At 31.9% G+C, this 288358-nt stretch overlaps 14 protein-coding genes and 4 long non-coding RNA genes across 27 annotated transcripts; 7 read left to right on the top strand and 11 right to left on the bottom strand.

The window, feature by feature from the left end:
- Nucleotides 1-34249: 34249 nt before the first annotated feature.
- On the top strand, nucleotides 34250-37926 carry LOC105340050 (uncharacterized abhydrolase domain-containing protein DDB_G0269086). The gene is made up of 2 exons (XM_020072113.3): nucleotides 34250-34382; nucleotides 34793-37926. The coding sequence occupies exon 2, from the start codon at nucleotides 34900-34902 to the stop codon at nucleotides 35845-35847; it is 948 nt and encodes a 315-aa protein (XP_019927672.3). The 5' UTR covers nucleotides 34250-34382; nucleotides 34793-34899; the 3' UTR covers nucleotides 35848-37926.
- A 28996-nt stretch (nucleotides 37927-66922) lies between these two features.
- LOC136270036 (uncharacterized) lies at nucleotides 66923-70158 on the top strand. The gene is made up of 3 exons (XR_010707668.1): nucleotides 66923-67065; nucleotides 69018-69098; nucleotides 69982-70158. It is a non-coding gene; the product is annotated as an uncharacterized lncRNA (long non-coding RNA).
- Nucleotides 70159-71952: 1794 nt separating this feature from the next.
- LOC136270026 (uncharacterized) lies at nucleotides 71953-81210 on the top strand. Of its 6 annotated transcripts, XR_010707660.1 has the most exons (6): nucleotides 71953-72090; nucleotides 76844-77050; nucleotides 77450-77713; nucleotides 78538-79337; nucleotides 80779-80859; nucleotides 81051-81210. XR_010707660.1 is itself a non-coding variant. In XM_066066234.1 (5 exons), coding segments are annotated over exons 1-5 (627 nt in total). In that variant the 5' UTR covers nucleotides 71953-72017; the 3' UTR covers nucleotides 81053-81210. The 6 variants fall into 6 exon arrangements, 3 of the variants coding, with proteins under 3 accessions (XP_065922306.1, XP_065922302.1, XP_065922298.1); XR_010707661.1 differs by lacking the exon at nucleotides 80779-80859; XR_010707659.1 differs by having other exon boundaries at nucleotides 80779-81210.
- Nucleotides 81211-87579: 6369 nt separating this feature from the next.
- Nucleotides 87580-102702, top strand: LOC136275841 (uncharacterized). The gene is made up of 6 exons (XM_066085906.1): nucleotides 87580-87692; nucleotides 90785-90883; nucleotides 92438-92539; nucleotides 93002-93080; nucleotides 97690-97804; nucleotides 102578-102702. The coding sequence occupies exons 2-6, from the start codon at nucleotides 90804-90806 to the stop codon at nucleotides 102700-102702; spliced, it is 501 nt and encodes a 166-aa protein (XP_065941978.1). The 5' UTR covers nucleotides 87580-87692; nucleotides 90785-90803.
- Nucleotides 102703-104573: 1871 nt separating this feature from the next.
- On the top strand, nucleotides 104574-108516 carry LOC136270038 (uncharacterized). The gene is made up of 3 exons (XR_010707670.1): nucleotides 104574-105701; nucleotides 106086-106185; nucleotides 106572-108516. It is a non-coding gene; the product is annotated as an uncharacterized lncRNA (long non-coding RNA).
- Nucleotides 108517-115343: 6827 nt separating this feature from the next.
- LOC109620951 (uncharacterized) lies at nucleotides 115344-122926 on the top strand. Its single transcript, XM_066085897.1, has 6 exons — nucleotides 115344-115383; nucleotides 118498-118704; nucleotides 119103-119366; nucleotides 120253-120339; nucleotides 120656-121057; nucleotides 122491-122926. Exons 1-5 carry the CDS (start codon nucleotides 115344-115346, stop codon nucleotides 120682-120684), a joined length of 627 nt encoding a protein of 208 aa, XP_065941969.1. The 3' UTR covers nucleotides 120685-121057; nucleotides 122491-122926.
- An 8337-nt stretch (nucleotides 122927-131263) lies between these two features.
- Nucleotides 131264-174661, bottom strand: LOC109618661 (receptor-type tyrosine-protein phosphatase kappa). Its single transcript, XM_066066191.1, has 31 exons — nucleotides 174525-174661; nucleotides 174216-174356; nucleotides 173852-173995; nucleotides 173517-173657; nucleotides 172301-172441; nucleotides 171757-171897; nucleotides 171288-171428; nucleotides 147501-147641; nucleotides 146735-146875; nucleotides 146213-146353; nucleotides 145447-145587; nucleotides 144888-145028; nucleotides 144628-144734; nucleotides 141712-141818; nucleotides 141454-141500; nucleotides 141013-141323; nucleotides 139823-139910; nucleotides 139338-139402; nucleotides 139217-139253; nucleotides 138993-139090; nucleotides 138768-138896; nucleotides 138330-138481; nucleotides 137926-138061; nucleotides 136597-136743; nucleotides 136245-136332; nucleotides 135735-135808; nucleotides 135491-135625; nucleotides 135244-135363; nucleotides 134994-135139; nucleotides 132172-132307; nucleotides 131264-131899 (listed from the first exon to the last, which is right to left on the bottom strand). Exons 2-31 carry the CDS (start codon nucleotides 174235-174237, stop codon nucleotides 131819-131821), a joined length of 3639 nt encoding a protein of 1212 aa, XP_065922263.1. The 5' UTR covers nucleotides 174238-174356; nucleotides 174525-174661; the 3' UTR covers nucleotides 131264-131818.
- Nucleotides 148301-155318, bottom strand: LOC136273499 (angiopoietin-1 receptor-like). The gene is made up of 7 exons (XM_066077993.1): nucleotides 155222-155318; nucleotides 153014-153084; nucleotides 152366-152593; nucleotides 150454-150705; nucleotides 150169-150306; nucleotides 149793-149911; nucleotides 148301-148312 (listed from the first exon to the last, which is right to left on the bottom strand). Exons 1-7 carry the CDS (start codon nucleotides 155236-155238, stop codon nucleotides 148301-148303), a joined length of 837 nt encoding a protein of 278 aa, XP_065934065.1. The 5' UTR covers nucleotides 155239-155318.
- LOC136270034 (uncharacterized) lies at nucleotides 161902-169808 on the bottom strand. Its single transcript, XR_010707666.1, has 4 exons — nucleotides 167586-169808; nucleotides 167270-167410; nucleotides 166623-166766; nucleotides 161902-165761 (listed from the first exon to the last, which is right to left on the bottom strand). It is a non-coding gene; the product is annotated as an uncharacterized lncRNA (long non-coding RNA).
- A 21345-nt stretch (nucleotides 174662-196006) lies between the features above and the next one.
- On the bottom strand, nucleotides 196007-198206 carry LOC136270033 (uncharacterized). The gene is made up of 4 exons (XR_010707665.1): nucleotides 198056-198206; nucleotides 197740-197880; nucleotides 197087-197230; nucleotides 196007-196133 (listed from the first exon to the last, which is right to left on the bottom strand). It is a non-coding gene; the product is annotated as an uncharacterized lncRNA (long non-coding RNA).
- Nucleotides 198207-199392: 1186 nt separating this feature from the next.
- LOC136270014 (protein draper-like) lies at nucleotides 199393-205167 on the bottom strand. The gene is made up of 7 exons (XM_066066202.1): nucleotides 205033-205167; nucleotides 204270-204410; nucleotides 203748-203888; nucleotides 202985-203125; nucleotides 202463-202603; nucleotides 201701-201841; nucleotides 199393-201319 (listed from the first exon to the last, which is right to left on the bottom strand). The coding sequence occupies exons 1-7, from the start codon at nucleotides 205139-205141 to the stop codon at nucleotides 201150-201152; spliced, it is 984 nt and encodes a 327-aa protein (XP_065922274.1). The 5' UTR covers nucleotides 205142-205167; the 3' UTR covers nucleotides 199393-201149.
- Nucleotides 205168-205380: 213 nt separating this feature from the next.
- On the bottom strand, nucleotides 205381-208932 carry LOC136275837 (protein draper-like). The gene is made up of 6 exons (XM_066085895.1): nucleotides 208409-208932; nucleotides 208087-208227; nucleotides 206838-206978; nucleotides 206322-206462; nucleotides 205555-205695; nucleotides 205381-205400 (listed from the first exon to the last, which is right to left on the bottom strand). The coding sequence occupies exons 1-6, from the start codon at nucleotides 208638-208640 to the stop codon at nucleotides 205381-205383; spliced, it is 816 nt and encodes a 271-aa protein (XP_065941967.1). The 5' UTR covers nucleotides 208641-208932.
- A 12144-nt stretch (nucleotides 208933-221076) lies between these two features.
- On the top strand, nucleotides 221077-228376 carry LOC105325660 (uncharacterized). Of its 2 annotated transcripts, XR_010707645.1 has the most exons (3): nucleotides 221077-221227; nucleotides 221666-227864; nucleotides 228302-228376. XR_010707645.1 is itself a non-coding variant. In XM_066066185.1 (2 exons), the coding sequence occupies exon 2, from the start codon at nucleotides 221755-221757 to the stop codon at nucleotides 227521-227523; it is 5769 nt and encodes a 1922-aa protein (XP_065922257.1). In that variant the 5' UTR covers nucleotides 221077-221227; nucleotides 221666-221754; the 3' UTR covers nucleotides 227524-227992. The 2 variants fall into 2 exon arrangements, 1 of the variants encoding a protein (XP_065922257.1); XM_066066185.1 differs by lacking the exon at nucleotides 228302-228376 and having other exon boundaries at nucleotides 221666-227992.
- Nucleotides 228377-252201: 23825 nt separating this feature from the next.
- Nucleotides 252202-254472, bottom strand: LOC136270031 (receptor-type tyrosine-protein phosphatase C-like). The gene is made up of 6 exons (XM_066066245.1): nucleotides 254405-254472; nucleotides 254175-254309; nucleotides 253947-254066; nucleotides 253708-253853; nucleotides 252645-252780; nucleotides 252202-252409 (listed from the first exon to the last, which is right to left on the bottom strand). Exons 2-6 carry the CDS (start codon nucleotides 254199-254201, stop codon nucleotides 252335-252337), a joined length of 504 nt encoding a protein of 167 aa, XP_065922317.1. The 5' UTR covers nucleotides 254202-254309; nucleotides 254405-254472; the 3' UTR covers nucleotides 252202-252334.
- Nucleotides 254473-255968: 1496 nt separating this feature from the next.
- On the bottom strand, nucleotides 255969-258288 carry LOC136270030 (receptor-type tyrosine-protein phosphatase epsilon-like). Its single transcript, XM_066066244.1, has 6 exons — nucleotides 258221-258288; nucleotides 257991-258125; nucleotides 257762-257881; nucleotides 257523-257668; nucleotides 256459-256594; nucleotides 255969-256219 (listed from the first exon to the last, which is right to left on the bottom strand). The coding sequence occupies exons 2-6, from the start codon at nucleotides 258015-258017 to the stop codon at nucleotides 256145-256147; spliced, it is 504 nt and encodes a 167-aa protein (XP_065922316.1). The 5' UTR covers nucleotides 258018-258125; nucleotides 258221-258288; the 3' UTR covers nucleotides 255969-256144.
- A 667-nt stretch (nucleotides 258289-258955) lies between these two features.
- On the bottom strand, nucleotides 258956-262105 carry LOC136270029 (receptor-type tyrosine-protein phosphatase epsilon-like). The gene is made up of 6 exons (XM_066066238.1): nucleotides 262038-262105; nucleotides 261808-261942; nucleotides 261579-261698; nucleotides 261340-261485; nucleotides 260275-260410; nucleotides 258956-260035 (listed from the first exon to the last, which is right to left on the bottom strand). The coding sequence occupies exons 2-6, from the start codon at nucleotides 261832-261834 to the stop codon at nucleotides 259961-259963; spliced, it is 504 nt and encodes a 167-aa protein (XP_065922310.1). The 5' UTR covers nucleotides 261835-261942; nucleotides 262038-262105; the 3' UTR covers nucleotides 258956-259960.
- A 1409-nt stretch (nucleotides 262106-263514) lies between these two features.
- On the bottom strand, nucleotides 263515-268409 carry LOC136270015 (receptor-type tyrosine-protein phosphatase T-like). Its single transcript, XM_066066206.1, has 11 exons — nucleotides 268256-268409; nucleotides 267589-267740; nucleotides 267232-267367; nucleotides 266672-266818; nucleotides 266241-266328; nucleotides 265853-265926; nucleotides 265623-265757; nucleotides 265394-265513; nucleotides 265155-265300; nucleotides 264092-264227; nucleotides 263515-263852 (listed from the first exon to the last, which is right to left on the bottom strand). Exons 3-11 carry the CDS (start codon nucleotides 267265-267267, stop codon nucleotides 263778-263780), a joined length of 957 nt encoding a protein of 318 aa, XP_065922278.1. The 5' UTR covers nucleotides 267268-267367; nucleotides 267589-267740; nucleotides 268256-268409; the 3' UTR covers nucleotides 263515-263777.
- Nucleotides 268410-269452: 1043 nt separating this feature from the next.
- Nucleotides 269453-275691, bottom strand: LOC136270021 (receptor-type tyrosine-protein phosphatase kappa-like). 4 transcript variants are annotated; one of them, XM_066066212.1, is made up of 9 exons: nucleotides 275337-275691; nucleotides 275037-275177; nucleotides 274197-274303; nucleotides 273772-273884; nucleotides 272453-272499; nucleotides 271415-271728; nucleotides 271192-271279; nucleotides 269932-269996; nucleotides 269453-269835 (listed from the first exon to the last, which is right to left on the bottom strand). In XM_066066212.1, the coding sequence occupies exons 1-9, from the start codon at nucleotides 275356-275358 to the stop codon at nucleotides 269791-269793; spliced, it is 942 nt and encodes a 313-aa protein (XP_065922284.1). In that variant the 5' UTR covers nucleotides 275359-275691; the 3' UTR covers nucleotides 269453-269790. The 4 variants fall into 4 exon arrangements, 3 of the variants coding, with proteins under 3 accessions (XP_065922284.1, XP_065922287.1, XP_065922290.1); XM_066066215.1 differs by having other exon boundaries at nucleotides 271415-271725; XM_066066218.1 differs by lacking the exon at nucleotides 269932-269996 and having other exon boundaries at nucleotides 269798-269835.
- Nucleotides 275692-288358: the final 12667 nt, after the last annotated feature.

Here is a 288358-nt window from a genome sequence, read left to right as displayed (position 1 = left end):
GTTCATATGAAGTGCATAATGTCTGCATCTTTTTGAAAATCCGAGCGGCACTACATCCAACACAATAGATAAATGATAGTAAATCCAAAAAATTGCAACGTAACATCGGATCCAAAATTCATGCGGTCATTGACATTGCTCGATCTGCCACAGTATTTGATTTGCGCATGTGCGATGTTATGACAACAGAGGAAAACGTTCTACAATTATTGAGGATTTCTGAAATACATGTGCGTAGATTAAATTTTGTCTTGTTTCGTCGTTTATTATATACTCCTTACCAGTGCAGTGGTTGCCATATTATTTTTCTTCAAAACGCTTTTTTATGCGTCTTTTCGTCCAAGTTAACTTGTTCGGGTGTATGACATTCTTGAATGCGATGAAGCATTAAAAGTACTTTCGGCCTTATATAGGGGGTGTGTAGCGATGAGCAGAACAATAGAAATCGGCAATCAATATGGCGGTAGTCGGAGATAAAAAGAAAATAATACGTATTTATGTCAGCTTCAAATAATATATTGGTCATATTTCAGTTAAATGAATGGCATGATTTTATCTTCTGGAAGTCCAAAAATAAATGTTAGTTTTCTTCCGAACTTAATTTTTTTCTAAAAATGTTTTAGCTAATCCTTTGTTTAAGCATTGTATCGGGCGTAAACAAACGATGTATATGCTATCTATATAGGTTAAGATTTTTGTTATAAAGGGAATCAAGAATTATAACTGTTGTATTTATTTAAAAATAATAAATGGATGTGATATATTTGCAGATTTACATAAATACGCCATGCTTCATTGACTTCAACATGAATCAAAAAACCACAGGACGAATAGAAAGGGCGCCACTGTATGCATTTTCCCTTTTCTTTAGCATTGTGTGCATTATAGGAAATACAATTGTGCTTCACATTTTCCGCACCAAATACAAGAAATCAAACTACCGCTTCTTTGTGTTACTTTTGTCTTCATTGGACATGGGGTTTGCAATTTGTTTTGTGATGAAAGAGCAACTCCGTATACAAAATGTGTACAATGGCGGGACGCCAGTCGCTTGTCCAATTTTACGCTACTTCGGAAGTTCTGTCGGAATGGGAACGGTATTAATGGTACTATTTATAGCTGTTGAACGTTACAAGAAAATATGCACCCCATTTCAAACTCAGTTCACCATTGCACAGTGTGGCAAATTCTGCACTATAGCAATGATTGTAAGTGCAATCGTGAACGTACCAGCAATTTTCATTTTCGGAAAAAGAGATTTCATTATAGAGGGTATAAACGCAACCAGATGTGATGTGTTAAAGAAGTTCGATGAAACCGAATTCTCGATTCTGTATTTTGGATCCTTGAACACAGTGACTCTTGTTGTTGTCTTCTGCATTACAGTCATACAGTTGAAAATCAGAGCAGTTATCTATCGCCAATCTCAACTAAAAAGAGAATGAATTTGCCGGCATCCGGTAAAAACCAGCTTAAAATCAGAGAAACCTCACGTTCGGGCGAGGTTTGTGCTACCACCATTGAAAACGAAGAAAAATTATCAGCAATCAAAATAGCTGTTGTATCAAAAGAAATGACACCGATGGCTAAACCGAATCTCTCGAAGACAAAAAAGACTAACGATGAATTAAAGGCCATTAAAATAGCTGTGGCTTTCTGCATCATTACAGCATTGCTAGTAATAAGCGTCCAAGCCATGTTAATAAACGTCATCATATCAGCAATATCAAGGTATTTGCGTCCTGAAAACGAAATTTCAAAGGATCAAGATATCTTCAATAACTATTTTCTTGATATTGCCTCCTTAAATGGAATGTTTAATCCGTTCGTTTATTACTTCTTTGATAACAAATTCAGACAAGAAGTCAGAAAGTTATGTCGGCGATAATATTTGTGTACGAGTATTTAAATCTGCCTTGTGAATAAAATGAAACTCGTTGGTCGACATTTGGCTGCATAAATCAATTGCAGATCATAAATCATAAATCAAATAATACGCCAGCAGTGATCCCTTGTTTTATGATGCATGTATTAGCTTACTTACATATTTTTTTGTTTTATAAATCTCATGGAACAATTTGATAGTCTTTTAACGTGTTGTCTGAAAAAAAAAAGAATTAAAAAAAATCATTTTGCAAATGGTACTTTAACACTAGTTCAATTTTTCAATCTTCCTTATCTTACACTTTGTGTTTTGCAATCCCCTTATGTTTAAGTGTGTGTTTAAGATTTCAAATTTAGCGTAGACATCGTTGATATTGTAACCATCTTTTAGGACCAATATTTTTAAAATAAATATAAGCATTGTCACAATCACCGTGTCGCAATCACCGTACTGAACCCCAGTGTTTTGATAAACTTTTTTTTTATCCCGTATATAGCCTCATGTTTTTCAGTTTGGCAATGGTCAGCATAACAGACTCAACCTGGGTCATTCTACCCGCATTGTTAGGGCTTTATAAGGTTTGAATTCTGCAGCTCTGGACAGAGCGCACGATTTCCACACACGGATCTGACCACGTGTATTTAGTTGTGTAATTGCCTGGTAACTAAATCTCCAGGAGGGGTCCCGGGGTTAGTCACATTCTGTGCATGGACGAGACTCTGTGTATTGGCCTGAGAGGTGATGGTGACTGACGGCCTATGGTGGACGACCGAAAGTTGATTACCTGGAGCAGGTGAAGTGCTGAACTGGTGGACACGGTGGACACAATGGACGATGATTCAGGGTAGCATGGTGATGGGCTGAGACAGGGGGATTAAAGCCTAAGGACCGTCTCGCCTCGTGTATTGCCGATACCTTTTTGTTTATTTGTAATTTGTGTATATAAATATTGTATTGCATATAGTATTGTTGTTGTTACTGGACAGAGGCTCGGTCATGGTGACAAGCTTGAACAACCATGCAAAATGAATTTCTATTTCGTACAAATATATAACACTATATAAATGATGCCTGTCTGGGGGATTCGCGTCGGCAGCCAATAGTTTTTCTCCCGTTGTCAATGTCAACTGTTACATGTACCTTCCCAAATAGTCACGATTTATTTTATTATACCGAATGTCTTCATTTTAGAGAAAGGTTTACTGCTTTTATATACAAATAACGTGAACTTTACAGCGAACCGTTCGCACATAATTCACAATTCGTTTTGTTACCCGTTGCCAAGTGTGTTGTTAACGCTGAAGGAAAAAGAACGGATTATCGACTGTGTCATAACCAATGAGATACATTGTATCAGTATTAAACATGAAAGTATGATAAAAGATTCTAAATGTATGAAGTACACTTTTATGACAAGTGTATTACATGTAACATGCATATCCATTCGATTGCACGGATTCTGGACATTAAGATAAATTTGGCATTTATTTTTACGCAAATTAATAAACGAGGGGAAGGAAATTTTCATTAATATTTTATATGCTATTCTGCTAAACTTCGATTTCAATAATAATTTCTCCTTTGACCATTACTATCGCATCCAATTTTCCTTCACGAATCAATACAAAAGAAAACAAAACATTTTGCTCTTTTAAAATCATTCACATCAAAATGTTTTAATCATTCATTTGATAATCAATAGTCAGTTGATCAGAAGCTACACAGCAAATTTCAAGCAATTTTCCACATTTTAAAACAGTAGGGGAAACAAAGGTGTCTTTAAAAGACCACAGCTTATAACTGGCCCCAAATACACTATAAAAACTCGTGGTTTCCAAAATTATGTTTGGACTACGAAGTTTTTATTGACCAAAATCTACAATTATATTTATTACCGTTTATACCATACAATATATAATCCACCAAAAGGGTGTAATTATATGATGCTGCTGCCGAATCTCTATTTGATCTATGTTTAAATATATTTTTGCATATACCTCTTTTTATTTACAGTGTTCAAAATAAATAACATCAATCAACCAGACGTCATATTGAAATGATAGGATCCGATACCCTGAACTGCACCTTATGTTGTTGCATCATAATCATATTGAAGAGATACATGTAGTTGTAATGGTAGTTGTAGAGTGTTTCGGCGGTAAAGTATGCCCTATCAGGCTAAACATACATTCATGATGGCGGACATTATACCAAAATTGATAACGTGGGCATAAAACGATTTTTCCCCTCAATATTTAAAGGCAGCAAACAGAATGTTACGAATTTAAAACAAAAATGGAGCATTTTTTTAATGGCGGACATAATGTGGCGACACATTTCCTGTTTGCAGACATGATGCCATAATTTTTTCCACAGATTTTAGTGTGGACATGATAGGTTTTCTCCAAAAGTTAAGGCGGCGGGTATAATGTAACATTTAGAAAATAGGAGAACACTTTATAATGTCGGACATAAGATTACGACTAACGATGTAAACATGCATTCCTGTTTGCGGCGAAACTTTAAAAATAGGATAACACTCTTTAATGTCGGACATAACGACTTACGATTTAAACATACATTCATGATGGCGGACATTATACCACAATTTATAACGTGGACATAAAACAATTTTTTTCAAAATTTAAAGGCGGCAAACAAAATGTTAAGACCTTAACAAAAAATGAGGCAACGTTTTTTTAATGGCGGACATAATGTTGCGAAACATTTCCTGTTTGCAGACATTATGCCATAATTGGTAGTTGATTTTATCAACTCTCCTATACAGTTACTCAGACAAACCGTAAGTGAAAGATTGTTTGGACCTCAGCAAAAATCATCGCTGCTGACAAGACTTAGTTCTTAAAAAAATTGATAAATTCGATGTAATGTATGCTAAAGCATTGTTTTTCAAGGAAAGTTATTTATAAATACCTTCAAAATAGTCAGTTTTCAAATGGTACGAACAATTTAGATATTGTTTGTAGTCGTGTGTATTCCAACGCCAGAGTTCAATATAGTCTCGTTCAACTCGACGCTCGGCTGTCTCCGTAAATCTCCGACAAACAGAGAGTATCTTTTGCTTGTCGGACATTTACGGTGTCAGCCGAGCGTTAGGTTGAACGAGACTAGAGTTTAATATTGCTTGGATCCATACAATTTTTGAGAAATATTTGTTCTAATGATACATCGATTGAATTAATTTTATCTTTATATATTATTTAACATGATTCATATGGGGGTATATCAACATTCTTGTCCAAAAAGTATAAATTCATATTATAAAAATGTGCGTAATTCAAATACAAATTAGAAACTACATGTACTTGTCATGCAAAATAGCATATTATTGAATTTAAAATGAATAAAAATCAACAAAATCAACTTAAAAATGTGAATGATAGCAGAAACAATTGGTAACAAAATTCTAGGTGATATATTTTTCATTCACCATTACATTAAAATTAAGATGCCCTTGCTTATAAAATTATTACAACCTTTATGACAATGATATCATTAATGTGTAACGTCTTTTCTTTATGTTCATGATCAGCATGATCTTTATTTAATCGATAAATTTGAGTCAAATTGTATTCCTTTAAAAAATTTAAGATCTAAACAGCAAAAAGAGCAGGGAAAACTAAAAGGACAAACAGGTAATCAATTTGTATGTACATAAATGCCCATTTCAGTTGATTTTTTTGGTTATTTTTATTTAAAAAGTAGGATATTTGTATAATCATTTATTTTATATCACAGATGCAACATATAAGAGTGAAAAATCATTCCCGTCAGTTTTTGGATACGACAATTTTCTTGACAGTTTCATGGCTGCAGGTAATGTTTTATTTTCCAAATGGTAAAATTATCTTAAAAGACGTTTTATAACACAACTAATATGATTATCATTTATGATTTTGCTTTCTAATGTAGGTTAGGTGAAGAAAATGTCCAGCAATTTCTAGATGACATCTGTTAGAAACAGCCTTTCCCAAGAACGTGCTCTTCTGCAGACTATCCTTCCAGAATCGGATACACCAAACCCGTCACCTGTTGCCACTAGTACCAGCAGCTCCTGACATGTTCAGAGAGTACAGACAGATCGTGCTGCAAATACCAACTATGGACGAAATATGCTGTTGAAACATGTTAAAAAGATTCATACATGTATCGGTATTACTATTACACTCCTTATGATCGTTCAAACTGATGTAACGTAATGTAGCCTGAGTCGGTAGAAATAACTTAGACAACTTGATTTGGTCAAAGGTTCACTTCATTCAGTAGAATTATACGTTATATAAAAAAAAACCCTGTAATAATCCATTCTTAAATTTAAGGTATTCGATGTATAATGAAGGGGTATTGACCAATTTTGAATCATTTTAAACTAGTTAAAAATGTATTGCTGGATAACAATGAAGGTAAAATGAACCAAATTCACATGACTAAAAACATATAAGAAGCCGCCTTAAATTCATAAGGACATTATATCCCCTTGATTAAAAATAAGGTAAAATTTTGAATTCGTCAATATATCTGCGGTGAATGTTTTATTTTATTTCATATTTTAAAAAAAGAGAAAGTTTAATTAAGTTACTTTTTACAGTATCTTAATAAAACATACTTTTTTTCATAGATTTCAATGCAAAATTCAATGTGTAATTAGTTGGACCATAATCAAAATATTGAAAACTCCTTTGGTGGAGTATGTATACATAATAACGCCTTCAAAATGATATCATGTTTAAGAATATCGGACCTTTCATTTAATAGGTACAAAATGTGGTCGTTTCACATCGAATATCTTCAATACATAATCATTTAACATAAAGCACTTACACAATTATATTTATTAAAATTCCTTACCGGGACAGCTTCCCCAAGACAGACAATCTATATTTCATCATGATTTTAACTGATCTGTCTGTCTGGACATTGAAGTGAAAAGTGTCAAGGTATTTAGCATATAACATTTAGTGCAACACATGGGCGTGGAACAGGTGGAACTGGTTTTAGATATCATGTCGGTCGTCATGAGGCATTTATTTATAGATAAAGTCGGTCGTCGCTGGGCTGAAAATAAACACTCACACGCACACTCTCAAAACAAATGCTAAAGCGCAAATACATATTTATTTTTTAACCCTGGTTACATACTTCCCCTTTTGGCTGAACTGGCTCTTGACATATCCAGAAGAGTATGCTATTATAAATATACATCCAAAATAAACAAAACAAACTTCAAATAAAATCAAAACATATTACCAAAAACTCATATAACCGTACCACACAATGAAATCAACTTTGAAGAAAAAAACAACCACTTCATCTTCCACCATTATCAGAATGTAGGACCAACACATCCACCAATGATACGCATGTAAACAATTATACATTATACAACTTGACATGTCATTGGTCAGCTCAATACAAAGTACTATTTTTGCAACAGACAACGTGAACTGAAATTCCAACTGATAAAAACTATTGGACTAAACAATGCAGTAATAAGATATGCTCATCCAAATGACTAAATCACTAAAAGGCGTAACATACGACGAAACTTAAGTTAAGCCTCAGGGCGTACGCCAACATTTAGTCTGGCGTAAACTGCGTTTCACTAAGAGGCGTATGCCTGGCCGTGAACACTAGTATCGGACTAAGTTAGGGCAAGACTTACGTCCTTGATAACGAGCTTATGCACATGCGCAGACAAATGATAAACAGAAGAAGGAAAGATAAAAAGATAGATATAGATAGATATTCTTTAGATTGATAAAATGATTGAAACTTGTCAATTGTAAGTTAAGTGACAAAACCACACAGCAAAACTTGCTAAAATATTTTTTTAAAGATATATTTGATGAAGCATATAGGATATGTTCATTCAAAATTATTAACTCAAACCGAAGAGGCTCGGATAAATATATCAATCACTTTCATATTAAGATTTGTGTAAAAGGTGGAGAAAAATGACCTAGGGAATACTTGATGAATTCCAAGTCTTATTTTATTTTTACACAATTTGTCTCTGAAGTTAGTTTTTTGTTCGAATTATTTAAGTGAAAAGGTACATACAAACCATAAGTGCATGGTCGTTTATTTGTAAATGTTTCACCAAAGTTATCAGATCCAAGATACAGATGTATGTGTCAGACGTATGGTGGACTCAACATAAACTACCCACGTACACTTATATGTGTATTTAGTATATTGAACGAGGCTTCATATAAATTTGAATTTAATAACGAGTAGGTGTATGTAGCCTACGAAATAAGATCTTATTTAATCTGGAGGCAGTGTTTTGCATCGGTTGTATGATAAATACATTATCTAATATTTAAAAAAAAATAGGGGATTTTGACCACTCTAAAACATAGTTGGAGCTTTCGTCATATTTTGGTATTTACATTTTAACAATACTGAAACTACTTTTGTGATTAACCTTCGTTTAACTACCTAAGCTTACATCTTTTACTCACCAAAAAAGAAATAAAAAAAGGAAAATTTAAAATTCAAAAATTCATGTAGTGAGTTTTAAATTTCAATATATCCCGCTAACACATATTTTGCGTGGAAATTTTGGGGGGCAGGGGGGGGGGTGAAATGCTAGACATTTCTTATACAAATATACCTTTGAACTACATGGGCATCATGTATCTATATTTTCTGCATTATTCATTGTCCAATTTACTAAAATATATGAAACGTAAATCAAATTATTGGATAAAAATAAGCAAAGAAAACAATATGTATTGATTGTTTAAATATGTCATTTTAACATTTAAACAGCAAGTGTAAATATAAAAAGAATGTGCATAAATCATGGTAAGAAAGTTTCTATTTGAGAATTGGTACCACCTATCAAAAACTCTCTATTTTCTTAATTTCATATTAAAAATTAATAAAATTTACATGACAAATTGTACAATTTAACATTAAGGTCAGCACCGATATTCTCAGCAACAGAATTAGCAGTTAATTCCTATTTACGCCATAAGTTACGTTTACCCTTGGCTAGGCGTATATTTTTGTCTTAACTTAAGGCGGGTGCAAAGTTACGCCTTTTAGTGAAACGGACCTTAGTCCAAATATATGACTTAAGTCTGGACTTACGACTGGCGTAAAGTTACGCCGGGCGTACGCCTTTTAGTGAAACGGACCCCAGTATTATTAAAAAAAAAACATGTCCTGGCCATGTTTTAAGAAAACACCTATAAAACGAAATAGTTTCAAACTTGATATCAAATGCACAGCAAGTATATATCGAATTTCCTCTAATGGATGCAAAGTATGATTCATATATAATTATAAGAAACCAAAAAATATTAACAATAATAAACAAATATAATGATACTATTAAAGCATTTTTCATGTTCTCATCTATTTGTTTATCAACTTTTATTGCCCCCCCCCCCCTACCAACCTCCACAAAAAAGAACCGGACCCCCCCCCCCCCCCAACCAACCAAAAAAAAGAAGAACAAAAACCCCCATCTTTCCCCGAAAAAAACCCAATCAAACAATAAAAAAACTATAATACTAGTTATTTGACATCAACACTTACTACATAGTGCATAACGTGTTTATTTTTAATATTTACGTCCGTCAAAACACTTTCATATTCAATAAAAAAAGTTATTTTCTATTTCTGTTTTACTTTTTTTTTTTTTTTTTTTTTGAAAGGGGGGGGGGGTAACATGTGTTACTTTAACGAAGTTAATTTTCAGCTCTTGCTATTTCAAATGTTTCCTTATGTCACGATTATTTGCTTTGTTAAAGTTATTTTAAGGTAAAACGTGCCAACTCGGAAGTATGCACGGATGCAAATAATATATAAGTTGCTATGTTTGCATCAACTGTAAACTATTGAATACACACCTTTGGCAGGTAAGTTTGTCTACAAGAAATTATAAAGAAACTTAATTTAACATTTTTAAAGATAGATAAAGCGTAAACCTTATTCATTCATTTATATTCAGTGAAAGGCTTCTTCGGTCATCCAACATGTATTGGACTTCGATTCTAATGGTCTGCCTTATTTCCAATGCTTTTCTGGCAAGCGGTGCCTCGAGAGGTCCCCTGTGGTATAACAATGTCGTGAGATCTTTTAATTTGGACAAAAGAGGTAAGAAACTCGCATGTTTATTGTAGATAAATTATAAAGATAGATGGATGAGATCAATAAGAGGCTTGTCCTACTCCAATAAGACAAAGAAGAAAATATGAAAAAAATTAAAACAGTTTCAATTTTAAACTAATTTTTTTTGGAATGTTTGCCTTGTTGACCAGCCAGGTTTACGAACTGTTAAACAAAGCGATAGAAATTCATCGATGAATGTATTTTATTAAACAAATGCAAAACTAAATGAAGATAGATTAAAAGAAAACTTCATTTTCTGTGTTGATTGCTTTTTCGTGCATTTTTTAAATATACTAGCGGAAAAAAGAAACTGTATTTTTAATATACGAAAAAACATTTAAACAATACAATGAACAATTTTTTTTTTGTAATACTGTTAACACATGTATTCGTAACAACATCTCATAACACATTAATGTCAACCTCGAAAAACATCATTTTCAGCACACTCGAAAGTCACTGTTATTTGAAATTCAATTAACCAAATTAATAACGCGTGTGACCACCTTTGCCCTCACGCATGCTTGACAGCGACGCCTTATTGATGCCACTAAAGTGTTCAGAAATGCTTGAGAAATGTTGTTCCAGATGTTGATTAAAGCCTGGCCTAAATCAGCCAATGTCACTGGCTGATTTGGTAAACGGCGAAAACCTCTTTCCATTTCATCCCAGACCTTCTCGATCGGTGACAAATCGGGGGAAACAGCTGGCCAAGGAAAGACATCAACTTTCTGTTGAACAAGCAAGTCCCTGACTACACGTGCAACGTGTGGCCTTTCGTTGTCTTGCTGCAGAGTGGTGTGATTTTGATGTGTCTGTATGAAGGGTCTCACATGACGCTGGATAATTTCATCTCGATAGCGTACACCCGTGAAAATTCCATTGACAATTTGTAGAGGGGTCCTTCCACGTGCTGATGTCTCACCTCACACCTTAACGCTACATCCACCAAATTGTCGACGTTGCACAAGACAAGCGACCTGGTAACGCTCCCCAAAGCGACGATACACCCTTCAACGGCCGTCACTGCTATCAAAATGAAATCTGGATTCATCAGTGAACAAAATATTGGCCCAGTCCTGTATTCTGAATCGCAGATGTCGTGTGCACCACGCTAGTCTGGCGACACAATGACGTTAAAGCAGTACTGGGCGCACCGCTGGACGTCTTGGTCTGATGTTTTGCTCGCGCAGACGATTACGCACAGTTCTTGGACTAATTGGTCGAAGCCCTGGAATGCTACGGGTAGTCAAACTTGCTGTCTAGAAACGATTTCTCAGATGCACAAGTCTAATGTGGTTGTCCTACTGACATGACGTAGCACGAGGTCGCCCAGAGCGCGGTCGATCCTGAGTTGCCAGATTGTTGAAAACGTCTCCATAATGACTGGATGGTGTTCCGATGAACTCCAAACTGTCTTGTTACTGTATTGTGTGCCATTACAGCTTGCAGCAGCCCAACAGCACGATTACGTTGGTTTTCGTTGAGTCGTTCAATGACATAGGGGTAAATTTTGTTGAAACTAAAGTGATGTCCTTAACAAAAAAAGCTAATACAAATCATTTACAGTTCTTATTCCAAACAGTATTGGCCCGCAAAACTCGTGCGTACAAATTCTTCACTAAACAACAGGTGCTCACTAACCATGAAAAAGGTCCGTGCACCCGGACGGTAACCATCCGATATTGTCAAAAACATTACCATTATCGATTGTTTAAATTTTATAAATACAAACAATAGATATAGAAAAATTACACTAAATTTTATAATGCACAGTTTCTTTTTTTCGCTGGTATAGCTTTCTTATTTTTCGTCTTGCATGCAACTGTTCATATACAAAGATTTACAGAGATATCAAATTTTATACAAATACTAAACTTATAACTAATATCTGATTTCTATGTCTTCCCTTTCAAAGGGGAGACATGTTGTTTTTGTCGACTTTCTTATTATTATTAGGGTCTTCCGTTGAAAACCTTATTGGAAATTTGTTTAATGGTGACGTCACTTCCGGTTTTGAGATATTAACAATTCAACGATTTTTATAGGGTCCGCTTGTCATGTAGAACAAAAAAGATTTATGTTAAAAAGATATTGCATTTGACATCAAGAACAAGAGGCCAAGGGGCCACATCGCTCACCTGAGCAACAATTGCCTTAATTCTGATCAGTTAAGCATTACAGTATCAAAATATCTTGACAACTGAGTACAGTAGATCTTGCTAAAAAAATGAAAATCTGCCAATTTTTATCCAACTCTTATTTTTTGGTAAATACCAAGCCCCTTTTTTGTTGTACCTGTAAGAAGACTTTTCTCTATTCCTATACCCCCCTCCCCATTTCGTGGCCCCACTATTCTCTAGGGGATCATGGTTTCATCAAACTTAAATCTACCTTTAATCTCATAACCTGTGCTTTCACACTAAGTACTGAGTTTTGGACCGAAAACTTTCCCAGAATATTTTTAAGGATTGTAAAACTTGATCCCCCAATTGTGGCCTCACCCTACCCCCGGGGACCATGATTTGAACAAACTTGTATCTACACAACATGAGGATGCTTCCACGCAAAGTTGAGCTTTTCTGGCCAAATAGTTTTTGAGAAGAAAATTTTTAAAGATTTTCTCTATATATTACTATGTAAAACTTGATCCCCCAATTGTGGCCCCACCCTACCCCCGGGGACCATGATTTGAACAAACTTGAATCTACACAACATGAAGATGCTTCCACTCAACTGTAAAACTTGATCCCCCAATTGTGGCTCCACCCTACCCCCGGGGACCATGATTTGAACAAACTTGAATCAACATTTCCTGAGGATGCTTCTATTTTATTTTGAGATTTTCTGGCTTAATAGTTTTTAAAAGAAATTTTTAAAAAGATTTTCTCACTATATTCCTATGTAAAACTTGATCCCCCAATTGTGGCTCCACCCTACCCCCGGGGACCATGATTTGAACAAACTTGAATCAACATTTCCTGAGGATGCTTCCATTTTAATTTGAGTTTTTCTGGCCAAATAGTTTTTGAGAAGAAAATTTCTAAAGATTTTCTCTATATATTCCAACGTTAAACTTGATCCCCCAATTGTGGCCCATACCTTACCCCCGGGGACCATTTTTTGAACAAACTTGAATCTACACTACATGAGGATGCTCCCATTTTAATTTGAATCTTTCTGGCCTAATAGTTTTTGAGAAGAAGATTTTTAAAGATTTTCTCTATATATTCCTATGTAAAACTTGATCCCCCAATTGTGGCCCCACCCTACCCCCGGGGACCATGATTTGAACAAACTGGAATCTACACTACCTGATGATGCCTCCACACAAGTTTAAGCTTTACCGGCCTAATAGTTTTTGAGAAGAAGATTTTTGAAAAATACCAACAAATTTTCAATAATTCTCAATTATCTCCCCTTTAAAAAGGGCGTAGCCCTTCATTTGAACAAACTTGAATCCCCGTCACCTTTGTGCCAAATTTGGTTGAAATCTGCCCAGTGGTTCTTGAGAAGAAGATGAAAATGTGAAATGTTTACGACAACGACGACAGACAACGGACAAATTGTGATCAGAAAAGCTCACTTAAGCCTTTGGCTCAGGTGAGCTAAAAAGGGGCTGGCCTCTCAAATTTGGGACCTAGAGTTCTTGAAAGTATTAGCTCTATAACTCAAAAGCGGTTAAGATTTCAATATGGCTGTCGCTGCAAAATATGTTCATTATGATCCTATTAATGTCGTAACAATAAAATTTTGTTCGTGTATTGCGTAATGTGAGTGCAAAAAGCTAGACTTGTTTCCGTGTATTTGTGTTTTATTTGGCAAATAAACGGGGTATTTGTGCGTATAACTGACATTAAGGATACCAGTTTACATACGGAAAGTGTATAAACATTTTAGTTATTTTCTAGTGAAACACATTATGGATAAATGAACTGCTTCTATGTAATGCATTTGAGTCACATTTAAATTCTAGCTGAATTCCGAGCTGTGTATGTGAACAGCTACGTATCCGATCCCTTGCCCGCGGCCCAGGAAATAGGTCGCGGCTGGACTAGCGAGCGGTCTGCTGTTATCTAATACACAAGATTTGCGCCTTTCTGTAATGCACACATGGGTTTTATTTATGTAGCTGCAAACTCACAAATTCTGATTTTAATGATTTTAATAGTAAATAAAAGAGATTATACCTTTACCTACTACCATAGACAAGTGTACTAGCTTGCGTTTGGAAAGTGTTTAAACAGTTTAATTCTTTTCTAGGGAAACATATTATGGGTAAAAGAATTGCTTCTATGCAATGTATTTGAGTCGCATTTAAAATCTAGCTAGCTGTATTCCGAGCTTCATGTATGTAAACAATTATACGTATCCGATCCTTGCCAGCGGCCGAGGAAATGGGTCGCGGCTGGACTAGCGGGTTAGATTTACTTAAAAAGTTATTTGTACCCAATGCTGTCAATCAATGGAATTCACTAAATATAGAAGCCAGAACAGCCACCTGAATCAATTTGTTTTGCAAACATATGCCTTAAGTTACGAAACCCCCTATTTATTTTTCTTTTGGTAAACGCTGTACCAACATTAATCATACAAAGCTGAGACATACTGTAAAACGAGAAACTTGGCGCATACGTATTTCAGCGCAAACGCAAGTGCAAGTACATTAGCGCAATTATGATTTAGCGCATGCATCTTTTCTTTAAAAAAGAATTACAAAATTAGTTCTGTGTTCACTCAAGCACGTGACCACAATGACTTTGATTTCTATCTCGCATGCACGGTAAACTGTCGTTGAGAACAATGCACTTACTTTTGTGTAAATCGTCTGTAGATAGATATGGAAAGTTAGCGATGATGTGTAATTTTTGTTGGTAAACAAATTTGAGTTATCGGACTTTGAATTTAACGTGTCAACTTGGATAACACTAGAAGAGTCCCGAAACTAAAAGTGAAATCAAATGCTACATTTACCATGAGTTTCGATCACCATGAGAAAATCTTTTTCACAGTAATTTTACATTGAAAAAACACAGAAATAGGTATCATCTTGTTATCTTTATATCCACTAATCAGAGATCAAAGAAATTATAATCAATCATGTATTGTCAGCGCTAACGATCGCCACGCTTAATCACATTTTCCTCGAGGCGCTAAATGGAAGTGGCATGGGGAGAAGCTCAATTTTCAAGGTTAAAATGAGAGATATTAAAAAGCAATTAAAACTGATTTAAGTAATCCATGTTTCGGCACTTATACCCGGTAACCCATACCGTTTACCTGTGTAATTGTTTAAAGAAACAGAACCGAGAGCATCTGATATTTAAATGAACACTTCTATATAGCCTTAAAAATGGACTGACGTTATTGTTTTGCAACTTGAAGAAATTTAATACATATGGAAAATTGTTGGCGCACTATTAATTTTAGCGCTCAAAGGCAGTTGCGCCAAAGGCACTAAAATTTGTAGTGCGTCATTTTTTTTCGTTTTACAGTAACAGTGTATTAAACTATGATCTTTTTAAACGTTATATTTTAAATAATCCGATGTGTTTATGTGGTCAAACAGAAGATGTTTATCATTTTTTTCCTTGTAAAAAATATATTCTAGAGCGAGAAACAACATGTTTGATCAATTGTTTATGTTTTATTTAGTCAATATTGATACTAATTTACTTTTATTTGGCAACAACAACCTACCTTTACATATGAACAAAATTATTTTTTTTTCTGTACAAAAGTTTATAGACGAATCCTTGAGATTTAGATAATATTTCTTTGTGTTTATCAATATTATATTTTCTTTTGTTACATATTCATATGCATGACAACTATTGTTATATTTAAGGAGAGGAATTTGTAAGTTATTATAACTTGTTTCTGATCCTTTTGTTTAGTGAATAAAATAAGTTCAAAACAAACAAATAAATCAAGAATGAGATAAAATGTAAATTATGAGATTTATGGATCACCCTCTACATTTCGCAAAACAGTCTTACATTGTAGTGAAGTGCGTGTATGTAAGTGGTAATTAAGTTTGCCGTTACTCGTTAAGAAGTACCTTATTTACGATGCTTTTGTGAATCGGTGTCCAAAAACCACATATATATTGTCAATCAGAAACGCAAGCATCCTTGTTATATCATGTTCATAGAATTTGTGTACCAAATGAAAATAGTTTTGTTATTGACCTATGTCAATATACGAAAATTTGCGAAATGTATCTTCAAATAAAGTCAAAAGGCATGGGCTTTAATTTATCATTTGGAAAGGATGCATCAAATGAAAAAAAAAAATTCGTAAGTTTTTGCGAAGTTTTGTAATTACATTTTTTTTAAATTTTATTGGAAATTTTAAGTATTCACATTTGATTAACACTAATTCTTGAATGTTCTGTTGCACTGTACTCTTTAAGTCTCTCCTTTACTGTTGTTAATATTTTAGTTAAAAGTAATGAGAGAGGCTTGGTAATACTCGAACCCGCTATGTACCTTTGTTTATAAGAAAGGACCATATATGGTATTTGGCTAAAATAACCCCCTAAAATGATTATCATCATTTTCCTGTAATTCTTTGCACAGTTATATATCTGATGTTTTTCATTATGTTCATTTTGATTCAAGTGCCAACAATTTAGAAATGTGATATAAAGACAACCTTTTCCCGCCATTTTTAGCATAAAACAGCTTGTTTTCAAGCATTTTTTCTTTCAAAAAACATAGAACGCATGCTTGAAAAAACAAACTATTTTAAGCAGATCTGTAACTAGCCAAGACTAATAAATGACAAAAAATTTTCCTTGTTCAAGTATGCGCTCTATTTTTCCCAATCGTTCAAAGATAAGAAAAATGTCATATACTGCGAGTGAGTGCAAATACATAATCATAGTACTGAAGTTCTGTCGGGAGTTGATTTTATTGATTATTATCAATTTTAAAATTAATGATATGCTGCAAGTAGTTTCTAATCTGTATTTGAATTTCGCACATTTTTATAATATGAATTCTCGAACTTTTCCGACAAGAATTTCGAAAAAAACCCGTATGAATCATGTTGTGTAATATTTAAAAATAGAATAAATTCCATCAAACTGTTTATCAGTAATCGAAATGTTTCTAAAAATTGTACACGTCTGGATCCAAGTAATATTGAACTATGGTCTCGTTCAACCTGACGCTCGGTTGTCTCCGTTAATATTTGACAACCAAGAGAGACTCTCTGCTTGTCGGAGATTTACGGAAACAGCCGATCGTCTGGTTGAACGGGACTATATTTAACTCTGGCCTAGGAATACATGCAACTACAAAACACAATTAAATTGTTCGCACTATATAAAATCTGACTATTTTCAAGGTATTTATAAATACGTTTCTTTTGAAAAACAATGGTACAGCATACAGTACACTGAATTTATCTATCATTTTCAAGATCTACGTCTTGTCAGCGGTTATGATTTGTGCTTAGGTCCAAACAGTGTTTCACTTTCGATTTGCCAGAGTAACTGCATAGGAGAGTTGATTAAAATCAACTCCCCAAAAAAGATGAAAAATATATTTTTATCTACTCTTCTAAAAAATAACATTTTATTGTTACCGAAACGCTTTAAAAAATGGCAAATTAGGGGGCCAAATTCAACTCATATTATATATAGTTTTTTGATGAGGTTTTTGTTTTTGTTTTTTGTTTCTGTTTTTTGTTTTTGTCAGCTTCGACAAGAACAAACTGATCAAGTCCTTTTCTTCATTTCTAAATTATTAGATAAAAAAAAGATATTTATTTTTCATAATGCGCTTCAATCGCTTAATGCGAAATATTAACAGGCGTCAAACACGTTAAATCCATTCTTACAACGTGTCAAATTCACCTTTGTAATGTTCGGCATTTCGTTTGGTGTATTCTTCTAAAGAATTCATAATGTGTATTGAATTGTACTGCTAGTTAAAAGGTCGGGGTTCCTTTAATTGTGGACCTTTAAGAATAAGTCATTCAAGGTCAATTTTTAAGCTTAGGTTTCCAAACGCCATAATACATAAAGCTATTGTTTAATTCAATTGAAAGTCTTTAAACTATACTTAACATTTGTCTTTTAAATCACATATACTGGTAATAAGACCACAACATCTGACAGATTAAGTAGCGTTTTGTTCAAAACATCAAATAATAAACAGTTATCTAAAAATAAAACTATAACAATATCAAACATTAATCTCCTTTAATGGTTATACATGTACATAAACACGTTTTGAAATAAACACGAATTCATTACATAAGAAAACAAATACATTAATTAAGAAAACCCTTTTTGTTTTCATAATTATATTAAACAAAATTTAAGAAGAAAATGATAACACTGAAATTAGTGGTAACAAAATAAAAAAACATATTCGACCTATTACTTAGTAAATCTAAGAGAAACATCGAAAACAAATCAACAATTCTTTTAAGTAAAAATGCCAAAATTCCATACGTTGTATCATCAAATGTTATATTGAGTTATTGGCCTTTTTTCCCTTTTGTCTGTTCCTATGTGCACAACGTTTGAATATTATTTCAAATTATTCATCTTCGACACACATTTCGGTGAAGCAAATCATGTTTTAGAAACGAAATATCAATTATGATTTTTTTTCACGTTTGTTTAGAGATGTTGATAAATTGAATACCTTAACGCTTTCTTTAGGGAAGAATTTTTGATGCTATTACACCTACTGCCACCTTAAGAGCGAATTTCCCTATATTCTTTAATATGTTCCATAATTTTTTAAAGAAGCAATCGCCTGCCTCCACTTCTTCTCTAGCTACATCGCGGGATGGCTTGCGGTTACTGTAATCATTGTTCAAACGATCGATTCGTTTTTGTCTCTCCTTTCCTTCATATTGGCGTATAATTTCCTTTTCTTCTCTTTCACGTTGTCGTTTACGTTCATTGTCGATCTCTTCAGCTCTCTTTTTCAGAATTTTTTCTGCCTCTAAATACATTTCGTCAGTGTAATACTTTTCATCATTTTCCGAAATATTGTCATCGATCATCTTGAGAAGTGATTTTGTTTGTTGTTTTCGATCGGAACCTTTCGCCCAATTGTTAAAGGCAATGCATCTTTTGCCACACTTTCTAATTATGGTTTTAAGCTCTTCTGGTACTGTCTCTAAGTATTGTTCTAGTGTTATTCTTTCGTGATCCAACTTATCTTTTCCAGTAAATACAATGATGAAGTAACGATATACATCATTTCCAAAACAGTCAACAAATTTTTCGATGGTTTGTCTTTCTTCGTTTGTAAATCGCGAGAGGCCCACTACAAGTAGGAAGCAATGCGGTCCTGGCGATGTTATTCCTATGCATTTACCAATTTCTTCCAGTGTCTTATCATTATCGGAGTCTGTGTCAAACAAACCTGGCGTATCAACCACGAGAATATCTCGCCCAAAAAATGCTTGCCTTTTTGCTGGTGCATTTGGACGTTACAGAGGCTCCGTAAGGTGCTGATACGAAAGCATCTTTATTAAGTATTGTATTACCGGTAGAACTTTTTCCACTCCCAGTTTTTCCAAGAAGGACAACCCTCACTTCATTTTTTAGGTGGCTTGACTCTATAGTAAAAAGATAAAATGTTAGAAATAAAGAAGTCATTTTTTTTTTTAATTTGTTAATTTTTTTCAGTTAAAATGAGTTTATTCTATTTTCAAAGGTTACAGAAATTTTATTTTTATTGTTTGCATACTAACAGGAAATATTATTTATGCTTTGATAAAAACAAATAGTACATTTCTAGTGAGCTGAAAGATCAAGTAAACTTGTGAGATCGAAGGCATCATGTGGGTGGAGTACCGGTATGAGCCTGATTGGAGAGAAGATGTGCTTTTTTATATAATTCTGCTATGACCTTCACAGTTTACCTTGAAAATAGGTTCAAAGTCACTACACACCCTTTACTCAAAAGCTCTGCTTATGTGAAATCTGAGCCAAATAGGGGTTAGTAAAAAGTATATACATGTATGCTCTGAAGAAAGGATTTTGTCATGATCCGATTTGATCTTCACCCTTTACCTAGAAATTTCATGCAAGGTCACTTCACATCGTTTAACCATAGAGACAGTTTGTGAGTATTAGCCAGATTGGACCAAAAGGAGAGAATATATGCCCAGACAAGGAATATATATATTTAATTCTACAATGACCTTAACCTTATACCGAAAACATGGTTCAAGGTCACTGCACATCCTTTACCCAAAGGAACCCTGTGGATGAGGTTAGCTGCAATAATGTAGCCCTCTCCCGATTTTTTTTTTGGGGGGGGGGAGAGAGAGAGAGGGCTACAGCTCCATAGGATCTCCGTAATGGTGCAAGTATGGGAATGATTCACTCCCGCAACGATTTCGTCTCAAAACGTATGTAAATGACAATAACATTTGCATTTCTTACCTGAACTCAAACGTTGTAGATGTGTATGGCATAAATTAATCCTAAAATATCAAGTATAGTCCATATACATGTAACAGTTATTTTTCGTCTGTCAACATCGCAAGTTAAATTTGTCCGCCATGTTTACCGACCTTGACTGGTTTTATTTTGGGACAGCCAATGAGAATTCAGGAGCGGATCTTGATCTGGATATAGGAATTCCCCCTTTTGAAACATAATTAATGCGGTAAATATGAATTTTTCATTATATACCATTCCCTTAAATGATGTTTTAGTGATAGACCGAGGTAAGATCGATTATTTAAACTGACAGTCACGTTATCAAGCCCATCAAAACTCCAAGCGTAAATCCCATAAAATCACGTGAGAACTGTCATGGCTGCTGAAAAAGACCACTGATAAACATGCTGATGTGTTTTATCTGGTTTTAATTTATATACAGTTAGTTTATTCAACCTGAATCAAAATCGTTTTATCTTAAGGAAGTGAAATATAAAATTAATCTTTTCATACTTAAATCAGGCGCATTAAAAAATAAATTTGCACCATTACGGAGATCCTGTGGAATTGTAGCCCTCTCCAGCAAACATCAGAAAAAAAAATTAAAGAGGGCTACATTATTGCAGCTAGGATGAGGTATGAGCCAGATTGGGCCAAGGGGAGAGAAGCTATGCTCTGGTCAAGCGATCTCGGATGGACAGACGGACAAACTGATCACTAGAAGGCGCCCGCACAAACATGCTTTTCTATCTAATTTGAAAAAGTATCCATGCTATCTGCCCATGGTGAATAGTCATCAAAACCATTCATCAGCAGAATTTGATTTCCCTCCTTTTTAAACTCGGAACACCTCTGACCTAATCAGATCGCTGCATTAAATACAAAGATTAATAACTCTAATTTGTTTATCATCAAGAAATTCTGAATCGCTGACAAATAAAGTTTTCTTCGGTATAATACAATACCACTTAACTGACTATTCGGACAATAGCACGTTTATTGTCCCACTCAATAGCAACTATTTCTCTTGGCTTTGCCTCATTAAATATTTGCTGTCTTGGGGGACAATAAACTTGCTATTGTCCTCATACCCAGTAGATACTAAATAGGCATATAATATCCCATCCACCTCCATTTGGTGTTATATAACCTCTCGTTTGTAACCATCAATTTCACCGTGTAAAGTCAACACAACAGTCGTAGCCACAAGTTTCACATTTTATTACTGCTTCTCATGTACTTAAAATTAGGGGCTTTAATATATTGCTTACCAATTCCAACAAAAGACATCCCTCTAACTATTGATAATCATTAAAATTAATTTCATGAATCTACGCAACACTGATAAACCTTCTCAACTTGTTGATAAATATTGAAGACAGCTATTTAGATTTAATAACTGTAGAGATATTATAAAAAAAAAATAGGCACATTGCTAACCTTGGCAACATAAGCTAAAATAAACGAGCTTGAAGACGCCACCAAAATTTGTTGAACAATGCACTGAAGTAGATTTTGAATTAAAAGGATTTATGAAATATTTTCCTGATATTCTCATTTTCAAAAATAAGACCTCCTTTTGTAATGATTTCAAAGTTATATCACATATCAAGTAAAACAGTTCTCAAAATGTTCTTAAACAACGGTTCATATAATGATTTATTATACTTTCATGTTAAATACTGAAATCTGATTGGTTAAGACGCAGTTGATTATTCGTTCTATTACCCTCAGCGTTAGCAACACACTTGGCAACGGATAACACAACGAGGATTGTTACATGCGCGTAAATTATGCACGTACGGTTCGCCATAGAATTCACGTCATTCCAATATAAAAGCAGTAAAGTTTTCTTTGAAATTAAGACATGTTGACAATGGTTTTCTCGGGGTGTCAACTTCAACTCTTACCCTCCGAAACAAGCACTATTTATAAAATGGCAACATAAGCTAAATAAACGAGCTTTATGACACCGACCAAATTATTTGAACAATTTATAGAAGTAGATTCTGAATACAAAAATTTATGAAATATTTTTCTGATATTCTTATTTAAAAAATTAGGACCCTTTGTAATGATTTCAAAGTTATATCACATATTAAGTAAAACAGTTCTCAAGATGTTCTTAAACAACGGTTCATATAATGGTAAAATCCTACATCAAACTCTTTGTGTGGCACAACAATCGTTCAGTGTTTAAACAATTATAAGACAAGGAATGCTATCAGTTTCTTTCTCCCTTCTCTTCTCTCTCTTTCTCTCTCTCTCTATATATATATATTTATATAATCCAAAATGAGTAAATTTAATCCACACAAGTAATAAATAATAAAAAATAACAGAGAGCCAATTCAAAACTCTACCGGTTTCATTATAATCTTCAGGAGTTTTGAACAATCACCATAGATACATAAGATACATACATTTCAAATGATCATTGTGACGTCATATAACATCAAGTATATGTTGCGCTTTTCAGAGTTCATTATGACGTCATAATATAAGTGTTTTGTAATAGTACGGGAAATACATATAATATATTCAAATATTGTATAATTGTACAATAAAAACATAAAATATATTCAACTATTCATAATTATAATGCACTCAGTTTTGGTTTATATAATGAAATGAAATGTTTTTCTTGTTTCACGCTCTTTTTCGGTTGTTGTTTTATAAAATGTATAGAAAGGACACACTGTTAAGTTCGGAAAAATGTTCTTGGCTCAGTTTCTGAGATGTCCGCTAACAGCCGTGCACTGGTATTTTGTTTCACGAATTTGTTGTCGGTGGACGGTCATTCGATGTCTGAGGGTATCTCCGGTTTGACCAATATAGTTTTCTCCACATCCTGCACATGTTATAATGTAGATTAGATTGGAACTTTCACATGTAATAGAGGAATGTATATTAACATATCTGCCGTTTTTGAACTTGAATTGGTGTCCTTCTTGTAGGTAAGGGCAGGTTGCACATCTTGGCTTCTGGCATTTACGGACATCTGGTGTTTCTTCGATATTTTCAAATTTGGCACGGGTTAAAATCTTTTTCAGAGACGGACTTCATTCATTTTTTTATCACGTTCTTGAGAGAATAATAAAATTATGGAACGATGACTGTTTCAAAGAGGAAACAAACTCAATCGAAAGATGGACAAAATCGGAAAAATGGCTATTAGCATTTCAAAGAAAATTTAAAGAAGAATTCAGCGTTAAAAATCCTTTCTTCAAAAAAACCACGGATGACTTCCCCAGAAAAAAAACATTGGAACGATCAAAGAGCAACCACGTCTTCGAGAAACAGCTCTGAAAATTACCCCAATAGAATCAACTTTAATGACGGTCAAAATCGCAATTCAAAAGATCAAAACAGACCTACAATCAACACATTCAAGGGATTTGGTAATTCCTACAGCAGAAGATCAAGAATTCCATTTCATGAAAGGCCTCATCGGTATGTAAGTCATCAAAGCAAATTTCCTATTGCTAAGAGTTCTTTTTTAGAGTTCGGCCCAAGGCAACACCAAATTACGTAGCGAAAAAAAGTTCAACTACTGCTAATCAAGGAGACGTTGAAGTTATAAACTTGTCTGAGGACAAACTCTGCTAATCTTTATCTTCTACAAAATGCTTCAATTTTAATTTCAGATCATTAAAAGTAAACGACAAAGTCCGTCTCTGAAAAAGATTTTAACCCGTGCCAAATTTGAAAATATCGAAGAAACACCAGATGTCCGTAAATGCCTATAAGCCAAGATGTGCAACCTGCCCTTACCTACAAGAAGGCCACCAATTCAAGTTCAAAAACGGCAGATATGTTAATATACATTCCTCTATTACATGTGAAAGTTCCAATCTAATCTACGTTATAACATGTGCAGGATGTGGAGAAAACTATATTGGTCAAACCGGGGATACCTTCAGATATCGAATGTCCGTCCATCGACAACTAATTCGTGAAACAAAATACCAGTGCACGGCTGTTAGCGGACATCTCAGAAACTGTGCCAAGAACATTTTTCCGAACTTTACAGTGTGTCCTTTCTATAAATTTTATAAAACAACAACCGAAAAAGAGCGTGAAACAAAAGAAAAACATTTCATTTCATTATATAAACCAAAACTGAGTGCATTATAATTATGATATTTGAATATATTTTATGTTTTTCTTGTACAATTATATAATATTTGAATATATTATATGTATTTCCCGTACTATTACAAAACGCTATTACTATGACGTCATAATATACTCTGAAAAGCGCAACATATACTTGATGTTATATGACGTCACAATGATCATTTGAAATGTATGTATCTTATGTATCTATGGTGATTGTTCAAAACTCCTGAAGATTATAATGAAACCGGTAGAGTTTTGAATCGGCTTTCTGTTATATATATATATATATATATATATATATATATATATATATATATATATATATATATATATATATATATATATATATATATATATATATATATATATATATTGTTTATGACATGCTTGGTCTTAACACTTCATATGATTTTGATAAATAACAAAATAACTTTTCAACTCGTACCTCTACGTCCCCATTCTCCATTTCCATGATTTACCGAATTACTGGTGCTCAACGAACAACCTAGAAAAAAAGTTAGTCTCTTAATGTACTTTTGATAATAATGAAATTTATATGCTAATGTAAGGTAAGTTTATATTGAGATGTAATATTTGCTTTAAACAATATATGCAAGTACACCTAAAGTTTACACCTTTATTTAACCATTTCTGTGCCACAGGGCCTATTTGGGCCTATTTGAATATCTACGTTAAGTGCCATAGGGCCTATTTAGGCCTATGGCAATTTGAAAAAGTATACATTAAAATAAAAAATAAAAATTAAATATAATCAGGTTCTGTTTTTCAATTATTGATTTTTTAAATTTGTATCAATATACATTGTATGATCTATGTATCTAGTGAAATACTGCGGATCGTTACAACGTAAAAATGACATCATAATAATAACGTCACTACGTCACACAGCGCCAACTCGTTGTCAGCGTTTTACCATGGCTGGCGTGTGGTTTTGTGAATAGATCCCCAGGATTTTTCAATCAGAACCGGAAAATAATATCTGTCCTAATGCACAACGTGGACCAAAGGAAATGCCCCCTTCCCCACAAGAGCAAGACCAATCTTACTTTTTTCTTCTCTGTCACATAAACCTGGGGCGCGTTTAACATACATGTAACTGACTTTTGACTAAAATCTATCTTAAGACCAAAATTTGTCATAAGATCTCACCATAACTCACAAAATTGTCATATCTTTGGATAATCTTAAAAACTGTCAAAATACAGGTCTTAGTCCAACTTTAACATGACGAGATCTAATTCTTTGGTCCACCACCGAAGGCCGAGTATAATTCGAGTGCGCGCGACTTTTTATTTTCATGCTGCCGTTAGTGCTGATTAAAAAGAATTAAATAAAACACATCGGTAATATCCATGCAGGTTTTTTTTTAATTTAAAACATAAATCGGGTAAATAGCTACTACATACATCATCGTTCTCTGGTATTGTATAATATGCAAGAAATCGAGAGAATATTAATCGCTTGAAGGAGACTGTGTGTCTTTTTTTACTTAGAATTGAAATATTGACAGAGCACCAAAAGAGGCATGTACTTTACATATATTTTTTTTTTCATTCATAGTTAATTAATGAACGACAATATAAACTGCGATATGCCAAATAAGGAGGAATGGGGGAATGGGGCACTGAAAATATTACTTTGATATGATCCCAGAACAAAAATTTAGCCAGATGATCAACATTTAAAAAAATTCCATCTGGCGACATTTTACGGTAGTTTTCATGCATGTGAAAGAACAAAACTGAATCTTTGGACAGAAAAAAACAAGAACTGCATGTAATAACTTATTTGGAGATAATGGTGATGCTTCTGACCGTGTTCGAGATCAAGACTTCAGTGCAGATTTTTCGTATCTTTGTGTCTCCTTCTTCAGAGCATTTCCAACATAGACATTTTTTCTTGAAACTAAATTTTAACCGTGTCTCTAAAATTGGACACCTCACATCGTAGACATTTTCACATGGATGGTTCTGTCCGCACGGACTTTCAAGTCATTACCTGTTTTATGGTCAAAAAGAGCATCTACTGTGTGTACAGGCGCAAATATAGCGGTAAACGAAGGAAAGATTTCTAGAAATGTAATATACTTTAAGAAAATAGTTTTTATTCTTTCAGTTTATGTATCATGTTAGTATATAAAATATATCAATGTTTTAATGACAAAATTTTATCATTATTATATTTAAGACAACTCAGTTGGTCAAGCGGATTTAATCACTAAAAAAACTGGAAGACCACAAGTTGGTAAAAAAAAAACTCCATAGCTCGAATCGAGATATAGAATCGTAAATGTTTTGCATTTCATAACTTATATTTCATCGCATGAAGATGAACTATGTATAATCGTTAATTTTCTTAGGTCCATGTTGTTTTTAATTCTTTGAATATTAGAACAATAATATAAATCGCACTCGTAGTTGTATCGATAAATAAGATAAGATATTAGAGAACATTAAGAACAAAACTATACATCTTTTCCGAGAGTTCAAACGTTTACAACTGACGATCGTGATTGTAAATATTACACGTATGGTATGGTAAAAGTTTTTACTTTGTATGGAATAAAATGTAAAAATTAAGATAGTGTTCACCTATCTGAGAAGAGGAAGATTTTAAAACATACACATAATTTAAAGCTACATAGTCCGATTTTTTGGCTCTGAGAGTATCAAATATTTTTCCATACAGACCAAATATATTAGAAAGTTGCCTATTTACACAAGCGAAATCCATCTCCTTTCAAAGTTTGAAATATTCAATTTAGTGAAAGTACATAAAAATTTCTGTATGGGAACACAAAAAACAAAACAAACAAACAAACCAACTCCATCTTGCAATGGGAATGTTTAGAAACGGGAACCGTTTGGTTTCGTTCCCGAATGATTGGGTTTATTCAACCCGCATGTGATGTATCGATTGTTTACAAAACACTTTTCCAAAATGTACCGACGTTTATTTTTTATTTGAATATTTTTCGAAGTCGTAATACAATAATACCCGCCTTGACCTCAGCAGAGAATTTTTATATGAGACGAAAGAAATCAATACAATTTATGTCGTTTGTTTGTGAATAATTGTGTACATCACTTTGTCATTGGCTTAACTGACCTGGAAAACTACTGCAATGTCTATTATAATACACATACTTAGCATAACCATCGTATAAAAGCGAACACAACGCGATAAGCCTATATATTATTCTATTTACAAAATCATTAATACAGTCATTTGGGGTATTTTGAATTACACTTTTTGCTCAACTTGCACTATTGTAAAATATGTGTAAAAACGCATGTTTAATACAGTTCGTTGTTTTGGTCCAACAGAAAGATCATACTCGTTCATGTGCGGACCTAGAAGGGGGTGCCTGGACACCTCCTTCCACCTCTTGGAAAATTCAAATTAATAAGATTACATAGCAAAATTCCCGAAATAGGCCTCAAACCCCTCTCCAACCTTGGAAAACAAAATTATCCCTCGGACACTCCCTGGAAATGTTTTCCGGATCCGCGCATGCGGTTACAAACATACACTGTATCAATTTTCTCGCTTAATAAAGCAATAGCATACCATGTAATGAGAAATGAATATTGAACAGCTTTTTCATCACACAAATTCCCTTTACTGAGATTATCGAGAATATTTTATCACAAAATAATTTATTTATGTATGCCATTTCTTCTTAAAACTCTCTATATATAAATAACTTCACAGGTGGTGACTGTTGGAGAGTTTCATTTGACATTTCAGTGCGATACATCAAACTTTCTAAAACATGGAACGCGGGGTGATTCGAAATACCCTCAAATGACTGTACAAACATAAACTTGGATGGGCGATTATGCTTGCACGATTTCATAGAAATGATTATTAAAACTAACAAAGAATTGCTTATCAATCTAGCACAGTCATTCTTTGTCTGTCTGTCTGCCTATCTAACACACATTAAAAATCAATTCCTTTTTTGTGAATTTCTTAAACTGCATCATGATAAACCTTTACAGCTGCAGCCAACAATACCCAACTCTTGACCACTAACATATTTGCGTTTTACTAATTAGTTAGTTTTTGAAAATTATCCGCTATTAATGACAATGATTGTTACAAAAATGTCGTATAACTGATGCATAAAGGCTCTTAAACAATGTAAGTTGGTTATATACATTTGGTGTTGTGCTTAATTACACATATAGTTTACTGTTGATCTAAATGGTATGTACATGGTCAGTAAATTCCAAACGGTGCGAGAGCGAATGAAGATGTTTTTAAAAATAAATGTCCACATTATTTGGGGGAAAAACTTAGTACTGCTATTTAGACAGTATACTTTCGTGATAACTATTTGATAATCCCGCCCCATCAACTGAAGATTTTTGGTTCCATTTTTCACAATTTGAGGGAAACTCTGGTGTGACAAACATGATGAAGTTTGCATTGCATGTCATAAGGTTAGCAAAAAAAAACCCGATAATTTATTTATTTTTTTAAATCAACCTACTTAACACACACACACACTCTCTCTCTCTCTCTCTCTCTCTCTCTCTCTCTCTCTCTCTCTCTCTCTCTCTCTCTCTCTGGACTAAGATATATTTTTTATCGTGAACTTTATATATGCAAACAAAGTTATAAGAGATATACGCGTTATACCTTATAGACTAGTTACAATTTCAATGATAGAAAATCACATGTATGCGTGGATTTTAATAAAGGATTGACAGGATAGGAAAGTGATTATTTTAAAAAATGTACGTATTTGTTAAAGCTTGGGAACATGCATCATTAATGAAGTAATTCATGTTTTTGAAAGACGTGGTTTTCTTTTTGCGACGCTAAAAAAGGAAGAAAAAAATAATGGCGTAACGTCTTATTTGAAATGACAGAGATAAGGATAAAAAGCCATTGTTTTCGATAATAACATTAGAAATTATCAACTAACACAAAACTGCATCCCGCAATGCTAAAAAGATGTTACGGTGCGTTGTGTCAGATTGTTACGTCATAACATGAATTTGATAACGTCGTGCTTGGCACTGAAGCGTAATAACGTCTTTTTTGACGTGTCAGCGAAAGGGCTAAGAACAAACGCACATACACAAAACTATATATATATATATATATATATATATATATATATATATATATATATATATATATATATATATATATATAATTTAAAAATAATAAATATCCAGAATAAAATCACAAATTGATCCTATTAACCGCAAACGTTTTCGCCATTCCTGGCTCTTCAGGCAGTTATGTACAAATGACTAATATGTTACGTAGTAACGTCAATTAGCAAAAGTTCACTGTGACGTCATAAAAACGTTAAAGTAGCGGAAAGTTAGAGTCACAGAGCAAAAAGGTGCTAAAAAAATAATAATCGATGATTCAATTATATCACATGCATTTAATAATTTATTATATGCATGTGATATATTTGAATCATTTGTAATATTTGCGATTATTATTTTTTTAGCGCCTTTTTTAATAGTTTTGAATATTATTTGCATATTGATTTTGTAAAAATTGAAATTAAAACTAAAGTTGTACTGATTGTTGCATTGATTTTAGTTCGTTTATATTTAATATACAGAACAGTTGGCTAATACAGAACGGTGTGTTGGCTAATACAGCACGGTTTATCAGCTAATACAGTACAGCAAATAGATCCGCCCCAAGTAGACTTGTAATGTGTTGCTAATACAAAATGGTAATCTTCAAACAAAAACACCGCCATCGTGTCACAATATATGTTGTGAAAGTTTTTTCTTCTTAAGATAAATAAGATATACTCTTACCCATTTTAAATCTGTGTTCACTGGTTGAAGGCGAACGTCTTCCCTCTTGTATATGTGTATCTTTGTTTAACCCTGGTCGATAATGCAAAACGATGTTTGCAATTATAAAAGGTTACTGGAATTGAAATAAACAATTACAATTAAAGCCAGCAGAAACAACAATCAGAAATATCTCCTTTTCTGTCTTACATGTAATTACCATTTTCTATGTTCACAAGATATATATTCCAATCAGTCGTTTACGAAGAAAACAATATGATAAAAAAAGGAAATTGGTTGTATGCAGGCGTAATGAACAATTATGAGATATAAACCCTATTTTTTCTTAAATAACATAATGATTAAAATAAAAAGTTTGGAACTATTGTCGGTTTTCAATGTACTCTTTGACATCTCATACTTAATAAATTATTAACATGGACTACATACAGATAGTGTCGATTTTTATTTATCCTCATTAACCACACAAAGTTTGCATGAATTGACCACACATGAACATATAGAATTACACAAAATGTACTTCCTTTTCGGTTTTTTTTTTAATAAATAAGTTTATGAGCATCAACAACTCGAGTCATCTAAGAAAACATGCCTCAAACAGAAGGAACATCAAAACAAAAATAAACTAAATGCCATTTAAAATTACTGTATAATATTTACTATTAAGGTATACTAGTCACTACATATAATTGCATTTCTGAGGTGTATATGATTAATGAACAAGGTACCCATTTTCGTAGGTGGATAAGAAAATCCCATACAGGCGTATAGTTTGTCAAAAATGCTGCAAAATCTGGCAAAATGTGACTAACAGGGAAACAAATGCCTCAAAAGTTTAGAAAATATTTGATAAAAATGTAATTCGAGATATTACCAAAGGTGTTGTTACATCGCTTTTGCGGATGCATTTTATTTTGGAAGCGTATTTTGAAAGAATTAATTATTTTTGTCAAATGAATATCGCATATACAGTCATTTCATGTATATCTTTTACACTTTAATGACATGATATGCGATTTTCATGATACGCTATGAGATTTCAATGCGATGCTATGAGATTTGTCTGCTATGCTATGAGAAATTGAAATGAAAGGCCAAATGATAAGAAATGCTATGAAATTTGAACAAAAACGCCTCCATACACAGAAGAGTTTCAAATATTTCGAAGCAAAATGATATTAAGGCAAAGTTTAAAACTAATCTGCAATGTAAACATTTATTCTCTCAAATAAAAACATGTAAAACCGAGTTAAAATCATGTTGTATGCTATGATGTGGTATGCCATTACGAATGAGATTTTATGATATGGTATGGGATTCAGTTGCTATGGTATGAGATTCCAATGATATGCTATGAGATTTCAATGATATGCTATGAGATTTCAATGCTATGCTATGCTATGATGTATGTTGTGAAAGATATGCTTGAACTGACTGTACTCAAAGATGACCAAGTCGGAACATCCTACGAGTACAAACCGCTAGGCAAATGCTAAAACTGTTCACCACATTCAATCAAACACACTTTGAAAATATTGTTACTGGTGACGAAACATTTTGTTGAACAAACACGATAAAATGGAAACAAAATATGGCTCACTGAACGTCTAAAAGTCTCTGGTCAACAAAGTATCATAAGCTCAAAGAAGGTTCGTTATTACAAATCTCGGTGTCGAAGAACGTATATGTTACTTTTCGGAATTAACGTTACCTATTATCAAATATCCTCAAGAAGTTTTATTCATAAACGATGCTATGTGTCCAGATTTAGGCATATTCGACTACTTTATCATATACATCGGGCTTGTGAGGCATTGTTTTGAATTCGAAAAAGCTTACTATTTTGAAACACCTACCGTACTCTCCAGATCTCGTACAATGCGAACTTTTCTTTTTCTAAAACGTAAGTTTTTATCTGGTTTTCGTTTCTATAGATGTATAACACATTTCCATCATTTGTGCTGTGAGAATGTAAACAATCTTATTTAAAAGCTAGGAGTTTAGATATTAAGTTCACCTTAGTCAAATACAGAAGTGTGTTATCTGATATACTTTTGTGGTCTAAAACGTAAGTTTTCATCTGGTTTTCGTTTCTATAGATGTATAACACATTTCAATCATTTGTGCTGTGAGAATGTAAACAATCTTATTTAAAAGCTAGGAGTTTAGATATTAAGTTCACCTTAGTCAAATACAAAAGTGTGTTATCTGATATACTTTTGTGAGGTTTTTTTCCGTCCGTTTCTCTGTAATGCTTTTCCTGATTTTTTTTTCCTTTTAACAACTAATGGGGTGAAATACACTACACTTGATACAAGGACTCCTTAAAGTGACATGGTCTCGATTTTGGTCAAATTCGATTTTTCTATTTTTATTATTATGCAGCCTTCGATGTAGGGAGGGCATATTGCTGTGCTGTTGTCGGTCGGTCAGTCCACCAACAGTTTCCGTTTATTTTCTTCGCAGAGGATGAACAAATTGAAACGAAATTTGGTATACAGGTTTATCATAGTAATATCTTGGTCAAGTTCGATTTTACAGTAGAATCATCAGATTTCGTGGTGGCTTAATTTTCGTGGAATTCGTGGGTACCTCTCATTAATATCCTCCACGAATATATAAATTAGGTTTGAAAAGTCCTATCAACCTTTGTAAGTGTAATAGATTACACGAAATTAGACCCCATTGAACCTGTAAAATTTAAAAAATCCATAGTATGTACGATCGAATAATTTTTGACAGAGTTATGCCCTGATAAAATAAAATATGGTATACAGGTTTATCATGGAAATATCTAAGTGAAGTTAGATATTGGGTAGGATCGAGCAATTTTTGACAGTGTTATGACCTTTGGACCTAGAAAATTCTTTTTTGCATTTTCGTTAATTATTTTTCACAGAGGATGAACATATTAAAATGAAATTTGGTATACAGGTTTATCAAGATAATATCTAGGACAAGTTCTATATTAAGTACGATTGTTTACAATGTTTAAGGAATGCATTTCTACATATTGTTATTATAAAATAAAATTTGAGAGTCAATCGAATCGACTTTATAGCAATACACCGGGCTCACGATCTTTGTCCTAAACAAAGCTCGTGCCCTTTTGTTGGTTTACATAGGTTCATTCAGTAAAACAATTGTTTCAATCTGAATTGTTTATCTTTTGATTCATTTTAAGCATAAATAAACAGTTACTAACTTTTGACACTTAGGTCAAAAACTGAAATTTTCACTTCAACATTTTAATGTAAATAAAAGCTTTGTTTACATAGCAAAAATATGTAAGCTTATAACTTAAAGAATGTTTAAGCATTGCAAACACTCAAAACGGAGACAAAAAAATTTGGAAAAAATCGGGACCATGCCCCTATAAAAAAAGGTTCTAAACATTTTTAAATAAATAATAAATCTGCTTCAACGGGTAAATAATCAGGAAATAATGAAAAAGGTTGAGTGAATTTAAAAGTGTAAAAGACCGCTATACATATACTAGAAATGCTTATATTAAGATAGCTCACTACTCAGACGTGTCATCAATTAAGCGGATATAATAAGCTTTAAAATCGAAAACGATATTCGGATTTAACTTTTTTTGTTCCAAATTTTTAATGTTTAATTTATAATTTTGAATCTGATAGAAGCAGTCAAGTCTTAATAATATCTACCAGTATATAAAAAAGGTTTGAAATCGTGAATTTTTGTATTACGATTTTAGTACCGTTGTGTGTATATATGCAGAGGAAAGGTACTGTTTATCCAAAAAATTAATTTGTACTCAATACATGTAGTTCTGAAAGAAGACTTTAAGTGTTTATAAAAGAAGTAAACGTGCTTTGTTTATGTTCTGGTACACTTTTGTTAGAAATGTGTCTCCATACTTTTTGTGAGTTACTCCCCTTAGTTTGATTTTGCTGCGCACGTGACGCGCTAGGTTCTCGTCGATCTGTCGATTATGTTGTGATTTTGCGTCCACCACACTGTAAGTTTGTTATAAATATTGTCTCATTTGTATTTTTATGATTGTCTAATACATACTGTCAGTTTCTTTACGTATTTGAACTAGTCTGAATTGTTTACATGAAAAACCTATCGGTATCACGTGTTTTCAGTCATCATATATTTTCATGATTTGTGTTCACGCTATTAGTCAAACATGATTTCCTACAGTTTGAACCTTCTTTACATATATCACTGTTATGCTTTAAACGTTTAATTATGTTGTATCAATGTTTAACTATTTAAGCCCCATTTTCAAACAATTTTTCTATGGAACGCAGTTCGTGTCACAATGTCGGTTCACGTTTTATTGATAATGTGTTAGAATTGTCTTATGTACCATTTATTCGTTTGTACCTGTACTTAATTTGTTTATATTTGTTTCCATTGTAGTTTTTACCTTGACATCCAATAAAACCTATGTGTTTGCAATACGTGGTTTTGATTGGACATGGTTGAAGCTATCTGAATGACAGAATAGTAAAAAAGTGTGACGACCGATGTTCATGATGTCAGATGCTGATAAAGAAAAACGTCTCCGGACTCATACAGAAAAGGGAGCAGAAATGTACGAGGTGATGAGAGATAAATACTTAACCACTCTAGATGAACTATGGAAGCGTGTGGACAATGGCATTAAGACTGCCTTAAATATAAAAGAACAGCGTGATATTCCAAACATAAGAAATGAAATTTCAAGGCACTTCGATGGATTTTGCACAGTCATTGAAGAAATCAAAGATTTCTACATAAGAATGAACACTGAAAAAACCAAGAAAGACTTGGATGAACTGGAAGCAACTCTCCCGGAATATTACAAAGCAGTGAAGGACGCCTACATACAGATCGAGTCCGTTGAACAGAAACTTGCAGCATCCACATCCCATGAGGTGAAGCAAAGAGTTAAGTTGGAAACATTATCTGCCAAAAAATCTCATGCTGGTTTCAGTTCAGTGATCTCAATATCCTCCGAGATTTTGAAATTAAAGGCAAAAGCAGCAGCAGCGAGAGTGAACATAGAGTTCGCTGAAAAAGAAGCAGCTTTACGAAAACAGAATGCCCTTTTAGAGGAGCAACAAAAACAAACAACAGCTTCACTGGAGAGAAAACGGGTGGAAATGGAAGAAGAGGTGAAGCTGCTTTCCCTGCGAAAGACTGTGGCAGCGACAGAAGCTGAGTATCAAGTCTTGGAGAGCGAAGCAGATGCTGAATTCATTCATTCTACAGAAAGACTGAGACTTGATGGAGCTATGGATCCTGTCAGGGACACAGCAAGATTTGTCAGTCAACAACCAGAGGTCATAACAAGTACTCAGTTACCGCAGCACAGTGTTAGGCCTCAAGCCGAAGCTAATTTTCCAGTGACCGATCCACCACCCATAACATTTCCTAGTAGTCATCCACCTAGACACAAACCTGAACCACCACAGACCACTGGTTCAGACTGAACTCGTTTTTTGTTAAAGAAAGACTTGCTCCTTTCTAGACTCACTTCATTTAATGATAAAGCAGAGTGATTTCGTAGTTGGAAAGCCAGTTTTAGGAGTGTCATGTCAGAACTGGAAGTCAGCCCATCAGAGGAACTCGACCTCTTAGTGAAATTCCTAGGTCCGGAATCATCATGCTATGCCTACAGCATCAGATCCACAATTACTCATGATCCTGCGAAGGGACTCTCCAGACTTTGGGAAAGACTTTTGAGAGATTTGGCTGCCCAGAAATGATAGACGCAGCTCTCCGTCAGAAGATAGAGAATTTCCCCAAATTAAGTGCCAAAGACAATACAAAACTTTATGAGTTGTGTGACATTCTTTGTGAGATTGAGGCAGCAAAAGAAGATGAACAATTCAAACAAATGTTATCATTCTATGATTCATCTGCTGGGATCCTACCCATTGTGAGGAAATTACCTTATGGAATACAAGAAAAATGGACAACTCTTGCTGTCAAGTACAAGAAACAACATGAGGTTGCATTTCCTCCATTCAAATGTTTCGTAGAATTTATCCGTGAAACCAGTCGTGTCAAGAACGACCCAAGTTTCTCATATGACACCTCATGTAACACATCATCGAGGACAGTGTCAAAAAACTTTGTCAAAGGTCACGAAAATTGGATTCGACCTGGGATCGCTACAAAGAAAACGCTTTTCAAACCTAAGGAGGATTGCAAGGCCTCAAAACAAAACATTTGTCCTCTCCACAAGACATTTCACAGTTTAAACGAATGCAGAGCCTTTAGAGTGAAACCAATGGATGAACGCAAAAAATTCATCAGAGACAATGCCCTATGTTTTCGCTGTTGTGTTTCAACTGAACACAAGATGAGAGATTGTAAAGAGGAAGTAGTGTGTGGAGAGTGTGGAGGTAATTCTCATCCAACTGCCTTACATCTCACAAAACAAATATAGTTGCCTTACATCTCACAAAACAAATAAAGTCCTCAAATTACGGTGAGGAGACCCCTGAAGTGTGGAACAAATGTACGAAAGTATGTGGAGGTAACTTCAGTGGAAAATCCTGTTCGAAAACAGTCCTCGCGAGAGTGTACAAACAAGAGCGCCCTGATAAGGCAATTAAAGCGTATGTCATTCTAGATGACCAGAGCAATAGGTCATTGGCTGGATCAGAACTATACTCATTACTACACTTGAATGGAAGTCCTTTGGAATACCATCTTACATCCTGCGCAGGAACAGTAAACACATATGGTAGACGGGCTAGTGGTGTAGTTGTGGAATAATTGGATGGTAGTACAATTCTTCAACTGCGAACTTTGATTGAATGTGACTTACCGAATATCAGGGAAGAGATCCCATCCCCGGCCGCTGCACGCCATCACCCGCACCTTCGGAAAATTGCGGATTACCTACCTGAAATTGATGACTCTGCTCCAATTGTACTCTTGATTGGTCGTGACTTACCCGAAGCGCACCATGTTCTCGAACAACTCACAGGTCCTCGTCACTCTCCGTATGCCCAGAGATTGCGCTTAGGTTGGGTGGTTGTAGGCGAAAAATGTCTCAGCCAGTTTCATCGACCAGATACAGTCACTGTAAATAAGACCTACCTCTTACGTAATGGCAGATCATCAATATGCAAGCCATGTCCTAACAACTTTGAGATTAAGGAAGAGTTCACAACAGACTCATTTGACACAGATTCTAATACACCCAAGTGTGATTCAGACATTTTTGCTAGAAGAAATGATGATGACACTGTCGGACTGTCCGTCGAAGATGAAGAGTTTCTTTGTATTATGGATCAGACGGTTTCTAAAAATGCTGAAGGGTTTTGGGAAGCCCCTCTACCTTTCCGTTCTCCAAGGAGAAGACTCCCGGATAATCGAACCCAAGCTCTTCAGAGAGCTAAATCCCTCGATTTCTCCCTTCGAAAAGATGATGCGAAGAAAAATCATTTCCTGGAGTTCATGCGAAAAATCTTTGAGAACAACCATGCTGAGATTGCCCCTCCTTTGACAGATGGTGAGGAGGCCTGGTACTTACCCATTTTTGGGGTATACCACCCAAAGAAAAGATCAAGACAAAGAAATTAGACCACAGGTGCAATTTCTCAAAACAGAACTTCATGAGAACACATTTGCTCTCACCCATCGCATTGAAAGGTTTTCTGTGTGGAGAAATCTAGTCAACACATTCAAACGCTTGAAAATTTTTGCAAGAACTTTACACAAAGATGACACTAAAGATGAACTTAGTGACATATCTTACAGCGCAATTGTGAACTTTATCATTAGACAGATACAGAGTGAAGTTTTTTCAACGGAAATCAGCTGCATAAAGCACAGATCATCATTACCAAAAACAAGTCGAATTCGAAACCTGAATACATTCCTTGATGATGATGATGGACTGCTGCGCGTTGGCGGTAGAATCCATAGGGCAAGTATTGAGTACAAAGAGAAACATCATATCATCATTCCAGGAAACAACCACATTGCAGTTCTGTTGATCCGCCATTATCACTGTGAAGTAAAGCACCAAGGCCGCCACTTTACAGCAGGGGCATTAAGAGATGCTGGTTTCTGGATAGTTGGCGAAAGGAGATTGATCTCGTCATTGCTATACAAGTGCGTCATCTGTCGTAAGTTAAGAGGAAAACAAGAACAACAACTTATGTCAGACTTACCTGAGGATAGAGTATCCCCCAACCCTCCTTTCTCATCAATGGGAATAAACACATTCGGGCCATGGTCAGTCGTGACACGCAAGACGAGAGGCGGCCAAGCCAACAGCAAACGTTGGGCTCTGTTATTCACATGTCTTTCTACAAGGGCCATACACATTGAAGTTATAGAGGAACTCAGTTCATCATCATTCATTAATGCCCTTCGTAGATTCATTGCTTTAAGAGGCAGTGTGAAAGAAATTCGTTCAGACCGAGGAACAAATTTCGTGGGTTCTGTAGATCATCTAGACATGAACTCCATTAATGTAGAAGAGGGGCCAGTCCATAACTTCTTAGAAGAGAAACAGACTGTGTGGATTTTTAATCCCCATGGGCGGTGTATGGGAAAGGATGATCGGTATAACAAGAAGAATCCTCAACTCTATGATCCTGGAGGTTCAATCGAAAGACCTTACTCATGAAGTGCTAACCACGTTTTTAGCAGAGGTTTGTGCCATAGTCAGTGGTAGACCTATCGTTCCGGTGTCGTCGGACCCAGAATCTCCCTTGATATTAAGTCCTGCGATGATACTTACCCAGAAATCTGGTTGTTATCCTGCACCCATTGGAACGTTCGATATGGAACCATAGTGAATCCCTTGCCAAGTCAGGATGGACGAGTCAGGAAGGCGGAGGTTCGTGTCGCCAAAAACGGTTCCACTTCTACCTACACCAGACCAATCTCAGAAATGGTGCTGCTACTTAGTGTGTAAACTTTGATGTGATTGTGACTCAGTTTGCAAGATATGCTTAAGGTTTTCTTCGGTTATCGTGTATTATGTTATAGTGACATTTTCTTTAATGTCAGGTGAGGAGTGTTCTGGTACACTTTTGTTAGAAATGTGTCTCCATACTTTTTGTGAGTTACTCCCCTTAGTTTGATTTTGCTGCGCACGTGACGCGCTAGGTTCTCGATCTGTCGATTATGTTGTGATTTTGCGTCCACCACACTGTAAGTTTGTTATAAATATTGTCTCATTTGTATTTTTATGATTGTCTAATACATACTGTCAGTTTCTTTACGTATTTGAACTAGTCTGAATTGTTTACATGAAAAACCTATCGGTATCACGTGTTTTCAGTCATCATATATTTTCATGATTTGTGTTCACGCTATTAGTCAAACATGATTTCCTACAGTTTGAACCTTCTTTACATATATCACTGTTATGCTTTAAACGTTTAATTATGTTGTATCAATGTTTAACTATCTAAGCCCCATTTTCAAACAATTTTTCTATGGAACGCAGTTCGTGTCACAATGTCGGTTAACGTTTTATTGATAATGTGTTAGAATTGTCTTATGTACCATTTATTCGTTTGTACCTGTACTTAATTTGTTTATATTTGTTTCCATTGTAGTTTTTACCTTGACATCCAATAAAATCTATGTGTTTGCAATACGTGGTTTTGATTGGACATGGTTGAAGCTATCTGAATGACAGAATAGTTTATGATATATTGTTAAACTGTGTTTGTGACACTTTTTAGCTGCATTTGATAAGGGGATATATTTGGTCTTAAGGTCGTAGAAAAAAAGCATGATTGTAGTTTGCTGTAACAAGTATTTAAAAGTTATTGGCTATGGGTAAGGTAGCACATACCCACGGAAAGTTCTTTAGGAAAATCCAGGTCGTTGATACAAGTCCAGATCAGGTCAAATAAAAAATAAGGCCGTTGGTTTACATGAGACGTGCCCAATACATCCCATGTCCGGTAAACCGGAGATGTCCTAATTCGCCTTAGTCAGTAATAGATGTCGGAGCTGACCCAATTAAAGATGAGGCCCGGCTTGTAATCAGTTCAAATCTTGGTAGGTTTGGATAGATAGGCCCGTGTTCAGCAGTCATCGTGAGCGTCTCTGGAGATTGTTGAGGTAGCAAGGTCGCAGTAGGTTCAGTCTCTGCAGGCGGTGCAGTGGATAGTGTAGGAATGTCACCACCTTGGGTCTTGACCGCTGCATACGTCGGCAGTACAGACATCTTATATTCCCCACTATCCTCCTTTGCATTCCAGAGCCCAATTATTCTACTCTTGATTCGTTTACGACATTTAATACCAATTAAACATACGTAAATGAGTAAGATACCCAGAATCCCTATGAAAGGAAAAGACCAATGGGGTAAGTAAAACTTTTCTTCAGGTGGAAAATACATGTACTTTAGCTCATTTTGCAAATCATCCATTTCAATGTGTTTAATTTTGTTTAATTTAAAAGGATAAGTAGAATAGGTAAAGTTTGGTAAGGTTCGGTGAAATTTCTCCCAAATATTTTTGGTGTTGAGGGTGTGTACAATTGTAATATTAAGGTGGTTTTCAGGGAATTTGACAGTCGTTTCTCGGCGAAAATATGGGGATAAGGTTATTTGACCGTGTACAGCTCGACATGACATCGGTAAACGCAGCACGCCAACCGGAGGCTTAACAGAACGAATCGTGGTCTCTGTACCGCATTCACTTGTCGGGCAGACTTGAGAAAATTTCAACTCTTGGACTGTCGACACAGCCCACTGACCATCGCTAATATACTGCGCCAGCGGCAAATTACTCACATGAACTACTTTTTCACAAAACGTTTTTATTGCATTCGCCTTTTCCATAAAGAGGACCACTAAGCAGGTTTTACTCAAATGCACGGGATAAAGGGGACTCTTAATAGTACAAAAATCTTTAACAACATTGGTACACTTATCCAATTCGTGTGAAGTTAATAGGACATACTGGGTTCGGTCTGAATTGATTGCTAGCATTTCATTTTCAAGCGCGTATCTTGCAACAAAATTCTTATCATTGGAGTTAAGAGAGAGAGAGCGGTTGTTCCGCAGCGGGAACGGAAGAAGTGGTAACTATTGGAACAGGTAAATTGTCAACTTGGTATACTTCAAACGTAGAATATGTGTCTAAAAGAGGGATGTGAACAATAAGAAATAACTGCTGGGCTTAAACGTCCCATGGCCAACATATTTAATTTATAAAAAAAAAAAGAAAAGAAAGAAAACAAATATACTTTACTAACAATGCTTTAATCATGTAACTAGCTATTCCCACGCTTTAGTCAGTCATTATGACCTAAAGACGTAAATATCGTCCGGATTTTAAAATCCACGTGGAGAGGGCATATACGAGTTTACAAAAATTGATACAGTGCTTTCAAGAGACCCTTAGCCTTTATGCTCCTTGATTTGGGTCTCTTGACCTTGACCTCCCCAATTGACATGTCGTCGTCCGAATTTGACCTTATGCCATCCCTCCTGAGTTGCTCGTCTGTCAGTGGTTTAATGTCATTATTCATAGTCTCATCGGTCTCAATGTCGTCGGGGTCGAGTATCAACTGATCACTAAGTTCGTTTGGCCTATCAGCTAAACGTTCTTCCCTATGTCTTATTCGTCTCTGTAGTTCGGCAAGTGGTATGTCATCCTCATCAGAGGAGTCCGTCTTTTCGTCTCGAAATTTGTCATTGAGAGCTTCTGGCCCTTCGTCTTCGATTGTGGAGTCCATATGATCCTTAGGACGAAAATAAGGACGAAAATTAGAAGAATCAAGGACTCCGATCTCGTACGTCTTGTCGCTTACACACGGTCCCGTCTCTGTGCAAATATCAGAGTTATCAGTCAGTAGTGAGTGATCTATCCGAGAGAGGAGGTCAGCACAAGAGTTTTCTGTACCCGCAATATATTTTACGGTACAGTGATACCCAGCCATACACATTGCCAACAGCTGGATTTTCTTGTTCTGCATGGGGGATTCCAAGACATACTTCAGTGGTTTTATTTTAACTTTACCCGTGGTTCGTAGCAAGGAAGATATGCACAAATCATCATCCAATGGTACGAAAGTATCATTAATTTTCAGTGAGGCCAGTCTGCAATTCGTACCTTTTTCTACAGAGAAGATGTGCACATCCTCCTCCAGGGGTACATACGCATTCTTAATTCTTAAAGATTTTAGGTCAAAATACAACCTAACACCATTACTAAGCAACCAATCACGCCCAAGGATAACATTTCTGGACATCGAGCGCGTTACATAAAAATCTTGTACAACACTATTTCCGCCAATAATAAAAGAAATTCCAGCCACTCCATCTATGTTTAGTGGGGAACCATCCACACCCATTAAATTTAACCTTTTTCTTTGTAGTTCCGGTTTGTATTTTAGTGAATTGTAAATTTTCCGTTTGATAAGACTCACCTCTGCTCCAGTATCCACCAGAGCCCTAAGTTTCTGGTTCTGAACTTTAATTAAACAAGAATTTGGACTAACAGCAAAAAATGAAAGCTGATTTTAACTTCTTGGCGGGTGATTGATTACTTAGTTCTCCTACTCTTACCTTTCCTCCTCCGCCGCCGGCCTCATTGCGACTGAGGGTTTCTAGTTTAAACGGTTTTTCGGGGTGGGACCTTTTCGAGCTTGGGGCTGTCCTGGTCTTTTGGGGCAATTTCGAGCTATGTGACCTTCTCTTTTACAATCAAAGCATGCATTCTCAAATTGTTCAGTTCTGGGCCTTCTTCTATACCGCATGTGACCTATTTCCATGGGCACAATAGTGCGAGGGGCAGGGAGGGGGTTTTGAGGAATTAAAGTTGGGGTAGGGTTAGGCGGATCAGGCGCGACAGGTCTGAGCCTGGGAAATACCACCTCTTCCGGATCTCGCGTCGGGACAAACTCTTTCCCTAACCGCATTTTAACCTCGGTATGAAAGTTCTGTATTGAAAGCGCGCTATCCGCGGCAGCCGTCAGCGTAGTCGGCTTTTGATGCATGATTTTGATTTTCATGTGATCATTGGACATACCGTCAATGAATAATTGTACCAACTGGCGCTGTACCTCAGGAGGGTCAGGGCTGTCAAATGCGTCGAGGGCCAGTCGAGAGAGTCGAGTGCTGTACACTTGGACATTTTCGTCAGGTTTTTGTTAAATTTTTAACAGGGATGCATATGCGTGATGTTTGTCATTACATTCCCCAAATCTTAAAATTAATTGGTTTTTCAGGTGCCCCCCTCCCCTTTCTACAGTTTGGTCATGAACGCGCTGTTCAATGTACAGGCCGATATAGTCACTTACATCCCCCCTACTATGTCTTAGAGCAAGACGGACTTTTTCATCATCTGTCAAATGGGGATTTAAGACCAAAGCTTTGTTTATTGCATTTATCCAAGCCCGGAATTCCGACGGCTTCCCCGAAAAAGGAGGTGTATCAATTATGATTTCTTGCTTTTTAATGGCAATTTTAATTTGTTTGAGTTTCTCATTCACTGTCGTACTAAGTTCAGTAAACACTTGCTGTATCGTACCAGCAACAATATTTGTGGCTAATTCTAAACCTTCAGTCATGTTTACAAGACAATAAATACCCAGAAGAATACTAGAATAAAAAAGAACAAATCAAGAGTAGATGAGACTCGGACTCACAAAACAGGACAGTAAAGAATAATAAAATTGTGTTACCGTGACTGGCTATCCAAAGTCTTTTAAAGAAGGTACGAGTCCTGGTCACTGGCGCCAATCAGCCCGTATAACACTACCACGCGTATCTTACGTAAGTAGTGTACACGTTAAGTAAAAGTCTTATATGATCGTATAGTGGTTTTATTCGGCAAAAAGCAAACTAAATACACAGTCCCAATTCGGGGAAGTCAGAGAGAGATGTTGAGAGTTCGAGAGAGCGTCGGAATTAACCTAACTTGCGAGAAGTTAGTAGTTTTATACTATTTGGGGAAAACAACTACCAAAGTAATACAAGTGTTCATTGGGTGTTGAAAAGCCCCTTAAGAGGGCGCCACCACCTTGTTACTATGATGCTCCAAGATGGCGTCAAGCTGATCAGTCAAGAACCCGCCCTTAATCAGTGTACTTAGGGTCAATCAAGGTTACGACAGATATTTACTAGTGGGAGGGTCACTGTATCGTGACCAATTACTGTCATCTACCTGAGCCGATCAAAGGGCTAATTGACTTCGATTAGCCGAATGATGTATGTAATTATTTAGTTTATATCAAACTTTACCCCCCTCAGGATATTTGTGTACAAATCGGGAACATAATGTCCAAATTGGAGACATACTGACCAGCAAGGATTCAATTACGGTCATTAAAGGATCATCACCTCAAAACAATACACCCCATAAATATGTAACATTGGTAGCTATTGGCTCTCTCTCTGACCTTCCTTTAAAGCAATAAAGTCTTTGATGGACACAGAATTATCGTGATTCAATTTACATGGAATATACATTAAATAAAGGTATTTACTTTACGAAAGCATTCTATACTGATTCTGAAATAAAATGATAAGTCAATTCACAATAGTTCAAAGAATAATATGTAACGTCCAATCAGTAAAGTCGAAGTTATAGGATACGTAAAATATAAAGTCCAATCACCAGTGTTCGATTATATAATTACATGTAACAAGGGCTATTTTGTTACACATGTCTTATAATAACATTTTAAAGGAATTGCTGAGATAACATATGACTGCTGTCATGAGAAAAGGGCCCTTATCTTTTGACGTCACAATGCTCAGAAAACGACGTCAAAGTTGCGGCATTGTAAACGCAAGGTGTTTTTTTTAATTTTCTGATGCTATATTTTTTTTTTTGCGTCTGTGTTGTATTTTCTGAATAACTAGAGTCTGGCCATGTTTTAATACCGCGATTAATATTTTTTCAGTCAAATATTACATGTTGATTTAAAAAATAAACATTTGACGGATGAAATATACACATGTAACGTCCATATCTACACATTCCGAACGCGTAATATTGCATACAAGTTGATGCTGAGACGTCACAAAATTGCTGCTTTTGCATCTACTATGAAACTTAAACACCACATTTTACATTCTAGTGTGTGATGAAAATATTCTCTAATTGGTAATCATTTTTTAATAAATCATTGTTAGAAACTAAACGCGTATTATTGAATGCGAGACTGGTCGGGGATTTCCGATGATGATTTATAAAGTAATCTGAGTAAAATTATACCACATAAGTTTGCATGAGCAATACATGTCTGATTTAATAAAGTAAAAAAGTCTACGCTGCACACTCGTTGTTGATAAGCGGCGTTGAAGGCTGAGATGCGCCGAATCGATGCAGAGCAGTATTGTTCAAATATTACTGTTATCTGTGCAGTAATTACTGTGAAACAATACAAGTCAAATATTTCAAATCATGTTTGGAAGTTCACCTCACGGGATACGATTCCACTCTTTTAAATTAGTCGGAAGCAACATGGAGAAGCGGCTATGTCTCAATTATTGTGCTACTGCCAACATACAAAATAAATTCTCGCATATTCTATTACAATTTAAGAATTTGCAATCAAATTTTGACATTATTTAACGAATTAAAAAGCTTTAACTAACGGATTAGAAGAGTTTGAGAAATATTTTTTATAGCGTAAAAATCTACTCTGATATATCGCATTTGATTTCATGGAAAAATCTGATTCTTAGTGCCATGTTCATGTAAAGTGCCTTTAATGAAACAACATAAAAGTATTTATACCTGTACGACTGAAAAGTTTGTTTATTATTTGAGCACAACATAAAATTATTTTGTTTTCTTTTGCAATTTAACAACCCAAATCCAAATGCTGTGTGTACTTTTTGAGCTAACTTATTAAAAAAATCAGTCATAACATGCCTGACATTTATAGCATATTATATGACTATATTCATCTCAAATCAGTTACTTACATGAAATTAAACAGGTTTGTAAACGCAATCGTTATACTACTATACGTTTGCTATCAAGTTTTATAAATCAATTCATTATTATCGGTAATTATAAACACTGTGCCGGATAATTATGCCGGTGCCAAGGTGGCATTTTTGCACCCGCTTAAGATGCAGTTTAGGAAAAATCCATGTATACCAAATGATAGACCATTGTCTAGAGAGTAAATTGTGGTTAGTGTGTTTTAACTGACATGTGAGATATATATACCTTTAAAAATTAATATCCCATCGGAGAATTTATTCTCCTACACGAAATATTGACAATTCTATAGGATTTTTAAAAACACCTATACGAATTATATTTCCTATAGGAGAATGGTATTTCCTGTAGGAATTTGATTCAGACGTGTAGTTTTCCTATAGGATATAAAGTTTTCCAATCGGATTTTATCAAATCCTATCGGAATTGAAATTCCTATAGAAATACCGGTGAAAACCGGTAGGGGACTAATGACTAAATTATTAGTTGGTGTTCACGGTTAACTTCAAGTTCCCTTTATTATAGCCCCCCCCCCCCCCCCCATCACTTAAAACTTAATAAAACGATTAAAACTCGAGAGCATAAAGGTACATTTTTTCCCCTCCCCTACTCACTATACTTTGTCCCAATGTTTTGCTTCCACCACTTTTCGCTTGATATTTCGATAATGATAAATACCTTGGTGCTCAAACTATGGTCATCCACTGATATGAAAAATGTTCAGATTATCTGTTTTGAAACGCCCCTCTACCGCTTTAGGTTTCAATACACATCCCAAAATAAAAAGTCTACGGGGATTTTGCATTGCATTAGCCATTCATTAGCCTGGACGATAACGTTGAAAAATTGTGCAAGGTATCACGAGTACTTCCGAATGGAGAAAAGATGTAAACATTCCCCATTATAAATTTCTGTATGAAATTTGCTTTCGTCCCTGTAAATGATATGAGAGAAAAGGGATAATTTGTCAAAAAAGATATCTTCGATATTTTCCATTTCATCAATACAACTGCACTTCTTTCACATGTATGTGCATTTTTATTAAAAATCATCAACAAGAGATGGAAGCAATAACTTGGGACAGACTATAGTTATAATTCAAATTTATGTATTGGCAGGCATGGCGCTCTATTGTACCAAGGCCCACCCATTATTCTTATTTTATTGCTGAAAAAACAACAAATGTTTACAAACAAAGATGATTTTCCGTTGCAATAATTGTTTAAGAACACCGATAATGCTTTTAATCTCATAATAATTAAGTGTCAGGACTATGGAAACTGTTTAAAAGACGTCTTTTTTATTTACTTCTGTTCGAAAAACTATCAAAAATTTGTGTAGATTTTATGCAATTCATCGTTGAAGAAGGGGCACCAGAAAGTAGCTACCGCTTATCATCCTTTTAACAAGACATTCCTATTGATCAACCAAAATTTCAGCGGCAATTGTAGAATTATAAGAAAAATACATAGCTTGGTTCGAGTCATGTTTTTGTTAACATGAGTCTATTACTTTCAACTTTAAAATTTTTAAACTTGGTATTTCCTATTCAGCATACCAGTAGCTGCATTTAAAATATAAACGAACTAAAGCATGACCTCAGCTTTGTGTACAAACATACAATAGCATTGTGCGCAAACCTCTTTACATGTATCTTGCTTATAACTCGAAGCTAGTAAATAGAAATTTGTAAACAATTAAAACAAGAGAAAAATGTACTAAAAGAAAGAAAAAAAAACAATTTATTTTTCATCATATATATACTTATATATTTCTAGCAGCGAGAATAATCTCCGTTTCGATTGAAATTGCTGAGCATCTTAATAAAACATGGTGCATAAATCAACCATTACGTAGAGATCGTACCGAATTACATGTGCCAACATAATAAATATTATTCTAAATAATATGTTGTTAGTGCATCAGATTTTGTGCAGGTACATGTAAACAATCAGCTGACTGATTAACCGGTCTACACGTAAACATTTTAAAGTCGAAAATAAAGACGACGGTTCCTCTCAAGTTAAACTAAACATGCTACACGAAAATCAAAGCAAGTTAAAACTACCGTCACAAAAGAAAATGTCAACGCATTGAAATATTTCACCTCAATTTACTTCACATAAACGGCACAAATATATTTTGGATGTCTCAAATATTCCTTTTGCACGTAAACTGTTGCACAACAATCAAATTCATCTCCGTTCAACTTCAAGGCGGCTGCTTCTAACATAGACTTGTTTTCGATATATGAAATATCGAGCCCGAAGTTAAACTGATTGAGCCCCATACTCTCGGTCTTATTATTATTTTCTTATTACTCAAATTTGAAACAGAATTAGCTCTTAATTTTTGCAATTTATATATTCCTTCCCATAAGGATAATTTATTCTAAACTATGTTGAATTTGACTCAGTAGTTCTTAAGGAGAAGATTTTTAAAAATGCACCCCCCCCCCTTTTTTTTCTACAGTTTCTTCGCTTTGAACAAAGATCTGTCTTTCATTTCTGCAATTTACATTCGCCTTCCAATAAGGATGCTTTGTGCCAAATTTGGCTGAAATTGGCCAAGCTGTTTTAAAGAAGAAGTTCAAAATGTAAAAAGTTTACAGACGGACGACGGACAAAATGTGATCAGAATAACTTACTTGAGCTTTCAGCTCAGGTGAGCTAAAAACATGAACTGATTGCCGATCTAGTTATTAAGGGCCGCCAAAGGCGGTCCTTAATTTGATAAACATTTAGATATTGTGACTGCGTTTCTGTGGGATAGTTTTTTTTATATATAGAATGAATATTATGCTTATTTTTATGAATTAAAAGTAAATTTGCATGTATAAAAATGTTTTATGCCTTTAAAGAATATTACATTTTTTTTTGTTTTACTTATTAATGTAAAGACGGTCATACACTATCGTGTTAGGTCCGATTTTACCAAGAATGTTATTTTTTCGGAAAATTTCATTGTATCGGGATCGGTAAATGAGACATTCTAAAGACCTGAAATACTAAAGACCTGAATGACATGAAATTTTATAAATTGGGTATCATAGTCTCTTATATGGTAAAATTCTAACATTAATAGTTTTCATTAACTTACAGATAGAGTGCAGGCTCAATGCATTTAGTCATCCAGTTATTTTTCTTTTTGGAATTAATTTTTAAAACAATTAGCAAAGCATCGTACATGTAACAACCGAAACATTTTGATGGACATTCCTTTTCTAGAGCTCATATATGTGGGTATCAGCAATAAAGATATTTGGAAATGCTTTGCAACACAAAGAGGTTCCGTTCCATGTAGACAAAATTTTACTGACTGGTGCCAATAATACCAAATCTTCTAAATCCAAACGAATGATGGAGTTTGTAAGAATGTTTGTGTATAGGCTCGATATCAAAAATGTTTCATCAACAACAAATCACACAAATCATTATCAAATTAGCTTTGATAATAAAATAGCAGATTTAATTTTACCGTTTCAAAAAGTAGGGACCAGGCAAACTCCATTATAATTAGTCAACATTTTTACAGATTTCAATGAATTAATTATTAGATGCTTCGATTAGATCGCCATTAACATAAAGCCATATGACGTAACCTGACATTAACCAGTTGTGGTAAAGATTATAGATGCAAAATCAATGGTTTCAGCCATTCATCGATGTCGTTTAAACTGACATGTGATATTGATAAAATTATTTTTAAAAATATGTTCCAATGTTTTCAGACAATCGCGCATGCAATGTATCGCTAGTAAATGTACATCTATCTCAAACTGTAAACTCTGCATACAATCAGTTGTCACACACGTTTAGAAATTGGAAATGCATTTGTACAGACACATACTTGTACATTCACGGCTTTTTAAAAGAAAACCTTGTAATGACTTTAACCTAAAGTTAATAAATTGACTGATCATTAAACATCCATTGATCAACAAAACACTTAGAGGTTAAAAAAAGGAGAAATGTCGAATATGGTATTTATCAATGATTATGTAAAAAAAAATCTAGTCAATTATAAAAGTATGTTAATGTAAAAAAAAGTGTTTTCGTATTTGTGTTATTATTACTTTTTTCTACAAAAATACACACATATGATACATGTTTATGTTAAAATTAACAAGTTGATTGAAACACATTAAAGAGAACTGACATATTTTGATTTTATATATTCACTCGGGGCTGAGTTGAGCTAACTTGTAACAATGCACATTCACTCTACACCATGTACTACATACATACATCACAGGGACCAATTATATTTTCTCCCACTTTTCATTGAAGCGTTCAGGATTCGCTTATATAAAATATGAATCTAGCTGTCTGTTGAAGAAGAAAATAACAAAAAGAGAATTAGAAATACATTTACCTTTTGACCATTTACGTCCAACGCAAAACTGCTGCAATAGATCCAAAAACGGGGAACAGTACCTAAGTAACGTATTTACTTTTCTGCTATCTGTTATATTGAACAAAAAATCGAGAAACGAAGTGCGTAGTTTCTGGCTTGTATTTCAGAATTGCAAAATCACAAAATATGTTAATTGATTTGGTAACTTTAAACCCGAAATCATTTGAACATTCTGTAACGGATCAAATTACATGCATAATGCCAACAAAATAGAGCATTACACCGTGATTTACTTAAGTAATTAACCATTAGCAACGGAGTTGTAAATATATCCAGGCAGAGGGAACTAAGAGCATCTCTTTTAATTCATTCAAATTTGAACTTTTTCCTTTTTCAGTCGCGTAACAAATACTTTTTTATATATATTCACATCCACCAGGTATGATTCCCTCCAGCTGTTATGGAACAATTGTAATTGTAAAAAAAATTTTGTTTATTTATACAATGTATATACTAGTACTATATGTCCGAAATGTTTCTTAACTGCTTTCTTAGCCTCTTCTAAAACTAAATATTAAAAGATCAACTGCATTGCTGGATATTTATAGAAGCAGACAAAGATGAAATATATAAACTGAAATTAAGTATGAATGTACGTGGCAATAATTCTTTGTATTGCAGCTGACTGCAAAAAAAAAAAATACTCAATCTGAGTTCCTGAGCACCCCGGTCTGGAAAGTTCTTTCCATAAAAGCTAAAATCGCAATTAACTCTATAAATGTATTTTTGGATAATTTGCTCTGTATAGGGGTAATTCCGAGATTGCAATCATTTTTAACTGACAGGTGAAAGAACATGATTGAGTATGGTCATGTATAATTACTCAGTTATTATTCCCTGCAGAGATCTTTTAAAGAGACAGACAAAAGACTTGAAATTACTGACGCACAAAACTCGCTTATGTATGGATTGTTTATTGATTCTGTTTGAACACACAAACCAAATGACAGATACCAAATTAAATTTCAACGCTGAGAATTGCAAAACATCAATTTATGTGACTTTGAAATTCCTTAAATAAACAAACTCTCATTATTAATAATTGTACAGGTTTTTCTTACATTGTAACATTACGACTTTGAATTAGCACATAAATAAAGGTGGCTTAAAGGATATACTATCTTTAAGCCACTTTTAAGTCACCTTTTAGCTGAGCTTTTAGGTTCTTAATGTCCAAAACTTCTTTACGTCACCTTTAAGCCACATTGAACCATCTTTAAGTGGCATTTACGCTTCCTTTAAATTGTCTTTAAACCATCTTTAAATTCCCTTTATATCAAGTTTGATCAAGCTGAACAATAAAAACATATATTAAATGCAAAAGCTCTTTTATAGGGATGGGAGGGGTGATCCGAGTGGTAATATAATTTCCAAGGAACGGGGGGGGGGGGGGGGACTGGTGTTCCAGGCGGTTTTAATTGTCGCTCCATTAAACAAAGATCGCTATCATCAACACCGCTCCGATGGACACAGATTCATAGAGTTGGTAGGGGGTGATCCGAGTGATGATATCATTCAAGGAGAGGGGGGGGGGGTTCCAGGCGCTTTTTATTGTCAACACACGATGCAGAAACAAGTATCTACACACTTGCTCAATTGAACACAGGTCGCTACATGTATTATCAACAGCGCTCCAATAGACACATATTGTCGCTATAAAATTCTCTATTATTATGTTGGTTTTAAAATTATTGTATTGGCGACTGCAGTCTCTGAAACTATATTAAAGTATGTTTGTTTCCTATTATGAATAAATCGGTGAAAGCTCTATCTCTCTCTCTGTCTCTCCGTTCATCCGGTTATTAAAAAAAATGAACCAATAATACATGATTTATTTTAATAATCGGTTGAAGATATGTATTTTTTTTCAATTTTAATTATTTCTAGGTCTAATTTGAGATCTTCTAGATACGTGTTAAAGATGAAAAGACTCTCAACTGCCTTTGTTTTATCGGGCGGGATATTACTTCTTTCTGTTTACCTAGTTTTGTTCGTTTGTGTATATCTAATTAAAGTCAAATGCTTGCCCAACGTAGGAAAACCCCTGGAGCCACTAACACAGAATATACAAGATAAACACAACAGGTGTGTCGTGTGCCCAGGTGCACGTAAGTGTTTCTAAAGGCGTTGAAATCTAAGTATGTACGTGTATACGATAGGTCCAGTGTATGAAACTTCATTCACATTAGTAATTCATTCTTAAAGTATTATTTCCTAACTCTGGGTTTAAAAAATGTTACGTCTACAAATAAAATATACATGTATGTAAGAGTAAAATCTAGAAGCTAATTATATACTCTACCAGTGATCATAAATGAGGGTTAGTTATTAAGATATTTTTATAAGGGTAAATATGTCAAATATCCTGTTAATATTTCTATTATTTATTTGATCTCATGCGGACTAGATGATTTTGTTTATATAACTTTATTACTTCTGCGACGTTCATCTTAATCATTAGACAGCAAATGGGGTGAAGTTGAGGTAGTAGAAGTGCTATTACATGTACTGTTTCTCCCAAATTTTTTTTGGTTTGTTATAGAATAGGAAGTCACAAAAACGATACAAATATTTAAGATGAACCTCTTATAATTAGTGAACTAATATCTAACTGGAAGCCTTAAGGATATCGAAACCCAACTTTAAGCCGACATGAATTCATAAAAGCACTTGGTCGTCATATAAGTTTCGATCGCTCGTCTGCTGCCACTGGGGTATATATACCAATTGAGAAAGTTACGGTCGGTTGCTTTCCGATCGAGGCATTCAGAATGCACGGACTTCAAAATGCATGAACTACACATTGTAGTAAAATGTTCGTAATAAAGAATAAAGGAAATAACAACCAATAAAATACAAAATATAGTCATTCTTATACACGTGTATCGTTCATATGGAGTGCATAACGTCTGCATCATTTTGAAAATCCGAGCGGCACTACATCCAACACAATAGATAAATGATAGTAAATCCAAAAAATAACAGCGTAACATCGGATCCAAAATTCATGCGGTCATTGACATTGCTCGATCTGCCACAGTATTTGATTTGCGCATTTGCGATGTTATGACAACAGAGGAAAACGTTCTACAATTATTGAGGATTTCTGAAATACGTGTGCGTGGATTTAATTCTGTCTTGTTTCGTCGTTTATTAGATACTTCTTACCAGCCATATTATTTTTCTTCAAAAGGCTTTTCTATGCGTCTTTTCGTCCAAGTTCAGGCACGTAGCATCAGGGGGGGCCAGGGGGGGCCTGGCCCCCCCACTTTTTCTCGCAGCAACAAATTTTTTAAAATTTACATATAAAAAATGGAATTATCATTGAGTTGGCCCCCCCACTTTTTTGGGAGTATGTAAAAAATTGATATGAAAATAAGGAAATGAGTAGTGAAATTGAAGTTACATAGTAAGCCAGCCCCCCCCCCCCCCCCCCCCCCCCCCCACGGATTAGGATTTTGAAGATTTTGGGAAACATAATATTTTCCTTTTTTTTTTTTTTTTTTTTTGCTTGTCAAGATTTTTTGGATGAGTCTGGCCCCCCCACTTTCAAAAACGATGCTACGTGCCTGAAGTTAACGTGTTCGGGTGTATGACATTCTTAAATGCGATGAAGCATTAATAGTACTTTCGGCCTTATATAGGGGGTGTGTAGCGATGAGCAGAACAATAGAAATCGGCAATCAATATGGCGGTAGTCGGAGATAAAAAAGAAAATAATGCGTATTTATGTCAGCTTCAAATAATATATTGGTCATATTTCAGTTAAATGAATGGCATGATTTTATCTTCTGGAAGTCCAAAAATAAATGTTAGTTTTCTTCCGAACTTAATTTTTTTTCTAAAAATGTCTTAGCTAATCCTTTGTTTAAGCATTGTATCGGGCGTAAACAAACGATGTATATGCTATCTATATAGATTAAGATTTTTGTTATAAAGGGAATCAAAAATTATAATTATTGTATTTATTTAAAAATAATAAATGGATGTGATATATTTGCAGATTTTACATAAATACGCCATGCTTCATTGACTTCAACATGAATCAAAAAACCACAGGACGAATAGCAAGGGCGCCACTGTATGCATTTTCCTTTTTGTTTAGCATTGTGTGCATTATAGGAAATACAATTGTGCTTCACATTTTCCGCACCAAATACAAGAAATCAAACTACCGCTTCTTTGTGTTACTTTTGTCCTCATTGGACATGGGGTTTGCAATTTGTTTTGTGATGAAAGAGCAACTCCGTATACAAAATGTGTACAATGGCGGGACGCCAGTCGCTTGTCCAATTTTACGCTACTTCGGAAGTTCTGTCGGCATGGGAACGGTATTAATGGTACTATTTATAGCTGTTGAACGTTACAAGAAAATATGCACTCCATTTAAAACTCAGTTCACCATTGCAGAATGTGGCAGATTCTGCACTATAGCAATGATTGTGAGTGCAATCGTGAACGTACCAGCAATTTTCATTTTCGGAAAAAGAGATTTCATTATAGAGGGTATAAACGCAACCAGATGTGATGTGTTAAAGAAGTTCGATAACACCGAATTCCCGATTCTGTATTTTGGATCCTTGAACACAGTGTCCCTTGTTGTTGTCTTCTGCATTACAGTCATACAGTTGAAAATCAGAGCAGTTATCTATCGCCAATCTCAACTAAAAAAGAGAATGATTTTGCCGGCATCCAGTAAAAACCAGCTTAAGATCAGAGAAACCTCAATTTCGGGCGAGGTTTGTGCTTCCACAATTGAATACGAAGAAAAATTATCAGCAATCAAAATAGCTGTTGTATCAAAAGAAATGACACCGATGGCTAAACCGAATCTCTCGAAGACGAAAAAGACGAACGATGAATTAAAGGCCATTAAAATAGCCGTGGCTTTCTGCATCATAACAGCATTGTTAGTAATAAGCACCCAAGCCATGTTAATAAAGGTCATCATATCAGCAATATCAAGGTATTTGCGTCCTGAAAACAAAATCTCAAATGATCAATATATCTTCAATATTTATTTTCCTGATATTGCCGCGTTAAATGGAATGTTTAATCCGTTCGTTTATTACTTCTTTGATAACAAATTCAAACAAGAAGTCAGAAAGTTATGTCGGCGATAATATTTGTGTACGAGTATTTAAATCTGCCTTGTGAATAAAATGGAACTCGTTGGTCGACATTTGGCTGCATAAATCAATTGCAGATCATAAATCATAAATCAAATAATACGCCAGCAGTGATCCCTTGTTTTATGATGCATGTATTAGCCTACTTACATATTTTTTTTTTATAAATCTCATGGAACAATTTGATAGTCTTTTAACGTGTTGTCTGAAAAAAAAAAGAATTAAAAAAAATCATTTTGCAAATGGTACTTTAACACTAGTTCAATTTTTCAATCTTCCTTATCTTACACTTTGTGTTTTGCAATCCCCTTATGTTTAAGTGTGTGTTTAAGATTTCAAATTGAGCCTAGACATCGTTGATATTGTAACCATCTTTTAGGACCAATATTTTTAAAATAAATATAAGCATTGTCACAATCACCGTGTCACAATCACCGTACTGAACCCCAGTGTTTTGATAAACTTTTTTTTATCCCGTATATACCCTCATGTTTTTCAGTTTGGCAATGGTCAGCATAACAGACTCAACCTGGGTCATTCTACCCGCATTGTTAGGGCTTTATAAGGTTTGAATTCTGCAGCTCTGGACAGAGCGCACGATTTCCACACACGGATCTGACCACGTGTATTTAGTTGTGTAATTGCCTGGTAACTAAATCTCCAGGAGGGGTCCCGGGGTTAGTCACATTCTGTGCATGGACGAGACTCTGTGTATTGGCCTGAGAGGTGATGGTGACTGACGGCCTATGGTGGACGACCGAAAGTTGATTACCTGGAGCAGGTGAAGTGCTGAACTGATGGACACGGTGGACACAATGGACGATGATTCAGGGTAGCATGGTGATGGGCTGAAACAGGTGGATTAGAGCCTAAGGACCGTCTCGCCCCGTGTATTGCCGATACTTTTTTGTTTATTTGTCATTTGTGTATATAGATATTTTATTGCATATAGTATTGTTGTTGTTACTGGACAGAGGCTCGGTCATGGTGACAAGCATGAACAACCATGCAAAATGAATTTCTATTTCGTACAAATATATAACACTATATAAATGATTCGCGTCGGCAGCCAATAGTTTTTCTCCGGTTGTCAATGTCAACTGTTACATGTACCTTCCCAAATAGGCACGATTTATTTTATTATACCGAATGTCTTCATTTTAGAGAAAGGTTTACTGCTTTTATATACAAATAACGTGAACTTTACAGCGAACCGTTGGCACATAATTCATTATTCGTTTTGTTATACTTTCATGTTAAATACTAAAATCTGATTGGTTAAGACGCAGTTCATAATCCGTTCTATTACCCTCAGCGTTAGCAACGCACTTAGCAACGGGTAACATTACAAATGGTTACATGCGCGGAAATTATGCGCGTACGGATCGCTGTAGAATTAGCGTTATTCCTATATGGACGCTTCGCGTCGGTTAACAATGGTTTTCTCGGGGTGTCAATTTCAACTTTTACCCTCCCAAACAGGCACTATTTATATATTGTTACCCGTTGCCGAGTGTGTTGTTAACGCTGAAGAAAAAAGAACGGATTATCGACTGTGTCTTAACCAATGAGATACAATGTATCAGTATTTAACATGAAAGTATGATAAAACAAAATTGGTGCAGAAATTATTTTAAAGATCAGAGATTGCCACAAAAATCATCAAAGAATTAGCCCTTAAGCTTTTAAATGTAAGAACTACATATTTATGACACATTTATTACATGTAACATGTATATCCATTCGATTGCACGGATTCTGGACAATTAGATAAATTTGCCATTTATTTTTACGATATTGTTTTATATTTCAAAAATACTCAAATTAATAAACGAGGGGAAGGAAATTTTCATTAATATTTTTTATGCTATTCTGCTAAACATCGATTTCAATAATAATTTCTCCTTTGACCATTACTATCGCATCCAATTTTCCTTCACGAATCAATACAAAAGAAAACAAAACATTTTGCTCTTTTAAAATCATTCACATCAAAATGTTTTAATCATTAATTTTATACTCAATAGTCAGTTGATCAGAAGCTACACGGCAAATTTCAAGCAATTTTCCACATTTTTAAAACAGTAGGGGAAACAAAGGTGTCTTTAAAAGACCACAGCTTATAACTGGCCCCAAAGACAGTCCAAAAACTCGTGGTTTCTAAAATTATGTTTGGACTACGAAGTTTTCTCTTAATATAATATTGAGCAAAATCTACAATTATATTTATAACCGTTTATACCATACAATACATACCATTCTAAGATAAAATATGATCCACCAAAAGGGTGTAATTATAATGCTGCTGCCGAATCTCTATCTGATCTATGTTTAAATATATTTTTGCATATACCTCTTTTTATTTACAGTGTTCAAAATAAATAACATCAATCAACCAGACGTCATATTGAAATGATAGGATCCGATTCCCTGAACTGCACCTTATGTTGTTGCATCATAATCATATTGAAAAGATACATGTAGTTATAATGGTAGTTGTAGAGTGTTTCGGCGGTAACGTATGCCTTATCAGGCTAAACATACATTCATGATGGCGGACATTATGCCATAATTTATAACGTGGGCATCAAACGATTTTTTTTTCTCAAAATTTAAAGGCAGCAACCAAAATGTTACGACTTTAAAACAAAAAGGGAGCATTTTTTTAATGACGGACATAATGGTGCGACACATTTCCTGTTCGCAGACATTATGCCATAATTGTTTCACAGATTTTAGCGTGGACATGATAGGTTTTCTCCAAAAGTTAAGTCAGCGGACATAATGTAACAACATTTATAAAATAGGTGAACACTTTATAATGTCGGACATAAGGTTACGACTAACAATTTAAACATGCATTTGCCGTGTAACTTTAAACATATGATTACACATTTTAATGTCGGACATAACGACTTACGATTTAAACATACATTTATGATGGCGGACATTATACCACAATTTATAACGTGGGCAAAAAATCCCCCGATTTTTTTCAAAATTTAAAGGCGGCAAACAAAATGTTAAGACTTTAAAAAAAATAAGGCAAAATTTTTTTTATGGCATAGTGTTGCGAAACATTTCCTGTTTGCATACATTATGCCATAATTGGTAGTTGATTTTAATCAACTCTCCTATGTAGTTACTCAGACAAAGTGGAAGGGAAACTGTTTGGACCTCAGCAAAAATCATCGCTGCTGAAAAGACTAAGGTCTTGAAAATAATTGAAAAATTCGATGTAATGTATGCTGAAGCATCGTTTTAAAGGAAACTTATTTATGAATACCTTGCGAATAATCAGATTTTAAATGGTACAAACAATTTAGATATTTTTTGTAGTCGTATGTATTCCTACGCCAGAGTTCAATATAGTCTCGACGATTGGCTGTCTCCGTAAATCTCCGACAAGCAGAAAGTTGCTCTTGCTTGTCGGAGATTTACGGTGTCAGCCGAGCGTTTGGTTGAACAAGACTTTTGTTCAATATTGCTTGGATCCATACAATTTTCGAGAAATATTGCTATTACTGATACATAGTTTGATTGAATTAATTATATCTCTATATATTATTTAACATGATTCATATGTGGGTATCTCGACATTCCTGTCGAAAAAGTCCAAAAAATAATATTTTAAAAATGTGCGTTATTCAAATACAAATGAGAAACTACATGAATTTGTCATGCACAATAACATATAATTGATTTTAAAATAATTAAACATCGACAAAGTCAACTGAAAAATGTGAATGATAGCAGAAACAATTAGTAACAAAATTCTAGGTAATATATTTTTCATTCACCATTACTTTCAGATTGAGATGTCCTTGCTTATAGATTTATTTCAACCTTTATGACAATGATATCATTAATGTGTAACGTCTTTTCCTTATGTTCATGATCAGTATGATTTTTATTTGATCAATAAACTTGGGTCAAATTGTATTCCTTTATAAATTTAAAGACACAAACAGCAAAAAGAGCAGGGAGAACCAAAAGGACAAACAGGTAATCAATTTATATGTACATAAGTGCCCATTTTAGTTGATTTTTTGGTTATTTTTATTTGAAAATGTAGGATATTTATTTATTTTATATCACAGATGCAACATATAAGAGTGAACAATCTTTCCCATCAGTTTATGGATGCGACAATTTTCATGACAGTTTTATGGCTGCAGGTATTGTTTTATTTTCCAAATGGTAAAATAATCTTAAAAGACGTTTTATAACAGAGCTAATATGATTAGCATTTATGATTTTGCTTTCCAATGTAGGTTAGGTGAAGAACATGTCCAGCAATTTCCAAATGACATATGTTAGAAATCAGCCTTTCCCAAGAACGTGCTCTTCTGCAGACTATCCTTCCAGAATCGGATACACCAAACCCGTCACCTGTTGCCACTAGTACCAGCAGCTCCTCATATGTTCAGAGAGTACAGACAGATCGTGCTGCAAATACCAATTATGGAAGGAATATGCTGTTGAAACATGTTAAAGATTCATACATGTACTATTACACTCCTGATGATTGTTCAAACTGATGTAACGTAATGTAGCCGGTGTCGGTAGAAATAACACGGACAACTTGATCTGGTTAAAGGTTCACTTCATTCAGTAGAATTATACGTTATATAAAACAAAAAACCTGTAATAATCCATTCTTAAATTTAAGGTATTCAATGTATAATGAAGGGATATTGACCAATTTTAATTTTTTTTAAACTAGTTAAAAATGTATTGCTTGATAACAATGAAGGTAAAATGAACCAAATTCACATGACTGAAAACATATAAGAAGCCGCCTTAAATTCTTAAAGACATTATATCCCCATGATGAAAAAAAAAGAGAACATTTTTTTATTTCGTCAAAATATCTGCGGTGAATGGTTCATTTTATGTCATATTGAAAAAAAAAGAGAAAGTTTAATTAAATTACTTTTTAAATTATCTTAATAAAACGTTTTCCATAGATTTCAATGCAAAATTCAAGGTGTAATTAGTCGGACCATAATCAAAATTTTGAAAACTCCTTTGGCGGAGTATTTTTTTATGATAACACCTTCTAATTGATATCATGTTTAAGAATATCAGACCTTTCATTTAATAGGTACAAAATGTGTCGTTTCACATCGGATATCTTCAATACATAATCATTTTACATAAAGCACTTACACAATTACATTTATTAAAATTCCTTACCGGGACAGCTTCCCCCAAGACAGACAATCTATATTTCATCATGATTATAACCGATCTGTCTGTCTGGACACTGAAGTGAAAAGTGTCCAGGTATTTAACATATAACATTTAGTGCAACATATGGGCAGAAACAGCTGGAACTGGTTTTAGATATCATGTCGGTCGTCATGACGCATTTATTTATAGATAAAGTCGGTCGTCGCTGGGCTAAAAAAAAACACTCACACGCACACTCTCAAAACAAATGCTAGAGCGCAAATACATATTTATTTCTATAACCTTGGTTACATACTCCCCCTTTTGGCTGAACTGGCTCTTGACATTTCCAGAAGAGTATGCTGTTATAAATGAACATCAAAATTAAACAAAACAAAATTCAAATAAAATCAAAACATATTACCCAAAACTCATATAACCGTACCACACAATGAAATCAACTTTGAAAAAAAAAAAACCACTTTATCTTCCACCATTATCAGAATGTAGGACCAATACATCCGCCAATGATACGCATGTAAACAATACATTATACAACTTGACATGCCATTGGTCAGCTAAATACAAAGTACTATTTTTGCAACAGACAACGTGAAATGAAATTCCAATTGATAAAAACTATTGGACTAAACAATGCAGTAATAAGATATGCTCATCCAAATGACTAAATCACTAAAAGGCGTAACATACGACGAAACTTAAGTTAAGCCTCAGGGCGTACGCCAACATTTAGTCTGGCGTAAACTGCGTTTCACTAAGAGGCGTATGCCTGGCCGTGAACACTAGTATCGGACTAAGTTAGGGCAAGACTTACGTCCTTGATAACGAGCTTATGCACATGCGCAGACAAATGATAAACAGTAGAAAGAAAGATAAAAAGATAGATATAGATAGATATTCTTTAGATTGATAAAACGATTGAAACTTGTCAATTGTAAGTTAAGTGACAAAACCACACAGCAAAACTTGCTAAAATATTTTTTTTAAGATATATTTGATGAAGCATATAGGATATGTTCATTCAAAATTATTAACTCAAACCGAAGAGGCTCGGATAAATATGTCAATCACTTTCATATTAAGATTTAAGTTAAAGTAAAAGGTGGAGTAAAAATGACCTAGGGAATACTTGATGAATTACAAGTCTTATTTAATTTTTACACAATTTGTCTCCGAAGTTAGTTTTTTGTTCGAATTATTTAAGTGAAAAGGTACATACAAACCATGAGTGCATGGTCGTTTATTTGTAAATGTTTCACCAAAGTTATCAGATCCAAGATACAGATGTATGTGTCAGACGTATGGTGGACTCAACATAAACTACCTAAGTACACTTATATGTGTATTTAGTATATTGAACGAGGCTTCATATAAATTTGAATTTAATAACGAGAAGGTGTATGTAGCCTACGAAATAACACTACTGGCTCTAAAAAGTACTGAAAGTGCCATTTTTTACTGATAATTTCTGATAGTTACTGATATTGTACTGTTAGTGCTGAGAATTGCTGATATTTACTGATAATTTTACTGCTGTTACTGATAATTGCTGTTGGTTCTGATATTTACTGATATTTACTGATGCTTTTGCTGTGAGCTCTGATAATTACTGATATTTACTGAGAGTTACTGTTGGTACTGAGAATTGCTAATAATTACTGAGAATATTTTAAGGCCTAAAACATTGTCTTTTAATCATTAAATAACACATATTTCAGATTTAACACAATTTATTAAAATATATATTCTTAAGTTTTATTTATTTGATATTTAGCTTCTTTTGAACTTCGGAAACTCACAGATCACATTTTAGACAATATTAGAAAGCCGGTCAAAAATTGGTACTTAAACTTAAGGCAGACTCCACAAAAATTTTAATTTCCAAACGCGGTGGACATTTTTTTTTCAACAATGAAAAACCCCATAATTCTTAACATGATTATTTTTCTTTTCAAAATAGAGAGATACCCGGTCAGGACTTTATAATGTCTTTGATGTTTTACTTCACAGAAAGATTAGCGAGGCAGTATCTGTGTATAGTATACATACTTTCAGCAGATCAAGAGGTTTGAATGTCGCAATTCAACCTTGTAAATTGTCAGTCTGGCACCTTGTGTATGACATTACGTAATATCCGTATACAGGAATCCATGATCTTGAGAATATTTATTCAAAGAGAAAAGTATTATTTTTATTGACAACAATATAAATAACGTATTAGAATGATTTTCATATTCATCATCTTATTTGTTCCGCATTCAATTGATTAAAAAAAGTTGGATAAATAATCTCTCTCTCTCTCTCTCTCTCTCTCTCTCTCCTACCATTTGCTGAAATCAAAATAGGTAACAATCGGCGAAGAACAATTTTTATTGTCTGACCTTTCACTCTTTCTCTTTTAATACATATATCTTCTGTTGCACGGCTAAGTAATGTTGTCATGATCTAGTTCTATTATTGTAAATCTGCCCACCCTGGCTCTCTCTCTCTCTCTCTCTCTCTTGCTCGCATATATTATCTAGTCCTAAAATTTGAGTTTCCGAGTCAAAATGGCATAACGGCATTAGCACGATAAAGTTCTATTTCAGCATCACAACCGCCATTTCAAACACAGATTTCGAGTGTAAACTTTTCTAAGACTACAAAGAACACCAGCTTAATATAGTGAAAAAGTGTTACGGCTCATCATGCTTTAATTTTCTCTCTCTCTCCTCCCCCCCTCTCTCTCTCTCTCTCTTTCTCTCTCTCTCAGATAATCTATTATAACGTATTTTGAGGCGTCAATGCAGAAAGGCATAAGCATGAGTATGTCCCATTACAGTATCATAACCACCGATTGCAACAGCAATTTGATTGAAAAACTCTCTCTCTCTCTCTCTCTCTCTCTCTCTCTCTCTCTCTCTCTCTCATTAATACTTTATTCATGCACTTGTATGCGGTTATATGACCAGCGGCTATATAATTTTGAAAATAAGACACACAATTTAACTGATTTTCCGTAATCTATGAACGCTTAGATATTTAATCTCCACGCCTAAAAGCAAGCAGAAAAAAATATTTTGTATGTCTGGGATTAAGAAAAACCTCAGAACTAACAGAGAGCACTCAGACTATACACACGACAGGGTGACCACGACAAGGTGTGAAAATTGACCACCTGTGTATATGTCTGGCAGTCGCTGAAAAGATTCTTTGGTATGTCTGGGATCAAGAAAACCCTCAGAACTAACAGACAGCGCTCAGAATATATACACGACAGAGTGACTGTGGCAAGGTGTGACAATTGACCACCTGTGTATATGTCTTGCAGCCTCAGAATAAACAAATATAAATGGCCGGGAAATACAATGTGAAACAAAAGTGTTTGATTTTATTTTGAAAACAAAATTAGTGATTATGGCCGGGATAAAAACATCTTAAGTTTATAATTATAAATATTTAACACGGTTCAATTAAAGAGTTGATCGCTCAAAATTTAGAATCATTAAATAGATGTTTATCAATTACATAAAGTGGTTAAAATCTTTATATTTTTTTTGTTACTATGGATTGTTCTATATAAACAATGTAACACTGTAGTATCGAGTGGATTGGCGCACGGGGATGGGATATATAGCAATTCTGCAATTTCTACATTCATTTATTTATGTGCTGAATTGTGTTAATCAGCTGAAATAAAACTTAGAACAAGAACAAACAGAAAAAATATGCATTGAAATAAATAAGCAGATTATAAGAAGAATAATCAAATCTAATTTTTGTGGTTTTAAAAAAGAAGTTACTGTTGATAAAACTTTAGTTAGATCTTACATATTTCTTTTTAAAAAATGTCCGGTATTTGTTTACCGATAATTTTAAATAAATATAATTTGCATGTTACAGTAATTAAAATTAATCTCTTAAAAATCCCCTGCCTGTAATTCTCAGTAATTATCAGCAATTCTCAGTACCAACAGTAAATCTCAGTAAATATCAGTAATTATCAGAGCTCACAGCAAAAGCATCAGTAAATATCAGTAAATATCAGAACCAACAGCAATTATCAGTAACAGCAGTAAAATTATCAGTAAATATCAGCAATTCTCAGCACTAACAGTACAATATCAGTAAATATCAGAAGCTATCAGTAAAAAATGGCACTTTCAGTACTTTTTAGAGCCAGTAGTGTAAGATCTTATTCAATCTGGAGGCAGTGTTTTGCATCGGTTGTATGATAAATACATTATCTAATATTTAAAAAAAAATAGGGGATTTTGACCACTCTAAAACATAGTTGAAACTTTCGTCATATTTTGGTATTTACATTTTAACAATACTGAAACTACTTTTATGATTAACCTTCGTTTAACTACCTAAGCTAACATCTTTTACTCACCAAAAAAGAAATAAAAAAAAGGAAAATTTAAAATTCAAAAATTCACTTAGTGAGTTTTGAATTTCAATATATCCCGCTAACACATATTTTGCGTGGAAATTTTGGGGGGCAGGGGGGTGAAATGCTTGAAATGCTAGACATTTCTTATACATATATACCTTTGTACTACATGGGCATTATGTATCTATATTTTCTGCATTATTCATTGTCCAATTTACTAAAATATATGAAACGTAAATCAAATTATTGAATAAAAATAAGCAAAAGAAAACAATATGTATTGATTGTTTAAATATGTCATTTTAACATGTAAACGGCAAGTGCAAATATAAAAAGAATGTGCATAAATCATGGTAAGAAAGTTTCTATTTGAGAATTGGTACCACCTATCAAAAACTCTCTATTTTCTTAATTTCATATGAAATTAATAAAATTTGCATGACAAATTGTACAATTTAACATTAAGGTCAGCACCGATATTCTCGGCAACAGAATTAGCAGTTAATTCCTGTTTACGCCATAAGTTACGTTTACCCTTGGCTAGGCGTATATTTTTGTCTTAACTTAAGGCGGGTGCAAAGTTACGCCTTTTAGTGAAACGGACCTTAGTCCAAATATATGACTTAAGTCTGGACTTACGACTGGCGTAAAGTTACGCCGGGCGTACGCCTTTTAGTGAAACGGACCCCAGTATTATTAAAAAAATAACATGTCCTGGCCATGATTTTAAGAAAACACCTATAAAACGAAATAGTTTCAAACTTGATATCAAATGCACAGCAAGTATATATCGAATTTCCTCTAATGGATGCAAAGTATGATTCATATATAATTATAAGAAACCAACAAATATTAACAATAATAAACAAATATAATGATACTATTAAAGCATTTTTCATGTTCTCATTTATTTGTTTATCAACTTTTTTTGCCCACCCCCCTACCAACCTCCACAAAAAAGAACCAGACCCCCCCCCCCCCCAGCCAAAAAAGAAGAAGAACAACCCCCCCCTCCTTTCCCCGAAAAAAAAAACAATCAAACAATAAAAAAACTATAATACTAGTTATTTGACATCAAAACTTACTACATAGTGCATAACGTGTTTATTTTTAATATTTACGTCCGTCAAAACACTTTCGTATTCAATAAAAAAAGTTATTTTCTATTTCTGTTTTACTTTTTTTTTTTTTGAAAAGGGGGGGGGGTAACATGTGTTACTTTAACGAAGTTAATTTTCAGCTCTTGCTATTTCAAATGTTTCCTTATGTCACGATTATTTGCTTTGTTAAAGTTATTTTAAGGTAAAACGTGCCAACTCAGAACTATGCACGGATGCAAATAATATATAAGTTGCTATGTTTGCATCAATTGTAAACTATAGAATACACACCTTTGGCAGGTAAGTTTGTCTACAAGAAATTATAAAGAAACTTAATTTAACATTTTTAAAGATAGATAAAGCGTAAACCTTATTCATTCATTTATATTCAGTGAAAGGCTTCTTCGGTCATCCAACATGTATTGGACTTCGATTCTAATGGTCTGCCTTATTTCCAATGCTTTTCTGGCAAGCGGTGCCTCGAGAGGTCCCCTGTGGTATAACAAAGTCGTGAGATCTTTTAATTTGGACAAAAGAGGTAAGAAACTCGCATGTTTATTGTAGATAAATTATAAAGATAGATGGATGAGATCAATAAGAGGCTTGTCCTACTCTAATAAGACAAAGAAAAAAAAAATAAAACAGTTTAAATTTTAAAGTAATTTTTTTTTTTGCTATATTTGTTTTGTTGACCAGCCAGGTTTACGAACTGTTAAACAAAGTAATCGAAATCCATCGATGAATGTATTTTATTAAACAAATGCAAAACTAAATGAAGATAAATTAAAAGAAAACTTCATTTTCTGTGTTGTTTGCTTTTTCGGGCATTTTTCAAATATACATGTACTAGCGGAAAAAAGAAACTGTATTTTTTAATATACGAAAAAACATTTAAACATTACAATGAACATTTTTTTTTTTTGTAATACTGTTAACACATGTATTCGTAACAACATCTCATAACACATTAATGTCAACCTCGAATAACATCAATTTCAGCACACTCGAAAGTCACTGTTATTTGAAATTTAATTAACAAAATTAATAACGCGTGTGACCACCTTTGCGCTCACGCATGCTTGACAGCGACGCCTCATTGATGCCACTAAAGTGTTCAGAAATGCTTGAGAAATGTTGTTCCAGATGTTGATGAAAGCCTGGCCTAAATCAGCCAATGTCACTGGCTGATTTGGTAAACGGCGAAAACCTCTTTCCATTTCATCCCAGACCTTCTCGATCGGTGACAAATCGGGGGAAACAGCTGGCCAAGGAAAGACATCAACTTTCTGTTGAACAAGCAAGTCCCTGACTACACGTGCAACGTGTGGCCTGGCGTTGTCTTGCTGCAGAGTGATGTGATTTTGATGTCTCTGTATGAAGGGTCTCACATGACGCTGGATAATTTCATCTCGATAGCATTCACCGGTGAAAATTCCATTGACAATTTGTAGAGGGGTCCTTCCACGTGCTGATGTCTCATCCCACACCTTAACGCTACCTCCACCAAATTGTGGACGTTGCACAAGACAAGCGACCTTGTAACGCTCCCCAACGCGACGATACACCCTTCAACGGCCATCACTGCTATCAAAATGAAATCTGGATTCATCAGTGAACAGAATATTGGCCCAGTCCTGCATTCTGAATCGCAGATGTCGTGTGCACCACGCTAGTCTGGCGACACGATGACGTTGAAGCAGTACTGGGCGCACCGCTGGACGTCTTGGTCTGAGGTTTTGCTCGCGCAGACAATTACGCACAGTTCTTGGAATAATTGGTCGAAGCCCTGGAATGCTACGGGTAGTCAAACTTGCTGTCTAGGAACGATTTCTCAGATGCACAAGTCTAATGTGGTTGTCCTACTGACATGACGTAGCACGAGGTCGCCCAGAGCGCGGTCGATCCTGAGTGTTTCCAGATTGTTGAAAACGTCTCCATAATGACTGGATGGTGTTCTGATGAACTCCGAAGTGTCTTGTTACTGTATTGTGTGCCATTACAGCTTGCAGCAGCCCAACAGCGCGATTTCGTTGGTTTTCGTTGAGTCGTGGCATGACAAAGGGGTAAATGTTGTTGAAACTAAAGTGATTTCCTTATCAAAAAAAGTTTAAACAAATCCTTTACAGTTCTTTTTCCAAACAGTGTTGGCTTGTAAAACTCGTGCGTACAAATTCTTCAATAAACAACGTGTGCTAATTAACCATGGAAAAGTCCGTGCACCCGGACGGTTACCATCCGATATTGTCAAAAACATTACCATTATCGATTGTTTAAATTTTGTAAATACAAACAATAGATATGGAAAAATTATACTAAATTTTATAATGCACAGTTTCTTTTTTTTCGCTAGTATAGCTTTCTTATTTTTTGTCATGCATGCAACTGTTCATATACAACAATTTACATAGATATCAAATTCTATACAAATTATAAACCTATAACTAATACCTGATTATTATTTTTTTTTTTTTGGAAATTCTTGACAAAAAGAATATGGGGCACCAAAGAGTGCAACAATCAGTTACCGGGGAAATAAACAGGCCGTGTATACTTTAAATTCTAAAAGAAGAGGTAAGTGCACGTGTTTTTTATTTCTATTGTGTAGGTGAAGTGTAAAATTATATATGCTTCATTATCATATACTTTTAGTCAGTAATATTAATGCCTTACATGTAAAAGTTTTGTGCGCAGTTGGTTAACGCGTTTATATGTTATAACTTTTTTATGAGTTCGAAACCAAATTGGTATTTTACCTTTATTAGTCCCCAACCGGTTTTTACCGGAGGGGTTTGTTTTAAATGCATCATCTTTCAATTTTAATTTTTAGTGTATCATACTATCTTACGGGTTTTTAAAAGATAACCTTATAAAAACGATACAGTATCATTGAAAAGTATCATTGATAAACATCAAACCCAAAATCATCTTTACTAAGTGTGGGTTGTATCATTTGTTTGCTATTTCAAATACCATTTAATCAAAAACAACTTCATTTAATTGTTTTTATGTTCTTCTACTTTAACGTAACATAGTGCCAATATTTTTTAACAGTTCACTTTTGTTTAATTATTTCATATTAAATTTCAACTCGCCCAGGCGCTTGTACTTAATAAAATATTTGCAACGTTGATTTGACGAACAAAATATAGCTGTAGACGTTGTGTGGTTTATTTTTCAGATTATTTTAGCGTTTTATTTAAAAGTCTCTATTTTTGTTGGAATGTAGCTACATGCTACCTCATTTCCCTATCTCATTTTGCTGTCAAAATTAAAATTGACCTTTTTTTTCATATTTCTCCCTATAGCTACCACAACACCCAAAAAATACAAATCTTTAACACATCGCTTTGCATGAAGAAAGGTAATAAAACCATTTGTAAAATAATGAGGAATGCAAAACAAATAAAAATGATAGATCTGTTGTTAAATAATGATTAACTACATTTTTAATCAGCTTTTCTCCGATATAATGGTTTGAGGAGAAACCGCGATGCAACGATGGGAGGAAACACCATACAACCAACTAACATGCTTGGTGAGCATGGTCAGTAAAACAGACTGTCTTTGTTGTGAATGGTGGACTGCCTTCAAAGAAAGCATCTCAGCAGTATTTTCTGCTCTTAATTTGATTTTCCAGGCAAATGTTAAAGTATAATAATAAAAGAGAAAAAATCGTACATTTTCTGAATAAATAATTTTATTTATTTATTTTTATTTGTGTTGGTTTAATCATTAAGTATACAAACATCATATCATAGTTTGTTCCGTACCGCATTTTAGCATAATCCATTCATTTATCAAGGTGAAACATCTGTTTTTCTTATTTTGTCAAAGAACACAAATCATTCAAAGTTATACATACAGAGAAACTGCATCGCCTGCGTTTGTGCAACCTTTTTTTCATTCTTAAGAAAAACGTAGAGCATCCCAGATAATAATATTAATCAAGTAATTTTCTGCTGATCTTAGAAACTCTTTAATGTGGGTTGAGCCACCTCAAATACTTTATTGCTTCCCTTCAAAGAAGTAAAGGCATACTGCCTTCCTGATGTCCGTCAGTCTTTCTGTTGGTCCACCAACAGTTTCCGTTTATTTTCTTCGCGGACATATTAATTCTAAAATTAGCATACAAATTTATCATAACAATATCTAGGTAAAGGTCGATTTCTGGTACGATCGAGCAATTTTCGGCAGAATTACGTCCCTTGAATTTTTAAAACTTCAAACAGCAACGGATGACCCTTTCTAAACTCACTCTCTCTCTTACTGTCTTGTACATTAACGATTGTGTTTGATACGAATGACACGTTGAGTTATATACAAATTGACAATTTGAGATGATCTGTAAATTAAGAAATTCATTTTATAGATCGGTCGTTTTCATATAGTAAAGATAGCTCAGGCTCTGGTCTGTGATATTTTCATCATTGACATCATTGACATCATTGACATATGGAATTTTATCTCAACATGCGGGTTAATTCAATATTTAAAAACCGTTATTAAAATCCATTCATGATTTTTTCCCCCATTGAAATAACTTACATCTACAATGATATTTATCTGTTTATTATATCTAATCACTGATGTTGCACAGATGTATGAAAATAAGCTAAAATATACAGTAAAACCTAACTGTACCTTAGCCCTTTCAAGGAAGGTCCTGAAAATCGTCTAAGTAAAATGTTCATTGAATTAAAACAAAATTTACATTACAAGGATCAGTGCTGTTAAATCTAACAATCGCTGCATTTCCTGTCAGAATGTCCTCGCGTACAATTACCTGGTGAACTAGGGCACAACACTTGTAACCGTCTTGCCAATATTCGTGTCGGAGAGGAAAGTCTTCTGCATTGGCTTTATGAAGTTGTTGACCACAACATACATGTAGTGTGTCTTTGGAAAAATTAGAATGGTCTCATAAAATAAGACATTTTTTTTTTCGGAGACAGACACTGACCATAGTAATATCGATATGGGTATTATTAACTTTGAATACCGACTCCAAATCAGTATCTAAAGTAAAAAGAACATAAACTGTAGACAATCCATATCATGCATGATATCTACGTGTTTTTTCTAAATTTTATTTAAGTTAATCGAAAAGAATCATGTATTCAATGTGGTGTACAAAATGTATGACACTTTTCCTCAAAGTTTAAAGAGTATATATGCACATTAAGTGTTCGATGTTTTATACCTTATCAGATTATATTCTGATGATTCATTTTGAATATTTGAATGATTTCTATCGTAAATTGACAATACATAACTGACGTGTTCACTACAGGTGGGATTTAAATTGATATTCTAAAGGATATTTTTAAAATATTATGACACTTTTTGATCAGAATATTAATGGGTTAAATATCCATCGATCATATTAAAGTTTGAAAGACCCAATTTAATTTTGCAATAGACATTTGGGTTCTACCTGTGTAATAACACCTGCATGTCGATACACTTCTGTATGTATGAGTACTTCAAACCATGCCCGTCACAAAGATGCAGCTTGTCTTGTTCATTGCATACTTTATAGGAATATTCAGTGTTGATGCATTTGGTACGTGTTCTCTATTTAAATTGTATTTAACAACGTGGCTTTTCCACTAGACAGTTATGATTTTCTTTAGTTACTTCCTTCATACTTGAAAAAAGTTACTAGCTCGAGCACCTGGCTCCGATTCATAAAATAAAACCTTAAGTTTAATGTGAAATCCTGAGAATTTACTCAGCTAAGATTTTTCTCATTTTGCATTTCTCAAATCAAACTTAGTCAATTTTTAGCTGAGCTGAATTTTTACTTAGCTGAGTAAAACATTTCCATTGTCACAGGTTGCCCTTTATAACTTCTCTTGTTTGTTTTAAATTTATCCTAAAAAAAACAGCAATACTCCGAAGGAGAGGGGGTATACTGTTTTACCCTTGTGTCTGTCTGTCTGTCTGTCTGTTTGTCTGTCTGTCTGTCTGTCTGTCCGTCCGTCCGTAACAAAAATTCTGTCGCATTTATCTCCGCAACTGTTTATCGCAGATGCTTAAAAATTTTACACAGTGTTTGTGAAGGCATGCCATATGGTGGGATATATTTTTGTATCAATCGGACGTCAACTTCCTGCAAAATGACGACGTTGCTTAATTTTTAACCAAAATTTTCAAACAAATTTCCGTCAAAGATTTCTCAGCAACTATTTATCGCAGATGCTTGAAATTTATACACAGTATTTGTATAGGCATGCCATATCGTGGGATATATTTTTGTACCAGTCGAACGTCAACTTCCTGTTAAATGACGACTTTGTTTATTTTTAGCCAATTTTTTAAAACAAATTTCCGTCAAAGATTTCTCAGCAACTATTTATCACAGATGCTTAAAATTTTTACACAGTGTTTGTGAAGGCATGCCATATTGTAGGATACATTTTTGTATCAATCAGACGTCAACTTCCTGTTTAATAATGACTTTGTTTATTTTAAGCCAAAATTTTCAAACAAATTTTCGTCAAAGATTTCCCAGCAGCGATTTATCGCAAATGCTTGAAATTTTTATACAGTGTTTGTTAAGGCATGCCATATGTGGGATATATTTTTGTACCAGTCGGACGTCAACTTCCTGTTAAATGAGTACTTTGTTTATTTTACTAGCCAAAATTTTCAAACACATTTTCCTCAACGATTTCTCAGCAGCTATTTATCGCAGATACTTGAAATTTTTACACACTATTTGTTTAGGCATGTCATATGGTGGGATATATTTCTGTACCAATCGGATGCCAGCTTCCTTTAAATGTCGACTTTGCTTATTTTGCATATTCACATCAGAGCGGGGGTATCACTAGTGAGCATTGGCTCACAGATATCTTGTTTGTGAAATTGGAGCCTGGTACAGTCAGTTCAAGCATATATATTACAATATATAACATAGCATAGCTTAGCATTGAAGTCTCATAGCATAACATTGGAATCTGATATCAAAGCATATAAACTCATAGAATCTCATTCGTCATATCATACCATAGCATAACATACAAGATGATTTTAACTCGGTTTTAAATGTTTTTACTTGGAAGAATAAATGTTCACATTGCAGATTAGTTATTAATTTGGCTTTTTATCCTGATTTTACTTCAAAATGTGTGGAACTCTTTTGTGTATTAAGCCTTTCATTTTAATTTACAATAGCATAGCATACATATATCATAACATTGCATTGAAATCTCATAGCATATCAATAAAATCGCATACCATAGCATAGCATTAATTTGTTAAAGACATGCATGAAATTACATTACTGTACTGGTACATCATGCACAGTTCATTTCCTGTTTAGTTAATTCTTCCTAAAAATGGTACATGCAATTTAGTTTACTGATTTGAATAAAAAAGTATTACAATCAAAACAAAAACCTTATGCATAATACGGTTTGGTTAGTACATTTTATCAATACAACATGTTCTTACACGTATGTATAGATTGTCCTCCATGCCTCTTTATTTTTTTACAGTTTAATGCCTGCAGCAATTTTAAATTTGGAATATTCAGAACCTTTTGCCTTCTTAACCTAACCTTTTTTTATTGACACATATAATGTTCAGAATATCTAATTAAAACAGGTGCCATAGCATTACATAATCTCGAAACTTTAAGATAAAGGTAATATTTTTACCTGTGCAGCGATACTTTTAAATTGTGAGCGGAATTTATACAAAAAGGTGAACAAGGAAGCTATTAAATTTGATTTATTGGACGTCTTTTTTTCCAAATTTGAATGCTACTTATCTCTAGCAAAATCAGAACTATCATCTTTTATTGATTTGAACAAAGAGACACTGAAAAAAGCGTGTCCGTTTTGCTCCGACAGCATTTTTAATGACTAACAAGAAATTACAGAATATAACTAACTCTTTTAGATATCTTAAAGACATTCGTTATGAAAGTTGCGTTAAACGATGATTTAAAAAAAAATGTTTAAATTGAAGGTAACGAAATTAAAGGCTTAGATTTATACGAATGAGAATTGTTGGTATATATCAGAACTATAATTCATTTTTGGTTGGATATCATCCCTAATCAATTTAAAATAATGTTCATTATTTTCATTTTTTTTTCAAAATAATTAAAATATTGATTTCTTTAAAAAAGAATTCCATAAATATCAATAAAATCAATGTGAAATGGAAATATATATATATATATATATATATATATATATATATATATATATATATATATATATATATATATATATATATAATTTTTTTTTTTTTAAATAAAGATGTAAAGAGTATTCTGTTGTGCTTGAATCTGTCTATTACGATAAAAATAAATTCAAATTGCGTTGCTTCATACTATTGAAACAAGATTTTGCTGAGCATCTGTTCACCCAGTACCAGCAAATATAAGAATACAAGGCCAAGTATAATGTAATGTTATGTAATGTCATGTCTTTATAATGATAATTAACGATTCGCCTTTGGGCAACCCTTAAAGACATAATGCTTAATGGAGGTCTTATATTTAAATTAGTCCTCATGAAAAATTTAATGTAATGGAATGGACAATTGATGTCATGTAATGTTATATAATGATAATGAAAGTTGCATGATTTACATTTATTCAACTATATTGATAAAATATAATGTAATGTAATTTATAACTATAATGTAATGGGGCCATCCTTCTGTGTAAGGTGGTCCAAATTTAGGCGTGGCCTCTCTCGCCAACAATAAACTAATATATAACTTTATTTACTTTCGTTGTCTTTGATAAGAATCTATAAAAAATGTTATAGGAACCAGGAACTGTTACAGTGCCCCAAAATGATAAATTTGTTATGAAATATCTGAGGGATATATTTTTTTTAAATCTGATATCAGTATAATTCATCTTTTTGTGCGCCATAAATTTTTGTCTCTAATAGTTAAACAGGATGTCATATCGTCCTTAAATGCTAAACATACGAATTTAACAAAATTTGGTGCATCCATAAATAACACGCTCGTCATTGAAGCCTTTTTGTAAAACCGAAAACAGCGTCAAATAAAAAACAGGGGCAATATTCCAACATGATTGTTAAAGAGTGGTATAGAATCATCTCTCTTAGAATACTTCACATGAATAACATACACTATAACTTTTTATCTTTCTCAAAAAAACAATGTTTAATATAAAACTACTTCAAACAAATAACTAATTAGTCTAAGAACACATATAAGTCATGCTACAATTTTGGAATAAATGTATATGAACAAATCAATTGATGAAGGCAATAAAGAAGTAGAGTGAATAATTGATGGCTACTATAATTACATTTACCGACGCAAGAATGTCAGTTATCAGTTATTTTCAAACGTATTACTTATACATATAAAATCCCATAAACAATGATGGTAGTTTCTTATTTCTTAATGTTCCGCTTTAAATACCAGCATTTGTTTTTCATGTATCATAATTAATATTGATTGCCTCAAAACGACACTCAATTTGTGAGTTACAACTTATATTTTGATTTGCATCGCAAATTTAATCGACAATCTCATTATCTTTTATCATTTTTTTTATTCATTTGAGAAATACGATCTCATTGAAATTCTTTAAATGTGTAGCATTTATCTTGTATTGTGCACCTGATTCAACTAATGCACAAGAGCCATTCCTCTAAACAACTTAAAACTGTAATGCATTTAATGGTGTGGATAGTTTGTATTTGCAATCTTGTCTCACTGTCGGACTCAACCGCTGTACGACTTCCTCGGAATATTCTTTGCCTGTTTTCTGTTCTCCATCGCCATTGCGTTCTACGATGTTTTTAATCAAAATCAATTTATCCTAGCTCCATCACTCATGAATTTGAAACGGTTTTCTTATGAAACCTTTATATTTCATCTACTTTCCTGCACATACACAATTTTTTACTATTTATATTTGTAATTTATCCATTGCATGTTGATAATTAGATTCTTGAATTATATTACTGAGGTTAAAAGAAAGGCTCGTTTTTTTTTCAAATGGTAAATACGTATTTACAATATGCAATGTTTCAATGCAAATTCTAACAAATTAAAAAAAAATGATGAGTGTATCCTTGTAAATTGGATTGCAAATTGAATTGAAAATTTTAGATGCTTTAAATTGTAACAATTATATAATTACTATTGAAATAATTCTATAACGACGATATGATTAAATTTTGGATCAATGGTCTATTGAAACAAATTGTAAAATTCAATTAAAACATACATAAACATATTGTTTTATATGACTTATAGTCTACATGATATTTTATGACTTATAGTCTACATGATATTTTTTTAACAAGAAAATCTAAGTAGAAGACCCACAACAGTACTCACCCAAAGTTCGACCTACCGCTTCAACATAGCATCAATTGCTAATGATGGCGATGTTCAGACTACCGAACCCAAGTGTGCCATCACTGTGCTAAATCCTCCAAAGGCATGGCTACAGGTCGACTTCGGACAACCCTACAGAATAAACAATGTCAAAATATATCCCAGGAGAGAAGGTATGCATTGCATCACTCCCCTTTGGTTGTTTATTTTATATATATTTGGTCATTGTATAAGTAAGTAAAATTCACTTATTTTTTATTAATGTACATCAGTATGTTACCTAAAGACACAGCCAAATCGTCTTCAATGGGAATTTGAGTCTGGCATTCATTTTTTTTATAGATGAAGGTTAATCATATTTTATGTAATTGTTCATTTGCACATTGCTTCACTAATTTAGGTAATAAATATACCATGTAAACCCACGAGTAAATACGTCATTATGGGGACTACGTATGACACTCATGATGACAATTTAACTACAGGGGCTATTCTTGAAATATATGAAATAGGTTTCTTCGGTAATCGAATTATTAATCACAGTTAAGCCAACATTCATAATATTTTTTTAGGGGATGGACCTTCAGCATGGAAGCAATATCGATTCAGACAGTTCTACTTAGATGCCTCAAACTCATCAGCAACACAGACGACAACGTCACAGAGAACCCGTTGTTACACCGATAACACGACTGCCCCAGACTTACCACCAAACATAACAGACATACCTTGTAAACAGACAGCTAGATACGTCATTGTGGAAACCACGTATGACGCACCTGAAGATGAAATTACTGGTGGAGCGATCCTAGAAATCTGTGAAATAGAAGTTTATGGTAATCAAATAAAAAATTAGTACTAAGGTATCGGTATCTTCTTCATGCGATATCAATTGATATCTCCACATGAGCACGTAAACGCAGATTTAGATACGTCATTATAGAGATCACTTTGCATCTAAAAATGGTCTTCCTGAAGGATCAATCATTGAAATCTGTGAAGTGGAAGGTTTTTCTTTTTGGTATGAATATATCATACAAAAGACATAACAAAATGCTACCTCTCAGAAGAGTATATTTGAATTTTATTGATGCTTTTGAGTGTAAAAATGTGGAAAAGTCAAATCCAGTTGACATAAATGCTACTTAAAAAGCTGACAGCTGACATATTAATAATGTTTCATCATGTAAATGAATGTACTTTACCTTTTAATGGCGCAAAACAAAAGATGCTGTGTCATATTCTTAATAATTGTGTTTGGTATTAGAACATGGCTTAGTTTGTCGGCTAAACAAAAACAAAGGCATTTGGTTGAATGTATAAAATTTACAATACATCTTACAAATTTTCAATAGAAAACAAGCATGCGTGTGTAATTCTTTTCTGCATTCTCGCAAAATATATATACGTGCGTTTACAGATACAAAAAAATAGATGATGTCCTATATGATGTTTCTTCCAAAAAAATAAGCATTTGTAAATAAAATAATTCATTATTCAGATTATCATCTTTAGAATGTTTAAGTTAAAATGCTATTATGCACCGAGATATAAAAAATGGCTTTTATATATAGAAATTTAAAAACAAAATGAAATTGTTTGTATTATTAGTATAAAAGTTAGTTAGCTTATTTATTGAATTAACATTTAACATTTTTAGGATGCGAAGTTGATACATATGGGGTCGACTGCATGCCATGCATTGGGTGTAAATATTGTGATATATCCAGCGGTGTGTGTGATGCATGTAAGTCATTGAATCAAAAGGGTAAATAATTATTAAAAAGGCATCAATTTATTTTACATTTTAAAAAATGAATTTTTGGAAATCTGCAAAAGCTATATTTACAGACATCAATGAATTGGTCATTCGAACATCTGATTCTTTAGCATTTACATGAGGAAAATATGTTTTGTATGGATGTGTACGAATGTAGACGCTTTATGTGTATATATTAAAATGTATATGTCTTTCTGTTTATCAATTTAACTTTTGTGGAGTTTTGCTAAATGAGTTTGATATAGGAACAAATATGTTAACTCTCTTTTCTTTTTTTTTCAGGTGAAGAAATGCTAATGCTTTCACGTTAGAATATAAATCGAAACGTTTTCGTTTAGCAATGACTTTTAGTTTCACAAAAATGATTTTAAAAAACTTGTTGTAGTTGAGTGTTAATCAAACAGTTTTTTCGTTGTTTTTGGGTTAGAGAAAAAAATGCATTCTGATAAAAATAAAAATAAATCAGGAATTGTATAAACGCCTCTTGTATTATCATTGTAAGTGCTCTAACACTGTATTGTATTTTTTTTAGGGTTTAGGATGTAAAACTCCGAAACGGTCGAAAAACATCCAAATGATCAGGAATGCGGACGCATTGTTGCTCTTGAAAATGATGATGTTTAAAAGAAAACTAGCAAAACATATCAAGAATCAATAGATATATTTTTAAACAACGACCGGTAAGCTTTTACATGTACAAATGTATTAATTGATTTTTTTTTGTATGACGCTTCATTGACTAAATTGTTTCAAGATATTTCTAAACAAAAAAAAATATAGGTCGATAATTTGTATTTTTTTAAAATTAAAGTATAATTACCTCTTTTTTTAAATAAATAGATTTGCCGTGTCATGATTATATTTTCTTAACTGTTACCTGACATATTCTGGAGAAAAAAATTATCATAGGTAAAATCCAGAATTTCAATCATCTAACCTACAAACGTATCACAAAAGGATAAAGGATGCCTTTTACGCGCATATATCGATGTGACCCATTGATGTATCGAAGCTTATCTTTATAAGGGATTGTGTTATACGTATTTCTATGTTTAAGTTGTAGCCCGGCCCGCCTGGGGCCCTAGTTATGGTCCGGGGTCACGATTTTTACAATTTAGAATCTTCACTATATATACAAGCTTTTGTGTAAATGTTAGCATTTCTGGTGCAGTGGTTTTTGAGAAGAAGATTTTTAAACATTTATCCCATGGATTTCTATGTTAAACTTTGAACCCCGCTTCGGGCCCCAGTTTTGGTCCGGGGGTCACAATTTTTATAATTTAGAATCTTCACAATATATACAAGCTTTTGTGTGAATGTTGGCATTTCTGGTGCAGTGGTTCTTGAGATGATGATTTTTTAACATTTTTCCAATGTATTTCAATGTTTAACTTTGAACCCCGCTTGGGGCCCCAGTTTTAGTCCGGGGGTCACGATTTTTACAATTTAGAATCTTCACTATATATACAAGCTTTTGTGTAAATGTTGGCATTTCTGGTGCAGTGGTTCCTGAGAAGAAGATTTTGAAACATTTTTCCAATGTATTTCAATGTTTTACTTTGAACCCCGCCTGGGGCCCCAGTTTTGGTCCGGGGGTCACGGTTTTTACAATTTAGAATTTTCACTATATATACAAGTTTTTTGTGTAAATATTGGCATTTCTGATCCAGTTGGTCTTGAGAAGAAGATTTTTAAAGACATGTACCCTATTTTCACTGTTTCGTAATTATCTCCCTTTTTCATAAGGATGCTTAGTACCACGTTTGGTCAAATTTGGTCCAGAGGTTTTTGAGAAGAAGTCAAAAATGTGAAAAGTTTACAGACGGACGGACAGATAGACCGACGGACAACGGGAGATCAGAAAAGCTCACTTGAACCTTCGGTTCAGGTGAGCTTAAAAGCTTCCGAGGGGCACAAATTCCAAGATCTTGCACAAACGGACTAGGTCTAAATGTAACAAAGTCACCTTATCTACACTGATAACTTTCACGTGCATAGAGAGTCAGCTTTTATTTCTGATTAACGTTAGCTAACCTTTTTGATGACTTTCTGATTTAATGATTGCAACTGGAAATATATTAAACCGAATGATGTGTTTTTTTTTCATACTGGCGATGAAAGCAAAAATAACTGCAGGGACAACATACCGTGATTTTACTATGCAAGATACTTTGATACCAGCAAGATACATCGAAGACAACTGTATGTTTTGGAAAGATTTGATCGAAAAACTGAAATACAAATAAGTGTTTGGCCACCCATACACCATCCACCAAATAAATTTTATGTTTCATAAATTGTTTTATTTAGAAACTTTCTTCGTTGTATTAGATATTTAAATTTTTATATCGTTTGAGTTCTGATTTATAGTTCCTTCCTAATTATATTTTCAGAAGCTATAACCCTTGCCGATCTTACTAGATTTTACCAGGAGATGCAAACCGACCTTATCCCAGTTATAACATTAGCTAATAAGACAATTGTCATTCTATATTAAATCTGTTTTAGATATAATTTTGTCATATATCTGGTCAATAAATTATACAAACACTCTTTGGGTCATCAATGTTTTTTTGTTTTTTTTTCTGGAATTCATGCAACAAGAACAAGCTGCAAAAAAGGCATTAACACATTCGAAAAAGCCATAAGGCATTGTACTGTTTTAGAATTCCCAGTATGAAAACGTGAAAATAACAATATGTGTTGAAATATGTACATACACATCTTAGCACTATTACTTTCGTAAAGAATATCCAGTAAATAATAAAGGAATAAGACACATGAAATATTGAAAAAAAACGACTCCAGTGCAATATTGTTACCTTCATATTATATAAGAATATACATTACAACATACATGTATCGGCAGCCGTAGTTGTTTAAGTTAAAAAACGATGATAAAATCAATACATGCAATTCATTGTCCTATTCGGACAAACACAAATAAGAGTTCGTGAAATGATGGTATTGTTTTTATTTTAGAACAAATATAAATTCAATATGTATCAACAGTGTATTAGTTGCTTACAAATAACGATATCCGGGTTTTTTTTTAATAATCAATCAAATATGGAATTTTTTTTACTTTAAAAAAAATCTGTTTCACGTCGTTTTGTTTGACAGCAAACCAGTTTTTAAATTCAAAATATGTTTCATGTACCTGTGTATAATATACGACAAACTAGCAATCATCGACTAATGTTTCCAGTAGTGTCTCCAGTTTTCCTCCCTCTTTTCCTAACCAACATCCTATCATTAAAAACAAGACGTTTGATATCTGATCGATGAATTCCCTTAAAAATAGAATTTAAAAAATATGCGTATTGTGCAATATTATTGAAGAAATATAACACCTTTTATTTTAAAGATAAACTCCAAACTGTACTTTTTTTCTTGTATACACATAAATCATGTAGTACAACCATTGTTACACGTCATAATTGTGGATAATTTGTTTCACCAAATCGCATTAAGATTTGGAAATGGTGGATAAACTATTTGATGAAACATGTTTGCTAGTGGATACCCAGAAAGTGGATAACTGTTCATACAGTTCATCATAATGTTCAATTCCGATATGTGCAACTGGGAGGAAACCACTTTTAGAAAAACCTAACTATAGTCATTTAATCTTTAAAAAAACCCTCAAATAAACCAGCAGCTAATTCTACAGATACTACCAATAGTCAAAGTTTGACAACCAGCAAAATGTCAAAACATTACAAACTCTTTTTGAATGTCACTTCAGTAACCTTCTAAGTTTCTAGGTTGAGGATACCCTCATACATGTATGGCAAAATAAACTGGTCTAAACAAAGGAAAACAATACTCAATTCATTTAGCATTTTGTTGTTTTCCGACCTCTCAATGCTTATCCAAATTCCAATGACGCCAGAGTAAATTGCATAGAGAAATTCTGCATGTCTCTTGATAACTTCATTCATTTTTTACGAGTTTCTCTTTCAATTTCTGAGGAACTTTGTTCAAGTTCTTCTAAATGTTCCATATTTTCAAAATTTTCTTGTATTCTGTGTCATCATCAAGAAACTCAAAAGAAGCTGCTGGATAATGTTTACGTAAAAAAAAAATCATTATCGTTTTTGTCATTGCCTGTTAAACGGACTTAAACAACATGGACGTATTTTCTTGTATCATCGAGATACGGCAGTAAAGACGGATACTTTTGAAATTTATTGTTGAATACTTCTCTCTGTTGCTATCCATGATCTACTATTAAAAAAAGATTACTATTTAGTATACTTTTGAAATTAAATATTACTTAATTATATCATTAATATTATTTATCTGTTTCAATTCTTTATTTTTCTTTGTATTTGTTTTATATGATTTGTAATTAAACAATACATCTAATCAATATATCGTTAAACAGTTGTACTTACATGGTTTTTGGCCAGTCTGTCCTAAACGACTCTTGAAATCAGTAACTGTATTTGATACTTCTTTTAACTCCTGCAGGGCTGGCCAACACATATTTTTAACTTGACCTTCAATGTTGCTTAAAATATTGGTTTTGTTTTTTACTATAGTTTCATAAATTCCATCAATCTGTAGAGTTGACATTAATGGACCTTATAAAAGTACCAACTAAGGTAGTAAGGGCGACAATTATGCCAAGAAGTGGATTATTAAAACCAACAACAACAATAAATAGAACAACAGAAATTATTTTTTTTCAAATAGTTCATCAGACATTTTAAACTTTAAATCCGAAAAATTTTGCTCTAAATTTGTTGGAAAACTGCATTCAAAATGTTTCAAACTTCCCCTACAAATCTCTGATCTTAAAGTTGCGGCAATATCATGTAATGTTCGCTCCTCTAAATGTTTCTTTAGTCGTCTCACGGTAAATATTGAGCGACAACTGTAGCTGGCATCTTCAGTTGTTCCTATTGCGATATGTTTATCCCATAGAAAAATATCACAGCACATATGTCTTATTGATTCCCTTGATAGAATTTTGTCGGTGGCATCTTGTATAATCGTTTCAATACTTATGATCGAAACTTTTTCTGGGATTGACTCGATAGCTCCACCTAACGAATTGACTTGCCGATATTCCGAAACGTTTATAACATATTTAGCATTTTTGAGTGCAGGATGTATATAACTTGTTTGTTCTTTTAAGTAACATTCATAATTCATGAAAACGGACAATTTTGTGTCAACTACATAAACTGATTTGCTGCAAATACATATGACTCTAACCAAGTTTCCAGAAGTTGAATGAAAGAATGACTCCTTGTTTGCAGCATCCTATAACAAAATTAAAGTCGTAATTTGTGCAAATTTTACATGTAAAGTAAAATGTGTATTATTGCCCTCTTTGTTCTACATACCTTTCCATTTACCTTGAGCGTGCCTTGTCTACAAATTACTTGTACATGAATTGGTTCAGACTTTCTCTGACCTCCTTGACTGGATAAATTGGTAGGTAAAACAACTTCACACTTTGCAAGTATATTTATTTTATATACGATTGCACTGCATTGTATAACAGTAAGCAGACATTTAGCGAATGAGGGTTGTCTCTTGTCCTCGGGAACAATTATTCCTAATGACTCCAACAACCTTTTGAAGTCTGCTGATGTGGCATGCAATGACCATTCCTCACCAGTTTCCATATATCTAAAACTCATTACATGTTTGAACACTGGGAGAAAATAGATTTAAACAAAAGTTATTGATTATGTACGCTATAAATGCAAAGCAGTTGCCATGAAACCAGTACGTATAATTCATTAATGACATTGCATTATTTTACGGAAAGATGCATTTCATTTTTATGTCCATTTTCCTAATTCTATTGTTTTCTGTTAAAGTCTGTTGTTGTTAACATTTGAACATTTTCCTTGAATAATACTAAAACAAATAGCTTAATCAAATCTGAAGTGTAACAACATTTATTAGATAAAGGCGTACTATGTTTATGAAATTCGCCCACTCACAAAAAACGATGTAGTTTATTAGGTAGTAAAGATACTATGAAAATGATCTCGGGTTTTATCCATTGGTAGGTAAAGGTACAATGAAACAAGGTGTTCCTGTTACTTTGAATATGACCTGAACATTAAATGTATAAATTACTTACTTTAACTCTTCAGTTTGTAGGCTACGTGTAATTCTATGCATTACGCTAGCTCTCCTGCAATATTTAAATCCCTACTCCTTTTGCCGAACTCGGAAGTTTATCACCGAACCTATTCAAAAGCTAAAATTAGAACAGGAATTTGCTTAGCATAGCAGCTTTATTTGAGTGCTGTATTATACTATCGAAATGTATTTTCTTTACATACTGAATGCTGAATAGAAAATTCCAGGTAAAAAGAGATGAAATGTGGCAAACTTCAGGTACTGTTTATATTTATTCATTTAGATTATACCTGCTAGATAAAAATCATTATCTAGATAATTTAACAAAATTAAATGTAGACGAAAAATATGACACAGGTATTGTTTCCATGAAAAGAACTCATAAATCTGTGTTTCGTTTATATTTATGACAAATGGCATTCATAATCCTGTTCAATATTTGTCATACCTTACTGGATTGATGTAAATAATGAAAATTGAACGAAAAAATAGTTTCAAATTTATAGCAAAATGGTGACTCTACATGTACTTTGAAAAAATTCTTAGTGCTTTAGATTTGAGGCTTCCCCAACCCCAACTCTGTCACCAGAAATTTATGTATTTGGCAAATTAAACACTCGATTTGTGAATCAGAAATCAATCACCCGCTAGACAAAACAGACGCATGTGATCTTGGTTTAACTATAGGTAAGTTCGACACATCTAAACATATCAAGATAAAATAATGTATTTGATACAGTCATTACATAAACTGTTTTTAAGAGTGGTTTTAAATCAGTCGATGGTCATTAACAGCAAAAAATAATTATCAGGGTGCATCAAAGGCAGATAACAAAACAATGTTAAATCAATGAAAAGGACGCCATATCCTAGACAAGACCTGAATTTGTAGGGATTATGTTTTAATAACATTTACATAAATTAATAATAAAGAGTGCCTAGTATATTTTGAAGTATTTTTTATTGACGAAGAAGTATGCAAGCATTTACAATGAATGTTTGTTTTGTTTTCTTTTTATTAAGAAAACTGATTGCTATTAATAGCTATTTAAAGACTGGGAAGACTGAAATCAATACGATACAAACACACAGTCAAGGTAAAAAAAAATGCATGACCAAAACCTTTAACTTTTATTTTATATATGAAATTTAAAAAAAATGATCCCGCCAGTACAAAAATATAAATAGCATCTTTTGTCTTACGAAAAGAAATAATAAAAAAAATCGATTGCAGCAATTACATGACGCTGACACTTACATTTTGTATTCCAATGTCCCATTAGACTGGGCAGAATAATGCTGAATATGAGCGGAAAGAGCAAGACGACAAACATTTATTTATTTTGAACAGGAATCCACTTTCAGTAAATTAAACATGCATAACTCCAGAAAAAAAAAACACATTAATTCTTGCGTGTTCAAATACCTAGATATTACCTATGACAAAACGATGAAAATCAAATAGATTAACTATCACAATCATTGCTAAAACAGTTTCTGTTGTAATATTTAAATGTTTAAAATTGACGAAGAAACTGGTAATTGGTTTTCATTAAAAAATGTATGTAATCTTATATTTTTGTTTTTATACGTTTGAAAAACCCAAGCAGGGTGGGTCAGACACCCTGTACAATATTCAATCCGTAGAAATTGTAGGTTGACTTTGTACCGGCATGTGTGGTTTTACTTCCTGATTGGTGTAAGTCGTAGTCTAAAAAATATCATACTCTGAAGAATGAAATAATTACATTCACAAACATATTTTCCCCATCAAGTAGAAAATGTAAAGGTACCAAATCTGAATGGAAAAAATCTGATTTAATATTTTTAAAAGTTCCTAAAAATCTTATTTCGTAATTTTTTTCACTACATTGTTAAAGTTGCGGAAAACTAGTTTGGATACAAATGGAAGTACAGAAATAATGTCAGTGAAGATAATAATGATTTACTATTTTAAAAGTTAAATTTTGTTAAAGTGAATTTATGTCTACATTTTAATAAAATATTGTCCCATTTGGGCCATGCATGACATTTCGGTACCGATTTTTTTTTTTTTTTTCCGGACTGAAAGTAATAACTCAATTCAGAACACAGAACAACAGAAAAGTATGTGTTACTTGTACGCATCAACATAATGGCATTCACTGAGAATAATTGAGTAACTTTGAGTTCCTCTTCATGATTAATTAAATGACTATTAAATGATTGCAGCGCATTTTTTTTCTAAAACCGTTATTTAGCTATAAAAATATGTTTATAGTCACATTTAATGCTCATTAAATATTCAAAAGTAAAGTCCCCTGACTTTCACTTTTGAATTTCCTGTAAAATGAAAATGCTTTTTTGCATTAGCACCCACTTATTCTTCACTGTAAACAAATTAGGGATATACAGGTACATCTCAGGTAAAAAGCAGACTTAAATTGTTATCAAAATACAGTTTACACATATCGTTCTGTACCTACAGTTTGTTGTTCTGTACCAAACTTAATTTGGATCATAAACTGTTGCCGAAATAATCGCATACGAAAAAGTATTCATACGATGTTCGCACTATCTAAAGCGACAGTAGCGCGATGAATGTGCATTAAATAGTTTGATATATCATGCGAATATATGCGACTGTTGTATAATGAATGCGAGTGTATGAAGATCATTCGATGGGGTCACACGAGTAATCAAATGATTGGACGAATGAACGTGCGTTGTACGATTGGACGTGCAGTGCTCTTGCGATCACATGTTCCACGATACAAATGCGACTGCGAGTCCGGGCACATATATACCGCCTTTTTGCGAAGCTCTTCAGTAGACATATTTGAATGCAAGAGAGTACGAAACGGGTCTCCGTATTATTAACAACCCGGAAAATCAGATGCAGAACCGAAAGTATTATTTCATGGAGTGTTTTAGGAGAGCCAGAGGTAAATTTAAAACGAAGCACATTACAAAATATTATTCGATGCAAAGTACATAGCAATTTCTACAACTATTTTTCATGATAATAGATATTGTGCAATATTTTTGATATTTCAATGTATCGTCAAGAATTGAATACCATTTAATTATATGTGATTGATTTATAAATGCGTTGAAGAATAGAAGATATTCTTCCAAAGAGAAAAAAAATCATAAATATACATCTAAATATAGCTATATACATGTGAACCCTTATTTTTCTAATGTTTTCTTCCTTCCAAAATGCTGATTCAACAGATAGAGAATTACAGACCAGGCTTTTTACTCAAGCGTACAGACTGCATAGTTTTTATTAATAGGGTTGAATTATACAATGGGGCTTGAAATACCTATGACGATAAAAGAAAACAATGGCAGACGACTAGTGCTATTTACGAATTGTTCTCAGCTTCTTTATTGACAAAAGTCAATGAAGTCTCTCAACGTTGTGCAATTAAATTGTACGGAGGCTTCTACGAGAAATTGTTCACAGATCTGAAAATTGGAATTATACGCGCAGCCATTTAGTTTGGGGATAGGAAATGGCATAAACGTATCTTTAACAATATTGAAAAAAACAATTCCAATTATCTTTTTTTATTTATTATATTTATTTCCATTCAATATTAGTATGCTCCTAAACCTTTTTTTTGTGTTTAGGTGGATACCTTTTAGAAACAACTTATATAAAAATCTGTATTTGTCATAACGCCACAAATGCTCCGCAGGTGGCCAACATTTCAAATGCCAAATTAAGACTTAGTTTTGTTACTGTTTGGGAGAAATAATTTCTCAACATCGAATTACAGTGTGGGTATTACGTTTCTTTGATTGCAGAATAAGTTATAAATTCCTGAGAGAATTGCTTATTTTCTTTAAAGTTCAAAAAGAATAACTCTCAAAAATCATTTGATGGAGTCCAAGTTCAAACTTGATCTTAATAAAATAACCTTATATGAAATATCAATTCTATATATATGAGGCACAACTATATTTATATTTATTATCGGACCAAAACCTAATTTCAAATTAACCTGTACATTTCTATGACAAATTCGTAAATTAAATTTGAGTTAAATGTGTGCAACGGTTTTTGAGATAATGATGGGAAAGTGAATTTGTTTGGGAGAAATAATTTCTCAACATCGAATTACAGTGTGGGTATTACGTTTCTTTGATTGCAGAATAAGTTATAAATTCCTGAGAGAATTGCTTATTTTCTTTAAAGTTCAAAAAGAATAACTCTCAAAAATCATTTGATGGAGTCCAAGTTCAAACTTGATCTTAATAAAATAACCTTATATGAAATATCAATTCTATATATATGAGGCACAACTATATTTATATTTATTATCGGACCAAAACCTAATTTCAAATTAACCTGTACATTTCTATGACAAATTCGTAAATTAAATTTGAGTTAAATGTGTGCAACGGTTTTTGAGATAATGATGGGAAAGTGAATTTCCAATTGTTTTTTTTCTTAATTAAAGAGCCATACATAGTGACTCTGTCAAGAATGATTGGACTGGGAAAAAATTTAAAATCAACCTGTATATTTTAAAGATACATGCATATATCAGCATGCTCAATTCATTGAAAGTGGATTCCGCTCCAAAACATCTCGTATGTTTGTATTCTTGCACTTTCCAATCAAATTCTGCATTATTTTCATGGGCTAGGGTATACAAAATGTAAGCGTCGCCGTCACGTAAATGCTACAATCCATTTGTTTATTATTTCTTTTCGAAAGGTAAAAAATACCATTGATATTTCTGTAGAATTTATATCAAAATGTACTGGCGGGATCGTTCTTTCCATCTCACATATTAAAAAAAAAAAGCAAAATTGTTTTCATGTCTTTTATTTGTATCTTGCATTTTAGGACTGTGTGTGTTTGTGTGGGTGTGTGTTGGAGAGCGAATTTGAGCCGTTCCATGTTTTCAATCACTGCTGTTGACTTGTTATTTTATAAATTATTTAAGCCTTTTTAGATACATGTAGTACACATAATTGAAAAAATAGAAAAAGTCTTAGAATTAAATTTTCTAAAATTTTAAAACATGTAATATTTAAGACATGAAAACAAATCTGAATTCGCTATGTCAAGAAGTAACTGTTTAAGATGTTACAAATGTCAGCGCAGATATTTATACACGATACGACACATTTTGTAAGACGCTGGAATATATATTTTACCTAGTAATCTAAAGCTACTTGTTCAAAACTTATATTACATTTTATGAACTATTGAAAGCGATGGTTTTGTTAAGTATGTGTATAAAAAGAGACAGTAAATTAGTTTTACCGATCAATAGTTTGTGCATTTGATTGGTATTTCAAATGATGAAATGGTCTTTCTACCACCAGAGACGAAATTTTCAAAGCATATAGCATTTTCAGCACACAGCACAGAAATGATTCTTAAAAAAATGTACCTTTAAATAGGAGGTTCTTAAAAAATAATAGATTGATATTTCAAGTAATCGACAGCATCTTGTAGATTTAGAATTACGGTTTTACATTTATGACTATGAATATCTGTAGAATCATCAAATAAAAAACAAGGTATATAACATGTGTAGCAATATGAAAATTATTAAATTGTTCTTTTAGCAAAATGTACAGGCATATGCATTGAAATTGTACACATATTAAGAGTATGCAATGCTAAGGTATGACACATTTAACCTAAAAAAATTATTGTGTTTTTAATGAGAATATTTTTTATATAAGAAATCAATGATAAAAATTACTGTGCCTATACGTATCGGTAAATTGCAAAATTTCCGTAGAAAATTTATCATTTATGGATGTAATGGATTAAAATCCCAGAGTTTATGTATATAGATGTATCACTTAGTTTAAAAGGTGTTACATTTTTAAAAACAAACATATACTTTTGCTTTTTCGCTAATAGCTTGTTAAGAGTGTACGTCTCTTTTTGTATAAGAAAACAATCAGTGATGCAAATATTGTGTTCGAAATGGAATTAAGATAGAAGACCTATTTAATGTTTATCATAGTTTTACTATTGAACTTTCTACTCATATTTCAGAACAGAGAACGTTGATTCAATGACAACACCGAAGAAAGGTCATCAGCTTCTGCTGATCGATCCTAGTCTGGATGATAGCAGTAGCGATAGCGAAGTCTTGTAAGATAATTTATCTCTACAACATTCATTTGATGAGAAATCGTATTTTTGCTTGGAATTCTTGTTGAAACGTTTCGGGCAGATTTCGTCACTGAAACGCAATGTTTCTGAATAGCTTGTTAGTATTGAATTGATTGAAGCATACATTTTTTTCACATTGGGTTTCTGCGCCAGTCATTCATAATGGCCCTTTTTGCATTCTTGAACCGTTTGTATTCATATTGTCACGTGCTCCTGAATACTCTTAAAGTTTAAAGCATATCTATTTTTTTTATATCTCGGAATATAAAAAGATACATGGACATCTACCATTTCGTTGGAGTTAAAGCAGTTTCAATTTAATAGCACAAGCTTCTTAAGAATTTGTGAAACAGGAATTTGAGACTTATAGCAATAGAACTTACTTGATAACCCATTTGTACGAAAAGTTCCGCTGTGTGTTGTGCTATAAAGTTATTGTAAGTCATTAGAATTTCATTAAATAGCCGTATTGATAAAAAAAAACACACAAATGTGAAGCAACCTTACTGCACTATTCAAGTTTCAAACTTTTCAAAGGATCACTCTCTATAAGATCCTTTTGCTGTTTACAATAAATAATAAGATATAAACATTTATTGCAACTTTATTTAATTATAATAGATGAAGCTCTTTGCTGGGATTTCGTAGTTTTCTGTCAGATTCAATTCATAAAAAAAACACGCTGTAAGAGAGTTAAGAACATTGGTACTTTCAACCGTTTACATTTTTTACAATATAAACTGTGGTATTGTAAGATGTAGTTTTATTTTCTATCCTCTAAATCATCCATAATTCAACGTTAATTGATATTGCAAGTTTGTGCTAAAGTTTGTATTACGGCTATTCTCATTAAATACAAGTTTATTGCCATTTTTTTGTCTTAACCACCAAGTATGTTACTTTGATGATGAGTAAAACTTTTTCTGCGGTATTAAAGATTGTCAATACATATATTTGGTTGCAGCACAAGCTTCAATAAATCTCTGAGTTTAAGATATACCCTATATTTTCGGGTAATATCCATACCAAGTGACGTAGGAAATCGTTGTTTTTTTTTTTTTTTTAAAAAGACCTCTATCGTGTAATATACTTAGCAACATAAAATCATATTTGAATTGATTTCATCTTGGGCAACAAAACGACCTTTGAGAATAAACTTTATGGTTTCTTTTTTTTAATGAATTTTAAAATCAGAACATAGGTTAACAAAAAATAGGTTATATAATGTGTTTAAATATGAATATCTTTATCGATATTGTGGTTAAAAAAAAGGAATATGCAGTTTTTTAATGCATATCTTTACAATCTATGCAATGCTATAACATGATATTTTAAAATGATTGTCTTTGATATCTAATATGAGATATGATAGCTCAGTAGAAAAATGTCCGAGTTTCATATCGGAAAAATTAGTGAAGTAAATATTGTCTACCTCACAAAAATACGGTTTTAAAGTAGGCAGAACTATTTGATTTTATACAACAATTTTAGTCAAAGTTTTATCAATGGGCCTAATCTCTATTTTTTTTCCAGAATAACGGAGAACGCTGACGCATTGACGTCAACGAACTCGAATCATCAGATTCTGCTGATTGATCCTAGTTTGGATGATAGCAGTATCGATAGCGATGACTTGTAAGATAATTTATCTAAAAATTATTATTAAAAAAACATTTAGAGGTTATGCCTCTGATTTGAGCAACAGATAATATTTTAAAAATAAACAAGGCAAACTTTCCAAAAGAGTATCAAGTTTAGATGAAGCAAGGAAAAAAAATAGATAGGGAACAAGACAATTTTTTAATGTACATTCTAAACATGTACGTTTTCAGTGAAGATAACATTGAAACAGAAATAATTAATTCCTTTATTTAGATTCAACTATGTAATGTACAAATATTCTCATTACACAAAAATAAATGTGTAAATGTACTTAATATATAATTTACTAAAGCTTAATAAATATCAAGCTACATTTTGCGTAGTCCCTATATAGGAGTTAGACTTAAAATATAGAGAGTAATGTAATTATGTTTATGAGTTTTTAAAAAATATATATCAATTAAATCAATGCACTTCATCAATTTTTTTTTTCAGTGAAGATGCCAAAGCTGACTACCAGTCTCGACAAAAGGATGACCCTGCGGATGATTTGCAAAGCAGTGACAATTTTATAGTAATTATTTACTCTACAATTCAATTATATTCTATCAGTGCATACAAGGTTTTACTTTCTCTTTCTTGCCAAAGATATTTTTAAATGTTCACCTTAACTCGGATATTCAAATCCAGAAAGCGCTCGTGATAAAGAAAAGAACTGAGCGGTTTTTTTGTATTAGCTCACCGAGCTGAAAGCCATTCTGATTACATTTTGTCTGTCGTACGTCTGTCCGTCCGTCTGTCTGTCCGTCTCTCCGTCTGTCTGTAAACTTTTAACATTTTCAACATCTTCTCAAGAACCACTGGGCCAATTTCAACCAAACTGGGCACAACGCATCCTTAGCCTAAGGGAATTCAAAATTGTGAAAATTAAGGGCCACGCCTTTTTGCAAAGGGAGATAATTAGAAATTTATGAACATTTTCGAGAAATTTCAAAAATCTTCTTCTAATGAACCATAAGACCAGGGAAGCTGAAACTTGCTTGAAAGCATTCTCAGGTTGCGTAGATGCAAAGTTGTGAAAATCATGAGCCCCGGGGGTAGGGTGGGGCCACAATGGGGGTCGAAGTTTAACATAGGAATATATAGAGTAAATTTTTAAAAGTCTTCTTCTCAGAAACTAATCAGCCAGGACAGCTGAAACTTGTGTGACAGAATCCTCTGGTAGTGTATATTCAAAGTTGTGAAAATCATGACCCCCAGGGGTAGGGTGGGGCCACAATGGGGGGTCGAACTTTTACATAGTAATATACAGGGTAAATCTTTAAAAATCTTCTTCTCATGAACCATAAAATCAGGAAAGCTAAAACCTGTGTGGAAGCATTCTCAGGTAGTGTAAATTCAATGTTGTAAAAATCATAACCCACAATGGGGGGTTGAAGTTTTACATAGGAATATATAGAATAAATCTTTAAAACTCTTCTTCTCAGAAACTAATCAGCCAGGGAAGCTGACACTTGTGTGGAAGCATCCTAAGGTAGTGTAGATACAAATTTGTAAAAATCATGACCCCCAGGGGTAGGGTGGGGCCACAATGGGGGGGGGGTCAAAGTATAACAATGGAATATATAAAGTAAATCTTTAAAAATATTCTTCTCAGAATCTAATCAGACAGATGATTCTTTATAATTGTTAAGACTGTGGCCCCAGGACAATTCTTTTGCTTCACAAGAAGGTGCAAAGTTTGATGTAGGTCTATATCCCACATACAAACTGTTTTTAAGGATCTTTTTGAGAACTGCAATACTCAACATATGATATGACTATAAAATCATCATGTTAGAAAAGGGACTGATGATTATAAACATAAGAATATCCAGGGGGAAAATGGATTTTATTTATACAGGATCTTCATGTATTATTGTACATTGTCCAGATAGTTTGTATTATGACTCCATTAAGCTGACTTTATCATACCTATTGTTCCTCAGGTAAGCGATGTGGCCCATGGGCCTCTTGTTGCTAAATTGTATCTGTTTTCGTCCATCGTTATGCGGCGTCCGTAGTGCGTTGACAGTTATACATTTTAAACTTCTTAAAAACTACAAGACTAATTGTTTTCATTTTTTGTGTGAAACATATCTATGATACAAGAAATCAAAATTGTGAAATTCATGACCCTTGGGACAGGGGTTTAGGCTCTAGGATTAGGCCAAAATGGCCATATAGTAAAAATTTGTTAAATCTTAGAATTTTTTTTTCTACTCCCATATATATTTGTTCAAAACTAAATGCATGGTAATGATGTCGATGAAGCCTTCTACCAAAATTGTGAAATTACTTACCCCTGGGACTGGGGTTAAGGCCAAAGGGCGGGGCTATAGTCATATAGTGTTAGTGCATCAAATGTTACAAAAAATTGTCTTCTCTACCTCTGCTGATGCAATTGGTGTTAATGTATATATTGTTAAAAAAGGCAACCATTAAGCTGTCATCTTTAATAATATTTTATGTTACCTTTTTGTTAGGCAAGGATTATGTGGGGGGGGGGGGTATATTTTATATTGTATTATTATTTTATTCTGCCCCGGAATTTCATTGACAGAAATGAGTAAATTTACATATTTAAAAAAGAGAAAGAATGAAGCTGCCTATCAAAGTTAAGATATTGTGAAACCATTTGGAAAGAGTTCCGGGGAGGGGGGGGGGGCAACAGTCTATGAAGTTAACGTTAACTTCCCTTGATATTCTAATGGAGTTACCTTTCTATGCTTGTTTAATTTAGTAATTTATCATTGAATATAATGTATTCAAGACGTATGATCAAAAAAGTTATACAACGTATTTTTATCGTTTGAAACTAAAACAGTTTTTGAACTTTCTAAAAAAACAAATAGACTTGTTAATAGTAAAATAATAACTGACTAAAAAAAATCACTGATACATGTAAGCTGTTTTGGTATAAATGCAAGATGGTGATTAATTGTTAAAGAAGGTTGAATATTCAATATCCTTTAATAGGAGAAGTGAGAACCTCATGAAGGTTTTTAAAGTAATTACTTGCTCACAAAAATCACTGATAAGTAGTTTTGGTATAAATGTCAGATGTTAATTAATTGTTAATGAAGGTTGAATATTCAAACGCTGGAACAAGAGAAGTGAGAACCTCATGAAGGCTTTTGAAACTTTTTGTAAATGCCCACAAGAAGAGTTTCTATCTACCCTTTGGAATGGGGGATGGGAAGTTGTTTTACATAAAACATGTATTCTAGCCACCATGTTTTAGTTTAACTATGAAAACATATACACATAAAACATATCTTGAAAGTTGACAAATATGGAGAAAATATTTTCTATTAGAGTGAAGCCCTTTTCAATATCAGTTCATGCTCTCTTTTAGAATCTTTAAGTTTTTCGCTAAAATAATAGGTTTCATAGTCCATTTTGGAAGATTTCAGGCAGGAAGGTGGTCGTCATTACAATATTATATTATTTCTACTCCAGAATGAAACTTTAATGCATATATGAGACTCCTCGACAAGTTTGTGTATGAGCTATGATATTCAGATGACCGTTAAGGCCTATTAGCTTCTTGTTTTTGTTTAAACTGTGTGATATCATGATTCACAATCCTGAACTTAATAGAATCAAGAACGCTAGACATTTTTTACAGTGTTGTTCTTTTACATAATTACCAAGCCTGTATACTGAATATATAAAGCAATAAAATGGTTAAACCTCATTGGACAGGCGCGGAGAGGAAAAGCAAGAATAAATATGGATGCACAGACTCAAATCATTCAAACCTAATGACTTAAAGAAGCAAATTAACTTAATTAAAATGAAAGTCTCATAGCCTAATATCAGCTAGTACATGTACCCATATAGTAGTTTTACCAAATCTGTCAACTGCGCCTCTTTCTGATATAAGTTTACATAACTACTTTCTTTTTTGTTATTAATTATTGTATTCTTTTTTAATTATTTTTGTTCTCCTCTACATCCAACTCTGATTCATTTCAAACTCAATTTATTAGATGAATTAAATAATTCGGATCTGAACCAACGCGCCATACAACTTAACAACGGGGGTTCACATCTTACTTCATTAGCGCTGACGTCAATTTCATTTATCGGATTAACTCATTCAGGCGCAAAATTGGTATTAAATTTGCTCAAATCTCTGCAGAGGATGGGAGAAAACATCTAAAATTGAATAGACACAAAACATGGTAACTAAACATGGGTGAAGCAAAGATTTGAAAGGTGAGATTGAAAATTCGGAAAAGTTTAAATGTGTTGAATTGGACGAGATGTTAGGCATCTTGTACATGGCTTTGCGTAGATCGTCGCTATTTGTGAATAAATATGTCGCTCGATAGTCCTCGGGAAAACAAAACACTTATAAATCTTATAGACGGCCCGGCTTCGCCTCGCCATCTATGAGATTGATCAACCCAATATATTTCCGTAGTGAGTCAGTAACTAACCTAATAAGTAATATTAAATCATTATTTTCTGAAAGATATAGTCTCATAACTGCAGCGGTGTGTGCATACAAATTGAGTAACGCGCTTACTCAATTTGTATGCACACACCGCTGCAGTTATAAGACTATATCTTTCAAAAAATAATGAATCAATGCTTTAATATAACTTTATTCTATGATTGTTTCCTTAAATAAGCATTATGACGTCATAGTATTACTGTTGTCGTTATCACTAGGTAATGTAATTACGTCATTGTTTTAACGACTGTAAAACGTTATAAGAATATTAATTAATGTATACAAAGATATCATACAATCTTTTTTACCATGAAAAGGAACACTTATTTCTTTATTTCGCATGTAACTCTACAAATTACTTTTGAAATTTTATAAAGCATTAAGAATACAAATTCAATTAAGGCTATTAAAATCACAAGATTTACATAAACATTCCTGCAATGTCAGCATTTTTTAAACGAAATGGATCAAAACTGCACAAAAAAAATATTATGAGAAAATACCTTGTATTATTCTACAAAAGGTATTAGCTGATAAATGGTAAAAAGTACATTTTACTTTCAAAATATAGACAATCTCATACCTTGCTCAAGTAATGATCAAACCGTTAAATTATTACATATCTAAAAATACATTAGCAGACCAAAATGATCTGAAATACTTTTTTTTATCAATGCAGGATTTTAAATGCGATGAAGAATTCAGGAGGGATATTGGTTTGGATAGTATTAAAGAGAAGTTGAGATTATTAGAGAGTGATATCACGAAAACAGAATATTCTATTGTGATTGCAGGTAAAACAGTACATATGAGTTAAAATGAAACCAAACGAAGTAATCAATCACGAATGTCATTTCATATACTGTAAATGACAAATGAAAAATTTTAAATTACAAATATTTTTTTGGCACAAACACAATTACAATAATTGGTAAGGGCCAAACATATGCATATTAAAACAGAAGTATTGTTTTATTACATATTAGTATGAAAAACGTGCTTGTATAATTATTTCCATTTTCAAAAAAGTAGGTCAATGAGGTACTTTTTGAGTTAATGGCCATTGAATATTTTTTGAAAAATCAAGAAAAATCGCTTAAAATTATTCACTACCACTGAGATTTTCTTAATTGTTAAAATATTACAAATAATAAAACACTTTAAAAATAAAATATAGTTTATGAAAGGTAGTAGCACTAAGTAAATACAATGCATGAAAATTTAAAAAAATTTCCAGTTTGAATTTCCTCCATCAGTTTTCAAATCCCTGCCTATTATTGATCAAATTTTATACAAAATTTAATGACGATAATACAAAAACATTTATAGAATTGAAATATTATATTGATCTTATTCTGATGGCATAAAATTTATATGAGTTCAATCACCAACATTTTGAGATATGGTGTCTTTTATCGTTTTTATGGTTTTCAATATTTGTGAAAGTCGTGCCTTAAGATTTTTTCAATGAATAAGTGATATAAAACCAACAGAAAATCTGCAAAGTTATATATACTTAAATATAAAATTTACAATTTCACTATTAGAGTACTACCAAAAAATATTAGAGGACTTAACCTGCAAAATTTAGTCCAAATTTCCTCTGTTTGGCTAAAAGTCTATTTTTGTTTGAGCCTAATTCCATAATATAGTAAAAATATCATACGTGTTGTCAATAATTAATTTCATAAATACCATTTGTGTTTAGAAACAATTTTACTCATTAAATTGAAATTGATCATAATCCTTGTTCGTGAACTCAAACCCTGAGTAAACAACACCCTTAAAATAAAATTAGATTTTTGTAGGGGCTATGTCAACAAAATAAACGTGAGAATGATTTTGTTTGTTTGCTTTTTTCTTTTCTTTTTTATCTATCTATCTATCTATCTATATATCTATCTATCTATCTAGCTATCTAGCTATCTATCATCTATTGACTGCATGTTTGAAGGGTATGTATTGAATGATTGTACATTATATTGATTAGGTAGTAAGAAGTAAAGTATCAATAATTACATAATTATGTAACTAATGCATGTATTATTAAAATCATCTAATTTAGGGAAATGAAAAGGTGTTTTTTCTTATAAGTGTTACAGTAATCAGTAAAGGGTACGTCTGTGATGCTTAATGATAAACAAATTATATCATTAGCGGTTGATAATGTAGATATATGCTTGTTAGTCGTTAGGGCTGCCCTGTATTTGTGTCGCCAAATGATAATTTTTAATTATTGAGCGGCCATATATCATCAGCCGTTTGACGAAGTTAACTTTAAATGCAATACGTTTAAGCATTAGGCGTTGCAATAGAAACGCGTAATGATATTTATATCAATTAGCGGTGTTGTATTATTAAAGCTGAACACCGCTCGTAAATAGGCACCGTCACACAGATACCTGTTATATAAACCTTTCGATTTCATTACACCGATTGCATACCTGAAATTCGAAGCCGACATGTAGTATTCCTTTCGTGGTCTTTGGATTTTATGCATATTCTGTTTATAAAATTATATTTTGACAAGTTTATTTGATATATGTGTTCTCCTGGCTTCCAAAAAAAAAAAAACGTGCTTTAAACTTGATTTTTTAATCGCGACCGAGTAACACGGCGAGGCTAGATGTACGTCCACACAGCTGAGACCCCTACAGCAAAATATACTAGCGGAAAAAGAAACGGTGCATTACTTAATATATGAAAAAAAGATTTAAAAACTACAATTAACAAATTATATTTTTTTAAATACTGTTTACACACGTATTCGTAACAACATCTCATAACACATTAATGTAAACGTCGAATAACGTCAATTTCAGCATACTCGAAAGTCACTGTTATTTGAAATTGAATTAACAAAATTATTAACGGGTGTGACCACCATTTTGCGTTCGCGCATGCTTGACAGCGACGCCTCATTGATGCCACTAAAGTGTTCAGAAATGCTTGAGGGATGTTGTTCCAGATGTTGGTTAAAGGCTGGCCTAAATCAGCCAATGTCACTGGCTAATTTGGTAAACGGCGTAAACATCTTTCCATTTCATCCCAGACGTGCTCTCTCAGCTACAAATCGGGGTAAACAGCTGGCCAAGGAAAAACATCGACATTCTATTGAACAAACAAGTTCTTGACTACACGTGCAACGTGTGGCCTTGCGTTGTCTTGCTGCAGAGTGATGTGATTTTGATATCTCTGTATGAAGGGTATCACATGACGCTGAATAATTTCATCTCGATAAAGTACACCGGTGAGATTTCCATTGACAATTAGTAAAGGGGTCCTTCCACGTGCTGATATTCCATCCCACACCTTAACGCTACCTCCACCAAATTGTCGACGTTGCACAACACAAGCTTCCTGGGAACGCTCCCCAACGCGACGATACACCCTTCAACGGCCGTCACTGCTATCAAAATGAAATCTGGATTCATCAGGGAACAAAATATTGGCCCAGTCCTGTATTCTGAATCGCAGATGTCGTGTGCACCACGCTAGTCTGGCGACACAATGACGTTAAAGCAGTACTGGGCGCACCGCTGGACGTCTTGGTCTGATGTTGTGCTCGCGCAGACGATTACGCACAGTTCTTGGACTAATTGGTCGAAGCCCTGGAATGCTACGGGTAGTCAAACTTGCTGTCTAGAAACGATTTCTCAGATGCACAAGTCTAATGTGGTTGTCCTACTGACATGACGTAGCACGAGGTCGCCCAGAGCGCGGTCGATCCTGAGTGTTGCCAGATTGTTGAAAACGTCTCCATAATGACTGGATGGTGTTCCGATGAACTCCAAACTGTCTTGTTACTGTATTGTGTGCCATTACAGCTTGCAGCAGCCCAACAGCGCGATTACGTTGGTTTTCGTTGAGTCGTGGCATGACATAGGGGTAAATGTTGTTGAAACTAAAGTGATTTCCTTATCAAAAAAAGTTTAACCAAATCCTTTACAATTCTTTTTCAAAATAGTGTTGGCCCGTAAAACTCGTGCGTACAAATTCTTCAATAAACAACATGTGCTCACTAACCATGGAAAAGTCCGTGCACCGGGACGGTAACCATCCGATATTGTCAAAAACATTACCATTATCGATTGCTTAAAATTTTGTAAATACAAACAATAGATATAGAAAAATTATACTAAATTTTATAATGCACAGTTTCTTTTTTTCGCTAGTATAGCTTTCTTATTTTTCGTCATGCATGCAACTGTTCATATACAAAAATTAACATAGATATCAAATTCTATACAAATTATAAACCTATAACTAATACCTGATTATTATTTTTTTTTTTTGGAAATTCTTGACAAAAAGAATATGGGGCACCAAAGAGTGCAACAATCAGTTACCGGGGAAATAAACAGGCCGTGTATACTTTTAATTCTAAAAGAAGAGGTAAGGGCACGTGTTTTGTATTTGTATTGTGTAGGTGAAGTTTAAAATTATATATGCTTCATTATCATATACTTTGAGTCAGTAGTATTAATGCCTTAACAGTGTTGCGCAGTTGGTTAACGCGTTTATATGTTATACCTTTTTAATGAGTTAAAAACTAAATTGGTATTTTACCTTTATTAGTACCCTACCGGCTTTTACCGGAGGGGACTTTAGCTTTCCTCTGCGTCCGTCTGTCCGTCCGTTTGTCTGTCCAACTTCAGTTTTCCACACTTTTTTTTCTTTATGCGTTTGAGGAATGATATAAAATTTGTTGAACAGCTTACAAATGTCAAACTACAGATCAAGTTTACACTATTGTAGCCTCTGGTTGACATATTTTCGAGAAAATTAATGTTTTATATTCCATTTTTTTAATGTTCAGGTTCGATATTCTGCATAATAGTGCATTGTTTTCACAATTTCCACAAACCGGTAGGGGACGTGTATTGCTTATGCAATGCTCTCAGATTGCTTGTTTTAAATGCATCATCTTTCAATTTTAATTTTTAGTGTATCATACTATTTTTCGGGTTTTTAAAAGATAACCTTATAAAAACGATACAGTATCATTGAAAAGTATCATTGATAAACATCAAACCCAAAATCATCTTTACTAAGTGTGGGTTGTATCATTTGTTTGCTATTTCAAATACCATTTAATCAAAAACAACTTCATTTAATTGTTTTAATGTTCTTCTACTTTAACGTAACATAGTGCCAATATTTTTTAACAGTTCACTTTTGTTTAATTATTTCATATTAAATTTCAACTCGCCCAGGCGCTTGTACTTAGTAAAATATTTGCAACGTTGATTTGACGAACAAAGTATAGCTGTGGACGTTGTGTGGTTTATTTTTCAGATTATTACAGCGTTTTATTTAAAAGTCTCTATTTTTGTTGGAATGTAGCTACATGTACCTCATTTTCCTATCTCATTTTGCTGTCAAAATTAAAATTGACCTTTTTTTTCATATTTCTCCCTACCACAACACCCAAAAAATACAAATCTTTTACACATCGCTTTGCATGAAGAAAGGTTATAAAACCATTTGTAAAATAATGAGGAATGCAAAACAAATAAAAATGATAGATCTGTTGTTAAATAATGATTAACTACATTTTTATTCAGCTTTTCTCCGATATAATGGTTTGAGGAGAAACCGCGATGCAACGATGGGAGGAAACACCATACAACCAACACTGGATGAAAAATCGAGTTTCAGCAAAACTGAAACTATATGGAAACCTTGCTGAAACTTGAAGTTGAAGTTTCATGTATAGTTTCCGCAATGCGGAAACCATTATATCGATTCAGCAAGTATCCGTTAGGTTTCAGTCAGCAGAAACTTTAGTCTAAGATTCCTGATGGTTTCCGCAATGCGGAAACTAAATTTGAATCGTGTGAATAGTTGTGTAAATCATTATGGAAATATCAATTAGTTTCAGAACATTTCCGCTAGGTTTCAGTATGCTGAAACTTTAAGTTAAGATTCCTGATGGTTTCCGCAATGCGGAAACTAAATTTGAATCATGTGAAAAGTTGTGTAAATTATTATGGAAATATCAATCAGTTTCAGAACATTTCCGCTAGGTTTCAGTATGCTGAAACTTTAAGTTAAGATTCCAAATGGTTTACGCATTGCTGAAACTATTACTAAAATTGATTTTAGTTTAATAGTGATATCATTTATTTTCAACAGGTTTAAGTTTAATTCTAGCCTAATGATAATGAATCCGTACATACTAAAATGTATAGTAAGGTTTCAGCGTGACTGAAACTATATGTATACATGTAACTATCTTCAAATGTGGCAAATAAGGCGATTAAGAACCTTACTAAGTAATTAATTGAATTTGAAAAGAAAAACTGATGTCTGATCTTGTTTAATGCATATGATAAAATCATTAATCTTAGGTACTCGGGCACGTGTATACATGTGTATACATTCTTTGTCCAGGTGACCTCCTCTGTGATTTTCCTGTATATTCTGTGTGGATTGCAGGGTTTTTTCTGTCAGGAGTGAACAAAAGACTGTTACATAACATATACACAGTACGAAGCGCGAGTTTATAACTGGAGCCCGGCGGGAATTTTTTTTCAATTTGTGTGTACCTGAGTTAGTAAAACTGATAAGTAAATTATAATTATTTAGTAAAAAAAATTAATATACCTATTTTGTTAGACTCCTTCTTAAATCATTTAGTTATCATTTGAATGAACCTTGAGGAACGGTAACTAATTAAGCAAACAAATTAAGGTAAAGTCGTTGTAAATTTTTACAAATCGTACCAAATATTCGTACAACCTGAAGTTTAGAGCTAATTCATTTCTATTTTAATACCACGCCAACACATGTACACAGGAAATATTTTTTAAAAATTCTACAGTTGATAATAACAAGTAAAACCCACTTGGAGTTTGAGTCTTATATAATAATTGTTTAATTATTTACATGCATTTCAAACTTTACTGCATGTATGACTGTATCATGATTCACTGGCGTCGGAAGCAAATTGAAAGTGTGGGGGGGGGGGGGCTAGACTAATCCTCAGAAATATTGAGGAAAAACCCTAATTCCCAAAATCATGAAATTCCTAATCCGTGTCGGGGGGGGGGGGGGGGGGGGGGGGGGGGCTAGTATGCCTATTACTCCAACTTCTCAATCTTTCAAGGTAAATTTAGGAACAATTACATTTCCGGCGAGAAAAAGTGGGGGGGGGGGGTGGGGGGTGGAGAGCTATATGCCTATTGGTTAAGTCTAACTTTGCACTAAGCCCCTCCCCCCGCCTAGCCCCCCCCCCCCCCCCGGTTCGACGCCTATGCGATTCGTGCATTTTTATACTTTGTATTTACTTTCTGTACTGTAAACACAGATATTGATACATGTTTATGAAACATGCACATGTTTCTGTTATAAGATATAATAAGCTATTATAGTATGCCTATTACTCCAACTTCTCAATATTTCAAGGTAAATTTAGGAACAATTACATTTCCGGCGAGAAAAAGTGGGGGGGGGGGCTATATGCCTATTGGTTAAGTCTAACTTTGCACTAAGCCCCTCCCCCCCCCCCCCCTAGCCCCCCCCCCCCCCCCCGATTCGACGCCTATGTTATTCGTGCATTTCTATACTTTGTATTTACTTTCTGTACTGTAAACACAGATATTGATACATGTTTATGAAACATGCACATGTTTCTGTTATAAGATATAATAAGCTATTTATAATTTTACAGAAGTTATAAGTTTTATTACAAAATCAGTTTAAAATCCAGCACTAGCCATGTAGTGCACGTGATTTTAATCCCATTTTTAAAATTTGATTATACATTCGTATACATTTGATGTAGAAAGTATACCAAATAATCAAAATTATATTTTGTTTATATATCAGTTCGACGTGTACGTCTTACTTCCCGGCTTGTTTAACGCGTTTGTATTTTAATTTCATAAGTATTCTTAACGTACTGTTCATCGCATGACCAATCAGTGCACATGTGTAACTGTAAAATAATTGCCATCAATTCATCGTAGTTGTAAATTCACCGTACGGGTGAACGCTGTTAACCGGACCCCGTTAATTGATCGGCATCTAATTATATTTGTGATTTCTGTGTGTTCATGCAGAACCTGCCCTGTGATGAACATAATATTTTCACACCTCTATATTTTGAATAAGAATATGACCTGATGACCGTGCTTAGAATCGCGGTGAAAATTGGACAAGTCAAGACTAACTTGTCAGTAAACTATATATATGGCTCTATCATATTTAGTTTGGCAAAATCATCAGTACATGTAAATAAAATATAGTTAAAGACAAAATCTGATACATATGTCTCATTAAAACTTGTTTAATTTCATTAGACATTTGTAAACAAACGGTCGGCCATTTTTTTTTTGGTTAATCACGTGTTACAAATACAATTGTAACAAACACACGCAAATACTTTGTCGTATAAAACCAGGAAATACTGACTCCGACAGTTCTTATTTAAAATAAATATACATGTAAAAAGTATACTATTCGGTAAAAAATGATAATTTTTATTAAACATTATTCATTTTAAACTATCCCAAGATGCACTTTTCCAAGATTTAGCGGGTTCTGATTGGTCAGTATTGGCGCACTTTATGATTCCGAGCGAAGGTTAAAATGGACAAGAAGGTGCTGTTGTAAAATGGAGAATTGAGAAGCATTAATAGCCTCTACAACAAGGAGATAATGCAGGAACGAAGAACTCATGTCAAGGTAACTTAATTCACAATATAGATACTCCCAATAACATTTCCAAGGCTCTAATTTATCTCTCATTTGTAAACGAGATCTCGCGCCATCAAATCAAGATGGCGTCATTTTTTCAAACTTGGTTCGGCGTTTTAATTTTTATTACCGTATCTCTTTCAAATATACGTTTTGACCAAGTTAACCTATATGCATGATAATCAATTAAGATTATCCAGGATATACACATATATAATTATATAAACGTCCCTAATATATGAATGCTTGGTTGGTAAACAAGACGAACAATGAATCTTTCGCACATTATACAATTTACAAACTCTAAATGTAACGAAAAAAATTTATTAATTAAATCCGGAAAATGAAATCTTTCACGTTTTTCTTTTTCAGCAATGACAGCATACAAAGTCAATGTTTCCGGTGGTTAGTTGCATCCTCTGTTCGGTGATTCGGGTGAATGTTTTGACCAGCTGGACGATGTGAACGCAAGGTATTGCTTTGAAATTAATTATTTTCACCATTAAAGTATACATGTGTTGGATGTTTATAATTTACTGTAGTAATTTTTGGGAAATCCAGGTCTAAGTTCTTGAAAAGGAGGGGGTGAAACACACTTATTGTTGATAAGTTTTTCCATTGTTCAACAAACAATAATTGAATCAAAATGAAAATAACATAGCTTCAAACATAAAATGAAACATTTTAGACCAGATACTACTGTAGTCATTATATGACATAGTTTAAACAGCAACTGGCAACTGCATAGTAGCTTCTGTATTCAGAATTTTATTCAGAATGCTTTTATTACATGTTAGGCTGAATGACTTATGTTAATTGTTTAAAAATCTAAATGAAACTTTATTATTCATGTTTAAGATAAATAGAACATACATAAAGTACAGCCCAGTGAAAGGAACACGTTCATCACAAGAAGAAGAATTTTATTGCTACCACTGTCCAGAACTACTAAGTCTGCTGTAGCCATGATGTGATCATATGAGTGCTTCACCGGTCTGGACAATGCTCGAAAGTCCCCTAAAAAGGCCTATTTCCATAAACTACGACTCGGGTTACATCAACAACAGCCAAGGACACTCCTTATTGATTCGAATGGACACATCTCTACGACCCGACTAAACCTCTGCAGAACAAGACTTTTTAACTGTAAAGTATTCTCATTTCAAAAAACCTATAAACTCTAAAAGTACTCTTTTTATATGATCAAATACCAGTATATTACAATGTCTGTCTGTAAGCTAGAATCTTAGAAAATCACATGGTTTTGACTTATTAAATGATTGATTAGACCTTGCAGATATTAACTTTCATTTTCTTAAATAATTTGTTATATTTGCAAATATTGCATAAAATATTAGACTCCATGTAACATATATCCTCACACCTCCAAGTGTTAACTGTTAACTGTTAACAAGATAAGTGTTAACTACTTTTTTTTTCCATTTTCTTTGTTTAAACATTTATTGATAACTTAGTTTTTATTTGCAGCAATATATGAAAAATTAAGAAACCAATCTTAAATGTAAAAACACTGCATTAGGAGATGAATGCATGGGTCATAAAAATGATAAAATACACCAAACAATATTCAATTATGTCGTATATGAAAATATATAAAGACAACATATACCCCATGTATTACAATTTTTATATAACAAAATTACTTGGATGGAAAGTTGTTTCCATGTGGGTTTTATTTTAATCTGTGTTAAGTAACTAATATATAATTGGAATTAGCTTTTATATCATAAGTAAAATGCTGGTATTGATGAGAATTGTAAGGTGAATGATCTGTGTGATACTTTGTATTTTATACATTCATGCTACAAAAAGCAAGTACATGTACATGTAGTAATACTTGTCATATATAAACAATGTATATTTTACTTCATGTCTTGGATTTAAAAATATTAATGTAGGTAAAGTAGTGAAATGTAGGAAGGTAAACCGTATGTAAAGAAGAATATTTATCAGGAATGAAGTGTGTTGCAATCAACATAATTAATTAAATGTGTACATCATATTTTTGCACATGATTTGACAGACTGCTCCATTGTTAGCTTTTTATTGGCCGACAAGCTTTTCATATCTCCCTCTGGGTCATCTATTAAATACTGACAGGCTTATGATATTAAAATCTGATCAGTTGGTACATCATGGGTGGAAATGAAAAGTTCACTTTGGACTTAATGGATTATCAAAAAAATGATATCAAATCCTGTTCTATTGTAAAACATTAGATTATATTACTAACAAAGAAAAGGTTTATCCCAACTTGTAAGTGGGTCACTTTGACCTCATTTTGGAATTTATTGACATACATATTCAAATCAAATCGGGGTCATACCTCTATAGTCAACTACTATCTTGTAGTGTATTTTTTTTTTTTTAAAGATGGATACTTTAGACTTTTCAAAAATATTTTATGGTGTACATATTCATTGTAGTTCAAAACAAATTGAGACAAGTGTATCATGTTCATGTAACAGTGAAGTTTTCTTTGTTTATTCATGTACGTGCAGTTATTTTGTAAATTGCATTCATATTTTTTAAAAAGTAAGATCTTTGTTGCATTTTTAAAGGGAGATTTGATAGGCATTTAATCGAGATGAAAAAAATACAAATGTAAAGATTTCTATGGGAGTTTTTTTTCTTGTGCAATTTTATCATTTTTTAAATAAAAGTCCCTAATCAGGGAATTACCATATGGATGTTTCTCCATTATTGTATCTTGGCTGTATTTTATTTATTATTGGAAACAATTTGAGATTTTTGAACAAAATAAATTTGGAACTGTTTGAAATTGTTTTGTTTTTACATAAAGTAGAAACCTTGCTCAGCTTTTGTGAAAGCAAAAATATAAAAAGTTTCAGTAAGTTTCAGTTGCGGAAACCCTTTGTAAACAATATGTTTCCCAATTGTATATGGAGGTTGAAACTATGCAGAAACTTCAAGTTTCAGTAAGTTTCCGTCGCGGAAACCATTTGTAAACAATATGTATCCCAAACGTATATGGAGATTGAAACTATGCAGAAACTTCAAGTTTCAGTAAGTTTCCGTTGCGGAAACCATTTGGATTCATGGACAGCCTAAGTTTCAGCACTGCGGAAACTTAATGAAACTTGAAGTTTCCGTGCTGAAACCTGTCGGAAACTTAAAGTAACCTTAAGTTTCCGCAGAGTTTCCAAAGGGTTTCCGCAGCGCTGAAACCAGATATTTCATCCAGTGCAACTAACATGCTTGGTGAGCATGGTCAGTACAACAAACTGTTTTTGTTGTGAATGGTGGACTGCCTTCAACGATATCATCTCAGCAGTATTTTCTGCTCTTAATTTGATTTTCCAGGCAGTTGTTAAAGTATAATAATAAAAGAGAAAAAATCGTACATTTTCTGAATAAATAATTTTATATATTTATTTTTATTTGTGTTGGTTTAATCATTAAGTAAAAACATCATATCATAGTTTGTTCCGTACCGCATTTTAGCATAATCCATTCATTTATCAAGGTGAAACATCTTTTTTTCTTATTTTGTCAAAGAACACAAATCATTCAAAGTTTTACATACAGAGAAACTGCATCGCCTGCGTTTGTGCAACCTTTTTTTTTCATTCTTAAGAAAAACGTAGAGCATCCCAAATAATAATATTGATCAAGTAATTTTCTGCTGATCTTAGAAACTCTTTAATGTGGGTTGAGCCACCTCAAATACTTTTATGCTTCCCTTCAAAGAAGTAAAGGCATATTGCCTTCCTGATGTCCGTCAGTCTTTCTGTTTGTCCACCAACAGTTTCCGTTTATTTTCTTCGCGGACATATTGATTCGAACTATCTAGGTAAATGTCGATTTCTGGTACGATCGAGCAATTTTCGGCAGAATTACGCCCCTTCAAATTATAAAACTTCAAACAGCCACGGATGACCCGTTCTAAACTCTCTTACTGTCTTGTACATTAAGGTGGAAGGCTACATCGTCACAACATGTCTGACTTCCGTTCGAAACGCCATTGTGTTCCAGATTGATAGCATTATGTCGTGGTACAAAATAGCTATACACCGTTTAATTGAACTCTTCTAACTAAGGAGATGAGATAGGAATGAAATCACCAAAACGCTTAGAAAATATGTCAATTTTCTTCCTGTTTAAAGATTTTAACTAACATTGATTATCAGCTGTTTTGTACGGAAAACGTGGCGTGGAATCTAAATAATATACCGTTTCCCTGCTCTGCTGCTATTGGCAATACATTTTTGTCATGTCATCTGCAACAGACGATCATACATATGTGGCGGATTATCGATATAGGTAAGCAGATGTCAAATTTTCATTTAAACTATATATGTATGATGAATATAAAACGACAGTACCGTAGTACGATCTCTTGAATTGATCCTAACTTCCCAAATTAAAAAAAAAAAACATTTGCAGTAAAAAACTTTCACTGAAACTTTGACATTAAACTAGTGTATTTTGATTAAAATAGATACAGCTAGGTAGCAATAGCAGTGGAAGCCCAGATTTGCAAGCCAAATGAGGGAAAGAGAGAATTCTGAAAAGAAGCATGTTTTTCATTTCCACACATGCATGTGGATCACTATGGACATCTAATGTATGTATTAATATGCGTATGGTTGTTGTTTATAATTGCTATTGTATATAAAAAAGTAAATGCAATTTATAATATAATTAACTACTAATATTTTGTTCTGAAGAGTTAAATATATATAATGCATTCATCAATAATATAATCTTTCAGCTTCAAACATTATCATAAGCACTACTTATCTTATATCTACATATTTAGCATAGACTTGTTCATTTTTTAAATTTTTCTTCGTGAATTTTATTAATTAAAAAATTGATCCCAAGATATTTGAGACCATGTAAAATAAAGAAAGACAACTCTTAAACAGGATCTTTCATACCAAGATTTTTGCAATAATTAAGTATTTCCTTTTAATTTTTCAATTTCATTCAATTTTTTTCTTCATCCCATTCACCAACGAATATTGTTTATATTTTCAGGTTTTTGTGGGATTTTGTCCAGCAGTTTGGCTTAAAAGAATTGTTTTATATTTTAGTTTCATATTTATGTGGATTACAATAAAAATCATACAAACTTCATTCACTTAATAATATTTCACTTTCATAAGAATTTTAAAACAGAAATGTTTAAAAATTTGATAAATAAGGGGTTATCTGGAACCAGACTGATATTTTAAAAATTCTCTAGAAAATAGTGTATTGTATTTTGAGGTCTATTATTGTTGAATACTGTGCCTAGTATTGGTAACAAATGCATGCAACAAAAAAACTGTCAGAATGTCCTCGCGTACAATTACCTGGTGAAATAGGGCACAGCACTTGTTACCGTCTTGCCAATATTCGTGTCGGAGAGGAAAGTCTTCTGCATTGGCTTTATGAAGTTGCTGACCACAACATACATGTAGTATGTCTTTGGAAACATTAAAATAGTCTCATAGAATAAGACGTTTTCCATACAAAAAAAAAAACTTTTTTTTTTCGGAGGCAGACACTGACCATAGGAATATCGATGGGTATTATTAACTATGAATGCTGACTCCAAATCAGTATCCAAAGTAAAAAGAACATAAACTGTAGACAATCCATGTATGATTTCTACATGTTATTTCTAAATTTTATTTTAGTTAATCGAAAAGGATCATGTATTAAATGTGGTATACAAAATGTATGACACTTTTCCTCAACGTTTGAAGAGTATATATGCACATTAAGTGTTCGATGTTTTATACCTTATCAGATTATATTCTGATGAAACATTTTGAATATTTGAATGATTTTTATCGTAATTTGACAATATATAACTGACGTGTTCACTGCAGGTGATATTTAAACCAGTAGAATTGATATTCTAAAGGATATTTTAAAAATATTATGACACTTTTTGTTCAGAATATTTATAGGGTAAATATCCATCGATCATATTAAAGTTTGAAAGACCCAATTTAATTTGGCAATAGACATTTGGGTTCTACCTGTGTAAGATCACTTGCATGTCCATATACTTCCGTATGTATGAGTACTGAAATCCATGCCCGTCACAAAGATGCAGCTTGTGTTGTTTATTGCATACTTTATAGGAATAAACAGTGTTTATGCATTTGGTACGTGTTCTCTATATACATTGTATTTAACAACGTAGCATTTTCCACTAGATAGTTATGGTTTTCTTGAGATAAACTAATCACTTCCTTCATACTTGAAAGAAGTAACTAGCTCGAGCACCTGGCTCCGATTTCACAAAATAAAACCTTAAATTTAATGTGAAATCCTGAGAATTTACTCAGCTTAGATTTTTCTCATTTTGCGTTTCTGAAATCAAACTTAGTCAATTCTCAGCTGAGCTGAATTTTTTTACTTAGCTGAGTCAAGAATTTTCATAGTCACAGGCTGCCCTTTATAACTTCTCTTGTTTGTTTTAAATTTTAGTGTTTCAACAGAGGAAAAATTGGCTTAATTAACAATAGACATAAAATGTTAATCAGTCATAAAATGTTCACTTTGTTATGCTAAATATAGATTACATATCTACATGATCTTATATATCATATAGCAAAACAACTTTGTTAATGAAAAAGATATTTATTAATCCTACATTAAATATTGCACATGCGCTGATTTTTGAGTGGACTTGATCTAATAAATGACCATTACAGACAATATAATATTGTATTAATGATGTTAATGACATTTTTATATTTGAGATTTGACTTCGGTCTGCTATGGTGGTAGCTTCAGGTTTTTTTTTTCTCAAATTGATGTCTTTTTTGGAGAAATGCAAATATTTGAGTTCTAACAAATTTGAGAAAAAAACTCAAATATTTGAGATTTGCCTTCACTTTTTTGTGAAATTGGAGCCTGGTACAGTCAGTTCAAGCATATATATTACAATATATAACATAGCATAGCTTAGCATTGAAATCTCATAGCATAGCGTTGGAATCTGATATCAAAGCATATAAACTAATAATCTCATTCGTCATATCATACCATAGCATAGCATACAGCATGATTTTAACTCGGTTTTAAATGTTTTTACTTGGAAGAATAAATGTTCATATTGCAGATTAGTTGTTAATTTGGCTTTTTATCATAATTTTACTTCGAAATGTGTGGAACTCTTTTGTGTACGGAGGCGTATTTGTTCAAATCTCATAGCATAGCTTACCCTGTGATTAAGCCTTTCATTTTAATTTATCATAGCATAGCATACATGTATCATAACATTGCATTGAAATCTCATAGCATATCAATAAAATCGCATACCATAGCATAGCAATAATTTGTTAAAGACATGCATGAAATTACTGTACTGGTACATCATGCACAGTTCATTTTCTGTTTAGTTTAATCTTCCTAAAAATGGTACATAAAATGTAGTTTACTGATTTGAATAAAAAATTATTACAATCAAAACAAAAACCTTATGCATAATACGGTTTGGTTAGTACATTTTATCAATACAACATGTTCTTACATGTATGTATAGACTGATCCCCATGCCTCTTTATTTATTTCCAGTTTAATGCCTGCAGCAATTTTAAATTTGGAATATTCAGAAGAACCTTTTGCCTTCTTAACCTGACCTTTTTTATTGACTTACATAACGTTAAGAATATCTAATTAAAACAGGTACATTAGCATTACATAATCTCGACATTTTTAAGATAAAGGTAACATTTTTACCTGTGCAGCGTTACTTTTTAATTGTTAGCGGAATTTTATACAAAAACAAGAACAAGGAAGCTATTTAATTTGATTAATTGGACGCTGTTTTTCAAATTTGAATGCTACTTATCGCTAGCAAAATCAGATCTATCATCGTATCATCTTTAATTGATTTGAACAGAGACACAGAAAAAGCGTGTCCCTTTTGCTCCGAGAGCATTTGTAATGACTAACAAGAAATTACAGAATATTAGTAACCCTTTTAAACTTTTAAAAGACCTGCGGTATCAATGATTTCTGCGGGCAATATTTCATAAAGAATATGTATATAGAGAGAATAAGGGTCTATGTTGCCTTACTTGTCAAAATAAAATGATTGCAATCTTAAATATGTCCCCCAGGCAGTAGGTAAAAAAAAAGAAATGGTAAATGATTCTTCACAAAGAACTGACACTCAAAAACATATATACCAATTAATGAGATAAATAGAAACCCAGTCTGTTCAAATGATATTTATTGTATATCTGCATCCATTAGATAAAATACTTTGTATGTTCAATAGAGTTACTATAATTTCTTAAACAGGTTAAGGTTCCTTGGCATATGACAAAATCAGGTTTAATTCATGTAACTGATTCACGCTTCTTTGTTCGGCATTTAAGGGCGTTAAATGTTAACTTGAAAACAAAATGACAAATGCAGGATAACTCACTTAAAAAGATACTGTCTGAATAAAATTTTGTATCTTGTAAAAAAAATGTGTTAATAAATGCAGTATTAGAGCCGTCAAAAAGTTTCTCAATATGACATATATAAAGTCTATAAACAGTTGATTTGATAGTGTGTCTGTGTCTTTAAGCGATATCAATCTTAACGTAGGACGCAAAGCAAATTTAAATTCTTAAACGCAAGGCTAAATAAGTAAAATTGAGATACTGTTCCCCACAAATGGAAAACTGCTACTCCACATGATACATTTCAAAATAATACATGTATCCCGAACGTTGACAAAAAGGTCCTTTTGTATCCCATATTCAATTTAGCAAATAAGTTCTTTTATTTTTACAAAAATGATTGATACAATACTGTCTGAACATTGCAGGTACATGTACTTCTTAATCCTGCCTTCATATACTAGTATAAAACATCACCCAACCATCCACACACCCTTAAAAAATTGTTTTCATCCACACAGACATACAGGCATATTTAGGTACATCTCTTTCATTTAAAAAAATAATGTTATTTTTAAAATTTGTTTACCCTGCGTGTATACAATTTTATCTGATGCACGATTCATTAATCCTTCACTTTCAATAACTTTATAGATTTGTTTCTAAAATGATATGTGTTCTACAATTATGAGAAAGCTGATAAATTACATTATAAAAGACAACACCTGTTAACAACCTTTACTAATGCTTTTAGTAGGCCCTGTAAACATTTAAAAGCATAAAAAACGTAATAAACTCTAACGTTCAACAAAGGTTTACATTTGATATTGTCCAATATATCTGCCCCCATTTTAACAAATTTATGAATTGTACCGTATGCAATCAAATGTACGTAAACCAGAGGATATTTATTTCATTAATCTTAATACAACTTTTCAATGCTCGATAACATTTCAGTTGAAACGTCACTATAATGGTCTAATTTCCACAACTTTTCATACTAAACGAACATATTGACAGTTTTATTCATATTTTGCCTTTGGAAGTATGTAGAGTAGCTATGCTCAAGTAGGATTATTACATATGTTTTTGTTCACAGAATAATACGCATCATAGATAGATAAGAATAGTACTAAAGCCAGCATGGGTTCAATGTTTCCGTGGAAAAACATTTATATTTGGTTCAAAACATTATTTTATCCAAAAGAAAAAAAAAAGAAAATCGTCATGACATCATTTCTACGTTATGACATCATTGAGAAGCCACTTAAATTTTGAGGGGCGAGGTATGCACAATACCGCATGTAGTCCTTTGCAAAACAATCATCGTTTGTATTTAAAAGGAACTGATAGTTAAACAGGATGTCATATCGTCCTTAAGGATTACGTTTACTCGGGGGCCAAAAAAAAATCCACTAATAGGTACGAAAAAATACTTATTCTTCATTGTAGCCCCGCTATTGTGATGCTATTTTTCACTTTCAAATAACTAGGTCAATGACCTACTTTTTCTGCTAGTGACCTCTTAATGTTTTTTTGAAAAATTTGTCAAAATTGTCCACCATTTTCAAGGTTTTCTTTATTCTGTAATTATAAGAAATAATAAAACAATTTGTAGGTTGGGAAATGATAAAATAGGAGAAGCTTTACTAATTTTATATTTGACTGAATCGTTTTAAGCTCATATTTTAAGTTTTATTTAGTCCGAATTTCCTCTATCAATTTCCAAAATTGTACCCATTTTTGACCGAGTTTTACAAAAAAAAATGGCTAATAGGAGCTCCAAACCATTGATTGCCTTAAACAGATTTTGTTTTTTGTATTATGTTGACATTAACTTTATTTAAGGTCAATGATCATAATTTTGAGATATTTTATCTTGAATCTATTTTATGTATTTCAAAGATGTTTCCAATCGCGTGCCAGCCAGTGATTTAAATACATCCATGAAATATGTAAAATGATATGAAAAAATATATAGAAACTTTACTTTTGCAATTACATAGCAACAGAAAGTTTTTAAGAGAATAAAAGAAAAATGAAAAAAATAGACCGAATTTCGTCTGTTTTAATATAAATCTACCTTTGTCGGAGCATATCTTCCTCAAATAAACAAATCATGGATATCAAAATCGATATTTGTTAATAACGTTGTAATTTTGTGTTTTTCAAACAACTTTGAACTTCAGATATTGAACTTTGTAAAAATATTTTTTGAAATCTCAAACCCTGATTAAACGTAATCCTTAAATGCTAAACATAAGAACTTAACCAGATTTGGTGCAGCCATAAATAACACGCTCGTTATTGAAGCCTTTTTGTAAAATCGAAAACAGCGTCAAATAAACTAGTAGACTAATTGTTCTCGGAACAATTAGAGACCTTTCCACCTTTCATAATGATTAAAAAAAAATCCCGAAAATGTTGATAATTATTGAGTAATTAGTGAAAAATCAATTTACGAAAAAAAAAAATCAGTTCCGCCCACCGGTATCGATCCGAGAACCCCAGGATTTGTAGGTAAGAGCGTTGCCACTTCACTATTTCGCTTGTTCATGAGTTTATTTATAAAAATCGGTGCTGGTTGTAAACAATGTGGCCGGATAGCGTTGACTAAAAAATCAATAGTCCAGGTCAAACTCTGGTCGCAAGCGGGTATTTGAAGGTGTGGGAACGTCACGTCGGCTCAGCTGATGCAAATTCTCCCTGTGATTTAAAATGCAAGTGCTTAGAAATCTATTAAGTGTCATGCATTCGTGTATTACAAGTAGAACTTCAACACAAGTCGTTACAGGTTGCCGATAGAAATGTAAACACAGATTTTCATTGAAATTTGAGCATGAATTTATTAGATACAAATATCGACCGTTGAAATTTTGTTTGTCGGGATGATGGTTCGATGCCGCTGAAGTGGATAACTTTCTTCAATATGTTTCATTTCGTTTGAAATTTGGCAGGCAATTAGATTCAAGTGTGAGGAACAGTCCCATGAATTTTCGCTTAGCTCTAGAGAGTTTTACTGAAGCTGGAATTTCTATTCGGAGGCGTAGTCTAAAGCGCGGTCTGGAGTCAAATGGCAGGCAGCTTCACCTTTTCAAAAATTCTGACAAACGGTTGTAACACTTTTTTTGGTTTTATTTTAAAAAGGAATATTAAATTTCAAGTTCAAATATCGAGGGTCAAGTTCATATAAGAATTCAATCCTTATATAAAAGAAGGGGGGGGGGGCTTAATTGTACATATAACTAAATCTGATATATATGTTGCATACACTAATTTTTCATTAGTTCTAAGAGGTCAAGGTCAAAGGTCAAAGTCACACGTTAAAGGTCAAACCTAAAAAAAAAAGGGGGGGTGTTTGAAAAAGCTAATTGTACATATAAATGAATCTGATATGTATATGTTAAATATAATGTTGTAACACAACAGTTCTTCAAGGTCAAGGTCAGGTCAAAGGTCATGGTCAAACCTTAAAATAGAAAGGGGGTGTTTGTGTTTGACAGAGCTAATTGTACATATAAATGAATTTGATAAATATATATGATGCAGATACCTATAACACACCTCAACACGACACTCACTTTGTGAGTTACAACCTACATTTTGATTTGCATCGCAAATTTTATTGACAGTATCATTATCTTTTATCATATTTTTTTTATTCATTTGAGAAACACGATCTCAATGAAATTCTTTAAATGTGTAGCATTTATCTTGTACTGTGCACCTGATTCAACTAATGCACTAAAGCCGTTCCTCTAAACAACTTAAAACTGTAATGAATTTAATGGTGTGGATAGTTTGTGTTCGAGATCTTGTCTCACTGTCGAATTCAACCGCTGTACGACTTCCTCGGAATATTCTTTGCCCTTTCTTCTGTTCTCCATCGCAATTGCGTACTTCGTTGTTTTTAATCAAAATCAATTTATCTTAGCTCATCACTCATGAATTTGCAAACGGTTTTCTTATGAAACCTTTATATATCATCTGCTTTCCTGCACATACACAATTTTTTACTATTAATATTTGTAATTTATCCATTGCATGTTGATAATTAGATTCTTGAATTATATTACTGAGGTTAAAAGCAAGGCTCGTTTTTTTCAAATGGTAAATACGTTAGTTTATTTACAATATGCAATGTTTCAATGCAAATTCTAACAAATTAAAAAAAAAATGATGAGTGTATCCTTGTAAATTGGATTGCAAATTAAATTGAAAATGTTAGATGCTTTTAATTGTAACAATTATATAATTACTATTGAAATAATTCTATAACGACGATATGATTAAATTTTGGATCAATGGTCTATTGAAACAAATTGTAAAATTCAATTAAAACATACATAAACATATTGTTTTATATGACTTATAGTTTACATGATATTTTTATTAACAAGAAAATCTAAGTAGAAGACCCACAACAGTACTCACCCAAAGTTCGACCTATCGCTTCAACATAGCATCAATTGCTAATGATGGCGATGTTCAGACTACCGAACCCAAGTGTGCCATCACTGCGCTAAATCCTCCAAAGGCATGGCTACAGGTCGACTTCGGACAACCCTACAGAATAAACAATGTCAAAATATATCCCAGGAGAGAAGGTATGGATTGCATCACTCCCCTATAGTTGTTTATTTTATATATATTTGGTCATTGTATAAGTAAGTAAAATTCACTTATTTTTTATTAATGTACATTAGTATGTTACCTAAAGACACAGCCAAATCGTCTTTAATGGGAATTTGAGTCTGGCATTCATTTTTTTATAGATGAAGGTTAATCATATTTTATGTAATTGTTCATTTGCACATTGTTTCACTAATTAAGGTAATAAATATACCATGTAAACACACGAGTAAATACGTCATTATGGGGACTACGTAAGACTCTCATGATGACAATTTAACTACAGGGGCTATTCTTGAAATATATGAAATAGTTTTCTTTGGTAATCGAATTATTAATCACAGTTAAGCCAACATTCATAATATTTTTTTAGGGGATGGACCTTTAGCATGGAAGCAATATCGATTCAGACAGTTCTACTTAGATGCCTCAAACTCATCAGCAACACAGACAACAACGTCACAGAGAACCCGTTGTTACACCGATAGTACGACTGCCCCAGACTTACCCCCAGACATAATAGATATACCTTGTAAACAGACAGCTAGATACGTCATTGTGGAACTCACGTATGACGCACATGAAGATGAAATTACTGGTGGAGCGATCCTAGAAATCTGTGAAATAGAAGTTTATGGTAATCAAATAAAAAATTAGTACTAAGGTATCGGTATCTTATACATGCGATATCAATTGATATCTCCCCCTGAGCACGTAAACGCAGATTCAGATACGTCATTATAGAGATCACTCACATTTGCATCTAAAAATGGTCTTCCTGAAGGATCAATCCTTGAAATCTGTGAAGTGAAAGGTTTTTCTTTTTGGTATGAATATATCATACAAAAGACATAACAAAATGCTACCTCTCAGAAAAGTATATTTGAATTTTATTGATGCTTTTGAGTGTAAAAATGTGGAAAAGTCAAATCCAGTTGACATAAATGCTACTTAAATAGCTGACAGCTGACATGTTAATGATGTTTTATCGTGTAAATGAATGTACTTTACCTTTTAATGGCGCCAAAAATAAAACATTCCTTATAAAAAAGCTTTTAAAATCATTTGTTTTTTTCTACGCAAAACAAAAGATGCTGTGTCATATTCTTAATAATTGTGTTTTGATATTAGAAAATGGCTTAGTTTGTCGGCTAAACAAAAAAAAAGGCATTTGTTTGAATGTATAAAATTTACAATACATCGTACAAATTTTCAATAGAAAACAAGCATGCGTGTGTAATTTTTTTCTGCATTCTCGCAAAATATATATACGTGCGTATACAGATACCAAAAAATAGATGATGTCCTATATGATGTTTCTTCCAAAAAATAAGCATTTGTAAATAAAATATTTCATTATTCAGATTATCATCTTTAGAATGTTTAAGTTAAAATGCTATTATGCACCGAGATATAAAAAATGGCCTTTATATATAGAAATTTAAAAACAAAATGAAATTGTTTGTATTATTAGTATAAAAGTTAGTTAGCTTATTTATTGAATTAACATTTAACATTTTTAGGATGCGAAGTTGATACATATGGGGTCGACTGCATGCCATGCATTGGGTGTCAATATTGTGATATATCCAGCGGTGTGTGTGATGCATGTAAGTCATTGAATCAAAAGGGTAAACAATTATTAAAAAGGCATCAATTTATTTTACATTTTAAAAAATGAATTTTTGGAAATCTGCAAAAGCTATATTTACCGACATCAATGAATTGGTCATTCGAACATCTGATTCTTTAGCATTTACATGAGGAAAATATGTTTTGTATGGATGTGTACGAATGTAGACGCTTTATGTGTATATATTCAGATGTATATGTCTTTCTGTTTATCAATTTAACTTTTGTGGAGTTTTGCTAAATGAATTTGATATAGGAACAAATATGTTAACTTTCTTTTCTTTTTTTTTTCAGGTGAAGAAATGCTAATGCTTTCACGTTAGAATATAAATCGAAACGTTTTCGTTTAGCAATGACTTTTAGTTTCACAAAAATGATTTTAAAAAACTTGTTGTAGTTGAGTGTTAATCAAACAGTTTTTTCGTTGTTTTTGGGTTAGAGAAATAAATGCATTCTGATAAAAAAGAAAATAAATAATCAGGAATTGTATAAACGCCTCTTGTATTATCATTGTAAGTGCTCTAACACTGTATTGTATTTTTTTTTAGTGTTTAGGATGTAAAACTCCGAAACGGTCGAAAAACATCCAAATGATCAGGAATGCGGACGCATTGTTGCTCTTGAAAATGATGATGTTTAAAAGAAAACTAGCAAAACATATCAAGAATCAATAGATATATTTTTAAACAACGACCGGTAAGCTTTTACATGTACAAATGTATTAATTGATTTTTTTTGTATGACGCTTCATTGACTAATTTCTAAACAAACAAAAAATATAGGTCGATAATTTGTATTTTTTTAAAATTAAAGAATAATTACTTCTTTTTTTAATTAAATAGATTTGCCGTATCATGATTATATTTTCTTAACTGTTACCTGACATATTCTGGAGAAAAAATTTATCATAGGTAAAATCCAGAATTTCAATCATCTAACCTACAAACGTATCACAAAAGGATAAAGGATGCCTTTTTAAGCGCATATATCGATGTGACCCATTGATGTATCGAAGCTTATCTTTATAAGGGATTGTGTTATACGTATTTCTATGTTTAAGTTGTAGCCCGGCCCGCCTGGGGCCCTAGTTATGGTCCGGGGTCACGATTTTTACAATTTAGAATCTTCACTATATATACAAGCTTTTGTGTAAATGTTAGCATTTCTGGTGCAGTGGTTTTTGAGAAGAAGATTTTTAAACATTTATCCCATGGATTTCTATGTTAAACTTTGAACCCCGCTTGGGGCCCCAGTTTTGGTCCGGGGTCACAATTTTTATAATTTAGAATCTTCACAATATATACAAGCTTTTGTGTAAATGTTGGCATTTCTGGTGCAGTGGTTCTTGAGATGATGATTTTTTAACATTTTTCCAATGTATTTCAATGTTTAACTTTGAACCCCGCTGGGGGCCCCAGTTTTAGTCCGGGGGTCACGATTTTTACAATTTAGAATCTTCACTATATATACAAGCTTTTGTGTAAATGTTGGCATTTCTGGTGCAGTGGTTCCTGAGAAGAAGATTTTTAAACATTTTTCCAATGTATTTCAATGTTTAACTTTGAACCCCGCCTGGGGCCCCAGTTTTGGTCCGGGGGTCACGGTTTTTACAATTTAGAATTTTCACTATATATACAAGTTTTTTGTGTAAATATTGGCATTTCTGATCCAGTTGGTCTTGAGAAGAAGATTTTTAAAGACATGTACCCTTTTTTCACTGTTTCGTAATTATCTCCCCTTTTCATAAGATTGCTTAGTACCACGTTTGGTTAAATTTGGTCCAGAGGTTTTTGAGAAGAAGTCAAAAATGTGAAAAGTTTACAGACGGACGGACAGATAGACGGACGGACGACGGACAACGGGAGATCAGAAAAGCTCACTTGAACCTTCGGTTCAGGTGAGCTTAAAAGCTTCCGAGGGGCACAAATTTCAAGATCTTGCACAAACGGACTAGGCCTAAATGTAACAAAGTCACCTTATCTACACTGATAACTTTCACGTGCATAGAGAGTCAGCTTTTATTTCTGATTAACGTTAGCTAACCTTTTTGATGACTTTCTGATTTAATGATTGCAACTGCAAATATATTAAACCGAATGATGTGTTTTTTTTCATACTGGCGATGAAAGCAAAAATAACTGCAGGGACAACATACCGTGATTTTACTTACTATGCAAGATACTTTGATACCAGCAAGATACATCGAAGACAACTGTATGTTTTGGAAAGATTTGATCGAAAAACTGAAATACAAATAAGTGTTTGGCCACCCATACACCATCCACCAAATACATTTAATGTTTCATAAATTGTTTTATTTAGAAACTTTCTTCGTTGTATTAGATATTTAAATTTTTATATCGTTTGAGTTCTGATTTATAGTTCCTTCCTAATTATATTTTCAGAAGCTATAATCCTTGCCGATCTTACTAGTTTTTACCAGGAGATGCAAACCGACCTTATCCCAGTTATAACATTAGCTAATAAGACAATTGTCATTCTATATTAAATCTGTTTTAGATATAATTTTGTCATTTATCTGGTCAATAAATTATACAAACACTCTTTGGGTCATCAATGTTTTTTTTTTTTTCTGGAATTCATGCAACAAGAACAAGCTGCAAAAAAGGCATTAACACATTCGAAAAAGCCATAAGGCATTGTACTGTTTTAGAATTCCCAGTATGAAAACGTCGTGAAAATAAAAATATGTGTTGAAATATGTACATACACATCTTAGCACTATTACTTTCGTAAAGAATATCCAGTAAATAATAAAGGAATAAGACACATGAAATATTGAAAAAAAAACGACTCCAGTGCAATATTGTTACCTTCATATTATATACGAATATACATTACAACATACATGTATCGGCAGCCGTAGTTGTTTAAGTTAAAAAACGATGATAAAATCAGTACATGCAATTCATTGTCCTATTCGGACAAACACAAATAAGAGTTCGTGAAATGATGGTATTGTTTTTATTTTAGAACAAATATAAATTCAATATGTATCAACAGTGTATTAGTTGCTTACAAATAACGATATCCGGGTTTTTTTGAATAATCAATCAAATATGGAATTTTTTTTACTTTAAAAAAAATCTGTTTCACGTCGTTTTGTTTGACAGCAAACCAGTTTTTAAATTCAAAATATGTTTCATGTACCTGTGTATAATATACGACAAACTAGCAATCATCGACTAATGTTTCCAGTAGTGTCTCCAGTTTTCCTCCCTCTTTTCCTAACCAACATCCTATCATTAAAAACAAGACGTTTGATATCTGATCGATGAATTCCCTTAAAAATAGAATTTAAAAAATATGCGTATTGTGCAATATTATTGAAGAAATATAACACCTTTTATTTAAAGATAAACTCCAAACCGTACTTTTTTTCTTGTATACACATAAATCATGTAGTACAAACATTGTTACACGTCATAATTGTGGATAATTTGTTTCACAAAATCGCATTAAGATTTGGAAATGGTGGATAAACTATTTGATGAAACTTATTTGCAAGAGGATACCCAGAAAGTGGATAACTGTTCATACAGTTCATCATAATGTTCAATTCCTATGTGTGCAACTGGGAGGAAACCACTTTTAGAAAAACCTAACTATTGTCATTTAATCTAACAAAAAATCCAAATAAACCAGCAGCTAATTTTATAAATACTACAAATGTTCAAAGTTTGACAACCAGCAAAATGTCCATACATTACAAACTCGTTTTGAATATCACATCAGTAACCTTCTTAGTTTCTAGGTTGAGGAGACTCCTCATACATGTACGGCAAAATAAACTGGTCTAAACAAAGGAAAACAATGCACAATTCATTTAGCATTTTGTTGTTTTCCGACCTGACAATGCTTATCTAAATTCCAATGACGCCAGAGTAAATCGCATAGAGAAATTCTGCATGTCTCTTGATAACTTCATTCATTTTTTACGAGTTTCTTTTTCAATTTCTGGGGCATTTTGTTTAAGTTCTTCTATCTGTTCCATATTTTCAAAATTTTCTTATATTCTGTGTTATCATCAAGAAACTTAAAAGAAGCTGCTGGATAATGTTTACGTAAAAAGAAGTTCATTATCTTTTTTTGTCATTGCCGGTTAAACGGACTTAAACCACATGGGCGTATTTTCTTGTGTCATCGAGATACGGCAGTAAGGACGGATACTTTTGAAATTTAGTGTTAATTATTTCTCTCTGTTGCCAATTATGAACTACTATTAAAAAGAGATTTAGTATAGTTTTGAAATTAAATTTTACTTAATTATATCATTAATATTATTTATTTGTTTCAATTCTTTATTTTTCTTTGTATTTGTTTGATATGATTTGTAATTAAACAATACATCTAATTAATATATTGTTAAACAGTTGTACTTACATGGTTTTTGCCCAGTCTGTTCTAAGCGACACTTAAAATCAGTAACTGTATCTGATACTTCATTTAACTCCTGCAGGGCTGGCCAACACATATTTTCAACTTGACCTTCAATGTTGCTTAAAATATTGGTTTTGTTTTTTACTATAGTTTAATAAATTCCGTCAGAAATTTGTGCTCGCCAATCTGTAGAGTTGACATTAATGGACCTTATAAAAGTAACAACTAAGGTAGTAACGGCGACAATTATACCAAGAAGTGGATTATTAAAAGCAACAACAACAATAAACACGACAACAGAAGTTATTTTTTCAAATAGTTCATCAGAAATTTTAAACTTTAAATCCGAAAAACTCTGCTCTAAATTTGTTGAAAAACTGCATTCAAAATGTTTCAAAATTCCCCTACAAATCTGTGATCTTAAAGTTTCGGCAATTTCATGTAATGTTCGTTCCTCTAAATGTTCCCTTTAGTCGTCTCACGGTAAATATTGAGCGGCAACTGTAGCTGACATCTTCAGTTGTTCCTATAGCGATATTTTTATCCCATAGAAAAATATCATAGCACATCTGTCTTATTGATTCCCTTGATAGAATTTTGTCGGTGGCATCTTGTATAATTGTTTCAATACTTATGATCGAAACTTTTTCTGGGATTGACTCGATAGCTCCACCTAACGAATTGACTTGCTGATATTCCAAAACGTTTATAACATATTCAGCATTTTCGAGTGCGTGATGTATATAACTTGTTTGTTCATTTAAGTAATATTCATAATTCATGAAAACGGACAATTTTGCGTCAACTACAGGAACTGATTTGCTGCAAATACATATGACTCTAACCAAGTTTCCAGAAGTTGAATGAAAGTATGACTCCTTGTTTGCAGCATCCTATAACAAAACAAAAGTCGTAATTTGTGCATATTTAACATGTAATGTAACGTGTGTTATTGTCACCTTTGTTCTACATACCTTTCCATTGACCTTGAGCGTGCCTTGTCTACAAATTACTTGTACATAAATTGGTTCTGACTTTCTCTGACCTCCTTGACTGGATAAATTTGTAGGTAAAACAACTTCTCTCTTTGCAAGTATATTTATTTCATTTACGATCGCACTGCATTGTATACCAGTAAGCAGACATTTAGCGAATGAGGGTTGTCTCCTGTCCTCGGGAACAACTATTCCTAATTACTCAAACAACCTTTTGAAGTCTGCTGATGTGGCATGCAATGGCCATTCCTCACCAGTTTCCATATCTCTAAAAATCAAACCATGTTTGAACACTGGGAGAAATTAGATTTAAACAAAAGTTATTGATTATATAAGCTATAAATGCAAAGCAGTTGCCATGAAACCAGTACATATAATACATTAATGACATTGCATTATTTTACGGAAAGATGCGTTTCATTTTTTATTCCCATTTTCTATTGTTTTTTGTTAACGTCTGAACATTTGAACATTTTCTTTGAATAATACTAAAACAAATAGCTTAATCAAATCTGAAGTGTAACAACATTGATTAGATAAGGGCGTACTATGTTTATTAAATTCACGAACTCACAAAAAAATGTAGCTTATTAGGTAGTAGGGATTATATTAATCAAAGTACTGAAAGTACTGGAGAGCGTTAAGCCGGGAAGAAAGTGTTAAATCATGGACAGTCTCTTCTGCGGTATATTTTAGGGTATATCATTGAATTTAATTAAGTCTCTAGCTTTCATCTTATCATACGTAAAAAGTAGCTTGTTCCAACATAATTTAATTTAAAGGGTTTTGTCATGGACGCCGATTCAAATGTCACAACATTATTTCATCTTAGGTCACGTCAAAACAGGGCTGAGGAAAAATAATTTCTGATTTTTCCTTCGAATTTGGGCCATTTCCACATGCGACAAGGGATAACCTTTTATGTAATGAAAAAGCATGTGTAAGGTGTCAGACTACCCAAGTTTTGTAATAATGCAAGATCATTTGAATTTTTTATGCATGTTGTTTTTTTAGGGGAGGATGGATGAAAAGTTCTTGACTTGTGGCCTTGTGCTTTTCAAGCACACGTGTAACTTCGACGTAACAAACTATCACGCCTTGATGGATGCACATGTGTTTTTGCTAAGTTATTCCAATTATTGCTTATCACCTAATACACAACCAAATGCATATAATACACATTTTCCCCCAAAAAATTCTAATTGGAAAGAAATAATCATCATGAATGTGATATCTTTTGGAGCACCCATATCCGATATATATAATAATAATAATATTCATTAAATGAAGTTTAATGCCAATTTAATACTGAAAGAACAAATGTATCTGCATGCAGGATAACTTGAAGATATGTTTTCCCTACTGCATAGTTATGAGTTCTCCCGAGTACGACTTCTCCAGGGTACGACTTCTCTAGCATCTGCCAGTAGGTGGCGGTATTTCGGAAATGCGAAATCGAAAGTAGAAGTAGGATCAGCAATCTGGCGACAAAAAAGCGCTGCAGCTATGCTTAGCGCTTTAAAAAGGATATCAAAATTTATTCCATGGTAGGTAAAAGTACAATTGTAAACATTCAATAAAACAAGGTGTTCCTGTTACTTTGAACATGACCTAAACATTCAATGTCTAAATAACTTACTTTATCTCCTGAGTTCGTATGGCTACGTGTAATCATATGCACTACGCTAGCTCTCCTGCAATATTCAAATCCTTACTATTGTTGCCGAACTCGGCAGTTTATTACCGAACCTATTCAAAAGCTAAAAATAGAGCAAGAATTTACCGGGCTTAGCAGTTTTGTTTGTCAAGTTTTAAAAAGTTTGGCATTATACTATTGACATGTTTTTTTTTTATTTAAACGCCGAATGCTGAAAAGAAAATACCAGATAAAAAAAAATGAAATGTGGCAAACTTCTGAAACTGATTATATTGAATCCATGTAGAGGGAGAAAGCAGAACAAATCTGCTAGAAACAAAACATTTTCTAGATAATTTTCTAGATAGTTTAACGAAATTTAATTCAAACAAAAACATTGTTTCAATACGAAGTACTTATATGTCTGTGTCCTGTTTTTATGCTGATAAATGGCATTTTTATATTCTTGTTCTGTATTTGTCATACCTAATTGAATCAATGTAAAGAATACAAATTAAAGAATCAGGGGAAAAAAACCATGTTTTTTGTATGTTTAAAGCAAAATGATGAATATAGATTGAAAAACCCTTATGAAAATATGTAGTTTTCTAAAAGAAGACATTTTCATTTTAAACCTTTCTAACCCTGTCACAAATGATTATTTCTTAAATGAGGCAAAGAAAGAACTCAATTTGTGAATAAAAAATCAATCATCAGCTAAACAAAACAGACACAGAAACACTAAGACGACTTTGCTTTTAATCTGAACTCAGTTAAACTGTGGATAGGTTTAACCCCTATAAACCGATCGGGATAAAATGACGTATTTCGTACAGTTATTGTCAACTTTTTAAACAAATTTTTAATGACAAACACCAGTACGTTTGGCTTTAATTGTACAGAAATACCAATGACATTTTCTACTTCCAGCTTTGTTTGCCTTGTGAAAAAAAAAATGATTCCATTGCAGCATTGATGTGACGGTGACCCTTTTTTGTATTATTATACCCCAAATGACAGAACAGAATAATACTAAATATATGGGAAAAGTGGACACGTATATGGACAAGTGGACCCTTAGAAAATCGATAAAATTTCAATTTCTCGAAAATAGAGATAACGACATCAACGGAATACAGATACATTTCAATATATACACGTTATATAATAATTATTGTTTTTATATATGTTCTTTGCAAATAGACATATTCAGATATTTAAATTTAAAAACTTACTTTATATTGAATTTTGGAGAAAAAAAATTATTTATTCTTACTTACATTTATATACATATCTAGGTGACCAAGTGGCGTATAATAGAGGGAAAAGTGAAGGTTGGTTGGTTATGAGGGTTTAGTGGTGAAAAATGAAGAGAAAAATGTGAACGAGTTATAATAAGGATATAAAAGGGATATAAATGGGGAAAAAACTAAAAAAAAAAAAAAAGGATATACAATATCTAAGGAATGAATTAAATATTTAGTTGTTTTATACGATATAAAATGGTTTGGGACAGTTTATGCTTTATAAGCCGCGAAGCGGTTTATAAAAAAGCGTAAACTGTTTCAAACCAGTTTATATCGTATTAAACTAATAAATATTGGATTCATTGCTTTTATTTTAATTTATTTTACTCTTCACTGTAGATAAAAACGGTCATTTGACCTTAAAATGACGTAAAATTTTACAAAATTCAAACGTAACGTCAGGCGTTTTGATACGTTTTCGACCTTAGTCTTACTATGACGTAGGCAACATTCTTTATACGATAGAAAATAATATTTTAGCCAATCAGAAAGCGCGATACAACCAAAATTAAATTGTTGTGTTATATGATACCACATAATATGTGAATATGATCCTCTCCCATGTTTGAGAGAAATAGCTAGACTCTAGCTAAACACGAAGGGCGAACATTTACAGTGCATTGTTGTGGTTGTATTGTCTTACATATTATTGAATGCATGTCTGTTTAACATGAATCAATTGGGCATGATGTTTTTCGATAGAGCTCATGCAGTTATTTTTACAGCTAATGCATTTTATGAAATGGTAATATCCGATGATTGTTTATCTTTGTATATTTCACACAAAGTTTTTAAAAAAAAAAACTAATAAATTTTCTTCCCTTTTGCATTTAAAAAAAATATTCCAGAGTTTTTCAGTTACAAATTTTAACTCCAAATCAAATTTTTGTGACCAACCGGAAGTTTTAGTTAAAATCATAAAGGCAAAATTAAATGTGTCAAGACGTTTTTAAAAGCAATGTTTTAAGAAGAGCCATGACAGGAAATTCAGAGACAAATAGACTAATAATGTGATAAGTTGACCTGCATATCATGGTTATGACCAATTTATTGTTTAAATAATGCGCGTACGTAGTATTTTGATAAAATATTCAAATTGAGAAATAAAGCTCAGTCATATAGTACACAAAACTTATAGCGACTAATCAAAACCATTCAAGACTTTAGTGTGTTATAACGAGACCCACGGGCCACATCGCTCACCTGAGCAACACTTGGCATGATACAATCACTTCCATGAAGTCATAATACATAATATCTGGACATTGTGGTATAGTACATGTAGATCCTATACAAAAAAATGTTTCCCCATGGATATTCTTAAATTTATAATCATTTTGTTACAGTCATTTCACATTCAGCAGTGCAGTTCTCAAAAAGACCCTTAGCAGTTATTTACAAACAGGATATAAATATACATCAAACTCTGACCCCTTGTGAGGCACAATAATTGTCCAGTGGTCAAATTTTGAACAAGTTTAACGAATCAGCAATAAATATAAAAATGCTTGTATATAAGGAAAAGGATATATTATAACATTTTAGTTTTTTCTAAATACAATGTAATTAAAATATTTTCCTTTGTACAACTGAATCCCCAATGTGGCCTCATACTATTCCTAAATATTGTGATTTGAAAAGATTTCAATTTACACTATCTAAAGTTGCTTTCACTAAAGTTGCAGCTTTTCTAGGCAAATGTTTTTTTGGAAAACGATTTCAAGATATGTTTCTATATATTCCTATGTGAAAATGTGCCCATTGCGACCCCACCCTACCCCCAAGTGTTAAGATTTTCACAACTTTGAATCAACACTTTCATAGGATGCTTCTACACAAGTGTCAGCTTTCCTGGCCTAATGGCTTTAAGAAGAGGATTTTTAAAGATTTAATCTATATATTCCTATGTAAAACTTCCACCTCCCTTTGTGGCTCCACCCTACTCCGGTAGTCATGATATTCACAACCTTGAATCTACACTACTTGAGGATGCTTTCATATAATTTTCAGTTTTCCTTACCAAATGGTTTCTGAGAAGAACATGTTAAAAAATTTAATTTATATATTATGAAAAAATTTGACCCCCCCCCCTCCCCATTGTGGCCCCACCCTACCCCCCAGTGTCATGAGTTTCATAACTTTGAATTAACACTACCCGAGGATGCTACCACAAACGTTTCAGCTTTCCTGACCTTATGGTTCTTAAGAAGAAGATATTCGAAAATTTCTCGAAAATGTTTAATAATTTCTAATCATCTTCCTTTGAAAAACAGCGTGGTCCTTGTTTTTCTTAACTTTTCATCCCCTTAGCCTAAGGATACTTTGTGCCAGGTTTGTTTGGCCTAGTGGTTCTGGAGAAGATGTTAAAAATGTTAAAAGTTTACAGACAGACAGACGGACAGACGGACGACAAACAAAATATGATCAGAAAAGCTCACTTGAGCTCTCAGTTCGCGTGAGCTAAAAATGTTATAAAAGTAAGTGTGTTGTTGTATTTCTAGGAACAACAAATACTTTTCAGCTCGATTATACACTTTCAAATTAAAGAATTAAAAAAACCCACTTATCTGTATGATATTTCTTTATACAGTGTATATTACATATACAAATTGCTTTACAAGTTTTAAAAATGACATGAACCCACCATTAGCTTGATATAAGACAATTGTTTCTGTAATTCACTTTTTTTCAATATTGTTATATTGTCTATACTGAAGTTTAGTTAAATACAAACATGCAGCTGTCTGTTGTTGAGATTCAATCGATACTAACATCTAATAAAATAGTATATTTTGTTTAATACTCATTAATAAATATTTAAAATACCTAGTAAATGAATGAATAACCAATACTTATCAAATATACATATGTGTATATCATACAGTAAAAGTATTTAACACTTGTATTCTTTTATATCTTAACATTCTAAGTAAAAAGCAATGGATGTTGTTGTTTAAAAAGGTATAAAAATATCATTAATAAAAAAATAACGAAAATTGTTCCATGCATGCACAATGAAACAAAATATGAAATTCAAAGATAATTTGTCCAAATATAAAACCATTAAAAAATTAGCCTACAAAAAATGCATCGGTTAATTAATGTCACTAGTTTACTCTTATTGGTTATAGTAAATATTTTCTCCCATGTGTGACGTTATAAAACTCTGCAAGGTTTCATTAAGTAGTTGGTACTCTCTCTGTAACGAAATAAAATGATAGATTTACAATTTTTGCGTTGCTATTATTTGCACTGAATTAACATTATAATTTTATTTAATGTGTCTACCATAGCTAAATATAACTCAAGCAAATCTTGTGACCCCTACTGAATTATTTTTGATAAAATGAAATTCTATGGAAACTGCTTGATAAAATTTATCACACTAACACATTTTACAAGAAAGATCTTAAAGAGACAAATGAATCTCTTCAAAACATATGTTTGTGTTCACAAACATGTCAGGTTTACCATGGTTGAGCACAACTCGGGACGTCTAGTTTGTAGGAGTCTGACAGCAGAGAACACGTCTATCTCCTCGTCCATCGTCAGTTGTTGTATCAGGTTGTATACAGCACAAAACACCCCACACAGAGCTGCTCCGTCACTTTAAATGAAAATGAATTTCATATAAAGCTAAGTAGTGATTTTTGTTTTAAATTTTGATTGTTGTTATACATTTTATGGAACTTAGCACCCTAAAAAAGTAAGAGAACGTAATACATGAGATAATGATTACTTTTTTCTGACTTGATCGGACCAAGCATTTTTTTTGGAAATTAAGAAGCTGCTCAAGTCACGTTTTTGTAAAAGAAACATCTGCGCAGTTTATCGTATTACTGAGACCTAAACATTAAAAACCCTTTAATTACAATATTGTTCAGACCAAATACTAAATATTTCCTCTTTTTCAGTTTCAATATATATCAGTGCAATAAATAGTATATTACAGCAGCATTAACACGTAATAACAATGCATAAACGTATATTGCTTAATGAAAATTAAGGTAGCTCCATACTCGTAAAATTCTCTGAGGAAAGTTGAAAAACCGAACTGATTTCGACTTAATAGACTTAAATGTCATCAATTGTTAGAAAAAATATACATGTCATCACACTTTTTGAGATGCCAGATAAACATAAACTAAAGCATATTTTAGCATTAGAAAAATGTATTTTTTTCTGTTAAAAGTAAAATCTTGTAGGCAGAAATTTGTTTTTCTTCTTTAATTTTAATGTCAACTTTATCAGAAAACTAAAATTACAAAAATATTTTAAAATTAATCGTTGGAATGAGAAAAACTATAGCATTTAGACATACAACTGAGAGAAAAGTAAGAAAAAGAGTTATTTCCCCTTTGCATAGATAAAATATATAACAATTTGGAAATTTAGTATAAAATTAAGTGCGAAAATATCTTTAACCTATTAATAATTCTAATTACATCCATGTGATTATATTCACATAAAATAAATAAAACTATCTTGCACAATTTTTAAAGAATTCAAAGTTTTACAAAAAAGTGTGACGTCACAGATCACTGGATCTACTTTAATTGAACCAACACTACTCCAAAGTTTTCAAAACAAACATATTAAGTAAAGGCAAAATATCCCCGTTTTATCAATAACTATTTAACTATATGTGTTACTTTGTCTAGTTCTCAATTATCCCTCTCAACTTTTATGCAATTTGCATATCCAACGTTCTGTTATATCAAAGATGAACGTGACAAAAGTTTTTAAAAGCACCTTTCAAGTAAAGCAAATATTAAACTATTGGTAGGTGTTAAAAGCAGAATTTAGATCATATTGTGTAATGCTGTTCTAGTCGGACTACAGTCATTTCATGTATTTCTTTTACATACTATGATATGCAATAATATGCGATATCAATGATGTCCTGAGATTTCAATGCAATGCTGTGAGATCTGTATGCAATGATATGAGAAAATGAAATGAATGGCTTAATGATATGTTATGCTATGGTATTCTATGAGATTCAAACAAAAACGCCTCCATACACAGAAGACTTCCTCACATTTTGAAGAAAAATTATAAAAAGTCAAAGTTTACCAATAATCTGCAATGTGAACATTTATTCCTTTAAATGAAACATTTAAAACTGATTTAAAAATCATGTTGTATGCTATGATATGGTATGCTATAGTGTGGTATGTCGAACGAGATTGTGTGCTTTTGTATGAGATTCCAATGCTATGGTATGAGATTCCAATGCTATGCTATGGGATTTCAATGAAATGCTATGTTTTAGTGTATGCTGTAAAAAATCTGTTCGAACTAACTGTAAACGACGACATATAAAAGCCTGGCCGAGGAATAAAACAAATGTAATACCTTTTAGCGAATATTTGGTAAGTTGTAACATTCTCTTGTTCAATTCTTATAAATCAAACATACATACATTATTAGATTTCTTTGATTTCCTAAATTGTGAATTTGTTGACCATGCTTTACGATCAACTGACAGGACAGTCAACAATCAGTTTTGGCTCTATCAATGTCTTAATTTTGTAATACAATCTAATATTTATTTTGGTCTAGGTCGGATTTCTAACATATTTCATAGGTACTTAAAACTACGATGTTTTTTTCGCTGAATTACGTGTAACTTGTATCTAACCTGTTCCTTGACACCCCCTCCCCCTGGTTTGACTAAACGTAGGGTAATTCGGCTTATACATATTTTTTGTAGAAAGAAATTTCGAGGATGTATACTGCTTAGCTTTGGTGTTTTCATTTTTTGAATTTAATAAACATCATGTATATTGGTCGGAATGTTCGTGTTATTAGAGAACCTTTGAAAAAGAATAACAACACAAATATGATTAAGGTCAAAATGAATTACAAATAATTTAAGAAAGGAACAATTTAAGTTATTCTTATTTATTTAAATTTTATTCTCAACAGTTTTTTATTTAGATAGAATTCAGTAAATTTATTCCTTATTAACGTAAAACGTCATAAATGATTGTAGTTTTTGTTATAAGGCGGATATTTCTAATTGCCCGTAAGTATTCCCGTATTATATTCTGACAGTTGTAGTCTTTACTTCGAAAATAGAGTGACTGATATTTTTATAAATGTAATAAGTCTTCCTGTGTCTAGCCAAAAAGAGAGTATAAAATGAACAAAAACCAACGTAATACACATACATGCCTTGAAGTAAAGAAAAAAATAACCCCCCCCCCACCCCCGGAAATAATTAACCAAATAAATAAATAAGAAATAAAACGAGAACACAGATAAGAAACAGTGTTATTTAAATGTACCGGCTCATGACGACTATTGGTCCGTCTGTTTCAGTGTTCCGTGCAAACAATACCAAACCAAGAATGTGAGTCACTGTCTTTGAATTGTTTTCTTCGAGGCCGTTCAATGGCTCAGTTATTTCAACAGACCAAGCTTTGTCGTTAAACTTGAAAAAAAAAATTAAAATCTTCTTTAAACCCTCTCGGAAAGTTCGGTTTTATTCATATGATTCAGAGGTCGATTTTTCAAATAGTATATACATGTACTTACACCTTTTTTAGTAATTTCAATTTTGCTGCTCTTGATTTCTGTGGTTTCTTCGTGTTGTAATTTTACTGTGAAAGGGGTAATTTGTTTTGTTCTGGTTGTTGTTGGAAGCCATTTACTTGCCTGTATAAAGAAAATTTAAACTAATATTTTCAAAATCATTGCACACTTTGTACTTCAGAACAAAAAAATGAAATTTAAATGTTCTATATTACAAATTAAACATATTTTTTTTAATTGAAATCCGTACAGATTCTACATTGTAGAGAGGTTCCATACAGACAACAACTTCCGAGTCATAATCAGTAATCAGTCTTAGGAAGTCAACAGCGTCACCTTGCGTCGGGTAGTTGGTAATGATAAACGCATTTTGATTGGTGAAAGACTAAAAAAAAATACATATACGATGATATTATATGTACAACCATTATTCTCCTCGATTCAAAAAATAGATAAATCATAAATTGACAAATACGAAAGTTCTAAAAACTTACGGGAACATTTATGGCATTGATGTAACTCCCTCGATTTGGAACATTTGACGTCAGAAAAAGGACGTACTTGTCAACTAAACGAATTAAATACTAATGAGCTTGATTCCAATGAGTTATATATAAAACTAAGATATGTGTATAATGAAGAGATAAGAACGATAATGTTTTACAAAACTAAGACATTTTGGGGAAAAAAAACCAAACGTTTAAAAATGTTAAATGTTAAATTTGCTGCATATGTTACCAGCAACCACTACCCCAACCACTAACACACACAAATATAAACATGCGTGTATACAGAGTTAAATGTATTAACGTTGTTTTGCTTATATTTAGGAAGAATATATATTATATTTTGAAAGATCCATTTTTAAGCTTAAAAAAAGCAGAATATCACAAACTGAATTTTTTTTTTAACTGGGGTATGGTGCAATACAGTTGTTTTATTTACACTATGAAAAAGTCGAAATGAAAAAAAAACCCAGTTAAATGAGATATAAAGGCACTTACCAGGATGAATGGACGCTGAGGGGTCATGAAACTGTGAAGTCACTTTGTAGTCTTTCTTTGTGTATTGTGGTCGAACTGCTAGTAGTCTCTAAATGATACGTTGAATGTGATACTATAAACAAACGTTTATTTGGTATGTCTGTTGTGGCTTCATATCGAATACAAACTATTGTTTAAAAGGAATTGTGTCATTTTGTATATTTCTCAAGCTGTCAACTAAAAATTGGTCATATCTTGCACCAACATAGACTAAAAATGTACAATTTACTCTCCAAATTAAAGCAACAGTTTTTAAATGTCTTGCTTCTTATCACCCACTTTAACTTTAACTTATATACAGAACATATCAAACCTGATGTTCCTTTTTAAATGCTGAAGAATTTGGTGGTTTGCTACTCATTTCAGTTTGACTTTCCTGAAAAATTTTTGTCGCACTCAGAACAGCTGGTGGTGCTCTAAACAACTCAAGGAGGGTAAGGAATATCGTCTTGTATTGTTCCTATTACCAAATATATTTTTGATCATTGATAAACAGTTCATCATCTTTCCAAACATGTTTTACTAAACGTTTTAAATAACAATTCTTTTTTTTTTTTTTACTTTTTGTTAAATACAAATTGGACTGAAAATTATTAATATATAAATTGAAATACGTAATTAATAAATGTTCCTCTCTTTCCTTTTATTTTGCGCTTATTAATTAATAACTTCTTCTTTTCGACTTGAGATATAATACAAAAACCTCTTTACCATTCGCAAAACTAAACACTCAAATACTGAACTTGATAACGATTACTGATTATACCCCCGCTCCGAAGGAGAGGGGGTGTACTGTTTTACCCTTGTGTGTCTGTCTGTCTGTCCGTCCGTCTGTCTGTCCGTCCGTAACAAAAATTTCTGTCGCATTTATCTCAGCAACTATTTATCGCAGATGCTTGAAATTTTAACACAGTGTTTGTTAAGGCATGCCATATCGTGGGATATATTTTTGTACCAATCGGACGCCAACTTCCTGTTAAATGACGACTTTGTTTATTTTTTGCCAAAATTTTCAAACAAATTTCCGTCAAACAATTCTCAGCAACTATTTATTGCAGATGCTTGAAATTTTAACACACTATTTATTTAGATATGCCATATTGTGGGATATATTTTTGTATCAATCGGACGTCAACTTCTTGTTAAATGTCGACTTTGCTTATTTTTTAACCAAAATTTTCAAACAAATTTTCGTCAAAGATTTCTCAGCAACTATTTATTGCAGATGCTTGAAATTTTTACACAATATTTGTATAGGCATGCCATATCGTGGGATATATTTCTGTACCAATCGGGTGTCAACTTCCTGTTAAATGACGACTTTGTTTATTTTTAGCCAAAATTTTCAAACAAATTTTCGTCAAAGATTTCTCAGCAGCTATTTATCGCAGATGCTTGAAATTTTAACACACTATTTGTTTTGGCATGCCATATTGTGCGATATATTTCTGTACCAATCGGATGCCAGCTTTCTGTTAAATGTCGACTTTGCTTATTTTGCATATTCACATCAGAGCGGGGGTATCACTAGTGAGCATTGGCTCACAGATATCTTGTTTTGATAATGGTTATGCTGATTTAATATTAAAGGAAATTGAACGATACTTATGTTTTACATTTCTCGAATATATTTCATATTTACATATGTTTGAACCATATTCATCCGGTTTCTTCTCATTTTCTTAATATACTCCGCAATGTTGATTTTGTTCTGTGTTTTTCTCGCTTCAGACAAAGCATCTATTGCAATATAGGTCCCTGTTCTCCCTATTCCAGCACTGAAAACAGAAATCAATGCGCCTATAGCTATTGTAGCGTTACGTTACATTCATCTGAATGAAAAATATGTTGCTAAGATTAAAGGTATATGTACCTTTCAAATACGCATGGTTACACTATTTTTACGACATACATGTAACTATATGTATGTACCTTTCAGTATATACCAGTATTTTACATTAATCATGAACTTAAATCATTTTGCTCATTTACATGTATGTTTGGGGATAGAGGACTTTACACAGCATCATACCCATATACACTTACCTGCAGTGAACCAAAACAGGACCCGTATGGCCGCCGTTTTGTGTCCTTGTCACGTGGTCATGAAAAAGTAAGAGACATATTGGTTCCGGTATCCCATGGTCTGGCCAAGCGGTGTAATGATACTGAGTGATTGTTCTTCTGTCATCTTTACACTAAAATGATTTTTAATACGAATTTTAAACATTATTAATTTAGGGACGTTCACAATGATTGATTTTAATGACAAGGAAATCATACGTTGTTCTAAATCATTTGTATATATTAATACAATAAAATGTGTTCAACTCGATTGTTTAACATATCTCAACGTCTTTTACAGTTAATCTACGACAGATTCACTGATATATTTTATAAAAACTTAAGGAAAGGAGCAAAACTAGATGAAGTCATGTTTAAAATTGAAAAATAAACAGTGTTTTTTTTTTCTCAAAATAAAACCTTTTTATTGGTGACTGTAAACTTCCGGACAATGTAAAATGCATATTGCTTTTCTTCCATTGAGTGAATAGAAAAACTACCACAATCCATACTTGTTTGTAAATTTGGCCAATATTGGACGCATTTCCACTGTAAAATATACATATATAATTTAACAATTGTTTTATAAAATAACTCAAATCATATCAAAACGGATTTCTTAATAAGAAAGAAATGTATACTCACCTTGTTACCTTCCATGAGATTTGTTAACATAACAACCTGCTCCACCTTCTCTTGCCACATCATCAACCAAAAGTCCGCCACTGTGTTTTGTTTTGGTCCTGTAAAAGTTTTCAAAAATATAAATATGCACAATGAAGAGAAACTAGCATTAAAGAATACCAATATAACATTCCCCCTTTTAAAACGGCAATAATGTGAAGTTCAAACTAAAAACGGTTATTTACCTTGTGTTGCAATGTACATATTTTCTTCGGTTATACCCTGAAGAATCAAATAGATAATAAATGTATGAACTCATTGGTTAACTTGGTTGAACATTTTCATAGCATGATTTCATCTACTTACATCGATATAATTGGCGTTGATGTAGTCTGCACGCTTGTCGGCCAGTACAACTCTTGAATGATCATCTGTAGATGATTTCAGAAATAATTAGTCAGTACAACATACAAATAAGATTTTAAGTGGAGTGAAAAAGTCTTCCTTAGTTATTTCCTTCTGACATGAATGTATTTCCGAGTATGAATGTGGCACGGATTTCAAAGGAAATTGTTCGGATCATATCTCTTAGTCTACCACGATTTAGGCGTGTTTTGATACAGGAGCTTATTTAATTGATCGTGATTTGATCATGTCAATTACTGTATGAATGCAGTCCGGCTTTGTTTATATTGCTTTGAATAAATGCGAATTACTTATTTGCTGAAAACATTTGTTTGGAATAAAGGAAAAATTATAATTAAAAAGTTTTTAATGTATTATATAAGAAACAAATTATCATATCTTTGAATGCATTATTTGTGATATTTGAAATAAAATTGTATACACACATGGAAATGTTGTTTTGAATCTGTTCTTTGGGATGTTTACAGGAAGTTTTGCCACATCACATGGATATTTCTCTCCGTATAACAATGTCTGAAATGTTATGTTGATCAATATCAACATATTTAATGAAGTACCAATTTCATGGCTATGAAGACAAAACAGTGTTGTTCTTCCAGAAAGAAACTTGTTCAAGAGGTGGTTCCTAGAATAATTCAACAGTGGGTTTACTTGCTCTTGTCAATAGAAAATCACTGGGTTTTTTTTATATACTATTCCCTACATAACTCGGCAATACCGAATTTCTTATGAAACTGTTAAGGTAGGACATCCATAACTAAGGTGAATTAAACAATATTGAGTGATCTATACTGCCCTTTAGGAAACTTTAAAAAAAATCATTTTGTGTAAATATGTATGGTAAACTTTGAATTATTTTTGCATATTCGAAGACAGAGAATGCTTTTGCAACTTTTTACCAAGAGAAATGTGAGAAAATTACTTGTACAAAAGAAATATATTTAAAAATGCATTTTCCCCATAGACTTCAAAGTTAACTTCAACATATGATAAATTTATTAAAATTAATTTTTTCGTAAACATTTCAAAAGTGAAACTTTATTATTTAATAAACTCCTTAAGATCACACTAATATTTTAGTGATCAAACTTGCAATCTATTAGATATGAAATATAATAGTTATGGATGGACTACCTTAATAAACTTTGAGTATCCTTAGTTAAATTCTGCTATTAAACGATATTGAACGATGCGATTTACTAGACTCCGTAAATCTATATATATATTTTTTTAAAATCTTTACATTTCTACCAAGGAAAGATAGCACGCAGAATATTAATATGTGCCATTCTCTCAACTGAATGTTAATGGAAAAGGCTGGAAAGGTTCCCGAATGGCAGAAGTGCATGTATGACATGTTTCTTGTCAGTTACATTTCAGTCATAACTCAATATCTGAACGGGAGAGAGTCATTCTGTTTTCGGATAATATGCCACGGCAAATTGCCCATAAATGTAATAAAGGCTATTTCTCCATAATTTTCTTCTTCAAGTTTACGAACTTTACTTAACAAATGTATAATGAAGCACATGACGTTCGCTGAATTTTGAAAATTTTATATTGAACACGATCAAATGTTAAAAAATAAATAAAAAGATAAAACAAAACTACCCACTGCATATTCCTTCTTAAAACCGTCATCTTTATTCTTTGATTTTTCTTCAATAGTTTTTCCTAAGTATGATATGGCAACATCATGGAGGGGCTCTTCGTTCACATAAAAGTCTCCATAGGGATTTTCCTCATGTATCATTTCATCAACATCAAGATCTCCATCTTTTGGATGTCTACTTTTTCTTACTTTTTTCGGTTTGTTTGTTTCTCCTAATGTCTGTTCCATCTCAGTATTTATAACACCTTCGTTTTCCTCTACGTGGGTATGAATTGTCTGATACAAGTTTGAAAAGGCCAATGTGTTTTGGGCAGCTGTTGAATTGAAAGTAATATTTTAATTCAATAGGAAATGTCTCTTCAATTTCTTATCCAAAAAATGATTTGTTAATCAACTTTAATCACCCTTTTTAACACAAGACAAAAAATACGTATATAAACTGACCGTTTGTGTATTGTTCATTCCGTTTTTTAACTGAAGAACTTCGTATACTACAAAAAATGTACGCTAACATTTATGAATACGGACTACTGAGTAAATCAGGAAGTACATTTATTCAACATCAAACAGTTAAATTGAGCAATTCCTTTTTTTTAAATATTGTATACATCTAGCATTATTAAATCTCACTAAAATGTCAATCTTATCTCATTCATCAATTAGCAGATTATACGCATGTTGCAATACGTCAAAATTTCTTACCGTTTATAAAGAACTAAAAATACAACAATAAGGATAATTATGATGATGGCTGCAGTAGTCCCGCCGATGACTCCTGGCAAATTGTTTGGATCAGTATCCCTGAGAGACTTAAAAATTTGAAAAAGAAAATAAAGTGTCTTAGAAGTACAAAACATCAAATGCATCTGGAAATCAACAATCTATACTACTATATTAAAATAATAGACTATAATTTTTGGTCTTTAATACCGATAAATCGGAAGAATACTGTCTTTTGTTTTATATATTTTAAACATCATTGGTACTAAAAGATTACCAATTTTTTTTTAATTGTTTTTAAGTTTAGCTTCGCTAATTAATAATCAACGAAAATTTTGTAAAAAATCTCGGAAATTATCTGGATTTTTTTTATTCTCAAATCTTGCTCTTGCGCAATACATTCACGCTAACGGGATCTTTAGTTTATGTTTCCACAATATCATATTTGCACGAATAAGCTCAGAGATGATAAAACAAATACGGGTAAATTTTAATGGGAAATGTTCTATATATTCTGTTCATATATATTAAAGATTTCTTATGAGAGAAAGTATAAAATAACAAATATTTATTTTAACTAAGTACATGTACTTACTTTTGTTATCGTGATGACAAAAAATATTTGATTACATCCAAAAAAATTCACATTATATTTCTTAGGAGAGTGCAGATAGAATATGTTTTATCGTAAAAATGAATTATGTCCTACGGACCCAGTTTTACGATAGAATGCGTTCCGTGTATTGTCTGTAGCAAAGAAAATACGTGTACGTTGGTGAAAAAGTGTTGAATTCTTCCGTTATATGGATAAATCTTTTAGATGAAAGGTATTTACAGTCTCAAAAAGGTTTAATATGATGAATTTGACTGTGTTATTTCTCAAGGCAACTTCATTGATTTTCTCCAAAATCGTTCCGGAGCGATTTTTTCAATTTTCTGCTACATTACGGGTATATGGGAGGCATTCTAACTGTGGTGAGAGCCTTTCACGAGACACAGTTAGATTATACAAAATAAGGAATGTGTAGTGAAATTAATTGCATTATTGTAGGCTTATAGCTTTGTTATGTAAATGTCAATAATACGGTGTGTCGATGTACCTATTTCGTAAGTGTCCGATGTACAATGTCAACCCATGTATGCACGGTTCGATGTCTAGTTTCTAGTAATTTCAGAACAAAACAAAATCATTTATAAGATTATTTTAAATAAAAAGTTAAATATACCTAAAAAATGCAATTTTACTTATCATAGAAGCTTGCGAAAACAATGATAGTAAAAGAGTAAGTTAAAGTAATTATCCATACGTCACATAACAACGTCTGACGTAATTCACGCGTTATTAAGTCTTGTTCTAATTGAGTCTTGATCTAATTAAGACCTAATGTTAAAACGTGTATTTCAAAAGAAATTAAGCTGACCTTGAAATTGATTCAAAATAAATCTATGAAAAATACTGACTACTGCAATCAAGTAGGTCTATTAATAAGCGAAATGAAAACTGGATCGTGTCGATTGTACTCGTTTTGAAAATATAGACCGCTTACTTTTGTCGTGCACAAACATCAATGCATTATATGGTTGAATTTAATCTAAATCTTTGAACATTAATCCCTGAAAAACAATAAACATCCAAAATGAAATCATGACCGAGATCTATTCCAGTGCATAAGGGAGATAAATACACAAGGGGAAATAATTTGACATATTATATAATCTTTATTCTATTCGTTTAGCACCAAGCATGGATATAATTTTTAAAAAAAAGTGTTTAGAATTAAAATCATATATTTGAAGAAAAGTTATTTCGTTTTAAGAACAGTTTTTAAAACCAGTAAAAAAATGAATAGAGGTTTTGTCTTAAAAGCATAATTATCAGGTTGTTAGCATTATCAACGCGTGTGACTGCATTTTCTAAATACTGATCTCGATCCATAATACTTACCGATATCCACAGACACCATCTTTTGCGATTTAAATAATATAGATTAATCAAAAGTTTGTTTAAATCAAGTTTTCCTTTTGACAATAATCAAAACATATTTTTAGAGTGATGAAATAATAAACCTATGCACAACTTTTTTTTACGGAACTTTTTTTCATAATACATAGTTTAATGATTTTTACCAAAAATACGCCCATTGTGATTCCAAAATGCCGGTCCTTTGGATAATTTTATTTCCAATTGATTAAGGGCGTTAAGGGGTAAATAATAGCAATATTTCAGAGAATTCTGTAGGTAAATAAAATTACAAGAGCTTAAATTCACTTCAAAAATTTATTTCATTTTATCTCATGTGTAAGCAGATTTATTTATTTTTCAATAAACAAGCAAATGTAACTTAAAATTATTTGTTTTGAAAAAATAATTCCTTCATTTTACATAGGATATAAGTCAAAAAATGATTTTGTGAAAGTCAAATGTCAGGCTTAGGCTCATATTCAATAAGTATGAAAAGAGCGCCATTTTCCGCAAATGGTTCTATTTTTAGCAACGGTCCTAGCTTTTATACATGTTATACCGATGGACCAGCCAACAGGGTAAAATTTGTTAAGAACCTATCCTCAGATACATTTTTGAAAAATATGAAAATAAATCTGTACGCAATTTATTTTTCTGGTGGGGTATGGACCATTAACTTAAAAAATAATTGAAATAAAAGAATCAAATCCATCAATGAAAAAAAGCAACATTGTAATTGCAAAATATCAGTCCTTTTTAAATGTTGTTTTCTTCTAAATTCTTGTACTGTTCTTATGATTATAATTCCATTTACTGAAATGGAATTGTTAAGTTGTGAAACATTGTGAAATATTTGCAACATTAAGAGAATCACAATCAAATTGAATACGAATTGCATGTTGATGTATGATTATTGTCAAGTCGTATTAACAAACCTGAAAGTAAACGTTACAAATCCCCGACAGGTGGTTACATGAATAGTTGACACAATTTGTTCCACAGCTCTGTGTGCAGTTGATGCCATAGAATGTTTCATCGCAAGCTTGAAAAGAACAATAAAATTGATGTATGTAATTTGTTCGCGATTGCCAACTTTAGTAATAAATTTAATTCATGTTTAAACACTTAGAAATGTTTTACAGTTATTTTGATGTTTAGCTTTATATGGTTTACTTTCGTCAGTTTAAATTCTTACTTTCATTACACGTGGCTCCTTTCCATCCCGGTATACATCCTCCATCGCACTGCCCTGTTAACCTGTCACATACACGGGTCTGGTTACAGTTATCACTGCATTGGTTCACACATTTTGTTCCAAAGAATCCTAGACTGCATTCTACAATGATTTTTTTTTGGTTTGTGTGTTTGTTCACTTTTCTTTCGTCTTTTATAAAACATTACCTGTAATAATCAACCTTTACTAAGGTTAATTCATGGAATAAAGGTAATTTTAATCTAAATGTTTTATTCACATAGTATTTAATATATATATATATATATATATATATATATATATATATATATATATATATATATATATATATATATATATATATATATATATATATATAATTGGACCTCTCTCTGAAAAAAGGGACTTATTGACATCGCTTTTATGACGTAAAAAATCGCAAGATAAGTTGACGTCATTTTGCTGTGTCATGCTTTCAGCACATGTCAGTATAAAAAACGCTATTGTAAATTACTTCATCGCAATATATACAATAACTTCTGATGTGAAATAAACGTTTTACTTTGATCACATGTGATTCCTGTCCAGCCTGGTTTACACCCTTCGTCACACTCTCCATTAAATCTGTTACACTGATTCTCTATGTGACAGTTGGTGCTGCATGTCTGACTACAGTCTCTACCGTAATGACCTTGCTGACATTCTACAAGTTGTTTATTGTTTAAAATGTTTTTGTTTTGATCAAACAGATCGAGGGTCACACTATTTAAACTTTTAATATTGTTTTTTAATTTTAATTGAAAACAATAAAAATGTTTCTTTTTCATCGTTGTAGTTATAATTTGAAAGCAATTAAAATCAAAGACCTACCCTTTGATTTTTGCTTGGTATGTATATGAATATCATTGATGACTTGCCACATTTTAACAACATGCACATGCAAATTAGTTATGCTTTGATGCATCTACATTAAAACTACTTTTTACGTTTACATGTTTTTTTTTCATTGGCAGAGTAGCATTACAGATTAAAAAGAAAATACAACAATGAAATGTTACCTTCAATGTATATATGCTTATCATTCCTTAGTAAGAATAATTGATGATACATGTATCAATTAAATTGAATTGATAAATGATGTTCATCATATCATTTAAATCAACATTTTTTTTTTATTTAAGATAAGACTGCAGATGAATATTTCAAATAATTAAATTAGTTTATTTTTTTTCCTTTACTTCTTACACAGCTGATATTTATTGTAATTACGCATATTCAGTCATCTAATTATAGCAGAATTTAAATGCTTAAATATTTGTAACGTTTACTTTGATCACACGTGTCTCCTTTCCATCCTAATTTACAGCCTCCATCGCATCTCCCTGTAAACCTGTCGCATATACTGGTGACGTTGCAGTTTACACTACATCTTTGCATACAGTTTTTACCAAAGCGCCCGGGATCACAATCTGCAATAATATCCATTTATGTATAATTCATTAATAATATAAATATGCGTGGTCCACAGTGAGGTAGAATACGGTCGTTCAAAAAATATGTAACATAAATAAATTAATAGCAAAAAATGTGTCAATGTTGTTTTTATGTCCATTGACAGTGTACATGCACTAATCATCTTATTTTCTTATTAGACAAGCAAATCCCCAATGACTGATCTAATAGCAAAATCGAAATACTGCAATTTATAAGCAAAATATTATAAAATTTCTTGGCGTGAAAGTTTACCTTAATTTGCCTTATGATTTGATAAACAATAACTAAGATTAGCTATTGTAAATTACTTCATCGCAATATATACAATAACTTCTGATGTGAAATAAACGTTTTACTTTGATCACATGTGATTCCTGTCCAGCCTGGTTTACACCCTTCGTCACACTCTCCATTAAATCTGTTACACTGATTCTCTATGTGACAGTTGGTGCTGCATGTCTGACTACAGTCTCTACCGTAATGACCTTGCTGACATTCTACAAGTTGTTTATTGTTTAAAATGTTTTTGTTTTGATCAAACAGATCGAGGGTCACACTATTTAAACTTTTAATATTGTTTTTTAATTTTAATTGAAAACAATAAAAATGTTTCTTTTTCATCGTTGTAGTTATAATTTGAAAGCAATTAAAATCAAAGACCTACCCTTTGATTTTTGCTTAGTATGTATCTGAATATCATTGATGACTTGCAACATTTTAACAACATGCACATGCAAATTAGTTATGGTTTGATGCATCTACATTAAAACTACTTTTTTACGTTTACATGTTTTTTTTTAATTGGCAGAGTAGCATTACAGATTAAAAAGAAAATACAACAATGAAATGTTACCTTCAATGTATATATGCTTATCATTCCTTAGTAAGAATAATTGATGATACATGTATCAATTAAATTGAATTGATAAATGATGTTCATCATATCATTTAAATCAACATTTTTTTTTATTTAAGATAAGACTGCAGATGAATATTTCAAATAATTAAATTAGTTTATTTTTTTTCCTTTACTTCTTACACAGCTGATATTTATTGTAATTACGCATATTCAGTCATCTAATTATAGCAGAATTTAAATGCTTAAATATTTGTAACGTTTACTTTGATCACACGTGTCTCCTTTCCATCCTAATTTACAGCCTCCATCGCATCTCCCTGTAAACCTGTCGCATATACTGGTGACGTTGCAGTTTACACTACATCTTTGCATACAGTTTTTACCAAAGCGCCCGGGATCACAATCTGCAAGAATATTCTTTTATGTTTAATTCATCAATATCATAAACATGTGTGGTCCACAATGAGATATAATACTGTCGTCCCAAAATTATGTAACATAAATTAATAGGATAAAATGTGTCAATGTTGTTTTCTTTGTTTATTGACAGTTTGCATGCAATAATCATCTTATTTTCTTATTAGATTAACAAATCGCTTTTAAATTTTCTGATATTGAAATTGAAATCCTGCATTTTATAAAAAAAAATTGAAATTTTCTTGGCGTGCAAGTTAACCTTAATTGGCCTTATGATTTGATAAAACATCGACTCTGATTAGTTATTTTAAATTACTTCAACGCATTATATACAATATCATGATGTGGAACAAACTTTTTACTTTGAACACATGTTTTTCCTGTCCAGCCTGGTTTACACCCTTCATCACACTGCCCATTAATCCTGTCACACTGATTCTCTAAGTTACAGTTCACGCTGCATGTCTGACTGCAGTCTCTACCGTAATGACCTTGCTGACATTCTACAATTTTTTTTTGTTTATCATTCGATATCAATCATTTCATAAAGATATATATTTCGAGCTCAGTGTACGAAGGTTGTTAAAAAAGTTAGTGGACAAGTTCGATTTTAAGCGGATAATTCGCATGATACCAGCAGAATACTTCAGTTAAAATACTAAAAAGATAAAATGACATACAAAAACACACATTTTTTACGTTACCTTAAAAACACATTGATTAAAAAAAGACGAAAAACTAAAATTTACGTTGATCACATGTGTTTCCTATCCATCCTAGTTTACATCCTTCGTTACAATGGCCTGTAAACCTGTCGCATATACTGCTATAGAGACAGTTAACGCTGCATATGCCTGTGCAATTTTTTCCATAGTTTCCAAACTTACACTCTGCGATGTTTTTGGGGTTTTTTTTTAAAAACATAATTTTCAATAGTAATGCAAAGACTATCACGGTAACTGACGTTTGATCAAACAGATCGAGGGTCACACTAGTTAAACTTTTAATTGACATTTTTTTTTATTGAAAACAATTAAAATGTTACGTTTATATCGTTAAAGTAATAATTTGGAAGCAATTAAAATCAATGACCCCCCTCCCACACCCCCTCCCCCCACAACTATCTAACCAGATTTTATTACTTTTTAATGAGGTACTAAACTGCAAGTAACACATCCGTATAAGATATAAACACGTTGAAAGTTTACTTAATTTCAAAATCGTTTTGATTTATAACAATACTTTTAATAAAATAATTCTTAACCAATGAAACATATGCACAAGAGAAAAGCTGTCAATGTGACAGGAAACCGGGTTTTCTTTTATGTGAACTGTATCCATAATCCTATCAACACGTATCCAGTGAAATGGAGTACCCTATATGCAACATTTTGCCAAAAAATGACTAAGTTCAAAAGCTGGTATTTTTTTCATAAATTATCGGAAATCAAAATCCTAGCAATATGCACACCTCTGATATATGTACAATTGATCTGCAAAAGAAAAACTTCCTATCTTGAGAACTGTAGGAGGAGTTATCCGTACAATGAGGGTACCCTATATGCAATATTTTGCCAAAAAATGACTAAGTTCAAAAGCTGGTATTTTTTTCATAAATTATCAGAAATCAAAATCCTAGCAATATGCACACCTCTGATATATGTACAATTGATCTGCAAAAGAACAACTTCCTATCTTGAGAAATGTAGGAGGAGTTAACCGTACAATGAGGGTACCCTATATGCAATATTTTGCCAAAAAATGACTAAGTTCAAAAGCTGGTATTTTTTTCATAAATTATCAGAAATCAAAATTCTAGCAATATGCACACCTCTGATATATGTACAATTGATCTGCAAAAGAACAACTTCCTATCTTGAGAACTGTAGGAGGATTTATCCGTGCAATGATGGTACCCTATATGCAATATTTTGCCAAAAAATGACTAAGTTCAAAACCTGGTATTTTTCCGATAAATTATCAGAAATCAAAATCCTAGCAATATGCACACCTCTAATATATGTACAATTGATCTGCAAAAGAACAACTTCCTATCTTAAAAACTGTAGGAGGAGTTATCCGTACAATGAGGGTACCCTATATGCAAAATTTTGCCAAAAAATGACTAAGTTCAAAACCTGGTATTTTTTCGATAAATTATCGGAAATCAAAATCCTAGCTTTGTTACAGCTTGTCAAGTAACAGTTAACATTGCAACTGTCTGCACAACCAATACCATAGTAGCCTGGCTGACATTCTACAATTATTCATTAATTGTAATGGGTGATTAAAAAAATGTTTTTATCTATTTCTACTTTTTGAAAACTAATCAATACACACAAATGTGATTACTCGATAACGATCAACAAATGCCTGATAAGAAAACTGTTGCATAACGTCTTAACAAAGGATCTTTATTAGATATATAAACAATTGCTATATAATATTCCGATATACATGTAAGACCAGACTACATAGTTTTTAATATTTGTAGAATGCGTTACAATATTTCACCTTGATCACAAGTTGATCCCTGGTATCCTGGGAGACAACCAAGGCAGTGACCTGTTATGATGTGACACCGCCTATCCTGACAGTTAATGGGACACTGTTGGTTACAATGTTCACCATAGAAGCCTTCCCTGCTACAACCTAACCATTAAATTTACCAACAATTTGAGGAAAATGTTTCTCTTTTGGGAATTACCACATTATTTCCACCTTTGAACTCGTTCTACATTTATTATAGTATTTGAAATAACATATTGTTACAAATCTTGGTGATCATTGTAAACTCACCATAAACTTCCAGCTCACATAATTCGTAGTAAGCGAATTCCGAATAATAACTAGGATAAACATAACCCCTGATACGTTTGTTATAATATATAACATAACGTCCGTGAACAGGGCAGTTGATTCGTTGGTCCTCTGATGGTGTTCCGTTTACTCTCTGCATCTCATGGAAACAGCTATACCCGTGTTCTTTTACAGTTGTATTAGACACGTAAAGAAAGAATCCTGCCATACGGGCTGTATACACAGTTGGTTCTGCAAAAAAAAAATCCATAATCGACTCTGTAAAAATAAAGCTGTATTCATTTCCCTAAAACGTTTCAATATTTTGGTCTTTGAATCAGATGCTACAGCAATCATTTTATTTCTTGCATTCACTGACAAAGTTTTGAAAAATATTTTTAAATATAAAAACATTTCCAAATACACATTGCCCAACTATTAGGACAAATTTCTCATGTCAAAATGATGTATGTCAAATGTGTTCCAGCAGTTGTCAGTAACATAAAACTGTCGTTGCTATTGAGATATGTATACTTAAGGGAAACAATAAAAAAATCATAATTATTTCTTTTTTATTTTTAAACGTCATAACAACGGCCGTTCATTTTACTAATACGCAGCTACAACGTGAAAGTTGAAAACGTTTTCAATCATTCCAATCCATTGATTGATAGATACATGTATAAATAGTTCTCTAAACTATATCCAAGTATGTAAAGATTTTAGTTATCTTTAGCCGTGTTAAGGTAGGAACAAATTATAAATTTAATATATTGTAAAAACATTTTTCATTCATGTATACTTGTTCAATAAAAAAAAATGTTTTCATAAAATGAGAGAAAATGTTTATTCAGAAGTACATTCATTGTTCAGCAAAATGTTTTTACAATTCATTAATGTATTTTTTTTAAATTTAGAATTTGTTAGCAACTGCTGCAACCATTTACATTATTATCTTTAAAATACTCAGTAGCTTAAAATTACTAATCGGAATATTTTTTTTCCTTTTGCATTTTTTTAACAGAGCATATAATATTATGAAATATGAAGAACATTGCTGACTTTGCGGATATAGATCATTACATCATTACATACAATTGATCTTCAACTCGTTGTTTTGATCATAATTTTTATCAACAGTAGACACAATGTATATTATGATAAAAAAAATGTTATTAATGTGTACATGTATGAAGAGTGGTGTTTATTTTTTTTATACATGTACAACAAAGGTTGTGTTGTTTTCTTATTTATGACAAATAATATACATTCACATTATTACGACACGTATCATATATTTAACAATAATATTATACAATTATTGCTGTTTTGAGGTTAATACGATGATTCTGCTACCCAAGAAATACTATATTTAGCGAGAAGGAGGCGTGGTGAATATTGTAATTCGAGGGTAGTCAAATCATCGTATTGATCGAACAAACAGCAATACTTATTTCATTATATGATTTAGCAACAAATTGATACAGACATATAAAATGTTATCAAGCAAAGAATTTAGTTTGAAGCCATAGCCTACAAAATGTGAAAGGCGATATTTTATTAGACGATCTATTTTTAGTCAAATGTAGAGAAAATCAAATGTTATATTGACCTCCTAGGTCACGTACAGGGGAATATAATGTTCTGGGTTTTTTTTCGATATAGTTGGATATGACCCAATCAGAGAGCTAGTAGGAATTAATCATTCATATAAAAATATGTATTAATACAATTATTTAAACATGTGATAATAATAAAGATCAGTAAAATGATACATCATAACTATTTAATACTTTGTCGATTATCCGTCCTGCATTGTCTCGCTTATTTGTTTTTTGATACGGTTAGGTTTTATATATACTGCATGCGCTGTTATTATATTTTTTTGACCAGATACATTGTTTTTTCATACTTGGCTTATTATCAGTCCTATAGTAGATGTCGATATGACTGATGCTGACCACACTCCCCAGGTCGACTCCCCACTCAGCTGTTTCCTTGTTGTTTTCTGATATTACACACTGGCCACCAGCTGCACTGCGGTTGGTGTACCGTCCGTCCACTGCATTCTCACCTCTCCAGTTCTCTCTGCCTCTCCAAGGATTAGTTTCAAACACATTCTTATGAAGTGCAATGTTTTCTTTAAAAGTAATATATCTGATAAGAAATATCATTAACAGGTACCCGCAACAACAAAAATTAATATTTCGGTTTTTTTTTTAAAAATCTTTACCTATGCTTCATTACAATTCAAAAAAAAACCCTGGTGCTTAAAAGTATTATACATGTAGAATATTTTATATAAAGATGGGATTGTGAATTAATTATAAAATATTACTCAAAAAATATAATAAAAAATAAAAAAAAAATGTAAAGTTGTTGCTAGTTGAATGATTGATAATTCCTGTTGAGTAATTGTCTGTAGAGCTATTAGAAATACGATTGTTGATAAATCTACGTTATATTTGGGACTTAAAATAACATTATACTTTTATGCTTATACATACAGCTTTACTAAATAAAACAAATCAAGCGAGTTGTGCTTGCAATGACAACCTACCAAAAGCAAAGACATCACTTTTCAGGAAGAGTAAGATGAGTAAATACAGCATGACCAGCATATCGATATATCTGAAACAAATACAAAATGCGTACTTACAATTATAGTTACCTTTCATTTATATTGTACTACATATCAATTTCAATGAACTTATTTTAATACATATACCTTTTGTGACATTTTATACCTTCCATTATTTAAAAAAAATCAACATGCTTTTTTTCTGATTGTTTCACCTTATGATATGGGGGTAAATTTGTATGACTTTATATATTTTTGAAATGATATCTCAAAGAAAAAAACCACGACGCCTTACAGGCAAACTAACATTAATGGTTAATAACAAGATAGTGTAGTTTTCCAAATTTCAAACGCTTATTTAGAAGTTGGTCGTCTACAAGGAATATTTTCTACCATAACGTTTTCAAGGGATTTTTTCTTATATGTAATGATAAATTTATATCTTCTGAAACAAGGATATTGGCTTTGGAACTCTTAACTAATTCGAGGGAAGTGTTATATTAAAAAAAATGATTCATTTGAAGTGCATAGTAATCCTTTAAAATGTATGATTGATCACTAATGACACAGATCAAATAATAATTGGATAGAGAGAGTTTAGATATAGCTATGAAAGTAAACATTGATTTTTTTGAACTGTCAAATTGCATGTAAAAATCAACAAAGAGATGGAATGATAAAACACGCAACGAAAACATAAAATACATGAAACAGGTGAAAAATCATTGGGCTTGTTAAAATTTGAATATTTTCTGTTGCTGACCCATGGCTGTGCATTGACAGGTATGTTCCTTTATATTACAATAATAAGAAATAAAATATTAACTACGCATACAGACTTTATACTTCACTATTGACTGCATATCTTCCAATGTTATACCAACAAGTTCAATTAACATTAATAAAAACTATTATCAATATATTAATAATGCCTGTTTGGGAGGGTAACTGTTGAAATTCAAACCCCTCGAAAACCATTGTCAACCTCCGTTTCGCATCGGTTGACAATGGCTTTGAATTTGACACCTCGAGAAAGCCATTGTCAACCGATGCGAAACGGAGGTTGACAATGGTTTTCAAGGGGTTTCAATTTCAACAGTTACCCTCCCAAACAGGCACTAATTATTTTACAATACTGAATGTCCTGATTTTAAAGAAAATGTTACTGCTTTAATATAGAAAGGAAGTGAATTCTACGGCGAACAGTACGCGCATAATTTACGCGCATGTAACAATTCGTTATGGTCCCCGTTGCCAAGTGTGTTGCTTACGCTGAGGGTAATAGAAAGGATTACCAACTGCGTCTAAACCAATCAGCTTTCAGAATTTAACATGAAAGTATAATCATAGCTTTTGTTTCCTTTATTGTTTTTTTTTTATTTGAATCTCGTCAAATATAATGAGAATCAGATAGTAACTGTGTTTGTTTTGATTGTTCGCTATAGTTTGTATATTTCATTAAGATTATACACATTTGGAGATAATTTTGAAAGTTGTACCAAGGTATATCAATCTGGGTTTTTTTTCATCATATTCAAATAGATGGAACAAACAAAAAAAAAAACACACAAATAAATAAATAAATAAATAGAATAAAAAATAAAGGTCATTATGAATTTTTTTTCTTCCATTCTACGTAATCTGTATTTTTTAATCAGACTTGCTGCTTCCTCGTTGTTCACTTTTTATGCATTACACATCTGTAGGCATACTAAGAGTTGTAACTATCAATTGGATTTAAATTATTAGATTTACTACATTGGCATTAAACTATTATTAACAGGCATTAGTCATTAACTGTTACTTGTTGAATTCAAATGTACTTTATATCCGCCGTAGCTGAATACATTATACCTTAAGAACACGAATACCGCCGACATGTTCATGTTTAATGATATAGGCGACATAGGTTTATTCTTTTTAAAATGAATTTAAAAGAAATCCTTAAAAAAGGTTACATGTAAATTCCTTATGATAATACTCTAATATGTCAGGCCGTTTTAACCTATATATGAGTTATGGCAGTGTTTTACTTTACTTTTCCTCCTACTTATAATTTGTAAATTCTAAAATACAATGTATGTAGTATGAAACCGGCCAAACGTCAACAATTGTTATTTTTTATAGATCTTTTTAAAGGCCCATTACTACATAAAAGATGTATAAAACATAAATGTATATCCTTACCTTGTTAACGTCTGCATGTATGTATAAAATGTTTAGTGCATCAAAAATTAACTTAACGAGACAGTTGACGCTCATTTTAATATAACTTCCGTCTCCATGTAATCCAATGGGTTGGGTTTTCTAACTTAAGAATTCTTAAAAAATAACTTCCTTATTGATGTGATGCATCACCATGATGTTCGTTTTGAAATTTTATCATTTTTTAAAAAAAATATATTACTTTCTTTTTATTACTTAGGTTTCACAAACTCCGTGCATTTACATGTAAAGTCGATCATTTGTCACCAGAACTCTTTCGGCCCCAAGTCAAATCGTTCGGATACGTAAGGGGTCTGGATAACTTAAATAAGTCGTGTTATTAAAAATGATAGATTATATGTTTATACTGGGTGTAAATACACTTTTTTCCCTTTCATATTAAATAGCAATATATTAGTGCTGTAATTTGAAATACAACTGTTTGTGATCAACGAATTATGGTTTATATCGTTATTCAGTCCAAAAAATACCCATTCTATAATAATAGAAAAATGGAGCTAAATTGATTGTGTTCTAGTGTGAAATAAATGTGCCTAAAAACTATATATAGACAAGTCAATTTTCCATCGATGCACTTTCGATCAGTTGAAATACTTTCCTTATTGGTTTCTTCCTATACGTCCGATTTTCACTTAATCTAAGAAGGTCTTCCTGAGACACTTCGTTTAAACTACTTTTATTTCGAATATATATACCACAATTCTTTAAAACACTTTCCAAGTTTATGAAACACATGTTTTTCCTTTTAAATAAAGGGTTGTTTTAAAAAGTGGTTGCACTTGAAAGGTGCGCAGTGTAAGTCGGTAACTTTTAAAAGTGCTTCTGGAAGTCAGGGTGTTTATACAAGCTACTCATGGAGGCTAGATAGTGAAAAATGTAAAACTAAGTTGTGTAACTCAATTGTGTAATTGACAGTTACACAATTTTTTTGTGGTAAAAACAGATCGACGGATCAGGAACTCGAAATAATTTGTAGTTTATACGTCAATCTTGTGTCTAAACAGAGACAAACCTTTACATTCAATTGGATTTTGTGAAGAACTTATTATAAATAGCCATTTTGAATTTCACTATTGATTGTACAATATTCAACGTCAGACTAAATAAAAATTGATAAGGACTGTTATTTAGCTTTTGTTTTCTAGAAATTTTTGTTTTTCCTTCCTTTGTTTTTGATTAAGGAATCTTGTCAAAACTAATCAAATTAGACACTTTTGATGGTTTCTTTTATATTTATTGATATATTGTTTATAGGTATAATTATTATGAATTTTTAAGGTATGAATACAATATTATGGGTATATTCATCGATTATTGCCCCTTTTCTTCTGATTTTGTGAACGGAGTTAAATGACGTCAAAATCATGCTTTCAAATTGTAAGACTTTCTTTTTAAAATAATTTGTTCAGGTAGTAAATAAATCTGGACAAGATTTGAAATATGTTTAATTCACTAGAATAAAAGATTTAACTTTCTATTATTTAGTTTGCTCTCATTAGAGAAAAACAAACATGTTGATATATTGAACATCCTATTTAAATTTACTGATATTACATGTACTCGGTATGTTGTTTTCTTTGTTTTTTTGTTTTTGTTTTGTTTTGTTTTGTTTTTTTTTTTGGGGGGGGGGGTTGTTGCTTTTTTGGAGACTATATTCTATTTGATCTAAAGGGTACCCCAAAAAATCGGTATCTCATTGGTGTGAGCTTTCCAAAAAATTGATTTACCTCTGAAAGTCGCCCGGAATCTACAGCCTCATAACAACAAACACTAGACAAATATTCTCCAATCAGTCAACTGGGATTTGACTGAAGGGTTACATGTACTAGAATGTGAACATGTGACAGAGCCTTGCATTACAGTCCCCTCTTAAAACCTTTACGTTAGCATTCAGGACTTGGTTGCTCAAAACTCTTGTTAGCCTTAATCACTGTTTAATTTAACTTTTGGTCAAAGTCAGTATACAATGGTTGAAAACCAGTGGTCAGTTTAATAACCAGTGGTCAAAGCGGATAGGTATCTAAGTACTGGTTACTAAGTTAAAACAGTAGTTAGTATCCCATAACGCACTTACTTTGTCCCTCTGTCAATAATGGCTGAAATATTTGGAAGTGATTTGGGAAGTCAGAGTGTTTAATCGAGCTTTCATGGTCTAGAATGTGAGAGAGGTGTGAAACTCAACTGAAAAGCATCGTCACATTGTAGTAAGTAAAGTATCATAGATTTTGTTGTCCATTTAAAGGAAGCAAAATTTACAATGTTAAAAAAAAGAAAACAGACTGCCCAAGCCCGGAAGGTAAATTGTGACAAAATAGCAGAAACAAAATCTGATTCCAAATAAAAAAGTCTGAAATCTGGGTCTGGGTGGCGCCTATGTTTCCATTTTTATTGATAAGAGAAACAATGTTTATATCAATTTCGATTTTATTATATTTATCGTAACTGAATACGTTGTGACTTAGTAAATACAACTAACTAATGTTTCCATTTTATTGGTAGAAGGGACATCAGTTCTTTATTTCCACTTTCGATAAAGTTATGCGGAATGCAAACATTACGTGTCTAAAACGTTATGCAATATTCTTAATGTGCCAGGCCCTTTTAACCCGGTCGGAAAATTCAGCGTTTTTATAATAATTTTACTATTTGTATTTTTTTTTATCTGATATAGAACAAAAAATCACTCAATTGCTAGCAAATCACTGGTCAGATATATTAACAATCAGTCAGGCGTGACTTTTTTATATGTTGATATACATTTTTGGGGTTGATTTTAATCAACTCTCCTATGCAGTTACTCTGGCAAACCGAAAGTGAAACATTGTGTGGACCTAAGAACAAATCATTACCGCTGACAATACTTAGTTCTTCAAAATGATAGAAAAACTCGATGTTAAGTATGCTGAAGCATTGTTTTTCAAGGAAACTTATCTAGAAACACTTTGAAAATAGTCAGATTTTATATAATACGAACAATTTAGATATTTTTGTTGTCTCATGTATTCCTACGCCAGAATTTAACAAAGTTTCGTTTAACCAAACGCTCGACTGTCTCCGTAAATCTCCGACAAGCAGAGAGGCTCTCTTTCTTGTCGGAGATTAACGGAGACAGCCGAGCGTCTGTTTGAACGAAACTAAAGTTCGAAATCAATAGTGTTTGGATCTATACAATTTTTAGAATTCTTTCAATTACTAATACATAGTTTGAAATCTATCTTTAAATATTACACAACATGAGTCATATGCAGTTTCTTAAAATTCTTGCCGGAAAATTCTAAAAATTCATATTATAAAAAAGTGCGTAATTCAAATACAGACTAGAAACTAATTGCCATGCAAGATAAGTTGATTTTAAAATAAATGATAATCGAGCAAATCAACTCCCGTCAGTTTTTCAGTACTTTGATTTGACAGTTAGTTTTCTAAACTAAAACCTTAGTTTAGTTAGATTAGATAACATATATTCTTGCCGTGTTAGTGTTATAGTCTGCTTGCTCTTACAAATTCTTCAATGTATCATCATTGTTCTTCATTTGACTTCTTTGTCGATATAATCTAATGACTGGGATTTCCTTATTTAGGAAGTCTTAAAAAACTAATTTCCTAGTTGATGTAATACATGTAATGCATCTCTCTGGTTTCCATGTTAAATGATTTTTTAAAGTTTAATTCGTGTCATGAGGTAGTAGTATTTTAAAAAATCCATATCTTTACTGTAATTGCTACAATCATTTATATTTGTTAAATTAATTTGCAAAACTCGCGAAAAATCAAGATTTGTAAGAGACTCTTCTGTTTTGTAAGGTTTTGCCGTTTATACATGATTTTTTTTTTTACAGGTAAAGCAGTCTTTGCTTCATACAAAAAATGTTACATTTGAATAAAATAAGATTAACACAATTCCATATATTTCACTTATTTGTACACAAAAGTTTCAGTTTTCCTGGCCAAATGGTTCCTGAGAAGAAGATTTTTAAAGATTTAGTCTATGTAATAATTCACCCCCCCCCCAATGTAGCTCCATCGTACCCTCGGGAGTGGTACAATTGATGCATTTTTGTATTTAAGATGAATCTGTTCAGCTTCATCAAAATTGACTTAAATGGAACTTAAATATGGTGTAAAGACAACTTAAAATGGCGTAAATGCCACTTAAAGATGCTCAACTGTGGCTTACAGATGGTTTTAAGGTGACTTAAAGAAGTTTGGACATAAAGGACCTATAAGCTCTGGCTTGAAGGTTATTTTAAGGTGGCTTAAAGATCGTACATCCTTAAACTCAGCTTTACGCCACCTTTACGGACTTGCTCAAAGATGGTTTGTTCGCCCTGTAACGATTAATTCGCATTCATTTAAATTGTCTAAAACAATATTTTGATCTCATTCACATTACCAACCTAAAGGCATTGTTGCTGAAAGACATCGTTATGCGGTACAATAACCAACTTTTTCCCGTTTTAATATGTGTAGATTTATCATATTTTATGTTGAGCAAAACTCTCTTAATATATTTGTTAAACTTTGCACACAGCTCTTTATAAAGCTTTGTTTTATGTACTTTAATCAATGAATTTCTTTAGTGATACTATATAGATGTGTCTAAATATAATGATTTCATATCTTAAATCTTTTAACTCGAAATACTTTTGTCACTAAGTGCTTTTCTTCCTTAAAAATATCAAGTCTCTATGCGCTTAATGTGTACAAACATTGAAACATCTAGCCAATATTTTGCTTTTCGTGAGTCCTAAGTTAACCAAGTAATTTGTCAAAACAAATTTTCGAATTTGTAAACAACACAAAGTGATAAAATACAGAATCATTTTTGAATAATTCAGAACAAGATCGTAACACAAGTGAATAGGTTCATTGCAAAAGCAAATCTGAAAGTTCTACCACGGGCACCAAATGTGATTTATTCAAACTAAATTTGTGAACCACATTATATATAGCACACAGGTATGACAAAAGGCAAAAAACAAGAGACGTTATTGGCCGAAATTTCCCGTGTTTCAAATATGCACAGCATCAAACATTTTAAAAAGCCTTGAATTTATCAAATTCAATGGTATATAACTTATATATGTGATTTAAACATATATATCATGAAATGTATGCTGAAAATTGTTCCATTTTTAGCAAGACGTCGAAATTTAAAGTCTACCTGTGTAGTAAAGCATACCGGTATATGTGCATGAGTTTCGGGCTTGTGAACTGCAGATAACAAGTTTAAATTTGCATGCATTTCATTTTAATTTCATTGAACTTTTGAAATCATAGGTATTTAAATACAAAATTGTATATATTTTCGCCTATATGACTTACATGTATATACTTCTGATGCATTATGCCTCATTGCATTTTTTCTAATCAAGAAAATTTCTGTTGATTTGAGACACTATTCGTAGGTGTAGTGAGTCAGTCACATGTAAATACAAGTACCTTACGGCTTCCATTTGTTATTCACTAAAGTACAGGAAGCAAAAGCTTTCATAATCTTTCTGATAACAGGTCTTAATTTTAAATACATGAACAATGAACTCTTAGAAGGTAGGGGAAAGGGGGAGGGGGGTCTTCGACTCTCTGAAAATTTGATAAGCAATCTCAATTAAAAAATATTATTGGATGAAAAAGAAATGGAAATGGGAATGATTGGACTGGACTTGAAAGATGTTAAAAACAAATTGGATCGGTTCATGTTTCACAATATTGTTCGCACCCAAATCTACACTCAGAGAGAGAGAGAGAGAGAGAGAGAGAGAGAGAGAGAGATACGCTTTACACGTGTTGTTTTTTTGCTTGAACAACATAGTATGTTAAAAATCAACATTCACACATAGAGTGTGTATGAATAATATTATACATTAAAAACACTATAAAATACTTTATTTTCAAACATATCAATTTCTATTTTCTTCGGACGTGAAAAACTTCATCACGGAAAGAGCACGTAGTGCAGCTCGCCGGCTGATTTGATTGGCAGGTGTAGTACGTGGACTGAAACTGCTTTATTGGATTCTATTACAATGTGCACTACTTTAAACGATAACATATTATTGAATAACAAATGAAATCTCCCTCTCTCTCTCTCTCTCTCTCTCTCTCTCTCTCTCTCTCTCTCTCAGTTTCTTCAAATAAATGATGTCTGAACGAAATATTTAAAGTGTCCGATAGAGACGAAGTGTCAAAATTTTAAGACAAGATCACGGAAGAAAGTTTATTTAAATGTTAAAATTGTCTGATAAAGATGAAGTCGAAAATTTTAAGACAAGATCACGGAAGGAACTCTATCTAAGTGTTTAAAATGTCTGATAAAGATGAAGTGAAAAACCTTAAGACAAGATTGTGGAAGGAACTTTATCTAAACGTTTAAAGTGTCTTATAAAGATTAAGGCAAAAATTTTAAGACAAAATCACGGAAGGAACTTAATATACCGATCCAGTGATTCTTCGATTCCTTCTATAAAAACGAATATACAACATGCACAGTGTAGGAACGGAAGTGTACAGTTATGGTCAGCGCTGTTTGTCGAAGCTAATAAACAAATAGAAGAGGTAGCTCTGCGTACAGTCGAAGATTTTTATCAAACGAATTGATGAATGGATGTAAAAAAAAACAAAAACAAAAAAACTTCCTTAACAATTCAATACGTTATGGTAATAAACTGGCACAAGTATAAACAGTTGTATTCCTTTTGCAACATAATTTTCTATGAACTTTTTGACAATCAATATCCAATGTCACATTCCAAAATTGAAATGATTATTTTCTACGAAATACAATCATTAATATCAATTAAGACTGAATAGGGGACACGTGGAGGTAGATATATATTTTAAAAAAATAATCTGATAATTTAATATCAATGCAAATGAAAGTAGAAAAAATCCTCTGAATATCATGAGTTGTCATTTCATACTGTACGCGTAACGCAATTTTAAGCATATCTTTAGAATTTTACTGTACGCGTAGTTCTATAATTAAGCATTGGTTTGTAATGGTAAGTTAACTCAATAGAATGACCATTGTATGAATGAACTCATCACTTCAAAAAAATTTCAATGATGAAAACAACTATTTTTTGCTGCAGTTTTTTGTAATTAATAGTTTTTTAATCGACATTGCACATCCTTTTACATAGCTGCCATATGCACACGAGTGTTATTTTGAAAACAACTCTATACGTTTTGGATTAATGAGATTTAAAAGCAGAGTTCTAGTACAAGTATTTGGATTCAATTATTTATATTGACAAGTGAAACTAGAAACTTTATATATAATATACTTACAGTATACGCAATTGATATCAAAACTTTTAATATAAAAACTAGACTTTGACCCGTGCATGAACGGGACCATGTTGACATTGCATATGATATCAGACATTAACGTATTGTTGGCATTTACATAACTAAGCTTAAAAGAGGCATGGTCACGATTTTGGTCAATAATTATTTTTTTTCCGATTTTAATGTTTTCAATTCTTTAGTAAGGCATTTTTATATGCAACCTAAATTTAAGTGTCATTCTTTGAGTTATAATCAAATTATAGAGATTACAGTTATTTACTATATAAACAAAGCTTTTGTTTACGTTTTGAATATTGACGTGAAAAGCCATTTTTAGACTTTAAATGAATGCATTAAACATTAGGAACTGTTTATTTATGCTTTAAATGATTAAGAAGATAGACAAATCATTTTTAAAAAAAAGTTTGTTTATTGGTATATTGAACCTATGAAAACAAAAACAGGGCACGAGCCTTCTTTACATAACAAAGAATTGTGAGCTCTGTATCTTGCTTATAACTTAATGAACGATTCTAAAATTTCATTTATTCATTAGAAATGCATTTCTTATGCATTGTAAATAATTAAAATAAAAAAATAGAATTTAACCAAAATCGTGACCATGCCACTTAAGCCTACAATAATACTATTAATTTCACTACACTCTGCTTAGTAAGAATGATCTAAATGTGTCTCGGTACAGGCCTTTACCACAGTTAAAACGCCTCCTATATACCTGTAATGTAGTAAAAAATTGCAGAATTGCTCCAAAACGATTTTTGAGAAAATTAATGAAGCTGAATTGAAAATAACAGTCAAATTATTCATAACAAACCATTTTGAGGCTGCAAATACCGTTCATCTAAAACTTTATTTATATTAATGAAAAATTCAACACTTTTTCACCAACTTTTTTACTCGCTTCGAATCTAAACACCATGTTGACATTCGGAACTCTCGGGATTTTCCATATTAAATGCACTGAGAGTTATCTCCCGTCTTTCCTTTGATGAACAGAATATATGACAAATTTTCAATGAAAATGTACACGTATTTGTGATATCGTTTGAGTTTTTCCATGTAAATGTGATATTGTGGACACATAAAGTAAAGAGCTTCCCATGATTTAGCGTGAATGTAATGCGCATGATTGTAAAATCCAAAAAATCCAGATGGTTTTCGGGTTTTAAGGTAGCACGAAACACCCCTGAAATTATTTATTTGAAATATTTTCAGAAATACACAAAATAATGACTTAATATGATGTAAAAATTAATTTTAGTCCATTATCTTACGAAAAAAATATAAATCATACCCATCAATTACTCAAGGCCAAATTAAGTTAGGATACAACGTATTTCGATAATTTTGAAACATACATTTGGATGGTGTTCATATGATTCTTATGCAATTTAGCCTTATATCATTTAAAAATGCGTTATTTGTGTTCTTTTCATAGTAAAGACCTGAAATTTAGACACAGCCACCACCAGTATTTTAGCTTTATGTCAAACAAATTTCAAGGTCATATCATCAGGTCAAAGGTCAAATATGATGACGTCATCTAAGATTTTAATCAATTTATACCTCCGTCAAACATACTTAAACCTTAATTAATCTAAAACCAATGGTTAAATTTTCTTTATTTTGATATATTTTAATTACAGTGTCATGCCAATCATACTGTTAAATTTGATTCAAATTTGAATTATACATTTTCTTTTTAGATACCGTTAAGTGCTGCATATTTTCGTCTTAAAAGAGTATTCACAAGCACTAGTTTTACATTATATTGCATGAGAAATTATCTTAAGTTACCAGTTATAATTTATTTTAGTATTTTTAAGTAACAAGAATGTCTCTTGTTTAAATAGCAGCACAAATATTTGTAATATCTTGAAAAATAACTTAATGGCATAGAAAATTATAACAATGACTATTTCATTTTACACTCCACTGAGAGGATATTCCAATGTTAGGTTTGGGGCGATGCGGGCAAAAATTGAGAGGTCGGATTTTTTTTCAAATTTTACGCATTAAAAGATTTCATTCCAAAGAAAAAGATATAAAAATTTCAGAAAAATTGAATTATAGGAAAAATTTAGCTTACCTGTTTTGTACTACCTTAAAACGAGTTTTCGTTTATTATTAATTAGCGAAGCTTAATTGGGAAGATAAAAAACAAATTGGTAATCTTCAAGTACAAATGATATTTAAAATATATAAAACAAAAGACAGTTCTCTTCCAATTTCTCGGAATTAAAGCCTAAACACTCGAATCTATTATTTTAATATAGTAGTACAGATAACTGGATGACATCCCGCGCAAGCGCGGGGAATTACATTTTACAAATTAATGGGCTTTGGGTTTTTTTTTTATACATGTTTGTCCGATTTTTTTTTCTTAATTTTTTTTTTAGCCTTTAAAAAAACGAGTCTTACAAAACGTAATTTCAGTCAACAAAAATATTATAGCTCATTGTAATGTTTGAAGTTATGAATTCAGATGTTCGTCTGCAAACCAGACCTACCCGTACATACTTCTAAGAGCTACGCGTACAGTATGAAATATTGAGGCATGGTATTAGAATAGATATAAAACAAACATAAGAAAAAAAATCATTAAATATTGATGACCTGAGACAAATCCTTTTATAACTCTGCCATTTGCAGGGCCATCTAAATAACTATTGTTAACACCCTTATCAATGCAAATAATGTTTTCAGCTTTACATTGTTCACAATAAAAGTTTATGTATGGATTTGATTATGAATAAAAATCAATAATGACAGAATTATCAATATTAGCAAGACAAAAAAATGCATTTTGAACAAATAAAAAAAAAACGTTAAAAAAAGAAAATAGCTTTGTTTAAAAACACAAAGCCAAAAATGCACTTGTGAAAATACATCACTTAAATCTATTTGTAACTATTAATTGCATTATATGCATTACTGGTTTATTGTTAGAACAAATTGATAACGGGTAATAATCATTCAAGCATATGTATGTATTATTATATTTTTGATCTTGATACCATTCAAAAACATTGTGTTTCATCTACCGCACATACACCCAAATATGAAAGAAGAGATGATACATATGTTCACAGATTTGAATGATTTGATTAGCTGTGAATTTCATCGTAGTTGCGGGGGTTGTTGATAATAGCAAGTTCTGTGTATTGTTGCGATGTTTCAATAGGTCCACCTGTAATCAAAACAATATTTTTTAATATTTTCAAAATTATTTTAATTCAGTCACCATCTATAATGCTTTTTATGTAAAATAATAACAAGTATTATGTCATAATTATAAACCATTCGTTATTACATGTAGTTATTCATATGTTTGTTATCTCATTAATTTGGCTTAATAAAAATTCTACTTAAAAAATATTTACACACAATATAATTTAAGTTCTGTTAAAATGATTATAATATGCATTTTAAAGGTTAACGAATTTTCATTTAGATCGAGTTAAAAAGATTCAGTGCTTTTTTTTTTGGTGTGTTTTTTTTCCTGTTTATTGCAGTATTATTTTAAGTTCGTTTTTGTTGGTTTTTTCTGCGTTCATACGACAAAAAATGTTATTGCAATTTATCTGGACAAAATTGATTATATTAGGAAAAATATATTTCTTTAACAATTGTTATCATATTATTCCTAATCAAAGATATTTATTCAAAAATAAATGGTGGTTCATATAATTCAAAATAAACAAACAACCTGGAAACAAGTTAAGTATATGAACTGTATGCTTTATTTTTCGGAATTAGGTAAAACCAATGCCTTTTCTTATCCGTCTATTAAAGATATCTCATTTTTTTCTGATTTTTATGATCTACATAGCTTAAAATGTATTTTTCATTAATATATATTTGGAAGCAACATCAAATGACAGATATAGTTTACAAATGGTTGGTACATGTACATGTATGACAAACGTATCAGTCTGTCAAAACATATTTTGTATAATTATGTTAACAGTCCGTCAAGGAAAAGAGTTAATAAATATCATCCCATTTAACATAACTCATCTTTTGGAAGCATTTACTAATTAAACTTTACCTGAAGGAACTTGAAGTGTTGTACCTGTTTTCCTTCTCCACAGTATAACATGTATTATACTTCCACCGAAAATAATTACAACTGAAACAACAACACCAACGACAATAGGCGTGTTGTCACCATACGACTGACAATTTAACCTGTCTGAATGAAAGAGTACAAATTAACTGACAACGTTCGTTATTATATTCATTTTAATATACACCAGTGAACATGAATTTATGAATATCGGTACTTAACTTTAAAAAGTTAACCTGTGAATTAATTATCGCATTAATTGATTAAGGCAATATTTGCTGCATTTTCTATATTTTTTTTTTGGGGGGGGGGGGTGCAAAAACGTGCTTGTATAATAGGTCTGCATGTAACTTGAACTTTTATGATAAATAAGATTAGAACAAATCATGAATTTTTGTAAAAAGAAATAATTCTCTTCTAAGGAATACATAGCAAACCAATTTTTGTACAGGAGGACAATAATTCAAATTTGTTCCAATTGAGGCTTCTTAACGCCTTTTCCCACAAAAAAGTGGATAACAGAAAATTAAAAGCCATGATATTTTTTGTCTTTTAACTAGAAGATTCAACATGAAAATTGCAACTCATATTGCTTTAAGATTATTAAAAGAAGGTTTTTGTCAATATACCTAAACCACAAATTAGGCCATTCCAACCCCGTTTACAGCCTTCGATGCATATTCCCATAACTGGATCACAAGATCCGTTTCCAGAACAGTAGCTGTCACACCGGTTGATGCAGTCTAATCCAAAGAACCCAGGCGGACATGCTGTGGAGATCATGACATAGGGGTTATAACTTTTATTTTCGGGATTTCTATTTCATATTTATGCTTATATGAGTTAAGAATTGAAATAAGTGAAGTCAACGAATATCAGGTTACAAATTGTCTAATTAATATGGTTTATGTATTTATAATCAGCAGAGCTATGAAAAGTACAAACTTTCGTTACAATAGTCCCCTTTATATCCGTGTAAACATCCGTTCAAGCAACTTCCGTTGACGTGATTGCAGTGATCGGTTTGTAAACAGTGCCCACATTTTCTGTTGCATTCAGCTCCAAAGTATCCGTTATCGCACAATTGAAAACCATCAGTAAAAAAAATATGAATATTTAAGTGAAACACGTGCTTTTCTCAAGGACGTCGAAAGTATCTACATAGGAAAGTTACATAATAAATAACATTTATTTCTGATTTATTATGATTTAATGATCTTAATTGAAACCTAATGTGCAGATCGTAATTAAACTTAGGTAAAACGTAAATTAGACAAGAATATTACACAGGTAACAGATCACAGTTTAGCCAAAAGAAAAGAAATTGAGGTTTATACATAGAATTTGAAAAGTTCTGCTTTGGCATTCACATCTGACTTTGGTTTACACTACACACAATCTTTTTACAAGCAGTCTCTCCGTAAATTATTTAAACAAGAGGCCCGATGGGCCACATCGCTTACCAACAATGACTTTAAATGGGCACTCAGATGATATGGTGCCATACGGCCTCTCGATAGAATAACAAAGAATAATTATTGTAAAGTATTCAAATTTTACATTTATTTTTGCATACACTTAAAGTTTGACATTGTGCCTTTATTGGATACCATTTTAATTAAAATAAGAAAATCCTATGCAATATATAAAACTAAACATCTGGTAGGGGTACACTGTTTACTTCTAGCATCAAGATACATTTTTTAACTACTCACTAGTTAGTTTATTTCAAACGAAAAATATATATTTCAATAGTAATTGTATTTTATTGAAAAAAATCCTAAAAATGTAAAACAAAAAAAAAATGTACCGCAATGCGCTTTATTCCTCAAGTTAAAGACATTCAAAAATTTAATTCGCCTCCCCATTTATAAAAGACTGTTGTTTACCTGGCGTAAACTTCTGCGACTTTTATAACCTTACTCACTTGATTAGTGAATACACTCGAATGAAAAGTGACGTGTAAAAGAGTCATTATAATCAATGTATTGAAAAGCAAATCACTTTATTTTACTAAAGTGGACCCTTTATGGTTTTTTTTCTTTATTCAAAAACAACAAATTGCTACAAAAGAATGATTTTCCACTGTGTAATATTTTCTTAGGAAAAGCAAAAATGCCTTTTTCCCCGTAACAAAATGTGTCAGAAGTATTGAAACTGATTTACACGGACCTTTATTATTTGCTTTTGTCTGAAAAACTATCAAAATTGATGAAAAATTCATATAATTCATATTAAAAAGGGGCCTCAGAAATTAATTACCGTATATCATCCTTTATTTTTTTCTACAAGTACATGTATTTAACGTTTAGCCAGACATTTCTAATAATCAACCAAAATTTCAGCGTCAATGGTAGAATTTAAATCAAGATACGGCGCTCACAATTTTGCTACGTTTCAGTCATATTTTGTTCTAATGAGTTCCTTACGTTCATCTTAAAAGTTTAACTTGGTATTTCCTATTGTACAGAATGGCCTCATATCTGTGGAGAAACACAAAATCGTGAGCAAGGTTTTTTATCTTGCTTATAATTCGAAGCTTAAGATTCAAATAAGGTTTGTAAACAGAAGAAACATGCGCCGAAACATATCAAGAGTACAATTCATGTTTCAAAATGAATCATACATGTATATATACCTACATATTTCCGTCAGCGATATCAATCTCTTTTCAAACTGAATAAATTCGAAAAAATGCTGAGGGTCTCAACAAGCCGTATTGCATAATCATCCAGTACGCATAAGATAATGCCTAATTACCGATAGAATTAATTGTATTTTTTAGAAATTAGTTCATACATCAGATTTTGCTTATTTTTCGTGGTAAACAGTCTACTGTCTGATTTACCGAAGTCTCTGTTCGATTTGATACTTAAAATTCACAAAATACAGGCAATAGTTCCCAAGATTACAATCATAAATAATGAAAAATGAAACACAAATCAAAACAAGCTAACACCATCGCCATATGTAAAAGCTGTTAACGTATTGAAATATTTGACCTCAGTTTACTTCACATAATCCGCAACAATGTATCTTGCATGTTTCAAAGATTCCCTTCGCTTGCGAACTGTTGCACAACAAACAAATTCAGAGTCAGATCGACCCGTTTATCATACGTCCAATATGGCTAATATGAACACAGAACCTCGTTTTAGAAGTATGAAATACCGAACCCGAAGTTTTAAACTGATTGAACACGCCTTTCCTTTTCTTTATCATTATTTTCGTAATATCAGAATTAGCCCATATTTTTTGCAATTTATTATTTGCTTTTCAAAGGACTACTTATGCTAAATAACGTTTAATTTGACTCAGTAGTTCTGAAGTAGTAAGCTTAACACACAGACGGTCAGACGGACGACGGACCAAATCTGTTACACTGATTCTCTATGTGACAGTTGGTGCTGCATGTCTGACTACAGTCTCTACCGTAATGACTTTGCTGACATTCTACAAGTTGTTTTTCGTTTAATTTTTTTTTGTTTTGATCCAACAGATCGAGGGTCACACTATTTAAACTTTTAATATATTTTTTTTTAATTTTCATTGAAAACAATAAAAATGTTTCTTTTTCATCGTTGTAGTAATAATTTGAAAGCAATTAAAATTAAAGACCCACCCTGGTATGTATATGAATATCATTGATTACTTGCCACATTTTAACAACATGCACGTGCAAATTAGTTATGGTTTGAAGCCACAACATTAAAACATAAGCTCTACGTTTACATGGGTTTTTTTTATTGGCAGAGTAGCATTACAGAAAATACAACAATGAAATGTTACTTTCAATGTATATATGCTTACCAATCCTTAGTAAGAATAATTGATGACACATGTATCAATTATATTAATATATGATATTCATCTAATTTAAATCAACATTTTTTTTTATTCAAGATACGACCTGAGATGAATATTTCAAAAATGATTAATATTTTATATTTTTTTACGTCTTACACAGCTGATATTTATTGTAATAACGCATTTTCAGTCATCTAATTATAGCAGAATTTAAATGTTTAAATATCTGTAACGTTTACTTTGATCACACGTGTCTCCTTTCCATCCTAATTTACAGCCTCCATCGCATCTCCCAGTTAACCTGTCACATATACTGGTGACGTTGCAGTTTACACTACATCTTTGCATACAGTTTTCACCAAAACGACCAGGATCGCAATCTGCAATAATATCCATTTATGTATAATTCATTAATAATATAAATATGCGTGGTCCACAGTGAGGTAGAATACGGTCGTTCCAAAATTATGTAACATAAATAGATTAATAGCATTAAATCTGTCAATGTTGTTTTTTTTATGTTCAATCTTTCAATCAACAATATTTGGAGAGGTAAAAATTGTAAAACCCCGAGCGGGATTCCAACTTATGAATTAAGGATTCCTTGTAAACACTCTAATCCATTGCGCTACGCTGTTTAGTGACATTATTGGGAAAGAAACTACTTAATTAATTACCTTTCATTGTATTGTTTATTTTTTTCTATAAACAATACGTCACAACGTGGAAGTGTTCCATACCACCATAATTGGCCTTATGAGTTGATACAACTTCTTCTACGATTTAAATTACTTCATCGTAATATATACAATAACTTCTGATGTGAAATAAAAGTTTTACTTTGATCACATGTGTTTCCTGTCCAGCCTGGTTTACACCCGTTGTCACATCGCCCATTAGTCCTGTTACACTGATCTTCTAAGTAACAGTTCATGCTGCATTTCTGACTACAATCTTTACCGTAATGACCTTGTTGACATTCTGTAATTTGTTTTAAATTCATCATTAAAAAGTAGATATTTTGAGCGTAATATATACAAAGGAAAATGATATATAAACAAACGATACTAGATTATTACATGGATGGTACGTAATAATGATATGTTTAGAGTTTGTTTCACCATTTGAATCAGAATCACATCTGAAAACAAGAAACGGGCGACAACTCTTCAAGACTAATTCATTTAAACACACTTATAACAATCCGTACAAAATGTTTTATACAAACAGAAACTTGTTTTGCAGATGGTACTTCTATTACATGTATAATGTTATATTGAAATAACTTATAAATCATTCAAATTCTTACGTTGGTTACATTCGCTTCCTGTCCATCCTGGTATACATCCTCTGGTGCATTCACCTGTAAACCTGTCACATACACTGGCAACGAGACAGTTAACGCTGCATTTCTCTGTACAGTTTTTACCATAGAAGCCTGTGTCACATTCTAAAATAGTCCTCTAAAACTCAATTACACGGTATCACGTATTAATATTTTAGACAAAAAAAAAGCAGAACACTACATGATAAATTTCACTTGATAAATTAAAATTTCAATAGCATAAAGATCTTTGTTTTCAAAAACTGCAATGAGTTGCTTTTTTAGGTTTATATTCAGTATAATTTTAGATATTAAAAAAAAAATTATTCTTGTAGGAAAACAATTCCCATCCTTATATTTACTGTACGTTTTCATTAAAATTTCGTGTAAATACCATACTGTAGGGATTTGGGACATAATTTTATAAGTCCAGAGAAGATAAAATGGTCTTAAAAAATACCAATACTTTCATTTCTTTCAAAACCGGACTCAGAAAAAATAAAAAAAAAAAAAAAAAAACAATTCGTACGTTGATTACATTTGCTTCCCATCCATCCTGTTTTACACCCTCCGTTACAATGACCTGTGAACCTGTCACACGCATTGGTATAGTAACAATTCACGCTGCATCCGCCCATGCAATCCTTACCATAGTAGCTAAACTTACACTCTGCAATTTTTTTTAAACATTAAGGATGTTGTTTACTCATGGTTTGAGTATAATCTTCAATATCACATTTTGTATTTGTTCTAATCACAACAAGTATTTATATAATGATTTTTTTGACAAACTTCCGATTTTTTTTTTTTTAAAAATACGGAATTAGGCTCAACCAATAAATTGATTTGACGCAAAACAGGGGAAATTCTGACAAAATTTTGCACATTTTGTTTTCCGCTAAAATATTTTTGGCAGTACTGTAATATTAAAGTCAAGCATTTGTATGTTAATCGATACCATTTTGCATATTTTCTGTTGGATTTATCTCACTCATTAAGATAATTAAATGACACGCAATGTAAAAATATAAAATGCTTAAAACGATGAAAATACAATATCCCAAAAACTTGATCATTAGCCTTTTATAAATTTGTGCCAGCAGAATAAGGTTAATATAAGCAGTTTAATGCTATTAGTGTTTTTGTATTGTTATAATTCATTGTTTTGTGAAACTGAATAAAAATGGGTAGAAATTTGAAAAGATATAGAGGAAATTCGGATTGATTTTTTTTTTAAATTGTAAATAAAAAATGATATAACGGTAGTCAAAAATCAAAATCAAGATCATTAAAATAGGCTGTTCTTGTCGCCCTTTCTTCGCTTAAGGTATTCGATGTATAACGACCACATTTTGCACCTAATAGATAAATGTTTCGATTTGCTAAATCATGATATCATTTTGAAGGTTTTATCAAAAAAAAAAAAAAATAATAATAAACTTTCTTTTTATCAAAATATGAAATGAAATGAATCATTTACCGCAGATATTTTGACAAAATTAAAAGTTTTATTTTTCCATAAAGGGGAGATAACTTTTTAAAATATTTTAAGGTTCAAAATGACCGGCTTCTTACATGTTGTCTGTCATGTGAATTTGTTTCATTTCACTTTCATAGTTATCTAGCAATAAATATTTAACTATTTTAAAATGACTCAAAATTGTTCAATATCCCTTCATTATACATTGAATACCTTAATTAAAACACTAATTCTAGATTTCAAAAAAATACGTGAGAAAAGTTACGTTGATGACATTTGCTTCCTGTCCATCCCAGTGTACACCCGTTGTTACAATGTCCCGTTGAAGGGTTACATTGTTTGCTAAAGTAACAGTGTACGCTACATTGGTTATTACAATGTATCCCATAAAAGCCCAGCTGACATGCTAAAATAGCATTACAATACATGTACAATCAATTGATATTTTTCTAAAATGTTTACAAAACGGTCGGAGACAATATACTGAAAATTGAGACCTGTTCAAATTATGCATTATTGCATTGATCTGTAGGAATATCTTATATATCCTTATTACATGTAACCGCTTGAGTAAAAAAAGAAATAAAACTTAATTCTTACGCTGATAACATCTGTTTCCTGTCCATCCGGGTTTACACCCAGAGTTGCATTGTCCTGTAAACCTGTCACATCTGTTATTATCATGTAGACAGTTACCGCTGCACATGAACGTACAATCTTTCCCATAGTATCCGGGCTGACACTCTGCAATGTTCTTTGAAACATAAACACAAATCATAACGATAAAAAAATGTTAATGTTTTTGTGACAAAGACAGCGCAAATAGATTATGCATGTCTTCAGATTTAAACAATTATATTCTTTTGAAAAAATCCTCTCTCTTAAATTATATTGATGAGAAGTTCATTTTTTTTATTCATTGTATGACTTTCACAATATAAGGAACTTAAAAACATAGTTTTACGTTGATCACATTTGCTTCCCATCCATCCTTGTTTACATCCTCCGTTACAATCGCCTGTAAACCTGTCACAATTTCTGGACTGGAAACAGTTTTCGCTGCAAATGCCTGTACAACTGTTACCGTAATTACCCTGCTGACACACTGCAACATTATTTTAACCATTGACATCCGAATGACGAATATGATTTCTTGTTATGATTTTTACCGCAAAGAATATCAAAATAAATATCATTAAGTAACTATCTACATATAATTAAACTGAAATCATTTTAGTTTTAAACAAAATGTATTACTGACAAAAAGTATTACCACGTTGATCACAATTGTTTCCTGTCCATCCTGAGTTACATCCCCTGTCACAGTGACCCGTTACTATGTTACATCTGGTCAAGTAACAGTTAACACTACAACTCTCTGCACAACCAATACCATAGTAACCTTGCTGACATTCTACAATAATTCATTAATCTTATTGGCTGATTTTAAAAAAACCCACACATTTTGCATGATGTTATATAATTGTTCAGTTTCAGAAATATAAGAAAAAGCATAACCCCAATTAGAAGGCAATGTAAATCATTCAGATAAACGTTAAAAAACTGAGAGTAATAATAACCATGCAAATGTTTCTTAGAAAAACTAAGATACATGTGCATGGTTATTAGGGAATAAAATTGGCTTTTCAATAGATTACACATAAAACTATTTGCAAATCGAATATCAATCAATCACAGTCACGTTTGTCGTGTTATCGTTAAAGGTATGAATTGTAAAAAGAAATAGAAAAAATGAGTACCAATAGCTACTATGTTAAAAACCTACGACGAAATAAACAAAAATGATATTTCATTATCATTTTATAGTGTTTTTCTTTGCACCACTCCAACTATACTATAAATATTTTTTTTTGAAAACTAATCACCTCTCCAGTTCTCTCTGCCTCTCCAAGGATTAGATTTAAACACATTCTTATGAAGTGCCATGTTTTCTTTAAAGGTAATGTATCATTATATCATCAAGAAATCAAGAAATATCATTAACAGGTACCGGCAACAACAAAAATTAATATTTCGTTTTTTTTAATCTTCAATTCAATTCAATTCTTTATTCACTCAAGACCAGTTCACTGGCATTTGAGGTTCAAAATCAGTATATACAAATGTACACGAATACAGTCAAGGATCACATGTACAGTAGGAGTAATAATGACAAAAAAGGTTAAAATCACAATACAATAGGTTGTTAAATGTGGTTTCTGGAAGAACAGACTTTGAAAATTTTCTTAATAAATGTTGACAAGTTTTTTTTAGTTTTTCTACATTAGAAGTATTCATGAGCTCGTTAAATTTTATAATATTTAGAATTTTATTATATCTCTTGGGTAAAAACCTTTTTCTGTCGTTTACAAAATGTGTACATTCTAAAACATAATGAAATTCATCCGCAATACTATTAGAATCACACATGGTACATTTTCTTAAAAATGTTTTTCAATATTATGCCATCTACCTGTTTCAATGGGGAATCGATGATTACATGTTTGTAATTTTGTAAACGTGATCCGTAGATCTGTAGGTAAAATCAACAAGTACTGTTCTATTTACTTAAGCCAGTTATAACTACATATTGTTTGATTTTCCCATTTATAAGACAACCCACACGAGATGAGTATATCTTGTATACATTTTATCCATGGATGTATAAAAGATCCATTTTTGTAACATCTATAAAAATAACGATAGATTACATTAGTGAGTTTACAATCGTGGGCTGTCAAAACTTTTGCCCAGTACATTATCATTTTAATTTAAACAAAGAGTGACAATGGATACCTTCCAGTTTCTCCATACATTATACAATTTGGAATACTAGATTTTAGATTAAGAATAAATTTCAAAAATTGTAAATGTACCTTTTTAATAATATCTAAATTCTCGTTACCCCACACTTCGCACGAATAAAGTAAAATTGGGTTAATGACCTTGTCAAATAGGTCTAACTGACAATTAATTGGTAGGCTAAAATAACTTTTTTTTCGTAAAACACCATATAATGCCGTTGACGCTTGTTCTACTAAATGCTTTTTAGCATTATTAAATTTTCCACTTCTTGATAAAACAATACCCAAATAGCAAAATGATTTTACGTTTTTTAATAGTTACTCCTTTATACAAAAATTTACGCTTTGACATTGCACCTTTTGAAAAAATGAGGATCTTTGTTTTGGCTATATTGACAAATTTCCATATATCACAATAATTTGCGAACACATCTAATGACTTTTGTAAATCAGGCGCAGATTGAGATATCAAGACAGTGTCATCAGCATAAAAAAGTAGACAGAGTTTCAACATAGCAAATAAATCATCCTGTATTTGAAGAGAAGGACAAGTAAATCCCTCTATCTGGTTTCTTAATAAATAATCTTCCAAATCGTTAATAAAAAGAGAAAATAAAAATGGTGACACATTTTCTCCTTGTCTTACACCTATGTTACACATAAAAAAATCTGATAAATGTTGACCAATTTTTACCTTTGATTTAATATCCTTGTACATGTTAATAATAAATCTCAAACATTTTCCATCTATCCCACTTTTAAGAACTTTCGTTCATAGTCCATCTCGCCAAACTGTATCAAAAGCTTGCTTTTCTATATATTCTATAAACATGTTTTGTTCGTTTTTTATTTTTTTTATTTTTTTATCAATACATTAACTCTATAAATGTACCGGTATAAAAATAATGCAATTACAATTCAAATACTGTAAACGTACTATATTTGGCTGTGTATTCTATTTAGCGCTTTTGGCGAAATGCAGATTCCGCTAAATCAAGTGCATCGATAAATGCCATGCATAAGAATAGATACATTCAGGGATACGCTAATTCAAAATCATGCCAACTTGTTTAAAAACTTCATTCCGCCAAATACCATACATGTACACGCCAAATATAATACGTTTACAATATATTTGATAATTGGATACATGTAATTAAACTGAAATCATTAAAGTTTCAAACAAAATGTATTACTGAATAAAAAGTGTTATTACGTTGATCACAATTGTTTCCTGTCCATCCTGAGTTACATCCCCTGTCACAGTGACCCGTTTCTATGTTACATCTGGTCGAGTAACAGTTAACACTACAACTCTCTGCACATCCAATACCATAGTAACCTGGCTGACATTCTACAATAATTCATTAATCTTAATGGCTCATTTAAAAAACACATTTTGCATGATGTTCTATGATTGTTCAGTTTCAGAAATATAAGAAAAAGCATAACCCCAATTAGAAGGCAATGTAAATCATTCAGATATACGTTAAAAAACTGAGAATAATAATAACCATGCAAATGTTTCTTAGAAAAACTAAGATACATGTGCATGGTTATTAGGGAATAAAATTGGCTTTCAAATAGATTACACATAAAACTATTTGCAAATCGAATATCAATCAATCACAGTCACGTTTGTCCTGTTATCGTTAAAGGTATGAATTGTAAAAAGAAATAGAAAAAATGAGTACCAATAGTTACTATGTTAAAAACCTACGACGAAATAAACAAAAATGATATTTCATTATCATTTTATAGTGTTTTTCTTTGCACCACTCCAAATATACTATAAATATTTTTTTTTTGAAAACTAATCACCTCTCCAGTTCTCTCTGCCTCTCCAAGGATTAGATTTAAACACATTCTTATGAAGTGCCATGTTTTCTTTAAAGGTAATGTATCATTATATCATCAAGAAATCAAGAAATATCATTAACAGGTACCGGCAACAACAAAAATCAATATTTTTCGTTTTTTTTAATCTTCAATTCAATTCAATTCTTTATTCACTCAAGACCAGTTCACTGGCATTTGAGGTTCAAAATCAGTATATACAAATGTACACGAATACAGTCAAGGATCACATGTACAGTAGGAGTAATAATGACAAAAAAGGTTAAAATCACAATACAATAGGTTGTTAAATGTGGTTTCTGGAAGAACAGACTTTGAAAATTTTCTTAATAAATGTTGACAAGTTTTTTTTAGTTTTTCTACATTAGAAGTATTCATGAGCTCGTTACATTTTATAATATTTAGAATTTTATTATATCTCTTGGGTAAAAACCTTTTTCTGTCGTTTACAAAATGTGTACATTCTAAAACATAATGAAATTCATCCGCAATACTATTAGAATCACACATTGTACATTTTCTTAAATGTCTTTCAATATTATGCCATCTACCTGTTTCAATGGGGAATCGATGATTACATGTTCGTAATTTTGTAAACGTGATCCGTAGATCTGTAGGTAAAATCAACAAGTACTTTTCTATTTACTTAAGCCAGTTATAACTACATATTGTTTGATTTTCCCATTTATAAGACAACCCACACGAGTTGAGTATATCTTGTATACATTTTATCCATGGATGTATAAAAGATCCATTTTTGTAACATCTATAAAAATAACGATAGATTACATTAGTGAGTTTACAATCGTGGGCTGTCAAAACTTTTGCCCAGTACATTATCATTTTAATTTAAACAAAGAGTGACAATGGATACCTTCCAGTTTCTCCATACATTATACAATTTGGAATACTAGATTTTAGATTAAGAATAAATTTCAAAAATTGTAAATGTACCTTTTTAATAATATCTAAATTCTCGTTACCCCACACTTCGCACGAATAAAGTAAAATTGGGTTAATGACCTTGTCAAATAGGTCTAACTGACAATTAATTGGTAGGCTAAAATAACTTTTTTTTCGTAAAACACCATATAATGCCGTTGACGCTTGTTCTACTAAATGCTTTTTAGCATTATTAAATTTTCCACTTCTTGATAAAACAATACCCAAATAGCAAAATGATTTTACGTTTTTTAATAGTTACTCCTTTATACAAAAATTTACGCATTGACATTGCACCTTTTGAAAAAATGAGGATCTTTGTTTTGGCTATATTGACAAATTTCCATATATCACAATAATTTGCAAACACATCTAATGACTTTTGTAAATCAGGCGCAGATTGAGATATCAAGACAGTGTCATCAGCATAAAAAAGTAGACAAAGTTTCAACATAGCAAATAAATCATCCTGTATTTGAAGAGAAGGACAAGTAAATCCCTCTATCTGGTTTCTTAATAAATAATCTTCCAAATCGTTAATAAAAAGAGAAAGTAAAAATGGTGACACATTTTCTCCTTGTCTTACACCTATGTTACACATAAAAAAATCTGATAAATATTGACCAATTTTTACCTTTGATTTAATATCCTTGTACATGTTAATAATAAATCTCAAACATTTTCCATCTATCCCACTTTTAAGAACTTTCGTTCATAGTCCATCTCGCCAAACTGTATCAAAAGCTTGCTTGAAATCAATGAAAGCACAGAATAGTTTCCTCTTATTGTTTAGTGCATATTTACAAAGAAAATCAATAACAAATATATTATCTGATGTACAATAACCCTTTCTAAAACCATTTTGCGCTTCATTGATTATAAGTGTATCTCGTTAGCTAAGGTGTTTAAACGGTCACATATTATACTAGTAAAAAGTTTTCCTAAACAACTGAGTAATGTAATAGGTCTATAATTTTCAGGTTGACTCCTGTTGCCCTTGCCTTTGTAAATTGGCTTAATTATTCCTTATAGCCAATCGTCTGTGACTAGGCCACTATCAAAAACCAAATTGAAAAGGTTTACATATAAGGGTAAGAAGGTTTTCATAGTTGTCTAAATATATTCGTTGATAACATGGTCACCCCAGGCGCTTTATTATTTTTTAATTTTTTTACAGCATTCCTAATTTCTTCACAAGATGTAGACTGATTAAGAAGTGTATCATTATCTAAGTTTATGTTTATATCTATCTCTTGGTATTCAACTGTGCCTTCGTTTGTTTCTTTCATAAACTCATACATTAAATCAATATTTACACTAGTTTTGTCTTTCTTATTGGTACTATTCAAAATATCCCAGTATTCTTTAGGTTTCCCTTTATGGAGTTCCTTAAGCTTGTCTGAAATACTATCATTGTAGGCCTTGATGCTTTTATCCAATGTTTTCTTGTATTCTTTGCCATACATTTTAAGATTGTGAAAAGTTTCATTTGATTTTTCTTTATTATATAAACGTTTTGCAATGTGGAATTTTCTTCTGGCTGTGCGACAAGTTTTATTGAACCATGGTTTATTAGCATCGACTTGTCTTTTCTTCGGGGGAGTTTTACTTTTTAATGTCTTTCCTGCTGAAGCAATAACAATATTACAGACTTCACTAGTGATTTTGTCTATATCGTACTGTTCTACAATGGGTTTACCTTGTAAATAATCAATATTTCTGACAGTTTCGTTTAATTTATCGCTATTGATATTATGTGCAAATTCTGTAGCTTTTCCAGACTCCCAAATGAATAAGTTTGAATCTACTTTTTCGGCTGATTGGCTACTTGATTGTTTCTCTATTGGTAATTGATCCAAAAGCTCAAAAGTGATTGGACTGTGAACATCGGAGTATAAGTTACAAAAATCGTGGATAAAAAAGCCTTTAACTGACTGCAACAAAGACGCATTACATAATACATAATTTACAGTACTTCTATCTTTACAAGTTATCCGGTTCTCTCCGAGTCGGCCGTTGACAATGAAGAGATTGTTATTCTTGCACAGTTCAATCAATTTGTATCCAAAGTTATTACAGTGATCATCACACCTTGACCTTTCAAGTGAAATATTTGAGTCCAACAATATTTTTACCTGTTCTAAATATTGTCGTGTTTCTTCGTCCATGTTATTATGGTTTGCTTAAAAACTATCTAAACATACATAATCTTAACCCTTGCATAATTACAATTCAAAAATACACGGTGCTTTATATTATTATCTAAAAGTTGAAATAAAGATTAGATTATGAATTCATCGTAAAATATTACTCAAAAAAGGAATACTTGTTGCTAGTTATATGTTTGGTCATTTCTGAATGACTAATTGTCTTGTGAAACTATGAGAAATGCAAGTGTTGATAAATCTTACTAACAATGCAGAAAATCTAATATAATATCAAGTTTGTATGTGTGTTATGATGTGTTTTATATCTAGCGGTATTACTTTAATGTAGATTTATATATTTTAAGGGAGCTCCTTAAATCATGGCTTATATTGTTTAGAAACCAGCTGACGATATGGCAATAAAAATAATTCGTTAAAATTGGTTGTATCAATTAAATTCATTAGATATCATCATAGCTTAGCTGTTAAAGTATTTGCGAACCTCAGAACACGAGTTAGCTTTTTGATTTTGTGTTCGAAATATTTATAACATGTGTGTCGTTATTTTAACTTTCTTATATTTTGAAATGAAAATAAGCTGAAGTTATCTTGTTTTATATTATGTATGAACTACATTTATTTGTCATGAACAACTATATTAAAAAAAAAAAAAAAAACCTTAAATATTTAGTTATATTTCATTCTCTCCTTAAATGGACTATATATGATATGGGCCTAAAATGGCCCTTAAGATAAAGATCATCATTTTACTGTACTTCCTTGTTTTCTTTGTACAGATATATATGTGATTTTTTTTAAGTAATGTTCATTTTGATTCAACTGCCCACAAACTAGAAATATGACATCGTAAAGACAACCTTATCCCGCCATCTTTAGCATAAAGCTGCTTGTTGTCAAGCAGTATTTGTTTCGTGAGTGCAAAGATATCAAATAAACAAGTGAAAACTATATTTTGCATCAATTCTTCTAAAAAAATAACATTGCATTTTATTGTACCCGAAACACTTGCAAAGATGACGAATTTTGGAGGCCAAATTAAACTCATATCATTTATATCTACAAATCATTGTATCCCAAAATATATTGATAGGTGTTTTTCAAAATGAGTACCTAACCTATCTCACATTTTAAAAAAAATACTTATATAAATGTAAAAAAAATCAAAAAACCAAAAACAAACTTATAGCCAAAATATATGGAAAATCCTTTGTTTTAGTTATACATGTATGGTTATATTTGGGACTTCAAACAATATTATACGTTTATGCTTATACATAAAGCTCTACTAAATAAAACAAATCAAGCAAATTTTGCTTGCAATGTGAACCTACCAAAAGCAAACACATCACTTTTCAGGAAGATTAGGATGATCAAATACAGCATGACTAGCAGATCAGTATATCTGAAACAAATACGAAATGCGTATTTACATTATAGTTACCTCTCAACTACATTGCACTACATGTAAATTTCAATGCACTTACTTTTATACATATACTTGTTATCTTTTGTGACATTTTAAACCTTCAATTAAATTCATTCAAATAAAGAAATCAACATTCTTTTTTCTGATTTGTATCATCTAATGATATGGAGGTAAATTTGTAGGACTTTATATATTTATGGAAATAATATCTCAAAGAAAGAAAACGTGATGCCTTACAGGGTAAACAAACATTAATGGTTTATAAGATGTTGTATCTTTCCAAATTTCAAACGTCTGTTTAGAAGGTGTTTCTAACAGTTCATACATTTGTAATAAGCATGCACAAATATATGATTTGGACAAGTACGTCTACAAGGAATATATTGTCCCATAACGTGTTCAAGGATTTTTTTTTCTATATATGTACATGTAATGATAAATTTATATCTTCTGAAACAACGGCATTGGCTCTGTAACTCTTAACTTATTCAAGGAAAGTGTTATATTAAGAAAATTGATTCATTTGAAGTGCATAGTTATCCTTCAAAATGTATAATTTATCACTAATGACACTGATCAAATAATAATTGGATGGAAAGAGTTTAGATATAGCTACAAAAGTAAACATTGATTTTTTTTACTTTATGAATAAGTGACTGTAATATCATTAGGTTAACCCAATATACAGAACACTAACATTCCAAAAAAGGTTTATGACTTTCATAAGTGTCAATATGTATTTAAGAATCAACAAAGAGATGGAATGATAAAACAAGCAACGAGAACATTAAATACATGAAACAGGTGAAAAATCGTTGGGCTTGTTAAAATTTGAATATTTTCTGTTGCTGTCCCATGATTGTGCATAGACAGACATGTTCCTTTATATTACAATAATTAGAAATGGAATATTAACTACACATACATACTTTGTACTTCACGATTGACTGCATATCTTCCAATGTCATACCAACGAATTCAATTAACATTAATAAAACTGTTATCAATATATAAATAATGCATGTTTGGGAAGGTAACTGTTGAAATTGACATCCCGAGAAAGCCATTGTCAACCGACGCGAAGCGGAGGTTGACAACGGTTTTCGAGGGGTTTCCATTTCAACAGTTACCCTCCCAAAGAGGCACTAATTATTTTATGATACTGAATGTCCTGATTTTAATGAAAATTTTACTGCTTTAATATAGAAAGGAAGTGAAGTCTACGGCGAACCGTAGGCGCATAATTTATGCGCATGTAACAATGCGTTATGTTCCCCGTTGCCAAGTGTGTTGCTAACGCTGAGGATAATAGAACGGATTACCAACTGCGTCTAAACCAATCAGATTTCAGTATTAAACATGAAAGTATAATAATAGCTTTTGTTTCCTTTAGCTTTTTGTTTTCCTTTGTTTGTTTTTTTTTTATTTGAATCTCGTCAAATATAATGAGAATCTGATAGTAACTGTGTCTGTTTTGATTGTTTGCAATAGTTTGTATATTTCATTAAGATTATACACTTTTGGAGTTAAATTTTGAAAGTTGTACCAAGGTATATCAATCTGGGTTTTTTTCCCCATCATATTCAAATAGATGGAGCAAACAAACAAACAATCAAACAAACAAACACACAAATAAATAAATAAAATAAAAAACAAAGGTCATTATGAATGTTTTTCTTCCATTCTACGTAATCTGTATTTTTTAATCAGACTTGATGCTTCCTGGTTGTTCACTTTTTTATGCATTACACATCTGTAGGCATACTAAGAGTTGTAACTATCAATTGGATTTAAATAATTAGATTTACTACATTGGCATTAAACTATTTTTAACAGGCAATAGTCATTAACTGTTACTTGTTGAATTCAAATGTACTTTATTTCTGCTGAATATTTTATACCTTAAGAATACGAATACCGCCGACATGTTCATGTTTAATGATATAGGCGACATAGGTTTATTCTTTTTTAAATGAGTTTAAAAGAAATGCTTCAAAAAGGTTACATGTAAATTCCTTATGATAATACGCTAATATGTCAGGCCGTTTTTACCTATATATGAGTTATGGCAGTGTTTTACTATACTTTTCCTTTCCCACTTTTTGTAATTTCTAAAATACAGTGTATGCAGTATGAAACCGCCCAATCGTCAACAACTGCTATTTTTTTATAGATTTTTTAAAGGCCCATTACTACATAAAATATGTATAAAACATATATGTATATCCTTACCTTGTTAACGTCTGCATGTATGTATAAAATGTTTAGTGCATCAATAATTCTCTTAACGAGACAGTTTACACTCATTTTAATATAACTTCCGTCTCCATGTAATCAAATGGGTTGGGTTTTCTAACTTAAGAATTCTTAAAAAAATAACTTCCTTATTGATGTGATGTTTCACCATGATGTTCATTGTGAAATTTAACCATTTTTTTAAAAAAAAATATATCACTTTTTTTTATTACTTAGGTTTCATAAACTCCGTGCATTTACATGTAAAGTGGATCATCTGTCACCAGGACTCTTTCGTTCCCAAGTCAAATCGTTTGGATACGTAAGGGGTGTGGATAACTGAAATAAGTCTAGTGTTATTATAAATGATAGATTATATGTTTATACTGGGTGTTAATACACTTTTTTCCCTTTCATATTGATTAGCAATATATTAGTGCTGTCATTTGAAATACAACTGTTTGTGATCAGCGAATTATGGTTTATATTTTTATTCAGTCCAAAAAAATATCCATACTATAGTAAAAGCAAAATGGAGCTAAATTGATTGTGTTCTAGTGTGAAATAAATGTGCCTAACAAACTATATATGGACAAGTCAATTTTTCATCGATGCACTTTCGATCAGTTGAAATACTTTCCTTATTGTTTTCTTCCTATACTTCCGATTTTCACTTAATCTAACAAGGTCTTCCTGAGACACTTCGTTTAAAATACTTTTATTTCGAATATATATACCACAAATCTATAAAGCACTTTCCAAGTTTATGAAACACATTTTGTTTTCTTTTAAATAAACTTTTTAAAAAGTGGTTGCACTTGACAGTGCGCAGTGTAAAGATATTCCAGCCACGTGTAATGAGGCGAACTAATCCTGCTTAACAAGCAATGTGGGTAACTTTTAAATTAAAATGATTCTGGAAGTCAGGGTGTATATACAAGCTACTCATGGAGACTAGATGGTAAAACTAAATTTTGTAACTTAATTGTGTAATTGACAGTTACACAATTTGTTTGTGGTAAAAACAGATCGACGGATCAGGGACTCGAAATAAGTCATAGCTTATCCGTCAATCTTGTGTATAAACAGAGACAGACCTTTACATTCAATTGGATTTTGTGAAGAACTTATTATACATAGCCATTTTGAATTTCACTATTGATTGTACAATATTCAACGTCATACTAAATAATAATTAATATAGACTGTTATCTAGGTTTTGTTTTTCTAGAATTTTTTGTTTTTCCTTTCTTTGTTTTTGATTAAGAAATCTTGTCAAAACTAATCAAATTAGACACTTTTGATGTTTTCTTTTTAATTTCTTGATATATTTTTTATAGGTATAATTATTATGAACTTTTAAGGTATGAATACAATAGTATGGGTATATTCATCGATTATTGCCCCTTTTCTCCTGATTTTATGTACGGAATTAATTGACGTCAAAATCATGCTTTCAAATTGTAAGACTTTCTTTTTAAGATAATTTGTTCAGGTAGTATATAAATCTGGACAAGATTTGAAATATGTTTAATTCACTAGAAAAAAAGATATGACTTTCTATTATTTAGTTTTCTCTTATTAGAGAAAAGCAGACATATTGATATAATGAACATCCTATTTAAATTTACTGATATTACATGTACTCGGTATGTTGTTTTCTTTGTTTTTTTTTGTTTTTTTTGTTTTTTTTTTTGGGGGGGGGGGTTGTTGTTGCTTCTGGAGACTATATTCTATTTGATCTAAAGGGTACCCAAAAAAATCGATATCTCATTGGTGTGAGCTTTCCAGAAAATTGATGTACCTCTGAAAGTCGCTCGGAATCTAAGCCACATACAACAAACACAAGATAAATAGTCTTCAATCAGTCAACTGGGATATGACTGAAGGGTTACATGTACTAGAAGGTGAACACATGGCAGAGCCTTGCATTACAGTCCCCTCTCAAAACCTTTAAGTTAGCAATCAGGACTTGGTTGCTCAAAACTCTGGTTAGCCTTAATCACTGTTTAATTTAACTTTTGATCAAAGTCAGTATACACTTGTTTAAAATCAGTGGTCAAAGCAGATATGTATCTAAGCTTGTTACTAAGTTAAAACAGTAGTTAGTATCCCATAATGCACTTACTTTGTCCCTCTGTCAATAATGGCTGAAAAAAATAATAGCACTTCAATTCGGACAAACAACACTCAATTTATCAATAAAAAAGTTAGAGACTTAATATTCATCTAAACAGCTTTATATAAAAATACCTGTACCTGACTGAATATTTCCTTTTTAATTGGCACTTATATTTTCTCTACAAGTGTGAATTAATTAACTAAATAGTATTAATTACATTTTTCCTTTAAAAGGGGGGTTTGGTTTTTTAAACAAGTGATTGCACTTGACAAGTTCACAGTGTACAAATATCAAATCTACGTGCAGTAATGTGTTTTAATCATGTCTAACCAGAACAGTCGGTAATTTTTGGAAGTGATTTGGGAAGTCAGAGCGTCTATACGACCTTTCATGGTCTAGCAGGTGAAAGAGGTGGGAGACTCAACTGAAAAAGCATCGTCATATTGTACTAAGTGAAGTATCATATATTTTGTTGTCCATTTAAAGGAAGAAAAAATTATGTTAAAAAAAGAAAACAGACTGCCCAAGCCGGAAGGTAAATTGAGACAAAATAGCAGATACAAAATCTGATCCCAAATAAAGTAGTCTGAAATGGCGCCAATGTTTCCATTTTCATTGATAAGAGAAACTTATGTTTATATCATTTTCGATTTTATTATATTCATCGCAGCTGAATACGTTGTGACTTAGTATATACAAATAACGAATGTTTCCATTTTTAATGGTAGAAGTGACATAAATTCTATATTTCCACTTTGGATGAAGTTATGCGGAATGCAAACATTACGTGTCTAAAATGTGCCATGCCATTTTGACCTGGTCGGAAAACTCAGCGTTTTTATAATAACTTTACAACTTATATTTTTTTTTATCTGATATACCCATCAATTGTCCAAACTTGCTAGCAAATCACTGATCAGATATATAAATGATCAGTCGGGCGTGACTTTTTGATATGTTGATATATATTTTTTGGGAGATGGTTTTAATCAACTCTCCTATGCAGTTACTATGGCAAACCGAAAATGAAACATTGTCTGGACCTAAGCACAAATCATCACCGCTGACAATACCTAGTTCTTGTAAATGATAGAAAAAAATTGATGGTATGTATGCTGAAGCATTGTTTTTCAAGGAAACTTATCTAGAAACACTTTGAAAATAGTCAGATTTTATATCATACGAACAATTTAGATATTTTTGTAGTTTCATGTATTCCTACGCCAGAATTTAATAAAGTCTCTTTTAACCAAACGCTCGGCTGTCTCCGTAAATCTCCGACAAGCAGAGAGGCTCTCTTTCTTGTCGGAGATTAACGGAGACAGCCGAGCGTCTGTTAGAACGAGACTAGAGTTCGATGTCAATAGTGTTTAGATCAATTCAATTTTTAGAATTGTTTCAATTACTAATACATAGTTTAAAATCTATCTTTAAATATAACACAACATGAGTCATATGGGGTTTCTTGAAATTCTTGCCGGAAAAGTCTAAAAATTCATATTATAAAATAATGCCTAATTGAAATACAGACTAGAAATTGCCATGCAAGATAAGTTGTGTTTAAAATAAATGATAATCGATCAAATTAACTCCCGCCAGTTCTTCAGTACTTTGATTTGACAGTTAGTTTTCTAAACTAAAATCTTAGTTTAGTTAGATTAGATAACATATATTCTTACCGTGTTATAGTCTGCTTGTTCTTACACATTCTTCAATGTATCACCATTTTTCTTCATTTTACTTCTTTGTCGATATAATCCAATGACTGGGATTTCCTTATTTAGGAAGTCTTTAAAAAACTAATTTCCTAGTTGATGTAATGCATTTAATGCATCATCTCTGATTTCCTTGTTAAATGATTTTTCAAAGTTTAATTCGTGTCATGAGATAGTAGTATTTTATAAAATCCATATCTTTACTGTAATTGCTACAATCATTTATCTCTGTTAAATTAAATTGCAAAACACGCGAAAACAATTTGTAAGAGACACTTCTGTTTTGTAATGGTAATGTTTTGCCGTTCATACATGATTCTTTTTTACAGGTAAAGCAGTCTTGGCTTCATACAAAACATGTTATATTTAAATGAAATAAGATTAACACAATGCCGTATATTTCTCTTATTTCTACACAAAAGTTTCAGTTTTCCTGGCCAAATGGTTCTTGAGAATAAGACTTTTAAAGATTTAGTCTATATATTCCTATGTTAAAATTAAACCTCCCATTGTAGCTCCATCGTACCCTCGGGAGTGGGACAATTAATGCATTTTTGTATTTAAGATGAATCTGTTCAGCTTCATCAAAATTGACTTAAATGGAACTTAAATATGGTGTAAAGACAACTTAAAATGGCGTAAATGCCACTTAAAGATGCTCAACTGTGGCTTACATAGGGTTTAAAGGTGACTTAAAGAAGATTGGACATAAAGGACCTAGAAGCTCTAGCTAAAAGGTTATTTTGAGCTGGCTTAAAGATCGTACATCCTTAAACCCACCTTTACGCCACCTTTACGGACTTGCTCAAAGATGGTTTGTTCGCCCTGTAACGATTAATTCGCATTCATTTAAATTGTCTAAAACAATATTTTGATCTCATCCACATTATCAACATAAAGGCACTGTCGCTGAAAGACATCGTCATGCGGCACAATAACCAACATTTTTCCGGTTTAATTTGTTCAGATATATTATATTTTATATTGAGCAAAACTCTCTCTCTCTAATATATATTTTTGAAACTATGCACCCAGCTCTTTATAAAACTTTGCTTTATGTAGTATTATCAATCGATTTTTTTTTAATTGATACTATATAGATATGTCTAACTACAATGATTTCTCACTCATATCTTATATTTTTTAACTCGAAATACTTTCATCACTGAGTGGTTTCTTCTTTAAAAATATCGAGTCTTTATGCGCTTAATGTGTACAAATACTGAAATATTTTAACAAATATTTTGCTTTTCGTGAGTCATAAGTTAACCAAGTCAAAAAAATTATCACTTTGTAAACAACACAAACTAATAAAATACAGAATCATTTTTGAATAATTCTGAACAAGATGAAAATACAATTACCTGAATAGGCTCACTGCAAAGGCAAATCTGAAAATTCTGATAGGGGCACCAAATGTGAGTTATTCAAACTAAATTTGTGAACCACATTATATATAGCACACAGGTATGACAAAAGGCAAAGAACAAGGGACGTTATTGGCCGAAATTTGCCGTGTATCAAATATGCACAGCATCAAGCATTTTAAAAAGCCTTGAATTTATAAAATCAAATAGTATATAACTTATATATGTTACTTAAACATATATATCATGAAATGTATGCTGAAAATTGTTCCATTTTAAGCAAGACGTCGAAATTTAAGGTGGAAGGCTACATCGTCACAATATGTCTGACATCCGTTTGAAACGCCATTTTGTTCCGGATTGATAGCATTATGTCGTGGTACAAAATAGCTATACATCGTTCAATTGAACTCTTCTAACGAGGGAGATGAGATAAGAATTAAATCACCAAAACCCTTAGAAAATATGTCAATTACCTTCATGATTAAAGCTTTCAACTAACATTGATTATCAGCTCTTATGTAGAGAAAACTAGTCCGAAATATCTGACGTTTTTTCTGGCTTTTTTAATGATTTTGATATTTACTTGCCAGGAAAACGTCTGTAGGCTTTCCTCTGTATTTTCCTGGCAAGTAAATATCAAAATCGTTACAAAAGTCAGAAAAACGTCAAATATTTCGGACAAAGAGAAAACGTGAAATCAAAATAATATACTGTTTCCTTGCTAATGGCAATACATATTTGTCATGTCATCTGCAACAGACGATCATAAATATGTGACGGATTATCGATAAAGGTGAGCAGATAATTTTCACTTGAACCTTATATGTGTGATATATATAATATAAAACTAAAGTTCCGTAGTGCCATATCTTGTATTAATTGATTCCAACTTCCCTAATCTAAAACATTTGCAGTATAAGACTTACATTGAAAGTTTGAAACTTAACTATTGTATTTTAATTTAAATAGATATAGATAGGTAGGCTAGCAATAGCAGTGGAAGCCGGATTTGCAAGCCAAATGAGGGAACGACATAATCTTGAAAAAGAGCATGTTTTGAATTACCACACATACACGTGTATCACTATGGACATCTAATGTATGTATAATTATGCATATGGTTGTGTATTATTTGTATTGTATATAAAAAAGTAAAAGGCAATGTAACTACTAACATTTTGTTTTAAAGAGTTAAAAATAAATATAATGCATTCATCAAAAATATAATTTTTCAGATTCAAACTTTATCATAAGCACTACTGACCTTATTCCTACATTTTAGCATATACTTTTACCTTTTTTAAATTAGAAAATTGGTCCCAAGATATTTGAGACCAAGTAAAATCAAGAAAGACAACTCTAAAACAGGATCTTTCAAACCAAGATTTTTGAAATAATTCAGTATTTCTTTTAATTTTTCAAATTAATTCAATTTCTTTTTTTCATCTCATTAACCAACAAATATTGTTTCTATTTTCGAATTTTTGTGGGATTTCATCCAGCAGTTTGCCTTAAAAGAATTTTTAAATATTTTAGTTTCATATTTATGTGGATTCTAATTAAAATCATACAAACTTCATTCATGAATATTTTGTTTTTCATTTTCAAACTTTATAACATTTCACTTTCATTAGAGTTTTAAAACAGAAATGTTTAAAAATTTGACATATAAGGAAGCATACTGATATTTTTAAAATTCTCTTAAAAATAGAGTATTGTACTTTGAGGTCTATTATTGTTGTGAATATTTTGCCTATTATAAGTAACAAATGCAGGCAACAAAAATCTCATACACTTATTTTGTATAGACATCCCCCTAGTCTACTTGTGTTGTAAAGCATACCGGTATCTGTGCATGAGTTTCGGGCTTGTGAACCGCAGATAACAAGTTTAAATTTGCATGCGTTTCATTTCAATTTCATTGAACTTTTGAAATTATAGGTGTTTAAATACAAAATTGTATATTTTTTCGCCTATATGACTTACATGTATATACTTCTGATGCATTCTGCCTCATTGCATTTTTTCTAATTAAGAAAATTTCTGTTGATTTGAGACACTATTCGGAGGTGTAGTGAGTCAGTCACATGTTAATACAAGTACCTTACGGCTTCCATTTGTTATTCACTAAAGTACAGGAAGCAAAAGCTTTCATAATCTTTCTGATAACAGGTCTTAATTTTAAATGCATGAACAATGAACTCGAAGAAGGTAGAGGGAAAGGGGGAGGGGGTCTTCGACTCTCTGAAAATTTGATAAGCAATCTCAATTAAAAAATATCATTGGATGAAAAAGAAATGGAAATGGGAATGATTGGACTGGACTTGAAAGATGTTAAAAACAAATTGGATCTGTTCATGTTTCATAATATTGTTCGCACCCAAATCTACACTCAGAGAGAGAGAGAGAGAGAGAGAGAGAGAGAGAGAGAGAGAGAGAGAGAGACGCGCTTTACACGTGTAGTTTTCTGCTTGAACAACGTAGTATGTAAAAAATCAACATTCACACATAGAGTGTGTAAGAATCATATTATACATTAAAAACACTATAAAATACTTTATTTTCAAACTTATCAATTTCTATTTTCTTCGGACTTGAAAAATTTTATCACGGAAAGAGCTTGTGGCGCAGCTCGGGGGCTGATTTGATTGACAGGTATAGTACGTGGACTGAAACTGCTTTATTGGATTCTATTACAATGTGCACTACTTTAAACGATACCATATTAGTGAATTACAAATGGAATATCTCTCTCTCTTTCTCTCTCTCTCTCTCTCTCTCTCTCTCTCTCTCTCTCTCTCAGTTTCTTCAAATAAATGATGTCTGAACGAAATATTTAAAGTGTCCGATAGATACGAAGTGTCAAAATTTTAAGACAAGATCACGGAAGAAAGTTTTTTTAAATGTTTAAATTGTCTGATAAAGATGAAGTCGAAAATTTTAAGACAAGATCACGGAAGGAACTCTATCTTAGTGTTTAAAATGTCTGATAAAGATGAAGTGAAAAACCTTAAGACAAGATTGTGGAAGGAACTTTATCTAAACGTTTAAAGTGTCTTATAAAGATTAAGGCAAAAACTTTAAGACAAAATCACGGAAAGAACTTTATATACCAATCAACTGATTCTACGATTCCTCTATAAAAACGAATATACAACATGCACAGTGTAGGAACGGAAGTGTACAGTTATGGTCAGCGCTGTTTGTCGAAGCAAATAAACAAATAGAAGAGGTAGCTCTGCGTACAGTCGAAGATTTTAATCAAACGAATTAATGAATGGATGTAAAAAAAAAAACAAAAACAAAAAAACTTCCTTAACAATTCAATACGTTATGGTAATAAACTGGTACAAGTATAAACAGTTGTATTCCTTTTGCAACATGATTTTCTATGAACTTTTTGACAATCAATATCCAATGTCACATTCCAAAATTGAAATGATTATTTTCTACGAAATACAATCATTAATATATTACGACTGAATAGGGGACACGTGGAGGTAGATATATATTTTAAAAGAATAATCTGATAACTTAATATCAATGCAAATAAAAGTAGAAAAAATCCTCTGAATATCATGAGTTGTCAGTTCATACTGTACGCGTAATGCAATTTTAAGCATATCTTTAGAATTTTACTGTACGCGTAGTTCTATAATTAAGCATTGGTTTGTAATGGTAAGTTAACTCAATAGAATGACCATTGTATGAATGAACTCATCATTTCAAAAAATTTCAATGATGAAAACAACTATTTTTTGCTGCATTTTTTTGTAATTAATAGTTTTTTAATCGACATTGCACATCCTTTTACATAGCTGCCATATGCACACGAGTGTTATTTTGAAAACAACTCTATACGTTTTGGATTAATGAGATTTAAAAGCAGAGTTCTAGTACAAGTATTTGAATTCAATTATTTATATTGACAAGTGAAACTAGAAACTTTATCTATAATATACTTACAGTATACGCAATTTATATCAAAACTTTTAATATAAAAACTAGACTTTGACCCGTGCATGAACGGGACCATGTTGACATTGCATATGATATCAGACATTAACTTATTGTTGGCATTTACATAACTAAGCTTAAAAGAGGCATGGTCACGATTTTGGTCAATAATTATTTTTTTCTCCGATTTTAATGTTTTCAATTCTTTAGTAAGGCATTTTGTATATGCAGCCTAAATTTAAGTGTCATTCTTTGAGTTATAATCAAATTATAGAGATTACAATTATTTACTATATAAACAAAGCTTTTGTTTACGTTTTGAATATTGACGTGAAAAGCCATTTTTAGACTTTAAATGAATGTATTAAACATTAGGAACTGTTTATTTATGCTTTAAATGATTAAGAAGATAGACAAATCATTTAAAAAAAAAAGATTGTTTATTGGTATATTGAACCTATGAAAACAAAAACAGGGCACGAGCCTTGTTTACATAACGAAGAATTGTGAGCTCTGTATCTTGCTTATAACTTAATGAACGATTCTAAAATTTCATTTAATCATTAGAAATGCATTTCTTATGCATTGTAAATAATTAAAATAAAAAAATAGAATTTAACCAAAATCGTTACCATGCCACTTAAGCCTACAATAATACTATTAATTTCACTACACTCTGCTTAGTAAGAATGATCTAAATGTGTCTCGGTACAGGCCTTTACCACAGTTAAAACGCCTCCTATATACCTGTAATGTAGTAAAAAATTGCAGAATCGCTCCAAAACGATTTTTGAGAAAATTAATGAAGCTGAATTGAAAATAACAGTCAAATTATTCATAACAAACCATTTTGAGGCTGCAAATACCTTTCATCTAAAACTTTATTTATATTAATGAAAAATTCAACACTTTTTCACCAACTTTTTTACTCGCTTCGAATCTAAACACCATGTTGACATTCGGAACTCTCGGGATTTTCCATATTTAATGCACTGAGAGTTATCTCCCGTATTTCCTTTGATGAACAGAATATATGACAAATTTTCAATGAAAATGTACACGTATTTGTAATATCGTTTGAGTTTTTCCATGTAAATGTGATATTGTGGAAACATAAAGTAAACAGCTTCCCATGATTTAGCGTGAATGTAATGCGCATGATTGTAAAATCCAAAAAATTCAGATGGTTTTCGGGTTTTAAAACGAGTTTTCGTTTATTATTAATTAGCGAAGCTTGATTGGGAAGATAAAAAACAAATTGGTAATCTTCAAGTACAAATGATATTTAAAATATATAAAACAAAAGACAGTTCTCTTCCGATTTCTCGGAATTAAAGCCTAAAAACTCGAATCTATTATTTTAATATAGTAGTACAGATAACTGGATGACATCCCGCGCAAGCGCGGGGAATTACATTTTACAAATTAATGGGCTTTGGTTTTTTTTGTATACATTTTTGTCCGATTTTTTCTTAATTGTTTTTTTTTAGCCTTTAAAAAAACGAGTCTTACAAAACGTAATTTCAGTCAACAAAAATATTATAGCTCATTGTAATGTTTGAAGTTATGAATTCAGATGTTCGTCTGCAAACCAGACCTACCCGTACATACTTCTAAGAGCCACGCGTACAGTATGAAATATTGAGGCATGGTATTAGAATAGATATAAAACAAACAGAAGAAAAAAAATCATTAAATATTGATGACCTGAGACAAATCCTTTTATAACTCTGTCATTTGCAGGGCCATCTAAATAACTATTGTTAACACCCTTATCAATGCAAATAATGTTTTCAGCTTTACATTGTTCACAATAAAAGTTTATGTATGGATTTGATTATGAATAAAAATCAATAATGATAGAATTATCAATATTAGCAAGACAAAAAATGCATTTTGAACAAATAAAAAAAAACGTTAAAAAAAGAAAATAGCTTTGTTTAAAAACACAAAGCCAAAAATGCACTTGTGAAAATACATCACTTTAATCTATTTGTAACTATTGATTGCATTATATGCATTACTGGTATATTGTTAGAACAAATTGATAACGGGTAATAATCATTCAAGCATATGTATGTATTATTATATTTTTGATCTTGATACCATTCAAAAACATTGTGTTTCATCTACCGCACATACACCCAAATATGAAAGAACAGATGATACTTTGTACATATGTTCACAGATTTGAATGATTTGATTAGCTGTGAATTTCATCGTAGTTGCTGGGGTTGTTGATAATAGCAAGTTCTGTGTATTGTTGCGATGTTTCAATAGGTCCACCTGTAATCAAAACAATATTTTTTAATATTTTCAAAATTATTTTAATTCAGTCACCACCTATAATGCTTTTTATGCAAAATAATAACAAGTATTATGTCATAATTATAAACCATTTGTTATTACATGTAGTTATTCATATGTTTGTTATCTCATTAATTTGGCTAAATATAAATTCTACTTGAAAGTAATTACACACATTATAATTTAAGTTCTGTTAAAATGATTATAATATGCATTTTAAAGGTTTTCGAATTTTCATTTAGATCGAGTTAAAAAGATTCAGTGCTTTTTTTTTCTCTTTTTTTTTGTTCCTGTTTATTGCAGTATTATTTTAATTTTGTTTGTGTTGGTTTTTTTCCGCGTTCATAAGACAAAAAATTGTATAGCAATTTATCGAGACAAAATTTATTATATTAGGAAAAATATATTTCTTTAACAATTTATATCACATTATTCCTAATGAAAGATATTTATTCAAAATAAATGGTGGTTCATATAATTCAAAATAAACAAAAAAACTTGGAAACAACTCAAGTATATGAACTTTCTGCTTTATTTTTCGGAACTAGGTAAAACCAATGCCTTTTCTTATCCGTCTATTAAAGATATCTCATTTTTTTCGTATTTTTATGATCTACATAGCTTTAAATGTATTTTTCATTAATATATATTTCAAAGCAACTTCAAATGACAGAAAATTTTTTACAAATGGTTGGTACATGTATGACAAACGTATCAGTCTATCAAAACACATTTTGTCTATATATGCAGACAGTTCGTCAAGGAAAGGAGTTAATAGATATCGTCCCATATAACATAACTCACTCATCTTTTAAGAAGGATGAGGGAAATACGGGTTGAATAAAATGTAAACTTATTACTTTAAACCTAACCTTTTAAAAGAAGAACTTATTAGACTTGGTGTTTTTTAATATTTACTAATGAAACTTTACCTGAAGGAACTTGAAGTGTTGCTCTTATTTTCCTTTTCCACAATATAACATGTATTATACTTCCACCGAAAATAATTACAACTGAGACAACAACACCAACGACAATAGGCATGTTGTCACCATACGACTGGCGATTTAACCTCTCTGAATCAAAAAGTACATATTAACTCTCAACGTTCGTTATTATATTTATTTTAATATACACCGTTGAACATGAATTTATGAATATCGATACTTAAAAAGTTAACATGTGAATTCATTATAGCATTAATTGATTAAGGCAATATGATCTGTATTTTCTATGATGTTTTTTTGTTGCAAAAACCTGCTTGTATTATAAGTCTGCATGTAACTTGAACTATTATGATAAATAAGATTAGAACAAATCATGAATTTTTTTAATAAGCAATATTTCTCTTCTAAGGAATACATAGCAAATCAATTTTTGTATAGGAGGACTATACTTCAAATTTGTTCTAATTAAGGCTTCTTAACGCCTTTTCCCACAAAAAAGTGGATAACAGAAATTTAAAAGCCATGATATTTTTTGTCTTTTAACAAGAATATAACATTTTTGTAAAAAAAAAAATTAACATCAAAATTGCAGCTCATATTGCTTTAAGATTATTAAAAGGAGGTTTTTGTCAATATACCTAAACCACAAATTAGGCCACTCCATCCCCGTTTACAGCCTTCAGTGCATATTCCCAGAACTGGATCACAAGATTCGTTTCCAGAACAGTAGCTGTCACACCGGTTGATGCAGTCTAATCCAAAGAACCCAGGCGGACATGCTGCGGAAATCATGACATAGGGGTAATAACTTTTATTTCGGGATTTCTATTTCATAAAATGCTTGTATGAGTTGAGAATTAAAATAAGTCAAGTCAACGAATTTCAGGTTTCAAATTGTCAAATTAATATGGTAAATGTATTTATAATCAGCAGAGCTATGAAAAAAGTACAAACTTTCGTTACAATAGTCCCCTTTATATCCGTGTAAACATCCGTTCAAGCAACTTCCGTTGACGTGATTGCAGTGATCGGTTTGTAAACAGTGCCCACATTTTCTGTTGCATTCAGCTCCAAAGTATCCGTTATCGCACAATTGAAAACCATCAGTAAAGAACATATGAATATTTAAGTGAAACACGTGCTTTTCTCAAGGACGTCAAAAGTATCTACATAGGAAAGTTACATAATAAATAACATTTATTTCTGATTTATTATGATTTAATGATCTTAATTGAAACCTAATGTGCAGATCGTAATTAAACTTAGGTAAAACTTAAATTAGACAAGAATATTACACAGGTAACAGATCACAATTTAGCCAAAAGAAAAGAAATTGAGGTTTATACATAGAATTTGAAAAGTTCTGCTTTGGCATTCACATCTGACTTTGGTTTACACTACACACAATCTTTTTACAAGCAGTCTCTCCGTAAATTATTTAAACAAGAGGCCCGATGGGCCACATCGCTTACCAACAATGACTTTAAATGGGCGCTCAGATGATATGGTGCCATACGGCCTCTCGATAGAATAACAAAGAATAATTATTGTAAAGTATTCAAATTTTACATTTATTTTTGCATACACTTTAAGTTTGACATTGTGCCTTTATTGGATACCATTTTAATTAAAATAAGAAAATCCTATGCAATATATAAAACTAAACATCTGGTAGGGGTACACTGTTTACTTCTAGCATCAAGATACATTTTCAACTACTCACTAGTTAGTTTATTTCAAACAAAAAATATATATTTCAATAGTTATTGTATTTTATTGAAAAAAATCCTAAAAATGTAAAACAAAAAAAAAATGTACCGCAATGCGCTTTATTCCTCAAGTTAAAGACATTCAAAAATTTAATTCGCCTTCCCATTTATAAAAGACTGTTGTTTACCTGGCGTAAACTTCTGCGACTTTTATAACCTTACTCACTTGATTAGTGAATACACACGAATGAAAAGTGACGTGTTAAAGAGTCATTATAATCAATGTATTGAAAAGCAAATCACTTTATTTTACTAAAGTGGACCCTTTATGTTTTTTTTTCTTTATTCAAAAACAACAAATTGCTACAAAAGAATGATTTTCCACTGTGTAATATTTTCTTAGGAAAAGCAAAAATGCCTTTTTCCCCGTAACAAAATGTGTCAGAAGTATTGAAACTGATTTACACGGACCTTTATTATTTGCTTTTGTCTGAAAAACTATCAGAATTGATGAAAAATTCATATAATTCATATTAAAAAGGGGCCTCAGAAATTAATTACCGTATCTCATCCTTTATTTTTTTCTACAGGTACATGTATTTATCGTTTAGCCAGACATTTCTAATAATCAACCAAAATTTCAGCGTCAATGGTAGAATTTAAATCAAGATACGGCGCTCACAATTTTGCTAAGTTTCAGTCATATTTTGTTCTAATGAGTTTCTTACGTTCATCTTAAAAGTTTAACTTGGTATTTCCTATTGTACAGAATGGCCTCATATATGTGGAGAAACACAAAATCGTGAGCAAGGTTTTTTATCTTGCTTATAATTCGAAGCTTAAGATTCAAATAAGGTTTGTAAACAGAAGAGACATGCGCCGAAACATATCAAGAGTACAATTCATTTTTCAAAATGAATCATTCATGTATATATACCTACATATTTCCGTCAGCGATATCAATCTCTTTTCAAACTGAATAAATTCGAAAAAATGCTGAGGGTCTCAATAAGCCGTATTGCATAATCATCCAGTACGCATAAGATAATGCCTAATTACCGATAGAATTAATTGTATTTTTTAGAAATTAGTTCATACATCAGATTTTGCTTATTTTTCGTGGTAAACAGTCTATTGTCTGATTTACCGAAGTCTCTGTTCGATTTGATACTTAAAATTCACAAAATACAGGCGATAGTTCCCAAGATTACAATCATAAATAATGAAAAATGAAACACAAATCAAAACAAGCTAACACCATCGTCATATGTAAAAGCTGTCAACGTATTGAAATATTTGACCTCAGTTTACTTCACATAATCCGCAACAATGTATCTTGCATGTTTCAAAGATCCCCTTCGCTTGCGAACTGTTGCACAACAAACAAATTCAGATTCAGATCGACCCGTTTATACGTCCAATATGGCTAATATGAACAAAGAACCTCGTTTTAGAAGTATGAAATACCGAACCCGAAGTTTTAAACCGATTGAACACGCCTTTCCTTTTCTTTATCATTATTTTCGTAATAACTCAGATTTGAATCAGAATTAGCCCATATTTTTTGCAATTTATTATTTGCTTTCCAAAGGACTACTTATGCTAAATAACGTTTAATTTGACTCAGTAGTTCTGAAGTAGTAAGCTTAACACACAGACGGTCAGACGGACGACGGACCAAATCTGTTACACTGATTCTCTATGTGACAGTTGGTGCTGCATGTCTGACTACAGTCTCTACCGTAATGACCTTGCTGACATTCTACAAGTTGTTTTTCGTTTAAATTTTTTTTGTTTTGATCCAACAGATCGAGGGTCACACTATTTAAACTTTTAATATATTTTTTTTAATTTTCATTGAAAACAATAAAAATGTTTCTTTTTCATTGTTGTAGTAATAATTTGAAAGCAATTAAAATTAAAGACCCACCCTTTGATTTTTGCCTGGTATGTATATGAATATCATTGATTACTTGCCACATTTTAACAACATGCACGTGCAAATTAGTTATGGTTTGATGCATCTACATTAAAACTACGCTCTACGTTTACATGGGGTTTTTTTATTGGCAGAGTAGCATTACAGAAAATACAACAATGAAATGCTACTTTCAATGTATATATGCTTATCATTTCTTAGTAAGAATAATTGATGACATGTGCATCAATTAATTTAATATATGATATTCATCTTATTTAAATCAACATTTCTTTTTATTCAAGTTACGACCTGAGATGAATATTTCAAAAATAATTAAAATATGTTTTTTTCTTTTACGTCTTACACAGCTAATATTTATTGTAATAACGCATATTCAGTCATCTAATTATAGCAGAATTTAAATGCTTAAATATCTGTAACGTTTACTTTGATCACACGTGTCTCCTTTCCATCCTAATTTACAGCCTCCATCGCATATCCCTGTAAACCTGTCGCATATACTGGTGACGTTGCAGTTTACACTACATCTTTGCATACAGTTTTTACCAAAGCGCCCGGGATCACAATCTGCAATAATATCCATTTATGTATAATTCATTGATAATATAAATATGCGTGGTCCACAGTGAGGTAGAATACGGTCGTTCAAAAAATATGTAACATAAATAAATTAATAGCAAAAAATGTGTCAATGTTGTTTTTATGTCCATTGACAGTGTACATGCAATAATCATCTTATTTTCTTATTAGACAAACAAATCCCCAATAACTGATCTAATAGCAAAATCGAAATACTGCAATTTATAAGAAAAATATTATAAAATTTCTTGGCGTGAAAGTTTACCTTAATTTGCCTTATGATTTGATAAACAATAACTAAGATAAGCTATTGTAAATTACTTCATCGCAATATATACAATAACTTCTGATGTGAAATAAACGTTTTACTTTGATCACATGTGATTCCTGTCCAGCCTGGTTTACACCCTTCGTCACACTCTCCATTAAATCTGTTACACTGATTCTCTATGTGACAGTTGGTGCTGCATGTCTGACTACAGTCTCTACCGTAATGACCTTGCTGACATTCTACAAGTTGTTTATTGTTTAAAATGTTTTTGTTTTGATCAAACAGATCGAGGGTCACACTATTTAAACTTTTAATATTGTTTTTTAATTTTAATTGAAAACAATAAAAATGTTTCTTTTTCATCGTTGTAGTTATAATTTGAAAGCAATTAAAATCAAAGACCTACCCTTTGATTTTTGCTTGGTATGTATATGAATATCATTGATGACTTGCCACATTTTATCAACATGCACATGCAAATTAGTTATGGTTTGATGCATCTACATTAAAACTACTTTTTACGTTTACATGTTTTTTTATTGGCAGAGTAGCATTACAGATTAAAAAGAAAATACAACAATGAAATGTTACCTTCAATGTATATATGCTTATCATTCTTTAGTAAGAATAATTGATGATACATGTATCAATTAAATTTAATTGATAAATGATGTTCATCATATCATTTAAATCAACATTTTTTTTTTTTAAGATAAGACTGCAGATGAATATTTCAAATAATTAAATTAGTTTATTTTTTTTTCCTTTACTTCTTACACAGCTGATATTTATTGTAATTACGCATATTCAGTCATCTAATTATAGCAGAATTTAAATGCTTAAATATCTGTAACGTTTACTTTGATCACACGTGTCTCCTTTCCATCCTAATTTACAGCCTCCATCGCATATCCCTGTAAACCTGTCGCATATACTGGTGACGTTGCAGTTTACACTACATCTTTGCATACAGTTTTTACCAAAGCGCCCGGGATCACAATCTGCAATAATATCCATTTATGTATAATTCATTGATAATATAAATATGCGTGGTCCACAGTGAGGTAGAATACGGTCGTTCAAAAAATATGTAACATAAATAAATTAATAGCAAAAAATGTGTCAATGTTGTTTTTATGTCCATTGACAGTGTACATGCAATAATCATCTTATTTTCTTATTAGACAAACAAATCCCCAATAACTGATCTAATAGCAAAATCGAAATACTGCAATTTATAAGAAAAATATTATAAAATTTCTTGGCGTGAAAGTTTACCTTAATTTGCCTTATGATTTGATAAACAATAACTAAGATAAGCTATTGTAAATTACTTCATCGCAATATATACAATAACTTCTGATGTGAAATAAACGTTTTACTTTGATCACATGTGATTCCTGTCCAGCCTGGTTTACACCCTTCGTCACACTCTCCATTAAATCTGTTACACTGATTCTCTATGTGACAGTTGGTGCTGCATGTCTGACTACAGTCTCTACCGTAATGACCTTGCTGACATTCTACAAGTTGTTTATTGTTTAAAATGTTTTTGTTTTGATCAAACAGATCGAGGGTCACACTATTTAAACTTTTAATATTGTTTTTTAATTTTAATTGAAAACAATAAAAATGTTTCTTTTTCATCGTTGTAGTTATAATTTGAAAGCAATTAAAATCAAAGACCTACCCTTTGATTTTTGCTTGGTATGTATATGAATATCATTGATGACTTGCCACATTTTATCAACATGCACATGCAAATTAGTTATGGTTTGATGCATCTACATTAAAACTACTTTTTACGTTTACATGTTTTTTTTATTGGCAGAGTAGCATTACAGATTAAAAAGAAAATACAACAATGAAATGTTACCTTCAATGTATATATGCTTATCATTCCTTAGTAAGAATAATTGATGATACATGTATCAATTAAATTTAATTGATAAATGATGTTCATCATATCATTTAAATCAACATTTTTTTTATTTAAGATAAGACTGCAGATGAATATTTCAAATAATTAAATTAGTTTATTTTTTTTTCCTTTACTTCTTACACAGCTGATATTTATTGTAATTACGCATATTCAGTCATCTAATTATAGCAGAATTTAAATGCTTAAATATCTGTAACGTTTACTTTGATCACACGTGTCTCCTTTCCATCCTAATTTACAGCCTCCATCGCATATCCCTGTAAACCTGTCGCATATACTGGTGACGTTGCAGTTTACACTACATCTTTGCATACAGTTTTTACCAAAGCGCCCGGGATCACAATCTGCAATAATATCCATTTATGTATAATTCATTGATAATATAAATATGCGTGGTCCACAGTGAGGTAGAATACGGTCGTTCAAAAAATATGTAACATAAATAAATTAATAGCAAAAAATGTGTCAATGTTGTTTTTATGTCCATTGACAGTGTACATGCAATAATCATCTTATTTTCTTATTAGACAAACAAATCCCCAATAACTGATCTAATAGCAAAATCGAAATACTGCAATTTATAAGAAAAATATTATAAAATTTCTTGGCGTGAAAGTTTACCTTAATTTGCCTTATGATTTGATAAACAATAACTAAGATAAGCTATTGTAAATTACTTCATCGCAATATATACAATAACTTCTGATGTGAAATAAACGTTTTACTTTGATCACATGTGATTCCTGTCCAGCCTGGTTTACACCCTTCGTCACACTCTCCATTAAATCTGTTACACTGATTCTCTATGTGACAGTTGGTGCTGCATGTCTGACTACAGTCTCTACCGTAATGACCTTGCTGACATTCTACAAGTTGTTTATTGTTTAAAATGTTTTTGTTTTGATCAAACAGATCGAGGGTCACACTATTTAAACTTTTAATATTGTTTTTTAATTTTAATTGAAAACAATAAAAATGTTTCTTTTTCATCGTTGTAGTTATAATTTGAAAGCAATTAAAATCAAAGACCTACCCTTTGATTTTTGCTTGGTATGTATATGAATATCATTGATGACTTGCCACATTTTATCAACATGCACATGCAAATTAGTTATGGTTTGATGCATCTACATTAAAACTACTTTTTACGTTTACATGTTTTTTTTATTGGCAGAGTAGCATTACAGATTAAAAAGAAAATACAACAATGAAATGTTACCTTCAATGTATATATGCTTATCATTCCTTAGTAAGAATAATTGATGATACATGTATCAATTAAATTTAATTGATAAATGATGTTCATCATATCATTTAAATCAACATTTTTTTTATTTAAGATAAGACTGCAGATGAATATTTCAAATAATTAAATTAGTTTATTTTTTTTTCCTTTACTTCTTACACAGCTGATATTTATTGTAATTACGCATATTCAGTCATCTAATTATAGCAGAATTTAAATGCTTAAATATTTGTAACGTTTACTTTGATCACACGTGTCTCCTTTCCATCCTAATTTACAGCCTCCATCGCATCTCCCTGTAAACCTGTCGCATATACTGGTGACGTTGCAGTTTACACCACATCTTTGCATACAGTTTTTACCAAAGCGCCCGGGATCACAATCTGCAATAATATCCATTTATGTATAATTCATTGATAATATAAATATGCGTGGTCCACAGTGAGGTAGAATACGGTCGTTCAAAAAATATGTAACATAAATAAATTAATAGCAAAAAATGTGTCAATGTTGTTTTTATGTCCATTGACAGTGTACATGCAATAATCATCTTATTTTCTTATTAGACAAGCAAATCCCCAATAACTGATCTAATAGCAAAATCGAAATACTGCAATTTATAAGAAAAATATTATAAAATTTCTTGGCGTGAAAGTTTACCTTAATTTGCCTTATGATTTGATAAACAATAACTAAGATAAGCTATTGTAAATTACTTCATCGCAATATATACAATAACTTCTGATGTGAAATAAACGTTTTACTTTGATCACATGTGATTCCTGTCCAGCCTGGTTTACACCCTTCGTCACACACTCCATTAAATCTGTTACACTGATTCTCTATGTGACAGTTGGTGCTGCATGTCTGACTACAGTCTCTACCGTAATGACCTTGCTGACATTCTACAAGTTGTTTATTGTTTAAAATGTTTTTGTTTTGATCAAACAGATCGAGGGTCACACTATTTAAACTTTTAATATTGTTTTTTAATTTTAATTGAAAACAATAAAAATGTTTCTTTTTCATCGTTGTAGTTATAATTTGAAAGCAATTAAAATCAAAGACCTACCCTTTGATTTTTGCTTGGTATGTATATGAATATCATTGATGACTTGCCACATTTTAACAACATGCACATGCAAATTAGTTATGGTTTGATGCATCTACATTAAAACTACTTTTTACGTTTACATGTTTTTTTTTATTGGCAGAGTAGCATTACAGATTAAAAAGAAAATACAACAATGAAATGTTACCTTCAATGTATATATGCTTATCATTCCTTAGTAAGAATAATTGATGATACATGTATCAATTAAATTGAATTGATAAATGTTGTTCACCATATCATTTAAATCAACATTTTTTTTTTATTTAAGATAAGACTGCAGATGAATATTTCAAATAATTAAATTAGTTTATTTTTGTTTTCCTTTACTTCTTACACAGCTGATATTTATTGTAATTACGCATATTCAGTCATCTAATTATAGCAGAATTTAAATGCTTAAATATTTGTAACGTTTACTTTGATCACACGTGTCTCCTTTCCATCCTAATTTACAGCCTCCATCGCATCTCCCAGTAAACATGTCACATATACTGGTGACTTTGCAGTTTACACTACATCTTTGCATACAGTTTTTACCAAAGCGCCCGGGATCACAATCTGCAAGAATATTCTTTTATGTTTAATTCATCAATATCATAAACATGTGTGGTCCACAATGAGATATAATACTGTCGTCCCAAAATTTTGTAACATAAATTAATAGCATAAAATGTGTCAATGTTGTTTTCTTTGTTTATTGACAGTTTGCATGCAATAATCATCTTATTTTCTTATTAGATTAACAAATCGCTTTTAAATTTTCTGATATTGAAATTGAAATCCTGCATTTTATAAAAAAAAATTGAAATTTTCTTGGCGTGCAAGTTAACCTTAATTGGCCTTATGATTTGATAAAACATCGACTCTGATTAGTTATTTTAAATTACTTCAACGCATTATATACAATATCATGATGTGGAACAAACTTTTTACTTTGAACACATGTTTTTCCTGTCCAGCCTGGTTTACACCCTTCATCACACGTCCCATTAATCCTGTCACACTGATTCTCTAAGTTACAGTTCACGCTGCATGTCTGACTGCAGTCTCTACCGTAATGACCTTGCTGACATTCTACAATTTTTTTTGTTTATCATTCGATATCAATCATTTCATAAAGATATATATTTCGAGCTCAGTGTACGAAGGTTGTTAAAAAAGTTAGTGGACAAGTTCGATTTTAAGCGGATAATTCGCATGATACCAGCAGAATACTTCAGTTAAAATACTAAAAAGATAAAATGACATACAAAAACACACATTTTTTACGTTACCTTAAAAACACATTGATTAAAAAAACCGAAAAACTAAAATTTACGTTGATCACATGTGTTTCCTATCCATCCTAGTTTACATCCTTCGTTACAATGGCCAGTAAACCTGTCGCATATACTGCTATAGAGACAGTTAACGCTGCATATGCCTGTGCAATTTTTTTCCATAGTTTCTAAACTTACACTCTGCGATGTTTTTTGGGGTTTTTTTAAAAACATAATTTTCAATAGTAATGCAAAGACTATCACGGTAACTGACGTTTGATCAAACAGATCGAGGGTCACACTAGTTAAACTTTCAATTGATTTTTTTTTTTTATTGAAAACAATTAAAATGTTACGTTTATATCGTTATAGTAATAATTTGGAAGCAATTAAAATCAATAACCCCCCTGCCACACCCCCTCCCCCCACAACTATCTAACCAGATTTTATTACTTTTTAATGAGGTACTAAACTGCAAGTAACACATCCGTATAAGATATAAAACACGTTGAAAGTTTACTTAATTTCAAAATCGTTTTGATTTATAACAATACTTTTAATAAAATAATTCTTAACCAATGAAACATATGCAAAATAAAACCTAAAACAGTAAAAGAAATGATATAACGAAAATCAACAAAAGAGGCTGTTCTTGTCGCATTTTCATCACTCATCACAATGTCCCGTTGAAGGGTCACATTGTCTGGCAACGTAACAGTTTACGCTACATTGGCGACTACAAACTATTCCATAACACCCTGGCTTGAATTCTTAAACAACATCATAATATAGTCAAGAACAAAATTAAATTCTTAAATGTTTGAAAAAAATGCAAGCTATGAAATAATGTTTTTGTCATCTTTCCTTAACTTTATCATACCATAATACAAATTTTGGATAAAGAAAAAATGAAAAAAAATTACGTTGTTCACATGTGTTCCCTGTCCATCCCTGTGTACACCCGTTGGTACAATGTCCCGTTGACGGGTCACATTGTCTGGCAACGTAGCAGTTTACACTACATTGGCGACTACAATATATCCCATAAAAGCCCGGCTGGCATTCTAAAATAGCATTATAATATAATGAAGAATTGTTTTTCTCTAAAGTGATTAATGCACGTTTCGTGAAAAGCTACTAATAATAGAAATCGGTTCAATTCTTGCATGTTTCACTGCATTATTCTATAAGAATTTCACAAATATTTTAATATACCTTTTGAGCAAAGAAATATAAAAACCATACTTTTACGTTGATCACATTTGTTTCCTGTCATTCCTGGTTTACATCCTGAATAACATTGGCCTGTAACCTTGTCGCATCGACTAGCATGGAAGCAGTTTACGCTGCACACGCCCTTACAATCTGTCCCATAGGATCCAAGCTGGCACTCTGCAATGAATCTTTGAAGCATAAACACAACATAACGGTAAACTGGTAATGATTTACAGTTTTTGGTGAAAATTTTAACACACATTCACACACACGGACGCACACATATATATTTTGTTTTATATTTACATTTGCAAATATGCTTCCTTGTATCAACCTATAGAATAGCGAAAACGTTCAATTCTGTGTGAACGTTTTCGTGACGTCACAATGATAACCGCATGCGCTTATTGATTGTCGCTTGGATTATTGTAAACATAAAATTTCGGTAATTTTAACAGTTCTGAACGATTTGTCTTTTTCAAACGTAAATATAAGTAATAAACAGCAATGTCAAAAAGTTCACCGAGATATGAAGTTGGTTGGTACGTGATCAAATCTACTGAGAAGCCCTTTTGGGTTCACAGGATTTGATAACGTGACCAACCAACTTCATATCCCGGTGAACTTTTTAAATTGCTGTTTATTTCTTAATTAAAAATGTATTTGTGTAATAAGATTTGTATTATAAGGGAATTAACGAAATATATATATAAAAAAATAACGTTGATCACTTTTGCTTCCTATCTATCCTTCGTTACAATGGCCTGTAAACCTGTCACATATACTGCTATAGAAACAGTTTATGCTGCATACGCCTCTACAATATGTACCGTAAACACCCTGTTGACATACTGAAATATGTCTTTGAAACATTAAAATCAAATTAAAGAATATTTATTTTCTTTCATTTATTTTGGCAATTTTTACCAAATGATAGGGAATATCAAGATCATAAACATATAGTAACTATTCACTTATAGTTATCAGACTAGGATTTTTCATGATTTTGTTAAAACATTTCTTGGGCAAAATCAGCGTACCCCACGATCATCAGGTGCAAAAAAGGGCACTGCTGCACATATTTATGTCAAAAGGACATTTTTACATGTCTGAACCTAACTGTCAGTATTGAATTGATCTAAATTAATTTTGGTATATGTCTCACTTCCTGGACAGCATTAAATGTTCCTAGAACCTTTTTTGTACCAAATGATCGTTGGAAACACCACAACGCAAAATAAATTGGTCTTATCTAATCAGTTAAGCATTAGTTTAGTCGTCAGGCCCAACAGTAATACCCCAATATCGTAGTATTGAATTTTTCTAGAACAGATTCATTTGGCCTATTCAACACACTTTTGACAACAGTTGGTGCAACTATTTACTTTTTGAGTGCAAAATTTCGGTAAAAAACCCGCCCGCATAGGAAATTAGTCTTACAAAAACAGCGCAAGTCCTAGTTTAGGGGTAAGGCGTCTTATTATTACTCCACATTTTCAGTACATTTTCAGCACTGAATTGTTTTATTAATGATTAATTGTATTATTTATAATAGGTGTTTTAACTTTCTTATATTTTGAAATGAAAATAAACTGAAGTTATCTTGTTTTATATTATGTATGAACTACATTTATTTGTCTTGAACAACTATATTAAAAAAAACAAAAACCCTTAAATATTTAGTTATATTTCATTCTCTTCTTAAACGGACTATATATGATATGGGCCTAAAATGGCCCCTAAGATAAAGATCATAATTGTACTGTACTTCCTTGTTTTTATTGTACAGATATATATGTGAATTTTTTTAAGTAATGTTCATTTTGATTCAACTGCCCACAAACTAGAAATATGACATCGTAAAGACAACCTTATCCCGCCATCTTTAGCATAAAACTGCTTATTTTCAAGCAGTATTTGTTTCGTGAGTGCAAAGATATTAAATAAACAAGTGAAAACTATATTTTGCATCAATTCTTCTAAAAAAAATAACATTGCATTTTATTGTACCCGAAACACTTGGAAAGATGACAAATTTTGGAGGCCAAATTTAACTCATATCATTTATATCTACAAATCATTGTATCCCAAAATATATTGATAGGTGTTTTTCAAAATGAGTACCTAACCTATCTCACATTTAAAAAAAAATACTTATATAAATGTAAAAAAAATCAAAAAACCAAAAACAAACTTATAGCCAAAATATATGGAAAATCCTTTGTTTAGTTATACATGTATGATTATATTTGGGACTTCAAACAATATTACAGTTTTATGCTTATACATAAAGCTCTACTAAATAAAACAAATCAAGCAAATTTTGCTTGCAATGTGAACCTACCAAAAGCAAACACATCACTTTTCAGGAAGATTAGGGTGATCAAATACAGCATGACTAGCAGATCAGTATATCTGAAACAAATACGAAATGCGTATTTACATTATAGTTACCTCTCAACTACATTGCACTACATGTAAATTTCAATGCACTTACTTTTATACATATACTTGTTATCTTTTGTGACATTTTAAACCTTCAATTAAATTCATTCAAATAAAGAAATCAACATGCTTTTTTCTGATTTTTATCATCTAATGATATGGAGATAAATATGTAGGACTTTATATATTTATGGAAATAATATCTCAAAGAAAAAAAAACGTGATGCCTTACAGGGTAAACAAACATTAATGGTTTATAAGATGTTGTATCTTTCCAAATTTTAAACGTCTGTTCAGAAGGTGTTTCTAACAGTTCATACATTTGTAATAAGCATACACAAATATATGATTTGGACAAGTACGTCTACAAGGAATATATTGTCCCATAACGTGTTCAAGGATTTTCTTTTCTATATATGTAATGATAAATTTATATCTTCTGAAACAACGGCATTGGCTCTGCAACTCTTAACTTATTCAAGGAAAGTCTTATATTAAGAAAATTGATTCATTTGAAGTGCATAGTTATCCTTCAAAATGTATAATTTATCACTAATGACACTGATCAAATAATAATTGGATGGAAAGAGTTTAGATATAGCTACAAAAGTCAACATTGATTTTTTTTTTACTTTATGAATAAGTGACTGTAATATCATTAGGTTAACTCGATATACACAACACTAACATTCCAAAAAAGGTTTATGACTTTCATAAGTGAACTGTCAACATGTATTTAAGAATCAACAAAGAGATGGAATGATAAAACAAGCAACGAAAACATAAAATACATGAAACAGGTGAAAAATCGGTGGGCTTGTTAAAATTTGAATATTTTCTGTTGCTGACCCATGATTGTGCATAGACAGACATGTTCCTTTATATTACAATAATTAGAAATGGAATATTAACTACACATACATACTTTGTACTTCACGATTGACTGCATATCTTCCAATGTCATACCAACGAATTCAATTAACATTAATAAAACTGTTATCAATATATAAATAATGCCTGTTTGGGAGGGTAACTGTTGAAATTGACACCCCGAGAAAGCCATTGTCAACCGACGCGAAGCGGAGGTTGACAATGGTTTTCGAGGGGTTTCCATTTCAACAGTTACCCTTCCAAAGAGGCACTAATTTGTTTTTGATACTGAATGTCCTGATTTTAATGAAAATTTTACTGCTTTAATATACAAAGAAAGTGAAGTCTACGGCGAACCGTAGGCGCATAATTTATGCGCATGTAACAATGCGTTATGTTCCCCGTTGCCAAGTGTGTTGCTAACGCTGAGGGTAATAGGACGGATTACCAACTGCGTCTAAACCAATCAGATTTCAGTATTAAACATGAAAGTATAATAACAGCTTTTGTTTCCTTTAGCTTTTTGTTTTCCTTTGTTTGTTTTTTTTATTAGAATCTCGTCAAATATAATGAAAATCTGATAGTAACTGTGTCTGTTTTGATTGTTTGCAATAGTTTGTATATTTCATTAAGATTATACACTTTTGGAGTTAAATTTTGAAAGTTGTACCAATGTATATCAATCTGGGTTTTTTTCCCATCATATTCAAATAGATGGAGCAAACAAACAAACAATCAAACAAACAAACACACAAATAAATAAATAAAATAAAAAACAAAGGTCATTATGAATGGGTTTTTTCCATTCTACGTAATCTGTATTTTTTAATCAGACTTGATGCTTCCTGGTTGTTCACTTTTTTATGCATTACACATCTGTAGGCATACTAAGAGTTGTAACTATCAATTGGATTCAAATATTAGATTTACTACAGTGGCATTAAACTACTTTTAACAGGCAATAGTCATTAACTGTTACTTGTTGAATTCAAATGTACTTTATATCTGCTGAATACGTTATACCTTAAGAATACGAATACCGCCGACATGTTCATGTTTAATGATATAGGCGACATAGGTTTATTCTTTTTTAAATGAGTTTAAAAGAAATGCTTCAAAAAGGTTACATGTAATTTCTTATGATAATACGCTAATATGTCAGGCCGTTTTTACCTATATATGAGTTATGGCAGTGTTTTACTATACTTTTCCTTTCCCACTTATAATTTGTAAATTCTAAAATACAGTGTATGCAGTATGAAACCGCCCAATCGTCAACAACTGTTATTTTTTTAATAGATTTTTTAAAGGCCCATTACTAAATAAAATATGTATAAAATATATATGTATATCCTTACCTTGTTAACGTCTGCATGTATGTATAAAATGTTTAGTGCATCAATAATTCTCTTAACGAGACAGTTTACACTCATTTTAATATAACTTCCGTCTCCATGTTATCAAATGGGTTGGGTTTTCTAACTTAAGAATTCTTAAAAAAAATAATTTCCTTATTGATGTGATGCATCACCATGATGTTCATTGTGAAATTTAACCATTTTTAAAAATATATTACTTTCTTTTTATTACTTAGGTTTCACAAACTCCGTGCATTTACATGTAAAGTGGTTCCTCTGTCACCAGGACTCTTTCTTTCCCAAGTCAAATCGTTCGGATACGTAAGGGGTCAGGATAACTGAAATAAGTCTAGTGTTATTATAAATGATAGATTATATGTTTTACTGGGTGTTAATACACTTTTTTCCCTTTCATATTGATTAGCAATATATTAGTGCTGTCATTTGAAATACAACTGTTTGTGATCAGCGAATTATGGTTTATATTTTTATTCAGTCCAAAAAAATATCCATACTATAATAAAAACAAAATGGAGCTAAATTGATTGTGTTCTAGTGTGAAATAAATGTGCCTAACAAACTATATATGGACAAGTCAATTTTTCATCGATGCACTTTCGATCAGTTGAAATACTTTCCTTATTGTTTTCTTCCTATACTTCCGATTTTCACTTAATCTAACAAGGTCTTCCTGAGACACTTCGTTTAAAATACTTTTATTTCGAATATATATACCACAAATCTATAAAACACTTTCCAAGTTTATGAAACACATTTTGTTTTCTTTTAAATAAACTTTTTAAAAAGTGGTTGCACTTGACAGTGCGCAGTGTAAAGATATTCCAGCCACGTGTAATGAGGCGAACTAATCCTGCTTAACAAGCAATGTGGGTAACTTTTAGATTAAAATGATTCTGGAAGTCAGGGTGTATATACAAGCTACTCATTGAGACTAGATGGTAAAACTAAATTGTGTAACTTAATTGTGTAATTGACAGTTACACAATTTTTTGTGGTAAAAACAGATCGACGGATCAGGGACTCGAAATAATTCATAGCTTATCCGTAAATCTTGTGTATAAACAGAGACAGACCTTTACATTCAATTGGATTTTGTGAAGAACTTATTATACATAGCCATTTTGAATTTCACTATTGATTGTACAATATTCAACGTCATACTAAATAATAATTGATATAGACTGTTATCTAGCTTTTGTTTTTCTATAATTTTTTGTTTTTCCTTCCTTTGTCAATCTTGTCAAAACTAATCAAATTAGACACTTTTGATGTTTTCTTTTTAATTTCTTGATATATTTTTTATAGGTATAATTATTATGAACTTTTAAGGTATGAATACAATATTATGGGTATATTCATCGATTATTGCCCCTTTTCTCCTGATTTTATGTACGGAAATTATTGACGTCAAAATCCGGCTTTCAAATTGTAAGACTTTCTTTTTAAGATAATTTGTTCAGGTAGTAAATAAATCTGGACAAGATTTGAAATATGTTTAATTCACTAGAATAAAAGATATAACTTTCTATTATTTGGTTTGCTCTTATTAGAGAAAAGCAGACATATTGATATAATGAACATCCTATTTAAATTTACTGATATTACATGTACTCGGTATGTTGTTTTCTTTGTTTTTTTTTTTGGGGGGGGGGTTGTTGTTGCTTTTTGGATACTATATTCTATTTGATCTAAAAGGTACCCCACAAAATCGGTATCTCATTGGTGTGAGCTTTCCAGAAAATTGATGTACCTCTGAAAGTCGCTCGGAATCTAAGCCACATACAACAAACACAAGATAAATATTCTCCAATCAGTCAACTGGGATATGACTGAAGGGTTACATGTACTAGAAGGTGAACACATGGCAGAGCCTTGCATTACAGTCCCCTCTCTAAACCCTTACGTTAGCAATCAGGACTTGGTTGCTCAAAACTCTGGTTAGCCTTAATCACTGTTTAATTTAACTTTGGTCAAAGTCAGTATACACTTGTTTAATATCAGTGGTCAAAGCGTATATGTATCTAAGCTTGCTACTAGCACAGGATGAATGACCATCTTTAAGTCCTCCTTAAAGATAGCTTAAAGGTGTTTAAAGGTAGCTTAAAGACGATCTTTAAGCCACCTTTAAGCTACCTTTAAGCTATATGTATTGCTTAAAGGTGGCTTAAAGAAAGCGTAAAGATGGCTTAAAGGCAGCTTAAAGACTATCTTTAAGCCACCTTTAAGGACAACTTATAGGTCCTTAATGTCCAAACTTCTTTAAGCCACCTTTAAGCTACCTTTAAGCCACCTTTAAGCCATTAAAAAATAATAATTCAATATTGTGCTTAATTTCCAACAAAATGTATTATATTTATGAAAGAAAAGGTATTAAAACGGTTTTTGTTCTAGAAAGAAAAATGAAAAAAAAAAACACCAAAAAAAACCGGCCACGGTGAGAATTGAACCCGGGACCCTTAGTTTACTAGCATCACCACACATCCTCTTCACCACGGCAACTTACATATATAAGAGCGTTTTTATATCCTATATATCAATGGATATTGAATCACTGTATTGAATGTGTTTTACTTGAAAATATTTTGACAAACCATTCAGTTTGTAACAATCAATTATATCTAATTTTTAAATTACATGCATGCATGTATTTAGAATGAAATACGGAACTTGGTCTTCAGTGAACAAAAATATATTATACCTAAATGGAAATCGTTAGGTTCACTATAGTAGGCTTTCTTACATGTAGTTAATGAATTTAAACCGAGTAGATATACGTTCATCTTATTTATAGCTATAAAAATGTAAGAAAAAAAAATGAAATCATTTCTTTTATTAAATGCATTGATACTATTAGGGTATTTGTTCAATTTCCCGCAATTTCCCGGTTTTCATGATCGCGGCGCCGTTCCAATATGTTTGAATATTTACATGTAGTTGTATGTACATGATTTATAAACTATCAATTCTATAACAAACAAAATTACCAATTACCGGTGACGTATTTACTGCATGTGGCAATTGCAAATGACTTGTACATACAATTGTATGATGTGCCAGGCCGGGTATATTTGACATATTTACCCTTATACATATATTTAAATAATCAACCCCTATTTATGATCACCGGTACATTAATTAATGAGCCTCAAAATTTTACTCTTACATACATGTATCGTTAATTTGTAGACGTAACATCTTTGAAACCCAGAGCTAGGAAATAATACTTTGAAAATGAATTACAAATGTAAATGAACTTTTATTCACTAGACTTATCGTATACTCGTACATACTAAGATTCAACGCCTTTAGAAACCCTGACGTGCACCTGGGCACACGACACACCTGTTGTGTATATCTTGTATATTCTGTGTTAGTTCCAGGGGTTTTCTTAAGTTGGACAAACAATAGACTTTAATTAGATATACACAAACATGCACCTGGGCACACGACACAACTGTTGTGTATATCTTGTATATTCTGTGTTAGTTCCAGGGGTTTTCTTAAGTTCGACAAACAATAGACTCTAATTAGATATACACAAACGAACAAAACGATGTCTAGACAAACAAAGCAGTAATATCCTGCCCGATATAACAAAGGCAGTTGAGAGTCTTTTCATCTTTAACATGTATCTAGCAGATCTAGAGTTAGAAATAATTAAAATTGAAAAAAAAAATACAAACCTTAAACCGATTAACTAATTAAATCATGCATTTTTGGTTCATTATCTTTATTTTGTTTAATAACGGATGAACTGAGAGAGAGAGAAAGAGAGAGAGAGAGAGAGAGAGAGAGAGAGATTTTTTTCTCCGATTAATTTATAATAAAAAACAAACATACTTTAATTAGTTTTATGCACATATTAAGATACAGAGACTGCGCTCATCCCTACAATAATTTTGAAACCCCCAAAAAATTATAAAGAATTTTATAACGGCAATATGTGTCCATCGGAGCGGTGCTGATGATAGCGATCTGCGTTTAATGGAGCGACGATTAAAACCGCCTGGAACACCCCCCCTTCCTTGGAAATTATATTATCACTCGGATGACCCCCTCCCATCTCTATAAAAGAGCTTTTGCATTTAATATATGTTTTTATTGTTCAGCTTGATCAATATTGACTTAAAGGCCACTTAAAGACAGTGTAAAGGCAGTGTAAAGAGAGCGTAAATGCCACTTAAAGATGCTGAAAGGTGGCTTAAAGGTGGCTTAAAGAAGTTTGGACATTAAGGACCTATAAGCACTTGCTTAAAGGTGACTTAAAGGCGGCTTAAAGGTTGTATAGCCTTTAAGCTCCTTTAAGTCACCTTTAAGCCACCTTTAAGGACTTGCTTAAAGATGGTTTTTCGCCCTGTGTAGGTTAAAACAGAAGTTAGTATCCCATAATGCACTTACTTTGTCCCTCTGTCAATAATGGCTGAAAAAAATAATAGCACTTCAATTTGGACAAACAACACTCAATTTATCATTAAAAAAGTTAGAGACTTAATATTCATCTTTACAGCTTTATATAAAAATACCTGTACCTGACTGAATATTTCCTTTTTAATTGGCACTTATATTTTCTCTACAAGTGTGAATTAATAAACTAAATAGTATTAATTTCATTTTTCCTTTAAAAAGGGGGGTTTGGTTTTTTAAACAAGTGATTGCACTTGACAAGTTCACAGTGTACAAATATCAAATCTACGTGCAGTAATGTGTTTTAATCATGTCTAACCAGAACAGTCGGTAATTTTTGGAAGTGATTTGGGAAGTCAGAGCGTCTATACGAGCTTTCATGGTCTAGCAGGTGAAAGAGGTGTGAGACTCAACTGAAAAACCATCGTCATATTGTACTAAGTGAAGTATCATAGATTTTGTTGTCCATTTAAAGGAAGAAAAAATTATGTTAAAAAAAGAAAACAGACTGCCCAAGTCGGAAGGTAAATTGAGACAAAATAGCAGATACAAAATCTGATCCCAAAAAAAATAGTCTGAAATGGCGCCAATGTTTCCATTTTCATTGATAAGAGAAACTTATGTTTTGCCATTTTGACCTGGTCGGAAAACTCAGCGTTTTTATAATAACTTTACAACTTATATTTTTTTTAATCTGATATACCCATCAATTGTCCAAACTTGCTAGCAAATCACTGATCAGATATATAAATGATCAGTCGGGCGTGATTTTTTGATATGTTGATATATATTTTTTGGGAGATGGTTTTAATCAACTCTCCTATGCAGTTACTATGGCAAACCGAAAGTGAAACATTGTCTGGACCTAAGCACAAATCATCACCGCTGACAATACTTAGTTCTTGTAAATGATATAAAAAATTGATGGTATGTATGCTGAAGCATTGTTTTTCAAGGAAACTTATCTAGAAACACTTTGAAAATAGTCAGATTTTATATCATACGAACAATTTAGATATTTTTGTAGTTTCATGTATTCCTACGCCAGAATTTAATAAAGTCTCGTTTAACCAAACGCTCGGCTGTCTCCGTAAATCTCCGACAAGCAGAGAAGCTCTCTTTTTTGTCGGATATTAACGGAGACAGCCGAGCGTCTGTTAGAACGAGACTAGAGTTCGATGTCAATAGTGTTTAGATCAATTCAATTTTTAGAATTGTTTCAATTACTAATACATAGTTTAAAATCTATCTTGAAATATAACACAACATGAGTCATATGGGGTTTCTTGAAATTCTTACCGGAAAAGTCTAAAAATTCATATTATAAAATAATGCCTAATTGAAATACAGACTAGAAATTAATTGCCATGTAAGATAAGTTGTGTTTAAAATAAATGATAATCGATCAAATTAACTCCCGCCAGTTCTTCAGTACTTTGATTTGACAGTTAGTTTTCTAAACTAAAATCTTAGTTTAGTTAGATTAGATAACATATATTCTTACCGTGTTATAGTCTGCTTGTTCTTACACATTCTTCAATGTATCACCATTTTTCTTCATTTTACTTCTTTGTCGATATAATCCAATGATTGGGATTTCCTTATTTAGGAAGTCTTTAAAAAACTAATTTCTTAGTTGATGTAATGCATTTAATGCATCATCTCTGATTTCCTTGTTAAATGATTTTTCAAAGTTTAATTCGTGTCATGAGATAGTAGTATTTTATAAAATCCATATCTTTACTGTAATTGCTACAATCATTTATCTCTGTTAAATTAATTTGCAAAACACGCGAAAACAATTTGTAAGAGACACTTCTGTTTTGTAATGGTAATGTTTTGCCGTTCATACATGATTCTTTTTTACAGGTAAATCAGTCTTGGTTTCATACAAAACATGTTTTATTTAAATGAAATAAGATTAACACAATGCCGTATATTTATCTTATTTCTGCACAAAAGTTTCAGTTTTCCTGGCCAAGTGGTTCTTGAGAATAAGACTTTTAAAGATTTAGTCTATATATTCCTATGTAAAAATTAAACCCCCCATTGTAGCTCCATCGTACCCTCGGGAGTGGGACAATTAATGCATTTTTGTATTTAAGATGAATCTGTTCAGCTTCATCAAAATTGACTTAAATGGAACTTAAATATGGTGTAAAGACAACTTAAAATGGCGTAAATGCCACTGAAAGATGCTCAACTGTGGCTAACATATGGTTTAAAGGTGACTTAACCCCTTCACGGCCAAGTGCGCCTTTTGACGCATTTTTATGTGCGCTGAGAGAAAACTGCTGAGATGATGTAAAGAAATGGAATACAATGAACAAATTGATATATTTGAAAACTACAGAAAAAAAGGAATTTTTTTTCAACAGAATTTTTTTTGTGTAAGGTCATCTAAATAATAAAAAAAATGATTGAAATATGCACGTACGTGCAGAAAAGCAGTCAAACGTCATGAAATATAAGAATTTTGGCTGATTTATAATTAACCAAACTTAATTTTCTGTGCAAATTTTCTATTTGAAATTACCATATATAAAACTGTTAAAACGGTTTCGGACATGATGTTGTATGATTAAAAATAAAAAAGATATCCGCGAATGAAAATTGGTTGTTCAGATCGTCGAAAATAGATGATCTAAAAAGCGTGTTCAAAAGAAAATTAAAGGAATTGGATATAGAAAGAGGCAAGAAATGTTGACGTTCTATTCGCTTTGACAAAGCGGTATAAAAAAAAAGAATAGGCTACAAATAATTGAAAAAAATAATACAGATTCCCAACAGGTTCAACGAGGTTCCAGTTTCTATAAATAAAAATTCACGTCACATGTTGGCTGTATAGCAACAATGTAAACAGCGCGGAAAATTTACATGGCTTCCCGTGACGGCGAAAGTGACAGTGATTCATGCGACGACGATTAATACAGCAGTTCTGCGGGTTCAGACATAAATATTGATGATTCTTTGGATTCTTTTTCATCGGATACGGATGAGGATGATGATCCGAACTCCCAGTCGTCCTTAGAGACTTTCTCTAGTCAGATCAGCGATTCAGAGGGTCCCGGTTTTTGGTCCAGCGAATTTCATCCTGTGTCGATCGCACCGTTCTCAGAGGAAACTGGTCCAAGTCACGATTTGACGCCGAATGACAATATTTTGAGCTACTTATTTTTGATGGTATCAGAGGTTTTCTTTGAGAGAGTGTCCAATGAAACCAAAAGGTACGCTGCTCAGGATTTCGAGAAAAGAGGTCACCGTGACGCGGATTGGTTTGACACATCTCCTCAGGAAATCAAGGCGTATTTTGGCCTGCACATCCTTATGGGCACCAACCAGCTTCCAAGTGTAGATATGTACTAGTCACAAAACAAGTTCTTAGGTACAGTATAAATCATTAGAACTAATGAAGCAAAATTCATTATGAATTCGAGTAGGCTAATTACTAGTGTCGGTAAACACGCATGCATATTAGTATACATATGTTCAAAACTGCAGAGTAGCAGGTGCGTGTTGAGCAAATTACTTCTCATGTGATTTTTTTGCAACACAATAAAACAAGATAATGTTCTGTGTTGTTACTTGTTTTATAAATATCGTTTTTGTACGAATCAGTTCATGTACGAGTTATTACAAAATTAGAACTCTTCTGTATTAAGAGGTGCACGATTTTTGCATCACCTTTTCCCGCTACAACACACTAGTCAGACGCTGTTAGCAATGTCGCACTACTTTGGTTCGCCACGGTGTAAGTATTTACAATATTTACTTCCTACATCTAGTTTTTATAATCATTCATAATGCCATATCGATGTGTTGTTTATTTACGAGTCACTACATACTGTATCGAGTCATGACGAATTTATTTACCATAAACGTATATCCTGTCAATAGATTATCCTCGTAATATAATAGAAATTAGTTTGTTAAGTAAACGTGCATCTAATAGTTATAATTCATAATATTGTGTATTTATATTCATACCTTTATCTACGGTCCATCAGTAGCGTCATAAATAGGTCAAATATATGTATGCTTGCAATATATGCTAGTTTTCTTCATAATATGTGCTGAATGCATGATCTGCTCAGAACCTTAATACTGTCGTAGGGAAGTTGTGAAAATGTGTAATTTTGTGTCATATATGTTTTGATTATGTACTTATTATTGTTTTGTTTTATTGTAGCTTTTTACCAAGTTCACGAATAAATCGTTATCTAAAGTACGATTGGTTAGCTATCTGCATTCTTGAGGCAGAATAGTAAAAAGACCCACATGGAGCCATTGGAAGTAGTGGACCCCGTCAAGGTCAAGAAGGAGCCGGTCTCACCCCGTGAGAAGGATTCACACTCCACGAAGAAACCCACATCGAAACACGGATCGCAAAGCAGTACGAAACATTCATCCTCTTCAAGCATCATGAAGCGTGCCAAAGCGGAAGCTGCTCGTGCTCTCATAAGGCTAGCTGAAGAGGAGGCAGCTCTCAGGAAAACGTTATCTCAGCTTGAGGAACAAGACGAGATTGACCAAGCAACTATTAGAGCCTCAGCAGTGAGAAGGAGATCCGATTACAACGCAGATATGGATCTACTGACAGCCAAGAAAACAGCAGCTGTACTGGATGCAGAAGCTAGAGTGTATGAACAGGAATCTGTTGGAGGTGACTTAAGTGAATTTGATAACATTGATGATGATATTCATGTACCAGAGGAAGACCCTCATGAGAGGACTAGTGAATATGTGAACACTGTGCATTTGGAAGGACAAAGTGAAACCATGTGCCCAGACGCATCCATTGTTCCACAAAACGCTACACACAGACCACAATCCGAACCACAGCCAGTATCTCATGCTACCCATGAGATGAACGACTCACGCCGAGCAATTCTGACCAATAACCCAGTAGATACATATCGTGACCTTCCTGAATCAGATATACGTCCGCAAACACCAGCTACAACATATGCAGAGATGCCGCCTGTCACGCGTCCAAACATTCCAATGTTTCCTGACATTTCCAAATTCCTCTTAAGGAGAGAACTGTTAATGTCTAGACTCTATCAATTTTGTGACAAACCAGAAACCTATTTCGTGTGGAAATCGAGTTTCAAAAATGTCCTCGCCGACTTACAAGTGTCTGATTTCGAGCAACTTGACCTTTTGGTGAAGTGGCTAGGGCCAGAATCCAGCTCATATGCCTTGAGTATTCGGGCCGCCAATGCAGACAACCCGTCGAAAGCTCTGCGTCTCCTATGGGAGAGGTTGGACCAAAGATATGGTGCACCCGAAATGATTGAAAGCATTTTAAAGGACAAGCTTGCCAAATTTCCTAGACTTAGCATCAAGGATACACAGAAACTCTTTGAACTTGCTGACCTACTTACAGAAATTCTAAGTTTAAAGGAACAGACAGCATACAAGCCACTTCTAGCATATTTCGACTCTTCGGTTGGGATAAATCCAATCATAGAAAAGTTACCTCACAACATGAGAGAAAAGTGGATCTCAAGAGCCTACAACTACAAAGAGACCAAGCAGTGCTTTCCACCGTTTAAGTTTTTTGTTGACTTTGTAAGGGAAATGAGCCGCGTCAGGAATGACCCAAGTTTTTCCTTCACCGAAACTATGAACACACCGCAGAAGTTCATTCGCTCGTCTCCCTTAGCTGTTAAGACTCGAATTACCACTGCAAGGACAGAAATTTCCTCAGATTCGAGGGACGACACCGTCTGTGCCATTCACGGAACAAGCCATCGACTAAGTGAGTGCCGCGCATTCCAGACTAAACCATTAGAAGCCCGGAAGGCCCTTCTCAGAGAAAAGGGGTTGTGCTTTAAGTGCTGTGACTTCATGCATAAAAGCAGACACTGTAGGGAAAAGATTAAGTGTACCATTTGTGATAGTGACAAGCATGTGACAGTTATGCATGGAGACACCCCCTCTAAAGTTCATGGCGGGGAGAGAACTCCTCATTCAGGGAGAAATACCTACAGAACTACATCCAATCCACTTGTGGTTGAGTCCTCATGCACGGAGATCTGCGGAAATATGACCTACGGGAAGTCGTGTGCCAAGATCTTACCTGTGTTTGTACATCATAGCAAAGATCCAAGGACCCGCGTGAAAATGTACATAATTCTCGATGACCAAAGCAATCGATCTCTTGCCAGAAGTTCGTTCTTCGACATGTTCAAGATTCGTTCACCACCCGAGGAATACATCATGAACTCGTGCAATGGAAAACTCGTAACTTCTGGTCGACGTGCCTCGGGATTTGTGATGGAATCCTGCGATCGCCATGTGAGCATAGACTTACCTGTTCTCATTGAATGTGACAATATACCAAACAACATACAGGAAATTCCATCGCCGGATGTCATGAGATATCATCCACACCTTGGTGACATTGAGCTTGACCGCTTAGATGACCAGTGCCAAATCTTGTTGCTCATTGGCAGAGACGTACCATATGTACACCGCATTCTCGATCAGAAAACTGGCCATCCCGATGCACCGATTGGACTTCGATCCCCATTAGGATGGACTGTGGTTGGTGACGTGTGCCTTGGATCTCAGCATCAAAGTAATGACGTCAATGTATACAAAACTTTTGTATTATCCAATGGACGACCATCCTTATTACGACCTTGCGAGAACCAACTCGTGATTAAAGATTCCCCAATGTCAAATAGTTGTACCAAGCAACTTCTAGATATTGATGATAAGACATTTTTACTTACTCCTGACGACAATAAGCCAGGATTATCTACAGAAGATAGAATCTTCCTTGAGGAAATGGAAAAAAGCTTCAGAAAGAACTCAGATGGTAACTGGGAGGCCCCACTTCCGTTTAAGAGCCAGCGCCCACGTTTACCAAATAACCGTTCCATGGCTTTGGACAGAGCTAACAGATTCGATCTTAGTCTTAAAAGGGATCCTGTAAAACAAAAACATTTTATCGATTTCATGCAGAAACTCTTTAATCATAAGCATGTCGAGGTAGCGCCACCTGTTGACGAGGAGGAAGAAGTTTGGTATCTACCTGTCTTCGGCGTATATCACCCTCGCAAGCCAGACCAGATAAGAGGAGTGTTCGACTCTTCGGCTACCTTTCGTGGACTATCCTTGAACGATGTCTTGATGTCTGGCCCAGATTTGAACAACAGTCTGCTCGGAGTGCTCATTAGATTCCGAAAGGAGCCAGTGGCCATAACAGCCGACATACAGCAAATGTTTCATTGTTTTTATGTTAGAGCCGATCATAGAAACTACTTGCGCTTCTTCTGGCACCGAAACAATGACTTCAACGAAGACCTGATAGAGCACAGGATGAGGGTCCATGTGTTCGGAAATAAACCATCGCCCTCCGTAGCCACGTACGGTCTACACAGAACTGCATTAGACGCTAAGGATTCCTTTGGACCAGATGTCACAGACTTTGTTCTGAAACACTTCTACGTAGACGACGGTTTGATATCTGTACCCACCGAGAAACAAGCAGTAGACCTGATGAAACGAACTCAACATGCTTTAGCTGTTCATGGTAATTTACGTCTGCATAAGATTGCTTCAAACAGCAAGGATGTCGTACGAGAATTTGATCCAGACGATCTGTCGAAGGAGCTAAAGAGCCTAGAACTATCAGCTGACTTACCTGTACAAAGGAGCTTAGGACTCTACTGGAACTTGAACCTTGATACATTTACCTTCCAGATCTCCAGCGAGGAGAAACCCTTGACTCGTCGTAGAGTATTATCTGTGATAAACAGTATCTACGATCCCTTAGGATTTGCCGCACCGGTGACGATAGAAGGGAAGCTGATACTGCGCCAGCTGACAGTCGGAAGCACTGGATGGGACGAGCCACTCATCGATATCGAAGGACAGAAATTGCAGACATGGAAAAGGATGCTTTCCGATCTCCAGGATGTATCCATACCCCGTCAGTATGTTCCATGTTCTCTGCAAGGGAATATTCGTATCAAGCTACATGTGTTTTGTGACGCATCTGAGAAAGCAATTGCTGCGGTTGCCTACATTCATGTGATTTATGATGAAAACAAACACTATGTAGGATTTGTTATTGGGAAGACCAAAGTTGCGCCCCCTCATGGGCATACGATACCAAGACTCGAATTGTGCTCTGCTCTTCTTGCAGTTGAAATCTACCAATTGGCCAATGAACATTTGAACATCGAGTTTGACTCTGTGAAATTCTACTCCGATAGTAGAGTAGTTCTGGGGTATATTACCAACCAGACAAGAAGGTTTTTCATTTACGTTTCGAATCGAGTTGAGCAAATACTCAAGCATTCGACCCCGGAGCAATGGAATTATGTTCCTACAGGACTAAACCCTGCCGACATTGGGACCAGAGGCATAGCAGCTAACAAGCTTCAAGGCAGTGCTTGGATACAGGGACCCATTGATTTTCTCATGAGACAGTCATTAGAACCTGATGATGCCTCTAACCTGATTACCTGCAAATCTGATGTGAATACCTACCTGTCTGAAGTCGAGCCAGTACCTGAAGCTACATCTGGACAAAGTATTGTTGACAGATTTGAGCGGTTCTCTCAGTGGTCTAGACTGGTGCGTGCGTTCGGTATTCTGAAAACTAGAGCACGCCAAAGGAGAAAGAAGACGTCATACAATCAGTCTGTTACCTTCAGTGAAGCTGAAAACTTTATCATAAGTGTAGTACAGCACAGCATTTATAGCGAAGAGATTCGATGTATCAGCAGTGCCCAGGCCCTTCAGAGAGGAAGCGCGATTCAAGCACTGGGTCCAGTCCTAGACGAGCAGGGCATCCTACGTGTAGGAGGGAGACTCAACAAATTGAAGTTGGATAACTTTGAGAGGAACCCAGCTATTATCCCAGGGTCTCATCACATTGCTACCTTACTAGTCCGTCATCACCATGACCCATTGAAACACCAGGGCCGTCACCTTACAGAGGGCGCTGTCAGATCTGCAGGACTCTGGATCACTGGAGGAAAAAGACTTGTGTCTTCAGTTATTTACAAATGCATCACCTGCAAGAAGCTGAGAGGAAAGATTGCGGCACAGAAAATGGCTGACCTCCCAGCTGACCGGCTTGAACCTGCACCTCCATTCACCAACGTCGGTGTTGACGTCTTTGGCCCCTGGCAGGTCATCACTAGAAAAACACGAGGAGGGAGTGCATCCTCCAAACGATGGGGTGTTTTATTTACATGCTTAGTGACAAGAGCGATTCACATAGAAGTAGTTGATTCGTTAAGTTCTTCAGCATTCATCAATGCAGTGCGCCGATTTACCAGTATTAGAGGGAAAGTTAAGATATTTCGGTCGGACAGAGGTACCAATTTCATTGGAGCAACAGACGACCTGAAAATTGATACCATCAGCGTTGAAGAGGACACATTGAAGAAGTTCTTATATGATTCTGGGACAAAGTGGATATTCAATCCCCCACATTCATCACACTTTGGAGGCGCTTGGGAAAGGATGATTGGGCTCGTACGAAGGATCCTGGACGCCATGCTAATGGAACCAAGTAATCGGAATGTTACTCATGATGTTCTCTGCACCTTGATGGCAGAGGTGACCACGATCATCAATTCCCGACCGTTGACGCCTGTGTCAGCCGACCCTGATAATCCGTTCGTGCTAACACCCAACGTACTGTTGACACAGAAACATTCTTCTGATTTCGACTGCCCCGAGTTTGGTGACATCAGTGTAAAAGATATGCTAAGATCCGAGTGGAAACGTGTGCAAGGTCTCGCGAACCAGTTCTGGAAGAAGTGGAAATCTGACTACCTCCACTTACTTCAGCCGCGCAGGAAATGGAAGAGTGAAGAGCCAAACATCAAGGAAGGTGACGTCGTGTTGATGAAAGAGGACAGTCCAAGGAACTTTTGGCCTATGGCAGTTGTGCAGAAAATATTTAAGAGTGATGATACTTTAGTTAGAAAAATTCAGATAAAGTTGTTAAGGAACGACAAACCTGTTATTCTAGTCAGACCAATTTGTGAAGTGATTCCACTGTTAGCTGTGTAGGAATTTTGTTTTATAAGTAACATGGTTAGTACATGTGGTACTTTTCCATCATTTATTTCATCGTCATGAGGCAAACTTCATTTTTGTAAGTTTTCAATCTGATTTAATTTGTCTTTATTTTCAATATGTGTAATAGTGATATCTTACAGATATCAGGCGGGGAGTGTGTTGTTACTTGTTTTATAAATATCGTTTTTGTACGAATCAGTTCATGTACGAGTTATTACAAAATTAGAACTCTTCTGTATTAAGAGGTGCACGATTTTTGCATCACCTTTTCCCGCTACAACACACTAGTCAGACGCTGTTAGCAATGTCGCACTACTTTGGTTCGCCACGGTGTAAGTATTTACAATATTTACTTCCTACATCTAGTTTTTATAATCATTCATAATGCCATATCGATGTGTTGTTTATTTACGAGTCACTACATACTGTATCGAGTCATGACGAATTTATTTACCATAAACGTATATCTGTCAATAGATTATCCTCGGAATATAATAGAAATTAGTTTGTTAAGTAAACGTGCATCTAATAGTTATAATTCATAATATTGTGTATTTATATTCATACCTTTATCTACGGTCCATCAGTAGCGTCATAAATAGGTCAAATATATGTATGCTTGCAATATATGCTAGTTTTCTTCATAATATGTGCTGAATGCATGATCTGCTCAGAACCTTAATACTGTCGTAGGGAAGTTGTGAAAATGTGTAATTTTGTGTCATATATGTTTTGATTATGTACTTATTATTGTTTTGTTTTATTGTAGCTTTTTACCAAGTTCACGAATAAATCGTTATCTAAAGTACGATTGGTTAGCTATCTGCATTCTTGAGGCAGAATATGTTCTAAGAAAAGAATATGGATTTTATCAATATTAACAGTATGAATACATGTTTTGATGTTTTAATTAATTTTATTAGGCCTATTTATATTATGTAAGAAACACCCTCCTCCAAATAAAAAGAAAAACCAGCTACATGTAGGTTATATCTAAAATGTAACAACTAAGTCGGTTATTCAAATTGATTCATTTTATTTTCTATGCAATTAATTAGTGCATGGTTATAGTCATTATAATACTATTTTGCTCGAGATCATTTATATGATCTAAATCTGTATATATGTTATAGGAAACCAAGGATTCAAAGACTCTATGAGTAGGAACCGTTTCCGGAGATTGACCGAGTATCTACACTTGAATGATGATACAACTCAAGGCCCTGTGGGATCTCCTGACTATGACTGGTAAAAAAAGTAACATTTTGTAGAATGCAGTTAACATTAAAGTGCATTATCACCAGTGTCAAAAATGTAAAAATGTTTCATTTTAGTGTTGAAACATTAGTTTTTGAAAAATAATGTTCTATAAATGCAGTTTTGTGTACATACAGATTGAGTAACGCTAGTTACTGTAAATTCCTTATATTACGCGAGTACTTAATTCCGCAATTCCGGTGTTTTGTATCAAATCGCGAGAATATAAAATCGCGATCAGCAATTTTTTGTTATAATTTCCTATAGTTCAAAACTGTCTGAAAAATACAAGCGAAATTTTAAAATCCGCGGGAGTTGCTACTCGCAATTTTACGCGGAAATGAATTCTTTGCGTTTAATTAGGAATCTACAGTACCGAGTAATAAAAATTTGTATGCACACATCGCTGCAGTTATGAGACGGTATCTTTCAAAATACAATGATCCAATGCTTATATTTATATTTTTAAACTTCTTGCCTCTTCTGCATTATATATCTGATAAATAACTTAAAATGTAAACAGCGTTCAACGTTTGTGACATTATAATAAAACTAATAATTTTAGCCTTTGAGTACCCTGTGTGTGTTACAGTGTTGTAACTGCAGTAGCTTTCAACACACTTTACAAGCAAAAAAATATTTCGAATGTAAATATCAATCATTCAAAATTTGTTTTACAAAAATATGATTTTGTTCAAAACATATTTGGCATTAAATGTATTACAGGCTTCACAAGATACGCCCATTGATAGAGATGACTCGGAGAAATTTCCAGAGGTATATGAAGCCTGGCCAGTGTCAGAGCATATATGAGGGGATGATACGCTACAAAGGTCATTACTTCGCAAAGCAGTATACACCATGCAAACCTATCAAAAGAGGGACGAAGGTATTTTTTCTCAATGATTTCTTTTTTTGCTATTTCTTAAGATCTATTTTACTATTGTTGAAATAATTTATCTTAATGCAAGAAAACAAAGCATTAAAGAAAAGCATTAACAAAATAAAAGACAAGAACCTGCACTTCAATATCAAACAAAAAGGACTAAATTCCATACGAAATACATGCACAGTGTACCTTGCTTATCATAAATGACATTGGTTATATTTATGACTGGAAAAATAAACAGCAAGAGGACATACAGACAAAATATTTTAACCCCATCAAATTAAACATACAAAAAAAATTCTACCTAATAGCCTAGGGAGACTTTATTTAATTTACTTTCTTATTCTCTAGAATAAAAAGTTTGTCCATAGGAAAGGGGTTGGGGGGGGGGGGTTAATGTAGCCCAAGGACTTCTGCTTCCATCTGTCCTAAATCAGTCCTGCTAAGAAAATGCTTTTTATGAAATATCTCTGGGTTTGCTCTGCTCGGGGTTTTTTTATTATCATTGTAGACAAATACATGTACTGACTGGCTGATGATGTAATGGAAAAGGTTAGGTGCACATTGTCATGGCCATAAACAACAATGAAATATTATTTAAATTATGTCTTGTAGGTCTGGATGAGGTGTGAACCAAATGGATATACCAACGATTATAAAATCTATTTGGGCAAACATGACGAGATGCAAGGACAGTCTCTTGGAGAACGGGTGATTAAACATTTATCCAAACCACTTAAATGGAAAGGTCACCACCTTTTCTTTGACAGGTAACAAACTAGTCTTTAATGCTTTTATCTCTATGTATATACCTACTTTGCTTACTTGCTCAGTGGGAGGGGGGGGGGGGTTCCTTGCAGCAAACATTTCTCTTAAATTTACAAATAAAAAATGTATATGAAGTTGGTCCCCCCACGTTTTTACTTTTTAGAGAGCATATGGAAATTGAATTGAAAGGAAATTAGCAGTGAATTTGAAGTTATAAGTACAATAGGCATCCCCCCCCCTTTTCGAGAAGATGTAATTTTCCAAAATGTCATTTTCTTTCCTTTGTCTGCCCTACTCCCCACTTTCAAAAGTGATGCTATGTCTATCAGTTACATGTATAACGGTATATGAAAAAATAGTAAACCTCAGAATAATGAAATGCATACTGATACAACTGCTGAAAATATTGTTATGTGACATTTTCTATTTATAGGTACTTTACATCAATCCCATTGCTTCAAAATCTTGAAGTTAATGATATTTATGCTTGTGGTACCATCAATACTAATCGCAAAGGATTCCCTCATGAGCTGAAGAACCCACCTTTTAGTGGTCGTGGTGATACCGATCAACTGCAACATGACAATTTGGTTGCAACAGCATGGAAAGATGCCAAACCAGTAAGTGACTAATTTAAGATTGTTGATGGGAGTGTCTAATGTTGAAAAAAGCATGTCATCCGTTTGGTAAATCATCATTTACTTTACAGGTTCATATTGTTTCAACCACATCAAATCCACTTGGAGATGGTCAAACACATCGTCGAGTACCTGGGGGTGAGGTCATACTAATACAGCGGCCATCAACTGTTGCTGCCTACCAGGAGAACTACTATGATGTTGATCGTTCCATGCAGTATCGCTCCAAGTGTCCCATTGGTCGACAGTAAAGAAAGTACTGGAAGTACTTTATGAATTTCATCCTGGAAGTGGCCCTGGTCAATACATTTCTCCTTTGGAAGATGACCCCTGGTGTGGTGAAACCAAGGAAACATTATTCTTTATGTGATCTTCATGTTGATGTTGCCAGGAGTCTTATTGAATATTTTTCTAACAGGAAGCAGCCTAGGCATTTAGGAAAACAACTGATCACAGCAGCAGGTTTGAGTGAGCATCACAGCATGAAGTTAGAACGACCTCGTGGACGGTGTAAATGGTGTGCAAAAGAGGGCAAGAGGAAGGATGTCATTTATGGATGTGACAAGTGTATGGTACATCTTTGTCAGGGTGCTTGTTTCCAAGCATATCATGTGCATAATCAGCTTCCAGTTTTGTAATGAATGTATATGATGATCAAAGTTTGCATATTGCGGTATTCATTGTTACTGTCATTTGTATCTTTATTGTATGTCACATAAGTAACTGTATTAATTATTTATTATATTTCTCCTTTAGAAGCAATTTACTAATTAGAAATTAAGAGAGAGAAAGACAGAGAGAAAAAGAGAGCGAGAGATTTTTTATTATAACTTCTAATTCAAAAATGTTAGAACAATTAAGTGATACCATATAAAGCACATGTATTATATGGGATATACGAGTTGATTGGCATATAAACAAGAATGCATTTTGAGGGTAATTGCTGTTTTTGAATGGATTTGATAGAATGTAATTATCATAAACATTTCAAGATTTAGTACATTCATGTTAGGGTTACATTTTACTAAATGTTACATGTACACATGTATATAAACATTTGAATACTTTGGATTTGGAGTCGCTGTGAATTTCGAACACATCAATGTATTTATTTATTTTTTATTTACTATCATACCGTATCACATTTTTTTCTCTTCAAATTTGTTTTAATTGAATGTATCAATGTGTCTGCAAATTGTCTATGGAATACAGCATCATAATAATGAATGTATTTCATAGGTTTCCTTTATTACTTGATAATTATTTGTCTATCTTCTAAAGAATTACACTGGTATATCACTATATGCGTTTAGGCCCATACATTGACATAAATTTGAATTAGTGCTGGTATTTAATGTGTGTGTAATTTATTCCATGTAGTTAAAGCTGAACACCGCTCGTAAATAGGCACCGTCACACAGATACCTGGTATATAAACCCTTCGATTTCGTTACACCCGATTGCACACCTGAACCTCGTGGCCGACATGTAGTATTCCTTTCGTGGTTTTTAGATTTTATGCATTTTTTTCTTATGTTCATTTTCTGTTCGTAAATAATGCATTGACCAATTTATTTGATGTTAGTATTCTCCTGGCTTCAAAAAGTGCGTAAAATTTGATAATTTCATCGCGACCGGGTAACACGGCGAGGCAAAATGTACGTCCACACAGGTGAGACCTCTACAGCGAAGTACTTTGAACTGTTTACAGGTCTGTCCCTTATATAAGGGTTGTAGGGACAGCAGTGATTAAAGAGAAATATGGCGGACAGTGCCTATTTACGAGCGGTGTTCAGCTTTAAGAAGTAATTTTTTGCATATGAAGTGAACGCACCTAATATATAATTGATTACACTGGTATATACAATGAACTAACAGTTTTTATAGGTTTCCAAATGTGTATTCCTGCTTTGTTAGATACGCTTACTTTGACTGTATGAACTTACTCTCCACATGCAATTTTACCTAACCATTGTCTATTCTTGTCCAAGCTAAGATACTTTAAGGGTTACCTTTGATGTTTTGTGACATGTTAACTGGTTTTCAATAAAATATTGCCATCTTCTTGCTATTACCACCCTTTGCGAAAACTGGCAAACAGTGTGTTCTTGAAATATTGTTCGTTATTTGATATGGACAGAACTATATGTAATAAAACATAGAAATTAACCTTTGACATTTTAGAGTTAATTAAAGATAATTTGAGACAGTAGTGGTATCAACTTATAATCGAAGTTTTATAATTATCAAAGACTCGCAAGATATCAGATGGTCAGTTAAATATATTTTACTATAACCAATTAATTTAGAATACATATTTCTGTTATCATTTTGTAACGGCGCCAACGGTAAAAAAGGAAAGCATTTAGATGCTAAATGGGTAGATTCAAAGGTTAAAAATACTATAACTAAATATCTTTAGCACACAACATGGATAAATGCATAAATATTTAAAACGTTTCTTTTACAAAGTATTTAACATTAAGGCATGTTTAATCATGTCAAAAACACTCAAAATACATCATATTGTGTTGCCATGGTTACCATAAGGTTGTGACACACAACATAGTATGACCCCTTGGTATATGACCTTTCATAATATATATGGGTTACCTTATGTAAAGCCTTTCAGAAAATGTAATAAATTTCATTTTAAAATTGTTTGCTAAATTCATGCAAAAACTATCAAAACGGCGGTCGTTAAAGGGTTAAAGAAGATTGGACATAAAGGACCTAGAAGCTCTGGCTAAAAGGTTATTTTGAGGTGGCTTAAAGATCGTACATCCTTAAACCCACCTTTACGCCACCTTTACGGACTTGCTCAAAGATGTTTTGTTCGCCCTGTAACGTTTAATTCGCATTCATTTAATTTGTCCAAAACAATATTTTGATCTCATCCACATTACCAACATAAAGGCACTGTCGCTGAAAGACATCGTCATGCGGCACAATAACCAACTTTTTTCCGGTTTAATATGTTCAGATATATCATATTTTATATTGAGCAAAACTCTCTCTCTCTAATATATATTTTTTAAACTATGCACCCAGCTCTTTATAAAACTGTGCTTTATGTAGTATTATCAATCGATTTTTTTTTAATTGATACTATATAGATATGTCTAACTACAATGATTTCTCACTCATATCTTATATTTTTTAACTCGAAATACTTTCATCACTGAGTGCTTTTCTTCTTTAAAAATATCGAGTCTTTATGCGCTTAATGTGTACAAATACTGAAATATTTTAACAAATATTTTGCTTTTCGTGAGTCATAAGTTAACCAAGTAATTTGTCAAAAAAATATCACTTTGTAAACAACACAAACTAATAAAATACAGAATCATTTTTGAATAATTCTGAACAAGATGAAAAAACAATTACCTGAATAGGCTCACTGCAAATGCAAATCTGAAAATTCTACTAGGGGCACCAAACGTGAGTTATTCAAACTAAATTTGTGAACCACATTATATATAGCACACAGGTATGACAAAAGGCAAAGAACAAGGGACGTTATTGGCCGAAATTTGCCGTGTATCAAATATGCACAGCATCAAGCATTTTAAAAAGCCTTGAATTTATAAAATCAAATGATATATACTTATATATGTGACTTAAACTTATATATCATGAAATGTATGCTGAAAATTGTTCCATTTTTAGCAAGACGTCGAAATTTAAGGTGGAAGGCTACATCGTCACAATATGTCTGACATCCGTTTGAAACGCCATTTTGTTCCGGATTGATAGCATTATGTCGTGGTACAAAATAGCTATACATCGTTCAATTGAACTCTTCTAACGAGGGAGATGAGATAAGAATGAAATCACCAAAACCCTTAGAAAATATGTCAATTACCTTCATGATTAAAGCTTTCAACTAACATTGATTAACAGCTCTTATGTAGAGAAAACTAGTCCGAAATATCTGACGTTTTTTTCTGGCTTTTTTAACGATTTTGATATTTACTTGCCAGGAAAACGTCTGTAGGCTTTCCTCTGTATTTTCCTGTTAATTAAATATCAAAATCGTTAAAAAAGTCAGAAAAACCTCAGATATTTTGGAAAAAGAGAAAACGTGAAATCGAAATAATATACTGTTTCCTTGCTAATGGCAATACATATTTGTCATGTCATCTGCAACCGACGATCATAAATATGTGACGGATTATCGATAAAGGTGAGCAGATAATTTTTACTTGAACCTTATATGTGTGATATATATAATATAAAACTAAAGTTCCGTAGTGCCATATCTTGTATTAATTGATTCCAACTTCCTTAATCTAAAACATTTGCAGTATAAGACTTACATTGAAAGTTTGAAACTTAACTAATGTATTTAAATTTAAATAGATATAGATAGGTAGGCTAGCAATAGCAGTGGAAACCGGATTTGCAAGCCAAATGAGGGAACGACAGAATCTTGAAAAAGAGCATGTTTTTAAATACCACACATACACGTGTATCACTATGGACATCTAATGTATGTATAAATATGCATATGGTTGTGTATCATTTGTATTCTATATAAAAAGTAAAAGGCAATGTAACTACTAACATTTTGTTTTAAAGAGTTAAATATGAATATAATGCATTCATCAAAAATATAATTTTTTAGATTCAAACTTTATCATAAGCACTACTAACCTTATTCCTACATGTTAGCATATACTTTTACCTTTTTTAAATTTTTCTTCGTGATATTTTGTTAAATTAGAAAATTGGTCCCAAGATATTTGAGGCCAAGTAAAATCAAGAAAGACAACTCTAAAACAGGATCTTTCAAACCAAGATTTTTGAAAAAATTCAGTATTTCTTTTAATTTTTCAAATTGATTCAATTTCTTTTTTTCATCTCATTAACCAACGAATATTGTTTCTATTTTCAGATTTTTGTGGGATTTCATCCAGCAGTTTGCCTTAAAAGAATTTTTAAATATTTTAGTTTCATATTTATGTGGATTCCAATTAAAATCATACAAACTTCATTCATGAATATTTTGTTTTTCATTTTCAAACTTTATAACATTTCACTTTCATTAGAGTTTTAAAACAGAAATGTTTAAAAATTTGACATATAAGGGGTTATCTGGAAGCATACTGATATTTTTGAAATTCTCTTAAAAATAGAGTATTGTACTGTACTTTGAGGTCTATTATTGTTGAATACTTTGCCTATTATTAGTAACAAATGCAGGCAACAAAAATCTCCTACACTTATTTGGTATAGACATCTCCCTAGTCTACCTGTGTTGTAAAGCATACCGGTATCTGTGCATGAGTTTCGGGCTCGTGAACCGCAGATAACAAGTTTAAATTTGCATGCGTTTCATTTCAATTTCATTGAACTTTTGAAATCATAGGTGTTTAAATACAAAATTGTATATTTTTTCGCCTATATTACTTACATGTATATACTTCTGATGCATTCTGCCTCATTGCATTTTTTCTAATCACGAAAATGTTTGTTCATTTGAGACACTATTCCAAGGTGTAGTTAGTCAGTCACGTGTAAATACAAGTACCTTATGGCTTCCATTGGTTATTCACTAAAGTACAGGAAGCAAAAGCTTTCATTATCTTTCTGATAACAGGTCTTAATTTTAAATGCATGAACAATGAACTCGAAGAAGGTAGGGGAAAAGGGGATTGGGGGTCTTCGACTCTCTGAAAATTTGATAAGCAATCTCAATTAAAAAATATCATTTGATGAAAAAGAAATGGAAATGGGAATGATTGGACTGGACTTGAAAGATGTTAAAAACAAATTGGATTTGTTCATGTTTCACAATAGTGTTCGCACCCAAATCTACACTCAGAGAGAGAGAGAGAGAGAGAGAGAGAGAGAGAGAGAGAGAGAGAGAGAGAGAGAGAGAGAGAGAGAGAGAGAGAGAGAGAGAGAGAGAGGCTTTACACGTGTAGTTTTCTGCTTGAACAACATAGTATGTAAAAAATCAACATTCACACATAGAGTGTGTATTCACACATAGAGTGTGTAAGAATCATATTATACATTAAAAACACTAAAAAATACTTTATTTTCAAACATATCAATTTCTATTTTCTTCGTACTTGAAAAACTTTATCACGGAAAGAGCACGTGGTGCAGCTCGCCGGCTGATTTGATTGACAGGTGTAATACGTGGACTGAAACTGCTTTGTTGGATTCTATTATAATGTGTATTACTTTAAACGATAACATATTACAAATGAAATCTCTCTCTCTCTCTCTCTCCCTCTCTCTCTCTCTCTCAGTTTCTTCAAATAAATGATGTCTGAACGAAATATTTAAAGTGTCCGATAGAGACGAAGTGTCAAAATTTTAAGACAAGATCACGGAAGAAAGTTTATTTCAATATTTAAATTGTCTGATAAAGATGAAGTCGAACATTTTGAGACAAGATCACGGAAGAAAGTTTATTTCAATATTTAAATTGTCTGATAAAGATGAAGTGAAAACCCTTAAGACAAGATTATGGAAGAAACTTTATCTAAACGTTTAAAGTGTCTTATTAAGATTAAGGCAAAAACTTTAAGACAAAATCACGGAAGAAACTTTATATACCGATCCACTGATTCTACGATTCCTCTATAAAAATGAATATACCACATGCACAGTGTAGGAACGGAAGTGTACATTTATGGACAGCGCTGTTTGTCGAAGCAAATAAACAAATAGAAGAGGTAGCTCTGCGTACAGTCGAAGATTTTAATCAAACAAATTGATAAATGGATGTAAAAAAAAAAAAAAAACAAAAAAAAAAAACTTCCTTAACAATTCAATACGTTATGGTAATAAACTGGCACAAGTATAAACAGTTGTATTCCTTTTGCAACATGACTTTCAATGAACTATTTGACAATCAATATCCAATGTCACATTCCAAAATTGAAATGATTATTTTGTACGAAATACAATCATTAATATATTACGACTGAATAGGGGACATGTGGAGGTAGATATATATTTTAAGAGAATAATCTGATAATTTAATATCAATGCAAATAAAAGTAGAAAAAATCCCCTGAATATCATCAGTTGTCATTTCATACTGTACGCGTAACGCAATTTTAAGCATATCTTTAGAATTTTACTGTACGCGTAGTTCTATAATTAGACATTCGTTTGTAATGGTAAGTTAACTCAAAAGAATGACCATTGTATGAATGAACTCATCACTTCATAAAATTTCAATGATGAAAACAACTATTGTTGCTGCATTTTTTTTGTAATTAATAGTTTTTTAATCGACATTGCACATCCTTTTACATAGCTGCCATATGCAAACGAGTGTTATTTTGAAAACAACTCTATACGTTTTGGATTAATGAAATTTAAAAGCAAGAGTTCTAGTACAAGTATTTGGATTCAACTATTTATATTGACAAGTGGAACTAGAAACTTTATCTATAATATACTTACAGTATACGCAATTAATATCAAAACTTTTAATATAAAATCTAGACTTTGACCCGTGCATGCACGGGACCATGTTGACTTTGCATATGATATCAGACATTAACGTAGTGTTGGCATTTACATAACTAAGCTTAAAAGAGGCATGGTCACGATTTTGGTCAATAATTATTTTTTTCCGATTTTAATGTTTTCAATTCTTTAGTAAGGCATTTTTTATATGCAGCCTAAATTTAAGTGTCATTCTTTGAGTTATAAGCAAATTATAGAGATCACAATTCTTTACTATAGAAACAAAGCTTTTGTTTACGTTTTGAATATTGACGTGAAAAGCCATTTTTAGACCTTAAAGGAATGTATTAAACATTAGGAACTGTTTATTTATGCTTTAAATGATTAAGAAGATAGACAAATCATTTTAAAAAAAAAATTGTTCATTGGTATATTGAACCTATGAAAACAAAAACAGGGCACGAGCCTTGTTTACATAATAAAGAATTGTGAGCTCTGTATCTTGCTTATAACTTAATGAACGATTATAAAATTTCATTTAATCATTAGAAATGCATTTCTTAAGCATTGTAAATAATTAAAATAGAAAAATAGAATTTAACCAAAATCGTGACCATGCCCCTTTAAGCCTACAATGATACTATTAATTTCACTACACTCTGCTTAGTAAGAATAATCTAAATGTGTCTCGGTATAGGCCTTTACCACAGTTAAAACGCCTCCTATATACCTGTAATGCAGCAACAAATTGCAGAATCGCTCCAAAACGATTTTTGAGAAAATTAATGAAGCTGAATTGAAAATAACAGTCAAATTATTCATAACAAACCATTTTGAGGCTGCAAATACCTTTCATCTTAAACTTTATTTATATTAATGAAAAATTCAACACTTTTTCACCAACTTTTTTACTCGCTTTGAATCTAAACACCATGTGGACATTCGGAACTCTTGGGATTTTCCATATTAAATGCACTGAGAGTTATCTCCCGTATTTCCTTTGATGAACATAATATATGACAAATTTTCAATGAAAATGTACACGTATTTGTAATATCGTTTGAGGTTTTCCATGTAAATGTGATATTGTGGAAACATAAAGTAAAGAGCTTCCCATGATTTAGCGTGAATGTGATGCGCATGATTGTAAAATCCAAAAAATCCAGATGATTTTTGGATTTTAAAACGAGTTTTCGTTTATTATTAATTAGCGAAGCTTGATTGGGAAGATATAGAAACAAATTGGTAATCTTCAAGTACAAATGATATTTAAAATATATAAAACAAAAGACAGTTCTCTTCTGATTTCTCGGAATTAAAAACTCGAATCTATTATTTTAATATAGTAGTACAGATAACTGGTTAACATCCCGCGCAAGCGCGGGGAATAACATTTTACAAATTAATGGGCTTTGGGTTTTTTTGGTATACATTTGTGTCCGATTTTTTTCTTAATTGTTTTTTTTAGCCTTTAAAAGAACGAGTCTTACAAAACGTAATTTCAGTCAACAAAAATATTATAGCTCATTGTAATGCTCGAGGTTATGAATTCAGATGTTCTTCAAACCAGACCTACCCGTACATACTTCTAAGAGCTACGCGTACAGTAAGCAATATTGAGGCATGGTATTAGAATAGATATAAAACAAACAGAAGAAAAAAAATCATTAAATATTGATGACCTGAGACAAAGTCCTTTTATAACTCTGTCATTTGCAGGGCCATTAAAAATTACCATTGTTAACACCCTTATCAATGCAAATAATGTTTTCAGCTTTACATTGTTCACAATAAAAGTTTATGTATGAATTTGATTATGAATAAAAATCAATAATGACAGAATTATCAATATTAGCAAGACAAAAAAATGTATTTTGAACAAATAAAAAAAACGTTAAAAAAAAAGAAAATAACTTTGTTTAAAAACACAAAGCCAAAAATGCACTTGTAAAAATACATCACTTTAATCTATTTGTAACTATTGATTGCATTATATGCATTACTGGTATATTGTTAGAACAAATTGATAACGGGTAATAATCATTCAAGCATATGTATGTATTATTATATTTTTGATCTTGATACCTTTCAAAAACATTGTGTTTAATCTACCGCACATACACCCAAATATGAAAGAATAGATGATACATATGTTCACAGATTTGAATGATTTGATTAGCTGTGAATTTCATCGTAGTTGCTGGGGTTGTTGATAATAGCAAGTTCTGTGTATTGTCGCGATGTTTCACTAGGTCCACCTGTAAACAAAACAATATTTATTAATATTTTCAAAATTATTTAAATTCAGTCACCATCTATAATGATTTTTATTTAAATAATTACAAGTATTATGTCGTAATTATAAACCATTTGTTATTACATGTAGTTATTCATATGTTTGTTATCTCATTAATTTGGCTAAATATAAATTCTACTTAAAAAATATTTACACACAATATAATTTATGTTCTGTTAAAATGATTATAATACGCATTTTAAAGGTTAACGAATTTTCATTTGGATTGAGTTAAAAAGATTCAGTGCTTTTTTGGGGTTTGTTTTTTCCTGTTTATTGCAGTATTATTTTTATTTCGTTTGTGTTGGTTTTTTTCTGCGTTCATAAGACAAAAAATTATATTGCATTTTATTGAGACAAAATTGATTTTATTAGGAAAAATATATTTTTTTAACAAGTGTTATCATATTAATCCTAATCAAAGATATTTATTTAAAACAAATGGTGGTTCATATAATTCAAAATAAACAAGAAACTTGGAAACAAGTTAAGAATATGAACGTTATGCTTTATTTTTGGAATTTGGTAAAACCAATGCCTTTTCTTATCTGTCTATTAAAGATATCTCATTTTCTTTCTGATTTTTATGATATACATATCTTAAAATGTATTTTTCATTAATTTATATTTGGAAGCAACTTCAAATGACAGATATAGTTTACAAATGGTTGGTACATGTACATGTATGACAAACGTATCAGTCTATCAAAACACATTTTGTATAATTATGTCAACAGTCCGTCAAGGAAAAGAGTTAATAGATATCGTCCCATTTAACATAACTCATCTTTTAAGACCAAAGTAACCTGATTGACACGCTACAAATTTATAGTTTTTGAAATTATCGGTGACATTTTCATTGAAATGTAATAATATATATTTTTTGAAAGTAAAAGACAATTTATATAAACAATAAAACAAATGTACTGTGATCACACGTAATTCCTGTCCATCCTTGTTTACATCCTCCGTCACATTGTCCTGTAAACCTGTCACAATCGTTGGCTACTTTACAGTTTTTGCTGCATTGGTGGTTACTGCAGTTTTTTCCATAGTACCCAGATGGGCAACCTTAGGTAAATGAATTAATACACATTTTGTAAATAAAATTCATAGATGTTAAATTTAGTAATAATAGTATATGTTTCAATAAGAATTTTGCCCATTACTAATAGTAAGAGCAATTTTTAGATAACTATTATTCATCCTTGTTCAAGAACAAGAAAAATTCAAAAACTTTATAAATTGGTTAAGCAAATCCAAAAACAAATGTTAGATGCATGCACAAACTGTGAGACACTGTTTATTTTTATTTTAATGCTTGTTTTATCCCGTTATTCCTTCATTGAAGTTTTATCGTGAAACGTTTGTAAAAAAAAAAGTGATTATCATTTTTTTTTAAACATTTGCATTAATAGTTTGGTCTATCTAATTCATGCGCAATCGTTGAAACTATAATATATTGTGTTAGACACATTCTATTTATTCGTTGCACCATAAAATACTACTTTAATGGTATTTTTTTTTTCAAACTATTAAAAACTTGCAGGAAAATCAAGGTTATATTTTTACAGGAACCTTTGGCATTTATATTATCCCCCACCTTTATCTATTGAACAAAAAGGACAAACAGAAGAAATCACACAATTCTTATTTATGTTTTTATATGCATAGTGCTTAATGGACAATTTAATTTAATCATCTTTTAAGCTGAGCTCGTTTAAAAAAAAATTAATAAAAGATAAAATTTGTCATAGTTTGCCTGGTCAGTCTGGCGATTATTCTACAAAAAGTACCCTTTTTGGAATCTGGCACAACTCGACTACGATGTCTACTCGACAATGTGCGGTGTTTGTGTGATGAAAGGATGAGTTGTGTCTAATTTCGAAGATTTAGTAACGTACACTTTTAGATCATCCTACGAGCAGGTAAAATGGAAGACGATTTTTATACGATACTCTCACAAATGAGTACGAAATTGTTGAATTGATACACGATATTTAGACGAGTTTTTCGATTTTATATCTGGTATGTTAGTTTATAAAGTGAATACTAAACAAATTAATGATTGCATCATTGCATACAATACTTACCTGGAAATAATTTCATATGATTTAAATAGTGCATTCAGAGGAATATTCATATTGATTAGAAAACATATATGAAAACACTTTCACGTAGACGTAAATTTTAGAGTGTCATCAGATTACCAACAAAATAAATATTATGACAGTGTTTGCAACTATGAGTAAAACACTTTACATCATTTGCTGATTTTTGCAATTATAAACGCACAAGGAGATTGTGATAATGATTTAGTTGACGAATTGCTTAAATAATCATGAAAGCTGCGGCAATATTGTTTGACCTGTTACCTGAAAAAATGAGAGAAACAAATCACTTTTTTAAATGAAGAAATTACAAGTATATGGAAAATTTCGTAGGACATTGTTCTGTAATAAACTTTCATGATTACTGTACGATGTACTTACATGTAGTTATCGAAATAAGAACACCATTGCGAAACTCTTACTAGTCCTTACTTTCGTACTAACACGTAGTTTTATCTTAGATAAAACAAAATTATCAGAGGTTAGTGTCCTTTTTCTTCGCAGGACTGTTAAGGTTTACATTGTACTTTGTGGTCGCACCGACCAGTAACTACGGGAAATGTTAACTATGACATCATACAAAACTACAAGGTGTCAAAAATGCCACTGTAATGAATGAAGTAACTTCCGATTGTTATGGGGACGTAAACATCAAACTACCTTAAAAATTACCTTTGCGTGCAATTTTGTAGTCAAATAAGTCCACCAACGTTAAATATAAACAGCCGACTGATCGGGATGCACTTGTCAATATGATGTCATATTGTAAATGTTGACTAATATTTTGTGTAGAGAGAGGCGGTTCCATATTTTTTTTTAACATTGGAAAATGCATTTTATAAATTAACCAGGCATTATCTTAAAAGCAATTGCTAGACTTTGACCCGTGCGTGCACTGGTTGACATTGCATATCGCGGACATTTACGAAATAGAAACATTGACACATCGTATTGTTGACATCTACATAACAAAGCTATAAACCCACAATAATGCTATTAATTTCACTACACTTTCCTTAGTTAAAAAAATACCTCCCATATACCCGTAATTTAACAGAATATTGAAGTTGCATTAAAGATAACAGTCAAATTTATCATACTAAACCTTTTTGAGACTGTAAATACCTTTCATGTAAAATTTTAATCCATATAATCGAAGAATTCAACACCATTACTTCAACGTACACGTATTTTTATGCTACAGACACAATACACGGAACGCATTCTATCGTAAAACCAGGTCCGTAGGACATTTATTATATCTTCTCTCCCCTAAGAAATACAATGGGATTGTTTTTGCATGTAAGCAAATATTGTTTTGCCATCACGAAGACAAAAGTTAGTCCTAAGTTGATATGTAAAATTGTTATTTTATAATTTCTCTCATAAGAAAATTTAAATATATAAGAACAGAATATAAAGCAAATTACCAATGAAAATGTACACGTACGTGTATTGTTTCAGAGTTTATTCATGGAAATATGGTATTATGGAAACATTAACTAAAGATCTCGTTAGCGTCTATGTATTGCGCACACACAAGATTGTAAAATCCAAAAAATCTAGATGAATGTCGGGATCTTTTGAGGAATTTTCGTTTATTATTTATTAGCGTTGCTTAATTAAGAAAAAAAAAGCAGATTGGTAATCTTGAAGAACCAATGATGTTAAAAATATATAAAACAAAAGACAGTACTCTTCCAATTTATCGGTATTAAAGACCAAAAATTCGAGTCTATTATTTTAATATAGTAGTATAGATTATGCCATTAAATCCTATTTATTATGCTTGTTTTGATTCGACATTTGATTATTTTTTAGAGCGCACATTATTTCTTTTCTAGAGTGTTTAATGTTCAGGTTCTAGCTGTTTGACACCGGGAAGCTTATCTTAATCCGCTTTTTACAAGGGCATATGCTAAACAGATCATTGCTATATTTTGGATATAAATTAAGGGATTGTTTAATTTATTAAAAGTGCTGGTTCTTCGATGAAATCAATATAATGAATTAATAAATGCGTTAAATATTTAGCGAAGGTCATGTTAGTTCCAACCGGGGTTCATTTCTTTGATATTTATTATTTGATAAAAAATGAACTCTATATAAGGCTATAAAGCAGCAGTACATTTCAGAATCTACCAGAAAATTCGAATTTAATTATCATTTAAATTTTTAATTCAAATAAGGGTATGCACTTGTAATATTGAAATTTGTTTATGACCTCCATTCGGGAGAATTATCAACAAATGTCACGTGACTATCAATTCAGTGGACCACACTAATGTCATACAAAGTAGCATGTACTATACTATTTCATTTAATATCACATTTATATCATGATAAAATTACTTAACATAAATATTTTGAAATAAAAGATGCATCGTTTTATGAACGTTTTAATCCGCTGATATTTTCATAGTAAGCCTTAACAGTGCTGCTTTACTTGCCAGCTGATTAACAAGGATGCGAGTCATTTAATCGATATATTTCCAAATGGGTGACTTTTTTAAAAATCAAGTAAAAGAAAAAGATGGCATGAAATATCAAATGGACAAAAACAGAATCGCTATGTTTTAAGTGTATAATGTTTCCTAGAATTAAAACTTCGTTTTTACAGACGTAAATCTAAAAAAAGAAATTATTTGTTATTTGTATTGTTTTACTCTTCTATTTATTAGTATTTTGGACACATCTTTAATCTCACATACCGTACTCAGTACTACAGTTTTCAAAACTGTGATAACACAAGTTTGTTTACTCGGCTTCCTGTAGCGATAATGACTCAGTGAATGATATTTACATTTGCAAATGTGTTTCTTTATATGAACGCATAGATTAGCGAAAATGCTCAATTCTGTATGAATTTCTTCATGGTGTCACAGTGATAATCTCACGCGCTTATCATTTGACGATTACATTATTGTTAATATAAAAACACGGTTATTTCAATGATTCTAAACGGGTTGCCTTTTTCAAACGTAAATATAAGTTATAAACAGCAATGTTAAAGACTTCACCACAATATGAACTTGAACACTGTGTCGGAAAATTATGCTAGTAGCAAGGTGACATTTTTGGGAGTTGATTGAGTCATTCTATATTTAGAGGTCGCGTCATCAAGCTACCACGCGACTATATCATACTTGATTGTTTTACCCTGTTTAGTTCAATGAAATATTTTTAAAAACGAACCCAATGTATTCTCTGTCAAATTGATAGACATTTCCTTGATTAAAAAATTATTTTATTTTATTTTTTTATAAGCTTACGTTGTTTGACACTAAAACGGGCATGATCACGATTGTGGATAAAATCTGTTTTTTCTGTTTTTATTATTTGCAATGCCTTAGAAATGCATTTCTAATGATCAAATGATATTTGAGAGCTAGTTATTCAATCTATTCCTTTTTTATTTATCTATGTAGCAAGTTAACTTGTTATCTTGTAGATTGGGCTATGACAGAAACGAAAATGGTTTATATATCTTGATTTTTGAAATCAACACATTCTAATTGGCTTCAATTGCTTGTGTTTATAAACAAACATGTTGTAAAAAAAACAGGATATGTCCGGAAAAAAACAATATGATTTAAGATCATCAATGCGAGAGAAATGAAATAGGCGCCATAATGCTTATTTTTCAGTTTATGAAAATCCCATGCATGAAGTTGTCAATGGTTTAAACTTTCTAAAAATCATATTTTTGATGGAATGATGAGGGTAAGTAGACCTTCTTTCTGTAATCAATTAAATGGTGTAATGATAAATGACCTGCATCAATTAACCCCCCACCCCCCATTCTGAAAGACGGTCAACTTGCAAGTGTTAACACATCATTATACTATTTACAAATTATACATGCAATTCCAAAATTTGTTTTTTATAGGTATTTTTATAAAGTGCGTTATGTTCCTTGATAACAAAAAAAGGTTAATATACATTTGTAACGCACTTTCAAGTAAAAATTTCATTAACTTGCTCCCAAATTTAACGCACTTTGATTTTTTTTTCAAAGTGCATTGATTTGGTGCCATATTTAAAAAAATTTGTAAATAAAAAACTAGAAGTGCAAACTTTTATTACAAATTACATTTTCCCTACACACTACAACATAAAAAAAGAATTTAAAAAAACACTAATGCGTGCACATACTCACCGTATACTTCTACTTCACACAGTTCATTGTATGCATACCGTGACAGATAACTAGGGTTGTTATAAGGACTACGTTCATTGTAGTAAATGACATAACGTCCGCATATAGAACAGTTGATTTGCTGGTCAACTGATGGTTCACCAATTGACTGGTCTTTGTAACAAAGATGTCCTTGATCTTTGGATGTTGTATTTGAAACGTAAATTGAAAACCCAGCCATTCTATTGACAAATGGACCTGGATCTGAAATGAATTATTATGAGAAAGATATGAAGTTCATTCTAAAGAGGTTAGTTTCTTTGTTTTTGTCCTTTGCCTTCTAGTCTAAACATATTATATAATATATTTCTTCTACCCTTATATTTATATTCATAGAAGTATATCTCTTTTTTTATGAAATGTAATAGCATATATGTAATGACGCCGTTATTAACATATAAAAAACGGAACCATCAGGCTATTATTATTTATAAAAATAGAAAGTGCTTTATATATTCACCTTACTGGCTTAGTATCTATATATTTAATCCGACACTTTAAAGATGCCTAGTGTTGTTCATTCTATTCAGTGCTCGCTCTCTCTCTCTCTCTCTCTCTCTCTCTCTCTCTCTCTCTCTCTCTCTCTCTCTCTCTCTCTCTCTCTCTCCACCGCAAGGTACGTGTTATTCTTAATTTCATATATTTGAAGTTTATTGCAAAAAGAAATCAATCAAGAAACACTATTGAAATAATTGTTTCACTTTTATGATAATAACACATAATAGCAAAAACATAATACGTTCGTATAGCTTGCTCATTTTATTCACAAAATATGTGTAAACTATACTTCAGTTTTCCGTCCTGTAGTAAATATTGATGTAACTAATACTGACGACCCTCCAAAGGTCCACTCTCCATTCAGCTGTATAATAACCGTCATCATTGAAAGTGCACTGGCCTCCAATTCCACGATCACTATATAAACCGTCCACTGCATTCTCACTTCCAAAATCTCTGGTTGAATCTTGCCACGGATGCTTTTGCCACGTAGGCTTATTCAATGCGAGGTTTTCTTTGCGGATGTAAAACATCAAAGTGTTATCATAAAATGTATTCAATACACACATATGTATATTATGTATAGTTGTTGGTATAATTAGTTCTATGTGCATAATTAATATGTAGACGTGCACTCGAATGTAGACGTGCACTTCCCTCGAGATATAAAAAGAAATAAACAATAAAACATGTATTTTATATTTCAACAATGTTAATGCATTTTTGTGTTAACCAAATAAATATATACTACTACTTATGTCACGCTTTTCATTAGACTACATTAGTCTTCTTAATCATGGTAAGCATTACAGATATACCTAAGCAATCACAGAGTATATACACTATATTTATCAAATGAAATAAAAGTTAAAATACATAGTCCTTAATTTTGTTTTTAATTTTTTTAGAAGAGTGGTGCATTTTTATGGTTATTTTTTCAAGAGCTAATCATACTTACCTAAAGCACACACAGCTGCGTACACCTGACTGGTGAAAATGATAATCACAATTTTAGACACCATACCTCTGTAGATAGTGGAAGTTATAAGTACAGGTATATGATGTTAACTATGAAACGAAAGGAGAAAAAAACCAACCATTTATTTGATAAGTAAGGGTTAAATGAACATATCCGAATAACTTCCGTATTGTACATCCATTTTATTAATTCATATGAAAAAAAGAGTATGTACCTATTTCTTCATTTCAATTCGAATGCATCGTTTTCTTTAAAAAATGCATGTATCTACATCTTATTTTTTTAGTATCAAATAGAATCACTGTTTCGTATTTTATATCAATGCAATAGATAGAAAAACAAATATGTATCTCTTAGTAAAAAAGCATGCACTTACATGTACTCACTGGTCATTGGGACAATACAATGTTTATGGTTCAGAATACAACAGCTAAGGAAATAGTTTCCGTCAATAGGGTCAATAAACTTGATATTGTCCAAAAATATAAATATAAAAATGCATGTTTTTTATTATACCTAATATTTTTTTTTTTGTCAGCGATGAAGAGTTAGTTGAAGGTCAGAAAGTCTGAGTCATCATGCTATCAATTGAACGTAGACTCGGATAACACCGGGAAAGTTTAAGATTAAACACGAGGAAAATTGAACGCTGTCAGTGAAATGTTTTAAATATTATTTACTATAGGCTAAGGGCTAAGAACACAGACATTTCGTTCTAGATTATTTATAGCAAGGGTGTTTACTTGTCAGAATTTAAGATAGACAGAAAAAAACATTTTATTTTCCGCACTAATATCAAACAAGAAAAAAGGACATTAAGAAATCAAGGTCTAAAAACAAATGACGATGCAAAAAAACATAAAACCAGGAAGCAAAAGAAATATTTCTATTGGTAAGGACATTCCATAAATAATAATATTTGACAATTAAGAAAACTAAACTGTTAAGGGATATCGATTTATATTGCCTGACGGAAATGTTTTATATATATATTTCATTTAAAGTATAACCTTTACATTTTTTCCTCCTTTTAAATTGTATATGATATTTAAATACAATATTATGTAATTTATGTAATATGCTAGCATCCTGATAGATTTAGTATTTACGTTTTTGTACAAGACTCCATGGGAGTTAATGAGACCCACGTACAATGCGAAACGAAAGGTTAAACATGTATGTATATAAAAAAAATATTTTTTAAAATCATTACATATCTACAATTCTTTATATAATTGTGCATACTTCCTGATAAAAGTATTAGTAAATGTAAGATTCAACCATCTTTCTTTGCGTAATAATTTTATTCCAGCCGATGATGACATTAAACATCCGATTAAGTGTTGTGCGTAAATGTTTGAGACATATACTAAGCCTTAAAACAAAATTGATTCATCTATGTCTTACATGTAATAGGTATAAAGCATCAAGACTATCGATAATAAGTAAATATGTTGCTTCAGGTCTGTACATGAAAATATTTACAAACTGTTCATTGTTTGTACATCGTTTATCAGACCCGAATCCAAATATAGCTGATACATTAAGAAATTTATGTTTAATATACTATATAAAATCAATTCTATATCCAAAACAAGCTTTGTTTGACAAAGAACTCTATGTGATATTAGTCAAATTTAGCCCCCATAGTTCGCAATTTTTAAAGTGATTAAGGTATAACAATTTGTTGTGTTATTTAATAAAAACAAATTGACATAAAATATGTTTTTACACATTTCTTTGATTTATATGCACTCACTGGCAGTATATGATGCCAGAAGTGACGCTATTTTTATCAGTTAATCAAAATAAGTCAAAAATTGACATTTTTCTTATTTTTTTAATATGAAATAAAGAGCGACTCTTTGAACAAGAACGAAATTTTTGTCACTTATAAGTACTGGAGAGATACATCTTTGGTGAAAATATTTTGTTTGTTCAAGCAGTCGCTCAATGTTTCCCTCAAAAACAGCTTCAAAACAAGCTATTTTATGCTAAAAATGCAAAAATGGCGGGAAAAAGTAAATTTCATGATGTTATATTTTTAAATTGTGGGCACTAAAATGAAAATGAAAATTATCAAAAAACTTCAATTGTATATTTGTACAAATAAAACAAAGAACTACAATAAAATGACAATTTTCATTTAAGGGAGCCATTTTAGGAACAAACCATATATAGTCTCTATCTGAGTGCATGATTATCTGCAGTTCAAACTATAACGCAATGGCGCCAACCAAGCTAAAAGATGACATCAGAATGGAAATGAAACGCTGGGCAAGAGAGTACGCAATCAAAATGTACTCAGTCTAGTAAATAGTTGTTCAAAATATTCTTTTTTATATTCATATATTTTTTTCTATGTAATTGTACTATGCAGTACAATAACCATTTACAGATCAATGACCCGATATTAATAAAAAGATTTTTCAATCTGAGTGAGATTTGACCTTAAAATGGAGTGGTTGTTCAGGAAGTTTTTATTTGCGATTCGATATTTGGTTTAAAATAATTAAAAATATACTGCTGTAAATAATTGAGACAAAACATATAAAATTGAAAAAAGAATATAATGAAAGGAAATAACGATTCTTAGTACTTTTTTTTTAAATTACGACTCCTGTTGATAAATATCTAAATTGTCAACCCTTTTTTCTTAATGTTAAATAAAAGTTATTGTAAAGTTAAGTCATTTTGTTTACAGAATATTATCTAGAAAGGAGATAATTATTAAAAAACAAAAACAAAAGCAAGATGTGACGAAACTATCTTTATTCAAATTTTCGAGTACGTCAGAGCTTTGGCTATTTGTGTTTTTGTGACCGATATGAATTCCTTAATACAGAAATACAGTCCTCAGTTTGTCATTCCTTAGCTTGTTTAGCTCAATATATTTTACAGTTAGGAGAACATTTGTGGACAAGCTGATCCTCTCAATATTTGAATGAATTTGAAGACGAATTCAACGGAATACCTTCCAAAATATACGTATTCATAATTATTTTTGTTATATATGTTCTTAGCATATAGACACAGACATGTACTCAAATTAAAAAAAAAACAACTTATAACTTATGAATAACCATAACTTTTTTGCTCAATAATACTTTAAGAATAACAAAAACATATATGCGGCATATCAAATACAATGATAAAATAAAATTTTCAAATAGTCAGACTGATACAACACATAAACTTACCAATTTTATAATTAAAAGGCAATATCCTCATAGTTCATCTTTCAATATTTTTTTTGTTTGTCATATCTTATATTCACTAAACTGAACTTTAGTCAAATAGAACCATGTAAATTTCAGTTGTTGAAAATGAAGAGATTCTAACATCCAATGAAATGTCATCTGCTAAACCGTATGTGTCTTTACATTTGACATTCAATAATGATATACATATTAAGTGATAATATAACCAATATAAATCAAATATCTTTGTTTATATCATATACCGTAAAAATAGTTATGTATTCGTATTTGTGTATATCAAAACATTCTGGAAAAACAATTCTGATTTGAACACTATAAAAAAAGTAAGGCAATGCTATTCATAACAAAAAAAAAAAAATTGTGGTATGTACAATGCATTGCTAACATGTATACATAACCGTTACGATACAAAATATGAAATGTAATATAAAAGTTATGTATCTTTATATACAATCATAAAGTGAAAAAAGTCAACATACAAAATACATATTGTCATATGTAACTGCAAAATTATTGGTTATAGTAGATATTTTCGCACGATTTTGTGTAACTCTGTAAGGCTTCATGAATCAGTTGGTACTCTTCCTGTAGCGAAATAAAAGATAGATACAACGTTTAAAAGTTGGTGATATTTAGACTGAAAAAACGTATTACATTTATCTGTGTTTACATAAAATGTAAAAATAAATGCAAAGAATATAACGCGAATGAAATATCTTTAATAAAAAAAATGCTAAGTGTCTGATATATCTTTTTATTTCATCATTTTTACAGGCAAAAATTTAAAGAAAAACTCCATAAACATCGTTTTTTTTTTTACCAAGGTTGAGCACAGTTCAGGACGTCGTGTCTGTAGGAGTCTGACCACAGAGAACACGTCTATCTCCTCGTCTATTGTCAGTTGTTGTATCAGGTTGTATACAGCACAGAACACACCACACAGAGCGGCACCATCACTTTAAGTATAAAATGAGATGTAATTTCTGTTTTAACTTTGATTGCTGTTATACATTAACAATCATTGATCCTATGATTGATGTTATACATTTGGAATGAAGTAATAATCATGAGAAAACAATAGTTTTATTCTGTGAAAGTCAGTATTTATCTTCGGACTCTACACTCGTTATGTCTAATGTTTTGGGTATTTTTATTTTTATTTTTTTTTGACAATGTCAAGGAAACTTAACCTAGAGCGGTTTTAGACTTTTTCACAATAAAGAAAATTTGAAAATATATTTCAAAATATTGGTTGGGACATCCATTGGTTTAATTAAAAATCCTTATATTCTTTACAAACAATACAGCAAGGTATAAAGGGGGTCTGGACATCAATAAATTATCTTATTTCATATCATTTAAGAAACAATCATTGTTTTTATTGTATGCAAAATAGCAATTTACTTTACTGTTTTTTTAAATTAAAAAATAGCATTATGTCAATACTCAATACACGGCCAATGATATAATTTCTCATAAAAATAAAAAAAAAACAACTTAATAAATGTTTGTAGTCATTGTTATTAGAGGGATAAATCTAATTGTATTAAAGCATTTTAGTATCTTTTTAGCTGATAATATCAACAGCTCATTGAGTGTTTTTTTTTCAGTAAAAAAGACAAATTGTTTGTGCCTTAAGAAAAAAATAAAAACAAAAAACAAGAACAAAAAAAGACCCCCCCCCCCCCCAAAAAAAAAAAACCAAAAAACAACAAAACAAAAAATTCACCCCCACACCCAAATACAAAAAAAACTTCTTAAACAAATACAAAGAACAAAATGAACCAAACAAAACAATCCAAGTAAATGAAAAAATGAAAACAAAGCAACGGTGTACATGTACATGTATTATATATCTACCTGCAACAGGAATTACAATGTACCTGCTTAAGACAATAATTGGAGATTCTGTTTCAATGTTTCGTGCAAACGATACCAAGCTAAGGAGGTGAGTTACTGTCTTTGAATGAGTTTCTTTGATGTCGTTCATTGGCTCAGCTATCTCAACAGACCATGTTTCATCGCTTTTCTTAAGAAAGATATGACAATTTTGTTATAATCATTCGGAAAAATGGTATTTTGACTGTATAGTTTTGATGCCTTACAAATATTGTATACTAACTCCTTCTTTGATTATTTCGATTATGCTGCTCTTGACGTCTCTTGTTTGTTCGTGTCGTAATTTTGTTGTGAAAGGAGTAACTTGTTTTGATCTGGTTGTAGTTGGAAGCCATGTGCTCGCCTAAAAAAGGAAATTTAAAACTAAGATTTTCAAAATCAACACAAACTTTATTGAAAAAAACCCAAAATGATTAAAAAAATCAGCCTTATACAAATCAATAAACCGTACACATTCTATACTGCAGAGAGGTTCCATACAGACAACAACTTCAGAGTCATAATCAATAATCAGTCGAAGGAAGTCAACAGCGTCACCTTTTGTCGGGTAATTGGTGATGATAAACGCATTTTGATTGGTGAAAGACTAAAAAAAAAAACACTACATGTAGAATAATGATTTCTTTATGTTGAAAAAAGACAATTCCAAAATTGACGAAAACAATGGTTTTCGAAACTTACGGGAACAGTTATAGCATTTATGTACCTTCCTCGTTTTGGTACATTTGACGTAAGGAAAAGGATGTGCTTGTCAACTAAAAAAATCGGATATTTATCAGTGTCATTTAGATATTTTAAAGAACTTATACTACTCGCTCTATGTACGATGACGACAAATAAAAACATATTTGTGTTGCAAATCTATGTCATTTTCAAAACATAAAAAATTACCATTGCTTCAAGCTAAAAGATGACATCAGAATGGAAATGAAACGCTGGGCAAGAGAGTACGCAATCAAAATGTACCTAGTCTAGTAAATAGTTGTTCAAAATATTCTTTTTTATATTCATATATTTTTTTCTATGTAATTGTACTATGCAGTACAATAACCAATTACAGATCAATGACCCGATATTAATAAAAAGATTTTTCAATCTGAGTGAGATTTGACCTTAACATGGAGTGGTTGTTCAGGAAGTTTCTATTTGCGATTCTATTTGGTTTAAAATAATTAAAAATATACTGCTGTAAATAATTGAGACAAAACATATAAAATTGAAAAAAGAATATAATGAAAGGAAACAACAATTCTTAGTACTTTTTTTTAAAATTTAGACTCCTGTTGATAAATATCTAAATTGTCAACCCTTTTTTCTTAATGTTAAATAAAAGTTATTGTAAAGTTAAAGTCATTTTGATTACAGAATATTATCTAGAAAGGAGATAATTATTAAAAAACAAAAACAAAAGCAAGATATGACGAAACTATCTTTATTCAAATTTTCGAGTACGTCAGAGCTTTGGCTATTTGTGTTTTTGTGACCGATATGAATTCCTTAATACAGAAATACAGTCCTTAGTTTGTCATTCCTTATCTTGTCTAGCTCAATATATTTTACAGTTAGGAGAACATTTGTGGACAAGCTGATCCTCTAAATAGCGATAAATCGTCAATATTTGAATGAATTTGAAGACGAATTCAACGGAATACCTTCCAAAATATACGTATTCATAATTATTTTTGTTATATATGTTCTTAGCATATAGACACAGACATGTACTCAAATTAAAAAAAAACCAACTTTTAACTTATGAATAACCATAACTTTTTTGCTCAATAATTCTTTAAGAATAACAAAAACATATATGCGGCATATCAAATACAATGATAAAATAAAATTTTCAAATAGTCAGACTGATGCAACACATAAACTTACCCATTTTACAATTAAAAGGCAATATCCTCGTAGTTCATCTTTCAATATTTTTTTTGTTTGTCAAATCTTATATTCATTAAACTGAACTTTAGTCAAATAGAACCATGTAAATTTCAGTTGTTGAAAATGAAGAGATTCTAACATCCAATGAAATGTCATCTGCTAAACCGTATGTGTCTTTACCTTTGACATTCAATGATGATATACATATTAAGTGATAATATAACCAATATTAATCAAATATCTTTGTTTATATCATAAACCGTAAAAAATAGTTATGTATTCGTATTTGTGTATATCTAAACATTCTGGAAAAACAATTCTGATTTGAACACTATAAAAAAAGTAAGGCAGTGTTATTCATAACATAAAAAAATAATTTGTGGTATATACAAAACAACGGAAATGCATTGCTAACATGTATACATAACCGTTACGATACAAATTATGAAATGCAATATAAAAGTAATTTATCTTTATATACAATCTTAAAGTGAAAAAAGTCAACATACAAAATATATATTGTCATATGTAACTGCAAAATTATTGGTTATAGTAGATATTTTCGCACGATTTTATGTAACTCTGTAAGGCTTCCTGAATCAGTTGGTACTCTTCCTGTAGCGAAATAAAAGATAGATACAACGTTTAAAAGTTGTTGTTATTTAGACTGAATTAACGTATTACATTTATCTGTGTTTACATAAAATTTGTAAAAATAAATGCAAAGAATATAACGCGAATGAAAAATCTTTAATAAATAAAAAAAGCTAATTGTCTGATATATCTTTTTATTTAATCATTTTTTTACAGGCAAAAATTTAAAGAAAAACACCATAAACATCGTTTTTTTTTACCAAGGTTGAGCACAGTTCAAGACGTCGTGTCTGTAGGAGTCTGACCACAGAAAACACGTCTATCTCCTCGTCCATTGTCAGTTGTTGTATCAGGTTGTATACAGCACAGAACACACCACACAGAGCGGCACCATCCCTTTAAGTATAAAATAAGATGTAATTTCTATTTTAACTTTGATTGCTGTTATACATTAACAATCATTGATCTTATGATTGATGTTATACATTTGGAATGAAGTAATAATCATGAGAAAACAATAGTTTTATTCTGTTAAAGTCAGTATTTATCTTCGGACTCTACACTCGTTATGTCTAATGTTTTGGGTATTTTTATTTTTATTTTTTTTTGACAATGTCAAGGAAACTTAACCTAGAGCGGTTTTAGACTTTTTCACAATAAAGAAAATTTGAAAATATATTTCAAAATATTGGTTGGGACATCCATTGGTTTAATTAAAAATCCTTATATTCTTTACAAACAATACAGCAAGGTATAAAGGGGGTCTGGACATCAATAAATTATCTTATTTCATATCATTTAAGAAACAATCATTGTTTTTATTGTATGCAAAATAACAATTTACTTTACTGTTTTTTTAAATTAAAAAATAGCATTATGTCAATACTCAATACACGGCCAATGATATAATTTCTCATAAAAATAAAAAAAAAAAACAACTTAATAAATGTTTGTAGTCATTGTTATTAGAGGGATAAATCTAATTGTATTAAAGCATTTTAGTATCTTTTTAGCTGATAATATCAACAGCTCATTGAGTGTTTTTTTTTTCAGTAAAAAAGACAAATTGTTTGTGCCTTAAGAAAAAAATAAAAACAAAAAACAAGAACAAAAAAAGACCCCCCCCCCCAAAAAAAAAAAAACCAAAAAACAACAAAACAAAAAATTCACCCCCACACCCAAATACAAAAAAAACTTCTTAAACAAATACAAAGAACAAAATGAACCAAACAAAACAATCCAAGTAAATGAAAAAATGAAAACAAAGCAACGGTGTACATGTACATGTATTATATATCTACCTGCAACAGGAATTACAATGTACCTGCTTAAGACAATAATTGGAGATTCTGTTTCAATGTTTCGTGCAAACGATACCAAGCTAAGGAGGTGAGTTACTGTCTTTGAATGAGTTTCTTTGATGTCGTTCATTGGCTCAGCTATCTCAACAGACCATGTTTCATCGCTTTTCTTAAGAAAGATATGACAATTTTGTTATAATCATTCGGAAAAATGGTATTTTGACTGTATAGTTTTGATGCCTTACAAATATTGTATACTAACTCCTTCTTTGATTATTTCGATTATGCTGCTCTTGACGTCTCTTGTTTGTTCGTGTCGTAATTTTGTTGTGAAAGGAGTAACTTGTTTTGATCTGGTTGCAGTTGGAAGCCATGTGCTCGCCTAAAAAAGGAAATTTAAAACTAAGATTTTCAAAATCAACACAAACTTTATTGAAAAAAAACCCAAAATGATTAAAAAAATCAGCCTTATACAAATCAATAAACCGTACACATTCTATACTGCAGAGAGGTTCCATACAGACAACAACTTCAGAGTCATAATCAATAATCAGTCGAAGGAAGTCAACAGCGTCACCTTTTGTCGGGTAATTGGTGATGATAAACGCATTTTGATTGGTGAAAGACTAAAAAAAAAAACACTACATGTAGAATAATGATTTCTTTATGTTGAAAAAAGACAATTCCAAAATTGACGAAAACAATGGTTTTCGAAACTTACGGGAACAGTTATAGCATTTATGTACCTTCCTCGTTTTGGTACATTTGACGTAAGGAAAAGGATGTGCTTGTCAACTAAAAAAATCGGATATTTATCAGTGTCATTTAGATATTTTAAAGAACTTATACTACTCGCTCTATGTACGATGACGACAAATAAAAACATATTTGTGTTGCAAATCTATGTCATTTTCAAAACATAAAAAAATACCATTGCTTCAAGCTAAAAGATGACATCAGAATGGAAATGAAACGCTGGGCAAGAGAGTACGCAATCAAAATGTACCTAGTCTAGTAAATAGTTGTTCAAAATATTCTTTTTTATATTCATATATTTTTTTCTATGTAATTGTACTATGCAGTACAATAACCAATTACAGATCAATGACCCGATATTAATAAAAAGATTTTTCAATCTGAGTGAGATTTGACCTTAACATGGAGTGGTTGTTCAGGAAGTTTCTATTTGCGATTCTATTTGGTTTAAAATAATTAAAAATATACTGCTGTAAATAATTGAGACAAAACATATAAAATTGAAAAAAGAATATAATGAAAGGAAACAACAATTCTTAGTACTTTTTTTTAAAATTTAGACTCCTGTTGATAAATATCTAAATTGTCAACCCTTTTTTCTTAATGTTAAATAAAAGTTATTGTAAAGTTAAAGTCATTTTGATTACAGAATATTATCTAGAAAGGAGATAATTATTAAAAAACAAAAACAAAAGCAAGATATGACGAAACTATCTTTATTCAAATTTTCGAGTACGTCAGAGCTTTGGCTATTTGTGTTTTTGTGACCGATATGAATTCCTTAATACAGAAATACAGTCCTTAGTTTGTCATTCCTTATCTTGTCTAGCTCAATATATTTTACAGTTAGGAGAACATTTGTGGACAAGCTGATCCTCTAAATAGCGATAAATCGTCAATATTTGAATGAATTTGAAGACGAATTCAACGGAATACCTTCCAAAATATACGTATTCATAATTATTTTTGTTATATATGTTCTTAGCATATAGACACAGACATGTACTCAAATTAAAAAAAAACCAACTTTTAACTTATGAATAACCATAACTTTTTTGCTCAATAATTCTTTAAGAATAACAAAAACATATATGCGGCATATCAAATACAATGATAAAATAAAATTTTCAAATAGTCAGACTGATGCAACACATAAACTTACCCATTTTACAATTAAAAGGCAATATCCTCGTAGTTCATCTTTCAATATTTTTTTTGTTTGTCAAATCTTATATTCATTAAACTGAACTTTAGTCAAATAGAACCATGTAAATTTCAGTTGTTGAAAATGAAGAGATTCTAACATCCAATGAAATGTCATCTGCTAAACCGTATGTGTCTTTACATTTGACATTCAATGATGATATACATATTAAGTGATAATATAACCAATATTAATCAAATATCTTTGTTTATATCATAAACCGTAAAAAATAGTTATGTATTCGTATTTGTGTATATCTAAACATTCTGGAAAAACAATTCTGATTTGAACACTATAAAAAAAGTAAGGCAATGTTATTCATAACATAAAAAAATAATTTGTGGTATATACAAAACAACGGAAATGCATTGCTAACATGTATACATAACCGTTACGATACAAATTATGAAATGCAATATAAAAGTAATTTATCTTTATATACAATCTTAAAGTGAAAAAAGTCAACATACAAAATATATATTGTCATATGTAACTGCAAAATTATTGGTTATAGTAGATATTTTCGCACGATTTTATGTAACTCTGTAAGGCTTCCTGAATCAGTTGGTACTCTTCCTGTAGCGAAATAAAAGATAGATACAACGTTTAAAAGTTGTTGTTATTTAGACTGAATTAACGTATTACATTTATCTGTGTTTACATAAAATTTGTAAAAATAAATGCAAAGAATATAACGCGAATGAAAAATCTTTAATAAATAAAAAAAGCTAATTGTCTGATATATCTTTTTATTTAATCATTTTTTTACAGGCAAAAATTTAAAGAAAAACACCATAAACATCGTTTTTTTTTACCAAGGTTGAGCACAGTTCAAGACGTCGTGTCTGTAGGAGTCTGACCACAGAAAACACGTCTATCTCCTCGTCCATTGTCAGTTGTTGTATCAGGTTGTATACAGCACAGAACACACCACACAGAGCGGCACCATCCCTTTAAGTATAAAATAAGATGTAATTTCTATTTTAACTTTGATTGCTGTTATACATTAACAATCATTGATCTTATGATTGATGTTATACATTTGGAATGAAGTAATAATCATGAGAAAACAATAGTTTTATTCTGTGAAAGTCAGTATTTATCTTCGGACTCTACACTCGTTATGTCTAATGTTTTGGGTATTTTTATTTTTATTTTTTTTTGACAATGTCAAGGAAACTTAACCTAGAGCGGTTTTAGACTTTTTCACAATAAAGAAAATTTGAAAATATATTTCAAAATATTGGTTGGGACATCCATTGGTTTAATTAAAAATCCTTATATTCTTTACAAACAATACAGCAAGGTATAAAGGGGGTCTGGACATCAATAAATTATCTTATTTCATATCATTTAAGAAACAATCATTGTTTTTATTGTATGCAAAATAACAATTTACTTTACTGTTTTTTTAAATTAAAAAATAGCATTATGTCAATACTCAATACACGGCCAATGATATAATTTCTCATAAAAATAAAAAAAAAACAACTTAATAAATGTTTGTAGTCATTGTTATTAGAGGGATAAATCTAATTGTATTAAAGCATTTTAGTATCTTTTTAGCTGATAATATCAACAGCTCATTGAGTGTTTTTTTTTCAGTAAAAAAGACAAATTGTTTGTGCCTTAAGAAAAAAATAAAAACAAAAAACAAGAACAAAAAAAGACCCCCCCCCCCCCCCCAAAAAAAAAAAAACAAAAAACAACAAAACAAAAAATTCACCCCCACACCCAAATACAAAAAAAACTTCTTAAACAAATACAAAGAACAAAATGAACCAAACAAAACAATCCAAGTAAATGAAAAAATGAAAACAAAGCAACGGTGTACATGTACATGTATTATATATCTACCTGCAACAGGAATTACAATGTACCTGCTTAAGACAATAATTGGAGATTCTGTTTCAATGTTTCGTGCAAACGATACCAAGCTAAGGAGGTGAGTTACTGTCTTTGAATGAGTTTCTTTGATGTCGTTCATTGGCTCAGCTATCTCAACAGACCATGTTTCATCGCTTTTCTTAAGAAAGATATGACAATTTTGTTATAATCATTCGGAAAAATGGTATTTTGACTGTATAGTTTTGATGCCTTACAAATATTGTATACTAACTCCTTCTTTGATTATTTCGATTATGCTGCTCTTGACGTCTCTTGTTTGTTCGTGTCGTAATTTTGTTGTGAAAGGAGTAACTTGTTTTGATCTGGTTGCAGTTGGAAGCCATGTGCTCGCCTAAAAAAGGAAATTTAAAACTAAGATTTTCAAAATCAACACAAACTTTATTGAAAAAAAACCCAAAATGATTAAAAAAATCAGCCTTATACAAATCAATAAACCGTACACATTCTATACTGCAGAGAGGTTCCATACAGACAACAACTTCAGAGTCATAATCAATAATCAGTCGAAGGAAGTCAACAGCGTCACCTTTTGTCGGGTAATTGGTGATGATAAACGCATTTTGATTGGTGAAAGACTAAAAAAAAAAACACTACATGTAGAATAATGATTTCTTTATGTTGAAAAAAGACAATTCCAAAATTGACGAAAACAATGGTTTTCGAAACTTACGGGAACAGTTATAGCATTTATGTACCTTCCTCGTTTTGGTACATTTGACGTAAGGAAAAGGATGTGCTTGTCAACTAAAAAAATCGGATATTTATCAGTGTCATTTAGATATTTTAAAGAACTTATACTACTCGCTCTATGTACGATGACGACAAATAAAAACATATTTGTGTTGCAAATCTATGTCATTTTCAAAACATAAAAAATTACCATTGCTTCAAGCTAAAAGATGACATCAGAATGGAAATGAAACGCTGGGCAAGAGAGTACGCAATCAAAATGTACCTAGTCTAGTAAATAGTTGTTCAAAATATTCTTTTTTATATTCATATATTTTTTTCTATGTAATTGTACTATGCAGTACAATAACCAATTACAGATCAATGACCCGATATTAATAAAAAGATTTTTCAATCTGAGTGAGATTTGACCTTAACATGGAGTGGTTGTTCAGGAAGTTTCTATTTGCGATTCTATTTGGTTTAAAATAATTAAAAATATACTGCTGTAAATAATTGAGACAAAACATATAAAATTGAAAAAAGAATATAATGAAAGGAAACAACAATTCTTAGTACTTTTTTTTAAAATTTAGACTCCTGTTGATAAATATCTAAATTGTCAACCCTTTTTTCTTAATGTTAAATAAAAGTTATTGTAAAGTTAAAGTCATTTTGATTACAGAATATTATCTAGAAAGGAGATAATTATTAAAAAACAAAAACAAAAGCAAGATATGACGAAACTATCTTTATTCAAATTTTCGAGTACGTCAGAGCTTTGGCTATTTGTGTTTTTGTGACCGATATGAATTCCTTAATACAGAAATACAGTCCTTAGTTTGTCATTCCTTATCTTGTCTAGCTCAATATATTTTACAGTTAGGAGAACATTTGTGGACAAGCTGATCCTCTAAATAGCGATAAATCGTCAATATTTGAATGAATTTGAAGACGAATTCAACGGAATACCTTCCAAAATATACGTATTCATAATTATTTTTGTTATATATGTTCTTAGCATATAGACACAGACATGTACTCAAATTAAAAAAAAACCAACTTTTAACTTATGAATAACCATAACTTTTTTGCTCAATAATTCTTTAAGAATAACAAAAACATATATGCGGCATATCAAATACAATGATAAAATAAAATTTTCAAATAGTCAGACTGATGCAACACATAAACTTACCCATTTTACAATTAAAAGGCAATATCCTCGTAGTTCATCTTTCAATATTTTTTTTGTTTGTCAAATCTTATATTCATTAAACTGAACTTTAGTCAAATAGAACCATGTAAATTTCAGTTGTTGAAAATGAAGAGATTCTAACATCCAATGAAATGTCATCTGCTAAACCGTATGTGTCTTTACCTTTGACATTCAATGATGATATACATATTAAGTGATAATATAACCAATATTAATCAAATATCTTTGTTTATATCATAAACCGTAAAAAATAGTTATGTATTCGTATTTGTGTATATCTAAACATTCTGGAAAAACAATTCTGATTTGAACACTATAAAAAAAGTAAGGCAATGTTATTCATAACATAAAAAAATAATTTGTGGTATATACAAAACAACGGAAATGCATTGCTAACATGTATACATAACCGTTACGATACAAATTATGAAATGCAATATAAAAGTAATTTATCTTTATATACAATCTTAAAGTGAAAAAAGTCAACATACAAAATATATATTGTCATATGTAACTGCAAAATTATTGGTTATAGTAGATATTTTCGCACGATTTTATGTAACTCTGTAAGGCTTCCTGAATCAGTTGGTACTCTTCCTGTAGCGAAATAAAAGATAGATACAACGTTTAAAAGTTGTTGTTATTTAGACTGAATTAACGTATTACATTTATCTGTGTTTACATAAAATTTGTAAAAATAAATGCAAAGAATATAACGCGAATGAAAAATCTTTAATAAATAAAAAAAGCTAATTGTCTGATATATCTTTTTATTTAATCATTTTTTTACAGGCAAAAATTTAAAGAAAAACACCATAAACATCGTTTTTTTTTACCAAGGTTGAGCACAGTTCAAGACGTCGTGTCTGTAGGAGTCTGACCACAGAAAACACGTCTATCTCCTCGTCCATTGTCAGTTGTTGTATCAGGTTGTATACAGCACAGAACACACCACACAGAGCGGCACCATCCCTTTAAGTATAAAATAAGATGTAATTTCTATTTTAACTTTGATTGCTGTTATACATTAACAATCATTGATCTTATGATTGATGTTATACATTTGGAATGAAGTAATAATCATGAGAAAACAATAGTTTTATTCTGTGAAAGTCAGTATTTATCTTCGGACTCTACACTCGTTATGTCTAATGTTTTGGGTATTTTTATTTTTATTTTTTTTTGACAATGTCAAGGAAACTTAACCTAGAGCGGTTTTAGACTTTTTCACAATAAAGAAAATTTGAAAATATATTTCAAAATATTGGTTGGGACATCCATTGGTTTAATTAAAAATCCTTATATTCTTTACAAACAATACAGCAAGGTATAAAGGGGGTCTGGACATCAATAAATTATCTTATTTCATATCATTTAAGAAACAATCATTGTTTTTATTGTATGCAAAATAACAATTTACTTTACTGTTTTTTTAAATTAAAAAATAGCATTATGTCAATACTCAATACACGGCCAATGATATAATTTCTCATAAAAATAAAAAAAAAACAACTTAATAAATGTTTGTAGTCATTGTTATTAGAGGGATAAATCTAATTGTATTAAAGCATTTTAGTATCTTTTTAGCTGATAATATCAACAGCTCATTGAGTGTTTTTTTTTTCAGTAAAAAAGACAAATTGTTTGTGCCTTAAGAAAAAAATAAAAACAAAAAACAAGAACAAAAAAAGACCCCCCCCCCCAAAAAAAAAAAAAAACAAAAAACAACAAAACAAAAAATTCACCCCCACACCCAAATACAAAAAAAACTTCTTAAACAAATACAAAGAACAAAATGAACCAAACAAAACAATCCAAGTAAATGAAAAAATGAAAACAAAGCAACGGTGTACATGTACATGTATTATATATCTACCTGCAACAGGAATTACAATGTACCTGCTTAAGACAATAATTGGAGATTCTGTTTCAATGTTTCGTGCAAACGATACCAAGCTAAGGAGGTGAGTTACTGTCTTTGAATGAGTTTCTTTGATGTCGTTCATTGGCTCAGCTATCTCAACAGACCATGTTTCATCGCTTTTCTTAAGAAAGATATGACAATTTTGTTATAATCATTCGGAAAAATGGTATTTTGACTGTATAGTTTTGATGCCTTACAAATATTGTATACTAACTCCTTCTTTGATTATTTCGATTATGCTGCTCTTGACGTCTCTTGTTTGTTCGTGTCGTAATTTTGTTGTGAAAGGAGTAACTTGTTTTGATCTGGTTGCAGTTGGAAGCCATGTGCTCGCCTAAAAAAGGAAATTTAAAACTAAGATTTTCAAAATCAACACAAACTTTATTGAAAAAAAACCCAAAATGATTAAAAAAATCAGCCTTATACAAATCAATAAACCGTACACATTCTATACTGCAGAGAGGTTCCATACAGACAACAACTTCAGAGTCATAATCAATAATCAGTCGAAGGAAGTCAACAGCGTCACCTTTTGTCGGGTAATTGGTGATGATAAACGCATTTTGATTGGTGAAAGACTAAAAAAAAAAACACTACATGTAGAATAATGATTTCTTTATGTTGAAAAAAGACAATTCCAAAATTGACGAAAACAATGGTTTTCGAAACTTACGGGAACAGTTATAGCATTTATGTACCTTCCTCGTTTTGGTACATTTGACGTAAGGAAAAGGATGTGCTTGTCAACTAAAAAAATCGGATATTTATCAGTGTCATTTAGATATTTTAAAGAACTTATACTACTCGCTCTATGTACGATGACGACAAATAAAAACATATTTGTGTTGCAAATCTATGTCATTTTCAAAACATAAAAAATTACCATTGCTTCCAAATATTTTACTCTCCATATGTTACAATGATTTGAGCTTTGTAATTGTTAATCCTCTCTTACAAAAATGTATTGTATTGGGTTTTTAAGGTCTTGAAACCTAACTAGAAATATTGCGAAATTAAGAAAAGAAGTACTCAATTCCAATATGTAAAATAAGGCTACTTACGAGGGTGAATGGACGCTGAAAAATCATGAAACTGTGAAGACACTTTGTAGTCCTTTGCTGTGTATTGTGGTCGAACTGCCAGTAGTTTCTGTGGGGTACGTGTATATTGTATTAAAAACAAACGTTTATATTAACTGTCTTTTGAGACATGATATTGAACAAAAATACTATGTTGCAAAATGTAAAATCTGTTAACATTATGAATGTCATAAATTTCATGTTCATGGACTTCAGCAAATACGATTACAATTTTTAAAAAAGCAAAATGATTTAAATGTATTTTGTAATTGTTAGTTGTTTAAAATTATTCATTAAGCGAAAATTTAAAAAATTCCATGGTTAAGATACAAAAGAAATAAATAATAAACTTTTTCTTATTCTTATCATCCACTTTTCACTTTGTTTTTGATTTATGCTTTAAACAAACCAACCTGAAACTCCTTTTTGAATGCTGAAACATTAGCTGGCTTATTACAGAGTTCATTCTGAAGTTTCTGAAGAAATTCTGTTGTACTCAAAACAGTTGGTGGTGCTTTAAACATCTCATGGAGGGTAAGGAATATAGTCTTGTATTGTTCCTTGTTGCGAATATACAATTTGTCAATGTTTAAAAGTTCAACATGGTATCATATATTAGCCCCCAAACTTAATATGAACGCCTGAAAATCATATTTTAACACATATGGTTTACCCAGACTTTATCTGTTGTTTGTTGCAATATGAATAAATGCAAATTGATTTAAAATCCCCCAAATCTATACAGAATTAGAAGAGCATTTAATATAGTTGATTTTCTTATTAGTCCATTATACTCTTTTACTTCTTGAGGTATGATGTAAAGCAGAGTACATTTAAAACCATTTTTTTCCTTTTGCATAAATTTAATACTGGTTTTTTAAATGACATTTTGATTCATTTTAAGAACTAATTTTAATTATAACATAGCGTTTCATGTTAATGATTTTTTTCTATCAAAAAATCTCACACTTACATAGGTCTGGACCATATTCATCCGGTTTCTTCTCATTTTTTTCACATACTCTGCAATGTTGATTTTGCTATGCGTTTTCCCTGCTTCAATCAGTACATCTATTGCAATATAGGTTCCTGTTCTCCCTATTCCAGCACTAAAGTTATAAGTCATCAATTTCAGAACTGTCTAATCATGATTGTTAAAAATGTTTATTATATCGTTGGTTAACACTTGAGTGACCCCTCTAAATATAATCAAAAGTGTTTTTACCTGTCAAATACAGATGAATGCTGTCTATTCTACTATATAGTATTAATGGTTTAAATAAAATTCAGTATAATAGGTTATTCATACGGCGAGGACATGTCTATATACCTGCAATGAACAAGGACAGGTCCATTGTGGCTGTCAATTTTGGATCTCGTCACTTGATCATGAAATAGTAAGAGACATAGCGCTTCTGGTATTCCATGATCCGGCCAGGCGGTATAATGATACTGAGTAATTGTTCTACTGGCGCTTTTGCGCTAAAAACGAATAAAGAAATAATTTACGCAAAACTTGTTTGATGATGGTCATAGTTGTTAATGTTAGTTTATTTTATAATATGATTATCATAAAAATGTCCAATGGAAGAAAGCGCATAGGAATAAAACAACGACCCATCCTGGTTTTGTGACATTAGAATGAACTTTGATTTACATAATCAGATGATAAGTAGTGCGTTTTCATTAAGTGATTATACAATACTATCTTTAAACAATGTTACAGCCATCTTCTGCTGATGATTCTTACTTATTATTAAATTCATCTTTAATGCAAATAACAAATTACAAGAAACATGACTCTCAGTAGGTCGTCCTGAGATATATCTGCGTTTTAAGCCATTGTAGAGATATGCTTATTATTCAGATGGTCTATTTTATTTTTCATGTTATGCATTTCAATGTACACTGTAGTCGACATATATAAAAAAATTGCGAAAACAAAAAATATAAGCAGAAAACAAAGGACACCACAAAACATATTTTATGACTCTAACATTCTTATTGGTGACTTTAAGTTTCCGGATAACGTAAAACGTATACTGTTTCTCTTCAAGAGAGTGAACCGTGAAACTACCGCACTCTATTGATGTTTGTAAGTTAGGCCAATATTGGATGCATTTCCACTTTGGAATCACATAAACGACATATAAATGACATTTAACTAAACTATTTTATAAAGACTTTAAATATTACATTTTTTTTTGGCATATCAAACAAGATGCACATAACAGACTGGGGATACATTTTTGAATATCATTCATACTAAACTTCGTCACAATTGTGCACTAAATACTGATTTATTTCGATGTAATATTATCAACAGTCCACTCTGTTCGTGTAGTAAACTCGAAGATACTTACCATTATTTTTTCACATGTAATAAATATAAAGATGCTAGAAATGTTCTATTTAATGACGTTTTTCAAATTGTAAATCTTAACAGTGTCAATACTCATGTTTTACTTTGGAGTGACAGTTCAATAAGTGACAATGAAAACAAGCATTTATTTACATTAGTTTATAATATCAAAAATACTGAAAGATTTAACTGATCTTATAACTACTAGTACACCGTTTTTTATTTTATACATGTTAATTGCATTTATGTATACGTCCATTCTATCCACTGACCTTTATTTATGTTGTGTACACATATATTGTATTATATCTTTGTATTGGGAGAGGGCGGTCTAAGTTATAGAGCTTGTGCCCAATCCCAATTGTATTTTGTATAATAAAATATGTTCAAATCAAATCAAAGACACTAGTATATATATAAGAGCGCACACGAGATTAGAGATGCTTTACCGTTCGGCTGTCGAATGAGCAGGTACGGTGAACAGTGCAATACAACTGCAGAGTGTTCATTTTCAGTTTAGCTTAGAGTGTTAATATTTTATCACATTTTATAAGCTATATGTGTCTGGCTGCATCTTGTGTCAGGTGCAGATATAAAGACAGTATAGGCATAGAACCTTATCAGGACATATCACGGGCCTGAGACATGTGCCTCGGATAGAGCCCCGGGTTACATCCACAAACCACCACAGAGCCCTCTCTGTTATATTACACGAACCACTTGTTTTGTATGCTTCGGATGGGTAATCCTTACAACAATCTGTATATATTAACTCCTGATTTTCGTGATAGTTTCATGCCGAAATTCATCATGTATGACTAATATATAAACGCTTCCTCAGACTGATCTAAATCCCCGAACCTAAACACATTTTGTTTTAAGATACCAACAAATTGCAATTAATTCTTAATTAACTTCCCTTGAAAGAGAGCACGTACTTTCATATAAACAAACCCGTATCCCCATCACCCAATAATGTCTCGTGTCTTGCTGGTTGAAATTGGCCCAGTTGTTCTGGAGAAGGAGTCGAAAATGTTAAAAATAAAGATTACAGATAGACAGACAGACGGACGTCGGACAAACATTGATCAGAAAAGCTCACTTAAGCTTTCAGCTTAGATGAACTAAAAACGGCAAGATTGAAAAGTTAAGAAATACATCGACTGCGCACTAATTACCTTGAGCAGCTATGAAACATCTTTCTCTTTCAATCCCCTAAAATAGATAGTATGCCAATAATAAATATTCATTTCTTTATATATAAGAAAAAAAGAAAAAAAAATATTTTTAACAGAAATGAAATGAACTTACATCGATGTAATTAGCATTGATGTAGTCTGATCGCTTGTTGGCTAATACAACTCTCGAATGGTCATCTACAGATTTTTGAAAGATTTAGATCTAATTATTTTTGTATCAAGAATACTATTACATTGAATCTTAAGAAAAAAAACAATATTAAATATTCGATAATAAATATGATATATTTTCACAAGATCGCGGGTAGGTTAAGGCAACTCTGAATTTTATGATCGTTAACATTATGGTCAATTTTATATTTTTATTTAAACAATGCTGAATATTAATATCATAAGAATGTTTTCACAAAGGGTTCATGTTTATGTGTCGGAATGATTCTGCTCTTTGAAGTTGTCGTGCCATTGCATCATTTACCAGTTAAAAAAAGACCACTTTTTTACCTTAGTAAAAAAATTAAAAATTGTAACAATAGTCCGAGGTTTATTACTACGTATGATAAAATGATTCGATCGGCAATTAGTTCATGTTTGTCAGTATCACTGATTGAATTCTATTGTTAATCGCTTGATAAAAATGGTGTCTTCATCAGTCCCAAACCTTCTCAATCTCTTGAAGTTCATTGGAAATGCCATGTTATTTTCATTTACAATGAATCAAAGGATTCTAACAGCATGTTCATGATTTAAAGTCATGTTACGTCGTTACGTATGATATTTGCAAAATTCATCGTTCATAATATACGTGGTAGTTTTACACTTTTGTTTTTTGTCACACTGACAGATGAAACACGTTCGAGCCATGTAAATGTCTAACTGCTTATCTTATAACACTTGTTGATAAAACAAAATATTCATGTTTGTATTATCCTGGATTTATCCTACAGTGTAACTGACACTTATGTAAATCTTGGGTATCTGTATTTAATACGTCTTATGTTAACACTACATTCTGATTAGTTGTCTCTTCTATTAAACATGCGTGTGGCGACATCAATGAGTAAGATACGTAACAAAAGAAAAATTGAAGATATTTTTCATTTAAAATAGTATATTTTGACATTTTACGCTTGTAGATTTTGTATAATTTGGACAGATAAAGTTGAAATATGACATTTTCCCTGAATAAATATAACATTATGCTGCTTATTATGACGTCATTTAGATTCCAAGAATATTTACTCACACAATCACTGAGAGTTGTCTCATATCTTTAATATAATCATTATCATTTATGTTTTTTATTATTTTTTATTTATTCATTTATTTATTTATTTATTTTTTTTTTGGGGGGGGGGGAGTATTATATTATTACATGGAAAGGTTTTCTTAAATCTGTTTTTCGAGATATTTTCAGTGCGTTTTCCAACATCACATGGATACCTCTCTCCATATAACAACATCTGAAAAAAGGACATAAATTACCATACAGTTATTTGTAAGAAAAAATACGTACATACTAAATATGATTAAAGACTGATTATTTTTTTATTCTAAGTAGTTTAAAACTTAGTAGTTTATAACAGAGATTCACCTACTGCATATTCCTTTTTAAACCCATCATTCTCATTCTTTGATTTTTCTTTAATTACACTTTCCAAGTTTGATATCTCAACACCAAGCAAGGGTTCTTTCATCACATAAAAATCTCCGTAAGGATTTTCCTCGTGTATTTTTTCGTCAATGTCAATTTCTTCATCCTTTAGTTCTGTTGTTTTATGTACTTCTGTTGGTTCACTATTTTCTACCGGCCTTGATTGAATCTCAAGACTGATATCATTCGACTCGTTTTGTACTTCAAATCCAACATTTTGATATAAGTTTGAAAAGGCCATCGTGTTTGTGGTGGCTGCTTATTAAAAAAAATATGTTTAGTATATTTAAATTTAAATATTGAGATTGTTTCCTACGTTTGTTCTCCTTTTTTCCCATTAAAACACTTTGTATTTAACCTAGTGATTGTGGTACATGTATTTAAACCAACAAAATATTCGTCTAAGCCAACGCTTTTTAGTAAACAAAATTTGCATTTACAAACAATAGAATTTTACAAATGAGTACAGTTTCTTAATGTTTAATATTGGTTTTGCTTTAACGTAAGGTTTGCTGTTACAGGGAGAACTCCAATGTTCATTGTGATTTTAAAATCAGTTACCCTTTATTTTATGCATGACATTAATATTTATTTGAGAAAACAGTTGACTTTAGTTATTTATTTTGCATGATGTTATTGTTTATTGTAAAAAAAAAAAGTAGCAAAATATAAGTTATTATTGATTTCTACAAAGAAAAAGTCCCCAACATTTTTTTTTATTTTATGAAAATAGTTAATTTTCTTTTTCATTTACACAGGAGTAGAAAAATAATTTAACTTGTGTTGCATTCTATTCTGTTTATAAAAATAGATGATAACCCCTTTTCTATTTCATTTTCAGCAGCAGGCTAACTGTACACTTAACTATCCAAATATATTTTCATTAAAAGTGAAATATAACTTAACATTTGTCAGAAAGCGTCACGTTTTCGTTTGTTCTGTTTAGCATTTGTTGTACATATTTCAGATGTGCGTTACTTACCATTGGAATAGGATTGGTTTTGCTTAAATTTTGAAGAACGTCTAATACTACAATAAATAAACTTACATTATATCCTCGTACTACAAAATTTAACAGAACAAAAATGGAGAGAAAATGTTTAAAAAAAAAACACACACATAAACATATTTTTGTGTAGTGTTTATATATTTTTTGCAATTTTATTCTATATTTTATTCTTTACCTTTAGTGTGTGTATATTCATGGATTGTTTAACTTTATCCAAGTACTTTCATTTTATATGCCCATGCTACCAGCAGGAAGAAACATGTTAGCATCTGTGTTTACAAAACGCACTCATTGTGACTTTTAACCGGTTGATTACTTAAAAATTACTTGTTAACTGCTTTTTAAAATGTTGGCAACAATCTAGATCCCCGACTTTGCGGAATCTTAAAATATTGATTGTTAATAAGAAGAGGATGTTTAGACAGATTTGTACACATGACTATAAAAATACCTTCTATGATTCGAACATATTTTTTTTTTCTGTAAATAGCGGTTCACAACTTCAAAGAGGTTGGTTTTGACAAACTTACTTGTAATTTTGAGTAAATTAAAGTTTAAAAATGTAATGAAAAACAAATTACAGGAAATCCATGGACATCTTTATTTTGATATCTGTTGATCACGGGAACATGATACATGTAGAAAAATTAAAGATATTGCCTAGCTTGTTGTTACGAGAATCAAAATGCATGCCCTTCAGTCACTAGTAAAGTTACTATGATAAAGCTGAACATCATTTTTTGGCAATTCAGGAATCCTTACAAATAAATCATTTACTACTATTCATTTTTCTTGATAAATTGCGTTTATTAAGAAAATTTAACTTTGAAAATCACCAAGGGCATTAAAAACGAAGACTTTGGGGAAAAATGCAAGGAATCACGTAGAAATAATTGTTTAACTGTTTATCCATTAGCAATTTTTTTTTTCAGTAAGAACAAGCACGCAATAGTTAAATATTGCTAATAATACATTTATCCAATTACCATAGTTTAATATATTAATGTATTTTCAGTACAAACAATCATCGTTACATTACTTTAAATATAGACTGACTTCCGTTCATCCAAACGATACATCACAAATAAGGCAATGGAATTAATATATTACTTTAATTTTCTAAAAATACTTAATATAATGTCACCTGCAGATGTAGTAAAGTAAGATTTATAAAAACGTTTACATATATCTGAAGTTAGAAGTATCTCTGATTAACAATTTCGTGCAAAAAAAATGTTGACTAATGCACGTAATTTGTCATTGCAAAATCTTCCATTTCTTAGATTTCTTACCGTTTGTATGCAATGATGACACCAATGATAAAAATAAGTATGATGATAGCAGCAGATGTCCCACCAATAACTGGTAACGTTGGAATATTACTGCTGTCGGTGTTCTTTAGGGACTGAATTTAAAAGAGAAATAAATATTATTGATTATTACTAAAACTTTTAAAATTGTGGTTTCTAAAAATATGGTTTATCGTCTTTGAAACGTGCTTACATGTACCGATAAGTATTAAAGGAATATCAGGAAAAAAGTATAAGCAGCTAGATTGTATTTTCTGGTATCTCAATAGGGAATATTTATGGATCGTTTTTCAGAAGACAATGCATACTTTTTTAGGAGAATTAGTCACCTCACATGAAAAACCAAGAGAAAACATTTCATTGATTTAATGAGTATTTTTTTACATACTTAGTTGGTATCCATATACCTGAATGAAAACATTACATTTCCCAGTCACGTGATGGCAAGAGGAGTTGACACAATTTGATCCACAATTCTCTGAGCAGTTAATACCATACAAGGTTTGATCACAAACTGTAATACGCAATGCATTATTAATTTAAATTAATTAAACAGGAAACGATTACATTATACATTCCCGGTTATTCCTTGATAATATTGGCATCAATAGTTTTTTGTTTGTATTTTGATTTATATATTTGAATCAAGTACTTCGCTGTAATTTTAATCCATTTAGAAATTAAAACGTAATATCTATTGCCGCTTCTCAAAGCATGTTGAAGAAGAGACAGCATTGTGTTCTAAAACATCAAATTTCAATGATGTTTTTAATATTTCATTACCATTTATTATAAAAAGATAAATGAAGTGAAATCATTATCCGAGAAGGTGTTTAGGCGAGTTCTTATATTCAGTTTCAGTATTGTTAAGCGGATGAGATTCATTGACTCCCTAAGGGTTGGAAAAGGAACACCGGCTCATTCAAGTTAACTGTAAGCATAATCCGATCGCAGCTTGGTGAACTGGGACAATAGAGATCACGTGCCTTGTCTAAGGACACACTAAACAACATAAAATGACCTCAGATTAACTGGTCTTATATATAGATCAATTCAACTATGTTGTCCACAAAAAAAGATAAATATTTAAGTATAATTATAGAATACAAAACTACCTATTAACGGTGTAATGATAAAAGGTTTGTTAAAAGAATTCATGTTTTAGTACAAAATGTTAAAGGTACATGTATAAATATAACGGTATTTTATTAGCCTTGCATAGAAGCATAACCATACTACACACTTACGTTCATTGCACGTAACGCCTTTCCACCCTGGTTTACATCCATCGTCACATCGACCAGTAAATCTGTCACAAGTCCTGGTTTCATTGCAGTTATAGCTACATTGTTTACTGCAATTTTTACCATAGGAACCAGCGACACATTCTACGATAGTATTTAAAATCGTTTCAGTACAATCAGCTTATAGTTTAGATGAAACAAAAAAATATTGTTATGAACGAATGCCTCTCATATTTGTTTATTCACAAAATATACATTATCTGCGTAGACCTCTTAATTAGATGTGCACCAATATTTACAAACCTATATTGCAAAGAGAACCCATCCATCCTTCTTGACAACCTCCATTGCAAAATCCCGTTACTGAATGGCATGATCTACTATCAATACAATTGTTGCTACAACTGATCAAACAGTGAGGTCCATATCTCCCAGGAGGGCATGCTATAAATGTTACATCGAATTGTTATGTTTTGATTGCCTATGCTGGAATTGCAAACTATTTTGCATAATGATAAAATACCAAATGTTCTATCGTGTCTTGAGAAATGGTCTTTATCATATTTACAGTGTATAGTGGCTATTTAAATTAAGATAACATTCTTTGAGTGTTACATAAATCAAGGGAAAATTTTGATTGGGACGTGGTCATATTCAATATAATAATAGTTAGGATAAATTTGATCCCTTCCAAAACGAAACTGTTACCTGATAGTATTCAAAGAATGATTCCTTATTACTTACACTTGAAATTATAATCATATTGTTAGTGCAAGCGTAAGTTAAACATAAGATTTCTGACATATTTACATGTATGTGATTTTCGGGGTTTTTTCAAAATAGTTTTGCAAACCCTGCTACGTCATTTTAATCTATTGGACTGTAAATACGGAATGAAGTAACAGTTAAATACTTGAAAAAATGTTACTTTAAATGTATGGATAAAAGGATCCCTAAAACAATTTTTGAATTATACTGATAGGGTTGAACAACTTTTCAATTTACCGATAGGGTTGACGTACATAAAATACATCTAAAAAGTTAATCTATATATCTAAGCATGTTCTTTTTTTTAACTAAGCCAACTCAAAGAATACATAGTTAATGCACATTCGAGATAATAACATAATTCTGACGATACCATATTGTTTTGCAATGCTCTTTCATGTTGGTATTTTGGTATTTTAACTTTCGTTAGATACTTTTTGGGGGGTGGGGGGGGGTGGTATTTGATTGTTTGTTTGTTGTTTTTTTTCTTTGACGCATGTCTTACGAAACATACAATATACCATGAACATAAAAGTCTTCTGTCGGAAAACGTAAGACGTGTTTGCTTTTGTTTGATTTCCATTTCTCTATTATTATTCCTTTTTTCTACTTTTTTTTAATTTTTTAAATGCAATATCTGACAAAAAATGCGTGGATGGATGTACTTGAAATGTTTAAGGAATGATAAAAAGAAGTTAGTTCTACATACGATGGTTGTCCCAAAATAACGTAGACAGAATACATTTAAAAAGTTAATCTATATATCTAATCATGTGTTTTTATTTAACTAAGCCAACTCAAAGAATACAAAAGTAATGCACATTCGAGATAATAACATAATTAAGACGATATCATATTGTTTTGCAATGCTCTTTCATGTTGGTATTTTGGTATTTTAACTTTCGTTAGATATCTTTTGGGGGTGGGGGTGGTATTTGATTGTTTGTTTGTTTGTATGTTTGTTTGTTTTTTTTTTCTTTGACGCATGTCTTACGAAACATACAATATACCATGAACATAAAAGTCTTCTGTCGGAAAACGGAAGACGTTTTTGCTTTTGTTTGATTTCCATTTCTCTATTATTATTCCTTTTTTCTACTTTTTTAAATTTTTTAAATGCAATATCTGACAAAAAATGCGTGGATGGATGTACTTGAAATGTTTAAGGAATGATAAAAAGAAGTCGGTTCTACATACGATGGTTGTCCCAAAATAACGTAGACAGAACACATAACTTAAAATCTGTTCACTGTAATTTCACTAGACTTCTTTGTTTTATTCAATGGCTCTTTCTAGTTTTTTTTTTTTTAAATATTTACTAAGTACAAACGATCTGCCGACTCCAAACTTGTCCTGTATTACTTGTCTAACGTGTCCACAATGCATTTTTAAGCAATTTTGTTAATCTTATTTTTATTTACTTCAAAAGCCGCTTAGGATTTGTTTTAAGGTCTTTACAAAATTTAATCAGACGCCTTAAACACTGGCATCGTCATTTTATTACAACACTTCAGTTTCTTATACAGTGCGCTTTAAAAATCATGAGAAGTTTTGTTACAGCCAAAATATTTTTTTAGTAAATACAAGAATTATTAACAAATATTTTCTTTTTTTCACCTGAACATTTTTATTTAAAAGGGCCTTTTCCTCGCAATTTTCATTTCATACTGTTGATTTTTAGTTTTTGTTTTGACATTGCGCTGCATGTCGAATTATGATTTTACATTCTTTTATTTCACTAACATTCTTTTATTTTACTAACATTCTTTTATTTCACTTATTTAATCTCAAACAATATTTAATTTTTAAAAACAATTTGAAGGCAAATTCTTCCTTAAACTTTTTAAACACCTCTAGTCTTCTCTATTTTTTGACACCCATCGCATATGCATTACATGGCTGTAGATAAATAAAAAGCATAATTAAGACATTAAGGTAGCTCCATACTCGTAAAATTCTCTGAGGAAAGTTGAAAAACCGAACTGATTTCGACTTAATAGACTTAAATGTCATCAATTGTTAGAAAAAATATACCTGTCATCACACTTTTTGAGATGCCAGATAAACATAAACTAAAGCATATTTTAGCATTAAAAAAATTTATTTTTTTCTGTTAAAAGTAAAATCTTGTAGGCAGAAATTTGTTTTTCTTGTTTAATTTTAATGTCAACTTTATCAGAAAACTAAAATTACAAAAATATTTTAAAATCAATCGTTGGAATAAAAAAACTATAGCATTTAGACATACAACTGAGAGAAAAGTCAGAAAAAGAGTTATTTCCTCTTTGCATAGATAAAATATATAAAAATTTGGAAATTTAGTATAAAATTAAGTGCGAAAATATCTTTAACCTACCAATAATTCTAATTACATCCATGTGATTATATTCACATAAAATAAATAAAACTATCTTGCACAATTTTTAAAGAATTCAAAGTTTTACAAAAAAGTGTGATGTCACAGAACACTGGATCTACTTTAAGTGAAAATATGTTTTTACAATTTCAGTAAGACAAAAATTAAAAGAAGCAGTACTTATCAGCACGTGTCAGTATTTCTCGAAGTTTTTCAGTAACGTCAGTAAAACGTGGTAGTACTTTTCTAAGTTTATCAATTCTATCTATGTTTGTCAGTACTTTTCTAAGTTTATCAGTAGCGTCAGTAAAAATACCAGTATTTGTCTAAGTTTATCAGTAATGTTAGTACATTGTCAGTATATATTATTAGTAAATATTTAAGTTTATCAGTAACAATTGAAATATAAGCACTTTTCTTGTGCAATAGTATAAGTGACCCTTACAAATGAACTAAATTAATCGATCATTACAAATGAAACATATTTATCTTTCGTGGAGATATGTCAGATATTTAATTTATATGTTTTTGTTTGTTTGGTTGTTTTTTTTTTTGTTTGTCTGAGCGAGATTTCATACGTGTAATTGGTAAATGATAAAGCAACTTATCTTTGCTGTCTGATAAAGCAAAACTTAACATGCAGACGAGAAGTAGTAGTAGTCCGTGGCTTCCGGTAGTATCCGGAAGTATAAAGTAATATATTTTTTTTTACTTTTGTAATTTTCAATAGAATTGTTCAAGTGATGTTCACAACATTAAAATGTTAACTACAAAATGTATTATTTTTTCTTTATCTAAATACAGCCACTGATTTTCTTAGCAGGTAAGTGTGTTTTTGTAATAAGTTTCAAAGGTATGCCTCCTATTTAAACACAACATTCTTGTTTCTATAGCAAAAAAGTGTCCCGTAATACATTATAGGTAAAATGTTACTTGATTTTACGGTAAGAATAAATAGGAGAATAGTGTTAGGGGGTAAAGGTGAAGAAATTAGTAAAACATCCGACATGTGTTTTTGATATATTGTAGTAACGAAAAAGTCCACGGGTGGGTGTTAAGGAAGCATATGGAAAATTTACCGTCTTATTTTTACTGTTATTTTCAAAATCGCGAAATTGATTAACTATTTTGAATAAGATCAAAAACTTAGTATTATCCTTTAAAATAGATGTCAGTGCAATACAATCGAGTAGTACCTTACTGCCACTTTCAACTTTTAGTCATGACATAATTAATGTAAGTGGTATGAAACAGACTTTCCTTGATTACAAAAATATTCAATCCATCCAGGTTGACAGCCTCCAATACACTGCCCGCTTGACTTATCACAACTTCCAGATACATTACAGTGTGCGCTACATCTAATACAGTTGGCACCATAGTATCCAAGTTGACACTCTAGAATGTATGCTAACTTTAAGTAAACATTTATTTACAGACTCTGTAAAACTCTATTTAAAGCAATATGAGCTGCATTTTTCATGTTGATTTTTTTTTTTACTAAAATGTTCTTTTCTACTTAAATGACAAAAATATCATGGTTTTTAAATTTCTGCTGGCCATATTTTTGTGGAAAAGGCCGTTAAGAAGCCTTATTTGGAGCAAAATTGAATTATTGTCGTCCTGTACAAAAATTGATTTGCTATATATTCCTTAGAAGAGAAAGATTTCCTTTGACAAAAATTAATGATTTTTTCAAACCTTATTTATCATAAAAGTTTAAGTTATATGCAGACTTATCATACTAGCAGGTTTTTGCAGCAAAATAAAATTCTAAAAATTACAACTCATATTGCTTTAAATTTTAGTTTTTACTACAGGTTTTGTTCTTCAACTCTATACAAAAGCATTTATCAGAAGGAATATTATCCTCTTTGCATTTACAAATGTAAACATGTTTAAATGCATTTAAAGATTCTGAGGGACAAATGTAATCAATTGATAGCAATAGAGATTATCATGTCTAAAATGTTTTGAATGTTTTGGTTTTGTTTGCACGGATAATTACTTACCCTGACATGTGTCCCCTGCCCGTCCTAATATACATCCATCATAACATTTTCCTGTTACATGATCACAGCTGAAGGAGACAGAACAATGCTCGCTACAAGGGTTACTACACTTGAAACCATAGTACCCTTGGGGGCATTCTAGAATTAGTAACAAACAAACTAATGTTAGCATTTAAAACCAAATGATATAATTATAAATTTTGGTGAAAATTTAAGCAATATTGTAAATGAAGTATAAATAAAGCCCAGGGTACAAACCCACGTTATATAACGTTTCTGGTACCGCCTGTCAGTGCTATGTGACAATACAGTTTTTGCATGTTATGAATATGAATGAAAACATATAGATATCTTAATAAGGAAAGCTATTAACATTTCTTCTCTTATGGTTTAGCAAATTAAAACAATGCTATTTCTTTAACTAGCGTGTGATCATACATTAAAAAAATGGCGATCTTACGGAGATTCTTTTCAAAACGAAGATCACGTTTTGCTCTCTTTTTTTAAAGCAAAATACTGCAATTTTAACATATTTCTTTTGATTATAATTTTATTGAATATATTTTTGCCTTGTTACATCCAACAGTGGTGTGTCAAAAGGTGCAAAACATTCATAAGAATAAGAGTCAAGGCAATTCTGCATTAAGCTTTGTAACATCCTAGATACATTTTTAACCTCTCTCTCTCTCTCTCTCTCTCTCTCTCTCTCTCTGTAACTTGTTATTTTATCTAGTTATTTTATACTATCTAAATAAAAAAAAAATAAGTACATACGTTTAAGGTAAAAACATACCCATCATTACTACAAGTGTATCCTTCCCATCCAGGTTGACAGCCACTATAACATTGTCCGCTTGACTTATCACAGCTTTGAGGCATATAACAGTTTGCGCTACAGCGGTTTTTACAGTTGATACCATAGTATCCAGATTGACATTCTATAATGCATGATTAACTTAAGTCAATATTTGTTGGATATTTTGTAAAACACTATCGATTGTAATTTTATATCTACTTTATCAACTCAATACTGAAACCTGTTTTAAATAATTACACCGCCTTGCTCTAACGCGATTTGTTCTCTTTAGAGACCCAAATGAACGAATGCAACAAATCTATTAATCTTAAGATAATCAAAAATTGAATAACTTATTGTGTAATTGAAATAAAAATGGGGAAAAAAACAATCAAAGCGATGTATAAACAAGAAGCCCATGGGGCCAGATCGTTCATCATTGATAGAATGCATTTATGTACGAGGGTTATTAGAAAAGTTCGCGTACAAGTTCGATTGTGGGTGGACTATTTGCATGATTTCAGCGAAACTGTTCATATTTAATCTTGACGTATTTTCGCAGAAAAATGTAAAGATTTGTTTATTTTAAAATGCACATTAAAAAATATACATATTAATTATGTTGATAACATATGATTCACAGAGCATGTCAGCTTTTAATTGTTTTATTTTTTGCACGCATTTTTCATTAAAATTTTTCAAGAAAATGTACAGATGAAGCATATAAAATAACGATATGTTATATGAGATCACAATAAGTTATAAAAGTCATTATGTGAAAGTTTTAATTAATTTGAAGAATGTCTGACCGTTTTACCGCCACATATGGACGACCAACGCTAGGAAAATGAGTCAAAAACGTTAACGTTAATGGACAGCTTGGAGAACCGGGCCGTCATTAAATCTTACGAGCATATTTGTATTCTATTTCACAAATCAAAATGTAATAAAATCCCCGAAGTGATTTCTAGTGTTCAGTTACATAACGTTTCTTCTCACAAACGTTTTGACGTTGCTTTTTCTGATAATTTTTTTTTTAAATTAGCTATTCAAATGTATTTTTTTTAAACAAAGATGCTTGCAAATCACCAATATTTTAAGACATGAAGTAACAAAAAAGAATCATTTATTTTTTTTCCAAGTAAAAGGTTTACAAAGCTTGCTTAAAAAAAGAAACAAAAATGTTTTACTTTTTTGTTTGTTAAAAGAGAAAAATTATAGCAACGTCGTTTAAAAATATTTACATTAAAATGAACTTGGGTTGGACAATATTTTTTATCTGATTTTACTTTCTAATTATTTTTTAACGTTATCAATTTAGTGTATTATATAATACACTAGATTGAAAACACAACAAAGCAAATATTTTGATCTAAAACTTCAACTTTTTTTTGTTAATCTTACAAAGTGGTATTTTATTCGGTTTTTTTTTTGTAAGTTCTTTTGTTTTCTTCTTCTTAAACCTTTATTTATTAAATAGTGCGTATTAATATTAAGCTTTGCATAGAACAAAGTTTAAGCATCGTTAAACCCTAATCCATAGATATTATTTATTTATTTTTATTTAAAAAAGTACCAATTTACCTCAAATACTTACCATGACACTTGTCCCCTGCCCATCCCAACTTACATCCGTCATTGCATTTTCCTGTTACACGGTCACAGCTGTAGGAAACCGAGCAATGCTCACTACATGGGTTAATACAATTGTAACCATATAACCCTGGGGGGCATTCTAGTAAGAAAACATATACAATGATTTTATTAAGACAAATGATATATTTTTACTAATGCAAGTTATTATTATTTTACATTTAACTTTTAAAAACGGTTGTTTATATCATCTACATTTCGTGTCAATTAACTAGTTACAATAGTATATATATACATGTATCCTGCTTTGCTTTTTAACCGATATTTAAAAAAAAAAAACATATTCCACTTAGTTGCATTTTCAACTCAACCTAAGTTTCCACACAAACTAAGAAATCGAATAATTAGACATAAATAAGTTGTGTCTAATGCATGTTTTATATTTTGTATGTAATTTACAATTTCTTCACTCACAATATTTTGTTTTATATAAATAGTATAATAATAATTTAACAGGAGTCCCATTGGACATATCGTTCACCTAAACAAAAGTCTATTTCGTAGCATATACTAATGCTATTTTTGAAATTTGAACCCTCTTATGGGGCCTAAGTGTTGGTCCAGAATTAAATTTTGCGTTAGAGTATGATGATGTAGTCTGGGACAATTGTACAGATGAACAAAGTAATTTGTTGGAAAGCATACAGATTGAAGCGGCACGAATAATTACTGGTCTTGGACAAAACTCATCTAAACAATACCTATATCAGGAATTAGGCTAGGAAACACTTAAGAAACGTAGAAATAACCAATAATTATTATTGTTCAAAATATAAAACAATTATACCCATGAATACGTATCTAATATTGTTGGCGAATCTTTTCCGCACATAATACCTACAATCTTCGTAACAATATCATCTATTGCACTCTTGTTACAAGAAGAACATCTTACTTCAATATTTTCATACCATTTACAATTATACTGTGGAACTAACTACAGTTTCAGGATTTAAGAACAGCCTTAAAATATAGTTTTTACACTGTCCATTATATGCCTCCCAAAGAAATTCTCTATGTAATTATATAAACAACAATTCCATACCAATCACAATTAAGAATCTACTTTTTGGAAGTGATAAACTAACATTTCAAAATAACTGGCTACTATTTGATAAAACTCATTTTTACATGAGAAGTACAAAAAGATTTAAGTCAGTTAGGTAAAAATGTACACATTGTATAAAAATGTATCAAAATGGGTAAGTCTGACTTTCCCTACACCCCATTCTTTTCATTTTTTATTGCCTATTTGTTTTCCCCCTCCCACCACCACCCCCTTCCCCTTCAACTTTCAATTTTATCTACTCTGTTTTCAATTTTTGTTTTGTTATTATTACATGTATTTTCTTTTCTTTCTCATATTTTCTCTACACTACATATACTTTTTTTCTATTTTTATCCTTAGCAATTTTTCTATTTTTTGATTTTCATTTTCCTATCATTAGCTATTTGTTTTGTTTATTTTTTTTTGCACTGTACCTCCTATGCTATATATAATGTTAATCCTTCATTGTGTTGTTCCATTGTTCATAACATATTATTCTGAATTGAAAATTATAGTCTGTCGGAATCAGACCTTAGGTGCTGATGCATACCAAACTCACGAAAAAGTATATTTCATGTAAAGTCTACATAAATATCTGAAAACAAAAACGCGTGTTGGCTTGTTGGAGGTTTCATGAGGCTGGGTCAAACAACAAGAGAATAAGCTCACGGTTGGCCCACTGTTAGTCCTGCACGGGAGAGAGCGTCCCGAAATAAACGTGTAAAAATGTCCCTTCATTGGGTCCCTATCCTTTAACTAGGTAATTTGTATACTCAACGATCTACGCAATCTTAAACTTGAACTTGGTTTTCAATGAAATATATAATGTAGCAACGTATCATTTTAATGACAACTATTTTTTATCACAAATATGGAACTAAATATCATCTAAATCTGTGCATCAATTTAGTATTCAAACCATATCATCCTTGCATATTTGTTGTACTAAATCTGCATTACAGGTTGTTCATGACGCATGTTATAGTGTTTTCTGCAGAGAAACTGTTAAAGTTTAAAAACAAAAATAAATGACCTTCAAAATGTTATATGCAGGAAATAAGTGGAAAAATACCATGTTAATTAATTGATTTTTAACGTTATCTACGCCATTAGCGAGGCTATTGGAAATACATGTGCTTGGTAGAGAGATACATACAATATATGTATTATTACATTCAAATGCTTTCTTTTGCTTCAAATACATGTATAGTTGACCTAATGATTGAGTAATAAAACAATCTTTACAATCTCCCCACAATCAACAGAGCATACAGATTTAAAGACGATAATGCAAGCTTAGATAGTTGAGGAGGTGACAAACATTGCGGTTAACCATTAACATTAGGATGATTTGTTACAACTGCAAGTAAATGGGGCACACAACTATGTGAAAATTGAAGACCAAAAAAAAAAAAAACAGTGCTAAAGTAGTAGAAGGATTCTTCTGTTTCACTGGCTCTAATGGCAGCTTATTGAGTACGTTATAGCTGTGTGTGCATTGTTGTGTACGTTTATAAGATAGAGAAGTTATGGATGATGGAAAATGTAATTTGTTACATTATCAACCATGCACTACTGTCATTTATCGAAAGAATAAAATTGATATTCTTTCTCACTGTGAGTATATGGAAATGGATTATGTCACAGTTAAGAGTATATGTCAAAATAAGCTATGTTTATATATATTTTTAGGTCACCTGAGTCACTCAGGTGACCTATTGCAATTGGTCTTCGTCCGTCGTCGTGCGTCTGTGCGTCGTGCGTTAACAATTTTACATTTTTAACTTCTTCTTGAAAACTACCAGGCCAATTGTTACCATTTTTGGTGTGAAGCATCTCTATGGTAAGGAGAATCTAAATTGTGAAATTCATGGCTCTACCACCCCTGGGGTGCCACAGGCGGGGCCAAATATGCAAAAAAAGCCAAATTTTCAAAAATCTTCTTCTCTTCTCCCACGCATGTGAGGAAAAAACTGGTTGCATGGTTATGATGTCCATGAAGCCCTCTACCAAAATTGTGAAATTTATGGCCACAGGGTCAGGGGTTCTGGCTCTAGGGTGGGGCCAATATGGCCATATAGTAAAAATGTATTAAATCTTAGAAAATCTTCTTCTTTACTACCATATATGTTTTTTAAAAACTAAATGCATAATTATGATGTCCATGAAGCCCTCTACCTAAATTGTGAAATTCATGACCCCTGGATCAGGGGTTCAGGATCTAGGGTGGGGCCAATATGGCCAAATAGTAAAAATGTATTAAATCTTAGAAAATCTTCTCCTCTACTCCCATATATATTTGTTAAATACTAAATGCATGATTATGATGTCCATGAGGCCCTCAACCTAAATTGTGAAATTCATGGCCCCTTGGTCAGGGGTTCAGGCTCTAGGGTGGGGCCAATATGGCCATGTAATAAAAATGTATTAAATCTTAGAAAATCTTCTTCTCTACTCCCATATATATTTGTTAAAAACTAAATGCATGATTATGATGTCCATTAAGCCTTCTATCAAAATTGTGAAATTCATGACCCCTGGGTCAGGGGTTCAGGCTCTAGGGTGGGGCCAATATGGCCATATATTAAAAATGTATTAAATCTTAGAAAATCTTCTTCTCTACTCCCATATATATTTGTTAAAAACTTAATGCATGGTTATGATGTCCATGAGGCTCTCTACCAAAACTGTGAAATTCATGACCCCTTTGTTAGGTGTTCAGGCTCTTGGGTGGGACCAATATGGCCATATAGTAAAACTGTTTTAAATCTTAAAAAATCTTCTTCTCTACTCCCACACATGTGGGCAAAAAACTGAATACATGGTTATGATGTCCATGAGGGCCTCTACTAAAATTGTGAAATTCATGACCCCTTTATTAGGTGTTCAGGCTCTAGGGTGGGGCCAATATGGCCATATAGTAAAACTTTTTTAAATCTTAAAAAATTTTCTTCTCTACTCCCACACATGTGAGCAAAAAACTGAATACATGGTTATGATGTCCATGAGGGCTTCTACTAAAGTTGTGAAATTCATGACCCTTTCATTAGATGTTCATGCTCTAGGGTTGGGCCAATATGGTCATATAGTAATACTGTTTTAAATCTTAAAAAATCTTCTTCTCTACTCCCACACATGTGGGCAAAAAAACTGAATACATGGTTATGATATCCACAATCTCCTTTACCTAAATAGTGAAATTCATGGCCCCTTGGTCAGGGGTTCATGACATGAAGAGGGGGGGGGGGGGGGCAATATGGCAATATATTGGTAATGCATATAAATAAATGTGTAAAAATTTTCTTCTATATTCTCACACATCTGTATAAAAAAACTGACTAATAATTATGTTTACCAGGAAGTCCACTACTGAAATTTTAATTTTCATGTCCCCTCAAGGATTGGTTTTGACTCTAGGGCAGGGCCAAAATGGATGTATAGATGTTAATGCATATAACGTTAAAAAATTATCTTCTTTACTCCCACACACCTGAAAGGAAAACTGTATTCATGATTTTGTAGACCAGATCTTTTAGTTTTTCACCAAAATTATAGGTTTCACGGTTCTTTTTGAAATGTGGTCGTCATTACAAATTTATAATTTTTCTACTCCAGTATGAAACCTAATTAATAAGATGCATATATGAGACTCCGTGACAAGTTTGTGTATGGGATATATGCTACTCAGGTGACCGTTAAGGCCAATTGGCCTCTTGTTGAATAAGTTATATCCCGTAATTACTTCGTATAAGTATATCATTAAAGTTTCGTCTGTATAACTAAAATACATATGTAATTATTGAAAATCAAAAACATTTATCTGACACACAATACTTTACAAAATTCGGATGTTGAAGCAATGACAAGAAATCAATTAACATTAAGGAGGTTGGCACCTGATACACTAGTAATGTCATTCATCTGAAAATCACTTGGATATAAAGATGGGGAGATAAAATGTTCATTTATTTTATTTGTGACCCATATCACATGCCAATTTTTCGAAATATCGGGCCTCACACAGAATTGGTTATTTTCTTGAAAGTATTGTTGACATTTGGCATGAAAATTTATTATATGAAGAAGTTAGACAATATTTTACAGTTTGAACACATGTAGTGACTGTAAAAGTAATATATAATTCAGTTTTTATAAACCTTGCTTGACTGGTGGCTTCAAATACCAGTACTAAAACAATGGCAGATGTTAAGATTATTATAGAATTTTGAAGTAGTCAAATTATGACGCAATAATAAAAATATTAGTAATGTCATCTTTCAAAACAAATATTTTGTATACGAATACACTCAATGTTTAATGTAAAAATAAAATAAGGTCACGTCTCAAAAATGTCAGATATTGCTTAAAAAAACCTAATTTTATGCAAGAATTAGAGTTAATTTTTACTTGACCTCAATGAATTATCAGCTAAATATGCCAAAATATCACGATAGAAATATCAAAATATTGTTTAAAAATGTTTTACAGAACAACATTAATGTATCATAATACACAAACTATCATGAAGATAGATCTGCGCTGAAAGTTTGGAAACTAAAATAAGAGTACTCTAAACTAATGAGTTATGAAAATTGTTCATTTTTTGCTCACCGAGACGAAGTCAGGGGTTGATTATGCTATACCCCCGGCGTCGGCGTCCAGACCTGGTTAAAGTTTTTGTTGCAGGTCCTG

This window comes from Magallana gigas, chromosome 1 (genome assembly GCF_963853765.1).
Source record: "Magallana gigas chromosome 1, xbMagGiga1.1, whole genome shotgun sequence".
Taxonomy (NCBI): Eukaryota; Metazoa; Mollusca; class Bivalvia; order Ostreida; family Ostreidae; genus Magallana; species Magallana gigas.
The sequence above is the reverse complement of the archived record's forward strand: the minus strand, read 5'-3'. Positions and strand labels throughout refer to the sequence as shown.

Coding starts and splice junctions, on each gene's coding strand:
- LOC136270029 (XM_066066238.1), bottom strand. CDS start 261,834: ATGGAACCTCTCTGCAGTATAGAATGT. Junction 261,699..261,807: donor CTCTCTGCAGTATAGAATGT/GTACGGTTTATT, acceptor TTCCTTTTTTAG/GCGAGCACATGGCTTCCAAC. Junction 260,411..261,339: donor CCAATTATTGTCTTAAGCAG/GTACATTGTAAT, acceptor TTATACTTAAAG/GGATGGTGCCGCTCTGTGTG.
- LOC136270014 (XM_066066202.1), bottom strand. CDS start 205,141: ATGCAAAGATGTGGTGTAAACTGCAACGTCACCAGTATATGCGACAGG. Junction 204,411..205,032: donor AGGAGACACGTGTGATCAAA/GTAAACGTTACA, acceptor AACAACTTGTAG/AATGTCAGCAAGGTCATTAC. Junction 202,604..202,984: donor AGGAATCACATGTGATCAAA/GTAAAACGTTTA, acceptor ATATTATTGCAG/ATTGTGATCCCGGGCGCTTT.
- LOC136275837 (XM_066085895.1), bottom strand. CDS start 208,640: ATGTGTGTTAAAATTTTCACCAAAAACTGTAAATCATTACCAGTTTAC. Junction 206,979..208,086: donor AGGGAACACATGTGAACAAC/GTAATTTTTTTT, acceptor AAAAAATTGTAG/AATGTCAGCAAGGTCATTAC. Junction 206,463..206,837: donor AGGAAAAACATGTGTTCAAA/GTAAAAAGTTTG, acceptor ATATTCTTGCAG/ATTGTGATCCCGGGCGCTTT.
- LOC136270021 (XM_066066212.1), bottom strand. CDS start 275,358: ATGGGTTCTCTTTGCAATATAG. Junction 274,304..275,036: donor AGGCGTTACGTGCAATGAAC/GTAAGTGTGTAG, acceptor TGCGTATTACAG/TTTGTGATCAAACCTTGTAT. Junction 272,500..273,771: donor GTCATCATTGCATACAAACG/GTAAGAAATCTA, acceptor TATTTATTGTAG/TATTAGACGTTCTTCAAAAT.
- LOC105325660 (XM_066066185.1), top strand. CDS start 221,755: ATGGAGCCATTGGAAGTAGTGGACCCCGTCAAGGTCAAGAAGGAGCCG.
- LOC105340050 (XM_020072113.3), top strand. CDS start 34,900: ATGTTCATGATGTCAGATGCTGATAAAGAAAAACGTCTCCGGACTCAT.
- LOC136273499 (XM_066077993.1), bottom strand. Junction 150,706..152,365: donor TAGGACTGATAATAAGCCAA/GTATGAAAAAAC, acceptor TTTTTTTTGCAG/AACCAACTGTGTATACAGCC. Junction 150,307..150,453: donor ATGTGAGCTGGAAGTTTATG/GTGAGTTTACAA, acceptor TTTAATGGTTAG/GTTGTAGCAGGGAAGGCTTC.
- LOC109620951 (XM_066085897.1), top strand. CDS start 115,344: ATGACATCATTGAGAAGCCACTTAAATTTTGAGGGGCGAG. Junction 118,705..119,102: donor AATATATCCCAGGAGAGAAG/GTATGGATTGCA, acceptor ATATTTTTTTAG/GGGATGGACCTTTAGCATGG. Junction 120,340..120,655: donor CAGCGGTGTGTGTGATGCAT/GTAAGTCATTGA, acceptor TTTTTTTTTCAG/GTGAAGAAATGCTAATGCTT.
- LOC136270015 (XM_066066206.1), bottom strand. CDS start 267,267: ATGAGAAGAAACCGGATGAATATGGTCCAGACCTAT. Junction 265,927..266,240: donor TTCAGCGTCCATTCACCCTC/GTAAGTAGCCTT, acceptor CGATTTTTTTAG/TTGACAAGCACATCCTTTTC. Junction 265,514..265,622: donor CTCTCTGCAGTATAGAATGT/GTACGGTTTATT, acceptor TTCCTTTTTTAG/GCGAGCACATGGCTTCCAAC.
- LOC136270026 (XM_066066226.1), top strand. CDS start 72,018: ATGCCCGTCACAAAGATGCAGCTTGTCTTGTTCATTGCATACTTTATA. Junction 72,091..76,843: donor ATTCAGTGTTGATGCATTTG/GTACGTGTTCTC, acceptor TTTTTTAACAAG/AAAATCTAAGTAGAAGACCC. Junction 77,051..77,449: donor AATATATCCCAGGAGAGAAG/GTATGCATTGCA, acceptor ATATTTTTTTAG/GGGATGGACCTTCAGCATGG.
- LOC136275841 (XM_066085906.1), top strand. CDS start 90,804: ATGACAACACCGAAGAAAGGTCATCAGCTTCTGCTGATCGATCCTAGT. Junction 90,884..92,437: donor AGTAGCGATAGCGAAGTCTT/GTAAGATAATTT, acceptor TTTTTTTTCCAG/AATAACGGAGAACGCTGACG. Junction 93,081..97,689: donor AAAGCAGTGACAATTTTATA/GTAATTATTTAC, acceptor TTATCAATGCAG/GATTTTAAATGCGATGAAGA.
- LOC136270031 (XM_066066245.1), bottom strand. CDS start 254,201: ATGGAACCTCTCTGCAGTATAGAATGT. Junction 254,067..254,174: donor CTCTCTGCAGTATAGAATGT/GTACGGTTTATT, acceptor TTCCTTTTTTAG/GCGAGCACATGGCTTCCAAC. Junction 252,781..253,707: donor CCAATTATTGTCTTAAGCAG/GTACATTGTAAT, acceptor TTATACTTAAAG/TGATGGTGCCGCTCTGTGTG.
- LOC136270030 (XM_066066244.1), bottom strand. CDS start 258,017: ATGGAACCTCTCTGCAGTATAGAATGT. Junction 257,882..257,990: donor CTCTCTGCAGTATAGAATGT/GTACGGTTTATT, acceptor TTCCTTTTTTAG/GCGAGCACATGGCTTCCAAC. Junction 257,669..257,761: donor TCGAAATAATCAAAGAAGGA/GTTAGTATACAA, acceptor ATCTTTCTTAAG/AAAAGCGATGAAACATGGTC.
- LOC109618661 (XM_066066191.1), bottom strand. CDS start 174,237: ATGGGAAGCAAATGTGATCAAC. Junction 136,744..137,925: donor TGAATATGGTTCAAACATAT/GTAAATATGAAA, acceptor ATTTGGTAATAG/GAACAATACAAGACGATATT. Junction 135,626..135,734: donor TCAATGCCATAAATGTTCCC/GTAAGTTTTTAG, acceptor ATTTTTTTTTAG/TCTTTCACCAATCAAAATGC.